Source organism: Castor canadensis, chromosome 7, assembly GCF_047511655.1.
Source record: "Castor canadensis chromosome 7, mCasCan1.hap1v2, whole genome shotgun sequence".
NCBI lineage: Eukaryota > Metazoa > Chordata > Mammalia > Rodentia > Castoridae > Castor > Castor canadensis.
The window spans coordinates 58848207-59136564 of record NC_133392.1 but is presented as its reverse complement, the minus strand read 5'-3'; the positions used below and the strand labels follow the sequence as shown (position 1 = coordinate 59136564).

General features: G+C 38.4%; 3 protein-coding genes, 1 long non-coding RNA gene, 1 other non-coding gene and 1 pseudogene across 19 annotated transcripts in view; 2 read left to right on the top strand and 4 right to left on the bottom strand.

Annotated features, from left to right (window-relative positions):
* Nucleotides 1-80224, bottom strand: part of Mypn (myopalladin) — an 84423-nt gene extending 4199 nt beyond the window's left edge. The window contains exons 1-20 of one of the 4 annotated variants that reach the window (XM_074078994.1): nucleotides 80043-80224; nucleotides 76511-76799; nucleotides 64919-65788; nucleotides 47586-47761; nucleotides 45686-45737; nucleotides 42275-42389; nucleotides 41215-41286; nucleotides 32232-32373; nucleotides 28865-28888; nucleotides 26777-26893; nucleotides 25531-25903; nucleotides 20279-20869; nucleotides 19603-19741; nucleotides 12172-12393; nucleotides 10226-10375; nucleotides 9111-9193; nucleotides 7920-8046; nucleotides 6476-6683; nucleotides 4475-4640; nucleotides 1275-1408 (exon numbers count right to left, since the gene is read on the bottom strand). In XM_074078994.1, the coding sequence (XP_073935095.1) occupies nucleotides 1275-1408; nucleotides 4475-4640; nucleotides 6476-6683; nucleotides 7920-8046; nucleotides 9111-9193; nucleotides 10226-10375; nucleotides 12172-12393; nucleotides 19603-19741; nucleotides 20279-20869; nucleotides 25531-25903; nucleotides 26777-26893; nucleotides 28865-28888; nucleotides 32232-32373; nucleotides 41215-41286; nucleotides 42275-42389; nucleotides 45686-45737; nucleotides 47586-47761; nucleotides 64919-65787 (3760 nt within the window). In that variant the 5' untranslated portion in view covers nucleotide 65788; nucleotides 76511-76799; nucleotides 80043-80224. Of the gene's footprint in view, nucleotides 1-1274; nucleotides 1409-4474; nucleotides 4641-6475; nucleotides 6684-7919; nucleotides 8047-9110; nucleotides 9194-10225; nucleotides 10376-12171; nucleotides 12394-19602; nucleotides 19742-20278; nucleotides 20870-25530; nucleotides 25904-26776; nucleotides 26894-28864; nucleotides 28889-32231; nucleotides 32374-41214; nucleotides 41287-42274; nucleotides 42390-45685; nucleotides 45738-47585; nucleotides 47762-54184; nucleotides 54315-64918; nucleotides 65789-76510; nucleotides 76800-80042 lie in introns of those variants that run through there. The other 3 variants (XM_074078995.1, XM_074078997.1, XM_074078996.1) reach the window with 3 other exon arrangements.
* Nucleotides 9034-12532, top strand: LOC141424806 (uncharacterized). The gene is made up of 2 exons (XR_012449728.1): nucleotides 9034-9131; nucleotides 12024-12532. It is a non-coding gene; the product is annotated as an uncharacterized lncRNA (long non-coding RNA).
* On the bottom strand, nucleotides 62668-62868 carry LOC141425119 (small nucleolar RNA U3; annotated as a pseudogene).
* A 27824-nt stretch (nucleotides 80225-108048) lies between the features above and the next one.
* On the top strand, nucleotides 108049-231518 carry Herc4 (HECT and RLD domain containing E3 ubiquitin protein ligase 4). Of its 9 annotated transcripts, XR_012449726.1 has the most exons (27): nucleotides 108051-108222; nucleotides 109588-109618; nucleotides 110085-110388; nucleotides 137585-137744; nucleotides 161207-161283; nucleotides 163635-163856; nucleotides 165093-165184; nucleotides 169877-170007; nucleotides 171462-171622; nucleotides 173495-173571; nucleotides 174083-174207; nucleotides 176106-176165; nucleotides 176315-176426; nucleotides 177180-177369; nucleotides 178698-178870; nucleotides 190499-190618; nucleotides 201662-201685; nucleotides 204018-204116; nucleotides 205786-205953; nucleotides 206302-206445; nucleotides 209214-209380; nucleotides 210224-210290; nucleotides 213283-213365; nucleotides 217853-218036; nucleotides 219631-219733; nucleotides 221196-227239; nucleotides 231139-231518. XR_012449726.1 is itself a non-coding variant. In XM_074078983.1 (26 exons), exons 3-26 carry the CDS (start codon nucleotides 110163-110165, stop codon nucleotides 221402-221404), a joined length of 3174 nt encoding a protein of 1057 aa, XP_073935084.1. In that variant the 5' UTR covers nucleotides 108051-108222; nucleotides 109588-109618; nucleotides 110085-110162; the 3' UTR covers nucleotides 221405-231518. The 9 variants fall into 9 exon arrangements, 7 of the variants coding, with proteins under 7 accessions (XP_073935089.1, XP_073935090.1, XP_073935084.1 ...); XM_074078983.1 differs by having other exon boundaries at nucleotides 221196-231518; XM_074078984.1 differs by lacking the exon at nucleotides 108051-108222 and adding an exon at nucleotides 108232-108404 and having other exon boundaries at nucleotides 221196-231518.
* On the bottom strand, nucleotides 131586-131663 carry Trnaa-agc (transfer RNA alanine (anticodon AGC)). The gene has a single exon. It is a non-coding gene; the product is annotated as a tRNA-Ala (tRNA).
* Nucleotides 225209-250172, bottom strand: Sirt1 (sirtuin 1). 4 transcript variants are annotated; one of them, XM_074078990.1, is made up of 9 exons: nucleotides 249662-250172; nucleotides 247375-247491; nucleotides 245785-246026; nucleotides 242931-243083; nucleotides 234027-234174; nucleotides 232822-232901; nucleotides 231326-231515; nucleotides 228836-229390; nucleotides 225209-225537 (listed from the first exon to the last, which is right to left on the bottom strand). In XM_074078990.1, the coding sequence occupies exons 1-9, from the start codon at nucleotides 250098-250100 to the stop codon at nucleotides 225209-225211; spliced, it is 2253 nt and encodes a 750-aa protein (XP_073935091.1). In that variant the 5' UTR covers nucleotides 250101-250172. The 4 variants fall into 4 exon arrangements, with proteins under 4 accessions (XP_073935091.1, XP_073935092.1, XP_073935093.1 ...); XM_074078991.1 differs by having other exon boundaries at nucleotides 231326-231512; XM_074078992.1 differs by having other exon boundaries at nucleotides 249704-250172.
* Between the last annotated feature and the right edge of the window lie 38186 nt (nucleotides 250173-288358).

Genomic DNA, 288358 nt, shown 5'->3' with positions numbered 1-288358 from the left:
CTGTTCATTATTCTAATTGATCATTTTAGGTCAGTTATGAGCACATAACATACTGACCTAACTGATTATTTGAAAAAAAGGAGACAAAAAAATGGAACATTCTTTTAGGGTAAGCATCATGTCTCAAAAACAACACCAAAAAACAAAATTAAAACAATAAAAAACCCAAACCAGTTAATGTCAAAAAGTATAATGGAGAGGACTGCAATACACAAATACATTAATAAAGATTAATTTTTGTTCTTTTGGTGGTATTGGGAATTGAACTGAGGCCTTAAACTTGCTAGGCAGGCACTCCACCACTTGAGCCACTCCACCAGCCCAATAAAGATTTTTAAAATTAATCTTTTTGAAAATCAGAAACATGGCTCCAAGGAATGCTTTGAAGACCTGGATTTGCTTCCTACCTGTATCATGGATGTGTCTGAGTCTTGGTTCCTCCAGTGTTTAAATGAGGAAGACAATAATTACAATAACCTCAGGGGCCTGGAGAATCCAAGGTACCACCTTATTAATCATGTCACTTTAAATGTCACTTATTACAGCTCTATTAATAGGGAAGTCTGACTGGGGGATTGGAGCAATACGCATTAACTGAATTAATAAATGAATAAATGGGGTCTGGAAAATTCTGCTTGGACGTCACAGCAGTGGTGAGTTCTGGTGGGTGACCCACTGCAGCAGGAGGCAGGAGGAAGGTACCGGATGGTGAGGGGTACAAGTACATGAAAGCTGAGGACCAGCGACGGCCTCCTAAAGAGGGTGTTAGAGGCCCTCTTTTAGAAGAAGGTTAAGCTCAACAGAACATAAAAGTGTACAAAAGCCCTGAAGAAACTAGAAGAGAGATGACATCAAAATCCATCTTTTAAGCACTAAATTATAATGTAATCTAACCACTTCATTTATGAAAAGGTACTACACTGATCCTTTAAAAAATGATTCTTAAAACTTCCTGTACCAGACATGGTGGCTCAAGACTGTAATCCTAGCTATTTGGGAGGCTGAGAGGCTGGGTGTGGTGGTGCACACTTGTCACCCCAGCTATGCAGGGAAGCAAAAATAGGAGGATCATGGTCCAGGCTGGTCTAGGCATAAAGTGGGACCCTATCTCAAAAATAACCAACACGAACAGGATTGTGGGTATGGCTCAAGTGGTAGAGCACCTGCCTAGCAAGTGCAAGGCTCTGAGTTCAAACCTCAGTACCGCAAAAAAAAAAAAAAAAAAAAAAGCTACCCATCACACACAGACATTGAACTAGTGACGTAATAGTTACCATATATATCCAACCTCGCTGTGCACGACACGATGCCAGCTTCATTCTTGGCTGACAACGTGTACCATCCAGCGTCTGATTTCTTGGCTGGCTGAATGAGGAGGCAGACATACCCTGTTGCATCCTGGTGCATACTGGAGAAAAGAAAGAATACACCCATTTTTATCTAGGAGCAGAAGAAAGTCTGTCAACTGCAGGGCTGAGGGAAACTCTTAGATCTTTTCCTTCCTAAAGGGAAGAAAGGAGAACTCAAGTGAAGACAAACATAAGGCAAATTTGAAGATAAAAAGTCACAAGGGCTAGAGATGTAGCTCAGAGGCAGAGCACTTGTATAGCATGTGCCAGGCCCTGTGTTGGACCTCAGGGCCTTTAAAGAAAGAAAGAAAAGAAAAGATGGAGAAGAAAAAAAAAACAAAAAACCCAGGCATGGTGGTGCATGCCTGTAATCCTAGCATTGAGGAGGCAGAGGTAGGAGGATTGTGAGTTTGAGGTTACCCTGGGCTCCATAGTGAGACCCTGTCTCAAAAGCCTCCCTCCAAATATTAAGAGTAAGAAAATAAGTAAGTAAAAGGTAGAGGTTGGGGATGAAGCTGCTCCAGGTGGTAGAAGAGCCTATGCAAAGGCATGTGGACCCAGTGTGACATGGTCACTATGGCGGGGGCACAGTGCATATGGGAAGGTGATGGCGGGGGGCTATAAAGAAAGCAGGAGGCAGGTCCACATGAACATAGTACTCTCCTTTCAGGTGATGGGAAACCTCTGAAAGATATTTTTAAGCAGGAAGTGATATGAAGAGTTTGCGTTCATAAAAGATCACTGTGACAGTGGCGAGGAGGACTGACTAGGAGCCGGGGTCAGAGAGAGAGACACATTGAAATGCTACCATCAGTGTAGTTCAGGGAGGAGAGGAGCTCACAGAGGAAATTCCTGCATTTCTCCTGTATGGAGTGCTAGTCAGGGAAAGGCCTGGTGCTGGGTGCTGGGAGGAGGCAGGACATATAAAGACAAAGAAGACAAGGTCCCTGCCCTCACGATGCTCAAGTCCAGTTAGGACAGGATGAGAGCAGCAACACTAACAGTGGCAGCATGCAACAGCATGCCAGCAGAACACCATCTCAGTCCTGGACCAGGAGGGGAGGAAGCAGGGGCGCTGCTGCTCTTTGCAGAGATGATTTTGAACTGAGCCTGGAGGGATCACAGATGTTAGGGAAGAGAACTGGGTGCAGGGCAGGTGGAGGAGGCATAAGGAAGAGAGTTGTCAAAGAAGGAATGCCATGAGCAAAGACATCCAGGTGAGAAGGCAGGGACATGTAAACCATAATTATAGCACAGTGATTGATATCTATCTATCTATCAATCATCTATCTGTCTGTCTATCCACTTATCTGTCTATGTTTGGGGCCATTCTGATGATCCCAGGTGTGTGGCTTTCCAGAAACAAATGACTACAGCTTTAAAGTTTCAGAATGTCTTATTCTCACAGATACCAGCAGTCTTTTTTTTTTTTACCAAAGGTGAGAAAACTGTGTGAATGGACAGTGGTCTCTGAGTCTTAGGCTGCCATCCCCCTGGGCAGCAGTGACTAATCCAAGATAGTTCCCAGAGTCCAGAGGCTGAGCAGCCACCAGCCTCCACAGGCAACCTTGACTGGGGATGTGCTTTCCACGTGTTGATTTTTTTTTGCCCAATAAAACCATACTTAAAATTTTAGACTCTCCATTTAAGAGGGACACAGGGAGGTTTACCTAGCATAATACGTTTTTTTTTTTTCTAGTTTAACATGTTACTTTAATTTGAACTAAAGTGTTAACGCAAAAATATTCTCTGTTCTGGCTTACATTTTTCCAGAGAAAAATGCTGACATGCTGCTATATACTGCACACATTATATATCTTAGATGCCAACGTTCTGTAAAACCGAACTATCATGTCCTCTGAGACAAATTGAGTTCACTGTGGAGAAAGTTTTCAGAGGAAAGACTTTGTTTAGAGCTATCTCTCCCTCTTGTGGCATAACACCAAAATGGCAAAGAAATAAGGTTGGTTAGGGAAAACAGAGCAAGGCATCCTGCTTGGGTTCTTCACAGCCTCCACAACCACTTGAGGAAGGATGGAAAGGAGTACAAATTCCTTGCTGTTTTATTGCATTTTAGCTTTTGTTATAGTTTGGACCTTAAGTGTCCCTTGAAGGTCCATGTATTAAAGGTGTGGTCCCCAGAGGATGCTATTGGGAGGCTGTGGAACCTTTAAGAGGTGGAGCCAAGTGGAAGGTCGGCAGGTTGTTGAGAGTGGGCCTTCACTGGGGATGGTGTGACCCTAGTTCCTTCCTCTTCCTCTCGGCTTCCTGGGGATGAGGGAAGCAGTTTGGCTCCACCAGGTGCTTCCACCATTGCCATGGCACTTCCACCAGAGGCCTAGAAACAATGGGTCCCTGATCCCAACTAGAACCTCTGAAACTGTGAGCTTTTCTCTTTATAAATTGTCTCAGCAATTTGTTATAGTGGCAGAAAGATGACTAACATTGTTTTTTACTTTAAAGAGCTTTTCTGGGCACTAGTTTGACTGCAAGATCTTTATAAAATTCTACTGTGCAGTTAAACTTAAAAATTAAAGCTGGGTGCTGGTGGCTCACACCTGTCATCCTAGCTACTCAGAGGCAGAGATCAGGAGGGTTGTGGTTTGAAAGCAGTCTGGGCAAATAGTTCATGAGACCCTCTCTTGAAAAAGCCCATCACAAAAAAGGGCTGGTGGAGTGGCTCAAGGTGTAGGCCCTGAGTTCCAACCCCAGTATTGTTAAAAATTTAACGATATAAATATAATGAACTCAGCAACAAAAAGGAACAAATTCTTTTTTTTTTTTTGAGACAGGGTCTCACTATGTAGCCCATGCTGGTCTTCAACTTTAAATCCTCCTGCCTCTGCATCAGGCTGGGACTACAGGCATGCCCCAATATGCCCAATTTAGGAATGAATTCTTATTTTTCTTTTGAACTCAGGGCATTGAACTTATTAGGCAGGTGCTCTACCACTTGAGCCACACTTCCAAGTGGAATAAATTCTTGATATGTACAATAAACATGGGTGAAACTCAAGAGCAGTATGCTAAGTGAAAGAAGCCAGAATCAAAAGGCTACAGACTTATTTGGGCAGCCCAAAAAACTCTACGGAGTGTGGTGGTCTCTGGAGCTGGCGCTGCTGTACCTGATCCTCTCTCTGGTAAAGGGGATGGTCTCGTTGTCTTTCTTCCAGTAGAACACGGGCGGTGGCATGCCTATCACACGGCACTCCAGCCTCACTGGGTGGCCCTCAGGAACACCACTGTTCTGCAGTTTCTCCAGGATCACAGGCGCTTTCTTCACTTCTTTGGCTGAACAAGAGAAGCAACTTTTTTTTTTGTTTGTTTGAAAGCAAGCATCTTGAGGTTCACACCTCAACTCACTCTACTCCGGAATCTAGCAAAGTAGGCACACCCACCTCGCCTCTTAGTGAGGATTACTGCGTTGGTAAAGCTCCATGAATGGTTAAGAAAGAAATGGGGGTACTCATCTCTACATAGGCCATTTGAGACAATACCCAAGGCCCCAGGCCACAGCAGGGGATGCAAATACTAGGAACGATGGGATTAAAGGAGTTTCTTCTATTACTCAGCAGTGACTTTTGAGAAACAATATGCTTTGTATAATAGAAGTGATTCTTTTCTTCTTTTTTGGAGTTTATTTCATAGAGGATACATTAATTTCTCCACATTTTTTTTGGCAGTACTGGGGTTTGAACTCAGGGCCTCATGCTTGCTAGGCAGGTGCTCTACCATTTGAGCCAGTCTGTCAGACCTCCCACAGATTTTTATTTTGAAAAAAACTAAACACCTACAGAGCTATTATATTTACACACACACACATTCTTCAGCCAGAATCTCGTATGTCAGGGCTGCAAAGTCAATATTTTGGCAACATTGACTAGAAAAAAGGTCAAATCCTGCAATCAAGCATCCTTGCAAAATGTGTCTTTCCTGTTCGGTTGGCAAGAAGAAATTAAGAGTGAGAAAGGCGGCCAGGCAACTGGTAGCTACTTAGAATGCAGCGATCAGGAGGCAGAGATCAGGAGGATCGTGGTTCAAAGCCAGCCTGGGCAAAAAGTTCGAGAGATCCTAACTCAAAAAACCCTTCACAAAAATAGGGCTGGTGGAGTGGTTCAAGGCGAAGACCCTGAGTTTAAGCTCCAGTACCACAAAAAAAAAAAAAAAAAAAAAGAAAGAAAAAAAAAGAAGGAGAAAGGCAAAGGATACATGGGGTAGGGGAGGACATGAAGCACTGGGACAGCTACTTGCCTAAAGAGAGGAATGGCTAAAGCCACCCTGATTTTCTTGAGAAGCCACCCAGATAGCAGATGCGAGCCTAACCCTAGAATTCCTATATTGTGCATTTAATCTGGCTGGCCCACTGCCCTGCTAGGTTGGGTAATGACAGCTCGCTGCCCTTTTTGTAGACATTGGGTTTGGTTCCTATCATCTCGTAAGACTAGAGGTCATTTATTTAGTTATCAGTTCAGCATTAGCTGAGCACCTTCCATGTTCCAGGCAGCATGGCTGACATGGGAGTTAGACACTCCAAGCCAGGTCTCTGGCTTCAGAAGCTCAGAGTTCTGAAGGGAGGCAAACAAGTGAGCAATTGCACAGCAGGCCACGAGTGCCCAGTAAGTCCCTCTTGTCCTAAGTGTTAAGGAAACATAGGAGGGAGAGAGGAGTACCTGGTGGGTTCAGTGGTCCTGGGTGTAGATACTTGAATTAGGCTTTAAGAATGAGTAGGAGGTGACTGAGTGAAGAAGGGCATTCTGGGTAGAGGGACCATTGATGCAAAGGCATGCAACTTAGGGGGATGCAAGAGCCAGGTATGTCCCAGGAATCATTGTAGGGCAAGTGGAATGGAATTTAGCAATAGTCAATTAATTAATTAATTGCTTGCTTAATGAACTAGTACAATGGCTCCCATCTATTGCATGTGTAATATGTGCAAGGTACCACATTACATTTTCATATTACCACATAACTTTGAAAGCAATGTTGAAAACATGGTCCTTCCTAAGTGAAAGAGAAGCTGGGATTGGGGGCAAAAGACTAAGGAATTTGTCAGAGGTCCTTCATATTCACACAATTACTTTGGAGGGAGTTATGCCTGGGGGGGGGGTCCCAGCAAAAAACCTTACCTACTACAGTGAGCTCCAGACTAAAGGAATTCTGCCCGGTTTTGTTGGTAGCCACGCACGTATAGGTCCCTGCATCGCGTTGGGTGAGCGGGTCAATGAGTAGAGAGTGGACTCCTGTCTCCCTGACCAGCATCTTATGGGAGGCGTCTGGTAGCACAGGTTGGCCATTGAGTAGCCATGTCAGTTCTGGGGGTGGTAAGCCACTCACCTAATAAACAACAGGACAGCTGAAGGAAATGACAGATTGATGACAGGCAGATTTATTTGGTGGTTGAATTCTTTATCCCTGCTTGGCACCAGATATGTAGTGAAAGAAAACAGTGGACTGGTGAGAACCTCTCTGCCATGTCATTGGGACTACAATGTCAAAGGGATCTGAGTGAACAGTTGCTTGAATTTAAACTGTTTGGTGCGTTTGAGGTCATAATTAATCCATGTGATCTTATTCTAGATTCGAATAAATAAGAATTAAACTAAATAGATGAACTAGGCCTGCAGCAGCAAAATCAGAAATGGTAAATGGCTTCCATACCTAAGAAGTAAGAATTAGATCAGAAAAAGATCAGATATTGAGTGTTCTCAAATTTTACTTCATATTATACCCACATGGAGAATGTTAAAAAAAAGTCCCGATGCCCACTTACAGTGTGAAATCAGACTCTCTGGGGATGGGACTCTGGTGCTGATATGTTTTAGAGTGGGAGGAGTAACAGGCAAGCTGAAAATTTAGGCAGCCAATAGGAGAGCAAGAGCTATCTATAGAACTTTTTTTTTGGTGGGATTGGGGTTCAAACTCTGGGGTTTGAGCTTGCAAAGTAGGCGCTCTACTGCTTGAGCCACACCTCGAGGCCAAGAGGCATCTATTGAAGTGGACTCTTTATTAATGCTTAACCTCAAGCCTCTGATAATTTGCATGTAATTTTCTGTACCATTCTGCATCTTTGAGGTGGAAGAGTTGATCTCTGTCCTGCTTGAGAGAGCTGAAAAATTACAATGAAGAACTGCTAAAGCTGAAGCCATTTTCTGCTCACATAAATTGCATTGGAGCCATCTTTTCAAGCCTTAAGCTTTTTTAAAGGCTACATCTCATGATAGTCACTCGAAGGATGCAAAAATCACAATTTTGGCTTCAGAGTAATAAAGGCTTTCCAGGAACCATATGGCAAATGTCCAAATTAAATTACTTCTTTGTTTGTCTCCTAAAAATGCAGAGTTAACTTGATACAACACCAATGACATTTTATTAAGATACAATGATTTTAAGATTTCATGAAAGAATTTTGTCTAGTATTAAATGCTCCAAAAGAACCTATTGGAAAAAAAGAAGATTTCTCTCCCTTCCCTAGAGGGGGAAAAAAAACAAAAGAAACAAGTACAAACAAAAATAAGTGCAAATAAACGATCAAATACAAAATCTGAACAGATGTGGAGTGCTGGGTGTTACCTTACAGTCCAGCCGACAGAGGCGCCCCTCGTGAGCCACCATATCCCCAGGAGCCTGCAGGAAATGTGGTCGGAAAAAGCGTTCCTGTAGGGGCTCCTTGTCTCTTTCTTGCACTCGGGACCTTCCCCTGTGACAAGCATGTTCAGGCATCAAACACGGAAACCAATTACCAAATTCAACAATAGGTATTTAGGCATGGCTATAGGATCATAGGGAGAACAGATTTTTTTTTTTTTGAGGGCGAAAGAAATGCATAGTAATGAATAATAATTACTGGTATGGACCTGATGTAAAAAAGTGGCAAGTGTCTCCTACACTGCAGGATTATCTTGTGAAATCTGTAATCAAATAGACAGGCCTTAGCGTCTGTCTCTCTGAAGTCATCTGGGTTAGGTGGCTCAGCTTCCTTTGAACAGTTGTTCAAAAGTCATCAAAATAAACAAATAAGTCTTCAATCAGAACTTCAAATGACAGCCAAAAGAGAAGAACTGTTTATTATCCAGAACAAAGCAGCTGCAATTTCTGTGTCTTTAAAGTAATAAAATTTAACCTGACTATAAATTATGACAGACCATTAAAGATGACCACGAGCTTAAACCAACAGGAACAGCTGTTCTTGAAAAAGAAGAAGGTATAATTGCAACAGTAGTGAAATACTGTATCTGAAACATGGGTCACTATTTTTGTTCCTTTGCTAAGTCACATTTAATTCTTCCGTGTCAGCAACTATGGAATGCTTGCTAAGACTATGTGGCACCATCTGACTCACGGGGAAAGCCAGGCTTTTTCTTTTCCGTGGTTAGTGAAATCAGAGAGGAAGAAAACCAGTTGTTGTAGTGGAGATAGCAACAGAAATATTACATCTACATCTCATTAAAAGTTTATGACCTATAGAAAAGATGGCAATTTCATTCAGTCTGATTTATATATTATGTGCACAGGTATCTACTGATGGTTTCAATTTTGAGCTATTAAAATTGTGACGAAGACCAATACTTCTGAAACTTTAATGTGTCTGTGACTCATCTGGGGACTTCATAAATAGGCAGAATCTGATTGAGTAGATCTGGGGTGGGGCTTGGGAGTCTGCATTTCCCAAAAGTTCCCAGTTGCTGCTGGTGCTGCAGCTGGAGGCAAAGTGACAAGTTGTAGACGAGGTGGGGCCCAGAGAAAGGATTTGCACTTCTGTACCTGTGAGACTGACCGGCAGGGGTAAGTCGGCTGCGAATGGGCAAACTCTGTACCATCAAATGGCCAGAACAGCTGATTCTTCCCTGAGAAACAGAAAACCAACAAGATTAAAATAAGAAGAAATCCACATTTTTTAATTTGTGTAATTTTTTTGCACCAGAACATTATAAAACTTTTTTTGCTACTATAAAATTTTCATTGGGAGAGAGGAATGAAGATAATCTGATAAACTTCTTAAATCACTATCAGTATTCCAGCAAGAGAGATATTTAAGAGTATTGTAGTGATTTTCATTTTTAACCCAAGAAACAAACAGAGCATGAATGTGAAAATAATTTTGTTTGAATTCTCACGGACTAAACATTATTTGCAGCCACAAGGCAGAGAATGTGGCCAGGTATTTTTATGCTTTCCTCAACAGAAATTCATCAAGACTGACATTTTAATAGGAAGAGTGGATGAAAGTAGAAATTATAGTTCTATACTTCTTTTCTGTTTTTTTTTTTTTTTTTTTTTTGAGATAGGGTTTCACTGTATAGCCCAGGTTCCTGCCTCGGCCTTCAGATGCTGGGATTACAAATATGAATCACCATGCTCAACTAGTTCTATATTTTCTAGTCCAATAGTAGTTGAAAATATTTATTCTGCTGTATCTTTTAGGGAAACTTAAATTATTGGCTTTATTCGGCATAGGAATATATGAAAAAAACAGAAAAAGGTCAATGAAAAAAGGATATTATGAATTTGAGGGGCATTTAAAGCCTTTTGAAGTAATTTATCTAATCTTGAAAGGATAAATCATTCTTTGGTAATTTTCTCTCTTCAAGAGAGTCAATGAGTTGATAAACACAAGATCTGGTTTATCACACAGGTCTGGTTGGTCCACACAGTGAAGAGAGAGTACCAATGTCCTTTGGCAGAAGCTGAAGGGCTGAGTGACCCATCAGCTTAACTGGTCTTTTAAGCTATGACACTGTGCTCTAGTTACACACAATCACGATGCTTCTTATTCATTTCCTCAGCAATGCTTAGTAACTTGCACTCCTCAAGGCCTCATTCACAATGACACCAAGGCTCTCTCCTGAGTGCAACCCAGCTCGGAACCCCGTCTCCACCTGGGGGTTGGCTGCCATGATGGTGTAGTTGCCATCGTCATCACTGGTGGTGGATTCAAGGTGCAGAGAGCATGTCCCATCGCCTTCTCGTCTCATTCTGCAGTGCTCATTTCTCTTAGAAATCTGCTTCCCATCTTTGAACCAGTAAACCTGAAGCGAAAGATAATCAAGGTGCTGTTGATAAAGATGTACTGTGTGCTAAAGAAGTAGGGAACAGGGTGAGACCAGGGCCAGTCACCATCTCTACCAGTCACTCAGCCTTTTGCAAGAACTTGGAAAAAAGTTATAAAATATTCAAGGGCTAGGAGCGTGGTTCAAGTGGTAGAGCACCTGCCTAGCAAGTGCAAGACCCTGAGTTCAAACCCAAGTACTACCAAAAAAAAAAAAAGAAAAAAACCCCAAGCTAAAACATATTCAAAATGGTGGTACAATATGATATGCCCCTCCACCAATACCTATACAACATGTAAGTCAAAAATTCAGTATGGTTTAGGGTTACGATAAAGCTTTTGACTATAGTATTTTTATTGTACCTTATGATTAGGTTAAAAGATACCCTAAGGACCTGAAGTGTCTTCAGAAATGAAATAATGAAAACCAGGAGCCTGGATCCTTCCCTATTACCCTACTTATAAGCTCAAGTGTTCTGTAGTCACAGATCTCAGCACCTGGAATAGCTCATCTTGCTTGAAATGATACCAAATAGAATAAAGCTAGGAATAGTTGGCTAAATTTATCTATTATCTAGCCAAAGTTTAAATACATACATTTTCAGAAGTGTCTCTTGTCTCTGTCTCTGTCTCTCTCTCTCTTTCTCTTTTGGTGTGACTGGGGTTTGAACTCAGGGCTTCATGTGAGCTTGCAAAGCAGGCTCTCTACTGCTTGAGTCACACCTCCAGTCCATTTTGCTCTGGTTATTTTGGAAATGGGGTCTCATGAACTGTTTGTCTGGGTTGGCCTGCCAAGTAGTTAGGATTACAGGCGTGAAGCACTGACGCCTAACTCAAGGAGATCTCTTAAAGATGGAGATGGCAGGGAGGGGGATGGATAAAGTGCTGGCTGCAGCTGCCCACTTTCCTGGCTACATAACCATACATGATATCACCATGCCAATGTTTGTGAAAGGAGAGCAGAGATTCCCCCCCCACTACCATGCCAGGTGCAAATCCTTCTCTCAGCTAACTGCCAAACGATCTGGTGACTCATAAGATTTTTCAGCAGCCAGTGATAATAATATGACATTTTTGGCATTTACCAACCTAAGAGTAACGCTGCAAATATAGCTTACTTTGTACAGCAACAGGATATCTTTGTGGATATCCAGGAGATTTTAAATAGAATGAAAAGTATCATTTTGATGAATTTGATGGCTAAGAGAATCAATAGCCCAAAATAAAGTATCATGACTAAGAAATTTATTTTAAACTTTTGTTAAAATTCTAATTAAGGGCTGGGAGTGGTAGAGTATCTACCTAGTATGCACAAGGCTCTAGGTTCAATCCCCAGCATCTGATTAAGTCTGATTTCTTTTTGGTCTGACTATTTAATGATCCTATGATCCTAGTCCTTTTGTTTTTTTTCTTTTGTGGTGCTGGGGATCGAACTCAGGTCCTGATCGAACTCAGGACCTGGCAAGCACACTACCACTGAGCTACATTCCCCAGCCCTAATGAGCCTATTCTTGATATGTTTTTAGTCCAAAATATCTGGATTTTGCTAATTTTCTGATATTGGTTTTCATACTGTCTATGGATACTTCACTAGAGTATGAGACATTTTTTTTTCTCCTTTTTTACAGTGCTGGGGATTGAACCCAGGGCCTTGCTGTATGCAAGGTAAGCACTTCTACCCTGAGCTACATCCCTGGCCCAGGTGAGACTTTCTTAAAAGCACTGTCTATAGTTGCTTGCTGTTGACTGGTCAACTGGCTGGTCATCTTTCCCTACCTTTGGAACAGGTATCCCAACAATTTTGCAGGTGAAGGTGACTGGAGACCCTTCTGTAACCCGGAAGTGCTTGAGTCTTTTGTCAAAGATGGGAGCAATACACTTGCCCGTGGGGATCTCGTCATGTTGGATTTCATCATCTGATTCATCAACGGGTGTGCGTTCCAGGCGAAACTCTATTTCATTCATCAGCCTCTGTTCAAAGCTTGAAATTTTGTATTCCTGGCAAAATGACACATGTTTCAATTTCTATTTCTACAGTGAGGAAGAACCTGTCTATCAGTATAATTGAGGATGCAACTTTTAAAGATTCAGATGTTAGATTTATGTTATGAAATCTCAATAAACCAGGCATATTCTATTTCTCCTTCATTTTCATGGAGTACTAAAAGAAATTTCAGTGTTTCTACCGTCATCCCAAACTGCCTTAGCGAAGCAGGCTTGATTCCTTACCTTGAACATGGAGCCCCAGGAGAAGTGTGTGTGGGACGGAATAAAGGTGGAATATAATTTTCATCACAACTGCCTACAGAGTTATTTGGCAAAGCTGTTCTGCACTGCATTCTGAGGCAGGCCTCCATCACCAACTTCCTCTCTTTATGAGACATTCTGATATATATACTTGAGGAAGATTGGTCTTGAATGAAATCTCTCTCAACCCCACATCTGCCTTCACTGCCTCTCTCTGTTCCCATCACAGCAAAACTGTTTGAAATAACTCTGTACTTAGAGGATGATTGCTTGGCACCTCTTCTCTTGCTAGCCCACTCTAATTAGACTGCATTTGCACTGCTCTGAAATTGCTACTGCCAGTCTCCAAGTTTGCATCATTGCTTGTCTGTTCTTGCTTGACTCTCAGCATTAGTCAGAGATGACTACTTTTCCTTTTTGAAACATTTTCTTCTGCTGGTGTCCATGACTCACTGTACCAGTTTTCCTTCTCTTTCTTGAGTGACATCTTGCCAGTGTCCTCTGCTGGCTTCTGCTCCCCTCCTTTTGGGTCTCTCATCCAAACTCACAGCTTCAGACACCTTCCCTATGTCAGAGCCATCACTCTAAGCCTGCCTGTCTCCAGAGCCAGATCACATGCCCAAGGACGGACTCTATATTATGGTACTCCATGGACACCTCAAACTTAGTGGGACCCAAATAATGCCCACTTGATTTCTGTCCCCTGGACGTACTCCTAGCCTGTTCTTCCTCATCTCAGGAAATAGTACCACTTAAGGGGTATTCACTTAAGGGGTTAAACCAGTGTTTCTTACACTGTCTATGGGGAAAACCAAGTTTTAAATGTTTTCTTTTTCCTTTTCTTTCTTTTTTAATTTTTTTTGTGGTACTAGGGTTTGAACTCAGGGCTTTGTGGTTGCAAAGCAGGCACTCTACTACTTGAGCCACACCTCCAGTCCATTTTACTCTAGGTAGTTTGGAGATGAGATCTCAAGAACTATTTGCCTGGCCTGGCCTCAAACTGTGATCCTTCCGATCTCAACCTCCCAAGTAGCTAAGGTTATAGGCATGAGTCACCAGCACCTGGCCAACTCTGTACTTTTATAAAATAAAATACAAATGAACTACCAGCAAAATGAAATTTAAAAGGAGTACAAAATTATTATATTCATAAATATATTTCCTTGTCGAACTGCTATAAAAATTCCTTAGTGGTTACTGTCCATTTCTATACTTATCTCAAGGTGACAGCTTGCAGTCTGGCACAGGCCTTGGGGCACACTGTGAGTACACTAAGTTAAACCCTAAATCCAGGATTATCCCAGATTCCTTTCACTCCCTCTGCCTGCCATATCCTATCTGTCAAGCTTCAATGTCACCTCCGCAGGCCACATCTAAAGTAACTAACTCTCCCCAGCACTGGTTGCTCTCTAGTATTTTTCTTATTTGTTTATTGACTGAATGGCTGACTCTCTAGGGTCAGAATGTTAGTTCCACAAGAGCCGGGGTCTTCACTGTCTTGCTTGCCACTCTGTCAACTGCACCGACAAGCACCCACGGCAGGTGCTCAGTGGACACTGAAGAATGTGTGAGCACATGAGTGACACAGGGGCCATCATTGTTCCAACATCAATCCATCTTTGAGAACTCTGGAACAATGAGCTTGGGATGTGGGTGAGACCTGTGCTTAAACTCGTGACCCTAGTTAGTTTATAAAATTTAAGTGGGCATAAATAGAGAGAGTCTGTGAATGCTCCGGAAATGGAATTTTGAAGGACATGGCTGGTATGTGCCTGCCTTTATCATTAGCGGATAATTGAATTAGGACTCATGTTCTCAATCACATTACATGGCCGGGTGTGATAGCTCACATCTATAATCCTAGCTACTTGGGAAGTGGAGACTCGGAGGATTGCGGTTCAAGGCCAGCCAGGGCAAAAGGTTCGCATGACCCCATCTTGACTAATAAAGAAGCTGGGTGTGGTGGTGTATATCTGTCACCCCAGCTATGAGGGAGGCATAAAAAGGAGGATCACACTCCAGGCTGGCCCAAGCATAAATGTGAGATTCTATTTAAAAAATAACTAAAAGCAAAAAGGGCTGAGGGCATGGTTGAAGTGGCACAGCACCACCTGATCACTGCAAGGCCCTGAGTTCACATTCCAGTACTTCCAAAAACAAAACAAAAAACGTTACTCATGTCTTACACGTAGAATCATCTGAATTTGGGTAAAATCAGAATTTAGGAAAGTTTGTCTTGAAACCAGGATAAGCTTTGTTACCATAGCCAATGACAGATTTTTTTATTGAGATGCAATAAATCCAAACTTTTCAGTTAAATGTTTTATTATTGTACCTGAAACTAATGTAAATACCATAGATGTGATATTAATGTAACTAAGCAAACACTCACTAAGCACAGATTCTATGTCAGACAAAACAGACACCCTGAACCCCAGCCCTCAACTGCAGCGCTCAGGGAGTTCATGACAAGTGCGTCCTGGTGGGCCATGGCAGAGGACACAGGGACACTTAGCTTTTTTTTTTTTTGCAGTACTGGGGGTTGGACTCAGGGCCTACACTTTGAGCCACTCCACCAGCCCTTTTTGTGTTAGGTATTTTCAAGATAGGGCCCGCGGACTATTTGCCTGGGCTGGCTTCAAACTGCAATCCTCCTAATCTCTGTCTTCTGAGTAGTTAGGATTACAAGCGTGAGCCCCAGTGCCCAGCACAGGGACACTGCACTATCCCAGCATCCAGCATTCTACAATGCCAATGGCCTTACCATGTGTTACCGAAGGCCAATGTGTAAATCTTACTAGAAAAGGGATTGGATGCCATGGTTATCAGCTCGCAAAAGAGGGCTGCCATAAAGAACTCATGGTTAGAGGTGAAGGAGTAAGACTGAGACGAAGACGGAGAAGAAATGACCAGGCAGCTCAGACAGGAACAAGGCAGAGCAGGAGTCAGGTGCTTACTCCTCCTCTCTGTCACAAAGGGCAGTTAGCTGGGAACCACAGACAATTTTTAACAAGCATTAACAAAAAAAACCAAAACAAAACAGGGTGGTGAGAGCAGAATAAGGAGGCGACATGGTTCCTAGGGAAATGAGGTCAAGGAGGAAAATTGGGATATGATGTGAAATGGAGAGGGAGGGTGTGAAGATTTAGAAATTCCCAGTCAACATGCAGTCAACAAACACTTAGTGAGGGCAGAGTATCAGGCTCAGTCATGAGTGCATTGGTCATAGAGGCTCCGTGATATTTTGTGATTCTTCGTTTCTTTGACCTCTTAGATTCACCACATTAATCTAAACCATTTGGATTTTATTGGCATCCAATCAAGAACCATTGGTGTGAATGGCCACCCAAAATGAGAAATGACACAGCCTAAAATCTAGAAATCAGGGTACCTTACTCTTTTTTCATTCCTAACCTAAAGATACTTCATTGTCTTTTGTTTAGAAAGCAAAAAAATTTTGTAAAATTTTTGTAAAATGTTTGTAAACATCTGAAGGATGACACTTTTGTATTTCACAAAGTTCTAAGAACCAACAGCAAATGTAATGGCTAGTGGAAGTATTAGATAAAATGAGTGAGAGAGCAAATCCTGGCCTATTACAACAGAGAAATAAAAGTGGTGGATATATCAAAGAAGACCCACTTTTCTAAAATATAATTTATACATTTGAATTCTGGGGAAGAAATAACAGATTATTTTGATTCCAGTGTTCCCAAATTGCGGGTATAAACAACTACCACATACAAGTTTTCTTTAGGATTGTTCTCCAACTGTCCATTCTTATACTTTTCTAAGCTTACTTCTTTAACCTCACCAACAGGCCATACTACATTTTAGACAGTTTTTCATGACATTTTTGTTATCATTTCTCAAGGTAACAATGAACAAAACAATATCATAATTTGCTTATCGTTTCATTTCGTGATACATTTTTTTTTGGAAGTGCTAAGATTTGAACCCAGGACCTAAGCAGGTGCTCTACCACTTGAGCTAGTTCACCACCATTTTTTTCTTTAGTTATTTTTCAGGTAGGGTCTCGAGCTTATGCCTGGGTTTGGCATCTTATTTATGCTTCCCATGTAGCTGGGATGACAGGTAAGTGCCACCAAGCTCAACTTACTGATTGAGATGGTGTCTTGCTAATTTTTGCCTGACTGACCTCAAACCATGATCCTCTGGATCTCCTTTTCCCAACTAGCTCATTTCATTTCTTAAAACTTCCTATTAACATGTGCCATGTAATGTAAGCATTCTATCTCAGGTAGCTCCTTAGTTTTCTAAATTGCATTTATGCAGCTTGGCTTTTATCATGCATGGCATGGCATGAAGTCTAAGACCAGTTCTATAGTCTGAACCGTAATAATTCTCCAAAGACTGATGCCCATCATAGCCAATCAGATACAGAGGGCTGAGATGCTTTCGGAGACTACACCAGTTCCTCAGAGTGGCCCCAAAGTTAACTCATGATGGAGGCTTGTGGATTTTTTTTTTTGGTGGTACTGGAATTTGAACTCAGGACCTCATACTTGCCAGCCCTCATGATGGAGGTTTGAGAGAGAGAGTTCTGGGTTTACAGAATTCAACTCACAGAAATTCGTGTTCGTATGTACTTACATCTCAGGTAATGAAGAGAAAAGTCCAACTTTCCTATGAGTTTGGGCAATGGAGTAGTCTGAATTTACTTACAGAAAAACTGTAAAAGTGAAATCAAACAGCTTCTGTGCAAAGCTGGTATCATTTTACAGGGATCTAATTGTCCCTCTCTGTGTTATTAACAACCAAGGCTGAATAAGGCTCTTATTTCAATGACACTTAGAAGGATTAACAACCATAAATCTGATGACAGTATCATAGGAAAACAAATCTGTGGTTGACAGAGTAACATTTATGGAGCTTGAATGAAACTGTTGTCATAAAACTGAAAAAGGCTATAGAGTTTCCAAAAAAAATGCACAAGTATCCTGGAGATCAGAGATCTGGGCCTACTTCTACCACTAACTGACCACTGTGCCTCTGTTTCTTATTTAGGAGACAGAAGGGAAAGACAGTTGCCCTGGCATTTCCCTCCCAAAGATACATGTAATTTGGGGATATAATATATGAGAAGTGTACTCAGATATACTGAGAACTGAGAAGTTTATATATTCTGCTTCGATCTAATAATTTGAAAGCAAATTTTAAAAGACTAGCATATTTTCAAAAGAGTATACTCAGTAAAGTTACCAATGTATAACAAACAGAGTAAAATATTGTACATCTATGGCTCCATTGAAAGTAAGAGAAACACTAAGAAAACAACATGTGGTCAGGGAAATCTGGAGTTTTTTTTTTTAGGGTCCTTTATGGAAGAAATTCTGCAATATTTTGCATATTGCTTTGACTGAATTTTTGTTATATTTCAAACTAGATTTTATTAATTCCCATCTTGGGAAATAAACTAAGAATTAGATTATTAAAATGTAAATCTGCACTAAAAATAACTACTTGTTTATCAAAAGTGCAAATAAATGGCTCAAATAAGCAAACAGTGTGTCTTTCTTTTGTTTCTGTGATCCCACATGAGGTTTTCTTCCCTAGGAAGCAAGTAGCTGTACCGGTGGAGCATAGGATGTTGTCTGATGGTCATTTCACATGGTTCAACCTAATATAAAGACCTGAGAGGAGCCAGGTGTGGTGGTACATGCACAGGCACTTGGGAAGAGGAGGTAGGAGGATCACGAGCCCAGATCTGGGCAAATAGCAAGATCCTGTCTCACAAAAAGAAGGATGAGGAGGAGGAGGGGGAACTGGTAGTCAGACTTCCAGGTATCTGAAGTTGAAGAATGACTTAGAACCCCAGAGTTCCTTAAAGTCTCGATTATCAAAAGGCTTAGATATTGAAATCTCTCAAAGATCTAACAGTGTTTGCCTAAACTGACTTGAGGACTGTTGAAATGGAGAGCAGATTCATCTCTCTAATCCATAATTTTGCTCTCCCAGTTTCAGTTACCTGAAGTCAACTGGGATCCAAAAATATTAAACAGAAAATTTTAGAAATAAAGTTTCAGTATATTGTTATAACAATTTTATTATTAGTTATTTCTGTAATCTCTTACTGTACCTACTTTTAAAATTAAACTTTTTTAGCTGGGTACTGGTGGCTCACACCTGTGATCCTAGCTGCTCAGGAGGCAGAGATCAGAGGGATCAAGGTTCAAAGCCAGCCCTGACAAATAGATTTTGACACCCTAACTCAAAAATACTCAACACAAAAAAGTGCTTTGGAATGCCTCAAGTGGTAGAGTGCCTGCCTAGCTAGTGTGAGGGCCTGAGTTTAAAACCACTGTACCACCAAAAAAGAAAATTAAACTTTTTTTTTTTGAAACAGGATCTCACTATATAGCCCAGGCTGGCCTTGAACTCAAGCTCCTCCTGCCTCAGCCTCCTAAGTGCTGGCATTGTAGATATGAACCACCACACCTGACACCTGACTTTTTTTCTTTTCTTTTTTTTTTTTTTTTTTGGTGGTACTGGGCTTTGAACTCAGGGCCTTATGCTTGCTAGGCAGGCACTCTTACCACTTGAGCCACTCCACCAGCCCCACACCTGACTCTTAAAATTAAACTTTATCATAGGTATGTATGTATAGAAAAAACATACTATCTATAGAGTTGAGTATTATCTGTGGTTTCAAGCCTACAGTGGGAGTCTTAGAATACTCCCTGCAGACAAGGGGAGACTGCTGCACATTCTATTCCAGGTAAACACATATAAACACATCCACTGAGCTAACTGCTGGGGTGACTGACAACTATAGATAGATCCTCGTGGACGAGTTTCCTGCATGGGCCTTGGCCTCTGCCCTGCCATCTATGTGTCATGAGGTCAGATGACTGACCTCAGCATCCAAGGACTGAATGAAACAAAATTCTATGCCTTACAATCAAGCTTCATCAAACCATCTGAGTCCAGCAATCTTACCTGCTGGTTTGATCTGACATCGCTGAAACTCATTTTCTTCCCCAAGTCTAGAATCACTGCATTCTTAGTTTCACGAATATAATCATCACTCACTGGTTGAGGAGACTTTGTGTTTTTCTTCATTAGTCCTTGGGATGGTCTGTAAAATAAATTCACCCAACAGATCCATGTAAAGCACTAGTTAGACAGAGTGGCTGAAGTGACAACCAGACAACAGCAGTCAGTAGGCACTTATGGAATTAAGCACTGTGTTGGTAGAGGTCTTTTTTATATTTTGTTATTAAAAATTATTGGGCTGGGCACAGGTGGCTCACACCTGGAATCCTAGTTACCCAAGAGGCAGAGATCAGGAGGATTGCAATTTAAGGCCAGCCCAGGTAAATAGTTCGAGAGACCCTATCTTGAAAATACCCAACACAGAAAGGGCTGTGACTCAAGTGGTAGAGCACCTGCCTAGTGAGCATGATCCCTGAGTTAAAACCCCGGTACCATCAAAGAAAATATTCAAAGCAATCGTGCCCTTTGTTCTGAGGTGTTCTATAACCATTTTGGTTCTAAGAGATAGGATTATCTAAGAATCCATTGCACAGGAGTCCTCTCCCAGACTAAGCTGTTCTCTGCATATGTCCCCTCTTAACTGGCATCTCTTCCATCAAGACACCTCAGTGACACTTACACAGATGGTGCACTCTTGGGCAGTCCCATGGCATTGGTTGGTGGGACGACAGGGAGAGAAGGCAGGACGGAACTGAGGAAAGCCACTGGGTTCTGAATCCGGCTGGTGGGAGAGACAGGAGTCGGGGATACACAGTGGGGCTGAAACTGGTTTGCGCTGGGGATGGAAAACGAGAGTGGTGGCGGTGCTGGCTCTGCCAGGCCTGGAGGGAGTGTCTCATTTTGAATGGAAACCCCACCTGGAGATTTGGTTTGCACAGGGGGGTGGGAAAGTAAGAGGCTTTCTTTGCTCACTGTCCTCTGAATTGTCTGAGGAGTGCTGCTCAAGGTGAACACAGGAGAGCCGGATGGGGACACGGTGGCCATGGTGGCACTGGTGGAGGGGAAGAACTGCTTCGGTCGGGCCAGGCTGAGCGTCTGTGATGCAGGGCCCTTCACCTGCTTGCTGGAGACGGTCACAGCCGGGCTGGCTGGGGAGTTCAGAACACTCACGGTGAAGGGAAGCTCCTTAGGTGACAAAGGGGACAGGTTCTGCAGCTGCTGCTGTTCCAGCAACACTTGGTTGTGAAGCTGCTGTAACTGGGAAGAGTCACTGCAATGACAGAAAATGCACAGATCATGTCTGGTGATGCTGGCTAACCTGTATAAAAGCGGCTTTTGCTGAGGACACTGACTCCTTACTTGGGCCCTGAATTAACTAAAGGCAGGAAGCAGTTAGATGATTGTGACCCCTCTTTTCCATAAGAATGGAAGGAATAAACTGACAGTGGAGAAAATGGGACGGGGACTCCAGAAGGGAGTGTGGCCAGCTTGATTATTAAACTGACATTTTTCCCTCTTTCTCTCTACATGCTGGAGAGCTCAAGATTAACTCCCTTTACTCTTCAATTAAATCAGGCAATTTTCTCCCTTTTTATCTCTCTCTGACCAGTGAGGAATAAAACTGTCAACCAAGACATACAGCTACAGAAATGTAGCACCAGTAAAGTAGGAGAACCAAGGCCAGCACCAGTTGTGGGACATGAGTTTTTGCCACATACTCAAAGTCCCTGAACTCCCCTTTAAAAAGCAGACCCCTTCTCCTAGAAGGGGGACAAGAGAGTTTTGAGTGGTTGATTCCCCATCCTCCTCTTCATCTGACAAATAATAAACCTTATCTTCTTTCCCCAAACCCTGCTCTCCTTATTCGTGAATTGGCACTGAGACCAGGGGAGCAGCTTTCCTGAAACAATTACAGACAGACAACCAGAGCAGCGAGCAGTCAGCCAGCCAATTGCTGCGAGTTGTTTATCTTTGCTTCTTCCTATGGCATCAAGCACATTGTATTCTCTGTGCTGTGACCCTGGACTTGTGCAACACAGAATGCTTTTAAGTTAGAAAAAAGAGCCAGAGACAAGGTCCCTCCTGTGGGCAGTGCCTGAAGTTCTGATGACCAGGACACGGTACCCCAGCTTGAGAACAGAAGGTACTGAGCCGCACAAAGATGCGAGTTACTGCAAGGGCCGAATTCTCTAAGAGAAAGCACTGTATTAATTCCTGTGCTAACATCAGCATCACCACCAGCACCCCTGGAATAATTCATGTGAGAATGTCTTTTTGTTTGAACAGTTTGTTTTCCCCCATTAAAAAAATCTTATTTTGTTTCAGAAGGGATTTAAAAGAGCTGTTTGGAGTAGCTTTTTGGTTATATCAGGGCAAGGTGTTGATTCCATTACTCGGTGGACTTTTTAAAAAATTGAATCTTCTGTGTATATACTTTTCTAGATTGTATGCATCATTAAAGGCTAAAATCTAATGGGACACATATAAAATGCTAATATATACTAGCCAGTGGTTATTTACGAACAGCATATAGACCCAGTTACCATTTCCTAATGAAGGTACCAAGTGCAATGAAAGAAGGGAGAGCTAAGTACAAAGCATACCAATTCTAAAAGCTTGAGTAATCCCTATCATTCAAAGTTAACAGCCTGAGACAAGCAGGGTGGCTCACTCCTGCAATCCCAGCACTCAGGAGGCTGTGCCAGGAGTATCAAAAATTTGAGGTCAGACTGGGGTATATAGAGTTTCAGGTCAGCCTGGCCTATATAGCAAGGCCCTGACTCCCTCTGTCACCACCACTAAAAAACAAAAACAAAAAAACTAACAGCTTGTCATGAATTGCTTATAAACTCACTTGCTCACTTCTTGTTGCTGTGAGGATTACTGAAATCAGGTTTGTATTCAGGTTTTCTTGCCATACATTTATCAACTCTCTACTCTTACCTTAAAATATTTTCCCTTTTGTTACATCTTAGTTTAAGCACAAGGACTCTGCAGAGAGACAGACTTATGGCCTAATCCTGGCTCAGTCACTCTTGATCTGCTGTGTGGCCTTGGGTGATTTTGACACTTTTCCCCTTGTAAGTTTTGACCCTGATTCCCTCATAAGTAAAAAGGTAATAATGTCTCTTAGTGTTGTGAGAACTGAAAGGCCACCTGAAATCTAAGAGATTAAAAATGGTGGCTATTACATTTTTTAGTTTCTGAACTACAAAAGTCCAATTTCAAGATCTGTAAGAATGAATATCAGACAGAGGTTCAGAATGACAAGGACAACAAAGGAATTAATGAGAGATTTTGAGTTTTTGAGATAAAACATCAGACAGTCAAAACACAACAACCTTGGGTATCCAGTACTTCTGAAAGCAATTTTGACAACCATTTTGGGCAGTGTGTGCTTGGAAGGACAACTTGTGCACAACTGCTTTCTCTGAGAATTGCAGCCACCTTCTCTTCATTGCCTGAGTGAGATCTGCCATGGTGGGAAGAACTCAGCATATGCTACAAGATAGGGTTCTCTTGACCTTGTCAGTTGTGAAACTACTACCCAGCAAATCACTGACTGGGATGATGAACTGGGATAGCTGTGCAGTGGTTTTAGTGGTGCTCACTGTGCCGGTTTCACATTCCTGTCACCTGGAAACTGTAAAACAGGCAGACCTCCCTGGTTTAGGCGCCACTGCCCAGAGAGCTAATTGGCCTGGAAAGGGATCTAGGCATAGTTATGGTTATCCTTTTAAACGTAGGTCAGTTGCTCATAAACTTCAGCAAGCCTCAGGATTTTCTATAGTGCTGGCTAAACCACAGACTTCTGGGCCACCCCAGAAGCTTCTGATTCAGGGGGTCTGGGCAGGGCCTGAGAGTGACCAGGTGGGCCCTAGGTGACTTTTCCATGCATCCAGGACATAGAAACAATGCTCTGAAGATCACTTGTCCCCAAAGCATAGGCTTTCCCAGTCTATTCTGAATGTTTGTCTGATATTTTACTCAATGTAAAAGGTTAATTGTTGTCATTTCTTGGGTGTGCGTGTGTGTGTGTGTGTAGGGGGTGGGGGCTGTGGAAAGGTGGGGATTGTGGAGGGGTGGCAATTCAGTTATTTCTCTATTCCAGACCAGTAGTTTCCAAACTGGCTGCATGTTAACATAATCTGTGTAGAGATTCTGACTCAATTGAGAAGGAGGGCATTAATATTTTTTTAAGCTGCAGCTTTTCTTCTAGAGTGTGACCAGGATGAAGAATCGCTGTTTTAGACAGTTTGATATTCAAGCTGAAAATTCCGAAGTCAGTATTATCTGGGCTTTGATGATACAGTATTTAAAAATGACAGCCTCCCCTTCTGTAGCAATTTTGGACTTCTGTTATCTCTATTTTCCATATGAATGGCAAATCCAAGGAATGAGCAAAAGACTGTGTGCTAGGGAAGATGGAATCTGTATTTTAATGCAAACCCTGTGAGGTTAAAACCAATGACATTAAAACTAATAAGTGGAGTCCTAACACAAAGAAATGCTCAATTGTGGAGATGATGAATATGCTAGTTATCCTGATCTAATCATTATATATCGTATATATGCATTGAAATGTCACACCATACTCCATAAATATGTACAATTATTATGTGTCAATTTAAAATGAGTAAGAAAAGTTGTAAACATGTGAATTTACAAAGGGTGTATGTGCAAACACATGTATATTCATATCTATATGAATATAAACCTATGTACATACAATTAAGAGAAGACTTAAAGGCAAATGGACTAAAGAAAAATAAAGTGATAAGGATTGGATTTGTAGAAGATATCACTACACAGCATAACTAATTTTAACTGGAAGTCTCATATGGCAGACATTGCTGGCCACTTAATTCTGCTTTTTGTGTTTATTCATCATGATGTCAATATGTGCAACTAAAGATTGTATTTCCCAGTTTCCTTTGCAATTAGTATTCCATGTAGTTAAATTCTGGCCAATGAGATGTAAGCAGGAGATTTTGGGAGACACCTCTAAGAAGGTTCCTTTTAGGGCTTCTGACATCAAAAAAAATGAGTGTGACTTCTGCACATTTGTCCTTCCTGTTGCTTGAAATGCAGATGTGATGACTAGACCACCATCAGCTATCTTGGACCATGTGGGGGTCCCAAAGAAGAAGGCAGAGTTGGGGATGGCAGAGCAGAAAGACAGAAGTTGCCTGGGTTCTCAATCACTATAGACCAGAACAGCCTTAGATGCTCTGTGTATGTTCTTTAAGTATTTTTTCTTTTTTCTGGGTGGTAATTGAATTTCAACTCCGGGCCTCACGCTTGCTAGGAGTCACTCTACCACTTGAACTACTCCATTAGTCCTCTGTCTAATTTCTTTATGTGAAAGAATAAACTCTCATGTGTCTAACCCCTGTTACTTTAGTTTTTTGTAATGTGAAGCTCAACTTAATCGTACTAAACAACAGAGCGATATTGAGGGGTTGACTCAGAAAACCATGAGTACTTTCTTACACGTATATAAAACCTACTAGGTCATTACAGCTTATCCAGCAATAGCAAAGAACTATCTAAAAAATATTAAATAGCTTTACATAATAACTACAAAAGCTTATGTAGAAGCAGAAAAGGAAAATACAAGGATAAAATTACAGACAATAAAGATTAAACACAAGAACGGGTGTGATAAGCAGACCATAGGAATGATTCTCTAACACTTGGCCATTGTCTGTCTGAATTAGTTTAGGTGCCGCACTGCTTAGAGGCAGAATATTAATAATCACTATGATAGTGAGAGTCCACTCACAGTGGAATAAGGATGTACTTCCTGCATCGCATTTAATGTGTATTTTCTCATTTGGTAATTCCCTTTTCCAACTCCTTCATAGTTAAGGTCAGACTCAAGAGTGACTCACAGCCACGATGGGTTATTCATTCTAACTTTTTACTTACAGTTTGGGTTTGGCCAGAACTGGAGGGGGCTCTTTGATGGGTGAGGAAGGCTCCAGAATTTTGGATCCCTGTCCATTGAGCCTCTCAGGGAAAGAATTGGGCCTGGCCTGGTTGGCAGTTGCCCTTCCACCTTCAGAGGAGGCTTTGCTTTCTTTGTCATCTTCAGGCAGGTTGAAGTGCACACGGAGCCCAATCCTGGAGCTGGACCGGGGCTCATTATGGTTCACCAGTACCCCTTCAAGTTTGGGTTTGGGGGTTTGTTCCATAGAAGGAGGCTCTGGGTTGGGGGGGGACGGCTGTCGTTCAGTTGCAGCCAGGTTGGTGGTAGAGCTGGCCGAGTGAAGAGCCCTGTTATTGCTGAGGTCTTCATTTCCTGAAAGGACAGTCATGGGACCCAAGCTGTTAGCCTTATCCAACAAGACTGACGTGAGCTCGTAAGTTCAAGTTGCGACATGTATTCAATGGCAACATACACCAGGCGAGTGCACAGATGGGGAAATGCGTGTCAAAACCTCCCCTGGGGCATTGAACAATGTGGTGATGCAGAAAATACTAAATTAAACATCTAAGTCTTGAGCTGTGGATATATTTTAACAGTACAGCACATGTTTAGTGTGCTGGAGGCCCTAAGTGGGATTCCAGCACTCTCTCACTCGCTCTCTCTCTCTCTCTCTCTCTCTCACACACACACACACACACACACACACACACACACACACATACACACACACACACACATATCTAAGCTGTTTTCTGGAAAGAATTTTAGAAGATTAGGCCAGGAACCTGGGTGTGGCAGTGCACAACCAGGAATCCCAGCTACACGGGAGGCAGAGGTAGGAGAATCAGGTTCCAAGGTCAGTCCTGGCAAAAGTGCAAGACCCTATCTGAAAAATAACTAAAACAAAAGGGTTGGGCATATGGCTCAAGGGGTCGATGCTTGCCTAGCAAGCATAAGGCCTTGAGTTCAAGCCCCAGTATCTCCAGGAGGTGTTTTTGTAGGAATTATAAAGACAGCAGGATAACTAAGGTGGTGCTGGTGGCTTTAAGTGAAATAAGGAATCAAAAATTGGACGTTGTAGCAGCATGCTCTGTATTTGCATGGTATCCTAATAGCATATGTCTTAATAATAAAAAACTTTTTTTTATTCAGATGTGAAATAGTAGGGAAGGGTAACATAAACTCTGCATGCTTACAACTAGAATTCAAACCGTGTAAACCTTGAGGTGTGGAAGGCGTCCTTACCTCTCACGTCCAGCTGCGCGATGCTCGACACCGTGCCGTATTTGTTGCTGGCAGTGCACGTGAAGCACCCAGAATCTTCCGCAAATACCTCCGCGATGACCAAGGTGCAGATCTCCTCTACAGGCCAGCAGAACACAGGGTTACTGACTTAGTCGCGCAGTCAGTGATGTACTGTACTGCTGTCTGCGCAAGTCCGTACGAGAAGCTGACTTTTATTAATTCCTTGGGCAGTTAGCAGGCTAACAGACTCAAAGGATGTAGAACCAATGTCGCCTTCAGAGTGAGGGACAGGGGGATTTTATAATCATATGTTATGTGCATGGATATTCAGATTGTCTTCTGCTTTTATTCATCAATCCAAATGGCAAAAGTGGAACTTACAATAAAAATTTAAAAATCACAAAACAAATGAGAGGTCAAGGGAAAAGGAAGTATGTGTGAAATAAAGACTACTTAAACATTTTCTTTTCCTTTTTTTTGGTGGAACTGGGGTTTGGACTCAGGGCTTTGTGTTTACAAAGCAGGCACTTGCAAAGCAGGCATTTGAGCCACACCTCCAGTCCATTTTGCTCTGTTCTCACCAACTATTTGCATGGGCTGGCCTTGAACCTCCATCCTTCTGATCTCAGCTTCTCAAGTAACTAAGATTACAGGAGTGAACCACCTGCGGCTGGCTAAGGCCACAATTTAAAATCAGACAAATATCAATCGGCAATAAATGTTTTGCTTAAGTAATAGTAATTAGCTGATACAATAAATCAAAATTCTGGGTGAAAGAGTAAAATGAATTTCTACTTTTGTAATACTGTGGTGATTCTTATGGATTACTGTGATCTACAATATAAAACCTCTGTGAATAACTACAGAGGTGATTTCCAGATAGAACAATGTGATATATCCTAAAATTATTTCATTGAGAATTCCTTGACAACTAATGAAGAGGAGGTATAAGACTGTAGCATAAACCTCCAGTTATCACCCAGTATCCCTGATATTAAAAACAAAATTATTGAAACAGAGTTCTGGCTAGGCATCAGTGCCTCACACCTATAACCCTAACTACTTAGGAGGCAGAAATCAGGAGGGTCATGGTTCAAAGCTATCCTGAACAAATGAGCAAATTGTGAGATCCTATCTCAAAAAAACCCAACACAAAAATGGGTTGGTGGAGTGACTCAAGTGGTAAGAGAGCCTGCCTAGCAAGCATGAGGCCCTGAGTTCAAACCCCAGTACCAAAAATTTGATATATCAGCGCTTCATGATAACTGAGTTTAACTAACTAGACCGCCTGTAGAAAAACTGTACAGGAATAAGACCACTTTTTTTTTTTATGGTACTGGGGTTTGAACTTAGGACCTTGTGCTAAGAATAAGACCACTTCTATCTTTGCTGTTTCCCCAAGGGTCTAGTGTAGGGCTATGCAACATGAATGCTCAATGTCTACTTCTGGAATGCCTTTCCACTTGGTTATCAGAAGACAGAGTTATAACAATGAAATTCTAAACCGTCTTTCTCACCAGGGTTACAAATACAATCTGATTTTCAGAGTGGTTACAGAGAGGGCATTCTGATGTTCATACGATATTTTTGAGTGACTTGTATTTTCTAGTGGTAAGAGTTTCACCTGCTCTCACTTGTATCTCTCTCAGAATTCTCAAAACAACAAATCTAATAATAAATGTAGTAACAATACAGACATTTTATTAAATCTCTGCGAATTTCAAAATCTGATGCATAAAATTTGAGACACATATGGTGTGGAATTAGAATTGATCTGGCATCGTAGAAATAGCCCTCGCTGCCCAGTTTGGGGAAGGCATGAGCGGGAGGCCATGGACAGAGGCCTCCCCATGAGACACACCTCAGTAATCAAGAACTAACTGCATTTATATCAGGTATTGAATATGTATGTCAAATTTGCAGATGCTCCTGTCTTTCCCTTCAATAATAACTGGACTTCATTTGAGTCTTGTTTTTCTAAAGTTTTCTTTTCACTTTTTCTTGACACCATTGTAATTTCAACATGTTTTCTTAGATATATGGAATCACCTATCACATATTAATAATTAAAGTTGAGATGATCTTTACCTGGTTCTGCCATGGATCGAGGTTCTAAAAGAAAAAAAAAGATTCTGAGTATTTACTGAGGTTACATTTTTGCTGAAGCTTCCTACAGAATTTCAGTCTTTTTCATAGATAATTTGCATACTCAGGAGTGATGTGAGAAGGTTAATCTGTCATGGTTAAATAAAATGACCTAAACACCAATGACCTCAATAGGGACACAATAGGGCAGAAAAAGAGCAATTAAATGATGCTTCTGCATCTTGGGGCACACCTGGGACCCCTTAGGTACATAAACTTAGGCAAGGAAAAGTTCCTGAGATAGCTGGACTCAGAAATGACTTGCTTTTATTGGTACCCATCAGCCTTACCTGAAAGAAAGCTCGTGAAGACTGAGGAGTATTTCTTGGTGGCACTGGAGTTTGAACTCAGGGCCTTGCACTTTTGGAGAGGCGCTCTACCACTTGAGCCACTCCCCAGCCCCTTTTGCCTTAGCTATTTTTCAGGTAGGGTATTGTGCTTTTGCCCAGCCAGCCTGAACTGTGATCCTCCTACCTATGCTTTCCACGTGCCTGAGATCACAGGTGCATTCTACCATGTCTGGGTCGTTTGTTGAGATTGGGTCTTGCTAACTTTTTGCTTGGGTTAGCCTTGAACTGTGATCCTCCCAATCTCTGCCTCCCATAGAATAGATTCTTTGAGAACAGATTCCTTATCTTAAAGTTCTTTGGCATTCCTCAAAGTGCTCACATTACTGAATTCACTTGTTCAATGAATGTTTATTAAATTGCAGACCACTTAGGAAGTAATCTACACAGATAGCATGATTAAGGGCTTTTTTCTCCCTCTCAGTTTAAATGGTATTGAGAATATATTATTGTTGCTGCTACTGCTTCTACAGCCTGGCTGTAGTTCTGAATCATGTATCTCACTAGTCCAGGTATTGCTATGTTGTGACAGGAAGAAACAAATGAACAAGAAAGCAAATAACTGCAGGACACTGATAGCTCACCCCTGCAATCCTAGCTACTAAGGAAGCAGAGATCAGGAGGATTGTGGTTCAAAGCCAGACTGGGCAAATAGTTCACAAGACCCTATCTTGAAAAAGCCCAATATAAAAAAGGGCTAGTGGAGTGGCTCAAGGTGTAGGCCTTGAGCTCAAACCCAAAGCAAATAACTCACCAGAAAAAGTGACAAATCTGCAATATAATGCATATGTTAATTAGCTCAATTTAGCCATCCACAATGTATGCATATTTTAAAACATCATGTTGTACATGATAAATTATAAAATTTTTATTAGCCAAAAAAGACAAGAATTTTCCTACTCTTGAGGCACGTATTGAATTTTGTGTTCTTTTCTCTGTAAAAAAATAAATAAAATAAAAAGAAATAATAAAGGAAGTAATTAAAAGTAATTAATACATGTTCATTATAGAAAAACTGAAAAGTGTAAGAGACAAAAACAATTGACCTTAGACTTGGGGCCAACATTTTAGCCAATTTCCTCCCCAAGTTTTTAGAACAATAATAGATTATTCTACCTGGTTAATAAAAACATAGGTTAACTCTTGGGGATATACCCAAAAGACTGTTACTCCAGAGGCACCTGCACATCCATGTTTATTGCGGCACTATTCACAATAGCCAAGTTATGGAAACAGCCAAGATGCCCCAGCACTGACAAATGGATTAAGAAAATGTGGTATCTATACACAATGGAATTTTATGCAGCCATGAAGAAGAACGAAATGTTATCATTCGCTGGTAAATGGATGGAATTGGAGAACATCATTCTGAGTGAGGTTAGCCTGGCTCAAAAAACCAAAAATCGTATGTTCTCCCTCATATGTGGACATTAGATCAAGGGCAAACACAACAAGGGGATTGGACTATGAGCAGATGATAAAAGTGAGAGCACACAAGGGAGGGGTGAGGATAGGTAAGACACCTAAAAAACTAGCTAGCATTTGTTGCCCTTAACGCAGAGAAACTAAAGCAGATACCTTAAAGCAACTGAGGCCAATAGGAAAAGGGGAACAGGTACTAGAGAAAAGGTTAGATCAAAAAGAATTAACCTAGAAGGTAACACCCACGCACAGGAAATCAATGTGAGTCAATGCCCTGTATAGCTATCCTTATCTCAACCAGCAAAACCCCTTGTTCCTTCCTATTATTGCTTATACTCTCTCTACAACAAAATTAGAAATAAGGGCAAAATAGTTTCTGCTGGGTATTGAGGGGGAGGAAAGGGAGGGGGCAGAGTGGGTGGTAAGGGAGGGGGTGGGGGCAGGGGGGAGAAATGAACCAAGCCTTGTATGCACATATGAATAATAAAAGAAAAATGGAAAAAAAAAAAAAAGAATGATGTTCTCCAAAAAATAAATAAATAAAAAAAAAAATAAAAACATAGGTTAAATGAAGCAAATAAGTTGTAACTTATTTTATGACTGAAATGGGTCAAGGAGAAAGCACTGTTTAACTGTGGTGTGTGATAAGAAGAATTAATCACTTTAATATATAAATCACTGTTATAATAAAAAAGAATGAAAACCCAAGATGAAATAAAGAAATATAAAAAAGTGCCATCCCATATTTAATTAATGAAGTATGGATTAAAATAACTGTACCCATTTTTGGCCTATAAAATTCGTGAAGATTTAAAAAACTGGCTAATACCCACTGTTGACAAAGGTGTGAGAGGGAAGGTATTTGGCATGTGTCTCAGTGTGGTCATCCTAAGTGTAGCTCAGTCTTCTGAGATGACATTTTGGCAACATGTATTGAAAGCCTAAAAATGCGGATTAATAGAAGAAACAGCACTAGAAACTTATTTTAAGGTGATAACTGGATAGTCACAAAATTTGCTGTTGACCCATATTGAAACATACTTTATAAGAGCAAAAATCAGGGAACAATTTAAATGTTCCAAAGTAGGAGGCTAAATAAACATGAAATTGATACTACTTTTTTTTTTTTTTTTTAAATAGAGCCCAGGTTGGTCTGGAACTTGTCATCCTCCTGCCTCCAGCCTCCAAAGTACTGGGATTATAGGGGTAAGCTACCATTCCTGGTTTATAGATCTATTTTTAAAAGTGAGAAAACTTTATATTAACATGGAAAATGCTCCTGAAATTTTGAGTAAAAAAATCAATTACAAAAAAAGAATATGATTTATTTTTAAAAACAAAAATATGCATGGAAAAATTCTTGGAGACTATACACCAAAATATTAACAGAGTTAGTTTGGGGGATATGATTACCAGTGATTTTTATTTTAGTTTTGATATACTTTTAATGAGTTGCTAAAATTTTATTTAAAAAGAGACATATATAATCTATTTATAAAATTAAACGATCAGGAAAAAAACATTTTAAAGCATTGACTTACTCTTCTGTAAAATCCTAAAATCAGGAGAATCTTCTATCAGGGTCCCTTCCCTGTACCACTCCACTTTAGGGGACGGAGCTCCTTTGACTCTGCACTCAAAGACAACCAGCTGGCCCTCGGAGGCCGACAAGTTCTGCAGCATCTAGAACGAGAAGAACATTCAGAGAATCAAAGAGCATGCATTTTTGGAATGGAGTCCCTGTGCCTGAGTTTTAGAAAAAGACACCATCTCCTCCATATCTGGTTTTTCTTCAAATCCTCTACATCCCTAGCAGCTTTGAGTCTATGGATGTACATGGAGTCTATTTTTGAAGACAGACTCAACCTGACCCTTCTAAAGCTCTTTTCCTTATCATTTTCTTCCCTTACCTCAATTGCAGAGCTAAACAAATCTATTAAATGTTAGGCAAAACATTTTGAGTGAAGTAGTTAATTATTAGTAAAGTATTTCTATTCGTGTATTTACTTATTTTTGGTGGTACTGGGGCTTGAACTCAGGGCCTTGCCCTTCAAGGCAAGAACTCTGCCACTTACACCAGGCCCCCAGCCCTCTTTAGTTGCTTTTCTGATAGGGTCTCACATTTTTGCCTGAGCTGGCCTCTGGACCTCGAGCCTCCTGATCTCTGCCTCCTGAGTAACTGGGATTGCAGGTATGAGCCACCATGCATGCATGGCTAAGTATTTCTGTTTTTAAATGCCCAGTGGAGTTTGGTTTCCAGGAATAATTACAATTAAAAAAATCTGCAGTTATTATGTACTAGGTGATTCAAGAAAGGAGTGATATATTACTTTGATTCTGTCTGTCCTGGCTCTGCCTCATTTATATTCTGTCATCCTGGAAACTGATTTTTGCTTTATTTCTTTGTTTTCCTTATGTGGTCCTTTTTGGTGGTACTGGGGATCAAACCCAGGGCCTCGAACGTGTTGAGTATACACTCTACCACCAAACTACATCCTTGGTGCTCCTTATGTGGCTTTTACAGTGAAGCCTCATTGATTTGTTGAGGGACAGGACATAAGCAATGACAGTCTCTTTTTTTTGTAGGACTGGGGTTTGAACTCAGGACTTTGTGTTCGAGCCATACCTCCAGTCCATTAGCAATGACAATCTTTATAAAATCACAGTCACATGTGGACTCTTGATGTCATTGTAATTTTGAGAAGGAATCCTTAAATGCTCTTCCATACTTCCATGAAAAAAGGCTTCCCCAAATCACTTTGAGTTGTAAACAATCAGTGTAATCTGTACTAGACTCTTGGCAGACCTGAAGGCACATTTTCTTTCACTAGTACTTTCTCATTCTCTCATTCATTATGATTTGTGAGGTTAAAATTGCACATTCTTGGGTGTTTGGTTCTTTATTTGATGATGAAATGCTCCTTTGGCCTGTATTTGAGCATATTTTTTATTTTTCATTTTGGCCAAAGACTGTAATCATGGAAAGGTTATTATTAAACTTGCTCTACAAACTCTGAAGTACAAATGATGCAATGATTTCTATTATCACAATTCTTGGACATGCATTTAGGAATACTGGCTCCTGCTTCAGAGAAGGGGAGAGCCAGTAATTCTTTATTTTGGTGGTACTGGGGTTTGAACTCAAGGTCTTGAGCTTGCTAGGCAGACGCTCTACCACGTGAGCCACTCCACCAGCCCAAAAGCCAGTTTTGTTGTGCTTTTGTCAACCACTCTTACAAATAATTTGTGATTTTTTTTTAACATTTCTTTTCCAAACAGCTTATGATATTTCGTGCATGGCCCCATTGCATTTATAGCATTTGTCTAAGGAACACAGGGGCTGGGATTACCAGAAGGCATTAGTAGCAAGACTTTTAATTCAGAGTCATATATAAATTGAATGGTGACAGCCAGAGGGCATTGGAGTTCAATGTCAGTGTGGGTTCTTTTTGCAGTTCCAAATTTGTTCGCTGAAGTACTTCCGGATCGGAATAGCACAGAGTGGTTTCCCAATTAAGAAAGAGCAAAAATCCAGGTATTCCTCATCTTTCCAAAACAACACCTGGTACAAGAATGGAAAACCGAGGTATCCATGAGTCTTTGCTTCTCTTTGCCAACTGGTAGAAATGTCCTCTTCTCTGACCTCTGAGCAAATTCTGTGCTGAAAGGTCAGATTTGGGGCCTACTGAAAAGCTTAATGGCGGGTAGACATTTCCCTGGAATTCATATATAATGGAGTTTTTTGTTTTCTTGGTTATACTGAGGATGCTCGCTAGGCAAGTATTCTTGAGATATACCTCCAGTTTTATTGCTTTTAGTTTGCTTTTCAGAGTCTTGCATCAGACTTCGATTATAGTTCACACTATAAACCCATAATGGAGTTTTATTCCTTCTTAGGGCAAACAAATTAGAAAATCAAACCATCCCCAATAAAAGGTGGGAAGTGCAGAAGGGACTGAATAAATAAAATATGGCACACTTGCTAATTCTCAGTCTGCAGAGGACACACTAAAGCCCTGCTTGCAAAAGGATCTCCTTGAGCACTTCTGTTGCCACCACCAGTTGGTTGTTGTCCATTAGACAATGAAAGCCAAGACCTTTGTTCTTTTTGAGAGGCTAGCCAAGACACACACGACCTGCACAGGCCTACCTAGTATCTAGGAAAGGGAGTGGAAGTTCATTCCAGTGTGAATTGACACGTGGTAGAGGAGATGCCAAGGGTCATCCTATGAGCCACAAAGAAAAAGTTGCTGAAAGTCACACTTACAGGGATGATGACAGGTGTTAGTGCTTCTCAACAAAGTCTCAGAAGGAATCTTTGCTAGACATCAGGCTCCAGATCAGTCACATGATCAGTGCACAGCAGAGATGACGCTATGTTTATTGTATAGTTTTAGGCTGTTCCAAATGGCGGGATGCTATGGTCTGGATATGATTAAAGTGTGTTCCCCTGAAGGATTACATGTTGGAGGCTTGTTTCCCAGCAGGATGATGTTAAGAGGTGGTGGGACCTTTAAATGGTGGGGCCTAGTGGGAGGTCATTAAGGAGGCACAGTGCGGGGTAGCCCTTCCCTCACTCTGACTTCCTGCCTTGCCCTGTGAGCTCTCTCTTTGTCCTCTTTCTCAGACACTCCCACCATTTTGTTGCTATCCTCCATGAGGTCCTCACCAAAGCTATGGTGATGCCAGGGCCATCCCTTGAACCTCCAGAACTGTACACTAAATAGACCTCCTTCCCTTAAAAAGTACCCACTTTCAGGTATTTTGTTACAATAACAGAAAATAGACAAATACACATGAGGTGTATAGACTTAATCATATTCACTTCATCTTTATTTTTAATAAGACAAATGAAACAGTCCCCAACTAACAAAGATTAAGTTAATCTTTACTAGAAATTATGGATCTGGACTACAGTCACTACAGCCAAATGTCCACAACCTCCTGAGGTAAGCAGTATCCAAAGTACAAATCTATTTTATGTGTCATCATTCTGATCATCTGGGAGGACATTATAGGATGACTTGACAAAACAGAACCTTCAGAAGCATGTCTTAAGGGGAAGGAGGATAAAGGAGAATGGTGGAGGGGGTGAATTCAACTATGATATATTTGATATGTTGTAAGAACTTTTGTAAATGTCATAATGTACCCCCGGCACAACAATAATGAAAAAAAATTATAATATTAAACAGAAGCATGTCTTTGCTCACACCTTTAATCCTAGGTACTTGGGAGGCTGAGATCAGGAGGATTGTGGTTTGAGGCCAGTACTTGAAAAATAGTTCATGAGATCCACATCTCCAAAATAACCACAGCAAAAAAGACTGGAGGCATGGCTTAAGTGGTAGAGTGCCTGCTTTGCAAGTGGGAAGCTCTGAGTTCAAACCCCAGTCCCACCCGAAAAAAAAAGAAAAGAGAGAGAGAGAAAGAAGGAGCGAAGAAACATGTTTTCCACGACTACTTGACACTGGATTTATTTCCTCTATTCTTCCTAAAGACACTCTGAACGCATGAAGAATTCTTTCTTTGCTGAAATGGAAACATTTACCACGAAACGAAATCACTCTGTGCCGTTTATGCCAAGCACTGCGTTGGGTGCTGTAAGTAGGAGTCTTAAGGATACAGTTCCTGCCTAGGGGATGTTGGCCCAAGGTAATAATGCAGGGACATTCTTGAGAAGAAACGCTGGCCCTTTTGGTTAGAAGATGTCAGCTACAAGGTTCATTCTGCCGTTTCACTTTTTTTAAGTTCAGTTGCTCTTTCGTACTTGTGATACAATGCAAGTGAAGGTGTACTGTGCTTAGGCTGGAATTGGGTCAGGTGACTTTTACTGGTGAAGAAGTGGCTTAAGGGCCTTTCTATTTGATTGCCACTCAGCCCATGAATGGCTGAGTCAGACAAGTCTCTGGAATTGAGGGGTTGGGGACAGAGGCTCACGAAATCTTTAGAAATTTGGATCCGGCCACTGGGCCAGTTATTTCAGGGTTTCCTGCCTCTGCTATTATATAATGAAGTACTCTTCAAATGCTCTTCCCCTGCCCCCTTGCACTCTTCAAATTACTGCTGAAGCAGCTGGAGCCACAGCAGCTGCTGTTGAGTGGGAGCAGTGATCCTAATTTGATCCCTCACTCCCTCCACACTCAAGAAGTGTGAGCACTGTCCCCCATAAGCACAGCGAAAGTCATTTTGATACTGTAGAAGAGGGAGGGTAGTCTATCTCCATCTAAAGTGTGTTGAAAAACACAGGAGGCTGACTGGGGGTGGTTCTCAAGTGGCAGAGTGCCTGCTTTGCAAGTGCAATGCTCTGAGTTCAAACCCCAGTACTGCCAATAAATAAATAATAAATAATAAAAACAAGGCAGGAAGCTGGGTGCAATGGCTTACGCCCAGCTGCTCGGTAGGTGGAGATCAAGAGGATCATGGCCTAAAGCTGGCCTGGCAGAAAGCATAAGACCCCATCTGAAAAATAACTAAAGCTAAAAGGGCTGGGATATGGCTTAAGTGGAAGAGTGCCTGCCAACTAAGTTCTAAGTTCAACCCCAATATTGCTCACAAAACACAGCAAAGAAAAAAACACAGGTGGACAGTAGCTTAGGGGTAGAGCACTTGCCTAGCATGTACCAGCCTGGGTTCTATCCCCAGCACAACAAATAAACAAAGGAATGCAGGCAGGCATCACCTGTGAGTAGGTGAGGGATCTAGCATATGGAATACCCTGTAGTTTTCTCTTAAACTCTATCACTGTTTTGCTGGGCAACTCTCCTGTTCATCTTAACCTTCTTTAAAAAGGTTACTTCTCTATCACCAAAGGAGGAAAAGGGAGTTAAATAAAACTCTGCTCTCTAATCGTTGCTTAAAAATAAAATGGCTTCTTGCCATAATTGGCAAACAAATGCTGGGAAGTAAAGAAAGTGAGCCACAGGAGCTGGAATGCCAGGCGTCCCCAAAGGGGTAAACAAACACACACACCAATGATCTGTTATTGCTCATAGCCACGTAATCCCACCATTAGAGCTGTGACTCAGAATTTGCTAATGACACTGGCAGTGACGATGACCTCAATCTTGCCCTCACTGACGGAAACTAATGCAAGCTCGCAGTTGCTGATAAGTCTCTCTGGAATTTGATCCACAGCCTATCCTAGTGTTCTATCTCTGAACTACCCTGAGCCCATTTATGGACTCGAAAGCACAGGACCAGAGGTCAAAGACAGGTTTCTCAGAGTTTGGGTCTGTGACCTAAGGAACCCCCCCCCCCACCCCTCACCTTCAGGGAACTGCTTTTAGAGACTGACCACTTTAATTTCCCAAAGGCAAATGCATTGCCAATCCCAGCATGCAATCAGAAGGAGGTATTTAGAGTCACCACCCAAAGCAGCTAAACCTGATGATCTCATTAACCAGCAAAGGTTAAGTGTGAAGAATAAATGTTATCTAACTAATGTACAATGTAAGGCTATTTGGAATTGTCTCAATGAATCCCCACTGTCCAATGAATATATCCTAATAAAAATGGGGAAAAAAATGCTGCTTCCATGAAAAAAATTGCTAAGTGGCACAAAAGATGTGCTTGAGTTGATGGAAATACTCTATATTTTGATTAAGATGGTGGTTTTACAGATAGAGAGATATATTTGTTAAAACGTCAAAGAATGATATGCTCATTTTGTATAAATCATACTTCCATATAGCTAATTTGTAAGTTAAAAATTTGACATATATTGGCTAAATACAGTGTGCACTAGAAGAGTTGTAGCTATTTCAGTTTTGTTGCAAATCTACAGCACCTGTAAACAGAAATTGAATAAATGCATTTTGTTTTGTCATATCATGACTATCACGATCAAGTGCACTTGACAAAATAGTTACAAAACATTCCTAAGCAATGAAACATGTTCAAACTCGCATGGAAACAGGGATGAATTTCAAGTGTGAAACATGGTGACTGTTTGCATCTGTGTTTTCATTGTCATCCAGTGTCATACCTTGATATTATTGATATTTTTTATTAAAAATGTTCATTTTCTTCTTGTGCATTATGCAGATGAAAATTTCCACAGTTGCATTTGACTTAGTTTATTTTATACAGTCAAAAACCAATAAAGTTTTACTAAAAACACAAAAAACAAAAGAATAAATGTTAAGGGTTCCTATCAGACTTTTGTTTTTCTTTCTTATTTGCAATGCTGGGGATTAGACCCAGGGCCCGGTGCTTGCTAGGCAAGTGTTTTACCACTGAATTCCAGACTTCTTAAAATAATAAAAACAACTTTGGATCTATTATTACCTTTAAGAACTTCTATCTTCTTATTACTGATAGCTTTCAAGGTGATTGGGAAAGAGAAAAGTAAACAGCTTTATCTGTGATAAATACACAAGCCATATCCTCTGGGTGATATGAATGGCTAGAGCACAGAGCACCTAAGATTTGAAATTGAGTAGTGATAAGTGTCTCTATCTGACTGGGCAGGACAAGAGAGAGGAGAATTTACTGGGACTGGTTATCAACCATTGTCTTCGAAGAGTCAGCACTGTCTCCAAGGTGTGACAAATGGTTGTGACAAGCTAAATTAAGTGTACTGATTTATCTGGCACTTATACTGTTTTGAGGCTAGAGGACAATAAGAGTGACAATAAGAGACGATAAGAAATAGCTGTTAGCTATGATGTTACACACACACACACACACACACACGCACGGCCACCCATAATTCCCTCTCAAAGACTTGTATCTATCAAGGAACAACATGTTGCTTTCCTATTTAAAGTCTTTAAAAACATTGAGGCTGAAACCTCAAATGCAGGTACAGGAAATGAACCTAAAAAATCAAGAGGTATCTTTCACCTATATAAATATGGCTCATTCTGGACCCTTTGATGAATCCTGGAGAACCACTGTGGCCGAGCTGATCTGACATGGCAGAATGTCCAGAAAGAGATGCTTCTGTGACAGTTGTGGATTTGGCTCTTTCAAGCATTAATATTACTGGAAGACTGTTTTTGCCTTTTTGCTTGAAAGTAGGGTTTCTGTGCTTCAGCAGTATTGATATTTTAGGCCTCATTGATGTTTTGTTGCAGGGTATGTAGTAGCCCATTTGGGTGCCATGAACACAACTCTCCCATGTGGCAACCAAAACTGTGTCTAGATATTACTAATGAATCTCAGAGAACAAGATTAACCACAATTGATAACCACTGCTCTAAACCAAAACATATTTCTTAGAGGATAACATCTCTTTTTGGTGTTCACACAAACAATGAACTATAAATCCAGGCTTAGATTCTACCCATATAGGCTTCATAATACTAAAAAACTCCAATGTGACTCCAGTTTTTCATCTTTGAAGTTAGTGTCTTAGACAACAAGCACACATAGTCTGTATTATCTAAAGGAAAGAATCATAGATGAGGAGCGGGAGGGCTTGTTTCTAGCCCTAATTCTACCCCTAACCAGTTCTATGACATGCTAAATTGTTGAATCTCTCTGGCCGCTGTTGCTTTTTGCATTTGCAAATGAAAGTGCCTGACTGAATTTTCCAGTTTTAAATAGACTATGTGACTCGGAATTTGGTGGCACCTTAATAGCTGATACTATTGAGTAGAAAGAAAGCTCTTTGTCTTTGAGTGAGGCTTTTTGTTAAACCTAAGAACATTTAACTCCACCTCCTTGAACACAAAAGACAAGTCCTTGCAACCAGAATATCTTTTGGAAAGGTCAGAGAAATCTGTGTAGTAACTGCTAGAATCTTAGTACTGACCTGTAGGTGTGGCTTTTTAACAGCCCTAGAAATCAGTGCGGTGAATGGGGAAGACATTTTTTTCATTATTAAAATCTATTATTAGGAATGGAATCATGGCTCAAGCGGTAGAGCACAGTCTAGTAAGTGCAAGGCCCTGACTTCAAACACCAGTACTGCAAAATAACTGCCCCCCAATTCAAATTATTAGAAATCTGGGACTTGAGCTGGGCTGGGTGACACATACCTGTAATCTCAACACTAGGGAGACTGAGGCAGGAGGGTTATGAGTTCAAGGCCTACCTGGGCTACATACTGAGGCCTTGTCAAAAGAAAAGAAAGGAAGGAAGGGAGGGAGGGAGGGAAAAGAAAAGAAAAGAAACCTGGGACTTGAAGTGACAGTGTAACAACTACCAAAAACAAAACCCTTAAGCCTTATGTTGTACTTATAAGATACTCATATCCTAGTTTAAAAAAATCACAAAATTTGGACCCTATAACTTTATGTGGGTGCTCGGTGCTATGGTGTCTTAAAATTTTTTGATTTAGCATAAATTAATTGTATAGAGTAGTTTCATTGTGCTATTTATGTACATGTATATAATGTATATAAATCAAATTCACCCCATTCTTTGTTACTCTTTCTTAACCTCCCTCCTTTTGAAAAGCTTTTAGTGGGTTTCCTTATACTACTTTCATACATGTATAGTGTACTCGTATCAAGTCCACCCCCATGTCTGTGGTGTCTTTGAAGCCTTGACAGAAAGAATTCGTGTATGGATTACCTTCGTGAACACCGGAGCTGCGATGATAGGTTTTCCATCCAATCCTTGCAAGTAGTTGGTGGGGCTCTGACACTGTTAGAAGGGAACCACAAAATAAATTCATGGTCACTAAAATTATGACATAGGGTGGGGGTCAGGTATAATATATCTATAGAACTCCATGTATAAAATGGATCCCAAATCCAAAGACTGGTGTTTTCTAAGCCAATGAATCACAAATTTTAGATTCCAGACAGAATGGATGGCATTTTTTTCTAGGTCATGGTGGCTGTGAAATACGTGCTATCCACCACTCCTCCTTAACATATGGATCTGAATGATTAGCCCTAACCTCCTGAGAGGTTCCAGAAAACCTTGGGGCTACACAGATCGCAGTTGGAAAAACCAGTGGATTAGAACTGCAACTTGACCTCTTTGCATAACGAGATGGGTTAGATAAGTAATTATTAATTCTTAAAAAATGTTTGTAGATCAGTATACTTAAATATACTTATCATGAACAAACAATAATATTTAATAACAGATTAATAACATTTTACAAATATATTTAGATAGTATGATTTTATGTTTTAAAGTCTATGCAGACATAAATATCCTTACATATGCATGGAAAATGTGTGGAATTATATGCTACAAACTATTAATAAGAGGTATTTTTGAGGAGAAATCACAAACTTAGAAGATGAAAGACTTTACTGTTTTCTAAAAAGTAACGTCTTGCTTGCTCTTAGAAAGCAGAGTTCTTTGCAGCTGCCTGCAACTGAGCTTTGAGGGGTGGAGCGCTAGTCCTGGGCCAGTTTGAGAGCTGTGGTTCACCACATGTGCTAGCAACACCCTTTATAAAGCTGGCATGTCAGAGACTAACTTGTAAAGACCTTCTTTTCTTACAATATCTGCCCGTGAGGCTGACGAGTAAGTTCCCAACGCAATAGAAGCCACTCATCTCATACATTGGAAGTGCAAAATGATGGAATTACAACAGAGGACAGCAGGATCATGCCGTACAAGACTGTCACCATCACGGTGCGTGTCCACCCTAGCCCACAACACTTAGTAGTACCTGCTGGATGGTCGATACTCTGGGTTGGGCCACCAGTGGCTGGGCTTGGGGCACTGATGGAGGAATGCTTGCAGAGGTAGTGGGAGGTAACGACACCTCATTTGTCTTCTGGATTCTGAGAAATTATTAAAATACAGATTATAAAACAGAACTATAACTGTTTGTGCAAAGTTTTCCAGCAAAACTAGTATTGCCACCACTGCTTACGGTTGAATGTAATAAAAACCTTCATTTGATATACTCTACATTTACCAAGAGCTTCATTGATATATACTTTTTTAGACACTGCAGACATGAAGGTGTTTTAGACACTATTCCTGTCCGTCTGTTACTCATTTGCAGTCTAGCCAGGGAGCCAGACATAATAACAACTACCTGGAATCCAAGAAAGAGTATGTACAGGAGATAACTTTTTAGATTTGCTTTGTTGTTGTTCTCTTATGTTTCTCTTCCTCTTTTTATTTCAAGAAAGAGGCCAGGCTTTATAAATCTTTACCTCTGGCATTTTGGCATGGCAGAAAGCAGAAACAGCCTGAAGTCACAAGCTCTTCAAATCTATATACATTGAATGAAAGAGATTATTTGAAGGGCAAGAAAACCAGGAAGTATTCTCAAGAAGGCTGCACAAGGGGAGATTATTTAGTTTGGTGGAGAAGAGAGAGGAGAAAGAGAAGAAGGTGAGGTGGGGAGGAAGAGGGAGAGGAGAAGGGAAGAAGAAGGAGGAGGGGGAGGAGAAGGAGGAGGAGGAAGAAGAAGAACAAGGAGGAGGAGGAGGGGGAGGAGAGGAAGGAGGAGGAGGAGGAGGATTTGTAGGTGGATCTGGCCAGACAACCTGACAAGAGACAAAATCGAAGGGGATGCCAACCCCTCTGGATAGAGGGCTCCAGTCTTTCAAAAACCTTCAGTGCCGAAGTAGTCCAGGAAGTACAGGCACTGGATTTAAAGAACCCAAGATTTGGCCCATGGACCTCTCACTTACAACCCATGGGAAAGATAACCCTACGACAGAGCCCTTCTCTCTCTTTGGTCTGGATGCTACCTTTAGTTGCCTCTGCTTCCTCCTTTCTAAAATGAGGAAGTAAGAATTCTTATTCTGTATGGTTTTGTGAGAATTAAATGAGATAATTTGTGTCAGATGCATAGAATGGTGCTTGCTCCCACACTGCTTGATATATACCCTGGGGATCTTTGTACAACTGTGGAGAGGGGAAAAGGACACTAAATAATGACAGGCTGACTTTTTCCCAAGGTAGGCAGGATGGGGTCTCAGAAGCAGAATTACATGGTGGTTTCAGATCATCTGTTTTCTACTACAATAATAGAATCCTTGATTTCTTTACTAGGTTACTCAAGATTGAGACTACAATATACTTCACTGAAGCGAGGGTGGCCACATGGCGACTTTCTGGACATAGGATAAGCTGAATGGTTTGCAATTTAAGAGAGATGATCTAAAAGGGGGACAAGCATGCCCCTTATGTCTTCCTCTTACACTACGAACATGAAAGCCACACCTTAGCATGAGATGAAGTAGAAAGCTGGAAGCAGACTGGAACCTGGTGCAAGAGAAGCACTTTCAACATCCAAATCCTGATTTTTATGGAAGTGAGAAGTAAATATCTGTCTCATTTAAGTCACAGTTATTTTGAGATATACAAATGAATTTAAATCCTAATTCTGGATTTAAAGCAAATAAATAAATAGGATATCTCTTGCTTATATAAGTTTGTATCTCAGAATTCATACCCATAGCAGGTTATGGGATCCTTGAGCAAGAAGTGATGAGTGTGTGATAGATGAGGAGTTTATTACAGAACCCAAAGAAGGAGAACATTTAGATTGGGTTGTGGAAGATAAATAGGAGATTGCCAGAGAGAGAGAGAGCATTCCTAGCAAAGTGAAGGAAAAGGTGAAAGTGGACCGTACATTGTCTGAGTGAGATGTCACAGTGTGGAGAGGATGAGGCGGAGGAGGGCCTGGTGGATACGCTACTGAATAAGGCTTTGTATGGAAGCCAGTTTTAAGATTGTACATTTTTTATTTGTTTCACGTTTGGGTTCTGTTTTCCTGCAGATAATAACCTTATTTAAGTCAGGAAAATGACAGGATCAGAATTAGAGTGATTTTTAAAAGAGAATAGTTGGTAGTACCTTGGAGACTGTAAAAAAAGAAAAAGGCTGGACAGATAGGAAGATGTCTGAGGAGGAGACTGGCATAAAGCAGGAAAGGAGGAGGAAGTGAATGTAGGCCATGAGAATGAGAAAGGGGCTCAGGAGGAGTCCTCTGCTCTGCGCAAGTGCGAAACGCAAATCACTGCAAGGTTGACACACGAAGGACCCTGAAGAGTAAAACATGATGTCTACCCTTATGGAGTAGACCCTCTGCAGTAGAGGGTCAGAATACACAAGCATAGTTTTCCAAATACTGCTGTTTACTTCAGAAAAATCTCAAAGAAAGAAAGAAAAAAAAAAGATAATCTCAAAGAACAGGCGCTGTGTTTCTAGTTCCCATGACTCCTGCCTGGACTGCCCCCGCTTGTTTTGGGAGGTATCCTCCTACTGTTCTTTCAACACTCATCTTAGGGTTACCAACTCTGCAAAGCCTTTTGTGATCTCTCTCTCCCTCCTAAACCAATAGTCTTTTGTGCCAAATCCTGTATAGCCTGTGCATGGCCATCGCAGTCTATCAGACTTTATTACTCTTGCTACTATGCTCTTCACTCATTTCTTCTCATACCACCATACGTTCTGCATATTTCCCTCTACTAGACTGTGAACCTCTTGAAGGCAGGAAGCATGTGATTTTTCTTATTGTCCATTGAATCTGGTACAGTGCCTGGGGTAGAGTCGGTGCTCACTCAAGGTTGTGGAAGGTGATGAATGGATGGATGCAGCTTTGTTCACTATTCACTATTACTGTTTAGCAAAAAGGTTATGACCTGCCCAGATCATTATATGTGTGTAAATATACGTATATATGGCAATTTAAATTATTCTAAACTATATATCACATATAATTTAGGAATATATACATATAATTTAGGATCACCAGATTTTGTGTTCTTGGGAGTACCACTTAAATGTGATTTTTTAAAAAAGCATTGGGTTATTTGTTTTTTATATTTGTAGATATAAGTATTTGGTTTTATATCTGTAGATATAACTATGATGATATTTCCTAGGCAACACTTCATTGTTTAAATATTAGGAATACTCAAATTAATCAGTTAGGCAAGGCTTAATTAAGCAAAAGAAGTAGAATCTTCTCCAAATCTACATTTATGATGTATGTATTTGTTTATTTATATTTAGGTCATACCCTGGAGCTACCCCCTTGAAGTTCTAGTCAGTAATTAGGAGTTTTCTTGGCATCTGAGGATACTAAGTCTGTAAAATAGAAAATTAGAATTACCTATGCATTTCTTCCTTGTTAGGGTCCCCTTCTGAATCAGAAGAAGAAACTCCTGAAGAAATAAAATCAAGACATGAGATTTTTAAGATGATAATTTGTTAAACTAGTTTCTAGGCATTTGAAGACCTTAAAAAGAATTTAGACTTCGAAATGAATTCAGTGATTCCCTGCACCAATACACAATTTGACAAATGAGGAAATAGACCCTAAACAGTTGGAGGAGTCACTCAAGGTCACATGGGTAGTTAGTGATAGAGTTCAAATCAACTGGGCCAATTTCAAGGGTTCCAGTATGTAAAAACGCTTGCTGATGTCCTTGAACTAACAGAACAATCTTTGCAGGAATTCTCTGGTGTTCATAAATTCTCATGCTCTGGGCTACACAGATTGAATAAAAGAAAGGATCACACTGGATTCCAAACATCGCAGGTGTGGGTGGGTGCTCTTCCATCCTGTTCTAATATTAACAAGTCATACTTCATCTTGGAAGTGGGAGTGTTTGAGGTCCTGTTGCCATAAAGAAAAAAAAAAATCCAGCAATCCAATCTCAGCACTGTTAGCTGAGCCTTGATCCTGGATTGAGTTCTTAATATAGTGAATTCCAGAGCTAAATCTGGAGGTATTTATTGTACTTTGAAAAGTCAAGGCTAAAAACATACAACACATTCCTAGTCATGTACTTATTCAATAGATGTTTATCAAAATAGCTTTCAAAATGTTTATCAAAAATATTTACTATGTATTTGGTACTATGTAAATTATTGGAGATAAGAATAAAGAAGAATGAGACCAACTTACTATTAAAACCTAGTCAATAAATGGACGTTTATTTCATAATACTGTAATATGTAAGTGCTAAAGACAAGGTATACATAAGATATTATGTATAGTTGAAAAAATGCTAAAGAATGGTCACCAGAAAAAACTTAGAGGATGAAGTGAAGTCGGAACAAAACTTTAGGCAGAAATGTGAGGAACAGAAATTGATTGCTTCCTTAAAGTTAAACTAAGGTAAATGCCATTCCAGTGCTCTCAACTGGTCACCATACTTCTACCTTTAACCCCCTCAGTGTATTCTCAAGCAGCCAGAGGTACTGCTAAGAAGTAAGTCTTATCAAGCCATTTCTGCTCAGAATCCTCCAGAATTTCCCATCTCCCTCAGAGCAAGAATGAAAGTCTCTGCAATGACTTACAAGGACTTACACAATCAGCTCACCCCCCTCCCTCCATCTCATCCCCACTTTGGCCTTTATCTCCTTTGACTTTTTTCCTAGCTTGTTCGACCCTGGCCACACTAGCTCATCTCTGCCTTAAGGCTAGCACACTCACTGGGTGTTGTGGTATCCATCTGTAGTCTCAGCACTCAGGAGGCTGAGGCAGTAGGATTGTGGGTTTGAGGCCAGTCTGGGCTACATAGTGAGATCCTGCTCCTGTCTCTCCACAAAACTAGCACACTCTCATCTCTGGGCCGCTGTAATTGCTAATTTCTCTCCCTTGAATATCCTTGTGGTCACTCCCTCACTTCCTCCAGGTCTTCCCTCAAATGTCACTTGGTTAGTGAGGTTTTCACTGGCCTCCCTATCTACAATTACAGCCAACACATGCACACATGCTTGGACACACTCACATATGCACGTATATATCCATTTTTCTCGCTATTTCTTCCATAGTGTTACATATACCTATCATAGTATATGTTTTTATTTATTTATCTCATTTGTTTTCTGTCTCTCCAATTGTAATGTAAACTCATCAGTATGGGTCTATAGATGTTTGTTTACTTAGCTCATTGCTGCATCCCCCCTGCTTGGAAGAGTGTGTGGTAGAGTAGATCCTCAATAAATGTTTATTATAAATATGTTTTCCTAGTATGTGTCATGCTCCAGAGTATTTTGCTTACCTTCTATGTAAATCTCAGCAGAAGTTGAATCTGTTCCATAGATGTTAGAAGCAAAGCAGGAATAGCGTCCCGTGTCCTCTTCGAAGGCTTCAGCAATGGTCAGCGAGTGCAGGTTTCCTGCCTGTATGATGTGAATGTCTGGGGAATTTTCAAGTTCCTTGCCTTCACAGTACCACCTGCAAGACAGGGAACATGGTGGTTAGACACAACTAAAACATGACACTCAGTAACATAGATGGCTCCAGATAATTCCTGAGCAGGAGACTGTAATAAACTTAATTTAGAGTCAGAACATTAAGCAATCCATTGCCATGGTATTATTCCATTGTAACAACGAGATGGGTTGGTATTCAAACCACATTGACCCTTGACTCAGGAATTAGGAAGTAACTCCTATTAAGAAAGACCATGAGAAAGCAAGTACTGCCAACCCTGAGGCAGGGTTTTTGATATGGAACTTGGTTTCTCCTAAAATGACTGTCAGCTTTCTGGTATATGCACTAAATAAGCACTACCTTAGCTATTTAGAGAGCATCAAAGTGATAAGAAATGTGAAGTGGGGCAGGCTCATTCCCTGCTAGAAAACTGCATCTGACATAACTGAGAATTCATTTGTTCTATTACTTAGGTCATCAGAGTAAGGAGGATGGGTCATATTCTCCCAGGAGTGGCCCAACTCTGGCAAGTAACCTAAGCTAAGTGGTTTTTTTTTTTTATAGGTTATTGTCTTTTATTTTAATTCTATATACTCAAAATTAGAATTTTTTTATAGCATAGATTTGTTTTAGCCAAAAATGTATACAAAATAATACTTAAAATGTGGTGGTACATGATAAGAAAAATGAGCATTAATTAATGGTATTTCTAGCATTTGTCACACAAGGGTTTGGCAAAAACTAAAAGTTTGATCACTCTCATACATTGTTAGTGGGTATGTAAAAATCTCATCATGCTATGAAGGGAACCTTGCAACACTGCCAAAGTCATGGATGCATTTATTCTTGCAACAGAACACTTGTTGGAATCTTGCATACCTACAAAATGATAAGTGTACAGGCTACTCAATGAAACAGTGAGATTGGAAATGAGCCTACTATTCACAAAGAACTGATGCTGTGACACAGCTTCACAATGGAACATTCTGCAGCTCTAAAAAGAGAATGAAGAAAGATCACTTAAGTACTTATGTGGAAAGAACTCCAAGATATTAGTTAAATTTAATAGTAAGTTACAAAATAGTACATATAGGGAGATAGCGCTGTAAGAAATTGGGAGTTATGGGTTGAGTTATGGCTCTCCCCAAAAGATAGGTTGAAGTCCTTACCCTCAATACTTGAGAATGTGACCTTATGTGGAGATAGTCTTTGCAGATGGAATCAAGTTAAGGTGAGGTCATCAGGGTGGCCCTAATCCAATGTGACTGGGGTCATTATAAGAAGGGCATGGATCAAGTGGTGGAGAGCCAAGCCCCGAGTTCAAGTCTCAGTACTGAAAGAAAGAAAGGAAGGAGGAAGGAGGGAGGAAAGAAGGGAAGAAGGAAGGCAGGCAGGAAGGAAAAGGAAGGAAAGAAAGAACAAACACGATTTGATGACGGGGGAAGAGACTGGAGTGATGCAGCTGAGCTGTCAGCCAAGGAATACTCAGAACTGACAGCACCCACCAGAAGCTAGGAAGAGATGGGAAAGGATTCTACCCAGAGGCTCAGATGGCATAAACACAACTGGAAAGATAAAATGCAAATCAAAAGTGGCTACCTGTTAGGGGTGAAGGGAAATGGATGATGACAGATAGGAATAAGTTGTCTCACTCTACCCTTTTATATTGTTTCCAATGAGAGACCAGGTCTCTCAATGTAGACCACACTGGCCTAGAACCTGAGATCCTCCTGCCTCTACCTCCCAAGTACTGGGATTATAAGCATGTGTCACCTTGCATAGCTCCATTTTTGAAATAACATTTATTAATCAACATAACAAAAAGTAATTAAGTGGATAGATTTTGATTCTGTTCCATGTAAAAAAATTAAGGCACCCTGGTAGTCACTAACCTTTCCTACCATCAGTGCTTTAACTTTTCCTCCCACCCTTTAGAAATCAACATTGTAAAGCCCATTAAAGTAAACCCACCTATTCAACTACTTCCCAACGGTCAGGCTGTTCTTTCCTGTCCTAGAAACAAGTCCTGGTCACCTCCATATTCAAGTCTGCTCACGTTTTGCTATCTGAGATTTTCTTCCTTTGTTTTTCAGTAATTTCAAATATAACTCATCCATCAAAATTTGACTTAGATATCACCTCCTACACAAAGCTACATTTTACCAACTCTCAGTGGTTATTTTTCTAATTTCACCTTTAAAAAAGCTGTACTATGTCATATGAAACTTGATTATATATTGTCTTCTATTAGCCTCTGTTTTGAAAACTTGTCTTGTTTGACCAATTTCACTAGATGGTAAATTCTGGAGATACTGGGGTTTGAACTCAGGACCTCGCACTTGCTGGACAGGCACTCTACCACTTGAGTCAGGCTCCCAGCCCTAGGTTATACATTTTTTGAAGGTAGGGACAGTGCTTTATCTGCTCTTGCAGCATCCACAGTGCCTAGCACAATTCTCTTTCTCTTCTTTCTCTCCTTTTGCCATCTCATCTCATCCAGCAGTTTCAATTAAAACTTTACTTGGGATAACATCCAAATCTGCCTTTTCAGCCCTGACATCTGAACCCACCTCCCTCTTCTTTTCCTTATGTTCTAGACATATTGGTCTTTTTTGTATTCTGTGAGCACATTTAGCTATTCCTCACAGTGGATTTTTTTTTTTTTTAAAAACAACAACAAAAACCCAGGATTTCATGACATAGCCCAGGTTGGCCTGGAACTCACAATCCTCTTGCTTCCTGAGTGCTAGGATTACAGGTGTGCATCACCACGTCCAATTCTGCCATGGAATTTTTGTACTTTTCCCAGATCTTCGTAAGGAGAGATCCTCTTATTAACAGGGCCAAAGCTGAAATGTTACCTCCTCGGAATGTTCTTCCTCAGACCCTTCTCCAATGGGCCACCTTATCTTCACTCTATCACATCATCCTCTTTTGCTGTCTTATTAGACATCACCTGATATATACTTGGTCATTGTTTGCTCCCCTCACTAGACTGTAAAGTACATGGGATTATTTTTACTACTATAATCCCAGCAACTACACCAGTGCCCTGTCACATGGTAGGTACTTAGAAAATAAGTGTTTGGTAGATTTGTCAAAAGAGAAAACGGAAAACCAGTACACAGTGAGTGCAGCTTTTGAGATGGGGTCACCAATCTCTCAGTGCACACATCTTACCAGGACTCCCAGGAGCCTGTAGGAACTGATCCTCAGAGCATGTGTGGCTCCAAATACAAATCCTGGGCTTCCAATTAAACACAATGTGTCGAACCCATTGTTCATCCTTATTCCTCTCCTGAAATGCTCCTACCATGAGATAAAAAAATTCTTAAAGGTAGAAAACTATGAAGACCAAAAGAATGAGAGGGAAGACCAAGTAGACCTGAGACCTCAGAAGCTTTTGGAAGATGGAGAACACATTGAGGAGCCAAGAGAGTTGAGAATTCTGAACACCAAGTGCCCACATGGGATGTTAGAGAAATAAGTCAATTCATGCAGCAGAATCCCAAAGCATTTGGGGATTTGGAGGCACAAGATTGCTAACGAGAGGGGAGGAGACATAGAGCTTAAAATAGGGAAATTGCTTTTAGATGCCCCATCAGATGGCCCATGCTCTGAGGGGCTGGGAAGTATCTGAGCAAGAAGGCTGAGTGAGGACCTGCTTCATATTGGAGCAGGAGAAAGAGGAGTGCCAGAAGGGATTTCTCTAGAGAAAAACAAATGGGCCTGAAGGAGTGCCCGAGGCTTACCTGCATGGAACAGAAAATATTTACAAGTTTCACAAGCTGATTGGAGAATTAAGGCAAATTTGGGATAGGGCCACAGAACTGAGCACATAAAAACAAATAACAAGAATAAGAATCTACTGTAGGTCAAAATACAAAGTAGTACATTTGTCCCTCCCTATCTGTAGGTTCCAGATTTTCAGATTCAACCAATCGTGGGTCAAAAATATTTAGAAAAATATCTTGTACTGAATGTGTATAGGCTTTTTTTGGTCATTATTCCCACAAACAGTATAGTATAATGTATATTAACATAGCACTTACATTCTAGTATACTGTGTTAGGTATTAAAAGTAATCTAGAGTGATTTAAAGTGTGTGGGAAGATCTGGGGATGTAGCTCAGTGGCAGAACATTGCCTAGTAGGCATGAGGCCGTGGGTTTGATTTCCTAGCACCAAGAAAAATATAAGATATATGAAAGATATGCACTGGTTATATGCAAATAAAAGAGTTTTAGAAAAGGGACTTGATCACCTGCAGGTTTTGGTATCCACAGGGGAGTCCTGGAACCAATCCCGCAAGGACACCCTAGAGAAAGAAGCTGATTTGTGTAGCAGAATCCCAGAGCGTCTGCTAACACTGGGGAATGAGACATGGAATGGAAAATAGGGAAATTGCTTAAGTTTGGAAAATGACTGTGTAAGCAAGGAAATACTCACTTTCCCCTACCAGGCTTAGTAGTGAAGAATACTCACACGATTACAAGAAAATAAACATTAAGTGCTTTTTAAAGCAACACTGTGATATGATTACATTGAGGTGATAAAGAAAGGGAAAATGGGGGGCTGCTTTAATACAGAGATGCTAAGCCACCATCTGACAGAACAGGAAGTCAACAGAAAAGGGCTTATGTTAGCACACTGAGCAAGAGCAGTATAAGCCTATTACAGTGACTCTCCCCGGACTACACTACGGTGTAATGTACTTTTCGTGAAAACAAAAGTGAGATTATTGACCCTTTCGTGTGGCAAAAGCCAGTGGGAAAAGCTGTTGGTGCTTTAGTAATACAAAGTAAAGCACTGTGACAAAACCGACTGTGGTTATGGGGCCCACCACTACACCCACAGTCAAAGAGAAAAAAAAATACAGTTTCAAGGAAAAATGTCCTCCATCAAGTCTCAACCTTGAGTCCATGTTTCTTAAGTTTCTGGATGGTGAAGCGGGAAGGGGGGCAAAACATTTGTTCTGCCCATGAAGAGCCTTTGTGTGACGCTGGGCTGAGGGTGGAACTTGCTGCTTAATGCATGAAATGATGTTTTAACTTGAAAGAATGACTGACAGACAAATTATGGTTATTCAAACATGAGTAGTCCAAAGGTATTTTCTCAAAAAGAAAGGAAACAAGCCTGTCATTTAAAGTAAAAAGAACTGATAGCATTTGTTGCCAATAAAACAATTTGAGCTTTCCAAGAAAAAAATTAGAAAATGTGTACCCCCCATAGTGAGTTTAGGGTTTCCTAATACTTAAAGACATGAATGAAATCAGTAATGATATTAACACATGTGGTTTTCTGATACACACAATAAAATATGTTACCCTTTGGAAGGTCTGCATTACTCATTTTCCAAATGACGAGTGTGTGGTGGTATCCATTCCAAGTTCAAGTCAGACCAATGGGTGTTAGTGTAGCAGAGGACAAAGTTCATTGGTCTGGGTTCAGACTTCCCATTGCAACTAACCTTTAACAAACCACTGCTAGTTAAATTTTGGTGTAGTATTAAATAATTCGAGCCACAATGATCTGGAAATGTCATTAAAACACTATTGGCATCCATTCATCTTACTGACTGCAACCCAAGAAACATATTAGAAAAAAAATGAATGCAGAAGCAGGTATGAGAATTCAGCTGTCTTCTATTGAGCTAGACACTAAAGAGATTTGCAAAAAATGTAAAACAGTGCTACTCTTCTTACTGACCTTTTTGCTTTGGAAAATAGTAATTCCTTATAAAACTATTTATACCCATATGTTTATCATTCTCATTTAAAAATGAATAAATAAGTATTTAAAACATTTCTTGGTTTTAATTCATAATATGACCCATAATTATAACTCATAGAAACAAAATTTCTTTGGGGACTCAATGAATTTGAAGATTGTTGAGGGTGATCCGAGAGCTGATGGAGAGGCTCAAGTGGTAGAGTGCCTGTTTAGCTCAAGGCCCTAAATTTAATCCTCAGTACTGTCAAAAAAATTGTATTTTTGAGAACCATTGGCATATTATTCAGAAATCTAGAGGGAAATAAACAGGAAATTGCAAAGAGAGTTGAAATGATTTGTTCTTTAATAATATTTGACTTTTTAAGCAATTTAGTTCTAATTATTTAATAAAACATATAAAAATAGCTATTTCAAAACAAAGAAATACCTTCGCTCATGTAAACATTATAGGATTATCTCAATTCTTTCCATAAGAGTTCTCATCCTTACCAAAATGAGAGCGGAATCATCTGTGGATAATTGGATAGCCAGGAGGAGATAAATGGGATGATTGAAATGCCTGAACTCTCTGTCAGAAGCGTTTTTTATCCATGCTCAAATGGACAGGCAGGCCCAAAGAACAATCCGTAACCGTGCCTCCGATTTTAACACCATGACCCACTCAGAAATCACATGCTGGTCAGGCTGCCCCCTGAAAAGGTATAAACTTTACCCGGCCATGCTGAAGACGTGAGGGCAGGAGGAAACGCTCCTCGCAGTCTGTCCATGTTAGGGCACGCTTTCGCTGAAATGCCCTCACTAGCTGCATGGTTTCAGCATGCCAAATCCTCATGGCACTTACAGAATGGCTCAGCAGAAATGAGTCATTGGGCTGGGGAAATAGGCACGTCCAAATGACAAAGAAGAAACCACCTTTGGTGCCCAGGATAGCTTGCCAGATCTGCTCACTGGCTAGCTACCATGCCAGGGAAGGGGGGCACTGAAGAGAGACATTTTTGAGATTTCACTGGGCTTTTTTTTTTTTTTAAAAGCTTTTGGCTGTACATCACTATTCGGCTGTTAGGTTACTATTACATTGAACACATGGCTTGGGTAAATATTATGACTCATTGTTTTAGCACATTAACAACTTCTAAGTGCAGTTTGAATGTGTTATCCCAACTCACCACTAATAATGCTGGTTAAAAGAATGATTATTCCGTCCTCCTTCAACTTTCCAAAGTCCCTGTCTTGCCATCTACAATCTCTCTCCTTTCTTTGGTTTGCTATGTTAAATCTTTCAGAATAAATTCTTCTATTTGCTCAATTGGGAGCCTTTCCTAGTGTTGATTTTCCTCAGATGTTTGAAAACCTTGCTTGCTCAGGGCTGTTGGCTCTGATTACAGGGGTTGTTTCTGGTGATTGTTGGAGAGAGGCAGACCATGGTTTCAGGTAAGTGTACACTGTGTTCTAGTGGCTCCTCAGTCCTCCTGGCTATTGTTAGCTATCTGGGACGCTGCCCTGCCTCTCCAGAGCACAGTTGCTGCTCTGGCTTCTGTGTAAAGGCTGGATTTGTTCCTCTGCCCGAGAAAGGGAAGCAGGAGGCCCTGGAGGACACAGCTGCCCTGAATGCAGTTCCCAGATTAATCCCCACCGGCTGCTTGGGGTCTTCTCCTGCCTAAGGTGTCCTTTGCCTCTGAGTCTGAAGCACGCCCAGAAGAGTTCCTAGCTCTTCAGCCATCTATTTTGGATCTGATTTGGATTTTGAATTTCATTGTCAATCAGCTTTCTTCTGCCTCAGGGTGGATTAATCAGGAAACCAATGAAGCTTAGGTTTGCATGGCTCCCTTCAAAGCCCTATGCTTAATTGTGTGTTCACAATTTTGCATTATTTATTTTAAAGAAAACCTCCCAAATTGTGTAAACATCAAAGCCCACAAAACTTAGATCTGTCCCTTCCATATGGAATTTCTACCCTTGAAGAATTTCTAACATTTTCAGATTATAGATCGCATTCTATAGTGTTTTTCAGTTAGGTTTTGGAGTGTTGGAAGGGAAGACAGGTCCATGTGTGCAGTCTACCATTTTGAGATGATCCCTCCCCTGCTTTTTTGGGGTAGTATTGGGGGTTGTACTCTGGGCCTCATGCTTGCCAGGCAGGTGTTCTACCACTTGGTCCACACACTCCCACCATCTAGATAGGAGTAATGCTCATAAAAATTAACAGCTGATTCAGAATGGATGCCCCAACCAATCAGAAAGATGCAAACTGTAAACAGCATACGATGCAAATTGCACAGATTAAATACCTGGGGCTTTGGGCAATTCTTTTCTGATAAAAATATGCGAAGAACAATTGAGGCTGATTTCATACTCAAACAAAAATGCCAATGTTCTAAACAAAAATTAGCAAACCAAATCCAGAAATATATAAAAAGATGATAGATTATAACAAAGGTGTTTTTATCCCAAGAATTTAAGTTTTGTTTTAATATTAAAAGCTAATATTCTTTACCATATTAACAGAGTAAAGGAAAAAAGAAAAAAAGTTTGATAAAATTCAATAACCATTCATGAATTTAAAACATCTTGCAAAGCATGGTGGCTGACTCCTGTAACCTTAGCTATTTGGGAGGCTGAGATTGGGAGGATCATGGTTCTATGCCAGCTTGGGCAAATAGTTCATGAGAATCCATCTCCAAAATAACCAGAGCAAAATGGACCGAAGGTGCAGCTCAAGTAGTAGAGCGCCTGCTTTGCAAGCAAGAAGAAGTGAGTTCAAACCCCATGCCAACCCCCCAAATAAAATAAAATATTAAAAATTAACTTAAAAATCTTAAATCTTCCTTGCTAAAAGTACTTATGAAAATGCTAGATAATGTTAAAAAATGGAAAGCATTCCAGCTAAGATCAGAAATAAAACATCCAGTATCATCACTTCTCTTCAACATTGTGCTCAAGGATTTAGTCAGCTCAAAAACAAAACAAAACAAAACAAAAAACAAAAAAAAAACAAAAAACAACAACAAAAAAAAAAACCAGACAGAGCTGGAAGAATATCTCAAGAGTAAAGAACCTGCCTAACAACTGTGATACCCTGAGTTCAAACCCCAGTACCACAAAAAGAAGAAAAAGAAAGAAAGGAAAGAAGGAAGGAAGAAAGAAGGAGGAGGAGGGTTGGAAGGAAGAACTCTAAAAAAAACTCTACAGGTAAATTTTCATGTATTTAGCAGCTGTTGAATGAGGAAAGATTTCCCAAAGGAGAATTGTTTCATGAATTTAGCAAGGTTAGAAAAGTCAATTGCATTTCTATACATGGCAAACATAGAATGTAACTGTTAAAGAAGGTACCATTTAGTCAGGCCTGGTGGCCTTGGGGAGGCTAAGGCAGAAAGATGAGGAGTTTGAGCCAGTGTGGGCTACATAGTGAGGCCCTGTCTCAACAAACAAACAAACAAACAGAGAGCCATTTACAATATCCCTAAAGATAAAGCTAAGCAAAGATTTGCAACACAGAGAGAAATAGTTATAATAATTTTACATTGGGGATGTAGCTCTAGCATGGGTGAGGCTTTGGGTTTGATCCCCAATGCCACAAAGAAAAAAATTACAAATTTTTATTGAAATCATCAAAGAACACTAAAGAAATGAAAAAACACTCCTGACTACTTAAGCTTAGTATTTTGAAGATGCCAAATCCCCCTAAACTAATCAACAAATTCAGTGCTCCAAAAATCTTAAATGATTTTTAAATTTTTTGTGGAATTTGATATGATTCTAAAATTTATTTCATAGAGGAAAAGACCAAGAAGAGAAAAATTCTTTAAATGAAAAAATAAGAAATTCAGGACTGTTAAAAATCTATTGTAATAAAAGAAAGAAAGAAAGGACAAAAATAGAAAGCCCAGCACTAGATACACATGTTCATGGAATTTCAATGTGTGATGGAGCTGGCACTGGAGATCTGGGGGAAAAAGATGTACTTTTCCATACACTGGTATGGGAACAATTGGTTAGTCAATCTTAAAAAAAAGAAAAGAAAAAGGAATGGATTCCCTGGTTTATACAACACATGGAAGTCAATTTTAAGTGGATTTAGAACTTAAATATGGAAAGTAAATTATAAAACTTTTGGAGGAGAATACAGAAGAATTTTTTTTTTTTTTACTTTAGGGTTAGGAAGAATTTTTTTGGTTGGATTGTAATTTGAACTCAGGGCTTCACACTTGCAAAGTAGGTACTCTACAACTTGAGCCATGCCTCCAGTCCATTTTGCTCTGGTTATTTTGGCGAGCGAGTCTCTTGAACTATTTTCCCAGACTGGCTTTGGACATCGATCCTCCTGATTTCAGCCTCCCAAGTGGCTAGGATTACTGGTATGAGTCACTGGCACCTGGTTTAGGAAGAAATTCTTAAACTAGTCACAAACTACCAAAAACAAAAACCATAAAAGAAAAATTAAATTGATGCCAAAGTTAAGAACATCTAATTATCAAAAGACACCATAGGAAAAAACCAAAAAGACAAATCAAACCAGGAGAGTATATTTTGATAACATATGTCACATGGTTAGGATCCAGGATGTTTAAAAAGTCTTACGAGTCAATAAGAAAGAACAACCTAATAGAAAACTGAGTGAAAGATGTTAACGGCCCTATAGAAGAATGAAACCTACATGGTCAATAAAAGGAAAGAATTCACAACCGAACTAGTAACTATGGAAATGAACATCAAAACCTTACAAGATAACAATTCATAGCTATTAGATTGGCAAAACTTGAAAAGTCTGATGGTACATAATCCAAAAACAAACAAACAAACAAAAAACACTCTGGGGTTATCAATACCAGCAGTGACATAAAACAACCAAAACTCTTACACAATGTTGTGGGAATATAAACTAAAACCATTTCTCTGGAAAATAATTTAGTACTATTATGAAGTTGAAGATGTGTAAACTCTGCCAGCAATTCTATGCCTAGACACACTCATGCACCACCAGGAAAAACTCATAAACCAGGGGACGGTATTAGAAATACATGTCATTCTTCAGGGGAGGAAAAACCCTGGAAGCAACTGAAACGTATGGCAGTAATACGATCATCTGGCCATGTAGTAAAATGCCATATGGTCACGAAAAAGAGTGAATTAGAGTTACAGATACTTTTTAGGGAAGAAAAAGTCAAGTAGTAGAAAAATGTAGATATTCTGATTCTACTTATATAAAACTTAATTACATGAGCTTACTACTATTTATTAAAAAATTGTATTATGGAAACTTACAAACATACACAAAGCAGAGAGACACACATGGCTTAGCTTCAACAATTATCAACAGTTTGTCAAAACAGGTGACTGGCCTTTCTGCTAGAGATGCTGATTCAGGAGGTCCCAGGTCCGACCTGTGAACTTGCCTACCTGTTAAGGTGCTGATGCTGCTGGTCCAGGGACCCACCTGTCCAGGGACTGTCCTGGAGGCTGGCCTCTCCTCAGAATCTGACCTCTCCTCCCTCTCTGGACTTACCTCAAACCACTTCCTCCTCACTGTTGGTGAGGAGGAAAACTCAACAATTGCCTTGCTTCCCAAGAGCTTCAAGGTTCCCTCAGCCTCCATGCTTCTTGCACACTTGACTCTGCCGAGAGCTAACTCCTAATCTTCCTTGAGGCTTTGGCTTTCTTCAGTGCCACTTTTTAGGAAAACCTCCAACCTATTCACAAGGTTTGTTCTCCTCCTTTATGAAGCTTATTACAATTACAATTATATAATCATTTGTGGAATTTTGGTTTATTATCCATGTCCCTTTATAGACTCTAAGCTCCCTGAAGGTAGGAATTTCTCTGTCTTGTTTGTTGCTTTCACTTTAGTGCCTACCACGGCACATGAATAGCTACTGAGTCTTTGTTGGATGGATGAATAATCTGGATTGTCCCAAGAGGTAGAAGAAAAAACCCTAAGTAATTTAAGATGAAATTCTCCTCTATCATTTAAGATATTCTTTTTCTTTATAACTGTTTTGTTTCCTTATTATTTCTTGGGCACACGGCTTATAGGCAAATGTCCAGAAGTAGTAATAAACAAAACTTAACAGCAATGGTGGGAGTTGATGTCTATAAAAAGGTAAATTTGTGCTGCCTCAGAAGGTTGTGTACCAGCAAACACAGAGTGAGCCAGCTGTCCATTCCTGGGAAAAGAATTTGGAGTCAGGATACAAAAGAGGATCATGGCCATTTGTTGTGAATTCCTGCAGACTCTTTCATCTGTGGGTAATGCATCAGTGCATTTCGTTTTCTAGGACAACCAATCAAAAGCTACTGTCAAGCTTAACAAGCTTTCAGCAACACTAGCTTCAGTCACATAGAATCCCACTTACAAAATAACTTAGACACAATTAAATCATTAATATAAGCAAAAATGGTTTTCCAACTTACTGATCCAAGGTTATAAGAACATGGGTAAAATACTGACGATGCGTAGGAGCACATGGGTTGTTGCTCAGTATGCTTATTATGTTTTCTTGTTAAAATAGTCAGAAACTTAACTCTCTTATTGACTGTGGTGTTCCTGTTTAGCAAACTGAAATGACTTATTATTTTACTATTTTAATGTGTGTATTTAAAGAATCCTCTGGATCAGTATCTGTGTTCCTGGGTGCTATGGATGCACCTGAAGATTCTCAGGGGTGAGCAAGCAGGTAGGGAGGGTTCCAGGATTCTCTAGCTACCCCCTTCAATCCAATAGCACTGGTTTTATCTTTAAATTTTGTGTGTGTGTGTGTGTGTGTGTGTGTGAGAGAGAGAGAGAGAGAGAGAGAGATTTCCATTCTAACACTGAGCTGAACAACAGCTAGGAGATGGCTGTACGTGTTACCTATACATGCAATCCCTTTGTAAATATCGGGCAGCCCTTTGGCTGTGTCAAGAATATGGGTGAAAATGAATGACCTGGGCCAGGTCAATGCAGGATCTTTGCATAAGGGCACAGGTATACTGAGTCAGACTTTCCCCAGTATCCAGATTGCTCCTTGAAGTGCTCTAGCTCCTTCTGCACTGCATTTCTGACTGCTTATTGGATGTGCTCCTTACCTGCCTCCAATCCCCTCAAATATCCATCAATCGTCTTCACAAATCTACACCTCTTCCATTATTTGAGTCCTAGCCAATGACCCCCATCTTTCTTTCAGGTACCCAACTTCAAACTTGTGGAGTAGGTTTTTTTTTATTTTGTTTTGTTTTAAACTCATCCTTTCCATCTAGTTGGTCACCAAGTTCAGTCTGATTTCTTTTCTTCTAAGTATTGGTCACTTTTTTTTTTCTTTTCTTTATCACTGCACCCATCTCTATCCCACCAGAGTGTCCCATGCCTGGCCAAGTAGTCTCAGAGCACCACCCTTTTCTGATCTACTCCATCCTTCCAGAACCATTTGCCTTAAATCCTTTCATTTTGCTCCTTCCTTACACAACCTTAGATAGGTTCATTTGTTTTGAAACCAAGTCTGACCTCTTCTGCCTTGCCTTTAAGACTCTTCAAAATCTTCTGGCTCTACTTTCCTTTCCAGTTAGGTCAGTCTCCTTCCTGTCGCTTAAAAAATATTTTTGCCATGCCAGCGTCTGTACCCGAATACAAACATGTTGAGTTGATTCGTCCTGAGAGGGCTCCTCCCTTCCAGACACCTCTTGAATTGTAGCTCTAATCTTTACTTGTTCAGGTTATTGATCAAGTATTTGTGATTCCCTAAAAACACTTGCTTCAGGGCCTTTGACTTGCTTTCCCCTTCTATACGTGGCCTTGTCCAACTCCTGTGTTAGTGCTTTCTTTATCTTGCACTCCAGGCAAAGTAACTCACATCTTCTTTGAGTCACTATTGCATCTTATACATACTACTGTCATAGCCCCTACTGCACAATCTTGTAGTGTTTTGATTATATGTCTCTGATTTCCATACTAGATTATGAGCTAACCTCTCAGAATGGTTTAGACTTGGTTTCAAAACAAGGTTACTGACCTCCAGTAACTCACAATTGTTTTGTGGTCTTGATGAATAACATTAGTAGCTAGTAGGTATTTGTTGAATGGATAAATGAATCAATTTCCAGCAAAATTCTTTTTAGTCTTCGAAGATCAACTAAAAACTGTGTATCCTTGAAGCCTTCTTTCACCTTTCTAATCCTCCTGGCCTATAGGACTAATTCTTTTAATTGGATTGCAAGCCCTTTGAAGGTGGGGAAATATTTATATTGTCTATGTCATTGCATTGGCAACAATGCTGAGCTCAAATTAAAAGTTAAACAAATATTTGTTTTCTGATTAGAGCTTTATAAATTCTGTGCTCAGTAAAATAACAATAGCTAATAACCTACCTGGGAAATTATAAATTTTTAAAAATAATTTTAGTTGTGAAATTATATACAAATTCATTCAGAAATGAATTTCCTTAATTCCTATTAATAATTTCAGGCATCAAATCAATGGTTGAGACAAGTCATAAATTCTGTCAGTAAAGAAATTATTCCTAAACCAGATGTGGTGGCACCTTCCTGTAATCCCAGCTCTTGGGAGGCAGAGGCAGGGGGATCTCGAGTTTGAGGCAAGCCTGGTTTACCATAATGTGAGACCCTGTCTCAAAAAAAATTTTCCAGGAAAAATTAGTATTGCTATGTGGAAGCTGTATGTATTTCTTTTACTTTTAAATGGATAGAGTTATAAATTTTCACTTGGCTGACAAGGAGTTTTTGAGTGGCTATCAGATTACATTTTTTGGGGGGAGGGAGAGGAATACTTTATATTTCCTAGTTGATTTTCTTCAGTGGTACACTGAGTTCACTCTTCTATCTGAGATTGTAATGGCTGAGAAATGGGAAGGTAAGTCTTTGAATGATCTGGTCTATTAAAAAAAAAAATCTATTTCCAGAAACTAGTGAGTTAGACAGGCAAACCTAAGTTGCATGGACATTATAACTTGAGCAGCCATCACCAGACTTAGACTGCCCAGGTACCAGAATGTGGTCCTATCAGGCTGTGGGAATAACATCTCACTAGCGTTACTGACCAGAGTCCCAGCAAGAGTCATCAGTCATGTTTAAAGCAGAAGAGTCGGTGCTGCCCTGTGCTCTTCAGTTCCAGCCCTCTCCCACATCTTAGACCAACAATCTCATTCCTGATTTAAATCTAAGTTGAGTTTCTCCCCCTCCTCTTCCTTCTCCCTCTCCCCCTCCTCTTCCACTCAGAAGTGTTCTTCCCTCTTTCTCTCCCAAAAGAGAACAACCATTGGTGGCAAATGGCAGGTGCAGTGAAGCAACACGAAGAGCCAGTTGCACATTCAGGACACCAGAGGTTCTTCTTGTGGTTTCTGGTACTCTACATGTCAGAAAAAATTCTCTAGTGCTGAACAGTAGAGCTATACCTGCAAGTACGGTCCCTCCCCCCGTTTCTTTATTCATTAGTTTACTCAACATACCTGAATGTCTAGTATGGGCCAGAAGCTATGCTTGGCGCTCAAGATTCAAAGATAAAAACCAACAGCATTCTGCCTTCAAGCAGGTCAGTTGTATAACCTGACGGTAAAATGTCTATATCATTGTACACATAATATTTGATATGCTTTATGTTGCCTTTGAAAGCTGAATTCAATATATGAACACATTTTTGAGCCAGAATCCTTTGAATTAACATGCATATGTAAGTAAAATACCATTAGTATTAACATCATTATTGTCCTATAATAGGAAGTTATACACTAGTAACAATTAAGTGGTTAAGGAAGCCCAGTCTCTCTTACAGGACTCTAAACACCAGCAATTCTCTACAATGATAATACATTTTAGCCACACTATTCATATATTATGACATCATACTCTTAGAGGCAGAAAATGTCACCCTGGGGGCTAAGGCTGGTTCCAGGGACCATAAATGCGGAAGAGATCCTTTAAAACACAATATAAAATTAGAACACAAAATTAGGTATAACCTTTACAAGTCAGGAGCCCTGAGCTTTTGCCTCACAGAAAAGCTGACTATGGTAGGCAAATAAAAGAGGAATGTCCCCTCTACTCATCAGTGACCTTACAGAAAGACTTGGGAATTAGGGAGAAGAGTGTTCACAAAGCAAACAATGAAAAAGTTATGATAATTTAATACATGTAAAACAAGTGCTTAAAAACCAACCTTATTCTCTTAATTCTGTCAGCCTTTATCCTACTACTTGGCTTTTTTGTTTTGTTTTGGTGGTGGTACTAGGGTTTGAACTCAGGATTTGTACTTGCTGGGCTCTACTGTTTGAGCTATGCCTCCAGCCCCTTCTTGGGCTTTCTTAAAGATTCTAAATAAATAAATAAATAAATAAATAAATAAATTGTGGGTATTCATTGAGTAGAGATCTTAAAAGCAGACTAAGTTTTTCCTAGGAAAATTTAGCATCCAAACTGAGATGTGCTGTAAGTGAAGTGTACAATTCACACTGGATTTTGGATCCCTGGTATGACAAATAGAATGTAAACATCTGATTAATAATTCTTATATTGATTGCATGTTGAAATAAAAATTTTAATATATTGACTAAATAAGGCATATTACTAACCTTAGTTTTATTTTGTTCTTTTTGCTTTTTAAAAATGTGGCTTCTACAAAGTTTATTTATGAAGTTGGTATAATGATATGCACTGAAAGCTGATGAATAATTGGGGAGGAGGACCATAACGAGTAAATATAGAGGGGTTCATCTGATTACAGCACAATATACATGTGTGAAATCCCACAGTGAAACCCCGTGAACAGTCAATATACACTGAAAAAAATGAATGACAGGCAGGTAAAACAGGTTCTTCTGGGCGTGGGTACCAGTGGGAGGGGGGAGGGTAAACAAGAGGGTGAAGGAGGACGAAAATGGTAGCTGTAGTGTGCATATGTGTAGGAAAACACAATGAAACCTGCTGCAATTGTTCTAAGAAGTAGGGAGGGGCATGAGGGAGCAATGTAACGATGAATCCTCCCGTAGGGCTATTGTAGGCTAATAAAAATGTTTAAAAATGTTTCCAGAAAATACATGTATGTGTGTATGCATGTGGGCCTGTGTGTGTATGTGTGTGCATGTGCGTGTGTGCGCGTGCATGTGAGCATGCATGTGTACGTGTGTACGCATACATGCGTGTGTATGTGTATGCATGCGTGTACATGTGTGCATGTGTGTACGTGTGTATGCATGTGTGTATGTGTGCAGGTGTGTACATATGTATGTGTGTACTGCAGTGCTTAGCGCCTCACACATGCCTGGCAAGGGCTCTACCCGCGAGCTACATCCTCAGCCCTGGAAAATGTTAAATTCCCTTCGTATCTAGTATTACATTTCTATTGAGCAGAGCTGCTTTAGACACGGCTGTTTTTCTCAAGGCACACACTAAGGGCAATGCTTCGGAGAGCCACGGTCGGTCGATGAAAAACGGTCGCCAAACATTACTAAGGGGACATTTTTACCTTATTTGTGGTGGCGGAATTCCTACCACTATGCAGTCCAACTGTACCCGGGTTCCTTCGGGCACTTCCCTGCTCCGTAACTTTTGGGTGAAGCGGGGGGGCTGCCCGAGAGGCTCCTCAAAGTATAGAGATGAAGGGGAGGACCCCGGAGTGGTGTCCCCCGCAGCCGCCTCCTGCTCAGCTGCGCGCCTCTGCGCTTCCTGCTGTTCCAAGGCGTGGTTGACCTCGTTGTCCCTCGTGTCCGCAGGGATGGGGATGGGAACAGACGCTCTCTCTCTGGGGCTGCTTTCCTGAGCCACTTTGTGCTGAGAGTCCAGCTTACTCTTGTGGTTCTTGCAGGCACGGGGTCGAATCCTTTTGGAGCTATGGGCCTTGAACAGGGAGGACAGCTCCTCTATGAAATCAGCAGCCTTATTGAGGAACACTTTTTTGGACTGGCTTTCAGAACTATACTGGGGCCGTTTTGTCTCCTGAGAGCTCTCTTTAGAACTGGAAGGACTTGGAGAGTTATCTTGGCAGAAGTTAGGCTCAAAACTTGACTTAGGTGACAGTTTCAACTGATCAGAAGACAGACGTTTTCTAGCTTGAGCATCCTCTGCCTTCTCCAAAGGGTCGTGGTTAATGGCCAGCCTTGCCAGGTTGACGCTTTCATCTAATTCTTCTTGGCTCAGAAAGGCTGAAAGATCTGGAAGGTCATCTTGGCCTCCTCCTCCTTCCGCAGCCCCAGAAGGACTGCCAAAATGGAAAGGGTTAGAGGAAGGCTCTGCTCTACTCCTCTCATTGTTGCCTCTGTGTCTGGTTTCTGCTAAATAGCTTTCTCTTAGAAGTTGAGATATGGACGTAGAAGCTTCTATGCTGTCGTCTTGCATGCTGTAACAAAATAATAGTTTGGATCATTTCTAGGGAATAGCAAATCTATCTTTATTATAGCACAATGGATTCTTAAGATATTGGAGCTCAAAATTAAAAAGTGGCCAAGTTTGATACTTTGATAAAATTTTCTTTAGAGACTTAAAGATGATTCTTTAAAGTAGTAATAAAATAAATAGGAACTGAAGGAAGTTTCCCTGAAATTGAAAATAAAAGCTTGAGCAAGAGTTGGGTGTGATGGTACATGCCTGTAATCCTAGTGCTCAGAAGGCTGAGTTTGAGGCCAGCCTGGACTACATACATGTAAAGACCCTACCTCAAAAAATGACAAAATGGTGATGGGTTACTATTTTATTAAATTCTATAAATGAAAGCTCAACTGTGAAACCTACTATATAACCATAGTGATGTTAAATACAGTGCTGTGACTGGGGGTGCAGGTCAGTGGTAGAGGGCCTAGCATGTGTGAAGCCCTGGTTTGCTCCTCAACACAGGGGGAGACTAAACCTAATTTTGATAACATATGTAATGGTCTTTTGGTTATGACCTGCTTTCATATGCAAAACACTATCCACTCTCTCCTCTTGATCCAGAGTATAATAGAATTATAGGAAATTAAAAGATATTCACATACAATCTCATCTAGTTATTGATGTAGCTCATGAAAAATAAATAAAGCCTTTTTTTAAATACTAGAGACAAGCTATTTAAATTCAGTATTATAATGGGACTCAATTTGTTCTTGGAAGCCATGATAATTTGGCCTCTTGATGTAGATAGAAGTTAGAGCACAGATTTTAAAAAATGTCTTAAATTAACATAGCTAAGAGGGAAAAAGATAAGACAGAAAAATTTGATTCCTGGCAGGGGACTTTTCACTGATCTGAATGCCCTCCCTAACTTTTGAGTTTTAAATGCATGAATCTATTACCTCTGCAAGAGTAAATATTTTTAAAGTCTTAAGAAAATAATGTAATATGAAAAGTGGTTTTATACTATTAATATCATTAACATTTGAATTTATTCATTCAAGTATTTACTAGAGGGATGGCAATCTTGTAACTCATAGCTGTTAATTCTTTCATCCTGATTACAGTATTCTTCCCGTTGACCTTGACTTGCTAACACTCTGCTTCCTCTGCCATGATCAGTCAGAGATGGGAATGGAATAGAGGCTATTTCCCACTCTTTTCTACTATGCATTGGGCTTTGTGCTGGGAAGATGGAGAAGAAAGTCATTACCTAAATCTCTCCTGGCTTTTAAGATTCTGTGACCTGTGGAAATATCACAGAGAAACTGCTTTGTACAATTAATACATGCTAATAAAAAGATTCTATGACAAAACCTACTTTAGCCCATTCGTCTCTTTTCCCTGATACGAAAGACTGCCTTATATCACATTTCAGGCTTCCTAGGGGCTGTCCCAATTCCCAAACTTCTACAGTGCTATCCCTAACTAACCTCTCAATTGGCAAAGTAGGCAGTCACCTTGAGAGGGCAACTAGAGCTGGCTACAAGGATCACTTACAGCAAAATATTTTTTCCACACACTTGCCAGAGTCTGAGATTGTCCCTAATGGAGCCAACTACTTGGATGAAGTCTATTGTATCTTTAAAAAAGATTAATTAAGGAACTGGACAAGATGGCTCAGTCCTGTAATCCCAGCCACTCAGGAGGTGGAGATGGGGAGGATTAAAGTTCAAGACCAGCCCCAGTGAAAAGTTAGCAAGACCCCATCTCAACAAAGAAATTGGGCGTGGTGGTATGAAACTGTAATCCCACCTATGTGGGAGTCCTAAGTAGGAGGACTGAGGTCTTAGGCGGTCCTGGGCAAAAACTTGAGACCCTTTATTAAAAAAACAAAACAAAACAAAACAAAAAAAACTAAAGCAAAAAAAGAACTTGGGGGTGTGGCTCAAATGGTAGAGTTCCTGTCTAGTAAACTTAACGCCCTCAGTTCAAATTCCAGTACCACCCTACCATGAAAAAATAGGATTTCTTTAGTGTTTAATTGTTTTATAACCTAACACATTATTAGATTTAATTGGTTTAAATCCTAGTTTTGTCACTTCCTACCTGTACAAACTTGAGCAAGTCTAAACTCTGTAACCCTCAGCTTCCTCATCCACACAGTAGGAATAATAGCAGCTGCCATCTCATAGGTTGCAATGATGATTAAAGGTGCGTGCACTTAGTAAACCCTCAATAAATGGTCGTCACTATGACTTGTACCATTCAACAACTGTGGCCTCATGTGATCTCCATTCTATAGTCAAGAATTAGAACTAGTGAAATGACTGGCTCTAGGAGGAACTCAGAAGAGAAACTGAGCTCTAGACTTGTGTTAATTCAGCATATCTAGATTCTGTCGAAATATAAGCCCGTGAGTGGACTTTGGACCTCTGCACGTGTTCTGTTTGCTTTGGCTGCGCCATGTCCCTTTACTCTTTTGCTGGCCCAAACCCTACATTACTCAGTTCCTAGCTGAGACATCACTGCCCTGGGCTGGGCACCTGTGCAATGTGCTCCCAAAGCTAACTGTCCTTAGTCCCAAACATAGCACTTAACCCAATGTACTGAATTTGTCTGTTTACTTTTTTGGTGTGTCTTACTTTGCTTTGTACACTGCTATCTCTCTATACATATAACACACAGAAGGTAGTCAAGTGTCAAGTCATCTAAGAGTTCTTGTGTTCATGAGAACTTCCTGCTAACTCTGGTGCTTTTTCTTTTCTTTTTTCAGGATAAAGTAGGACAGATAAAGTAGGACAAAGGAAACTTATAGACAAAAAACCCCTATAACCTGGGAAAGGCAGTCATGACTTTAAGGTGACTGTCAAGCAAATATTTATTTATGCTAGAAAACATAACTGGAATTATGCTTTGTTTTCATACCAGAAGTATCAAAGAACATGTGATTAAAATCAGAAAACCTGGATTTGAATCCCAGCTCCAACTCTTAAGTAAGCTGTCTTGAGACTGTCCCTTAGGGCATCTGAATCTCTATCATCTTCATTTATCAAATAGGGTAATAATTCTAAGTTAAGAATGTTCTCAGGTGAAAATGCATCCATAAATTGTTAAGCAGATAAATATTAACCAAAATAGGAAATAATGTGTATGAATTGCAAGCATTAATTTAAAACACTTTCTCATTTAAGCACTAATTTAAAAACTACTTATTGTAAAATTTATACTTTAAACAGCCCAAGTGCTATTATTAATAACCTAAATTTCATTTATATATCCCCAAATTTTATCCAGTGCTGGGGATCAAACCCATGGCCTTATACATGCTAGGCAAATGCTCAACCACTGAGCCACACCCTCAGTCCTCATTCTATAAATACTTATTAAACATCTACTATGTGCCAGGCACCTTCAAGGTTCTTTGGATTCAGTTATGAACAAAAGATAAAGTCTCTGTTCTCATGGAGCTCAGAGTCTAGTGGGGGAAGGTATTAATGTTAAGAAGAAAGATGAGCTGGGTGCTGGTGGCTCCCGCCTGTAATCCTAGCTACTCAGGAAACAGAAATCAGGAGGATCACGGTTCAAAGCCAGCCTGGGTAAATAGTTTGAGACACTCTTTTTCAAAAACATCCAATATAAAACAGGGCTGGAGGAGTGGTTCAAATGGTATAGTGTCTGTACCACTAACAAGTGTGAGGCCCTGAGTTCAAATCCCAGTACTTCCAAAAAAAATAAATGAAGTACAGTGAGGAAATAATGAATGATGGGGAGGAAGGAAGGTTTGCTATTTTGCTAGGAAAGTGAAGCAAGGCTTCTGATATGGAGAAGTGATCCGTATGACCAACTTGAGGGGGAGGGAGGGAATGTCCCTGATAAAGAAGAAATGTCAAGGCATGAAAAGATGGGTTTTGGAGTCAAATCCTTTGTGCCAAGAGAGTGAAACAGAAAGTGGAAAGAAATGTGTCAGAAATATAGAAGACCAGATTATATCAGCCTTGCTTACCATTGAAAGGACTTTAGATTGTATCAAACTTGTAAATGGGAAACCATTTTAAGGCTTTGAGAAATAGATGATATGTATTGGTTCGTTTGTTTTAGAGGATGCTTTGAGAAAAGAAAGAAGCTTTTATTAGCAGTGACACTATGCCCCTGGAGTGTTCTGAGCGGCAGGCAGCTCGGGAGAGAAAGACAGATGGCTTCACCAGTCACAGTTCGAGGTGAGGCGGGTAGACCGGGTAAGGACCAATGGCCAGATGACATGATTCTGAAAACGTTCAATCACAGCTGCTCTGCGAAGAATCAAATTGCAAAGGGCAAGTATGGAGTGGGCAGATCAGTGAGGAGCAAGTGCAATAGGCCATGCAGTGGTAGTGTTCGCCACGGGGAGGTGGTGAACAACAGTCAGACTTGAGATAGCTTTTGAAAGCAGAGACAAAGGATTTGCTGAGAGAGGTTGAAAGTGGGCTATGACAGAAAGAGCAGAGCCAAGGGTGACTCCAGTACTTATGACCTAAGCAACTGGGTGGCAACTGGTAGAATCATTACTAGAACCAGGCAGCAGTGAGTTTCAGGAAAGGATACCATGGTTCTCTTAGAGTGATGTTTGACCTTGCTCCCTCATTTCTGTTCCTTACAAAACTGAAATGCAGATGTTATGCCACTTTCAAAGTAAAAATGAAGAAAGATCACAGTATTGGTGAAGTGGTACCAAGTTGGAAATGAAATGTCATCAGTCATTAGGACAGGCTTGGCTCCACAGTCATACAGGCACTTCAGTCACACAGTGACTTACTCACTTTGCTGAATCTATTTTTTTCCTAGGACTTTTCCTGAAGAGAAGATTTGCCCTAAAACCTTGTTTTGTTTCATAAAAACAAAACTTGGCTCGTGTTAACTCAACATTGATCTTCACAGGCTCTAAGAGGACCCTGTTGCTGGAAATATTACCCAGTATAAATTCATCTTCCAGTTATGACTATTGAAACTAGGGCATTGGGATGACCTCAGTGGTACAGCACTTGCCTTGCATGAACCAGGCCCTGGGTGTGCTCCCCAGAACGGCAAAATACTACTAATGACAAAAATACTAGTAATTAAAAACTGGGGTATTGCCCAGAGATTTGATAAAGCCCAATATAAAGAAACTTGAATTCAGATACAATGCTGGAATTTTGCAGCTGAGAAGCATCATTAAGTATTTATTATTTTATTTTTTGTCTTTTGGTACTAGGAATTGAACCCCAGACCTGGAGCACACTAAGCATGTGACATGTCTTTAGATATTTAAATGAGAATACGAACCTGGGGGCTGGAGGTAAAGAGATGGTGGTCAAAGGACACAAAACGCAATTAGAAGGAATCAGTTCTGGAGGCCTACCATACAGACAAAACAATGTATACTAGAAAAGTGCTACAAGAGTAGATCTTAACATGTGAACCTCAACTGGATCCTGACATGTAATGAAAAGGTATTTTGAGAACATTGGGGAAAAGTTAAATATGTTCTGGGTATTAGATGATGATTTATTAGGAGAATTATTAATTTACTACCTAGATATAACAATATAAGAATATTATGACTATATAGGTCCATTTTTAAAAAAAGGATTCATATTTAATATTTTAGTGGTAACATACACACAAAAAAGAGTAGATCATAAATGTTCTCATTGCAAAAAATATATGAGCTGATGGATATGTTAATTAGTGTGATTTGATCATTATACAATGTATATATATATATATATATATATATATCTTCTATTTTATACCACAAATACACACAATACTTATTTGTCAGTTAAACCTTGATAAAGTTGCAAAAAATAAATGTCTTTTATATATGTCTTTAAACATTGCTATATTGCTTTTGAAAATTATTGTTAAAAACTTTTAAAAACCCACATTGCTGTACATGCATTAATTACAGGGTGCAGAACACATCCATTAGAAACGCAAAAACAGGGTACTGGCGGCTCACACCTGTAATCCTAGCTACTTGGGAGGCTAAGATCAGGAGGATCTAGGTTCAAGGTCAGCCTGGGCAAAATAGTTCACAAGACCCCATCTCCAAAATAACCAGAGCAAAATGGACTAGAGATGTGGCTCAAGCAGTAGAGTGCCTCCTTTGCAAGAGTGAAGTCCTGAGTTCAAATACCAGTCTGACAAAAATAAACAAAACAAAACAAGCAACCCCCCCTTCCTGACAAAAGGAGCCCAATATGCAATAAGCACTTGTGAAGAAATCTGGAATAGGAAAAGATCAGCATGTTTAAGTAGCTCGCCTTAAACTGGGGGTGAGTAAAACTACCCTTGCTTACTGCCTATGTTCGTTTGTGAAAGTATTTTTAAAATGGAGAACATGATACAGATTTAAGATAATCCTTTTCTGCTGATGTGTAATTACTGGCTTTGAACCTTCTTTTTGGGAAACAATAATTTTTTAGAAAAATAGTAGGCTTTCTCTCTGCCTCTCTCTCTCTCTCTCTCTCTCTCTCTTTCTCTATTTGTTGTTTTTTGTTTTGATTCTTTTGTGGGGTTTTTTGTTTTGTTTTGTTTTGTTTTTTGAGGCAGAATCTCACTATGTAGCCCAGACTAGTCTTGAACTCTCAAGCTTCCTGCCTTGGCCTCCGGCATGCTGGGATTACAGGTGTGCACATTACCACACCCAGCCTAAGTCAGTTCTTTTACAGAAACTCTTGCTGGGCCAAGAACCAAATCTCAGTACATGGGAACCAGTTCTGGAGAAATGTTACTGATCACCTTTTAGAAATCTGGCTCAAGTGGTAGAGCATTTGCCTAGCAAGCACAAGGCCTTGAATTCAAATCTCAGTACTACCAAAAATTTGGCTAACGTGGGATGCACTTTGTACACTATCACACTGTCCATCCTTCACTATGTGACCATCTCCATTTTAGTTCTATTTCTAGTCTGTTTTTATAATTTAACAAGTTAGTATATACTGCATTATCAGTCAGAGCTTGAGGTATGTAGACATGCCAATAGTAATACAGAAATAATATAAAACCCACTCTCTTAAAGGTCTTTCAGCTTGAAGGAGGAAAAACAGTAGACAAAACAGATGTAGATAAATGCATTCATTAGAAGGGTATTAGCAGGCTGGGTGTGGTTGGGCATGCCTGAAATTCTGCACACTTAGGAGGCTGAGACAGGAGATCAAGAATTCAAGACTAGCTTGGGCTATAGTGAGACCCTCTCTCAAAACACACAAACAAACAAAATGAAACCAAACTAAACAAAAAAGAGTAAAGAAAAGTATTTTGACATATAGCAAAGCTGAGATGACACAGAGGAGAACTAGTCCCCACTAGTTAACTAGTGTCTGTTAACTAGACACCTTCCCAAAAGGACAGAGGCTAAAGAATGAAAAGAGTTTTAGAAAATAGGCCAAAGGTGAATGAACAAGTGTTTCATTATTTTAATCAAACTGGTAACGCAAGAAGGTAAGAAAGATTTCATTCAAGTGGGAGAAAAGATCAGCTGCTATGAAACTTGTTTTTGTATTCAGAAAAGAATAAAAATGTAGGAAAGAACAGTGTAAAGAATACTGAAGGGGTTAAGATGTAGCTCACTGGTAGCATGCTTGCCTAGCATGCGTGAGGCCCTGGGTTCGATCCCAGCATCAAAAAAGAAAAGACAAAAAAAAAAGACCCCCCCAAAAATGTGTAATATACAAGCCATTTAAAATACGTGAAATATATAAAACATATTTTTTTAAAAAATGAATACTGAAGCCAGAGTCCAAAGTTACCATGGAATCTAAAAAGCAACAACAACAACAAAGTATAGAAGTAAACCCTAAGGCCCAAAGAAAGGCTAACGGAAGAAATCTAGGATCAAAAAGGGATTGGGAGCTAGGGGTGGAGTTCAGTGGTTTAGCACTTGTCTAGCATGAATAGGTCTTAGGTTTGATCCCAGCACTGAAAAAAAAAAAAGGAGGGAAGATTTGGTGATAGTCCCAAAAGTGATAGGGATGGGAGGTTTTGTATCTCTTTCAAGATTGCTCCATTCATGAAGAACTGAGCTATTATATGGAAAATTCCAAATTAGAAACCTTGGCCAATCCTCATTAACTCAGATTTCTTATTTTTTAAATAAGAAAAATAACAGTTTTATTCTTTAGCTTCTATTTATATCCATTTTTTAACCTGGGTAGTTAAAGATTTGAAAAAAAAGGTAACTTCTCTAATTAAATTGACATAATACATTTGTTACAATGAGAGAGGAGTAGGTGCCCCAAATAAGCTTGGAATCTTAAGACCTAGTTCTAGTTCAAGTGCTTGGTCTGAAAGCTCTGCTGGGCCCCTCCCTGAGTGAGAAGTGCTTTGTAACTCCAATGGGAGGTCTGCGTGCCAGGCAGCCTGTACAGAACTTGTCAAGGTGACTCTGGTTATCCATGAGCTCTGGGACTCTCTAGTGACTGCAGGTAAATAGTCACACAAACTTTTGTTTTCACCAAAAATACATCTATCTGCTGAAAATGTTAAATTTCTTTCTTTTTCTTTCTTTCCCTCCCTCCCTTCCTCCCTCTTCCTCCCTTCCTCCCCCTCCCTCCCTCCCTCCCTCCCTTCCTTCCTTCCTTCCTTCCTTCTTTCCTTCCTTCCTTCCTTCCTTCCTTCCTTCCTTCCTTCCTTCCTTCCTTCCTCCCTCCCTCCTTCCCTTCCTTCCTTCCTTCTTTCCTTTCTCTCCCTCTCTCTTTCTTTCTTTCAGTACTGGAGATTGAACTCAGAGCTTTGTGTTCCTAAAATTTTAAACAGACTATTCTGTCTGTATTTGGGTTAATCCCTTTAAATAAATGTGTAATGTGTAGTTTTAGTTTTTAATTCTTTTGGTGGGCCTGGGATTTAAACTCAGGGCCTCATACATGCAAGGCAGGTTCTCTACCACTTGAGCTATACTTTCATTCTGCTTTTGTAGTTTTGTTGACTATGAAACACCACAGAAGTTTATGAAAATATCCCTGTGTTTCATTATTTTCCCTCCTAGGAAAGGGAAAAGGCTGCTAAGAAAACCCTTTCATTTTTCTATCTTGTTATGCACTATAAGATTAGCAAAGTGTTAAATCTCAATGTGAATGAAGGCGATTAGTTATCCTGAAGTTAACAGTACCATTTTCTTATACTTTCAGGTTAGTGAGCTGAGTACATGATGCCTGTTACATGTAGAAATTCTGAGTTGTCACCTGTTCACATACTAACAGTTCAGTAAAACCTTTCCAAAATAAAACCTGATTTACCTGCTGTCCCATTCTTCAAAATTTAATTTGCAAAAATTACTTCTGTGAATTCCAAAACCAGCTTTTATAAAAACTCAAGTTTCTTTTGTCCATAAATTGCAGTTCTGTGTTTGTCCCACTGAATAGTGATTTTGTTAGTTCATTGTAATACAGATATGTGTAGAGTCTATATTACAAATTCTAGATATATGGAAAACTAAGGTTCACACAATTATGAGTTCCAATAGCATTAGCCATATACTATAATTGGGAATAGGGACAACTTTCCAGAATTTGGATAGTGTCCAGCTGTTTGTTCCATAGTTCATTATTACAAGATCCTGTAATGTCCATAATTTGGTCTCTCACCATTTCTGTAAGTTTAATATCCTTATATTTTAGATTTCCTGTAGTGGCCCTGCTTTTAAATTTTTTTGCTTATTATCAAACACTGTGACAGGTGGTTTTATCTTAATTTTGTTTTAAAAATATAAATAGGTACAAAAACACACATTGTTAATTTCCCAGAAAAGGACTATGGATTTTATGTGAACGTAAATGTTATTATTAAGAAGAGAGTCTAAAGTTATAACATTTTAATTTAAACTCAGAATTCATTTCAGTATTACTAAAGCGAAAGTAATTGCTTCATGATAATGTTTGAGAAAGAGAACTATTTTATTTCTTTCAAATCAAATGATGCTAGTATCTTTAATGAATATATAAAAATCTGTTGATAAGGTGATAAAATTTCTTAACATCATTATTGTAATGTTCACTTTTTTGTGATTGGAAATACAAAGTGATTCATCTTTTTTTCTTTCTTTACTTATACAGTTTAAAAAATGTTATTCAAGATGTGCATCTAATTACTGCTAATAGTGCACTATACCAAGCCAAACATTTGCCACTGACTGTCAGATGTCTGTGATGCTGCTGAAGAGAGAGAGAGAGAGAGAGAGAGCGAGAGAGAGAGAGAGAAAGGAGAAAGAAAGAGCAATGTCCCTTGAGCAAGACTTTCTGCAGCTGTTGTGCACATTAATCCAGGGAGCAGATCTCCCAACACTAAATATAGCAAGCATATCCTTTTACATGATAAAAAAATTTAAATGAAAATCTTTAACTATGGAGTCACATTATTTTAGAATTGATTTCCTTTAAAAAGGAAATAAGTATTGCACACATATTCTCCACACAAAAAGCCCATTATTTTAATAAATGAAGGTGTGGAAAATGCCAGTGATGTTCACAACATGCCATAATTCCCTCTGTGGAAGCATTTTTCTTTAAAACTCAAATAGGCTATGATCTTTGTGGGTTTCATTGATTCCCCCCGCAACCGTTTTACATGCAGAAAGCTTTATTTTTCACTTAATTGTGTATCCCATTATACATAATTGAGAAGGTATCATGGCTTTCACGCTAAGTAACAATAATTAGCTCTCCTAAATATCCCTTTCCCATTGTCAGTGCCTGTTATCAAATCACACTTATGAACTTAAATTTGATATTACCTTTCTTTTTTTAGTTGACCCAGATGAGGATGTCCAACCCAGGCACTCCACTGCAATGGTAATTATCCAAGGAGAACTTTTAGATGAAGGCACAGAAGAAAAGGAAAATTCTTCACGCCCTTGGAGGTAGAGAGCAGCCGTCCATAGAGTGAGGAGTTAACCTTAGTTTCAGTGAAGATGGCTGTAAGAAGCTGGGCAACCTGTCACCACTGGAGCCAGAGCATTTGTCAGCTCACAGGTCCCAAGTTATTTTGAGCTGTGTAAACCATGTGCCTGTGAAACATTCCACCTGATTGGACAGGAGAAAACTGAGCGAAGGGATTCCACAGCAGGGCAGCACCTATGGGGGTGGGGGTCAATTGGTTTTTCTACCTACAGAATCTCACTTATAGCTGGAGGCCTAAGGTGTTTATTGATTGATGTGGGAATTAACACAAAATGCATTATGTCATATTTCACCTATCAAATAAAATGACATGATTTTTTAAGTGTATCAAATTTCCTAATTTCTAAGATCCTTAATTTTAGTCAGTGGGACATTGACTTTAGTTTAATCACCAATCTAGCTGAGGAAATTTGGCAGAGAGTGCATAGGAAGCCGAGTTCTAACATTTTAAAGCTCAGAATTTTCTTGAGTTTTTCCAAAGGCTAAGTAAAACAAAGATAGTCAATGTTAAAAGTAGCTAATTGCAAATTATAGAGAAAAAGTAAAGAAACATCAACCTGAGAATAAATTTAGGAACAAATTAATCTGAACAAACTTCTTTAGAAAAAAATAACTTGGATACTGCTTAAAAGTCAAAATAACTATATAACACAGTATACTACAATTCTTAGTTCATGTATCAGTACCTGGGGATAATTTTTGGATATTATTTTGAGAAAGTTAGTACTAGACATCTTTTTTCACAGGCACTACCAATCAGTAAGAAAAAAAAAATCTATACCAACATCTGCTCAAATACTTATTTTGTAATGTATAGGTTCTGGGGTTGGGACGGTAGCTTTGTGGTACAGTGCTTGCCTAGCATGCACAAGGTCCTGAGGTCAATCCTCAACACCACAAGAAAAAACAGATAAAGGCATAGTCCTTTGATATCAGTTTCATACATTTTTGGAATATGAACTTGAAAAAAGTTAGTCCCATTGACTAGTACAGATTAAGTGATGGTACAACACTATCAATCTTGGGTTTTGAAAATTCAGACTTAAATGTGAATGATTATTTTTTAAAAGGATCATTCTAATAGTATGAAATACATTGGTTTAAATCTAGGTTTATAATTAAATCACACAATTTTTATAAGGTTTCTTCTCATTCATTCACTTATTCATTCATTCAAGAAATATTTACATAAAACCAACTATGTACCAGGTATTAGATATCAAACAGTGCACAAAATACACACATTTTCCTGACCTCATGGAATTTACTAAGATATCTTTATCCTTTTCAGTCATCTTGAGACTATCTATAGTACATTGAATGGAAATAAAAGTTCTTTGTTTATTGTGATCACATCAGAGGTTTCAGTATACCTTTTGTTATAGGGTTTTATACTTACACAGGCAAAAGAGAGAGAGAGAGAGAGAGAGAATGAAAATTGAGGAAAACTTTAAAATAATTCAGGTAAAAAGAACTGTTATTGAGGAAGAAAAAAGGCACATGAGGAGCAGAATTTTCTGAATAGCTTATTCTCTTTACCTAAGTAATTCATACTGGTTCATTGTTTTCTTACCTCATCCTGTGCTGTTACCAATATCAACACTAACGTTGCATGCCTGTAATCCCAGCACTTTGGAGGCCAAGGCAGGAAGATTGTGAGTTCAAGGTCAGCTGGACTGTATAGAGAGACCCCACCTCACAATAAAATGCCAAAAGCAAAACCAAAAAAACAGTAAAATTTGCTTCTGTATTTTCTATTTATGTGGATGCTCCAACAATTTCTTCTTATTTAAAAAGAGGATTGGGCTGGGGTATAGCTCAGTAGTAGAGCACTTGCCCAGCAAGTCTTGTGTTCAATCCCTAGCATCACAAACAACCAAACAAAAACATGTGTAAGTAAATAAAGTAAAAAGAGGATCTTCCTCCATTGTCCCACTCAAGTCTTAAGCCATAATATCAGTGCTGTTAAGTCTTGCATGCAGACATGGAAAAGTAGAATCTTTATTGCAAGGAGCTAACAAGTGTGTTACAAATTGATCTTTCAAAGGGGACTGCTCACACACACTGTAAGTGAACATATTTTTGACTTCCCTGCAAATTGCCATGATAAGTCTGGTATCTTACCTTTTTTCAGGTGTAAAATACTGAGGTTGGAGAGACACATAGTAAAAGAATAGAGTTGGCTGGGCAGTGAAATTAGGAATTCACAGCAAGTATCAAAATAGGTTGAAAATGTAAAAGAAGAGTTACAGAAGAAAGAAGCCAAGGAAATTCTGGCTTCCTTCATTTTTATCATAACATTTTCAAGCACAGATAGTATAAAATTTTTGAGCTCTTAAAAAAGGTAGACACAAATATTTAAGTATTAGTCAGATATCGTGGATGCCTTGCTTATAATATATTAAATTCATATTCTAGATTTTAGTTTACAAAATTAGTTTCTGCTCTCATATAACCCAGTTTTTACCTTGCTTATCATTAGTAACAATTACATAAACATTATACCACAAATCTTCTAGTTCAGGTTTTTACAGGAGCTTATTGGTACAAAGAATAATATTTAAAACTTTCTAACATTTAACATAGTTAAAAACAAACTTGTTGGTGATGAGCAGATACAAAGTTACATGTCTTAAATCTTCTCCATAAGCTAAGTGGCCCATCCAGCACGTGTTTATTGTGATTTGAACATGACCTTGCACTTGCATTCAGCTGTTTTCTTATTCAGTCACTCAGCTACAGAGACAATTTACTCACATTGGGATGACCCACCGGAATGCCAAGTAATCTGGAAAATCTATGACAAAGGAAGTCTTCACTAGGAGGATAAGCGTGAGAGAATTTCTGTGCTAGTTGATTCATTCTTGCATTTGCTATTTTCCCATATTGTTATAAGAAGCTTTAATTCTCTAAAAGAAATTGCTCACATATATTAAGGTTTCAGCAAGTGTGCTTAAATTTCAGAGGTTTATATTGAGGTCTTCTCCTCTAGCATCAGAAGAAAAAAAATAAAACCAAATTTCTGTTATTTTTGAGGACCAAAGACATGTATACATATTCTAAACTTTTATAAACGAGAAAAAATTTTCACACCAGAGACAAGTTCTTGAGCATCCAAAACAAAAGGTAAGTGGTGGATTACACAGGGTCTTATACAAGCCCCACAATATAATTGAGAACACAGTTAAGATCCTTAGGAATTTTCTTTTATATCTAAACAGTTTTTAAAATGATCGCCTGGGAAAGTGAAATACTTTTAAAAATTCTGAGTTCAAAATCCATTTGATTTTACAAATCAAACATTTTAAAAAACTAAACAGAACACCTGTTCAAACACATGGTCCTGAAAAGTAAATTCACAGTTACCTGTCTCAGGAGAGGCGCCATCCCTATATCAATCAACCAGGATCATCTAAAGTCCAAATCTCACTGCCTAACTTGTGTCAGCCGCAGAAGAAGCTTGAAGGAAATGTGATACTGCCCCGACAGAGTAATGAAGGGTATTTACAGGGTTCCCTTGCAGATCCAGGGAGTCATTTAGAACAGATTGCTCTTTCAGATCAACTTTAATAACTCAGTCTGTGTGACGTCCTTAGCCTGTGGGGGTGGTAGGGGTGGAAAATAACTAAGATGACTAAGGAAAGAGGCTTTCTCCATCTCTTAGACTCCATGAAAATGACAGAATGAAGTGTAAGGAATGTGTGAGCTATCCATACATAGGATGTGGAAGTGCCTCTAGTTGGTACAAAACTGAGACTATGGTTAACGTAGTCAGTGAAATAAGAGTGTTGAAAACAATCAATTGTTACAATCTGTCTTGCTTGCTCCACCAATTTTAGAGTAATTAAAGCATTACTGTTAAAGCAGTCCATTAAAACACAAGAAACCTGCCTTTATTAGAGCTTTTGGTATGTAGTACATAACAAAGATTATGCTATTTAAAAAGTATTCTTCCCAAGAAGAAAAGCTGTTTGCAGAACTTTAGAAAATATCATGCTGGAGTTGGGGATGTAGCTCAGTGGTAGACTGACAACTTAGCATGCACGAGACTGTGAGTTCAACCTCAAGCACACACAAAAAAGGTGACTAAATAAAAGATTAAGGGGCATCCGGTGACTATCACTAAGATACTAAAGAAATTCATAGCAAAGCCAGGCACTGGGGGCTCATGCCTGTAATCTTAGGTACATGGGAGGCTGAGATTAGGAGGGTCTTGGCTCAAGATCAGCCCAGGAAAATAGTTTGCAAGACCCTAGCTCCAAAATAACCACAGCAAAATGGACTGGAGGGGGTGTGGCTCAAGTAGTAGGGCGCCTGCTTTGTCAGCCCCTAATTTGCAAGTGTGAAGCCTTGAGTTCAAACCTCAGGCCCACCAAACAAAGCAATTAGTATCATGTAAATAGTCTTGAAGATATACAGTTGATTCACCACATTAATATAATGATTTTATTAATATGTCATCTTGGTAGAAATAAGTTAACATTCCTTAGTTATGTGCTATTCTAAACTCATTATGTAAATTGTATCATTTAATTACTTTATTTAATATATTCAACAATCTACACAGTAAGGCAAAAGAAAAAATACAACACTCTATGAAGTAGCTACTATTATAATCCTCATTCTACATATGAAGACTTTGGGCATCAAAAGAAGTTAAAAACCTGCCCAAGGTTGCACAACTGGTATGAGCCAAAACTGAACCTAAGGCCAAATCTGTACTCATAACAATTGAAAATATTTAAATGTTCACATTTCCAACTTATTTGTGAAAAATTGAAGAGTAAATGAATAGAAACATGTTTTCTCTCTTAGTAAAACTATGTAGTATTTGATGTTTTTAAATTTTTCTGATGAAAACTAAAGCTGAAATTCTTTGGGATGACTAAACAAACAAACCAAAAAAGACAGAAAAAAAGCAAATGCTTTCAAGTGTATCTGTAGTATTTTAGGTGGGAACATGAATTATGCAGACAAGCAATAGGCGTTAACACTCAAAGGCAGGGCACGAAAGGCATTCAGAATGCTTTCACAGACTTTTTTTGGTGTCTGTATTTCTGAGCACCTCAACATGAGTCAATACATTCTTGCAAGTGAGGGTTAGGAAAATGGGTTTGCATTCTCCCTGCATAACATTAGCATAAAATATGCTAATATACCAGGCTGTAGGTGATTCCACTCAGATTCTATTTTTGGGCTGCAAGGACATCTCAGAAAGCTGAACAAAGTTCAGTGCTTGTCCTCATGACCCAAGTAATCATACTAACACTAATGATGGCGGGGGAAGGAAATGGGAACTTAGTTCTTGCATATGTGCTCTGGTGAGCAACCTCAGTTACTCTAGGTTTTTCTCTTTTTTTTTTGGTCGGTATTGGGGTTTGAACTCAGGGCCTCACACTTGCTAGGCAGGCAGGTGCTCTACCACTCGAGCCACTCTGCCAGCCCAAAAGTTTTAATTCCCAGTAACCCCAAGACATACTGTTGTCTGCGTGATACTGGGAGGAAATTAAGTTTGAAGAAGTGTATCTTTCCTAAAGTTATCCAACCAGCAGGCTGTACAACTGGGTGGGTTCAAACTTAGGTTTTCAGTTTAGAAGTTACTCTCTTTTTATTGGCCTGCTCATGAAGAGTAATTGTTCAGGTTAATGCCAAAAATAAGAAATAATCCAAAGGAGGCAATTTATCTTGACTTTAATATGTGTTGATGGGCAAGGAAGTTGTGAAAGCTATTTCACTTTATGGATTTGGCATTATTTGACAAACAAGAAAAGAACAGAAAAATAGCACATTATCAAGTCTAGGAGAGATCAAATGTCTAGTTTCATGTGAAAGATTCAATAAAATTGGTTAACTAAAAAAGCAAGGGATAATACACATTTCTGAGAAGTTATCCTATTGCATATAATTTATCATGGAATTAGTAAATGCCGAACAGAATAAATTTGTTGCCAAAGAGCTCAGTGCACAGAGTAAGAGCGTAGGGAATACAAACCATATCCCTGTTCAAGTTCATACTTTTATTGGCATATGAATCTACTCATTTGGTGTTTTCTTGATTTCACAAACTTCTTGTCAAATGAAGGCAGAATACCTTCATGTGGGAAGATCTGAGAAATCTTTTTGTTTGTCGTTTTAATCCATTCTCTTCATCCTTCATTCCAAATTGAGAAAGGGTTATTTAAAGTGTAGTCTAAACAAAGTCTCCTGGTCCAAGGTAATTATTATGTGTGTTAATGTCTTAAGCTCCTTTCCTTTCATCTTCTAGCCTAGGTATTCGGGTTTAATTCAAAATGTGGGTGATAGTCTCTCACTGAAAGGGATAAGTAAGCAGACAATGTTGCAGAGAATTTAAACCAAAAATTTGTCATGGTGTACAGCACAAATATGTACAATTGTTACATATCAATTAAATTTTAAAAATTAAGGAAATAAGCCTCGGTACAATAAAAAATGTGATTATCCTGATCTTCTGACATATAAACAACTTTCTGGTCTCATCAAAATCACTCTTCTACACAAATCCTTGTCTCCAACTGAAAAGTTCCACCAGTATTTCTGTCTCTCCTTTACCTATGCCTGTGTTCACTGTTTCTTTTACTTACTGTAGAATTAAACAACTAGTGGCTGCCTTATTTCTTATATTGCTGAACTAAACTGACTTTTCATTTATGCATTTATGTTTTCTCTACCCAACTAGATAAACTCCTTAAGAATCAGAGCCATAATGGGACTTCATAAAACTAAAAAGCTTCTGTTCAACAAAAGAAATGGTCTCTAAACTGAAGAGAACACCCACAGAATGGAAGAAAATATTTGCCAGCTACACATCAGACAAAGGACTGATAACCAGAATATATAGGGAGCTTAAAAAACTAAATTCTCCCAAAACTAATGAACCAATAAAGAAATGGGCAAGTGAACTAAACAGAACTTTCTCAAAAGAAGAAATTCAAATGGTCAAAAAACACATGAAAAAATGCTCACCATCTCTAGCAATAAAGGAAATGCAAATTAAAACCACACTAAGATTCCACCTCACCCCTGTTAGAGTAGCCTTCATTAGCAACACCACCAACAACAGGTGTTGGCGAGGATGTGGGGAAAAAGGAACCCTCTTACACTACTGGTGGGAATGTAAACTAGTACAACCACTCTGGAAAAAAATTTGGAGGCTACTTAAAAAGCTAAACATTGATCTACCATATGATCCAGCAATACCACTCTTGGGGATATACCCAAAAGGCTGAGACACAGGTTACTCCAGAGGCACCTGCACACCCATGTTTATTGCAGCACTATTCACAATAGCCAAGTTATGGAAACAGCCAAGATGCCCCACTACTGACGAATGGATTAAGAAAATGTGGTATTTATACACAATGGAATTTTATGCAGCCATGAAGAAGAATGAAATGTTATCATTCGCTGGTAAATGGATGGAATTGGAGAACATCATTCTGAGTGAGGTTAGCCTGGCCCAAAAGACCAAAAATCATATGTTCTCCCTCATATGTGGACATTAGATCAAGGGCAAACACAACAATGGGATTGGACTTTGAGCACATGATAAAAGCAAGAGCACACAAGGGAGGGGTGAGGATAGGTAAGACACCTCAAAAACTAGATAGCATTTGTTGCCCTCAACGCAGAGAAGCTAAAGCAGATACTTTAAAGCAACTGAGGCCAATAGGAGAAGGGGACCAGGAACTAGAGAAAAGGTTAGTTCAAGAAGAATTAACCTAAAAGGTAACACACATGCGCAGGAAATCAATGCTAGTCAACTCCCTGTATAGCTATCCTTATCTCAACTAGCAAAAACCCTTGGTCCTCCTTCCTGTTATTGTTTATACTCTCTCTTCAACAAAATTAGAGATAAGGGCAAAACAGTTTCTGCCAGGTATCGAGGGGGTAGGGGGCAGAGGGAGGGGACGGGGTGGGGGGGACGGGTAAGGGAGGGGGTGGAGTAAGGGGGGAGAAATGACCCAACCATTGTATGCACATATGAATAAAAAAAAAAAGAATCAGAGCCATAAAAAAAAATTTAGCCACACAATTCTAATCTCGAGGCATATCACAAAAGAGCCTGGTAATAAGTGTTTGTCTGTGGCATGCCATAAAAATGATGCATAAGTTATTGAGCTGTCCTAAATTATTCTCTCAATTCAACATATATTTACTTAATAGCTATTCTGTGCCAGAAGAGATCAAATGACCTAAAATTTTATTAGCATTAACTAATAAACTGAAATGAATTGTGATGATATTTTTAATACAAAGGATTATTAAGAATTAAGTTAACTGAGCCTGTAAACCCATCACTAGGGAGGCTGAGGTAGAAGTATAGTGATTTTAAGGCAAGCCTGAGCTAAAGTAAGTTTGAGGTCAGCTTGAGCTATATAGAGACCCTGCTTAAAAAAGAAGAAGAAGAAAAGAAGGAAGGAGGGAGAGAAAAAGGAAGGAAAGCAAGCAAGCAAGTAAGAAAGAGAGAGAAGGGAGCTGAAATGTTTGGATAGTCACTGTGTACTAGTCACAAAGTAAAGAACTCTGTGTACCTTTGGCTCAATTCCTTAGATAATTCCTTAGATAATTAGGAGGAGAGAACCCTAGCTTTTGGGAAAGGCTTGCTGCTATTTACAATGCCCATTTTGCTCAAAGGTTCATACACAGGTACCCAATAAAAGGTACTTCCATACTTTTGCATCCTTCTTAACTGACTTTCCACTTTTTGCTGGCCATGTTTCCACCTTCCACCATCTTTGTTATTATCAGGTCCTGGCCTTCTGTCCACCTGTGAGGATCAGACTCTGCTTCCACATGCTTCTCTTGAGCTTCGTACTTCATGACCCTAGTGCCCATGGCTGAGGGGCAGCTGTGAACATTCTCATAGCCTGGTTTGAGGAAGCTCAGCTCAAGCCCCCAAGCTTTCTGTTTGCCCAGAAGTAAAGAGTACACTCAAAATACACATATTTACTGACTCAATCTAGATTTCAACCATGTTGACTGACTCCAACTATTTTTGACTTCTAGGACTCACTTCCTAGAAAGCACAGTAACAGAATGAATTACTTAGCTCTGTGAATGACACTAGCTGACCCCAGCACAGAATCCACCTAAACCAAACTTGTTGTTCCTGTTTAATACATAATTTAGCTTACTACAACAAGCCAGGAAGTACCAGTCATTAGTCCCATTTTGTGGAGGATGAAATTGTATGCTACTGTGGTTTTTACAAATTCAAGGATCTGAAAACGTCTCAGGAAGTCCATCTTGAGATTGTTCAAGGCACACTATATCATTATCTTCTTTTTATAGAGGAGGAATGAAGATCAGAGAAAAAATTTACACAATGCGACTCAGAGCTGTGATTCACAGCCAAGGTCTGCAGGACGCGAAGCCCAAGCTAATCTCAAGGACACCACGCCACCTTTCAGAGGCATCCACGCTTGTTAGTAATGCATTTAGGAATCAATTTGGAAAAACCCTTGGAAGAGGTAGAGTAATACTAAGGAGACATCTGGTGATATTGGGATTACACTGATAAAGTGACTTCCTCCAAAATCCTTCCAAGTCCTTGGGAATCTGGATGATTCACTGTCTCCAATTGGTCAAAGAAACAACTTAAAGGAGCTGAAGTAACATAAATAAATAATAAGTGATTTTATGTGTATCTCTTCCAGCAGATTATTAGATTTAGTAAACTTGGGCAAGAAAGTTAACTATTATTTAAGTAGACATCTTCTTAGCATTTCATCTTTTTGAGCTATTTACAATCACACACCTGGTCCTTCCACTCCTACAAAAACAACAAACCAGGGTCAGTGGTATGCACTTATAATCCCAGCTACTTGGGAGGCTGAGGCAGGAGGATTGCTTAAGTCCAGCCTGGGTAGTATGGTGAGATTTGGTCTCAAAATAAATAGATAAAAATAAAAAATAAAATGACAACAAAACAACACTGCCGCCCTTAAGCTTGGTTTTATGATTAATTTGTACATAGGACAGTTAAGAACTAGAAGAGCAACAATGCTGAATGTCAAAATAAATCAGCAGTAAAACCCAGATTTCCAAGTTTATACTATTAACTTAGTTCAATGAAAGCTGTTTTGGGGAATACCTCAAATTTTATCTGTTAGCAAAATGGAATGATAAATATGGGCCAAGTGAGACTTAACATAACTTTGAAAAACTGGGTATAAAAGGCAACTAAAAGAAACATTAAAGGATGGTTAAAGATGATTTTATGTCTTTAGCCAGTAATTGCTACAAATATTTTACTTAGAGTTAAGAAAACGGTGAGAATCAGCTGGGTGTGATAGTTCATAACTGTAATTCCATCTACTTAGAAGGTGGAGCTAGAGAGAATTGAAGTTCCAGGATAGCAGGGCAAAAAGTTAGCAAGACCTCCATCTCAATCAATAAGCTGAGCTTGAGAATGCATACTTGTGATCCCATTTACTTGGGAGGTCGTACAGAGGAGGATTGTGGGATACTGGTCTAGGCTGGCGTGGGCCTACTCAAAAAAATAACTAAAGCAAAAAAGGGCTGGGGGAATGGGCTTGTCTATTAAACTAAGTTCAAAATCCCAGAACTAAAAAAAAAAAAAAAAAGAAAGAAAAAGAAAAGTAAAAGAAATTATGAGAATCAGATTTATTTATTTTATTCATTGAAACAGATCTAATTGCTGCATGAACTTTATTTTAAAGGTCACTTATCTCATTAAAACTTCTTCCCTAGTTACAGAAAGAAATCTCATCTCATAAGACAGAGAAACAGATTTTCAAAAAATTTCTTATCTGCTTTCTAATTTTTTTGTGAGTACTAGGTAAAGATCAGACAGGGTGATACACACCTGTAATCCTTGCACTCCGAAGGCAGAAGCAGGGAGGATCTCAAGTTCAAGTCTAGCTTGAGTTACATATTGAGTTTGAGCTGGTGGAGTGGCCTACGTGGTAGAGTGCCTGCCTAGCAAGCATGAGGCCCTGAGTTCAAATCTCATACTATCAAAAAAAAAAAAAAGACAGTTATAGTGAGTTCAAGGCCAGTCTGGGTTATATATCGAGACCCTGTTACAAACAAACAATAAACCCCCAAACCCCTCCCCCAAACCAAATAGTAGGTGGAAAGAATCCATTTACTAAGATAAAAAAAGAGGTAGCCGAACTTCTATTTGCTGTTTGTTCACTGTGTTTGTAGTGGAATGAAGTCATTGGAAAGACTTTATTTTAATCTTTTTTGCCATTAATTTAAAAAGTAAAGAGCAGAGACTGTTTCTAAGCTCTGATAATGTTTAACTTAAAACAATCACAAAAAGATGAGCTAAAAGCCATAGCAATATCAAGATCTTGAATAAATTTAAGGGCTGGGGGTGTGGCTCAAGTGGTAGAGCACCTGCTTAGCAAGTGCTCAGCTCTGAGTTCAGACTCCAGTGTCCCTCTAAATGAAACTAGTACAGGAGGGCGGGGACGAGGGGTAGAGGGGAGCAATGACCCAAACAATGTATGCACGTGTGAATAAACAAATATAAAAAAAAAATAAAATAAAACTAGTATGGGAAAATGAATCATTTGAACATTGATATCACGTGCTCGATGTGGTTCGGAAACAGCATTTTCAAAAGTGTAAGTACTATAATTAGGGAGCAACTGTATTTAGAGTTGGATTCCAACTCTACCACTTATTATCTGTGAAACTTTAGGCAAGTTACTAAATCTCTTTGTGCCTCAGTTAGCTCCTCTCTAAAAAAGGGAGCCAGGTGCCATGGTGTGTACCTGGAGTCCCAGCACTTGGAAGGGTGAGGCGGGAGGATTGTATGAGTCCAGGAGGTCAAGACCCTGCATAAATAAATAAATAAACAAAAATAAATTCAAAAGGGAGAAGTACTAGTAATTACCTCATAGGAATGCTACGACCATTGAGTGAATACTCCTAGAAAACAGTGCCTGGCTCCTAGTGAGTGATCAATAAACTTTAACCACTTGCTCTTAAAATTTATGATCATAAAAATGTATTTTAAGTGAACATCATCTAGCCTGCTTTGTGAAGACACAGAGATTAAAGTTCATGCAGCTGCACTGAGCTGTAAACTCAAGGAAAGGCCAAAGGCTGAATGGGCCATCTAGACTGATGACTCAGACCCGGCTGCAGGTCAAGTTTCCAGACTGATTCAGTCCTTGGCATCTCTCCCGAGGCTGCCAACAAGAATGCCAATTAGTGCCAGGGGTGATGAGTTTTTGTAAAATCGGTGCTGTCCATTAGAAATGCAGATGAGGCCACTTACATCTTGGATAGAACACGGATAGTGATCAACCAAGCTCAGATTCAAACCAATGATCCACGGGTAAAATGCTTCCTGTGCAGTTAGCATACTTCTGAATTCTAAATTCTCAACTCATCCACTGCCAAGGGGCTAAACATAGCTAAAGGATTTAAATTATAATTTGATCTGACAACCCGGGTATCAAACAAGACTTCTTCAGCCAAATAAGTAAGGTGGTGACAAATATCAGAGCCGTACATCCACTCTATGGTATGCACTTCATGACAAGGAAATAATAATTGAGGGAATTGACAAATATCTTATTTCTCACTTATCTAAAAAAGGATGTCAGCATAAGTGTAGTATTCTACATAGATTAACAAAACTATTGTTAAGGGTAAGTGATTTGGAGGGGAGAAATCAAGGAAAGGTGATGTCTTAGTCTTTCCATGGTCCTCAATTGTCTAATTCTCTAATATTGAAATCAGATTTAGATCTACTAAATAAATGTTTCTAAAGATGATGATGATGAGCTGGCGCAGATGTCAACTGCAAAGAACAGTGACATTTTGAGATCTATTATTTAGTTTATTTTCCTTTTTATTTACTTATTCTTTTTGTGTTACTGGGCTTGAACTCAGGGCTTGCTAGGCAAGTGCTCTACTGCTTGGGCCACGCCTCTAGCCCCAGATTTATTATTTAAATGTTGAAGTTTAATACTGTATTTGGCAAATGTCATATTGGTTTTTATTAGCTATTTCTCATCAGGGTCCTGTCAACAGGTCTGTTTTTATTTTATTTATTTGTTATGAATTAATTACTTACTTATGGTTTTTAGAGACAGGGTCTTGGTGTGTAGTGCCTGGAACTCACTATGTAGCCCAGGCTGGTTTCAAATTCACTATCATTCTGCTTCTGCCTCCTGAGTGCTGGGATTACAGGTGTGTACCACTACACCTGGCAGCAGATCTGCTCATGTTTTACATATGAAGAAACTGATAAAAAGGAAAGAACAATTAACTTAGAGTTACACAGAAACTCGATTCTAGAAAAAATACCTAAATATCAGAAGTTATTATTTGTGTAGAACACTGTTGATCTTCAAGTTTTGGTGAACTGTACCCACATATATAGGATGATATGATTCAGGAGTTATTAGGAGTATCAGTTGATTTGTATACATTATCAATTTACCTATCTCTGAACCAAATTCATACCAAATAGTAAAATGTATTAGCATAATTCTGTTCTATTTCAATTTTGAGAGTCAAAGTACTAATCAAAAATCTTATTTTAAGTCTGATTATTTGGTAGCCTTTTTTTTTTTTTTTTTAATTTTGGATTGTGGTAAGAAATATATCACATAAATTTTACCATTTTAACCATTTTAAGTTTATAGTTCTGTGGCATTAAGTACATTCCCATTTTCTTCACCACCATTCATCTCCAGAACTTTCTTTATCTTGCAAAACTGATAGCTTCCCACACCTCTCTCTCGACTCCTGACAGCCATCGTTCTACTCTTTGTCCCAATGAATTTGACCACTCTTAGTTCCACATAAGCTATTCTGCTGAACATCTGAAATGTTTTCTTTTCTTTCTTTCTTTCTTTTTCTTTTCTTCCCTTCCTTTGCCTTCCCTCCTTCCTTTCTTCCTTCCTTTCTAGTTGGTGGAACTGGTGTTTGAACTCAGGGCTTCGCACTTGCAAAGCAGGTGTTCTACTGTTTGAGCCACAACTCTGGCTCTCCCACCTTGCACTGCTGGGACACATGGTGAACTATGGTGAGAAAATTATTCCCATGCACTGCTTTTCATGCCTTAAATCTTTCAAGTTACAAGTATCTTGTTTTTGTTTTCTTTTAATGTTCTAAAGTATAAGACCCAGTAATATTATGTCAGAGAAGCACAATTTACATATCAGGAGGGAAAATTTATGTGTAACAAAATACTGCTAGCTAGGGGCTAGATCCACTGCTCAGTGATGAAGCAAGTGCTTATCATGTGCTAGGCTTTTGGTTTAATCCTCAGCAACAAAAACAAAAACAAACAAACAGCTATCACTAACTACATTTTAGAGCATGGTTTTGTCAAGAGTTGTAAGTCATTGCGTAATACTTATGGACAAATACAGTGAACCTCATCAAGTTCAAAAGCACTGCTTCTTACAAGCCTGAAGGTTCATCTTTCCAAAGTGAAAAAATGTGGAAGTGGGTGCTGGTGGCTCACGCCTGTGGTGCTGGTGGCTCACGCCTGTAATCCTGGGTACGCAGGAAGCAGAGATCAGCCAGCCCTGGGCAAATAGTTCATGAGCGCGTATCTTGAAAAAAAACTACGGTAAAAAAGGACTGGCAAACTGGCTCAAGCAATGAGCGTGCCTGCCTAGAAAGCATGAGGCCCTGAATTCAAACATCAGTGCTGCTAAGAAAAAAAATTGTGGATATCCCAAGTGATTGTAATTTTTAATCTGCCAATTTAGAAAATACATGATGACAAAAAGAAATCATGAACTTAATGCTTATTTCCAACAAATTCTTCTTCTATTGACTGTAACGTCTGTCTAATTATGCACTGTTTGTTGTGTTTCTGGGTACTCCTTGACTCACACGTGGACTTTTAGACCCATTACCATTGCTGCCTGGCTTTCACAAGTCAGGAATCCTTGATCTAAGGCACAGAGCAGGTAGTGGTCCCTGCTTTGTCTCTCCCTGCTGTGCGACCTTGGGCACATCATTCTACATGCTTCAGCTCCTCAGCTTTTCAGGGACTGTCAAGTTAGTGGGATCTTTGCTTACCTCAGCAGATTGCAATGAGTGTAAAAATGAGATATTGTTCAAAATTCAATGTGATATATAAAATAAAATGAGATATACAGTTATGGAAGAGTTTGATATTGTAGGAAACACATGGGAGCATCACAGAACCCTTCAAAGTCAGGCATGCCGGCGTACATTTATAATCCCAGCACTCAGGAGACTGGAGTATTGAGAGTTCCAGACCAGCCTGGGTTACACAGTGAGACTTTGCCTCACCTCCTCTTCCCCCAAAGAGCAAGTATTATTTCAATGTATTTATAAGGATGTTCATAAACCCTGGGTGTGGTGGCTTGTGTCTGTAATCCTAGCTACTTGGGAGGCAGAGACTGGGAGGATCATGGTTTGAGGCCAGTCCAGGGAAAAAGTTAGTGAGACCCCCCCATTTCAACCAATTAGCTGGGTATGGTGGCACACACCTATCATCTCAGGTATGCAGGAGGTGTAAATAGAATTATGGTCCAGGCAGCCATGGCAAAAACTCAAGATCCTATCCAAAAATAACTAAATCAAAAAGCACTGAGGGCATGGCTCAAGTCTAGCATGTCTGCCTAGCAAGTGTGAGGCCCTGAGTTCAAATCCCAGTACTACCCCAACAAAACAAAAACTGTCTGTAAAGCAAAAACTCGGAAATAATATACATTCTTAATGTGGAAAGATAATTATGATATATAAAATTAAAAATAATAGTTTCAAAACAGAATTTAAATGTAAACTTGTTTTATGTTTTTAAATTCTGGTATAATATTCTAAAATGTTAGTTATATCTAGGTAGCAGAATTATGGGAGATTTTTCTCTCATGCTTTTCTTAGCTGTACTTTCTTTTTTAGTTCTCCTTTTTATGAGTGTATATTATGTTAGTGGACAAAGGGGTTTCATTGTGATATTTCCATCCATGCATATTATGTACCTTGATCAAATCCATCCCATTCTCTTTCTTATCCCTCCCCTTTTCTTAGGCATACTAGGGTTTGAACTCAGGGTCTTGTGCTTGCTATGCACATGCTCTATCACCTGAACCATGCTCCCAGCCATGTTTGCTTTAGGCATTTTTCATATAGGGTCTTACATTTATGCCTGGACCTCAATTTTCATTTATGCTTCCTGTGTAGCTGGGATGACCCGCACGCACAGCTTTTACTGGTTGAAATGGAGTCTCCCTAACTTTCTGCCTGGGATGGCTTCAAACCTCAATCCTCCCAATCTCTACCTCCCAAATAGCTAGGATTATGGGTTTGAGCCACCATGCCTTTCATGCCTTCTCTGTCCTTTTAAAATAATTTTTAGTGGGTTTCATTTAAAATGTTTCATGTATGAAAAATGCATGCATATAAAGTACTTTAGTCACATTCATCCCTATGTCTCCTTCACCCTCTTTTCTCACCCTCCTTTCTGCCCCCCCTGTTGTTCCCACCCTGTTTTACACTCAGGTCATTCGTACTATTATTATTTTTTTTTGGTGGGAGTAGAGTTTGAATTCAGGCCTTCATACTTACAAAGCAGTCAGTCTATCACTTGAGCCACACCTCCAGTTCATTTTGCTTTCGTTATTTTTTGGACATGGGATCTCACAAACTATTTGCCCAGGCTGGCCTCAAATCTCAATCCTTCCAATCTCAGCCTCCCAAGTAGCTAGGATTACTGGATTGAACCACTTGTGCCTGGCTTTTCTTTTTCTTTAGGTTTAGATTCTGCATTTGATACAGAACATGTGATACTTGCCTTTCTCAGTCTGACTTATTTCACTTAACATGATTTCCAGTTTCATCCATTTTCCTGCAAATGATGTAACTTTATTCTTTATGGCTGACTAGTACTGCATGGTGTGTATGTACCACATTTTTTTTTTTTATCCATTCTTCAGTTGATGGGCACTTGGGCTCATTCCATATTTTGGTTATTGTGACTAGTGCTGCTATAAACATGGGTGTGCAGGTGTCTCTATTGTATGTTGACTTACAGTCCTTTAGATATATGCCCAGGAATGGGATTGCTGGATTATATGGCAGTTCTATTTGTAGTTTTTTTAGGAAACGCCATACTAATTTTCATAGTGGCTGCACTACTTTACATTCCCTCCAACAGTGTATAGGCTTCCTTTTCCCACCAATATTTGTTCTTAACTTTTTTCTTGATGATTGCTCTTCTGACTGGGGTGAGATGGACTCTCAGGATTGTTTTGATTTGTATTAGGTATACTTTTAAAAATCTTTTCAAGTCAGGCATGGTGGCATACATCTGTAATCCTGGCATTAGGAGGCCAACGCAGAAGGATCATGAGTTCAAGGCTAGCCTGGGTTACATAGTGAGACTCTTTCCAATGAAAATGAAAAAAAAATTAAAAATTTATAATAAATGTGTATTAGACTTTATGTATATTTTTCCTTTTGGTTTGTTGAGACAAGAACAACAGAAGTGGGGAGAAGAGCAAAATTTGGCTGTAAGTTAATTGATGATATATATATGTATGCATATATTGTTTATATTTAATAAATGTATATATCTATATCTCTATATGTCTGATCTTAGGAGATAATAAAAATGACAGGTAGAAAAGGGAAATCAGAGAAAGAATCAGCACTGTTTACTCAAGAGAGCTCTATCTGCTCTTGATTGTGGAGTTGCCAGATGCTATGATTGCTAACTTGCCTTTTTCCAGTCTATGTCCACCCACAGCATCCTGACTTCCAATTTAGTTTTTTAAAAAATAGGTTTCCTTATAAAGAAAAAATAAGTTGACAAGATAACATTTAGTCTGCTTTAAAGCCATTTTTTCTCATTATAAATTAAATCGGAATTCTCTTGGGAGTTCTGCTAATGTAAGTATTTTTCTAAAGAACTAGATCACTTTGAGAATTTTTGGAAAATAAACTAAGTTTCTGAGCTTTAGCTTGGAAGATTGATGACCACACAGTGGAACCGGGTGATATCATCAAGGTAATTATAACCTGCAAGGTCTACGACAGCCTACCACCTGGGCTTCCCTAAGAAGCTGTACTGTATGTAATTCAATGTGTCACATTTAGCATGAAATAAACACAAGGCAGGTACGTCTTGGAGACCTTACCATAAATATTTCCATGGTATAAACATTGCATATAGCATTTTATCTATGATCCAGTGTTATTACTTCTAGGCCAGCATTCTACCACTGAGCTACACCTTGAGCCTTTGTGTTGTTATTTTTAATCTGGAGATGTAGATAAATTGAGGACAAAAGAAAGTAAGTCAGTTATCCAAGACTGTAGTTGATATGAGTTCAAATTTGAGATTGTAATTGGTGCCTCCTGTTCTACTATGTGAAATTATTCCCACATTTTATGAAATAAAGTCACAGCTATAGAAAGTGCATATTCACCTTTATATCTTCCTTTCCTGTTTTAATAATAAGCATTTACTTGTGGAGTAGTATGTTCAAAGCACTTTGCTCAGTTAAGATTTGGTTCAAATCTGCTCAGTAGGTTTTATAATGTGAATAAATGTCTAATATTGATTATAGGAAGGAGAGAAATAGGCCATTTACTAAGAATCTAATACATGCCAGGCAGGCACTGTCTAGGTGCACTACATCTTACTTTATTATTTACTAAAGCCTTAGGATGTATGCCATGTAAGTTCTATAATGACATCTTAAATGGATGTATGTCATTCCATCAGGTCATACCCAAGATTATCATTAAATAAAAATCATCATGACTACAAAGCATTAATCAGAAATAACACTGAAGTGCTGCTATGACTGAATGATCTTAGAGTAAAGGTTCTAAATATTCATTGAAAATGGAGGCACAACAGTTCCCCTTCGAATGAATCAACAGAAGAGGTTCTTCTTTTTTTCTTGCTACACACTTAGGTATTATCTATCCTCCCTGCCAACTACCACTTTTTTTGTTTTCTTGAGATGGGGTCTCGCCCTTAATCCAGTCAGGGCAGAAACTCCCAATGATCCTCCTGCCTTGGCCTCCACTACCATGTTGACTCACCCTTAGGTATTATCTTAAAAAGAAGAAAATACATAGTGAGTTCCAGGCCAGCCTGAGCACAGGGTGAGATTCTTTCTCAAAAAGAGAAGCAGAAGCAGAAGAAGAAGAGGAGGAAGAGGAAGAGGAAGCAGCAGCAGCAGCAGCAGCAGCAGCCAGGTGCCAGTGGTTCACATATGTAATCCTAGTTACTCAGGAGATAGAGATCAGGAAGATCACAATTTGAAGCCAGCCTGGGCAAACTGAGAGATGCTCTTTTGAAAATACCCAACAAAACAGGTGGAGTGGCTCAAGTGGTAGAGTGCTTACCTAGCAAATGTGAGGCCCTAAATTCAAAAACCAGTCCCTCAAAAAAAAAAAAAAAAAAAAGGAAAAAGCAAGAATACACATTGTATGATTCCATTTAAATGAAATGGCTGGAATAGGCAAATCTACTGAAGCCCAACATAAATCAGAGGTTGCTTAGGGCTATGGCTGAGAGGATGTTGGAGCAAAAACTATTGGGTATGGACTTCTTGGGAGGGTGATGAAAATGTTCTGAAATTGATGTGGCAATGGTTGTACAACTCTGTAAATATTCTAAAATCCACTTAAGAGTACAAGCTAAATAGTGAATTGTATATGAGTTACATCTCAATAAGGCTATTTTTTTTTAAATTTCTGAATTTCTGTCACCCAATTGCACAATCCCTTCAGACAACCCCATCAGAAACCCTTTTATCACTAGAAGGTTTTAACATTAATGAGGTGTAATTTCAAAAAGCAATAGGTAATATAAAAATGGGCTTCAGTATAGGAGACAGAAACAATGGAGAGGGACTGGGGGTTTTGCCTAACAAACAAACAAACAAAGGCAATGGAAGCTGGGCATGGTGGCTCACACCTATGATCCCAGCACTTGGGAGGCTGAGGCAGGAGGATCACAAGTTCGAGGCCAGCCTGGGCTACATAGGGAGACCTTGTCTCAAAACAAACAAACGAACAAACAAACGAACAGAAGGTGATAGGTCCGTACCCTGACTGGGAATGACTCATGTGCACTGTAAAATCATCACTATCTAATTCTTTATGAAACAATAACACAGAAAATGCTAGACTTTTCCAGGATTCTGTTGTCTGTCCTCAATAATTCAGCAGCTCTGAACCTCATCCATGAAAAAGCCCACTGTTGCCCACTGAATCCCATTTGTATTATTGCTAATCTTTCTTTTGTTACATCATTTGGTGGTCCTTTGTTATTCTTTTACAGATTTTCTCAGACACCCTGCCCCCTTGACTCTAACACTTGAAGAACGCAGCACCTGCACACCCTAGAGATCCCCAATTCCATAAGGTGAGAGGGGTGGTTTAGATGAATACCTTGAGTAAGGATGGATATAAGAAGTCTTTTATCATGAGATTTCTGGGGGCATCTCTTCACTGAGCAATATTAATTCTTTCAGTTCTCTGGACATTCCCTTAAGAAAATTCTTACTTTAATTTCCATAATGAGATCTGATGGAGGGCCTTACCTGGCACAAACAGCAAAGGAATTCCAAAGATTAAGGAATGTTCTCCCAGGAACTCCCAGCCCCTCACCTCACTTGCTGAGGGCAGGGAAGGCTGCCTGGCTTTCCCTTCCTGGGCTTGCCCATGCTGCTAATTTTAGGCTGCTTCCTCATGGGCTGCATGGGCCAGAGCATGTGGCTCCCCTCAGAGGAGCTATTTTCTCCTATGAATCTCACTTCTCCTCCTCCTCCCCACCTCTGTGGGAGTGAGCTGTTTTGTAGTAAAAAAAACAAATATTTTTTAGTGGGTGTGGCTCAGTGGCAGAGCTCTTGCTTGGCATGTGTATGGGCCTGGGTTCAATCCCCAGCGCCAAAAAAGTAAGATAAAATAAAAAGTCTTTCAGAATTATGCTAACTCTGATCTGAATTTATTCCTTAATCCAAGAGACCACATAAGATTTTAGCTGTACCTGCCTGTAGCTAGTTTTCTAAATCATGTTTATATAACAAATATTTACTAGATTCCCAGAACAGATAAAATGTTGCCCTAGATCACAGGAATACAATGATGAACAAAGCAGACATGTATTTCACTGATAAAACCTTTATTTATTTTGATGGTACTGGGTGTTGAACCCAGGGTCTGGTGCTTGCTAGGTAGGCATTTTACCACTTGAGCAACACCTCCAGCCAGTTTTGATTTAGTTATTTTTCAGATAAGGTCTCACTTTTTTGCACAGGGCCATCTTAGGCCATGCTCCTCCTTACCTCTGTCTCCCACATAGCTGGGATTACAGATGTACCCCACTATACCCAGCACTCGATGAAATCTTAATAATGGATTTATCAAACTTCCACTTAGGTTCTGTGCCCTCTATTAAAATCTTGGACTGTATAAATCAGTAAGTAAAGTCCCTTTCTTCAGAGCTCACAGATATTTCAATACAGAAACACATTCCAGGACGCAGGTCTCATCAACTCCTGTTGAGATTTAGTTTTGAGATATCAAATGGATTCACTTATTCATTCCATCTATAAAAATGGATTGAAGTCATTCTTTGAACATAGTATTCTGCTAGGCACTGGAGATAATAAATAAAAGTACATATACCACAGGTCCCTCCCTTAGGAAGATTACAGTATAAACAAGGAGAAATTGCTCAGCTGACAAACAATGGATATATATGTGTTCACAGACTTTCTTGAGGCCTTCAGTCTTTGCTGAAGTTTTAGTTTGAACTCAGGGTCTCACACTTGCTAGGCAGGTGCTCTACCACTTGAGACACACCTCCCAGCCTTCTTAATTATATTTTTCCCTAGAAATATTGTTTTGGAAAAAATATATATACATAATAAAATTTTCTAACTATTCATGTCTTGTATTTTATTAATCAAAGAAAAATTTTGCCAACTGAAGTTTCTGACTAACATGAAACAATTTGTATTCATTCATTCTTGGAGAAACATGGGAAAAGATCCAAGTTCACGTGGTGGCACACATCTGTAATCCCAGCCCTTGGGAGGAGGCAGGAGGATAGCAGGTTTGAGGCCATTCTGGACTATAGAACAAGACTATGACTTTTTTTTGGAAGAGGGGCTGGAGGAGTAGGGTTTGAACGCAGGGATTCGAGGTTGCAAAGCAAGTGCTCTGTCAGTTGAGCCACACCTCCAGTCCATTTTGCTTTGCTTATTTTGGAGATGGGGTCTCATGAATTTATTTGTTCAGACTGGCCTTGAAACAATGTCCTCTGGATCCCAGGCTCCCAAGTAGTTAGGATTATGGGTGTGAGCCACTGGTGCCTAGCAACCAGACTTTTAAAAAAAAGAAAAAAGAAGAAAGTCCAAGTTTCTGACCTTCAGCTAGTAGTCTAATGGGAAAGAAGACAGGCAATTGATTATGCTGTAATGTGGTAAGCAGAGGATGGCATGTGAGAGGAGGGTCTCCTTGGTGACACAGGGCAAGTCTTTAAAAACAAATTACTGCCTAAGCTGAGTGCTGTAAACTGAGGATCTTATTAAGTTGAAGGAGCAACATGAAGATGTGGAAATGAGAGAGCATATTTCCTGCATCATGAAACAAAGGTAAGGTATGATTTGGGGGACGTGGCAGGGATGCGGCTGCAGAGGCACATGAAGGCTTGCTTAGAATTGGGGCTCTGAATGCCTAGATAATAAAGATTTCCAGAAGATATGATCAAATCTGCATTTGAAAAAGATCACCCCAGTGGCTGTGTGGATACACTCAAGGACAAAGGATATAAGTGGTCCATCCACACGTTGCAGCAGAAGATCTGACTCAGATTGATGAAGCCTGAACTGAGGTTATGGTGGGAGGAATGAAGATTGAAATAATTAAAAACAAAAAACAAAGATATGATGTCTTCACACGTCATTGGCACAAAGAAACAAGTTGCTTACTAACTTTAAAAGTCTAAGTATGCAAGTGCAATAGACACAATGGAAACATCTCAAAATGATTTTCCTTTAGATCTGAGCATTTTGTGTAATGGAGTCAGAGGAGTAAAAGCCTGGAGAATCCTTTCTAGGTGTTCAGAACACAGGTGATGACTTATCAACATAACAAGACGCATCTGGACACATTCTGCTTAGCAAGATTTTTGTTCATCTTGTAATGTGTAAGACTGAACATATTCATTACTTACTCATATCCGCGGACCAGTCCCTCTGTAGGTTCATGGTCTGGGCATGTCTTTCTTTCATATGACTATAATTAAGTTCCTTAGTATATGGAAAGAAATCGTGAGTGAAAATAGGTTATAAAATTCCAAGGTCCATTGAGTAAAATTACGTTGATCTCCAGTGTGTACATATTCTTTGGAGTACGGAAAAAATGTCAGAATGATGCTCAATATACTATCAGCAGTATGTATCTCTTTGGGTGATATTTTTATAATTTTCTTTTTATACTTCACTGAATTGTTATTGACAATAAACATTAATATTTTGAAATAAGGACAATTTTAAATTTAAAAATCAGGGTTCCCCACACTAAGCAAATTTAAATTTAAAACAGAAGAGTTTTACACCAAATAAGAAAAACCATCTGATCTAGTCTCTCTTTTGGTAACTGAGGTGAAGAGGATGAGATGTTTCACCCTTACCATGGATTAACTGAGTATGTAATTAAATTCTCTGACTATAAAATCCTTTAAAAAAAAAAAGTTAAAACACTGACAGCAATTCTAACATTGACCATTTCACAGGATTTTAATTTTATTGTCAACACTATCAGAGTTTGTAAATGAGACAATTTGAAAGCAGCTCTTTGGAATTTAGCTTGCTGGGAATGCTTCCTTTTACAGATTGAACAGATGAAGTTATGTGTTGTTTGTGGAAAGAGAACAGAACACAACACTTAGTTTACTTCTTAAGGTTCCATGCTTACAAAGAGTAATTTTTCTTATATGTATCAAACTGCACAGTATTTTTCTTAGACAAATATTTCATCACTTTAATATGGTTAAACTGTATTTAGGCAATGTGGAGGGGGCAACTATAATTTATCTTCTAGAAACACACTGTTCTTCTAGTCACTACTGCTCAACTGTCCTGTCAGACTATTAGATACTGTAGAGATTATAAGAACACAGTTTTCAAACTCTAATAAAAATCTGTCCATAAAAATGCCAGTGCTTTATTTCTGGATGACAGCTACTAGGGACAATCTTTTTCATTTTTCCAAAGGAAGCATGAATAGCAGTAGATAGTTTTAACAACTTTGCAATCAATGTTCATAAAAATTATCTGGCAGCCAATAATTGTTTTACAAACACAAGGTGTACAATAAACATAGAAATTCTGGGGAGCAGGGTTTAAAAGACTTTTTTCCCCTCCTTACTTTTATGATCCTCTATACAGCTTTCATAAAAATTTTAATGCGTAATTAAGAAGTTGAAATGAGTTGTTAGTTCTACTTACAAAAAGTGATCATCAAATAACTCTTAGCAAGGCTATTTCCTTTACAACATTACTTTGAAAGTTATTAACAAAGGATTCAAAAGATGAAGATATTCATGCCCTGGCTAATTTCTAGTCAAACAGGCAATGTTGCTAATTTTACAGAGACCTGTAGTTACCATTACTTTCATTCCTGATCCTATTTGAGGGTGGTAAGGCATGCCATGTAAAAATTATACATTAGCCAGGGGCCAGTGGCTCCTGCCTGTAATCCTAGCTACTTAGAAGGCTGAGATTGGGAAGATAATGGTTTGAGGCCAGCTTGGGCAAGTATTTCCTGAGATCCCATCTCCAAAATGGACTGGAGGTGTGGCTCAAACGGTAGAGTGCCTGCTTTACAAATGAATGAAGTCCTGAGTTCAACTCCAGTTCCACCAAAAAATAATAAAAGTAAGGGGCTGGAGATATAACTCAGTGGTAAGCACTTGCCTAACGTGTGAGGCCTTAGGTTTAATACTAAGCACAACCAAAACAGAGAAATAAAAAAAGAAAAAATATAAATATTCTTCCCAATTTCATCAAGTTTCTAGAATTTTCCAACCTCAAATACTTTTTTTTTTTTTTTTGGTGTCAGGAATTGAATGCAGGTCCTTCCACTACAACTGAGCTCAAATCTTTATCAGTAGATAGTTTTAATAACTTTGCGATCAATGTTCAGTCTCAAATCTTTATCAGACCCTTCAACGTCGGTAGCAATAAAATAGGTTTTTTTGTTACCAAAAAGTGTGACTGATTAGCTCTAAAATTTAATGTTCCTTTTTGCTATTGCTATCTTAACTTTTATTTTTCTTGAAGAAAAACACATAGATGTAAAAAATTCATGTAAGTACAGATTCCATACTTCATACTGTATTATTTTGGTGATGTTCATTATTAATTAGAACTCAGAATCCTTGTCTTATGATTGCTGAGGGATGAAGTTAATTTTAAAAGCATAGTTTATCATACAGTTAAGTCTTTGTTTCTAAACACAAGTTTTATTCTTTATTGTCATAAAAAAATCAGGGCAATTTGAGAACTTTCTCTGATCAAAATAGAAACAACTGGAGTAATCACAGTATAATTTCAAATGCATGAACACATCCCCACATACTGGTCAAGGGCCACATTACATGTAAATTTTCAGGTTTATGACTGTATGTATGCCAACTGAATTTCTGTAATTAGAGAAAGGAAGCAAACACAAAGAATCGCAGAGTTATAAAAAAGGAGATAATTTAACATTATTTCTGGTATTTATGATATAAGATCGATATCGTTTCACACTGGGATATTGAGAAGGAAATTGAAGGCAGAAAGCAAATTTGGAGTGACAAAGGACATGGGGATAATTGTGAGAGTGAAAGTCTAAGATTCCTATGATACTCAGAATCATTACTCTTTATGTTGAAGTTAAGTAGCATATTTCATGTATATAGTATTATCAATAAAATTGTTTTGCTTGAATATATTGAAAAGAAGGGCCACATTTTCCTTTCTGCTTTATCATTTATGTGACAGGAGAGTTATTTTTCTCATCTTACTTCTGGGACAGGCCCTTACCCATGCAGGATAACAACAAAAGGACTTTTTACAATGCAATTCAGAAGAAAGAAACTACTATGGGCTGAATTATCTTCTCCCCTCCTCCCACACCTGCAGAGTTCATATGCTGAAGACCTATACCCCAGTACTTCAGAAAGTGACCGTTGTTGGAGATAGGACCTTTGAAGAGGTAATTAAGCCAGGAATGATGGTGCATGTGTATAATCCCAACGCTTGGGAGGCTGAGGCAGGAGGACCATACGTTCAAGGCCAACCTCCTGGGCTGTGTAGAAAGACCCTATCCCAAAAAAAGAAAAGTCTCTCTAAAGAGGTAATTAGGTAAAATGAGGTCATAAGGGTAGGCTGTAATCCATTGTGATGTGTGTCTTTATAAGAACTAACACAGGACTAGGACACACAGAACATACAGACCAAGGGAGGACAATCTGAACATAGTGAGGAAGGAACCATTTACAAATCTAGGAAGGAGGCCTTAGGAAAAAAACCTGCTAACATTTTTATCTTGATCTTGGACTTCCAGCCTCCAGAACTGTGAGAAAATAAGTTATATAAATTATTAATAAGTTAAATAAGTCATTTAAAAAATTCTGTTATTTGTTACCCAGTTTGTGGTGTTTTATTAATGGCAGCCCTAGAAAATTAATTCAGAAACACACTTTTGATTTTTCAAACTTACGGTCAAACCAGAACATTTGATTTTCCTGGTCAAAACCTGTCTTTCCTCTATTTCCCTCAATAGCCATCTTTGTAATTGTCACTAGTATTCACTCAATTGCTCAAGTCAAAAACCTACCAGGGGCTCTAATTCCCTAAAAATCACCTATCACAACCTTGATAATCCTATCCCCAAAGAATGTTTTTAATCTCCATTCTTTACTTCATCGTTATTACTACTTACCACTTCAGTTCTCACCACTAGTGTCTCCCATTTGGATTATTGCAAAAGCCTCCTAAATAATTTAACTTCCTCCATTTTCACTCTAATTCAGCAATCCTGCCCTGTTCAGCAATAAAAGTTAGCTTTTTTCTTAGCACATATGGCCATTACCCTCCTTCTCTCCTTGGCTTGAAACTTGTGCATGCCTTACTTGATCTAGCCTCTGCTGCCTGATCCACGCATGGATTTTCAACCATATCTGGTGTTTTCTTTGCTGGATTGCTACTGATTTTCTTTACAGTTCCTGGAAAATGTCAAGTTCTTTCCTGCCTCAAGATCTTCATTTTGTTCCTTCCATTAGAATGTTTTCACATTTCTTCATAGGACTTGATCCTTCTCTTTCTTTATGTTCATTTTATTTCATTATTGATATTATTTTATGACAGGGTCTTGCTATATAGCCCAGGCTGGTCTGGAACTTGCAATGTAGCCCAAGATCCTCCTGCCTGAGCCTCCCAGATGCTGGGATTACAGACAAATGCTACACAACCAGTTTTTTTCAGTTTTCATGGCAACTCCTCCATTGAGGCTTTCACTGCCCATTCTATTTCAAGGATTCACTCGATTATTCTCCATTTCTACCCTTCACTTGTATTTATTACAATTTACATTATACTTTTATCTGCCTACTGCTTGTTTTTGCCTATTTCTCTAGCAGAATTGGAAGGTGCTCAATAAGACTGAATCAATTTTCTAAAAGACTTGACTGCCTTATGTGTGTTTTAGACTGAAGCCATAATTCTAGGTCAAAAGTCAAAGAGAAGAGAAGACCAGGGAGTCCTTACAATAGGGGATGAAAAGAAGGGAACTCCAGATTGGAGGGACTCATTGAGGGACCAAAAAGTGTGGCTGTGCAACTTGACTGAATGAAGGCCCTAACCCTGAAACCAAGAGTGAGTAAAAACGACTAGAGAAGGCTTTTCTAGTTGTTGCTCAAGATGGGATCTATGATTTGGTGACAATTGGTGGCAAATTACCAGTCTTTTCTTTCAAAGTGAACAACAAAAAGATTATACTTGCCACACTTTATTTATTTATTTTTAGGTGGGACTGAGGTTTGAACCAAACCCAAGAAGGTACTCTATTGCTTGAACCAGACCTCCAGTCCATTTTTCTGTGGTTATTTCGGAGAGGGGGGGTCTCAAGAATTATTTGCCTGGGCTGACCTTTAACTGCAATCCTCCTAATCTCAGCCTTCCAGGTAGTTAGGATTATAGGAGTGAGCCACTGGCATCCGGCCACACAATTTTATTAGAACTTGCTTCACTACATTCTACTTGTTATTTTTTGTGTCTTACTAACTAGAGAGTTCCTCGAAGTCAAGATATTATTTTTATTTACTTTTATATTTCTCAGAACCTAAAAGAGTTACTGGTGCCATGTAAGTGCTCCACAAGTGTTTGGTGAATCAAGTTGTTCTGTCTAAAATCCTTAAAGCAGAAGTTTATTTGGGCTTTGTCCATAGTGTCTAAGAAGAAAACAAGAGCCAGGAGTGGTGGCATACGCTTATAATCCCAGCATTTGGGAGGCTGAGGCAGCCTGACCTACATAGCGAGACCTGTCTCAAAAAACAAAAGAAGTAGAAGAAGGATGAGGAGGAGAAGGAGGAGAGAGGAGAAAGCAAGAAAGAAGTACAAGATGTGGAGGGATAGTGAAAAGGTAAATGGCAAAATGGACTTCATGGTGAGGACAACTGTGGAGCCCATGAGAAGAAAATGAAGTTGGGAGAACTACCTGTACTTCACAGATGTTCAAAGTTTCAGATTAAAGAGATTATCCATAGGCAGAAGTTACATAGATTATATGTTGGTCTTTCACTCTCAAAAAATTTCAAACTATATGTAACCCCATTATAACAGGTAAAAAATACTTTTGTTCTAAATTTTCTCTAGTGATATGGAATGCTTTCCCAAGTATTCTCTTATTACTTATATTTGGGAGAGATAATGTTAGTAATTGTAAAAGCTAGAAGTTACAAAACTCTTGCTTGTATTATATTATCTTGTATTTGTATTATCTTATTAAATCCTTAAAACCACCTAATGAGAGATCTGTTAAAATAATTATAGGAATTTCTATTATTAGCAATTTCTATTATTTGGCAGCACTGGGGCTTGAATTCAGGACTTTGCACTTGCTAGGCAGGTGCTCTACCACCTGAGCCACACCCCCAGCCCTTTTTTGCTTTATTTTTTGTACAGAGTCTTGCTTTTGCCCCATGCAGGCCTCAGTATCTCAGTCCTCCAACTTATGCATAGCTAGGATTACAGGTGCACACCACAGCACTTGGCTTATTTGTTGAGACGACTGGGTCTCGATAACTTTTTGCTGTGGCTAGTCTGAAACCACTATTCTCCTGATCTCTGCATCCTGAAGTTGGGATCCTGTAGTCCCAGCTTCTTGGGAGGTGGAGGCAGGAAAATCTTTAGTTTAAGGCCAGCTTGACCAACATAGGCAACATAGCAAGACCGTATCTCAAAGATATTTAAAAAAAAAAAAAAAACACAAGCAAAAATTCCACATGAACAACGAAGCAGTTAAAAATAAGAATAAATTGTTTTGAGTACTCTCGATACTCCTAATGTTCACATTATGCTTTCTTTGCATAAGTACACTGTCATTTTATACTTATTTCTGTAACATACTAGTGTGGGTTGAGTTTGGTCCCCCCAAAAGATGTAAAAGTCCTAACCTCAGGACCTTATGACCTTATTGGGAAATAAGGTCTTTGTAGATGCAATCAAGTTATAATGAGTTCATAATGGAGTAGAGTGGGCCCTAATCCAATCCTGGTGTCCTTATAGAAAAAGGGAAATTTGGACATAGACACACAGAGAAAACACCAAGCGAAGATGGGGGCAGAGATTAGAGTGATGTTTCCACACGGATTGCTAGGGATTATTGTCAACTACCAGAAGCTAGAGAGAGGCAATGAAAAAATTCTCCCCTGATACCAGAAGGAATTAATCTGTTGCCAGCTTCCAAACTTCTGACTTCCAAAAAACGTGAGACTATATATAAAGTTCTGTTGTTTTAAAATACATGTCCTGTTGTTATAGCAACCCAGGAAACTAATACATACATTCAAATGTACACTAGCACACACTTTATAATCTGAAATATATTTTTCGGTAAAAGATAAAAGAAACACGGCTTACTTTGGGATTCCTTCTAGAGTCTCAACATTCATCTTTTTTTTTTGTTTGTCTTGTTTGTTTTTGTATTGTGATACTGGGGTTTGAATCAGGACCTTGTGCAAGTAAGTGCTTTACTACTTAAGCCGTATGTCCAGTCCTTACCATTCACCTTTAAGTCACAAGTTCTAATGAAGCCTAAGCTAAAAAAAACCAAAAAGCGTCACATGGTAGGACTACAAAGTAACACCTGTCGCAAAACACAAAAAGTTAACACACAATTTCAAAAGTGCCTTGTTTTAAAGAGACTGTAGTTGCGCGTGTAGTTAACCTTTGCTGGAAAGGGCCTGTGCATCCTTCACCTAAACTTGCAGCATACTTGATTTGCCAGAGACTTCCATCCCTGGTGCCTCTCCTCCCTCTTCAAGCCAGGTGTCCTTTGGCTACTAGGCCTCCTCAATCATTCCTTCCTAAAAAGGAGCACGAAAACTGTGTTAAGACCATCATTCTTCTTGGTCTTGCTGGCTTACCAAATAAATATTTCTTTCCCAACAATTTGCCCTCTATTCATTGGGTCCTTTTTGAGAGAAGACTAAACACTAGGTCGGTAGCAAGATATTGAAACTGATTCCGAGATCCAGACTTGGGTTTTATGAAGCAGGGACTCTAGCCTTAGCCTTATTTTTGTCTGATTAAAAGAGGACTGGCCATTTACGTTTATCGTTCAGGGAGTTGGCAGAAAATGTTGTGAGCCCACGCTGTTACCAAGAATGTTGACATTTAATGCGAGTAGCTTCGCCTATTGCTAGCAACATATCTGGCATCTTCAGATTAACTCCAGTTGAATTTGAAGGATTAAAAATAAGTCACCTGCCTTTATATTCATATTTCTGATTGTTTCAACTGCTTCTTCAAATTCTCCTTGAGAAAGGCAGAATAATGAGTAGAACCTATGCGCAGAAAGGCAAAGCAAAAAACCGCAGGTATTTTCTTCATTCAACCGCCCTTGAGAGCGCCGAAGCATAGTTAAAAACACCTCCACATCTGCTAGCTCGTCTTCGCAAACTCTAACGTGCTCAGTTGGCTAGCAGCGCTCTTCAAAGTAGCGCAAAGCTGCACATGCGCAGGCATCCCCGGGCGCGGCACCCGGGAAGTTTCCTGCGCAGGCGCAGGAGGACCGGGAAGTGGGCGGGCTCGTGCGCGTGCTCTGCGGCTCACTTCCGGCCGGGCCCTCCCCCTCACCTCCTCGCGAAGCCACCTCCCCCTCTCCCTTCTTTCCTGCCTTTTCCTCAACTCTCTCCACCCCTTGCGTTCTCCGCCCTGCTCGCCTCCAGTCCTCCCCTCCCGCTCCATCCGGGTCGCTGACGGCTGTCTCTGGACTGGAGAGTGGTGGCGGCTGCTTTTCTTGGAGGAACCTGGTAAAGTTTCACAGGGGCCGGGGAGAGGAGCAGTGGCCCGGACGGAACCTTGGTGGTCGCCGCCACTGGCTGAGAGAGGACGGTCCCAGGAGCTGGAGACCTGCCTGAGCGGCCGCGGTGCCTCGCTCTTTGGGGAGGGGCCGCTGTCGGTCGCTTTGGGTTTCCCTTCCCGGAGGGACCGGGTGTGTGTGTCGTTGCCCCGGTGGATACCACCCCCAGTCCCCCAGGTTCGGGGGTTCGTGAGACAGCGACAGGCCAGGCAGGAAGGGTTCAGGCCGGGCTGGCGAGGGGCGGGGGCCGAGGGCAGGGTAGGGTCGCGGCGCTGGAGTGTCGCACGTCCCCGGGGTCGTGGTCGTGGTCGTGGGGGGCTGGACTCGGTGTGCGCTGCGAGCGGCAGCTGCTGCTCGTCGGCCCGCGGGGCTGGGCAGTGCGAACCATTCCTGCCCCCGGCCCGCGTGTGCGGGGACGGTGGACGCGGCTGCTGCTCGCTTTTCTACCTGTTGCTGGCGATACCCCAAGACTGAGATCGGAGATAGTTCCCTGTCCTCTCCTTCTTCAAAATAATAGTAATAGTAATAATAATAATAATAAGAAGAAGACAATGCGGAACTGTCCGCAACTTTTGAGTTTGGACACCTCAAAAGAATGAAAATCAAACGCGTGTTAAAGGACGGGTTGTGGAATGGGACACCGGCGAGCCGTAGTGAAGGAAAATTGGATTTTGAAACTTTCTAGGTTCGGGTGACTTCCCATATAACAGTGTTGTATAGTAACGCAGTGTGTTTTAAAATCTCTGGAGGTCTAGATAAAAAAGACTCTTTGGTTGTTGTTTATGTCTTATACAAGCAGTATTCATTCAATGTACTGGAAAGTTCTACAGATTTCGCCACCAAACTATCAGTGTCCCAGCTCTCCCCCCCACAATTCCTGTTCATGAAAAATCAGCAGTCCTGGGGTTACTTGCAATATTTGTTCCATCTTCGAATGATTGTGTCAGAGGTATAGATAAATAAAAATTGCCAAGAGGAAAATCTTGCTCTTTAAACTGTATTTTTTTTCTGTGTTGTAATCACATGAAAAAAGTAAATTAGTAGAGAGGTTGGGGTGTTAGTATTTTGACTTGTAATATACAATCTTTGGAGGCGATTGTTTTAAGATTATGACTTGATAAAGAGAAGTCTTAGGGGATGAATATGATGAAAATACATTATATACATGTATGAAAATGTCATAGTGAAACATTAAAATGTGCAAAAAAGAAATCCTAACTTTCTATACAGCCTATTAATATTATTAATTAGGAGAGTCGTTTAAATTGGGGGGAATTTAAAATTTTTTCCATTATTGGTTTTATTTCTGTTACAGATAAGAACTTCAGTTTTCTGTTGATGTGGAGGTAGGTATTAGATTATGCAGAGTTGAGAGAGATTTTGAAGTTGTGTTTATGCAGTTGGCTATGTACTTGATTTTTTGGGCATTAGAAAGATACTTTATTTCCTGATCCCACTAAAATGAAAGCAAGCAAACAAAAACTCTGTGGTTAATTCCTTCAAGGTACTTGTTATTTCCATTAGTTCTTCTCATTTCCATTAGTTTTAGTCTTATCACAAGATAAAAAGTAAAAACTACTTAATATATTTTAAATTTTGCAGTCATAGAAAGTGATTTAGTTCTCTTAAACATTTGTATATGATACATGTAAAAAATGTAACTGATTTTTGAAACTGAATGATACTTATGTGGCATATTATAAAATGTAATGTTTGCTATATAGTGATCATTGTATCCTAGTACTAAATGAAAGAACATTATGAGTCATGTTTTCTTTGAAGTCATATTCACATTTTTTTCTGTCTCCTCAGTCATACAGTACCTTCAGCTTTCCAGTGTTTCAGAAGGGAATTTTGTGTTGAAACTGGAAGACCAAAATAATTACAAGCATGTTGTGCTGGGGAAATGCATCCTTTGGACAACTAGGTTTGGGTGGAATTGATGAAGAAATTGTACTAGAGCCCAGAAAAAGTGACTTTTTTATGAATAAAAAGGTCCGAGATGTAGGATGTGGACTCAGGCATACCGTATTTGTTCTGGATGATGGAACTGTGTACACGTGCGGATGTAATGATCTAGGACAGCTAGGTCATGAAAAATCCAGGAAGAGACCCGGTAAGTTAAAAAAAATTGCTATTTCTTATAGTTATATCATTTTAAGTTTGAAATGTCATACAATTTCTGTTGTCATAGACCTATATTCTTTATCAAACTTTAAAAACAAAGCAGCAGTTAAATACATCATGACATTTGCATGCTTACTACTTTATTTTGTTTGTGTGTGTGTGTGTGTGTGTGGTTTTTTAGTTGTTTTTTTGTGGAACTGTTTTTTTTTTGTTTTTTACTACTGTTACAAAATATATCTAAATTTTTACTTGCCTGGTATCATATTTTAGATACACCACTTTATTTGATTTAGTTGGAAATATCTTTTGTTCCCCTAATTTTCTACTTTTGATCATCATCACTGGCTATTAAAAGTTTTGTGAACATGTGGTGTTCTGATTTTGTAGTAGCTATCAGGTAATGAGAGCTTGGAGGTATTTGGTCACATTTCATATTTTGTTTTCCTGGAAGTTACATTTTTAAATTAAATAAAATTAAATACTACTACATTAATATTATTGTTAAAGGTTTTGCTTTCAAGTATAATTAATAGTGACAAGGAGGTAAAATCAGGTGAGATTGCAGCTGTACTGAACTTCTTCTTTTAACTGAAACAAAAATGGTGCTTAAGTCCTTAGCAATTATTTTTCTTTATCAGTTTATAATAGAGTGTTTTCTATTATTAGTCTACTATGGAAAGATTAATGTAAACATAAAGTATATATGCATTAAATTAATTTCACTTTTCGTACCATCTCATTACCATGCCATACATCACTTTTCTAATTTGCAAGTATTGTAGAGTTTATATCCTTTCTTTGTAGTTAAGGTCTTAATCTCTTCTGTTTTTATAACTTAGTTTTATTGGATGAATGATAGTGATATACAGTAGGTTTAGAACTCAAAGGTAAATGGCAGCTTCTATACTTCACTAAGAATATTTTATGGAATCTTAACGAGATTTTTATAATCTCAGGCATTGAGATGGTCATGATGATAATTTGCTAATAATGTGTTTGATTGTTATCTCTGCATTAGAGGCAAATGGGTCCTTCACCTTTTTTTGCTTAGCTTTGGAATTCTGCCTCAAGTTGAGATTTTCATGGTATTGAGGCTTCTGCTGTTCTTTGTACTTAACATATCCCATAGAAATAACTGAACATCTGTGTATTACTTTAATAATTTTTGAAGGGAGGGAGGGCAAGTAAAAAATAAAAAGCAAGCACATAGAAATTGCCAGTATACTCACTGTAATTTACTAAGGTTTAGAAATTTTAGATTTTACTAAACACTGTTTTGTGTCAAGGACAAGGGTAGACACTGCACTAATGGTGTGATGATTATAGTGCTTTCAATAGCTTCTAACTCTATAAATGAGATTCTAAAAAACTTGTGATCTTGTTGACATTGTGGTAATTGCATTGTGGCATCTGTATCATACTGTTGATTCATTCTGGAGGCATTATTTAGTAATATAAAGTCGGGAGGGTGGGTTTCCTCTTTAGAATACCTCCTTAGGACTGACTCATTTTGTTCAGTGTATACCACAGGGAATAGGAATGAGCTTTGTCCTTCAGAAATTTAGGGCTTGGGTTGGGAATTAGACATGCGTAGATGAAACAACTGTAGAGAAGTGAAATTTGACATGATGTACTTTGTACTCTGAGCCTAAGGAATTTAAATGATGGAAATGTCAGTGTGGGATCAGATTAAAGTAAGATTTCTGGAAGAAAATAAAAGCTTAAGTTAAATTTTAAGAAAAATTCTGTCAATATTCAATTAAATAGCCATAAAATAAGCCTGGAGTTGGAATTGCTTACTATATAAAAAGGGGGGAGGGTAGGGAGTCCTCATGCCAAGGAAAACCTTTTATTATTAGAAGGTTTGGTACAATGATAAATTGAAGTGTAACTAGAAATAGAAAAAAGTAGGTCAAGGAGGGGTGATTACTATGATCGCTTTTAACCTCAGTTTTCATTTAAAGTGCTTGGATGATAAATTTTAATGTTTTAAAATAAACATTGGAATATTCGTTAATTTTTAAAATGTGCTCCTTCCATACCCTTTTTTATAAATTGTGAGTTGAGGAATGGATTAGAAGTTAAGGAGTTGTTTGCTTTTATTCAGTTGGTTTTAAAGTGTTCTGATAATTGAGGGGTCTGGTCTGTATTTCTGTGTAATAAACATAGTTCCTTTCATTGGAGCTTTAAACTTGTGTCACAAAGAAACTAGACAGAAGGGAACTGAATTATTTCTTTGCATAGACTGGCTTTATAAAGAGCACATATTCTGCAACTAATGAGTGGAAGAGAGTTAGCCTCATTAAGTTATTCTTGAGTCATGATAATTTACTGAAGACCTTGGCCTTGCAGTATAGTAAGTAGATTTTGCAGTATAGTAAGTAGATGGCCTACTGGGAGAGTGTTTCTTTCTGGACATGTTTGGAACCATTTTGAAAGATTTAACTGATACCTTTTATTATACCAAGGGTATAGGTTCATCTTTGTTCTCATTATAGGTATGCCCCTTGTTATCACTACTAGGTCTTCCTGAATTATTTCCAAAGTGAATACTTTCACTTTTGTGTATTTTCCTACATAAGAACCTGTTAAGTACTTTTTAAAGCTAGTGACTCAGTTTCTTAGTTCATAGTCAATAAGTAAATATATTTAATCTTCATTATACTATACTGATCCATTTAAGTGAATTGCTAGGTTTTTTTTTTTTTATAATTCCAGATTTACTTCTAAATATTTTAAGATCCACCTATAAGGGAAGTGTACTATACTGAACAAGTTTCTTTATGCACTATTATATCTGGTCATATGTATAACATGTGACCATAGTCTAAATATTTTGCATATTATTTCATTTGTTTTATGTCAGAGAAAGTACTAAAGTATTTTATGACCATAATTTCTGGTATCAATCTGTTCAAAAGGAGTGTTTCAATAGGTTTTTGTGGTTTACAAAGTTCTTTCAAATAGAGCATCTCATTTAATCCTCACAACAGTTTTGTATGGTAATTAGGGCAGGTAGTATAGTCCCCATTTTACAGATGAGGAAACTGAATTTAAACAGTACTTAACAGGGCCAGGTGTAATGGTGCATGCCTCTAATCCCTGCTATGTGGGAGGTGTAGAGGGGAGCATAACAGTTCAGGACCAGCACTGGCCTAAAAAGTATTGAAAACTCATCTCAAAAAACAAGCCAGACAGTCATGGTGATTCATTACTGTAATCCCAGCTACATGAGAGGCAGAGGTAGGAGGATCAAGATACTGAGGCCCTGGGCAAAAAGCATAAGAACCTATCCGAAAATTAACTAAAGCAAAAAGGGATGGGAGTATGGCTCAAGTGGTGGATGCCACTGTATTGAGTTCATACCCCAATACTGCAGAAACAAAACAAACTAAAAAAACCCCCAACACCACCACCAATAAAAAATAGGGTTCCAAGGCTAGCAGACATTTACTTTCATTTCTTAATGTTTCTCCTATCATTCTGAGAAGATAGAATAATATTTATTTGCCTAGGACAAAACTGGTTTTACCAGTATTTTAATGTAATTTGAAGGGTTTAAAGAAAATCTTAAAAAAATTACCATTTTATAGCTAAGATTATATAATTAAGATGCATGTTTTATTGTCCCCTCTGCCTCATACATCGACTCAAAAAAAAGTTATTTTAAGAATCATGTATGATTGAGAGTTCTATTTTTAAGATGCAGTATTGTACCAAAACAAACTAAAAAATCAGACATATGTAATTTTTTTTTGAAGAATAATTTGAAGCAAAGCCAGCAGTAGGTAAAGTTTTGAATAATATAAAATTTATTGTAGTTTATATTAGCTCTTTCATAGAAGATAGAAAGGTGATGACCATTGATTTGATATTTCCTATATCCCAAAATGGTAATTTCTACTATTAGTCATTCCCAATAAATTTTGGTAACATAGCAGTAATTACTTGCTTGTCTTTGTTGCTTCTTCATTTTCTTATCTGTTATCTCTGTTCATAAAACATAAATCTATAAGTGAACTAACTACTCCTTTAAATATAGTTGAGATTTTAAAAAGTAGTATAGGAAAATAAATATAAATATGGGAAATAAAATTATTCATTGAAGAGCAGAAAATAATATTATCTTACATACTTTATATCCAAAACATAAGGCCAAAGAAGCTCATTATGTTTTATAACTTACAATTTTCATAATACCTTCTAAGAATGAGAAAGATGTGGATGATTTGATGACTTGAAAAAAGTAATTTCTTGGGTCAGGACTGCAGGCTTGCTTTGGACACTACTTTGAGAAAGGTCAGTGCCCAAGAATCAGTGTCAAATGTAGGAAAAAAAATCATTATGCAAACAGATGATACTGTTAGAGAGATGTATAATAATACTTTACTTTGTGTAGGACCCTACATCTGAGGAATTTCAAGAGCATTACACAATAACTCATGGTTCCTTTCAAAATGCTTGTGACACAGTTTGCAAGAATTATCCTCATCTTAGGGGATAAATTTTCGGAGAAATGGCAGCACAAGTTGGTAAGTAACTTGTCAAAACAGCAGGTGACTGGCAAACAGCTATAAGTTGAATCTGAAAATTTAAGCATACCAGTCTCCTACCTTATTCAGTAAATTGTGCTTATGTTTAGTATTATTTACAGTAATATATATTTGAGGCAGATCAAATACTAATTCACAGATTGTGATGTTGCCATTGTATTTGGTGGCTTATTGTAATAAATCAGTATTTTAGTAAGATGATTACATTGCTATACCACTTTGTTATTTCCTTATAACCCTGGGTGGTATGAAAAATACTCATTTTAAAATTTGATTTAATTTTTTTTTATTTTTTTGTGGTTCTGGGGACCAAATCCATGGCCTCATGCGTGCTAAGCAGGGACTCTTGACACTGAGCTACAACCCCAGCCCAAGAAAGTTAGACAAATAAGTAAAACTTACTATGGTAATACCTAGTCTTCTCTCATTTCTTGGTTACACGTTCTATATCTCTCTGTTGTCTTAACTGCTATTCTGTGCTACTGTCAAAAGTCTACAGTAATTGCTATGCAGGGTTGATTTGGTGGCTAACATTAGAACTTGTATTAGTTATTAGTGTATCTACATGATACACTATAACTGTCATGTAGATACTTTAATCTGTCCTTGGGATGCATAGACTTGAAGATGTTTTATAAAACTCTTAACCCACACAGAAAACATAAGAGAAGTAGATGCTTAATCTGAGCAGGCTTAACAAATAATGACTTCTTTAAAGAATTTTCTCTTTCTGTTCAGTAGTGTTTGTACAAGATTGGAATTGAGCTACATACTTATATTTGGTTAAAAATGATAATGAGCCAGACATGGTGACACATGCCTGTTATCCCAACATTGGGAGGCTGAAGCAAAAAGATTGTGAGTTTGAGGCCAGCCTGGGCTACATTTCAAGACCCTGTCTCAAAACACAAAACAAACAACAAAAACCAGGAGTATGGTGGATTTCAATTTTATAGTTTGGGCAGTTACCAAAGATTCTTGTTGCAGATGGCAGTGTAGGTGGTCCAGTTTGCATCATCTTCTTAGGAGAGATTCCTAAAGATTTTTAGGGTTCTGTGTTCCCAATATGTTATGAAGGTAGAATGGTTGTTAGGACTCATTCTCACAAACTCCATGTATTTTAAAAACTGATTTGAGGCTATAGAAGTCACTTTTTTTCTAAACTAAAAAGCATACTGAGTACTTGGGATACATTTAGAAACAACTTGATAGAGGTGATATACTCAGACATTGTTGCAAGAATTTATTTGGACTAGAATTGAATTCATAGAAAAATGGGTAGTATTTATGAAGAAACTATTAACAAGCCCATGGTTTATTTTCTTTCTGCTTCTCTGTTTTTCCATGCTGATGAAATTAAAAAGGTAGTAATTATTTTTAAATCTTAATGAATGGTGATACTTTATGTGCAAGAAAAGCTTGTGCTATATGTAATCAGTATACAGAAATTTATTTGAGTTATTTGCAGTTTGAACTCGGCTTCTGCACTTGCTAGGCAGGTGCTCTACTGATTGAGCCACCTCCAGCCACTTCTTTATTTTTATTAAAAAAATTTTTTTTTCTTTGTGGGGCTGAGGATAGAACCCAGGACATTGTGCATTTTAGGAAAGCACTCTGTTACTGAGCTACATCTCCAGTCCTTTTTTATTTAATTACATTTATTTATTATTAATCTGTTTTGTGGTACTAGAGGTTGAACCCAGGGCCTTGCAGTGCTAGATAAGTACTCCATCAGTGGAGTACTTGCCTCTACTTCTTTATTAATGGCCAAGTTTAGCCTCAGTTTTTCCATTGTTAGGTGTGATACTATTCTGAAATACATATTTTTAGTTTTTCATAATTTTTTCTAGATACAAAGGCATTACATGGTTTTAGAAACTATAGGAGAGCAAAAATCAAGTGATTATGTGTAAATACTTTGATCATTTGGGACCTTTTTTGTACTCATGTTCCTAACTAAAGACTGGGAGTACATTCTTGTATCTCAACTTTTTTTCAAAATAATTAAATAATTAGTATTCTCCATGTTTTAAAATATTGTTTAGGGATGTTAGAATGATAATTTAATGTTTCCTCATTTATGTATGTCATGATTTAAGAGTTCCTTTTTTATAATTTGTGTCCAGATTTTTGTTACAAATAACACTGCCATGAATGTATATATACTTTAGTCTTTATTTGCATCTTTTTTTTTTTGGAAAAAAAAATCTTTAATTTTAATCATATTTACAAGGAACAATAACTGAATTTTATGTATTTTTTAAAATGTTAAGCATAGCTGTAGCTCAATCTATAAAGTTGATAAGCTCATAAGAAGATATTCTGTAAATGAAAAGTTCTAAAGATGTACACATTTGACAAGCTTTTGAGTACAATGTGATGACTATCATTTAGAGATCTAGTAGGGAACATAAAACAACTGCAAAAATTATAGAAATGCACATAAAATGTGCTAAATGTTAAGGGATGCATAAAGTAGAGTGTTACATAAAGATGGATAAGTATGACCATTTGGAAAGTAGTGGTTTATAGGCAAGTTTCTATAGGACAGAGAGAGTACATGAACTGGAAAAATACATAGTATTCTTAAAAGGAAAGAATGAAAAGTGCTTCATAGTTAAAGGAGCTCAAATGGCACTAGGCAAGTTTGAAACCTGTGAAGGGGACTAAGTAATCCAGTTAACTGAAATGTATGAGAATAGTAAACTGAAAAGTTAGGTAAAATTTAAGTCAGATTATAGAATTAATTAAGGAATTTAAATTTTATTTGGTTGATTTCCACTAACAGTTTGTACTGGGAATTACCATGGATTTTGTAAAGGAAGGATTGGTGAGAAGTGAATTTGAAGGTAAAGAAATTAATTAGGCTGGATTATAGTCCTTTAAAACAAGAAAGGAGCAGGTAGATCAAGGAGAGATTAGGCAGGCAGAAAGAATGGACAGGTTTACTGGGTGTGGTGGTGCATGTCCATAATCCCAGTTTCTGACAGGCTGAGGCTGAAGGATCAGGATCGTGAATTCACGGTCAGCTGGGCTACATAGCAAGACTCTGTCCCTAAAAACTAAACCAAACCAAATCAAAACAGGCTTTGTTAACTAGATGGAAGTGAATTTTAACTGTAAAGGAAAGAGCCAGTTATGAATGGTCATATTGAAATCATTAATTAATAGAAATAGGGAATTCAGGAAGATAAGGAATGTTAACTGTTTTTGGAAAGAAAAGATTTTGGTGAGTAAATTTTGTTTAGAATGTGATAGCAATATTCAGAGGGTAGTAAGGAATTTAGTACTGTAAGTGGGGAGAAAATTGGGGTGAAATACATAAAATGATTTATTTCCAATTTTGCTTTATCTTCAGTTTAGAGTAGGCTAACATTCTAGCTGTAAATTTCTCCCTGGTTCCAGTCTATCAAGTAACAAATAACCCATTAGCTATTTAATTTTGTGCTTTTGAGAAACTTCAAAGTACCTGGTAATATGATGCCTTTATAAATTTAAGGTAACCTGGAAGGTTGCCTATTGTACTTCATCTGTTTTATAAAGTTAAATTTCTACAAAGCAATAAAATGAAAATGTCTTTGCCAGGTACCATCTGATAGTCTGGTCATTTGAATTTTATTAATAGTTTTATTCTTATTTAACTGACACAACCCTGTTAGTTAATCACTATGTTTTACTTCATGACTTCCTTCCAGGTCTTACTGGAAACAAATCTTTTGAAGTTACAGATACAATGTCATACATGCAAGTTGCTTTTGATTCACTAGTAGCTGAAGTAATTGTAATTATAAATTGATATGTGCTGATAGTTTAGGTAAGAGCTCCTGGGAAATGTGCCCTCTGAGGTAATGCTATTGGCTTTTATGACAGGGAAATAGAAGGAGGAAAGAAATAGAGTAAAGCTAAAAGATGCTGTAAGGAGCAGAATTTAACAGGATCTGAAAATAACGAGGAAAGTTTAGCTGCTTAGCCTATTATCAGATGTTTGTGAATTTTTTTAGGATGGCATGATTTGAGTAAAAAAGAACTCAGGAAAAAAACAACTCAGATTGCTGCTTACAATTGATTGCAAGTATTTACCAATTAGCACATACATACTTTCTGATCCAAGAATTACTGAGCTATAGATTTCATAACTAGACTGCCTAATAGTAATGAGCCTTATAGTTCTACCTTCTGAAGAGTAATTAGCTGAGAGGTTTACTGTTTAGTGTTATCTCTGCCTGAACATAGATTTACATATATACTCAGTTGGGGAGTTTGAGTAAGTTTGTAACTGGGAATAAGGAGGAAAACATTCATTTAGAAGTTGGTATGGCAGTTTACAGGGAGGAAAAAAATATAAACACGTATTATGGGAGAGAAATTTAATGAACTGTATATTCAGAAATAAAATCATAACCACCATTATTTGCCAGGCATTGTGCTAAATCCTTTTTATACATTATCCAACAGTATGTATTTGCTCAGTTCTATAGGTGAGGAAATAAGACTTCAGGAGGGTAGATAACTTGGCCAAAGTCAAAATGAACATAGTGGAAAAAAGAGCCAGTTGGGACAGTGAAAGGAATGATACCATTTATAATAGCAAGAAAGATAAAATAACTTAGGATAAATTAATAAGAAATGTGCATGATCTATATGAAGAAGCAAAAATACTAGTGAGGTACACAAACGCTTTGAGCAAATGAAAACCACGTATGTAGATAGGGACATACAACCATGTCAATGTGTCACTTTTCTCTTAAGTTAATTTGTAAATTTAAATTGAAATTGGAGCACCCTGGCTTGTGACTCTGGGGGCTCTATTCTCCTGCTTTGCACTTAAAGAAAAAATTAAGCGATCTTAATAAAGATGCCAAATGTTTTTTGGGCGGGAAACTAAACAAAGGGATTTTCAAGTTTATATGGGGAAAAAAAAGTAGTTGGGGAAATTTACAAATTGGGCAACAGTAATATATTAAATGTGATGAGAGCATTTTAACTTAAAAACCTTAATAGCTAATCCCACAGAAATAGACATTAAACCATAAAACAATGTTAAAACCAAGACATACATATATATAATTTTAAATAATAGTGAAAAGATTTTGGCATAGACTTCAATAAATGGTCTTGGAATAAGCGGAGTGTTATTTAGAGAATAAAAATGTTGGGCTAATTCCTTACTCCATGTATATGTTTGCATAAATTCCCATTTAAATGTAAATACTAATAAAAGTACTAAGAAAAAACATGGGTTTTTAAAAAAAAAACTATTTTGGAGTTAAGAAAGCCTTTCTGACAAAAACATGACAGGCATAGAAGAAAAGGTAAACTATAAAGGTAAAAAAAGTAAAAGTAATTATGCTAGGCATAAATCACTGTAAACAAAGTTGAAAAGACAAATGGGAAGGCATTTATGACTCATTACAGAGTACTAATCTCTCTGATATAAAAGACTCCTGGAAATTGCTGAGATAAAGAGAATTCATTAGCAAAATAGCATAATATATGAAGCATATAGTTTGCAGAAAAGGAAAAACAAATAGTTCTTAAATGAATACTGCTCAAAATTTTTAGTAAACACGTATTCATGTTTGTATTAATGTAAATTGAGAAATTCCTAAGGAATAATTTTCTACCATATGTCATAATTACAAATATATATACCTTTTGTATCTCAGAAGTCTCATTTCCAGGAAATTACCTAATAACTATATTTGTATTTGTACAAAATGACATGTATTGCAACATTATGAATAATGGTAAGACATTAGAAACAGCATTAATGTCTCTTTTGGGACTGGCAAAATACGATATATCCAACCAATATAATGTAATATATGTAGTTGATGAGGGGTTCTTTATGCACCTGATACTGGAAGATCAGTAAAGAGAACAAGGTATGAAGTACTACATAGAAACTTTGTAAATCAAAAGGAAAAATAAACATTTGTGTTTGCCTGTAGGTACATTAAAAAACCCTGGAAGGATAGCATTGGTTACTTTTGGGGCAGAGGTAGAGAGAGAAGGGTTGACAAATAGGTTGGAGTGTGTGAATGTTAGAAAGACTTCATTGCTTTTTTTTTGAACAATGTAAAATTTATCACCTCTCCAAAAAAATATTTAAAAAAATAGGTCCTGGAATTTCAGAACTTAGATACAAATCCTCCTCTTTTGCTTGTTAGGTATATTATTTTGGGTATATTGCTTATCCTCTGTATGCCTAAGTGTTCTCATCTATAAAACTAGAATAATCATGCTAATTTGTAGGATGGTTATAAGGGTTAAGTGAGATAACACATGTAGTGCTAAGGACAACCTGAGATGATGTGAGTATTCAGTAGATGTTTGCTTAAAAGGAAAACAAGCTGTTAATGTTAGAGTGGGAATTTAAATTTAGCTCTTGGGCTGGTGGAGTGGCTCAAGTGGTAGAGTGCATGTCTAGCAAGTGTGAGGCCCTGAGTTCAGACCCCAGTACTGCAAAAAATAAATAAGTAAATTTAGGTCTGCCTTATATTACTGTGGGTGTTACGCCATTTCCATATTTGCCTAATGCCTGTTAGACTGAAGTTATTTACATACTTGCCTCCAGATAGACTATCTTCGTTATAGTTGAAGTTCAACAAACGAGTGGCTTCTTACTCTGTCTTTGACATGAAAGTGCTTCCTTGATTTTAAACTTTAGAGAGCTTGTTGGAGGTCTTATTCAAAGACTACACCAAAAAGATTAAAAAAAATTTTTTTGTGATGCTTAGAGGTAATGCTAAATTGGAGCAAGACATAAAATGGACAGAATTCCTTTACCTTCAGACTTAAAAGACAAGAAAACAGAGATGCCTTTTTTCTTGTGAGAAGCATATAAATGATGGGTATTAGATTGGCCATTGCTTTAAAAAAATTATTTAATGAATAAGGTATAGCTTGTGTACTGATATTTTGAGGAACATAGATATTTGAATAAATACTATCATTCCTACTGTTAAACCTAGCCTAACGCAAAATGACTAAAATTTTAAAATAAATTCATTTGATTATGCTTCCTTTTTCTCTTTCTTTTGTGATACATGAAATTGAACCCAGAACTTCTCACTTGCTAGGCAAGTGCTCTATCACTTGTGCTATGACCTCAGCCTTTCCTTTCTCTTACTTTGCATTTGTAGTTTTCATACCAATCTGAGTAAAACTTTTGCTTAGTATCACCACTGTTTATATGGCACTTGACCAGGGGAGAAATTTATACAACAAGAAAATCAAAAGGGATACATATGTCTGAAATAGTAAAAAAGTTTATACGTTGTAGACAAGAAAAAAGGAACATTTAAAATGGAAAGCATTGTGTCATCTGTTATCTGATCTCCATTCTTCCAAAACAAACTGCAAAAACAACTTCTCATCCTTGTCTGTTATGCTTATTAAACAGCCTTGGTTCAGACTTTATGTTCACTTTAGGGTCTACTTCCTTGCCTGTAGCACCAACATTGACTCAGTTGCCAAATTTTAGTATTTTTCTTAGTAGCTTCTTTTTATTTCCTTTGCTAATGACTATGATCTTGAACTAAATTACTCTGAACTCTTAGGCCAGTAGTTTCCTCTTGTCTCCACTAAATTTTTTTGTTTTTATTCTAGTTAAACATTTCTGGTCAATGCAAGAACTGTGCAAAGTGTTCTACTGATTTCTCATCTCCAGTCTATCCTTATTAATTCCAGGTTATGTTTCTCAGGTATATTCCATCTCTTGAAATTTTCCAACTAAGATATCTCCTTCATTAATCCGTGGTCATTCCCATAAGAACTCAAAAGAAAAAACATTGAAAGCCCAAGTATTTATAAAATTATAAATAGATTCTGAAAATAAATGATTTAAAAACACCTTGTTATAGTTGATATTAGCAAAAGGACTGAAGTTGCATAAATAGAGAAATGTTTATAACTTAGTGCCTTTATCTGTGAAGTAGGGATTATGGTACACCTGTCTAATGGTGTTATGAGGATTAAATGAGATTAATTAATCCTTAGCACAGTGCTAGACACACAATAAGCTCGATATGTGTTAACTCTATGCCATGTGTAAATAGAATGCAGTAAAAGGATATAAAAATAAATTTCATAATCTAGTTAGTTGTATCTCAAACATTTCATTATTTGCTGTCAACTAAGATAGGTAAGTTACTTTCTATTCTTTTTTTTTTTACATGGCTCTGGAGCTTGAACTTAGGGCCTTATGTATGCTAGGAAAGTACTCTACCACTTGAGCTATACTCCTAGCCTCAGACTTTAAGTTTTATCAGGGAACCCATAAAAATATTTCTTGTATGTGGGTTGTACAATTCCAAATTCCCACTGGTAATTATTGGTAATAATTTTAGAGAAGAAATTTTCATTTAATCTTTGGATGTTTTAGTTTTTTTGGTGAGACAGAGTCTCCTTCTGTAGCCCATGCTGGCCTCTTAAACTTGACATCCTTCTGGCTTGGTCTCCAGAGTTCTGGGATTATAGGTGTACTCCAAAGTATATCAGTGCTCAGCTTGGTGTTTTAGTTTTGTTTGTTTCTTTAATTATGAATTTTTTTGTAGTATAGTTTATGATTACTATATATATAATACTAGAGATGCTTACTTTATTTTTAATTTTCAATTTTTAATTTTTTTTTGGGCTATGGATCAAGCCAAAGGCCTTGTGCTTGTCAGGCAAGTGCTCTATACTGAGCTATTTCCCCAGCCAATCACTTTGTTTTATTTAAGCAAAAATTTCACTCTTATTTTTCAGTAATAGGGAAATTTATACCTCATAACATAACCCTTTATTATTTGTTTTCTTTGTATAAAATTAGCAATTTTTCTGGTGGTGCTGGGCTTTGAACTCAGAACATTGGACTTGCCAAGTAAGTGCTCTACTGCTTGAGCCATACCTCCAGATTTTTCATTTTTTTTTTGTTTTGTTTTTTGGTGGTACTGGGGTTTGAACTCAGGGCCTTGTGTTTGCTAGCTAAGTGCTCTACCATTTGAGGCACATCTCCAGCCCAAGATTTTTAATTTTTTTATTAGCATACATTAATAGTACAACAATATGGTTATTTTTTTAAAAAATCAAATATTCATTGCTGCGATTCACTAATTCTAAGTGATTAATGTCCTTAGCTCTAAAAAGTTGGAATCATAAAATGTCCCAGTTATACATTCAGTTTTTCAATAATTAAAAGAACACAACAAAAAAAACCCCGGCGTTAACTAGTATTGGCAATTTAGTATTCATTTTACTATCTTTTTTCTCTGTGTAAAAATTTGGGCTGTGTGTGACATAGTTTTAAATAAGAATGGGATTGTACAACTTAATTTCATCATATGTTATCTTGTGAACTTCAAATGTTTAAATGTGAATTTTAAGTGCACTTTACATATTCTAGTGATAGTTTTGAGTTTCTCATAGAGAAGAGGAAATCTGTATTTTTAGCAGCTAGTGAGGCATGGTTGGACAGGAGTTTGAATTAAGTTGGCAGAATTAAACAGACTAAAGACTTGAAAATGCCTTTTGTAAATAGGTATTTGTGGGTGGAGATGTAGCTTAGTAGTAGAGCATATGCCTTGCATGTATGAAGCCTGTGGATTCCATCTCCAGCAATGCTACATAAAATGTATTTAACAATTTATATTCTACTGACCCCAGTATTGTAATTGTTATCATGGCTATGTTTATTACTATTCACAGCAGTAATGTCTTCTAGCTCCTCATAAATTGAACTTTATATCAACAAAGTCTTTGTGAATTGTTCAAACTTTGTTGGAGTTCAGTTTTTTGGTTTTTTTTTTTGCAGTGCTGGACATTGATCCCACAGGTTTCCACATGCTAGGCAGGTGCTCTACCATTGAGCTATTGCCCCAGCCCCAGAGATTTCTTTTTTTTTTTAATTAAAAATAGAGGACTAAGCCAGATGCTGGTGGCTCATGCCAGGCAAATAGTTCCTGAGATGAGACCCCATCACCAAAATAACTAGATCAAAAAATGTACTTGAGGTATATATTTCAAGTGTTAGAGTGCCTGCTTTGCAAGCATGAAGTCCTGAGTTCAAACTCCAGTCCTACCTAAAACAAAACAAAAATGGAGGACTTCATTAAATTCATTGACTAAGAGTTAAGATTGGGAGGGTGGGGGGGGGGTGGAAAGTGGCCCAAACAATGCATACTCATGTGAGTAAATGTAAAAACAATAAAATTTTTAAAATAAAAATAAATGCCATTATATCTTAAAAAAAAAAGTTAAAATTAACTATGGACTTGGATCAGGCCTCATAATTGTACTTTTCTACCATATAGTTGCTGTTTTATGAATAGGTTGTAGTTTTGTTTTTTTTAAACTTTTTTACCCCTCAGTTTTCTCATCTTTGTTTTTTTCAAATAAAACTATTATGCCTCTGATGTTATAGTATGCATATAGGTGTTTACAATAGTGAATTAGATTAACATATCTGTAATCTAATACTTTATTGTGTATGACAAGCAGCTAAAATGTATGTAACAAAAATTCGTAATACAAAAGAATTATGTTGACTTTAGGCCTCATTTTGTTTATTTGATTTCTAGATCCTATGTATCTGTTATTGTAATCTTTGACCTGCATTTCCTCATCCTCCCTACCCACAGTAATCGTTTCATTTTCTATCTTGTGTATTTGAGCTCTTTAAAAGAAAATTATTACAATTATAAGTGAGATAATACAGTATTTTTCTTTCTGTGTCTGGCTTATTTCATTAAGCACAGCATCCTCCAGATTTATCCCTGTTCAGGCAAATGGCAAGCTCTCCTTTTTTGCTTGGTGACACTTAGGATTGAATTTAGGGTCTCATGCTTGTGCCCTACCACTTGAACCATTCTGCCCCCTTTTCTTTCTTGATTATTTTTTGAGATAGGATTTTAATTTTTTTATGCCTAGACCAGTCTGGACTGTGATCTTTATATTTTGTGCTTCCTCTCATAGCTGGGATGAAAAGCATGTGTCCAGCCATTGGCTGAGATGCATTCTTTTTGCCTGTGCTGGCCTCTAACTGTAGTCTTCCTGATCTTCGCCTCTCTAGGAGCTAAGATTAGAAACTTGAGCCACAGCTCTCAGCTGCAAGATCTCTTAAGGCTGTATACAGTTAGCCTGCCTTATTTTCTAATTTATTATATATGGTTTTGATCAAGCATGGCCAAAAATGATAGTAAACAAAAAGAACTTTCAAAAACAAAAATTTAAATTCCTGTGTGCTCATTACGTGATTCAGTTGCTGTGAAGTTCTCTGTTGGCAATAATGGCCGATAGGTTTCAGTTCTTACTGCACCCTTAAGCTTCTGTTTTCCAGGGTCACGGTCCTGCCTCAAGTCTAGCTTGAATCCTCCTTCTGCCCCAACCTCCAATTGGCATGAACCATAAGATCCTAACCAATCAGATCGTGCTGAGTCTCACTGAGGGGTATTTAAGCCCCTGCCCTTCCTGCTTCTCTTGCTCTTGGCTCTCTCCCTCTCCCACCTGGCAATAAAGAATCTCTTGGCCAGATCACTCCTCTCCATGTGGTCACTTTTGGGGCCTACATTTCCAACATTCTCAGTCTTGCATTTTCATCAGTTGTGTTTAAACTGCTTTTTCTGTGCTCTTAATTTTGTGAAGATCTGTCTCCCCAAAAGCACATAGTTCCAAAAAAGCAAGGTAAAAGTGAATGTGATTAATTTAAGTGGTAAAAGTGAAAATTCTAGGTTTGTCGAAAGGCAGCATGTGTTTAGCGGAAGTTTGGTAGTCAAGTATCTGCAGTATAGCCCTGAGCTCTCTGCATCCTCAGCATTCGCAGTTTTTCCTTGGAAGCATAACCCTATATACCAAAGGTATGCTGTGAACATATGCCACATATTCTTTATTCATTTGTAGATGATCATTTAGGTTGTTCCCATATTATGACCATTGTGAATAATGCTGCAGTGAACATGGCAGTGTAGGTGATCTTTGCTTGGTGATTTCATCTCCTTTGGATATTTACTCAGAAAAGGGATTTCTGGTCATAAGGTAGTTACATTTTTTAAGGAACTTCCATACTTTTTCCTGAAGTGCCTATACTCTGTGCATGCCCATCAGCAATGTATAGGATTCCCTTTTCTCCACAACTTCATATCTTGTCTTTTTGATGACATTCATCCTTATGGATATGAGGTATATAATAAATCATAGTGGCTTTAATTTTCATTTCCCTTATGATTAGCTGTGTTAAGCACATTTTCTTACATTTTTTAGTTTCATTTGGTCTTTGGAGAAATATCTCTTCAAGTACTTTGCCCACCATTTTTGGGTTTGAACTCAGGGCCTCGTGCTTGCTGTAGCACTTGAACCTCCCCCCTCCCCCCCCCATGAGTATTTTCGAGATAGGGTCTTATAAACTATCCCGGGCTGGCTTCAAACCGGGAACCTCCTGATCTCTGTTTCCTGAGTCAATAGGATTACTACTGGCTCCTGGCACTTTGCTTTCTGCTGTTGAGTTGTAAGGGTTCTGTATATTTTTGGATGTGTTTTATTTTGTTTACTTATTTGATTGCTTTTTCTAGTACTTGTAGTTCCATATTAAATAGAAGTGGTGAAAGTGGGTCTCCCTGCCTTGTGCCAGATTTTAGTAGAAAAGCTCCCAATTTCTGTTAAGAGATTATAGTGTTAGTTGTGGATTTTTTATAAATGACCTTTATTTGTTCAGGAATTTTCCTTTTGTACCTAAACTCTTAAAAGACTTTTTCCATCAAGAAATGAGGCCAAACTTTGTCAAATACTTTTCCTGTGTCAACTGAGACGATAATGTTTTTATCTTTCATTCTGTTATTGTGATACATCCATCATATTACTTGATTTGTATGTGTTGCAGCCACCCCCACCCCCCCTTTTGGTGCTGGGGATCTAATCCAGGGCTTCCTGCGTGCTAGGAAGGATCTGAATTCCCAGCCTTGATTTGCATATGTTAAACTGTCTTCCTAAATCCTGTCTGGTCATGCTGTGTAATCTTTTGAAGTGGTGTTGAATATGCTAATACTGTATTGAGGATTTTTGTATTGATGTTCATCAGAGAAATTGCCCTGCAGTTTTCTTTTTTCTTGCAGTGTGTTTGACTTATATCAAGGTGATGCTGGTCTTATAAAATGTGTTAGTATTACCTCTAGCTCTGCTTTCTGTGAGAGTTTAAAAAATATTGGTAATAATTCTTTGAATATGCAGTTGAGCTCAGCTGTGTAACCATATGATCTTGGACTTTGCTTTGTTGGAAGGTTTTTAATTATGTTTTCAATCTCATATTTGTTATTGCAGTTCAAATTGTCTATAGATACTTCTTGACTACGAGGTGGTTATATACTAATATGGTTAAATTTTTGTAAGTTGAAAATGTGTTTAATGTACATAACCTACTGGGTATCATAGTTTAACAAGGCAGCACACTGTAGAATATTGTTTTACTTTAGTGATTGTGTGGCTAATGGGAGTTACAGCTTGCTGCCACTGCTCAGCTTCACAAGAGAACATCATACCACATATCATTAGCTCTAGAAAAGATGAAAATTCAGAGTACGATTTCTACAGAATGCACAGCAGTTTTGCACCGTCATGAGACTGAAAAATTGTGACTTGAATTCTTCTGAGTTAGAGACTGTATTTCTTTCTGATAGATTTTTTTAAAAATTTGTTCTTGATAGATTATATTTTTCTAGGAATTGATCCATTTTCAGTTTGTTCACATGTAATTTTTCTTATTAGTCCTTACGATATTTTTTACTTTTGAGCCATTTGTTATAGTGTGTCCGCTGTTGTGTCTTTTTTCTTAGTTAATCCAGCTGTCGATTTCGTTCAGTTTTTCAAAAAATCAACTTTGTTTAATTGATTTGTCTGTGTTTTTTGTGCTATTTCTGTTCTGGTCTTTATTATTTCCTTCCTTCTGCTAATTTATTTATTTATTTTGGTGGTACTGGAGTTTGAACTCAGGACCTCATGCTTGTTAGGCAGGTACTCTACCACTTAAGCCATGCCTCCAGCCATTTTTTTGCTTTTAGTTATTTTTCAGATAGGGTCTCAAGTTTTTGCTCTCGCTGGCCTTGAACTGCAATCCTTCTGATCTTTGCCTCCTGAATCTCTGGGATTACAGGCATGCACCACCATACACTGACTAGTTACTTTTTTTGTACCTCCTTGAAACATGTTGGGATATTTATTTGGTATTTATTTTTTATTTTTACAGTACTGGAGCTTGAACTGAGGGCCTGTGCTTGCTTGACAGATGCTCTGCCTCTTGAGTTCCTCCCTCAGTCCCTTTGCTTTTTTGGGGGGTGTGTGTGTGTTTCAGATGAGGTCTCTTGCTTTTGCCCAGGGCCAGCTTCTTTCAGTCCTCCTACCTTTTGTATCCTGGATTGAATTTCCCTTAGAACTGTTTTTGCTGTATTCCCTGGGCTTTGTTTTGAGAGGGGAGGGATTTGACACCTGTCTTGCTGTGTAACCCAGGCTAAATGTCAAACTCAGACCTCCTGCCTCAGCCTCCAGAGTGCTGGGATTATAACAGGTGTGAACTACCCCTGGCACTTCCTATAGGTTTTAATATGTTGTTTCTATTGTTTGTCTCAGAATGCTTTTTTAGCTTTTCCTATTGACTTCTGTGAGTCTTTGGTTGTTCGGGAGCATGTCTAATATGTCACATACTTATGACTTTCCCAAGATTCCTTCTGTTACTGATACCCACCTTCATACTGTTTTGGCTAAAAAAAAAACTAGATGTGAGATTAGTTTCACATTATGACTTGTTTTGTGATCTAACATATTAAAATGTTCCATGTGAACTTGATATTAGATTTACTTGGTCTAAACATCAGTTCAAGTCTAGTTTTCCTTGTGAGTTGTTCTATTGTTGTTGATAGAGAGGATTGAAGCCCGCTACTATATTAATACCTGTTTCTTCCTTCGTATTCATGGATACTTGCATTATATTTACATGCTTTGATGTTAGGTAAATAAATACTTATACTAGTTATGTCCTCTTGGCAAATTAATCCTTTTACTATTAAATAATGACCATCTTTGTCTCTTGTAACAGTTTTTGACTTGGAATCCATTTACTTAAGTAGCTACATGTGCTCCTTTTGTTAGTTTACTGGCAATCTTTTGTTATTCCTTGATTTATGGGTGCATTACCTCATCTCTGCCTTTGTTTGTATGAAATTCTGCCTCTGCCTCTGTCTGTGAACAGATTCCTCCTTTTTGTAAGGACACCAGTCAGTCTAGCTATGTAGGCCACACTGGCCTTGAACTTGGCTTCCTCCTTCCTTAGCTTTCCAAGTACTGGGATTGCAGGCATGTACCCCCATTTCCAGCAAATCAATAATTTTGCTTGTCAAGTTTTTCCATTGTTTTTTGTCCTCTTCTTTATATTCCCATACCCATCCTAAATGGCATTGAATATAGTCTCCTCTTTCACCACCTTTTTGTACTGATGTGGATTGAACCCAGGGTCTTTTGAACACTAGGCAAGCACTCTACCACTAAGCTACATCCCTAGTGTAACCCTAAGTGTGTAATTGGCCTTGAAAAGTAAATGCAGTTTAGTGATTGGAAGTTCATAGAGTTAGTACAGAACCTAGAACATATTTTTTGGCAAAAATACTGGCTTGCTTCTTTTTTACAGGGCATTACTAGGCCAGGCCTTCTAAGTGAATTTTATTCTTGTTTGTCATTGACTCTCTTTTCAGGCCATCTTGATTAGTCAATTAGTCAGAGTTTGAGCTAAATGTGAAATGTCTTAATATAGCATTAATCTGATTTTTCTAGCATATTGGGCAAAAATAGCCAGACCATTCTTTTTTGCTTATTTATTATTGAGGTGCTGTGGATTGAACCTAAGGCCTTGTTCATATTAGGTAGGCTCTGTACCTCTGAGCTTTATTCCCAGACCTGAGACTGACTGTTCATTTTGATGAGCCATTTGATTAAAGAAAAGTTGTTTTGAAAGATTACATAGAGAAGTTACCAGTTTTGTGTGTTTATTGTCTGAAAAATTTTTTTGGTCTGAGTATTTTTTTTGTCTGGACCATTAGTTATTAAATAGTATTCTCAAATCATGAAACTTACATTTCTTGAATAATTGTTTCTGAAACCGTTATCCTTTTTCAAAATAAGTACTTTGATAATTTAAGAGGCTCAAAATTCCAAAAGAATCTAATTATTTATCTTTTTTAGTATATAAAAATGTCAAAGAGCTCAGATCAGTTTTAAAATGAAAACATTATTTTTTAAATGCACTACTTTAACTTTTTTCTCTAAGGTTCTTTTTTTTTTTTTTTAAAGAATGTTTAAAATTTTAATAATTTTCTGGGTCTGAGGGATCAAATCCAGGGTTTCATTCATGGTAGATGTGCTCACCACTAAGCTACATTCCAACCTCATAAAATATTTTTTTTTAAATTAAGTTGAATTTTTTATTTTTATTTTTTTTGCTTTGAACAGGCAATAGATTCACATGGTTCAAAACTCAAGGCAGTATACATATATATTGAGAAGGTATGCTCTTATATTTGACCACTCTATTTCCTCTTCTACCTGTGTCTGCTATAGTTAATTATATTACTGTTTTTTTTGTATATCTTTCCACAGTTTTTTTTTTTTTTTTTTTTGGCTGGTACTGGGGTTTGAACCCAGGGCCTCATGCTTGCTAGGCAGGTGCTGTACCACTTGAGCCACTCCACCAGCCCTCCACAGTTTTTTTAATGTAGTTTCAAGCAAGTATGAATATGTAATCTTTCTTCCTCTTTTTACATACATACAGCAAATGATGTGCATTGTTTCACATCTTCAATTTTTTTTTTTGTCCCTCTTGATAACATACTCTGGAGATCTTTCCATCTCAGAAAGAAAAGGAGAGTTTCTTCTGTATTTTTCCCCTGAGTATAGTATTCCAATGTGTAGAAAGAATCCTTTTATGATTACTTTGAAAATTTCTAGTCTTTTGCTATCATATATAGTGCTGCAGGTATATACACACATTCTTAGGTGTATCTGTAGATAATACATTCCTGGAAATGGAATTGCTACTTACAAAGGTTAAATGCATATGGATTTTGTTAAATAACCATTTTCTCCATAAAAGTGATTCTATTTTGTACTCTCACAAAAACAGTATTCAGGAGTGCCTTTGCCTCACTAACAGATTGTTACCAAACTTTTAAAAATTTATTTATTTTTTTGCAGTACTGAAGTTTGAACTCAGGGCTTCATGCTTCCTACGTAGACATACTAGCACTTGAGCCATACTTCCAGCCCCTGGATTTTTTTTTTTTTTAATGGTACTAGAGTTTTGAACTCAGAGTCTCATACTTGCTAGGCATGCCTTTAGCCCTTTGTACTTTAGTTGTTTTTCATATAGGGTCTTGTGCTTTTTGCTCAGGCCAGCCTTGGACCACAATCCTCCTACCTATGCCTCAAATTATAGTTGGGATTACAGATGTGCATCACCATGCCTGGCTTGTTTGTTGAGATGAGGTTTTGCTAACTTTTTCGCCCATAGTGGCCAAAAACTTCTGTTCTCCTGCCTCTTGAGGAGCAGGAATTACAGGTGTGAGCTTCTGCGCCTCGTTGAACCTTTGGATTTTATTCAGGTGAGAAATGGTATAAATTTTTTGCCAGGTATGGTGGTGTGTACCTGTGATCCCAGCTAGGTAGGAGGATTGTGGTTATAGCCAGCCTCAGGCAAAAATGTGAGACCTTGCAGGGCATTGGTGGCTCACGCCTGTAACTGTAGCTACTCAGGAAGCAGAGATCAGGAGGATCACAGTTTGAAGCCAGCGCAGGCAAATAGTTTGTGAAACCCTATCTTGAAAAAATCCTTCACAAAAAAGGGCTGGTGGAGTGGCTCAAGGTGAAGGCCCTGAGTTTAAGCCCCAGTATTGCCAAAAAAAAAAAAGTGATTCCTGAAAAATAACTAAAAGCAAAAAAGAGCTGTTAGTTCAAGTGGTATAGAGTGCCTGCCTAGTGAGCATTAGGCCCTGAGTTCAAACTGCAGTTACACCAAAAAAAAAAATTTTTAAATAAGCTTTATTTTAGAACTGTTTAAGGTTCACAGCAGCATAGAGAAGTACAAAATTCCCCTGTCCTCCCTGTCCCCACATATGCATATGTTGACATCCTGCAATACAGTTTGCATTTGTTATAATCAGTGAGCCTGTATTGACACATAAGTAAAGCTGAACTGCCATAGTTTATGTGAGGATTCATTCTTGGTGTTACATATTTTAACAAATGTACCATGACACATAGCCGTGATAATAATTATCATGTGGAACAGTTCTACTGCCCTAAAATTCTTCTGTGCTCTGCCTAGTCATCCCTCCCTCTCCCCAACCCCTAGCAATCACTAATACTTTTACTGTCTCCAGATTTTTTGCCTTTTCCAGAATGTCATAAATTTGGAATCATAGTATGTTTGCTTTCCACATTGGCTTCTTTCACTTAGCAATCTGTATTTTAAGTTATGTCTTTTTGTGTGTTTGAAGAATAGTCTTTGTCTGGATGTAATGGTGTTTATCCTTCACCTGCTGAAGGTGTGTGCTGCTTTGTTCTGGCAATTTTTTTTTTTTCCATTTTTCTTTTATTATTCATATGTGCATACAAGGCTTGGTTCATTTCTCCCCCCTGCCCCCACCCCCTCCCTTACCACCCACTCCGCCCCCTCCCTATCCCCCCCCTCAATACCCAGCAGAAACTATTTTGCCCTTATTTCTAATTTTGTTGTAGAGAGAGTATAAGCAATAATAGGAAGGAACAAGGGTTTTTGCTGGTTGAGATAAGGATAGCTATACAGGGCATTGACTCACATTGATTTCCTGTGCGTGGGTGTTACCTTCTAGGTTAATTCTTTTTGATCTAACCTTTTCTCTAGTACCTGTTCCCCTTTTCCTATTGGCCTCAGTTGCTTTAAGGTATCTGCTTTAGTTTCTCTGCATTAAGGGCAACAAATGCTAGCTAGTTTTTTAGGTGTCTTACCTATCCTCATCCCTCCCTTGTGTGCTCTTGCTTTTATCATGTGCTCATAGTCCAATCCCCTTGTTGTGTTTGCCCTTGATCTAATGTCCACATATGAGGGAGAACATACGATTTTTGGTTTTTTGAGCCAGGCTAACCTCACTCAGAATGATGTCCTCCAATTCCATCCATTTACCAGCGAATGATAACATTTTGTTCTTCTTCATGGCTGCATAAAATTCCATTGTGTATAGATACCACATTTTCTTAATCCATTCGTCAGTGGTGGGACATCTTGGCTGTTTCCATAACTTGGCTATTGTGAATAGTGTGTTCTGGCAATTTTGAATGAAGCTGCTACAAACATCCTTGTGTGGATTTTTGGGTGGAAATAAGTTTTCAGGGGTTTTGAGTAAATACAAGGGATGCAATTGCTGGATTTTTGGACCATGTGTTTAGTTTTGTGAGATATTGCCAAACTGTTCCAAAGTTGCCGTACCATTTTGTCTTCCCATCACCAAAGAAGGAAAGCTCATTTTGCTTCACATCCTTTCCTGCATTTGGTATTGTCAGTGTTACAGATTTTGACCATTCTGTTAGGTATGTAGTGGAATCTCATTGTTTTAATTTGTGGTTCCCAGATGGCATATGATGTTGAACGTCCATTTGTATCCCAATTGCCTTCTGTCCTTCTTCCTTGGTACAGTATGTGTTCAGGGCGTTTGCTGTTTTGTAATTGGATTGTATTGTACTCTTACTGCTGAGTTCAAGAGGTCTTTGTATATTTTGTGTAGTAGTCCTTTATCAGCTGTGTCTGTTGTGTGTGTGTGTGTGTGTAGTTCTGGGGATCAAACCCAGGGCCCTGTGCATGCTAGGCAATCACTTTACCACTGAGCTACATTCTGAACCCAATAAACAAATTTTTTATTCTCAATGTAGTTTGGATTTGAATTTCTTTCATTAATAAACTTGAGCACCTTTGCTACTGTTTCTTTTTTTCTATATGGTTCATATCTTTTACCCATTTTTCATCTGAATTGTTGATAATTTTTCCCTGTGAAGTCCTTTGAGATATGTTATGTTTATCCCATTTTTCTCATCTGTCTTTTGACTTTGTTTTAGTTTGCTTTGCTATAACCATTGGATTTTCTTCAATGGGCACATGGAGTCTCTTCTTCATTCCTGAGCTGATGATTAGCTTAAGTATCACTATCTTCCAGAATTTTTCCTAACTGTCTTTCAAGACTTAAGTAATTATTTCATTTTCATGATGTCTTTTATATATCTTTACCTTTGTGTTAATCACAATTTTTACCTCACCTGTCTTTCCACAAAAACTAAAGTCCTTGAGGACTAGAGTGCTGTCTTATTTATTTTTGTATGTCTAGTGCCTGGAGCACAAGAACTATATAGTAGTATTAGTGTTTGATATAAATGATTGTTTCTTGATTTTGATCCTTTGATTTCATAGCTATTGCTTTCTAATTTAAGTATTCTTAATTTGTTATTGGTTAACCAGCTAGTCTTAATCACTTCTTTCTTTGTCCTGTCCTCTTTTGATACTTCCTTTGAAGATTGTTCTGGAAAGTCATTGGCTTATTTTGGGGGCACTGTGAACGATAACAGATCTTTTATGTTTTAGTTATGTTCTTGATAGTTAAGATTTATAAGACCGTTTTGTGTAAGAAATGATTCTTCTCAGTTCTTTTTCTTTGTTGTGGGAGACCTTTTTTGGTACAAGGGGTTGAACTCAGGGTCTTGTGCCACATCTCCAGCCCTTTTTGTGTTGGTTGTCTTTAAGATAGGGTTTCTTTATGTCCTGGCCGACCTGGACTGTTCCCTTGTAGCTTCTCCTGTATAGCTGGAATGACAGGTGCCCATGCCTAGCCATTGTTTGAGTTGGAGTCTTGTAAACTTTTTACCCCAGCTGGCCTGGAACCCATGATCCAACTGATCTCCACCTCTTGAGTAGCTAGGATTACAGGTTTGAGCCACTGTTGTCAGCCTTTTTTTCTTTCTTTTCTTTTTTACAATGTACGTTTTATAAAAACACATACAAAATATACACAAATGAAAGAGTAGTGTAATGAACTTCAGTATACTATTGAGCTTTTAAGAGTTATCAACTTGTGGTAATTACTTAATACATCATTGGAGTTGTACAAATTCCTAGAGGTTACCTAGGGCTATCTTCTCACTCCAAAAATGCAAGATAGTAATCCAGACAAAGTTTGAATTGCTGTATATGTAGGAATGTCAACCTTTTTGATGTCTGTTTCATTATTGAATAGCTGCCTTTGCAAATTAAGCTCAGATGTACCAACAAACTCTGATCCAATTTTAATCATTTTCAATATGAGGTGTAGTTTATTGAAGATTGTGATTGTAGCATTCTTTTGCAGACCAGGCGCTGTACCACTTGAGCCACACCTCTAGTTCATTTTGCTGTGATTAATTTGGAGATGGAGTCTCTCAAACTATTTGCCTGGGCTGGCCTCAAACAATGATCCTCTGATTTTAGCCTCCCAAGTAGCTAGGATTATAGGCGTGAGCCACCAGTGTCCAGCAATTGTGGTATTCCTACTAAACAACAACAACAAAAAAAGTTATTTCAGATTAATTAATTTTTAGTGGGACTGGGGTTGAACTCAGAGCTTAGCCTTTTCAAAGCAGGCACTCTACTACTTGAGCTACATCTCTGGTCCATTTTGCTCAGGTCATTTTAGAGATGGAGTCTCTCAAACTATTTGCCTGGCCTTGAACCATGATCCTCCCAATCTCAGCCTCCCAAGTAGCTAGGATTACAGGTGCTTCTGGCACCATCTTAAAAAAAGTTTAATTTTAAATGACATCTTTTCAAAAATTGTACTAGTGAAGCACTGACAAGCATTGTCCATCTTAAGGAAACTATGGAGACTAAAGAAACACCTTCAGTTTCCTTACTGGTTTATCAATGGCTGAAGTCTTGAAGATTCAATGTTGTAAAATTAGTTTTTGACTTAAAACTTTTGAGCATATTTTAACTATATATGGAGATTTTATAACTGTTGGTTATTACAATTGGAGCTCATAAACTGGAATCCAACAGTTATGGTGGTTGTATTGCCTTTCAGTTCTCTATTAAGTACATCCAATAGGTGCTATATTTTTTTAAATCTGTGCCAGACCTGTAATCCCAGAATGTGGAATTTGGATGTAGGAGGATTGCAAGGTTGAGGCCAGTCTGGGCTACTTTGTGAAACCCTGTCTCAAACAAACATAAAGGGGAAAAAAAAGAAGTCTTGTAGAGATTTATTTCACTAAGAATTTTACTGTTAAAAATCAAACAGCCTAGGTTATTTAAGTGATTCTTTTTTAACCTGGACATTTCTTTTATTGGTAATGGTTTTGAATAGAATACATCTTTTGAAATAATCTTTATGAATCCTTATCTTCTTCCCAAGATGTTCAGTTATGCCCTATAATATTATCTGTATTTTACCACAATGAAAATTATGTATGGAGCATATTTGTTAGCTTAAAAAAAACTGGTTGTATTTAGTGTATGTTTAAGCATTTCTTTAATATTTTTATACAAAATGAAGTTTGAATATATTTTAATTGGATGTTCAAAACTAAACTGTAATGTTTCTCTTCTTGACTTCTGTTCTGTAGAGCAGGTTGTTGCCCTGGATGCCCAAAATATCGTAGCTGTATCATGTGGAGACGCTCATACATTAGCACTTAATGACAAAGGCCAGGTGTATGCTTGGGGTCTCGATTCTGATGGACAACTTGGCCTACTAGGATCAGAGGAATGTATCAGAGTACCCAGGTAACAAAGGTGACCACAAACAGGTCCTTCATCTTTTATAATCAGTTTGTTTATCTAAATCGTTTTGCTTGCTATGAGCATGTGAGCGTTGACACCTAAGTATTTCTCCCCTTTGAATCCTTTACATAGGTTCTTGATTTTAATTTGAATTGAGCTGTTTGACTGGTTGGCTATTTTTTGTATACTCTATTTTCTTCATAATCAATAGAGTATGTTTGTAAAGAAAACAGAATGTCTACTTTATTATAAATTTCCTCTCAGAGAGATAGACTGATTCTTCTGCTACTGTCTTAAATACCTCAGCTATTGAAATATTTATTAAGTATTACATGTTTTTCTCTAACTTTTTTTGAAGGGTTTCTTTTATTGAATATGGAAGTCTAAACATGCTTATTGTAAAAAGAATGTAGACACTTTCACTTTTTTCACATAGCAGTGACCACAATTGCATAGAATTACAGAATTATTTCAGAATTTAAGTGTATTACCTCATCATAGGGCTGGAATGTGCCCAAGCTATAGAGCACCTGCCTAGCAAGGGTGAAGGGGAGGCCCTGAGTTCAAACCCCAGTACCACCTCCCCCCCAAAAAAGGCTAACCAATGTAGTCTTATAGATTTATGTAGGATATAGTTAGTGTTTTAAGATTAAAAACTCTGCAAGCATAAACAAATCTAGGTAAAAATAAGATTTAAATGAAACACTGTGTAAGATGGTTTGTACCTATAATCCTAGTTTTTTTGGAAGTGGATACAGGAAGATCCCAAGTTCAAGGCCAGCCTGGCAAAATTAGCACAACCCTATCTCAAAAGCAAAATGAAAAACAAACAAAAAGTGATAGAATGGTAGAATGCTTGCCTAGCAGGTGCAAGTCCCTAGATTCAGTCCCTAGTACTGAAAAAAAAGAAAAATACTTATTCCTTTAGATATATAAATAATACCATAACTCATACTTTGTTTTTAAAGAGTATACAATTTCTGGCCTCTTTAGACTTTTGTTCTTTCTTAATAATAGTTGTAGGGATAAAAAACTCAAGGGAACCAGCTAATTTTAGATTTATTTCACGTACCACTTAGTTTACTTGTATTTATGTATTTTGTTTTTGACATGGATATTTTTGGTGATTGTTTTAAGAAATTGAATGATACTATTAGGAAAAAAATGAAGTATAGGAACTGATATATTTCAGAATAGCTACTTCTGAATTGAGCTCCCTGCTGAAACTTATGTACAGCACATTCACATATTGAGCGTATTTTAACCAAATTCCACACAGCTTCCAAACAAATTGCTTCTCCCATTATTATATATATATTTTTTTGTTTTGGCAGCACTGGGGTTTGAACTCAGAGTCTTAAGCTTGCTAGGCAGGCGGTCTACCATTTGAGTCACTCCACCAGTCCTTCCCATTATTTTTATTGCAATAAAAATTACATGAAAAAACAATTTCCAGTATGCTTAAAATGTCTGTTAATGATGATGTTGTTTTGGGAGAAAAAATTCTTTTCTTTAAACTTAAGTAAGTTGAATTAAAAAAATCATTTCAGTTTTGATTTCTTTCAGAAAATGGTAATTTGCAAAGTGATGACTTATAGACTAGATTATATAAAACATCCTTAGAAATACAGTGACCTCACATTTGTCCTATTTTTTTATTTTTATTTTTTCATGGAATGGGTTTGAATTCAGGGCTTTGCGCTCACAAAGTAGGTGCTCTACTGTTGAGCCACATCTCCAGTCCATTTTGCTCTGGTTATTTTGGAAATGGAGGTCTATCAGACTATTTGCCTGAGCTGGTCTTAGACTGCTGGCATTCTTTTAACACTTGAGCCACTCCTCCAGCCTAAGAGAATTTTTATATGAAAATTTTATTTGAAGGTTGCACAATAGTAAGTGATGGTTTTTTCTTTGTTTTGTGCTGAAAATAAGTCCTAGGGCCTTGTGTTTGCTGGGCAAGCACTTTACCACTAAACTACAACTCCAGCATGAGTCCTTTGATTTAAGTGTCTTTTTCTGCATACTAAACTTCTATATTAACTCTAAACAGTGTATTGAAGTTTTTCTGCTGTTAAAGCTGTCGCAATTTATCAAAATCTGTTGGATCTGATTTGTTATGACACACATGATAACTGTTCAGTGATAATATCATGTTTTATAAAGGGTTAACAGTGATTTTTTAAAAATTTCACTACCAAATCATATTTGTAATGCAGGGGCTTTTCTAGGTTGTTTAGACATAAAAGCTAGCTTTGTAAATTTCACATACATTATCTATAAGCAGATTTTAAAAAATTAATGTTTATAGATTTCATTAGAATAATCAGAAAAGTGTAGATTCACATTAAGCTTTTACTTTCTTGAGAACAAAGTCCATTTTTTGCTAGGTGCATTGGCTCGTACCTGCAATTCCAGGTACTTGGGAAGTAAAATAGAAAAGATCAATGCTTTAGGCCAGGTCTTGCAAAAAGTTTGTAAGATGCCCTTCTCAACAAATAACCTGGATGTGGTGATGCACTGCTGTAATCCTAGCTATGCAGGAGGTGTAGGTAGGAGGATTGTGGTCAGAGGCTGGCTCTGGGTAAAATGTGAGACCCTATCTGAAAAATAAATAAAGCAAAAAAGAGCTGAGTATGTGGCTCAAGTGGTAGAGTGCCTGCCTAGCAAGCTTGAGGCCCTGAGTTCAAACTTGATTACCACCAAAAGAAAACAGTGTGCAAGTTAAACAACCATTTAGAATTAAAGAATGTGAAATTAATAATAAGTAAGTTAGGTTTTAATCTCATACTAGTTTGCTAGTTGATTTTTTTCCTACTTACTCTTTTGTTTTGAATGCACTGCTTCTTGGGGGAAAAGACTGAAATTATTCAGTAGCAGTGATCTCTTAGATTTGCATTTCTGGCTAGATGTGTTATAAATGTAAAATATTATTTGTATACATAAACATTAAGTTTAATTTTGCTGTCTTTTAACATAAGGGAAATAAATAATTTTCCGTACAAACTTTAGAAAAACAATTGTTGGCAATAAAATTATAGCTTTTTAAAGTTCTTCTCAGGCATGAAGTAAAAATTACAATATGATGGTACACAGTGATAGTTCTCATGAGTGTATACATATTTCTGGGGAGTAATCTCCCTCCTATCCTAGTTATTTATGTAATTTTTTTGCAGTACTGGGATTTGAACTTAGGTCCTCACACTTGCTAGGCAAGCACCCTAGCACTGGAGCCACTCTGCCAACCCTGTGTATTTCCTAATAGTAAGACAAGATCACTTATCAGTCTAAATTTTTTAAAAGTTGCTATTAAAGTTTTTTTTTGTTTTGTTTGGTTTTTTTATTCATATGTGCATATAATGTTTGGGTTATTTCTTCCCCCTTATCCCCTCCCCGCCCCCTCCCTCTTCCCCCAACCCCCTCGCTACCCAGCAGAAACTATTTTGCCCTTATCTCTAATTTTGCTGAAGAGAAAGTATAAGCAATAATAGGAAGGACCAAGGGTTTTTTCTAGTTGAGATAAGGATAGCTATACAGGGAGTTGACTGGCATTGATTTTCTGTGCATGTGTATTACCTTCTAGGTTAATTCTTCTTGATCTAACCTTTTCTCTAGCTCCTGGTCCCCTTTTCCTGTTGGCCTCAGTTGCTTTAAAGTATCTGCTTTAGTTTTTCTGCATTGAGGGCAACAAATGCTAGCTAGTTTTTTAGGTGTCTTACCTATCCTCACCCCTCCCTTGTGTGCTCTCGCTTTTATCATGTGATCAAAGTCCAATCCCATTGTTGTGTTTGCCCTTGATCTAATGTCTACATATGAGGGAGAACATACGATTTTTGGTCTTTTGGGCCAGGCTAACCTCACTCAGAATGATGTTCTCCAATTCCATACATTTACCAGCAAATGATAACATTTTGTTGTTCTTCATGGCTGTATAAAATTCCATTGTGTATAAATACCACATTTTCTTAATCCATTCGTCAGGGGTGGGGCATCTTGGCTGTTTCCATAACTTGGCTATTGTGAATAGTGCTGCAATAAACAGGGGTGTGCAGGTGCCTCTGGAGTAACCTGTGTCACAGTCTTTTGGGTATATCCCCAAGAGTGGTATTGCTGGATCAAATGATAGATCAATGTCTAGCTTTTTAATTAGCCTCCAAATTTTTTTCCAGAGTGGTTGTACTAGTTTACTTTCCCACCAACAGTGTAAGAGGGTTCCTTTTTCCCCCGAATCCTCGCCAACACCTGTCATTGGTGGTGTTGCTGATGATGGCTATTCTAACAGGGGTGAGGTGGAATCTTAGCGTGGTTTTAATTTGCATTTCCTTTATTGCTAGAGATGGTGAGCATTTTTTCATGTGTTTTTTGGCCATTTGAATTTCTTCTTTTGAGAAAGTTCTGTTTAGTTCACTTGCCCATTTCTTTATTGGTTCATTAGTTTTGGGAGAATTTAGTTTTTTAAGTTCCCTATGTATTCTGGTTATCAGTCCTTTGTCTGATGTGTAGCTGGCAAATATTTTCTCCCACTCTGTGGGTGTTCTCTTCAGTTTAGAGACCATTTCTTTTGATGAACAGAAGCTTTTTAGTTTTATGAGGTCCCATTTATCTATGCTATCTCTTAGTTGCTGTGCTGCTGGGGTTTCGTTGAGAAAGTTCTTACCTATACCTACTAATTCCAGAGTATTTCCTACTCTTTCCTGTATCAACTTTAGAGTTTGTGGTCTGATATTAAGATCCGTGATCCATTTTGAGTTAATCTTGGTATAGGGTGATATACATGGATCTAGTTTCAGTTTTTTGCAGACTGCTAACCAGTTTTCCCAGCAGTTTTTGTTGAAGAGGCTGCTATTTCTCCATTGTGTATTTTTAGCTCCTTTGTCAAAGACAAGTTGGTTATAGTTTAGTGGCTTCATATCTGGGTCCTCTATTCTGTTCCACTGGTCTTCATGTCTGTTTCTGTGCCAGTACCATGCTGTTTTTATTGCTACTGCTTTGTAATATAGTTTGAAGTCAGGTATCATGATACCTCCTGCATTGTTCTTTTGACTGAGTATTGCCTTGGCTATTCGTGGCTTCCTGTGTTTCCATATAAATTTAACGGTAGATTTTTCAATCTCTTTAATGAATGTCATTGGAATTTTGATGGGAATTGCATTAAACATGTAGATTACTTTTGGGAGTATAGACATTTTTACTATGTTGATTCTACCAATACATGAGCATGGGAGATATCTCTACTTTCTATAGTCTTCCTCAGTCTCTTTCTTCAGAAGTTTATAGTTTTCCTTGTAGAGGTCGTTCACATCCTTTGTTAGGTTTACACCTAGGTATTTGATTTTTTTGAGGCTATTGTAAATGGAATTGTTTTTCATATATTCTTTCTCAGTTTGTTCATTATTAGTGTATAGAAATGCTAATGATTTTTTTATGTTGATTTTATATCCTGCTACCTTGCTATAGTTATTGATGGTGTCTAGGAGCTTTTGAGTAGAGTTTTTTGGGTCTTTAAGGTATAGGATCATGTCATTTGCAAATAGGGATATTTTGACAATTTCTTTACTTATTTGTATTCCTTTTATTCCTTCTTCTTGCCTAATTGCTCTGGCTAGGAATTCCAGTACTGTGTTGAATAGGAGTGGAGATAGTGGGCATCCTTGTCTGGTTCCTGAATTTAGAGGGAATGGTTTCAGTTTTTCTCCGTTAAGTATAATGCTGGCTGTAGGTTTGTCATATATAGCTTTTATAATGTTGAGGTACTTTCCTTCTAATCCTAGTTTTCTTAGACCTTTTATCAAGAAATGGTGTTGGATCTTATCACAGGCTTTTTCTGCATCTATTGAGATGATCAAGTGGTTTTTGCCTTTGCTTCTGTTAATGTGGTTTATTACATTTATTGATTTTCGTATGTTGAACTACCCCTGCATTCCTGGGATGAAACCTACTTGGTCGTGGTGAATGATCTTTTTGATGTGCTGTTGAATTCGGTTTGCCATTATTTTGTTGAGGATTTTTCATCAATGTTCATTAAGGAGATTGGCCTATAGTTTCCATTTTGGAGGTGTCTTTGCCTGGTTTTGGGATAAGTGTAATACTGGCTTCATAAAATGTGTTAGGCAGTTTTTCTTCTCTTTCTATTTTGTGGAACAGTTTAAGGAGGGTTGGTATCAGTTCTTCTTTAAAGAGAATCCATCAGGTCCTGGACTTTTCTTTTTGGGGAGACTCTTGATTGCTGCTTCAATTTCATTTTGTGTTACAGATCTACTCAGGTGATTAATATCCTCTTGGTTCAGTTTTGGATGATCATATGTATCTAGAAATCTGTCCATTTCTTTAAGATTTTCAAATTTATTTGATATAGGTTCTCAAAGTAGTCTCTGTTGATTTCCTGGACATCCATGGTGTTTGTTGTGATCTCCCCTTTTGCATTCCTGATTCTACTAATTTGGGTTTTTTCTCTCTTAATTTTAGTCAGGTTTGCCAGGGGTCTGTCGATCTTGTTTATTTTTTCAAAGAACCAACTTTTTGTTTCATTAATTCTTTGTATGGTGTTTTTGGTCTCTATTTCATTGATTTCAGCTCTTATTTTTATTTCTCTCTTTTATTTATTTTTATTTTTCTCTTATATTTCTCTCTTTCTGTTTGTTTTGGGATTTGCTTGCTCTTGTTTTTCTAGGAGTTTGAGATGTATCATTAGGTCATTGATTTGGGATCTTTCAGTCTTTTTAATATATGCACTCATGGCTATAAACTTTCCTCTCAGAAGTGCCTTTGCTGTGTCCCATAGGTTCCTGTAGGTTGTGTTTTCATTTTCATTGACTTCCAAGAACTTTTTAAGTTCCTCTTTTATTTCATCAATGACCCATTGTTCATTAAGCAATGAGTTATTCAGTTTCCAGATGTTTGCATGTTTTCTGTCTTTACTTTTGTTGTTGAGTTCTTGTTTTATTGCATTGTGATCAGATAGAATGGATGGTATAATTCCTATTTTCTTATATATGCTGAGGCTTGCTTTGTGCCCTAGGATATGATCTATTTTGGGGAAGGATCCGTGGGTTGCTGAGAAGAATGTATATTGTGTAGAAGTTGGATGAAATGTTCTGTAGACATATCAAGTAGGTCCATTTGATCTATTGTATATTTTAGATCTAGGATTTCTTCATTGATTTTTTGTTTGGATGACCTATCTATTGATGATAATGTGGTTTTAAAGTCTCCCACAATCACTGTGTTGGAGTTAATACATGCTTTTAGGTTCTTCGGGATATGTTTGATGAAATTGGGTGCATTGACATTGGGTGCATATAGGTTGATAATTGTTATTTCCTTTTGGTCTGTTTCCCCTTTTATTAGTATGGAATGTCCTTCTTTATCTCATTTGATCAATGTAGGTTTGAAGTCTACTTTGTCAGAGATAAGTATTGCTACTCCTGCCTGTTTTCGGGGGCCATTGGCTTGGTAAATCTTCTAGCCTTTCATCCTAAGCCTATGCTTATTTCTGTCAGTGAGATGGGTCTCCTGTAAGCAACAAATTGTTGGATCTTCCTTTTTAATCCATTTTGTCAAACGGTGTCTTTTGATGAGGGAATTAAGTCCATTAACATTCAGTGTTAGTACTGATAGGTATGTATGTGGTGATTCCTGTCATTTAGTTGTCTTAGTTGTTTGAAGGTTTGATTGTGTGTACCTAAGTTAAGGTTACTCTCTACTTTCTTGCTTTTTCTTTTCCTGTAGTTTGGTGCTGCCTGCCCTTTCATGGTTATGTTGGGTTTCACTTTCTGTGTGCAGAATCCCTTGAAGAATCTTTTGTAGTGGTGGCTTTGTGGTCACATATTGTTTTAGTTTCTGCTTATCATGGAAGACTTTTATTGCTCCATCTATTTTGAATGATAGTTTTGCTGGGTAGAGTATCCTGGGTTGAAGTTATTTTCATTCAGTGCCCGGAAGATCTCACCCCAAGCTCTTCCTGCTTTTAATGTTTCTGTTGAGAAGTCTGCTGTGATTTTGATGGGTTTACCTTTGTTTGTTATTTGTTTATTCTCTCTTACAGCCTTCAATATTCTTTCTCTAGTTTCTGTACTTGTTTTAATGATGATATGCTGTGGGGTAGTTCTATTTTAATCTGGTCTGTTTGGTGTTCTGGAGGCCTCTTGTATCTGTATGGGAATAGTTTTCTCTAGATTTGCGGAATTTTCTGTTACTATTTTGTTGAATATATTACGCATTCCCTTTGCTTGCACCTCTTCTCCTTCTTCGATGCCCATGATTCTCAGGTTTGGTCTTTTGATGGCGTAGGTGAGTTCTTGCATTTTCTTTTCACAGGTCTTGAGTTGTTTAACTAATAGTTCTTCAGTTTTTCCTTTAATTACCATTTCATCTTCAAGTTCTGGGATTCTGTCTTCTGTTTGTTCTATTCTGCTGGATTGGCCTTCTGCTTTGTTTTGCAGTTCTGTTTCATTCTTTTTTCTGAGGTTTTCCATATCCTGGCTGGTTTCCTCTTTAATGTTGTCTGTTTTTGACCTGAATTCATTTATCTCTTTATTAATCGTGTTCTTTGTTTCACTTTGGTGTTTATACAGTGCTTCTATGGTTTCTTTTATTTCTTCTTGTGCGTTTTCAAATTCTCTGTTTTTGTTGTCTTGGAATTTCTTGTGTGTCCTGTACATTTTGGTTGACCATATCCAGTATCATCTCTATAAAATTCTCATTTATTACCTGTAGTATTTCTTCTTTTAGATTGTTCTTGTGGGCTTCATTGTGTTCTTTGGCATAGTTTATCTTCATTTTTTTGGAGTCTGGATCTGAGTATCTGTTTTCTTCATTTCCCTCTGGTTCCTGTACTAATTTTTTTCTGTGGAGAAACTGGTTTCCCGTTTTTTCTGTCTTCCCGTCATTGCCCTTCATGTTATTGTCCCTGTACTGTGTGCAATTAAGTATTTTCTAGCTTGTAATAATAACAATGGTGTTATTTAGAATGGAAGCGTGAGAGGAGATGGAAAGCAAAGAAGTTAAAGAAAAAGGGAAAACAAACAAGTAGAAAAAAGCAAAACAAACAACAAAAAAAAGTTTCAAAGACATAAACCCGAAGAGATAGTGTACTAATCAACAGTAAGCTGAACAGGCGTTAGAGAGACAGAGAGGATTGAAAATAAAAAATAAAAATAAAAAATAAATAAATGAAAAAGATAAAATAAAAATATACAAAATAAAAAAAAATCTCCAAGTTCAAATGCAATAAAGTTTCAGTCTTAATAATTTTGGTGCTCGTTCTTTAGCCTCCAATTCTGGAGATGGTGTCTCAGAAGTAATTCTGTCATTGTCTCATTAAAGGGGAAAAAAACTTGTGGTGTGTGTCTTCCTAAGCCGTCTGGGTGCTGACATCTGGCAGCGGCGTGGGAGCCCTCCTGGTTTCTCCATTTAACGTGAAGTGGAGATGCTATGCGCAGGCTGGAGGTGTGGAGGAATAAAAGTTTTGCCTCTTCTCCGTGGTTTTTCCTGTAAGGTGTATCTCCAGCGTCTCTCCAAGATTTTACTTTAGGAGGCTCACTTTCTGCTTCCTCCCTCTAGCCGCCATCTTGGAATCTCTCTAAAGTTTTTTTTTTTTTTTCTTTTCTTGTTGGTGGTGGGGATTGTACTTTTGTTTCACACACCTTGGGCAAGTTGTTCTTTTCCCGGCGCTGATGTCAAGATTTTCTGAAATTATTTAGGAAACTTTTAGCTTAACTGGGAAATAGAAAATTACTGTGTTTTATTGGTACAATAACTTAGGCTTTCATCACTCAAAACTTTAATTAGCTTTTTGGTACTCTTTATTTTAGTTGTTCGAATTTTGTCTTTTAAAACACAAGTTACATTGCCACCTTTCAGCCTGTATTGCCATTTTACATGAAGTTGAAAAAAAAAATGAATTCAACACTACTGTGCAGTATAGACAATTAATAGGCTGTAACATAATTCCAACGGAGGATTGGATAAATCTTATTTCCAAGTTTGTTCCAAATTTCAAGCCACTTTCAAAATTCATTCAAGAAATGATTCAGGGCTAGGGATGTAGCTCAACGTTTAGAATTGATTGCTTTGAGGCCCTGGATTTGATCTCCATGGTGGGGGAGAGAGTCAGTTTATTACAGTGAATCATTTTAGTGATGTCATAGTCACTTTAAATGTTTGACATGGTCTTTATTTTAGAGCGTTATTTTAAATTTAAAAGTAATATCCAGTGTTTGCTCTAGAGGTCTGAGTTCAGATTTACTTTTCGGAGATCTGAGTATTTGAGAATTCATGGATTGCATATTTGTACATGTATAAATATTCGTATTTTTACAATATTTATTTACTATTTTGTTAAGTGCATTTAACTCCTTTTAAAAATTAGAAGTAGTTAAGCATGCACATTATCTTTTCACTTGAGATGGTAAATTTTTTTTTTTTTTTTTTTTTCATTTTTCTTTTATTAGTCATATGTGCATACAAGGCTTGGTTCATTTCTCCCCCCTGCCCCCACCCCCTCCCTTACCACCCACTCCACCCCCTCCCGCTCCCCCCCTCAATACCCAGCAGAAACTATTTTGCCCTTATCTCTAATTTTGTTGTAGAGAGAGTATAAGCCATAATAGGAAGGAACAAGGGGTTTTGCTGGTTGAGATAAGGATAGCTATACAGGGCATTGACTCACATTGATTTCCTGTGCGTGGGTGTTACCTTCTAGGTTAATTCTTTTTGATCTAACCTTTTCTCTAGTTCCTGGTCCCCTTCTCCTATTGTAGTACTGGGGCTTGAACTCAGGGCCTTGTTCTAGCTACTTGGTAGTGCCCTACCACTTGAGCATGCACGCCTGTCCCCCCAGTTTGTTTTAGTTATTTTTTAGATAGGGTCTCAAATCTGCTGCCCAGAATCAGTTTGGACTGTGAAGCTTCCTACTTACATTTCCCTTATAGCTAGGATTACAGTTGTGTCCACCATACCTGCTTATTGGTGGAGATGGGGGTCCCACTGACTTTTTGCTTTGGCTGACTTAGAACTGCAGTCCTCCCACTCTCTATCTCCTAAGTAGCTGGGATTATAGGCATGAGCTTCCATGCTCAGCTCAAAGTGAAATTTTAAAAATTAAGTGTGTTTATTAATTTGCAATAGTGGGGATTAATCCCAGGGCCTTATGCTAGGCAAGGGCTATACCACTGAGCTACAAATTTTATTTTTTAAACTGATTAATAAGAATACAAAAAAGTTACATATTAGTGTACCGTGTGAAATTCTGCATACATTGTGTAATCAGGATAAACATACCTACTCAAACATTTATCATTTTATGGTGAAACATTCAAAATCCTTTTTTCTAGCTTTGCAAGATACTCCATACACACTTGCTGTCTATAGTCACTGTACTGTGCAGCAGTACACTAGACCTTCTTAATCCTATCTAGTTGCAACTTAGCACCCATGGATCAGCTTTTCCCTATCTTTCCTTCTGTCTCCAGTTCTGGTAACCACCATTCTCAGTGTCTATGAGATCAGTTTTTTTTATATTCCACATGAGTGAGGTCATTTAGTACTTGTCTTTCTGTGCTTCTCTTATTTCACTTAACATTATGATCTCTAGTTCCGTCCATATTGCCACAAATGACAGGACTTCATTCTTTTTGTACAGATGAATACTATTCCCTTGTGTTTATGCACCACATTTTCTTTATCCATTCATCAGCAGTTGGACAGTTAGGTTGTTTGTATTTCTTGGCCATTGTGAATAGTGCTGTAATTAATTTGGGAGTGCAGATGTCTCTTTGACATACTGATTTCATTTCCTTTGATTTATGCCCAGGAGTTAGATGGCTGGATCACGTGGTAGTTTTAAAAAGTATTTTGAGAGTTGAGCACTGGTGACTCATGCCTGCAATACTGTCTACTTGGCAAGCTAAGATTGGAAGGATTTTTGGTTCAGAGCTAGCCCAGAAAAATAATTTTCAAGACCCCATCTCAGAAATAACCAGAACAGGAGATGTGGCTCAAGTGGTAGAGTACCTGCTTTACAAGCAAGAAGCTCTTGAGTTGAAACCCCCAGTCCTAGCAAAAAAAAAAAAAAAAAAACTACAAAATAGCCAGTTCCTTCCCCCCAAATTTTTTTTTGGGGAAACCTCCATATTGTTTTCATAATGGCCATATTAACCTGCATTCCCACCAGCAGTGTGGAACAGTTCCCTTTTCACCACATCCTTGCTGGCACCTATTGAATCAACAAACCATTATTCCTGGAGTTAAAGGTGATACCGCCTTGTGGATTTTGGTTTTTGTTTTGTAGACAGTGTCTTGCTATGTAGCCCAGACTGGTCTTGAAGTCATGATCTTTCTGCCTTAGCCCTCCTAGTGCTGCAGTCATAGGTGTGTGCCACTGTGATTGACTCTCATTGTGGTTTTGGTTTGCATTTTCCTGATTATTAATGACACTGAACATTTTTCATATGCCTGTTAGTGTCATCTTTTGAAAAATGTCTTTAGATATATTGCCCATTTTAAGAATTAAGTTATTTCTTTGCTGTTGAGTTTTAGGAGTTCCTTATATTCTGGATATTAACTACTTGTCAGATACATAGCTTGCAATATTTCCTCCCATTTTATAGGTAGTTTCTCATTTTGACTATTGTTTTCTGTACTGTGAAGAAGCTGTTTAGTTTGTACACTCTCAGTTTTTGTGCTTGTTTTATTTCCTGTGTTTTTTGGTGTTGTCCAAATAAATCTCTGTCCTGAAATGTTTTTGTAAGGTACTGCTGAATTAAGACCACGCCACGTGTGGAAAGGAGAGATTTATTGGTTCAGACCGCAGGGCCATCACTCTTGGGTTCAGAGTGAGGTGGCTTGGCTGAATTGGGTAGTGGGCTTTATAGGAGGGGCCAAGCCAAGGGCGAGGGAGAGAGTCTCTGGTCTCTCATTATCTGCAATCACCAGATGGAACAGGTTGACATGCCTGGCTAGTTGAGTAACTGGAAGTTCCTGAGTTGTTCTGCAAGCCAAGAAACAATCAGGCAGGGAGAAACAAGCAGTCATAATCAGGGGGTCTGGTTTTAAGGTGTAGCCTCGGGTCCTTCTGCCTGCCCCAAGAATGCCAGGGACCTAACATTCCAGCCTTTTGTTGGTATTATGGGCACCGATTGATCTAGCTGCTTCGTGCTGAGTGGAGGCATTGTTAAAGGGGGTTTGGCTGGAATTTGGAAATTTGTGAGGTCCCCAGGAGCGGAGGCTGATGGTTTGTCCAAGGCTTCATTTGCAGACAAGGCCAGTTGTTGGGTGAAGGTTGTAGTAGCATCTGGTGGGAAGTCTGTCTGCTGAGTTCCCTGAATGATCCTGGAGGCATCTAAGGTAAAGAGCATTTGTCCTGGTTTAAGGGTTTGTATTTCCATAGCATCATTACATGTGCAGCAGTTTTTCTTTCTATAATAGCCTCTATAATGAACCTAATAGATGTATAACCAAGGGAAGGAAGCAGGGAAGTAGTATGCATGCTCCCAGAATTAGGCCCACTGCCCCCACCAGTGTTTTAAATCCACCTATGGCAGAAAACCATCCTCCAAACAAGTTGTTAGGATCCCAGCTTTTCCAATTCTGGATGGGGACATGGGCAGCTTTGTCATTCCATCAGTGATCTCCTCTATGGCTTTTCCTTAATCCTCAATCTGCAGGCAGCAGTTGCTCAGGTTAAATTTTCCACAAACTCCTTCCTCAGAGGCTAGCAAATAGACCAAAGCCAAGCGGTTTTGGTAGATTGCATTGTGCATCTTAGTGCCTTGTTTTGTCAGCAAATTGAGGGCTCTTGCAGTCTCATTAGTAATAATTTCAACAACAGCCTGCAGCCTGATGATGTGGTTGAGCATATATATAGGGGTGCGGTAACCCCAAGACCCGTCCTCTGCCCAAGTGGCAGGACCATAGTTGTACTGGATGATTCACTCAGGGGACCATTCATCATCTTTCCAAGTGCCTATTTGTAAGGTTCCCTGTTTTTTTCTATTTAATCTTTGTTCATATATGGGGACTCCCAAGTTTTCAACTTGTTTGAGGGGGAACAAGAAGAAAGATAGTTCTGATGGAGCCCAGCACACAAGACCCAAACCAGTTTCTAGGCAACACTGTATAGGCTTGCCTTCCACAGATCCAATACAGCCCCCTGGGAGCCTGCCAGTTTATATCTGTAGTAAGATCATCCCATGCTGTTTTGAGATTAGAAGAGTTGGCCAGTGGGTGAGGCTCGGGTTCCGTATGGTTTGGAGTACTCCACCACTGAGTCTCTTGGGCTGTGTCATTGTAAAACTTCTGTCCTAGACAAGTTAGGTCTCCCACTAGGGTGGAGAATTGTTTTCCAAGGCAGGAGATACAGTAATTCCCAATAATGGACATTTTAAGGAGCCAGACGCCTGTCCTGTGTCGTGGGAAGGCACTTTCATTGAAAGGCACTCGCTGGTCTAACTCCCTTGCTTCCCACGGCCAGTGGTCTCCCATGTTGGCTCCCCCGCTCACATAGCACAAAGTGACATTTAATGTCTGGGCTATAGATTCGGCCAGTGTGAGGAACAAGTTTTTAGTTGTAACAAAAATGGGGAATTTATTTGGCATTTTCTCATAAAAGGAATGGAAGACCTGGTATAGGGAACTCTCATGGGTAACAGTTGCTAACTTAAGGTGTAACAGAGTCCTGGGGTCAAAGCCTTGGCCATCTATCCTTATGCTAGTTATTTGTCCCTGTGTCCAATCAGATGGCTTAAGTACAGTGACATTTACAGGGTTACAGGTGCCTTGACTGCAGTTAGGGGTAGCAGTGCCCTGTTGAAGGAGGGCTAAGTGTGTAGCCCCATGCCATGTGGCCCATGAAACACAGCTCCAATAAGGGCAAAAATGATAACCCTCATTATTACATGGCCAGGAGTTGTCTCCCCGGCACATATATTTTTCATTTGATGTATAGGTGCTTTCCCAACCCAGGCCTCCACAACCACAGCCTGTACCTCCACATAGTTTGTCTATGGCTGCACAAGCATCAAACAATAATGACAGTGGCTTTTCAGGATCGAACACCTGGGTTCGAGTAACAATGTTCCCAGCGAGGTGGCCACTCCTGAGTTCTAACCACTGCTCCACAGGGTGATAAGTGGGGTTGAAGCAGGTAAATTGATTATCATGGGAGCACACCTGATAAGATGGTGTGATTGTGAGTGCATGACCCAGTAACAGAGCCTGCACAGGAATAGTAAGTGTGGAAGAGTAAAGTCTTAGTAACAACTCTTCCTGCCCATGCAATGCGCATGCATGGGTCACAGGAGGAGGATTTCTGGGCTGCTAAGGGAAAGCAGATCAAGAGCCAGATGAGGAATAAGAGCTTATGCAGGAGTGGAAGAGGAAGAGAGTTTTCAGGAGAGGTGTAGCCACGTGGGGCCCAGTGGTATGCAAGAGTACTCATCCTTTCTTGTAGTGGAAGAGTCTGAAGTTGGTGGGCAATGATTTATCCTTGAGAGGTGCTGTCACTGGGGGATCCCATTGAGCTTGACAGTGGTGGGCACTGTGAGGATGACCAGATGAGGACCGGTCCACTGAGGTCCCAACGGAGATGGTCGAAGATCCTTGAAAACAAGATCCCCTGGTTTAATTGAAATTGTTATAGGGCCCTCTGAGGGGTGGAGCAGGATCTGGTCTGCCTGCTGTCTAAGAAGTTCCCAGAGGAGGTTAAGATAGTCAACCAGAGGAGCAGAGTCTGTTGGAGCACGTTTTTTTAAGAGAAATTGGTGGCCATACATTATTTAAAAGGGGCTCAAGAAGGAAGGGCTTTAGGGAGCCTGTCCCTTTAAGACCACACCTAGGGAGGTGACCTGTGGGAGACATAATTGAACCTTCTCTTTAGAATCTTTGTATCCCCGGAGGCCAGAAAGTATTAAAAAGGACTCAGTTGCCCTGCAGATGAGGAGCACTGTGGCTCTGCATTGAAGAAGGGTGGCCTGTGGGTAATGCCAATCCAGTAAGTCTCTGGTTAGGGTTTATCCACAAAGATGAGGGCTGTCTTTAAATTCTTATGGCAAAACTGACCAGGTTAGTGTTTGTGGGACCTTTAATGGCAAATAGAGGCTGACTGTCAGAATGGAGGTTAAATATAGCACTTTTGGATAAAAGAGAGCTTTAGCTCATTTTTTTATAAACTGACACTTTTAACTCTGTAAATGTTTGTATCATATTTAGATAAAGTATAGACACAGAACACAGTTACAAGGTGGTCATTTAAGAGACCTTTGCATGAGCAAATATGTAAATGAACTCTGATTTAGCAGTACTGAAAGCTTGACAAGATCAGCAGAAAACACAAGTCCTGTAACAGTTTTTTTGTAGATGTTATTCAGAGCAGAGTAGTATTAAGAAAACTTCGTTATTTTATAGATATAGAGGATTTGATTTTAGTTTGACATGACCTTAAAAATCTTTTTAGGCAGCTCTTAGATTATAGTTAACTGTAACTTTATCACACAGTGAAGTTTATCTATCTATATCCTTTTCAGTAGTTTACTTTGCAACTTGCACTTCAAAATTAACTTCCACAAGAACTTTAATTTTAAATAAAACTTTCTTTCCTTTTTGGCTGGTGGATGAGACCGTCCACCCCCACCATGGAGATCTGTGAAGGATAAAGCTTACCTGAGAAGTCAGGTAGCACCAAGTAGGTGATTGAGGCCTACCTGCTACTTGGACGGTTACCCTGGCCTCTTCTGAGGTGATCTGGAAGGGGGCCAAGGTCCCAGGGCCATGTCAGTCTTCTGCCGCCAGGCCCAAGAGGTCTGTGAGGCCTTCACTCTGTTGAGAGTGGGAATGGGAGACTGACCTACCTTGCAGAGACAAAGAGGGCCAGTCGTCCTTCCCGTGCCCGTTCTGGCCACATTGTGGACAGGGTCCTGGTGGTGGGAGAAGTGAAGGGCAGTGTTTTGCCCAGTGTCCCGTCTGGTTGCACTTGAAGCAGGCCCTGGAGGTGTGCATTGTTGTTTGGCCCTCCTCAAAGTTGGAGGAGGTAGCCTCAGGGAGAGAGATCAGTAGTGGAAAAAGGCACATGAACTCTGATAGTGTTGTCAGCTCCTGTCACCTCCCGGAGTTAAGATAAATGAGAGTTAAGATAAAGTATAGCGGGTTAGGGTTTTAGCAGGGGCTGAGGGCAAGGCTGGCGTTGTTGGTTCTTGAGGATCCTATGGCTCAGGGTCAATAGTGACTACTGTAAGAGGAGAATAGGGTGGCGGGTTCCCAAGGGCAGGCATCCCCAGCCTGGGTTGCCATCCATAGAGAATGCCCAACCAGTTAGACAGGCGTCCCCATGCTAAGCAGAGGGGCACCCTAGTAGGTGTAGGAGGTGTGCCTGGTGCAGCACCACAACTACCAGACCAGACATAGTAGGCAGCCCCAAAGGGGGTGACACTTACCGAGCCTGAAGAGAGGAGTAGGTCAGGTGGAGAGCAGTGGAAGAGAGGCTAATGATGGATGGGAGAGCCAGCAAGGCAATAAGGTCCAAAATCCACAGTCCGTAGACATCTGGGGTCAGTTCAGCAGTCTGGGTTCGGGAGAGGGCAGAACACAAAAGCCAAGGGAGCAGCCCCAGGCCGGAGCGTCCTTTTAACCTCTCCCAGGTTTCGGCACCAGATGTAAGGTAGTGCCAAATAAAGACCACTCCACGTGTGGAAAGGAGAGATTTATTGGTCCAGACTGCAGGGCCATCACTCTTGGGTTCAGAGTGAGGCGGCTTGGCTGAATTGGGTAGTGGGCTTTATAGGAGGGACCAAGCCATGGGGGAGGGAGAGAGTCTCTGGTCTCTGATTATCTGCGATCACCAGATGGAACAGGTCAACATGCCTGGCTAGTTGAATAACTGGAAGTTCCTAAGTTGTTCTGCAAGCCGAGAAACAATCAGGCAGGGAGAAACAAGCAGTCATAATCAGGGGGTCTGGTTTTAAGGTGTAGCCTCGGGTCCTTCTGCCCGCCCCAAGAATGCCAGGGACCTAACAGTCTTCCGTATGTTTTCTTCTAGTGGTTCATTGTTTCAGTTCTTACAATTAAGTATTTAATTAATTTTGAGTTAGTTTTTGTAACTGGTGAGAGATTGAGGTCTGGTCAAATCATTCTGCGTGTGGAAAGCCAATTTTTCTAGTCCCATTTATTGAAAAGACTTTTTTTTTTTTTTACAATGTGTTCATAGAACCTTTGCTGGATTATCGTTTGGCTGTAGATGTGTGGGTTTACTTCTAGGTTCTCTGTTTTGTTCTTTTGGTTCTTTGTGTCTGTTTTTATGCCTGAAACATGCTCTTTTGATTGCTGTAGCTTTGTATTATAGTTTGATTCAGGTAGTATAATGCCTCCTGCTTTTGTTCATTTTGTTCTCCATTGCTTTGTCTGTATAGGATCTTTTGTGATTCTGTATAAATTTTATGATTATTTTTTCTTTTTCCCTCCCTCTCTTCCTTCTCTTCCCTCCCTCCGTTTCTTTCTTTTGTGGTACTTGGATTTGAACTCTTCCTCCTGATTGCTTAGGTCAGCCCTCTACCACTTCAGTCATGCTGCCAGCCCTGTGATTGTTTTTTCTAATTGAGTGAAGAATGTCATCAGTATTTTGATAGGAATTGCATTGAATCTGTAGATTGCTCAGGATAGTATGGAGATTTTAGCAATATTGATTCTTCTAATCCAGAAAAATGGAAAAAGGTGGTTTACCTTTCTTTTCGTGTGTGTGTGTGTGTGTGTGTGTGTGTGTGTGTGTGTGTGTCCTTGTCTGGTTTTGGTGTCAGAATAATCATGTTGGTCTCATAGAATATATTTAAGTGAATTCTTTCCTTTTCAGTTTTTTGGAATAATTTTAAGAAGAATTGGCACCAAGTCTTTAAATTTTTGGTAGAGCTCAGCAGTAAAACTGTCTGGTTCTGTGTTTTTCTTGGGAGACTGCATTACTGATTCAGGGTACTTAAATCTAGGTTTGTTGGGTTTCTTCATGTTTCTCTTTTGGTTAGCTGTATATGCCCGAATTTTGTCCATTTTTTCTAGGTTATGAAATTTGTTGGTTTAGATTTAGTCATCATAATATCTAATGAACTTTTGTATTTCTGTGGTGTTAATTATAGTGTCTCCATTTTCATCTCTGATTTTGTGATTGCTCTTTTAGTCTGAATAAGGGCTTGTCAGTTTTGTTTATCTTTGCAGAGAACCAGCTCTTCATTTTGTTGATCTACTGTATGTATTTTTCTTCTCTATTTCACTTATTTCTGCTTTGATCTTTATTATTTCTTTCCATCTGTTAATTTTGTATTTGATTTGTCTTTGTTTTTCTTGTTCTTTGAGATACTGAAGTAGGTTGTTTGAGATCTGCCTGTTTTTTAATGTAGGTATTGATTGATTTTCCTGCTTTTGCTGTATCCCATGGGTTTTGGTATGTTGCGTTTCCTTTTTTTTTTTGCATCCAAAGAATGTGTATATATATATATTTTTAATTTATTTTATCATTTTTACATTTACTTACATGTATAAAGTAAGAGTGGCCACCCCCCATCCTTTAAATTTTGGGGTTTTTTTTTGTTTTTGGCAGAACTGGAGTTTGAATTCAGTGTCTCACACTTGCTAGACAAGTACTCTACCACTTGAGCTACTCCACCAGCCCCTTTGTCTCTATTTTTGTTTCAAGAAATTTTGAAATTTCTTTTTTGATTTCTTCCTTGATCCATTGGTTGTTTGAAGAATAAACTCTTTACTTTACATGTATTTATATCATTCCCAAAGTTATTTTGTTACTGAATTCTAAAAAATACCTGATACTATTTCAGCCTCTTGTTTTACTACTGTTTTTTAATAAAGAAAAGAGGTTTATTTAACTTGCAGTTTGAAAGGCTCTGGTAGTGAAAGCTCCCTGGTGGATGCCAGGGAATAGGGAGGCAGCAAGCAGAAAGCAAGATTTTAGGTGTTTTTTCAATACTGGGACTTAAACTCAGGGCCTACACCTTGGGCCACTCCACCAGCCCTTTTTTTTTGTGATGGGTTTTTTTCCAAGATAGGGTCTTACAGACTATTTGCCTGCTCTGGCATCTCACTGTGATCCTCCTGATGTATGCCTCCTAAGTAGTTAGGATTACAGGCATGAACCACTGATGTAAGGTTTCACTTTTTAAAAAATTTATTGGTACTTGTCTTGTGGCCTATCACATGATCTGGCCTGGATGAATAGTCTATGTGCTGGTGAGAAGAATGTGTATTCTGTAGTTTGACTGGATTGTTTGTAGATGTCTGTTAGGTCCATTTGGGCTAGGGTACCCTTTAAACTCTGATGATTCTTTGTTTACTTTCTGTCTGGATGTTCTGTCCATTGCCGAAATTGATTTGGTAATGTCCTCTACTATTACTCTGTTGGACACACTCTCTCCCTTTAGATCTATAAATGTTGTTGTAAATGTTTGGGCTATCCAATATCATATGCCATATATATTTAGAATTGTTATTTCTTCTTGCTGAATCACCCTTGCCTTTTTGTTAAAGATTGCTTTTGATTAAAGTCTATTTTATCGAATGTAAGTATGGCTACTGTCTTATTTTGTATTCCACTTGCGTGGTCTGTTTCATCTTCACTTTCAGTTTATGTTGTGTCCTTTGAGGTGAAGTGAATTTCCTATAAGCCATCTATAGTTGGGTCTTATTTTTTTATTCTTTCAGTCACTCTTTTTCTGTTAATTAGAGAATTTATATGCCATTATTATTTAAAGTAATTATCAATAGCTAAGGTCTTTCTATAGTCATTTTGTAATTTGTTTTCTACTGTTTTCTATTTTCCTTTTAAATCTTCAGGGTAAATGATTTACTCTGTTAGTGTGTTTTGAGAGCGTGTTTGGAGGAGCAGGGAAGCACAGTTGCTCACATACCCTTGACCGAAGAAGAATGGTAGTACTCTATAGGGGATGGTCCTCCTCGTCCACCCTTTGGGAAGGATGCGCATGGAGTGGTGAGGGAGGAAGGGGACACCCGGGTAGCCAGCCAGATCAGCTGAATCAACCTGGTGATTAGTGGGGGGACAGATGTTGCAGCCAGATAGCCCTCACGTCCTGTTAGTGTGTTTTGATTTCTTATTTAATTTTTGGCTTACCTATTATAGAGTTTTAATTTGTTGCTACCATGAAGTAAAAAAAAAAAAAGTCTTTGGTTATTGCAAGCTATTCTGAAATGATAGAGTTTCTGGAAATGATGGTGACTTAACATGATCATAAATATAAGAAAAAGAAACAGACATTTTAAAAACTACACTTGAACTCCATTTGTCCTCACATTTTGGATTTTTAATGTTCCATATTGAATCTTAATATATTGCCCATCTTAACATATTGTATTATTATTAATCATTATTATTTTAATTGCTTTGAGTTTTAGTCTTCACACTAAAAATATAAATGGTATACTTTTGATGCAACCTATAACATTCTATTTTAACTAATATTTTCTAGTTTATCTCTAGTGAAAAATGAAACATGGGAAACTAATTTGATAAATTTAAGTTTTATTAAGAAAAGAAGCCTCCCTCCCCCATGATTCATGAATTAAAATAAGTCTACTTGAACATGAGAGGAGCTAATTTTTCTTTAATGCAGTAATGTCACAAAAGAATATATTTCCTTGTCTGTATAGTAGATATGACTAAAGAAATTAGCATTGGGGTTTTATTCCAAGCCTTACAATAGTATTTTGGAAAGGAGAGTCACTGAGTTTAAATTGTTATTCAAACTTAGAAGTTTATTTTGGCAAGCTTTATGACTAATTTAATACTAAGGCCTCTAAAAGTACAAATTCATTTATCCTTTAACATTGCATTCTTTGCAAAGTGTTTGCTGAGCAGTGTGGTAAGCTCTAGGATTATAATGGATATGACACATAGTTGGCCTTTATAGAGCTTATTGTTTAACAGAGGAGACAAACAAGTACATGTATACACTAGTAATTAGTAGTTACACATGCTGTGAAGGAGAAAAACAGGGTTCTATGAGAATATAGTATTTTGAAATGTTACTTGGTCTTGCAGTTTGGAGTTAATAACTGTAATGTTTTTTTTTCCCCTCAGAATATTTAACATAGTGAGAAGATTAGTGTGTGATGCCTAGTATACATAAGGGAGTAACAGTAAATTTTTATTGACATGTACATGTCCATGTATTTTTTATTCCAAACTCTTTGTGCACAGCCAATGTTTGAATTTGCTATTGCAGAAAAATGGCATTCTATTATGTTTGAAAAATAGAAGGTGCATTGATTGGATTCTGCTAATTTGTAGCAGTATAATTCTCATTATCTATAGTTAACATAAATGAACATAAATCCACTAAATAAAAATATTTTTTAAACAACAATATGGAATTAGAGTAACTCTCCTTTTTCCTGCTCACAATTTGATTTGCTGAAGCTGCCTCCCGAAAATCATGGGTATCGACACTCTGTTCAGAACTTGCTCCGGACTCTCATTTGGCAGAATCAGGTCAGGTGGCAGTATCAGGTAAAGGGAAATAAGAAACATGCTCCCCTCGCCCCACCCACCCCCTTTTTTTTTTCTTGAAAAAAACTCAGTACAGTCAAGGTTGACAAAGTGAGGGGAAAGTACACAAAAAGATGCTGGGATGATTGATGCACAAGTTAATATATTTTTATAGTGTTTCAGTTAGCCTTTAGAATTGCATTGCATTTAGAAAAGGGGGGATTGTAAAGGTATAAGGCCAAAACACAGGATGGCAGAAAATAAGACTTAACATATATCATTATTGTAAATTTGAGTTGATTAAATTTCCTTGGTAAGAAAATGAATGCCACTGATTTAGATACAAACATAATGGTAGCCTAAAAGGAATAGATTTCATAATTTGTGAAATTGAATAATAGGATAGGAAGGGTGATGGTTCTTAAGGAACCTGATAGAAGAGAACTAGGCAATATATTAAACTAGGCAATACACCAATTTTAGGAAAATTAGATGATATACATTTGTTTTACAAAATACATCGCCAAGTTTCACAATCTATAAAGATTTTTATTTATTTATTTATTTTTTTTTTTTCATTTTTCTTTTATTATTCATATGTGCATACAAGGCTTGGTTCATTTCTCCCCCTGCCCCCACCCCCTCCCTTACCACCCGCTCCGCCCCCTCCCTCTCCCCCCCATAAAGGTTTTTAAAAAGATAATAAAACATTTGAGTTATAACAATACTGAGGAGTATTTGACATGTAAGCATAGTTCACTTTGCTTAAATACTGTCATTCAAGGTGTTTTCTCATACACCTTTCTATTTTTTTTATGTATTGATTACTGGTTTTAACATAGACTTTTGGTAATTTGGCCTTGCTTAGGTCAATAAACAACTTTTCACACAGTAGGTGTCTAATAGCATGTATAAGTAGCAATAAGATCCATTTGTTAAATGAAATGAACTGATCCTGTTCTTTCTTCTTGTTTTCTAGAAATATTAAGAGTTTGTCAGATATCCAGATAGTACAGGTTGCTTGTGGTTACTATCACTCACTTGCACTTTCTAAAGGTAAGCATTGGGTTCCTTTCCTTTCCTCTCTTCTCCTGGTTTAACTTATTCATATGCCAGCTGAGGGTTGGAACGTGAGTTAGTAAAGAACCTGCCATGTGTTTTGTTGTAGTTATTTCCATTAAAAAAGTAAGTTCCAGTGGCTCTGTCATTATCATCATTTAATTTGGTAAGTGTTTAGCGAGATCTGTAAATAAAACACTAGCCTGGAACTTAATAATGTTGAGAAGTGACTAGGGACATTGAGTAGTTAAAGAGCTAATTCTAGTTAGTAAAGGTATAGGGTCAAGAAAGTGGTTTATGTGAGTATTGGCATGTAAGTTTTATGCGGGTATTGTGAGGCCATGGAAAACATACTCATACTTCAATTGACTGAGGTTGAAAATAGAACTTGTTACAAAAGGCCTTAAATGTCATATTAAGGAATTTGGATTTATGTAGGTAGTGGGGAACATGAATCTCTGTGTAGTCTTTCTTTTTTGTTTTTGTTTTCTGAGACAAAGTCTTACTATGTATCCCAGTCTGCCCTTGAATTTGCTGTATCTCAAACTCATGATCCTCCTGCCTCAATCTCTCCAGTGCTGGGATTGCAAGCATGCACCACCATGGCCCAAATGTGTATTCTTTCTTGTTGCTTTCCCAGCTTCTCTTCTATTAATTTGGTAGTTTAGACTTAGCATAAATTTTGACCTTAAGAGTTCACTAATGAGGACAGTTTTTCCATCCTGACCTTTTTTCCCTATTTTTCTTTTTTAACTTACACAGCTTAATGCTTTAGGCAGTATCTTACTCATTTAATAAACTTCTTTGAGCGTGCAGTGTTAAGTAGACACGCTGCATTGCACAGCAAGGAGCAATATACTATTATAGGCCCTCATGATGCAGTCATACAAATAATGGTATATACTATGATAAGAGCACTAAAGAAAAGGTGTAAGGTATTTACCACATTTAGCAGGGAAATGTTAATCTGGGATAACAGGGAGTAAAGATTTCTGCTGGAAGAGAGTAGATGTGAACTAGACAGAAGGTTGGGGGAAGATGTAGGTAGAGGGAACAAACACAAAGTGTGTCACAAGCAGGCATTAAATAATCTAAAGGAAACCTAATATGGCTAAAGTGTAGTGGGTGAAGAATAGACAGGCATGGAATGCGATTGGAAATACAGGTTGACCATACAGAGCCTTACAGGCCTTCTTAAAAATGATTATCCCAAGAGCAGTAGAAACCACTGAAGTGTATTGCATTAAAGCTGCTTTTTTATAATATTTCTATACACACACACACATTTATATCTACTTATGTGCATGGGACATTTCTGAAAGGACTTTACCAATAATTGGTAAGAGCAGTTGTTGCGTGGAAGAAGAGTCAAGGATCTAATATTTTGGAGGGAAGCTTGCTTTTTAACTGTGTACTTTTTTGTAGTATGAATTTTTTTTAAATCAGTTACTTAGTGTAGTACTTACTAGTTTATTCCCAGTTGTTGGTAATAAAAATAAATAAATAAATAAAATAATGTCCTAAGTTGCGAAATGGGCTGGCAGTGGGGGAGATCATGTGACAATTAGAGGAAACCAGGTAAGGTGGTGACTAATAGATCTATTGTTGTATTTTCCTTTTGAAAGAAAACTATATATAACTTAGTGATGGGAGATACTAGCATATGAGAGGGGAGGGTATATTAAGCAGGTGTGACTCCCTAGGTTTATGACTTGTGAATCAGTTATATCATTTATCAAAATGGGTGACACTGGAAAGAGAAGAAGTATAGGCATTAGAGGTAGGGTGGAGGTCAAATTCAGTTTGAGGCATGTTGACTTAGAAGTGCCTTTGAAATATCCAAGTATAGATGTCAGATAAACTCTGGGTTGCATGGGTTTATTATTGCTGAGGAGAGATCTGGGCTTATGATAAATTTTGAATGTGATTATTGTTACAGTTGATAATTGAAGCCTTAAGCTTAGAGGAGTGCCTCTCAGTAGGAATTATAGAATAAAAGTGAAACCTGAGGAACAGTAAACAATCCTTTGTTTGTTTGAGGAGCATAAGGAAATGAGATTACCTCTAGTTATGTAATTCACCATTTATCAGTGTAATTATTCAAACTGAAAGTGTACTTATACAGAATGTTCTTCTTGGTCATAGTCTGTTTCCATATGAGGAAATAAATTTAATTCCTAAAAAGAGGAATATGTAATTCCATCTAACGAGAGGGAAATGTCCCAACGTAGCATATGATCTTCCATCTAACGAGAGGGAAATGTCCCAACGTAGCATATGATCTTCAAATTTTCAAATGAAATTTTTTTGTGTGTGAGAAAAATAATTTTGTGATTTTTGTCTTACAGCAAGTGAAGTTTTCTGTTGGGGACAGAATAAATACGGCCAGTTGGGTTTAGGCATTGACTGTAAAAAGCAAACTTCACCACAGCTGATTAAGTCTTTGCTTGGAATCCCATTCATGCAAGTTGCAGCAGGGGGAGCCCATAGTTTTGTACTCACTCTTTCTGGAGCCATCTTTGGATGGGGACGCAACAAATTTGGTCAGCTAGGTCTTAATGATGAAAATGGTAGGTTCTCATTATTGTTCAAATGTGCTTGTTAACAAGAGATGGTCTTTTGAGATGAATGAGTGATTGTTAGTGTGTCAGAGACAAATGTACCCAAATATGCCCAGGTACAGAGGTGGACTAAGGTTGATTTTAAAATTTGATTTGCTATATTTGGAGGGTGATGGGAAGGCAAAAAAGAAAAACCATTTCTTTTACCATAAAACTATAGAAAGTTTATCTGGACAAAATCCTTATTATTGGATATTAAAAGACAATGAAAAATATTACTTCAAATTGGTAAATAGGATTATGATCACCATCAGTGGAAGGAAACTGTAAAATTACTCTGGGAAGGAGATAGGAATGTAGCTCCATAATAGAGTGCTTGCTTAGCATATTTGAGGCCCTGGTTTTGAGTCCTAACACTGTACCCCTCCTACCCCCAAAAAAATTACTCTGGGAAAAAATATGAACTATTCAATCTGTTTGAATGCTTTAAGGAAATATTTATTTGATCTTGGGGGCCATTAATTGAGTTTTTTTTGAATTTCTCTTTTGGCACTGATGCTAGAATCTTGAAAGCAAACATTTTGAATTTTAAGAAATTATAGCTATTTGAAACTAGTTGGGATCTTGGATCTGACTTTTTTTTTCTACCAATATTTTGAATGCTATTATTTGACATACAGAAACTGAAAGGGTCAGCGTGAGTTGTTGATCTAGTAACAACTGGTAATGATAAGGAAATAATACCCTCATATAGAAAAATATGTAAGACAATGTAAGAAAATATGTCATGATATATATCTTTTCTCCTACAAAATAGCAGGAGGTAGGATTTTCAGGCTATTGAATAGTATCCTGTGAACATAATTATCTCAGGGTAAATGTAACTTCAAACATATCTATATTTGTCTATCTATCTATATATCCATCTATCCATCCATCCATCAATCCATCACATCCATCACATCAGATGTGTCTATCTATCTGAGAGAGAGAGAATTAGAGGAGTTAAATAGATTTGAAATTCCTTGACTGCTGAGCCCTGTGCAGATTAACACATTTAACACTTAACATTTTAAATCCCTACTTTATCACAAGTTACAGGCTTATACTACAAAAATCATTCATTGACTGTAGTTAAAGATATTTAGCATTACTGTCTACTAAGTTTGGGAAGCTATACAGGAAACATTTTAGAAAAGTTTCAATTTAAAAAATATTGTTAACATCTCTTATTGGAATTTTCAGATAGGTATGTTCCTAATTTACTAAAGTCACTAAGATCTCAGAAAATAGTTTATATTTGTTGTGGAGAAGATCATACTGCTGCATTAACCAAGGTATTGTACTTCTAAAACTTTGTCTTTAATACCCATAATAGTTTTTTCATAATTAGTGAATGTTTTCATGATATTTATATTAAAACTTGAGAATAATGGTGATGTTTCAAAACAATTCATTCTGAAAAAGTAAATATTCTTGAAAATAACTTGCCTTATTTTCAATTTTGTTTCAGATTATGAAATGTGAATTATGATATAGTAGTACATCTGATGATAATGTTGAATTTCTCATCTTCCTATCAAATGTTTCTTATAATATTTTAAATAAAATTATTCAGTTTTAGTTCATCATATTTGCCATGCTATGTGTAACCCATTTATATGTGTAGCTGTACCTAATTGAAATTTAGCATGTATTTGGCTTATATGTATTTTATATCAAGTAATAGAAGAGACTGAATTTCTGTTATTCATCTCTCATGCCTCACTTTCTTGGGTATATGCCAGTTCAGTATGTAGCTTAGTTCTGTTGTGACTAGAAGTTACTGAAAATGAAAACACTTGGACTGCGAGTGCACATCAGTGGTGGAGTGCTTACCTAGCATGCATGAATTCCTGGGTTTGATCCCCAGCACCTGGAAAACAAAACAAAACAAAGAATATTCAACTAATCTTTATTGAAGAATTATTTATTATAATAAATAATTATTCATTCATGTCAACATAAATGATCTGGCAAATCTCTCATTGACCAAATTTGAAATTAATGTTTCTGCTTCTGTATCTTTCTTTGTGTTGCATAGTAGATAAAAATTGGTAAGAAATTAACTTCTGGCTGGGCATGATGGTACACACCTGTCATCTAAGCTAAGCAGAAAACACAGGAGGATTGTGGTCCAGGTTGGCCAGGTCCAAACAGGAGGCCCTATTCAAAAAATAATTAAAGTAAAAAGGACTGGGGGTGTGGCTGAAGTTGTAGTGCTCCTGCCTAACAAATTCAAGGCCCTGATTTCAAACATAATACTGTCCCTAGCCTCCTGAAAAAGAAAGAAAAAAAATTAACTTCTAATCAGGCTTTAAAAATTGTGTACTTTTTCCTTCACTTTTTAAATTTTATTTGATTTGTTATGTGTTTTTTGTTGCTTTTTTTGAGAAGGATTTCACTATGTAGCTAATTAGGCTGACCTCAAACTCAAGATCTTCTTGCCTCAGCTTCTCTAGGGAAGATGTGTACCACTACATCCAGCTTAAAATTCTGCGTTCCTATTCCCACTTTAAGAATTTGAGTTTAAGAATTATTCTTAGTCATTGTCAAATTTAGTGAACTCAAGGTACTTAAAAATCTAATGACCAATTACAAAAGTTAATTTTTAAATGTTTTATCCAACTTGCCTTTTTAGTAAGAAAGTTTTACTATTCTTTTATATTTCATTTATTTTTAGCATGGAGATTACAAATGCAATCACTGAAGACTTATTCACTTTGCCAAGTTTTATCAATTTTAGTCATTAAGTCATCAGTATTTGGAAGAAATTAGGGTGTGTAGAGACAGTAAAATACTTTGTGTTGATATATAAAAATACTTTGGATGGTGTCTAATTTTGTATAGTAAACTAATTTTATATTAGAAAGACTAGCAATGTTAATGCTTTTCAAATTGAACCTTTCGAGTAATCACTCATCTTTAATGTTAGGATAAGTATCTATATCAAGTTTTTAAAAAATGCTGGTTCTTATTAATCTTCTGTATTTTCTCAGAAGAGTTGGTAACATTTGTTCACTGGATTTTTTTTTTTTTTTGATGGTACTGGGATTTTGAACTCAAGGCCTCACACTTGCTAGGCAGGCCCTATACTTCTTGAGCAAATCTCAGCCCTTTTTTTGTGTTGGATATTTTTGAGATAGGGTCTTGGGAACTATTTGTCTGGGATCGCTTCAAACTGCGATCCTCTTTATCTCTATCTCCAGAATAGTTAGGATTATAGGCATGGGTCACTGTGCCCAGCTCTGGCTATTTGTATTTTTGTAAATAGAAGAATAAATTTAAAATTTTATAGCTAAAACTAATGTACCTTGCCTTGAAATTTGGTCTTTGGAATCTAGAAACTACTACTTATAATTTAGAAAGCAAAATTATATACATATATACACATTAAACTGCAAATAAGTTAGTGGCATAACTGTGTGAAGAATTATTTTAGGCATTTTAAAATATAGTATTTCACTATACATTATTCTAAGGATAAACCAAATCCACAATGAAATTTTTTTTTATTTGATGTGCTAGGGAGCAAACCCAGAGCCTTGTATGTGCTAGGTGAGCACTCAGCCACTGAACTATCCCTAGCTCCACAATGAAATCTTTAAACTGTTCTTTAGTCTTAATATTAATAGCAAAATTTGTATTACTATTATTTTTTGTATATTACATATATAATACATTAAATCAAATAAATGTTTTACTATCATTAGAAATTGGTTTTCAGCTAAAGGGAAAGATAGATATAAAACTGTAGGAATTAAGTTTAAACCCAGTGTTCTTTACTTTGAGTCACAGTATTAGTATGAACTTGATTTATTTTTCTGTTTTTAAACATACATTGGATCTTTGCTTTTTGCTGTGGCCACTGAAAGGCCCTCGAGGTAATAACCATGTACAATGTAGGAAACAGTCAGCATCCCTTGATTGTTGTATATTTTCCATTAAAGAATGAGAGTTTCTTAGAGAGGAGTCAGATACTATGTCATGTACATGTTCTTGTACAAATGGTGTAGAAGAACATGGGCAAGGTCTGATAGAGTGCCTCAAGTGGTAGAGCACCTGTCTAGGAAGCATGAGGCCAGGAGTTCAAACCCCACTACTGCCAAAAAATTGAACATGAGCAAAATGCCTTGTGCCTGTAGTCTCAGCTACTTGTGGGGGAGACTGAGGGTGGGAGAATTTTTTGAGCCCAGGAGTTGGTGGCCAGCTTGGGGAATATAAGAATACCCAATCTTAAGAAAATGTATAGGAATATCCTTGGGCATTTCATGATACAAAATAGTGAAGACTACCTGAAATAGCTTTTACTAGGTATCAAAAAAAATAATTACTGCAAAAATGGAAATACATCAAGTGTGTAAAAATACATATGATTTTGCTTCCAAATAAGTACATTATTTAGAATTCATTATTTATCTTTGGGAGTTGCTAGAATGATAACTCATTTTTCAAAAAACTGGTAAATAATGAGAAAGAGTCACCGTTTACCCTGCCTTTTATTTGAAAATTGTATTTCAGGATTATTTAATAGTTCTTTGTAGAATTCCAACTAATTTAGAAGAAATAATAAAATGAGCAAATCACCATTTTGCATTCTGAAATGATGAATCTAAGCAGAGTTTATTAAGCTTAATGGGGATGGATTAGGCTGACATAATTTGACAAACCTCTCCCCTGTTTTGAGACAGTTTTGCTATGTAGCCCCGACTGGTCTCAAACTCTTGATCCTCCTGCCTTAGCCTCCCAAATGCTGGCATTATGACTGGCTAACTTATTTTTAATAACTAGTCATGTTTTGTGACACAATACAATAAAAAAATCCGGAAGATTTAAATATGGCCTTTCGGTTTTAAATTATGTTAAATTATTATTTTTGTGAATGTGATAATATCATGTTTATATTTTTTTATCTGGTAGAGAGATAAACCATTGAAGATATACATTTTTTTGAGGTGGGGGATGCTTTGATGACCATAATTTACTTTAAAGTACTTCAGTGCTTTTTTTTTTCCCCCCTTAAAAGTACCCACTGCCAAAAAAGTGGGGGAGGGTGGCTGTAATGAAACAGTATCCAACCTTTTTGCAAGTTATTGAAAAGGAGTCATGGTTGTATCCTAGTTTATTACACTGTCTTTTTACTTCTGTATATCTGTTTAAAATGTTCAATGGTAAAATTTAAAAAGAAAAAAATAAGTTCTCATACATTAATTACTTATGTCATTAGAAGATTAAAGCAGGATATAAAATTACATACATAGCTACAACTATGAAGAAAAGCAGTTGAGCTGAAGAATACTATTTGTGGTTGTGTTGTCCTTATGGATTTTTGTTTTTTAAATATATAATCTCTAATCCAGCCATGTGTTTTTATAAAAAATTTTTTCCACCATCTCTGTATTGGTAGCTGTATGCTCAAAATCACTATATTTGTGCACTGTGGTCACATGTCTTTGTATAAAGAGCTTTTATTCTGGTGGGGGTTATTTGGTTGTGTTTTGTTTTTGGAGACAAGGTCTCTCCATGTAGCTTGGGCTGGCCTTGAACTCATGGTTTCTTGCCTTAGTCTCCTGCATGCTAATATGCAGACTGTATCACCACATCTGACTTAATACACAGCTTTTATGTTCAAAGCATAATTAGCTTACAAAGTGAAAATTGTATCACTTTTTTCGTTTTTGGTGAAATTTTGCAAATGTATACTGTGAATTGAACAAGAGAGTATAATGATAAAAGGCAATGTAAATAATTGTTTAATGAGGACTTCAGCTAAATATTTTATAACAGTGAAAACATTAAGTGCTTTAAAAATACGTGTAGCTATTCGCCTTCCACCTGGAATTCTCTTAGTTTTAAGATATTTTGCCTTCTTTAAAAAGCCAAGTATCTTAAATTTCAAAGATAGTAGAAGAGAAAAAAAAATGAGTGCATATTAAAGGTCTACTTACTTGTTTTTTCAGGCTTTCTAATAGTGTTTTTGTCTTTTTTAGGAAGGTGGAGTGTTTACCTTTGGAGCTGGAGGGTATGGCCAGTTGGGTCATAATTCTACCAGTCATGAAATAAACCCAAGGAAAGTTTTTGAACTTATGGGAAGCATTGTTACTCAAATTGCTTGTGGAAGGTAAGCTATGATTGAAAGAATTATTTTGGGGCTGGAGGCGTGTGGCTCAAGTGGTAGAGTGCCTGCTTTGTGAGCACAAAGCCCTGAGTTCAAACCCCAGTCCCACCAAAAACAAAAGAAAAAAGAAACTTGATAAGAAAAAAGTTTTTTGGTTGCTATACCACAATTACTGAGCTGGGTGTGGTGGTACACGCCTATAATCCCAGTATTGAGGAAGCTGAGGTAGGAGTATCTCAGGTTCAAGGCCAGCCTGGGCTATAAAAAATCAAAACCATACCAACAGAGAAAAATCCATGATTATTAAGGATTGTTTATTAAATTGTTTTAGGGATCTAGTAATCTGAGGTGAAACATTGTAATGGGAGAAATATCTTTCATGTGGTTATTGTATTTTCATTTTTTGGGAACAGCTTTTATAGTTACTGCACCATTTCATATTTTTACTAAGAGTGCACAGCTGTTGCAGTTTCTCTACCTCTTTGCCGAGACTTGTTATTTTTCTTTTTTTTGTAAAGTGGTACCTCATGATGGCTTTGATTTATTTATTTCCCTAATGTTTAGTGATATTCAGCATTTTTCACATGCTTATTGACCATTTGTACATCATCTTTGGGGAGATGTCTGTTCAAATCCTTTTCTCATATTTGAATGTCTTTGTGTGTGTGTGTGGCTGTTTAATAAAAAGTTCTATATATATTCCAGATACTAATCCTTTATCATGTACATGATTTGCAGATATTTTCTTCTATTTTATGGTTTTCCCTGTTTGATACTGTCATCTTTTATGCTAAATTGTATCTTTATTGGTTTTTAAATATTCACCTAAGAGACGTGATCTTTCTGTGTTCTTCAGGTTGGCTCCAAGCTCCTAGGCTCAAATGGTCCCTTGGCCCCTCAGCCTCTTGTGTAGTTGGAACTATTGACCTGCACCTTTGTATCTGGTTGATAGTGCCTTTTTTTGAGACAGGGTCTCAAACTTGCAAGCCTTTTGCCTCAGCCTCTTGAGTGTTTAGATTGCTCCACGTCCAGTTTGATAGTTTGCTTTGAGCTTGGGATTTCAGGGGGTTGTTTTTTTTCTTTTTTTAATTTTTTTTTCTTTTTGGTTGTACTAGGATTTGAAGTCAGGGTTTTGTGCTTGCTAGGCAGGTGCTTGAGCCATTCCACCAGCCCTTAAACTACTTTTTTTTGGAGGCACTGGGGTTTGAACTCAGGGTAGGTGCTCTTACCACTTGAGTCACAACGTTAACCCTTTCTGTGTGCGTGTGTATGATGGATTTTTTGAGGTAGGATCTTGAGAACTATTTGCCCAGGGAGTAGCTAGGATCATAGGTGTGAGCCACCAGCTTAAACTTTTAAAGAGAAAATTATGGCAGTAAATATGTGCTATATTTTTCTCATAGTAAATCGTTGGGAAGGGAACATTAAGTCTGAGGTTTTCTATCATTTTCTTTTAGGCAGCATACTTCTGCATTTGTTCCTTCATCCGGACGAATTTACTCTTTTGGGCTTGGTGGTAATGGGCAATTGGGAACTGGTTCAACAAGCAACAGGAAGAGCCCTTTCACTGTGAAAGGAAATTGGTTTCCTTATAGTGGGCATTGTTCACCAGATATTGGTAAGTTCTTACTAAAATGTTTCTGTGTTTGCAAGAATTGTAAAATACATTGTTAAATTAAAATAGCAAGTTACAGGTTTTGTGATGTATCCCTCTAATCCCAACATTGGGGAGGCAGACATAGGATTGAATTTTAGGTCCAACCTGGGCTACATAGCAAGACTCTGTCTCAAAATAAAAAGTGGGGGTGGTAGGGGACAATTTACAGAACAATGCATGCATGAAGTTGCTTATTTTGTTTATGTTTACTTGTATATGCATAGGGAAATTCTGTATAAAGTAATAAAAATAGTTCCACAGGGTAGGTCATATGGGAGCTAGAGGGTGGCTATATAGGGAGGTTTTTACTTGTTTCGAATTGGGATAAAATACACAGTAAATTTACATTGTTGTATAACCATTCTCCAGAACTCTTTTCATCTTGGCCAAACTAAAACTCTATAAACAACTCTCCATTACCTTGTGTGTTCCCCTGATCCCAGTCCCTGGCTACAATTCTATTTTCTGTCTCTGAATTTGAGTTGACTGTAGACACCACAGTGATACAGTGTTTTTCTTTTTATGACTGGCTTACTTCATTTGGCACAATATCCTCAGGGTTCATCCATTTACTTTTACTTACATTTTACATTTTCTTTACCATCCTAAACTATTCTTCAGAACTGTCTTGTTTATCTATTAGTCAACATTAGAATCCTGAGTGTTATAAAATGATGTGAAACTTGATGTGTGTTAGATTTATCTATTCATATTGATGAGCATGAGCATACCATGATTATTGACTTTTTTTTTTTTTTTTTTTAATTATTTTGGCAGTACTGGGGTTTGAACTCGAGGCCTCATACTTGCTAGGCAGTCACTCTATCTATCACTTGAGCCACTCCACTAACCCTGATTGTTGACATTTGAAAAGGTCCATAACTTTTTTTGGTGGTATTTGGGTTGGAACGCAAGACCTCATGCATGCATTCATAATTTGTTCTTTTTCCCCTTAAATAATAAATAACAGTAAAGACAACATAAAGCATAGAAAGGTACTCTTTTAAGACAGATAAGGGATGAGGATGGGGAATAAGATAACAGAGATGCCTTATATTTGAAAATAACTAGCTTTAAGTCATAATACAGAGCTTTGTGTTTTGGTGTATGATACCTCTGAATACTAACCAGCATTATCTCTAATTATGTATACTCTTTCTATTTGGGGGGAGCAGAGAGAAGAAAAAGGAGGAGGCCTTGAGCATCTTTCTCAAAAGAAACTCTTTTGCCATTTCTTTGTCCCTACTAAATTTTTTATTAATTTGTACATTGTTGGGCTTGATTTAATTTCAACAATAAAAATATTGTTGAAGACTGTGTATCATCTGTTTTGTACAGATACATTGAAAGGGAAAATAATTTTGCCTTATGAAGTTTTTACTCAAGTTTTAATTTTTACTATATTTTTCTTTTTAATAATTTAATTTTTGTGTTCCTCTAAGCTGCCTTCCTTTTTATATTAAGTTTAAATGAAAATTTACTGAGATAAAGATTAGAAAACACTTATTTGTATGCAGGCCAGAAGAAAGCCTACATACAAATTTAAGTTTGAAAGTTTATATAAATAAACTTACCAAATGCTTCTTATGCTTAAGGAACCACTTAATATTCAGTCTCATCCCCAGAGTATTTCATGTTAGGAAGTCCACTGAGGCAATATCTGATTAAATTAGATGAACAAGGCAAATGCAGTAGCAGATTTGGTACTTTGAAAAATGTGCTATCAATCTTGGATTCTAATTTTCAAAAAGTTTAATTTAATTTTGATTCGTCATACATTAATAATGGGAGGTTTTGTCGTTTCTAACTTTTTGCATTTCATTTTTACTACAGATGCTGAGGACTATTTCTGTGTAAAAAGAATTTTCTCAGGAGGAGATCAGAGTTTTTCACATTACTGTAGTCCACAGGTAATAATACAAACATGTAAATTATTACTTAATTCAAAATTTTTTTGAGGAATTTACCCCATGCTGATGATTCATGCCTGTAATCCTAGCTACTTGGAAGGCAGAGATCAGGATTGGAACTTGAAGCCAGCCTAGGCAAGTAGTTTGCAAGGTCCTATCTTGAAAATAACCAATACAAAAAAGGACTGGTGGAGTGGCTCAAGTGGTAGAGTGCCTGTACCACATACACACACACACACACACACACACGCACACACACACACAGGAATTTAAAAAATTCATTAATGTTCTTTATACATTATAAAATAATTGTCTTATGTGTTTTTCCTGAAGTCTATAAAATAAAATTTGTTTAATCTATTAAGTTTTTGTTTTAGGTGAAATTGACTTATGTTTTAAAAAATAGTAATAAATAAGCCAGAATTGAAAATGTAATACTGGGAGATTCTTGATCTTGTGTTATAGCTTCTATCTCTTCTCTCTGATTAATCTACTTATTTTTAAAATTTAGAACTGTGGGCCACCAGATGATTTTAGATGTCCTGATCCTTCAAGGCAGATCTGGACATTGAATGAAGCTCTGATTCAAAAATGGCTAAGCTACCCCTCTGGAAGGTTTCCTGTGGAGATAGCCAAGTAAGAAAAACATATACAAAGACATAACACAACCGCTAAACCTTATGTGTTACAGCTTCCTTTTCAGGATGGGGAGGAGGTCATTTGAATATTTATTTCATTGAATGTCACTCATTGCATTGTTTACAGACAAAAATATAAATGTCTATAGCTCTTATAATAATGGATATTTTCAAAGATCTTATTTAAATATGTATAGTTGTAGTTCTTTCATACATATAAAATGTTAAATGATAAAATATAAAATGTAACCATTTTAGAATTCCATTTGAAATACGTTCCTCTGACATAATGATTACTCTCGCATCTTTTATACTTCTTGGAAGACTTGGATATTCTTTCTTGACTATTACATTTATAAATTAATTTGTACTTAGGGCTTTGCTTGTTGGTTTGTTTTTTGTTGGTATTTGAGATGAAGAGTTACACAGGTATGTGCTTCATAATGACATTTTACTCAACAGCAGACCTCATGTACTCTGGTGGTCTTGTGAGATAATAATGTACCTGAAAAATTCCTATTGCCTAGTGAAATCACAGCTATCATAAGGCAATGCATTATGTGTGTTTTGGTGGTGATGCTGATAGAAATCAATTTAATTCACTTCCAGTAATATGAAAGTATAACACACACAATAAGGTACCATCGATAACTAGTATACAAGCATACAGTAAGTATACTTGATCATAAATGACTGTTACTAGTGTCTGTATTTACTACTCTCTACCTTTCATAATAATTTTAGAGTATACTCCTATTCACAAAAATGTTTGCAGTACACAGTATACAGTGTTAACTGGCAGCAGCTTCATACACTTCATGCTTACTGAGTCTCTTGAGTGAATCATTTTCTCTAGTGCTTGATTTAATCTTGTGTTGTTTTGTGTATATGACATAAACTATGCCATTTGTACTATAGTCTAGCCATGTAGTAGGCTATACCATCTAGGTTTTTTTATTATTATTGTTATTTTTGTTTTTTCATTTTTTTTTCCCTCCATCTAGGTTTCTAAGCATACTTTGTGACGTTCTCACAACAATAGATTGCCTAAATGACTCATTTATCAACCTACCCTGTTGTTAAATGATGTGTGACTGTATTTAAACTGTTTTGTGATGTTTAAATTGTTTTCTCAAACTAAAATTTTATAAAATCCCAAAAGAGAGAGCCTTAAGAACCCAGCTGAGTGTAGTGGCTCATGCCTGTATTCCTAGCTACTTGGGAGCTGGAGATAGAGAAGATTGTAGTTTGAAGTCAGTCCAGGACAAATAGTGAGACCCCATCACAAGAAAAAACAGAAACAAAAAACTAGATGTGGTGATGTGCACCGCTCATCCCAGGCGCATGGGGAAACATAAATAGGAGGCTAATGCCAGGCTGTCCTTGACCTAAAAGTGAGACCTTGTTCAGAAAAACAAAAAAGAATAGCATCCAAGATTGTCACTACCAAGTGGAATTTTAAAAGTTAAATGTTCAATCTTATGTAAGAAAATTTAAGAAAGTTAATTAGTTTGATGAATCAGAAAATGAAAGTATTTGAGAAATCCTAGGACATCATAATATCTTTATCATATTAATAAGCAGTCTTCATTAATTTGCATAATTCTGATTCATTTTAATTGAGTGTTGGTTACAGAAGTATTCTGTAACATTAAATATTTCATTGAATTTTTTTTTTAATGTTTTTCTCTTTTTAATGAGACAGGTTCTTAGTATGTAGCCCAGGCTGGTTTCTAGCTTCAGATCTTCCTGCCTCAGTGTCCTAATCTCAACTGAGATTATAGCAGGACCCACCATATCTAGCTCTAAATATTTATTTAAATTTTTATTTAAAATAAACACAAGCAATTAAATTTCTCATTTTGTTATTTTTTAAATTCTTTAATTTCTTTTTAGTGAGATAGATGGAACATTTTCTTCGTCTGGTTGCCTAAATGGAAGTTTTTTAGCTGTTAGGTAAGTGGTAACTCTTCTCTTTGCTGAAACTTTCAAAAGTATTAAATTAAGCAATAAAGAAATAAGTTAATTAATGTATGCTGATAAAAGAGTATATATATAATTTGTGAGCTGTTGAGGTTTTTATTGGTGTTTTTTTTTTTTTCTAGCAATGATGATCACTATAGAACAGGCACCAAATTTTCAGGGGTTGATATGAATGCTGCTAGGCTTTTATTCCACAAGCTTATACAACCTGATCACCCTCAGATATCTCAGCAGGTTTGTTTTTAAATGACTTTTGATTTGCATTACTTAGCTGATGAGTTTTTACATGTTATCTTATGTTTATGAGCTAATTGACTTTGCAGTTTCATAGACTCATGGTGTATTTTGTATAATTTCATTAAACATAGTAACGTAAGAATTAAAATAAGGAGACATGGAGTATGGTGGTTCACGCCTGTAAATCCTGTCTACTTGGTAGGCATAGGTAGGAGATCATGGTCCAAGGGCAGCCCCAAGCAAAAAGCATGAGATCCTGTCTGAAAAGTAACTAAAGCAAAAAAGGACTGAGATGTGGCTCAAGTGGTAGAGTGCTTGCCTAGCAAGTCCAAGGCCCTGAATTCAAAACCCAGTACCACAAAAAAAAAAAATGGTTTTTAAAGTAAGGTTTTATTTTTAAAGCATTTGTAATTAACTGTAAAAGAATAGTAAATATTCCCAGATGCTTACTGAGACTGAATTACTTAATATTACTGTGCTGGTTAAATCTATTCATAACTATAGTGATAGTTTAAATTGAGACTTGCATATAAGATTTTTAAAATTTTTTGCTCTAAGCAATGCTTAAGTATTAATTTTCATTGTGCTCTGAAGTACATTCATTGTAAGACATTATCTTTATTTTTGTTTTTGTCTCCATTTCGTGTTTGCTGTAGTACCAGAGGTTGTTTTTTTTTCTTTTTCTTTTTTCCTTTTTTTTAAGTGCGTTCATTTTAAATGAAGTAGGTTTTGCTTTTTGTCAAAATATAGGTTGCAGCTAGTTTGGAAAAGAACCTTATACCTAAACTGACTAGCTCCTTACCTGATGTTGAAGCATTGAGGTTTTATCTTACTCTACCAGAGTGTCCCCTGATGAGTGATTCCAACAATTTCACAACAATAGCAATTCCCTTTGGTACAGCTCTTGTGAACCTAGAAAAGGCACCACTAAAAGTACTTGGTAAGAATTTTAATATGTTCCTTTTGAAACCTTTTCTCTTTAAAATGAAAATGTTTGAAAGTTTCTTTTTGCTGTTTGAAATTTTTCTGCCTTGCTTGCTAATTGACATTGTTCTAGGGGGAGAAACTTTTTGTGGCTTTGCTCTAGTCATTTGATTTTAATTGTTGGAGTTTCTGTAGGCAAAACATGTTAGATACAGAATTTTAACGAAATGTAATAGTAGAGACAGTATCAAGAGAGGTAGGAACTTACCTGTATTTCTCTTCTTCATTGCCTTCATAGTGATCTTGCTGTTAAAGAATTAAAGGAGAACAATAATTAAAATTGAATGCATACAGGTTTTAAATTGTCTCTGGGTGCTGCTGTCAACTCTTTTCATGTTTCCTTCACTTACTAATTTCCTCATTTTATTTTATTTCTCTTTAATAGACAGAATTTTATTCCTCATCTGATCTTACAGTTCTGTCTCTGTTGCTCTGATTTCTGGCCTAAACTTTTCTCACTTTAATCTTTTTAATTGTGTAGATTCGTGTCTAACTCCTGGCCTTTATAGTTGACTTGCTACATTTAATCCAGTGCTTTACTTTCTAATAGTATTTGTTAGATATGTGGAACTAAAATAGATTTAAGTAATAAAAACAGTACAAGAATTGTAAGGCTAAGGGTGAGTGGAGGAAGCAACAAGCAAAGGGCAGAAAAACAGTGAAACACAAACTCACGGGAGTATTACTTTCCTGTTTCAGAGATTATTTTGTATTCTTAGATTTTTGTATTTCTTGTAGTAGCTACAAATAATAAATGTGGTGAATGAGAAACATGTTACAACTTTACATTATTCAGTTTCTGTATTTGATTTTCAGAAAGTTCCTTGCATTTTAAAGGTGGTACTTCTTGATGTTTCAGCTTTAAATTAAATTGAAAGATAAAACTTACAAAGATCTTTAAATATTTGAACAATATAGTTTTAAAGTATGTTTGCTTTAAAAATTAAAATTCTGATTTCTAAAACACTTTTTTAACAATTGGTTGTAATATTAGATATAGTGGTGAGTTTTAAATACCATTTAGGTAACCAAGAATAAATTCAGTAAGCCATTCATACTGTATTTTTGATTTTGAGAGCCTTTAGGACAGTATACTTTAACTTGGTGGTGGTGGGAAGGGTTGGCTATAAACCTAGAAATGTTATATAAAATATTGCTATGTTCATCTTCCTGGGACTTTCAAAGGGTTAAGAACCACTGCTCTAGAAGAAAAGTCAGTATACTTTTGAAAATTGTGATTTTTTTTTTATTCATTTTATTTGCATGTTCATTCTTTAATAACAGAAAACTGGTGGTCAGTACTTGAACCTCCACTATTCCTCAAGATAGTAGAACTTTTTAAGGAAGTTGTGGTACATCTTTTGAAACTCTACAAGATCGGCATTCCCCCTTCTGAAAGAAGAATTTTCAACAGTTTTCTTCATACTGCATTAAAGGTTTTAGAAATATTACATAGGGTATGTCCAATAGTTCCTTTATTTTCCTTTTTCCCTATTCCTGTTAAAAGATTGATAATGTTCATTTTAAGATTAATATACTACAGATTTAGATTGGCATAAAAGATACAGTATTGAAATTTGGAAAAATTATTTATAGTTTCCTTTAAGAGAGGTAATATATTTATACTTTGGAGCTTTGGTCTTACTTGACCTTGTTAGGCATTTATAGGTAACTTGTCTATAGTTGGGCAGAATAATAGCATATTAATGAATTTGAATTCTCCCTATATTGTCATGTGAAGAATCTGCTATGTTGATTTAGTAATACATTGTTGCTAGTTATGAGTCGTTATCATATGAAAGTGACTGGGCCCTCATTGTTACATTGAACATTTAAACTTATGTTACTTGGTATCCTGTATAATGGCCTCTATCAAAGTAGAATGTTTCGTTTGAAACAAATGACTGATTTGAAATCGAAACTATATATAATTCATTAATTTGCTTATTGTTCTTTCCTGCCCCCAGTGTAAGAAATAGTACCCTTTACACTTGTAGGAGTGCAGAGTTATATGAAGAAGTAGAGTCTCAGCTGTTTCATTAGAGATGGATTTGAGTCATCCCTGACAGTTGGTAGGTATATCTCTGTTATGCCATTTGGTATTCTTGAGTGCTATTTAGATGAGACATGACCTAGGGGAGAAGCATATGTTTATCTAGCTTATAGAGTGACTAAAAACCTCAGATGAACCTGTAATCTTTAGTTTCTTTTCCATAACGTCGTTGTACTTTTAGGCCTTTGTTGCTTAATACTTAAAGTTAATAATAAGTGGATAAAGGAGATAGTATATCTGTTCTCTGTATGAAAGAACCCTTTTATTTTTTAGTGAAGCTCCTGGGTTTTTTTTCTGAACCTCTTAACTTCCTGAACTTTTTTCCTTTTGTATTAGTATGTACAAAATTGCTAGCCAAACAACTATTTTCTCTCCTCATTATAATTAAGAGTGATAGCATTTTCTTTCTTAGGAAAACAAGTTATTCCCCAGAATAACCTATGAGGGTCTGGGGCTGCAGCACACTGCTGTTATGAAGATCTTCTAACTTTGTGGGATGGCTCTGCATATCTTTTGCCTAGAATTAATTTTTTTTTTTTTTTGTTCTGGACTTCTACTTTGGTGAACAATCTGTTTTCAGCTGGATCCTATTCCTGAGTAATTACTGTCTTTGCCTTCATTATCTGCTTATTTTTATTCCTCCTTTAAAGGATACTGTTTTTTTCCTTAGCTATGTCTTTTATCTCAAGAAAAAGGGAGGAGAGGGGAGAAAAATGAACATTTTGTCTTTCATAATCACAGACAGGACTTGAGTAAGTAACTTACCTACCTAGCTCAGAAACCTCAATCTCTGTAGTTGGGGAGAGGGGTACAACATAAGATTTTTTTCTCCAGAGATTTTTTTTTTTCTTTCTCCTCCCCCCCCCTCCCCCCCGCCACTCCCTCCCCGGTACTGGGGCTTGAACTCAGGGCCTACACCTTGAGCCACTCCACCAGCCTTTTTTTGTGAAGGTTTTTTTCGAGATAGGGTCTCTGGAACTATTTGCTTGGGCTGGCTTTAAACCATGATCCTACTGATCTCTGTCTCTTGAGTAGCTAGGATTACAGGCGTGAGCCACTGGTGCCTGGCTAGAAACCCTTTAAAATATTTTTTTTCTGTTTCAAAGATTAAAATTTTAGAATCCAGCAACACTGGATTCCATGAAATAGAATATGTGTTCCCCAGAGGCCTTTTTGCTAGAGCTATGCTAGGTACTGGAATCTAGCTGCTTTTTTGGTGGGAAGGAGGGAAATGTGGTGAGGAAGGCATAATGGAGTTTGAACTTAGGGCCCTGTGCAAGCTCTCTAGCACTTGAGCCAACCAGCCCTTATAGGTTTAGATTATTTTTCAAATAGAGTATTGTTTTTTGTACTGGATGGTTGTGAACTATGATCCTTGAATTATGCCCAAGTAGCTGGGATTGCAGGTATGAGCCCCCATATCGAGCCCCACCAACTTCTTACTAGTTGAAGATAAAGGGGGAAAAAAACCTAACATTTATTGCTTACTAGCAATATCCAGGATTAAAACCCACTTTTTGCTGGCACCAGTGTCTCAGTGCTGTAATCATAGCTACTTGAGAGGCTGAGATGGGGAGGATCTCAGTTCAATGCCAACCCAAGCAAATAGTTCATGAGACCCTATCTCAGAAATAAACCAGAGCAAAATGGACTGGAGGCATGGTCAAGCAGTAGAGCACCTGCTTTGTAGGTGTAGAACCCTGAGTTCAAACCCCAGTCCCACCAAAAAAGCCTTTGTATATAATAGGTGTGAGCACTTTTGTATATATTACTCACTTTAACTTTTTTCACTTTGTATAGTTAGTATTTTGCCCTTTTTATAGACTGAAAAAATTAGTTTCAATGCTAAATGTCATAACTATGTAGCAGAGTTGAACTGCAAATCCAATTTGGCTTCTAAAGTCTTCTATATTAGTGAATACAGTAACATAATATGTTTAAAGGGGGTTTGCTTTTATTATGTCCCTAGAGCTAGAGGTTCATACTCTAGATCACATATAGTATTATGTTATGTACTCTGAATAAGGAATCAAAAGATCACATGTGAGTAAATGTAAAAATGATAAAATAAAAAAAATTTTTTAAAGACCATGTTGTAATCCTTTGTGCTGTTCCCTACCCTACCAGGATGATTTTTAACGTCTGTTTGTCACAAATGCAAGTGAATGATTAGCTATAAAATAATTAAAATATCACCTCTAATAGTTTCCCAGGATTGACGTGTTGTTTAAATTATACAACTTTTACAAGTTTTTGGACATGTAAATGGCAGTGGTTTCATTATCACACCACCACTATTTGGATGGCAAATCACTACTTTTAACTTGATTTACTGGGTTATGAGGAAACTGGGTTCTTGTTTGAAGTTATTACATATTTAAAAGCAGAAGGATTCTGGCATGATCTTCCTTCTTTTTTTTTTTTGGGGGGTCCATTTTGTTGTGTTGGGGATCAAACCCAGGGCCTCTTGCATGCTAGGTAAATGTTCTACCACCAATCTATATTCCATCCCTGGGTCTGAATTACTTAAACCTTTTCTTCTGGATGTCCTTATGGCAGTCATTTATCTTTCTTCTATCCCTGTGTTGCCTCATTCTATTCTGTGATGCATAAATAACCTGTGAATATTAACTATTAGGAATGATTAACTTTCATCTTACAAAAGAAACCCAGGTACTTTCAGAAACTTGTTTTTTTCAAGCACACCTTATGTGTGACAACTGTAAATATTTCTTTTTTCTACTCAGTGGTTTAGAATTAGGAGTTTCCTCAAATAATTTGTCTTGATCTAATCCTGTAGCATGATTAGAATCTTAAAAAAACCTGGATTTTGTGTTTCCTGTTCATTTCAGGATGTATGAGTGTGCTTGTTCCTCCCATATGTCATGTCCTTTGGAAAGCTTTTTGAACTAAAAATCATTTCTAGTGCTCCAAATGGCATCATACGAAAAATACCTTTGATACCTGCTGTCAGGAATGTATATATTATCAGATAAATGAGTTTATTGTCAAGAAATGGAGTTATTGCTGAGATTTGAGTCTTTGAACAGTATATTGTAGTGGTACTAGTATGCCAAAAGAGGAGGCTTACTTGATCTGTCCATCATAGTTGCTTTATATTGTGCTGGTTTCCAAATTGGTGATTTTCCTTTTTTTTTTCTTTTGGCAAGGAACTTAAATAAAACAAATGGATAAGACATTCATTTATTCACCATAACCACCCTTGAGCTAAGGATTATAAACTAAAATGTTAAATCATAATTAAAATTTGAAAATAAAAAGTTTTTTGATAAGAGTTTATAGATTTTATTTTGAACATTTTAAATAATCTAAACATATAGGTAGTTTTCAACTTCTACCATATAATTTCCCCCATTTTTATTCATTTTGCAAGTATTTGAATGCCTACTGTATGCATGTCATTAGACATTAGGATTGCAAAAGTAAGGAAAAGCTGATTCTACCCTTCTTCAGCTTATAATCTAGAATTGTATATATACTAGTAATTACACATTTATGGTAAGTACTCAATAAGAAAAAAATACAGGATACTTAACCTGAAGGATTAAGGAAGGCTTCCTGGAGAAAGAATGTCTTGTTAAATTTTATCTCCCATGCAGGTATTTGTATATGTATTTTTTTAACTCTTGATTTTGCTTGTAAGTTTTTATGCAGGTCTTCTGGATCAGTCTTTTCAATGTCTCATTTCTCTATTTTAAAAAAACTGTTGCCAGATTTTCTCTTTAATTATCAAATCATTGTGTCTGAATTAACTATTACCCATCATTTTCCTCCATGTCAAAGTGTGACTGGAATTTGTTCCTGAACCAAACTTGATTTCTGAATTGTTAATTTTTATTGTAGCATGTTAACATTTCTTTTCAAAAACTTATATATCCCACATCTGTAAGTTGTACAGAGTACAAAAAAAAAAAAAAAACCGGGCATAGTGGTATCGGTCTGTAATCCCAGCATTTGAGAGGTTGAAGCAGGAGGATCGTAAGTTTGAACCCAGCCTGGACTACAGTGATTCCCTGTCTCAAGAAAAAAGTTGCTATTTATAAATACAAATACTGGTGGGGGAAAAGCTGTCCTGAATTTTGTATAATTATCATGTATATTTTATTTTTAGTAAGAACAAGCTTGGCTAATGATTTTAGTTGTTAAAGCACAATACTAAGGATTCTACAGCAAGGGATCCACAATCGTTAACTGTAAAGGGCCAAAGAGTAAATAAATGCTTTATGCTGTTGAACTATTCGGCTCTCAGCTCTGCTGTGGACAGCTTATGAATGGAGGAGCATGGCTGCTTTCCTGTAAAACTTTACTTATAAAAACAGTGGTAATATTTGGTCCGTACGTGGTTGTTTGCTGACCTCTTGCTTTAAGATGATTTTGATCTTCATATAAAATGTAGGTGTCTTTGTTATGTTTGAAAGCCAGTTAACGGCAGCTTCACTGATCTGTTTCTTCCAAATTAGCACCCTAGTTGCAGATATAAATCAAGACAGTGGAAAAAAGTAGAGCTCAAAGTGCTTTTGTCAGTAAATGAAAGGATTTACAAACATCAGCTTTGAAGATAAAAGCAGTACTATTAAGTGTGGCTTCTTAAATTGGGTTATTTGTACCCATAAGAGTAAGGCAGCCACAGAGTCAAGCATTTCAAGCATTCATTAAAAGGAAAAAAAACCACTTACCTTCTAAATACATAAATACTCTCTATATTATATACATTCATATATACAAATAAACCTGTGTATATGAACATATTTTAGGAGTAAAATTAGAGAGTGTCAGTTAAGAATGCTTGGTGTAGGGGCTATGTGGAGAATAGACTTATTATGTGTGAGGGTCTGGATTCAATCCCCAGCAACACCATGCTGTGAAAAAAAGAAAAAAAGAATTCATGATATATTAAAGGGACCTAGATTAGGTTTCTGACTGTTATCTATGTGATGGTTAAGTTTCTTAAATTCAGTACTCATCTGTATGATGCTAAATCTATTTCATGGCTTAGGGACATAGCTCAAGTGGTAGAGTGCTGGCCTAGCATGTGCTAGCCCTGGTTCAATCCTCAGTACCTCTATTATTTTTTTAAAGGATTGTTTAAATGAGATAATATAGATAAAGTCTAGTTTGATGTTCCATAATAATAACTATTATTAATATATGTAAACTTTGAATGAATTTAAGATAAAAATCTACAAGGTAGTCAGAATTTTAGCTTACAGTGTTGATATGCATGCTAATGACTGGACATTACCCCACCACCACCTGCATTTCCCTCCCAGTAAGGAAAAAGGTAGTGCTATTGAATATGTGTTCTCATTTTTTAGTAGAGGTACTTGAGAGCAAAAGTTTGAAAAACATGAAAATTATAAAATCTACTTTTTACTAAGAACTAACAACAGGTAAATGTAATACAGCTCACTGAAAAGAGAACAGATACAGACCAGTCATTTTAAAGTGCCATTAGAAGCTTGAACTATGTGCACATCTCATCCCTTTTATTTATCCATCTGCTCATTTCATATTGAGCACCTGTTTGGACACCAGCATTGTCCAGTTAGATTAATACTTCTACTTGATGATTTCTTTGGTTCCCTTTCAGATATTGCTTAGTTGGTTTAGTATTTCTGTGAATTCTTAAAAATTACAAAGTTACTTTTGTTATTATCTATGGGAACTCTATTACTTTTATCTTGAATATATGTTAGATCAACTTTATTTCTTTTGATGGTTTCTTCTCATTTAAGTGCAGCATCTCTCATCTGTATTAGAGTATTTTTGTTTTACTCTTTTCTTCTCCCTAATCTGCTGCCACAGCTTTAGCTTTCTCCTCTAAATAAAATAGTCCTCAATTATGTCTTTGAAGTAAACCTTTCTCTTGAACTACTTGACAATACTCCATTACTTTAAAATAAAAATTTATCACCAAATTGGTCATCTTTCCCACCTCTTACTCTTGTCCCAACAAGATTGTCATCTTTTTCTGACTTACGTAGTTGGGTATACCAGCTTTTTAAAATAGTTTAAATGCCTGTCTCTACCTGTTTAGCTCTTATGACCCCCACATTCTTTCTTATTATCTGAAATCTTGAATCTTTTAATAATCACCTAATTCATTTTCCTACCACTAGCCTCATTCTTAATTGTGCCTCACTCAGCCAGTAGAATAATTGTTATTGTTTCTAACACTTGTTGGTTCCAAAACGTTTATTTTCCCATCAGCTCTTAACCATACCATGCTCTGCAACAAAACACGCCACAATTTTTACCGTCATACAGTAGTAAGCATTTAATCTTGCTGGAATGGGCTGTTTTCACCTGAGACTGAATTGAGGTTGGCTAACCTAGACAGAGACTTACTCTAAGCTGCATCTTTGGTTCAGTTTTGCTCCATGTGCCTCCCATTCTCCTTGGACCAGTGGTTTAGCTGGGTCAAGGATATACAAAATTTTGTCTCTTTTAGCTCATGCTATTATCCTGACCTACAAATGGCCTCCTTCAGACGGTATTTTTTCTTTAATTATTTTTACATTTTTATTGGTATGTATTAGTTGTACAAAGGGGTTTCGTTGTGATATTTCTATATCACGATGAAATACAATGTGCTTTGATCAAATTCAGCCCCTCTATTATTATTCCTCTTCTCTCCCCACTTTAAAAATTTAAAAATTAAGTACTTTGACCATATTCACCCTCCTTTTCACCTTCTCCTTTTGCCCTCTCCTCCCTCCAACTGGTACCCACCCCCAAAAGACCCTGTTTTACAAAAAATTCCTGTCATTTAGTTTTGTTTAGCAGGGGCTTCTTTTTTTAATTCTTTTTTTATTATTCATATGTGCATACAATGCTTGGGTCATTTCTCCCCCCTGCCTCCACCCCCTCCCTTACCACCCACTCCGCCCCCTCCCTCCCCCCCAGCAGGAAGGGCTTCTTTTTAAAAATTTTTTGGCAGTTCTAGGGTTTGAACTCAGGACCGCATGCTTTCTAGGCAGGTGCTCTACTGTTTGAGCCACTCCAGCAGTCCCCTGTCATTCACTTTTAAGGATTAGATTCCACATAAGAGAAAGAAGGTTTCTGTCAGTTTGTCTTATTTCACTTAACATGATTTGCTCTAATTTCATCCATTTTCCTGCAAACAGTGTAATTTCATTCTTGATATGACTGAATAATACTTCATTATCTATATATACCATGTTTTCTTTATCCATTGATCAGTTGGTGAGCACCTAGGCTGATTCCATATTTTGACTGTTGTGAATAGTGCTGCTATAAAAATGGATGTGTAGGTATCTCCTTCAGATATATGCCTAGGAGTGGATAGCAGGATCATATGGTGTTCTATCCTTAGTTCTTTGATTCCTGTAGTGGCTGCACTGATTCACATTCCCACTAACAGTGTTCCTTTTCCCCACATCCTTACCAGCATTTGTTGTTTTTTGTTTTCTTTTTATTTTTTAATTCACATATATTGATACGATAATACAAGAGGACTTCATTGAGATAATTCCAGACAAGCATATAGTGTACTTTGAACAAGTTCACCCCCTCATTATATTTCCATTTTCATCTTATCTCCCCTTGTTTGTTTTCTTGATGGGCATTCTGACTGGGGTGAAGTGGAATTTCAGTGTTGTTTTTGCCTTTCCTTTATGTCTAAGGATGTTGAAAATTTCTTCATCAGCCATTTGTGCTTCCTGAGAAAAGTGTCTGTTCAGTTCACTTGCCCATTTATTAATTGGATTCTTGGTACTTTTAATGTTTAATTTTTTGAGCTCTTTATATATTCTGGATACTGATCCTTTATCTGATGAATAACTGGCATTTTTCTCCCATTCTGTAGGCTTTTTTCCCTCCCCTCCCCTTCTCTCCCCTGTGACCTTGATAAATTACTAGTTCTAATATTTCCCTGTAGTCATTTGAATTTTTATCTACACAGTCATTCTTTTCTTGACACATGCACACACATACATAGTGTTGGGTACTGTGCTGGGGATCAAATCCAGATCTTTGCACATGCTAAGCACACATTCTACCACTGATCTACACCCCAGCCCTTGCCATGTCTTATTAATTAAGGCTATATAAATGGTCATCCTGTCCTACTTCCTGATCTTATCAAGAAAGCATTCGATATTTTACCAGTAAATTTGGTGTTTTAACTGGTGTTTTTGGGTAGGGTTTCTTTTTCATTATGTTTTTTGGTAGATGGCTTTTATCTGATTTAAGAAGTTCCCGACTTCTCCTGTTTGCTGATTGTTTTATTTCGAGTAAGCGCATTTCATCAGGGGCCTTTTCTGTATCAAGATGAACCAATGATTCTTTTCAGCTTTTTTTCCCAAAATTTTGTAAAATTATTGATTTGTGAATGTTTAACCAACTGTGTACACTTAGGATGAATTCCTTTATATATATTGTTGGACTTAATTTGTTATTTTGTGGAGGATTTTATGTCTGTTTAATGAGGAATATATTGATATGTAATTTTCATTTCTCAAGGTTATTTTAGTATCAAGGTTTTTTCTGGCTTCATAAAATGAATTAAGGAATGATCCCTCTTTATTTTCTAGAAGATCCTTAATACCAGTATTATTTCTTTTTTAAATATTTGACAGAATTCATCAGTGAGACCATCTTAGCCCTAGAGTTTTCTTTCAAGAAAAAATTTAAAATAAGTTTAAGGCATTTAATGTTTTCTTATTGAGTCACTGTTTTGATCAGATACTTCTATGATAATGTCTTCTCTTTCATTCCTGATAATCATACTTTTTTTTTTCCTTTCTTGGTTAGAGCTTATCAGGGCTTCCCCCCTCCCCCCCACCCCCCTCAAAAAAATATTTGCTTTCGGTTTTTTCCTTTTAGTGTTTTTCAGTTTTCTCTTTCATGTGTTTATGCTTTTTTCTGTTTTTCTTTCCACTTAACTTGATCTTCTTTCTGGTTATTTTGATATTTTATTTATTTATTTTGGTAATACTGGGTTTTGGGTTTGCATTTGCAGGGGCTGGTACTGGAGCATGAACTCAGGGTCTTGGGTTTGCTGGACAGGCATTCTAACACTTGAGTGGTGCTTCTAGCCCTTTATGCTTTGGTAGGGTCTTGTGTTTGTGCCTGGGCTGGCATGGACTGGGATCCTTCTATTTGTGCTTCTATAGCTAAGATGACAGGCCTGGCACACACCAACAAGTGCAACTTTATTATTATTTTTTTGGTTGAGATGCAGTCTCAAACTTCTTGCCCAGGCTGGCCTCTAACTGATCACCCAGTGTCTGCCTCCAGAGTAGCTAGGATTACAAGTGTGGAGCCACCATACCTGACTTGCTTTTTAGGTTTTTAAAAGCAGAGGCTTAGATCATTGACTTTTAGATATTTATTGTTATTATGATATAGTATTTTCATATATTTCCCTAAATCCTGTCTTCTAGCTCCAACATCTAGGTCATCCCTGAATTTGACTCTGTAGATTGTTCTATCTCTAGACACTTTTTTGTTTTATTTTTTTGTTTATTTGTTATTTTTGGTATGTTCCATAATTTTTGGTTGTAAGATAGTAGAAGCTGAAGGATATGATTTTAAAGTGTGTAAATAGGTACATCTCTTCAGTCTAGCTGTGAGTGTGGGGATTTAAGTCAGTCTAGTTAAGCATTAAGGTGGGATTGAAGTTTTAATTTGCTCTAGTTAACTTTCATTGCACCACAGGCCTCAAATCCCCAAATGTTGCCTTGGGTTTAGGGCAAAAGTAGAGTGTCACAGGAGTTTTTCTGAATGTTCGTGCCCTTTTGTCACTTTGCCCCCTTTTCACTAGTAAACTGGTGTTGCTTTCTGGCGCTTGCAAAAATGGAGGGAGTGGAAAGGTTCTTTGTAGTGACGTAGCTTTGGTCTCGGGTTGAATATGTGTGCCTGAATCTTAGGATGGGACTTCCCTATGGCAGCCATACTTTGCTTTGGATTTTTTGTGTATCTTGTGTTGAAGTAGTTTTGGGTCATTCTAGATATTTCCAGATATCTTTCTGTTAGTGACTTTTACTTTAATTCTATTGTGGACAGAGAATGTATTTTGTAGACTTTAGATTGCTTTCTGTGGGTTCATTTCTCTTCCCTGTCTCACTATGTGTACTCGAACACTGATCTGGGGGCTTAACTTCCTTGGTTCCTTTCTCGCTTTTTTTTTTTTTTTTCCCCTCATTCTGTGGCCATCCTGGCTTCCCTAACCTTTGACCTATGATTCCTGTCTAGTAAGACTGCTGCTTTCTTCTTGAGCTCATTCCCCACTACTGATTTGGGAGTGAAAAGTGTTTTCTTTATTTTAAAATTATGTCCATGCCTGTTTTTTTGCCAACTTTGGGTTGATCTGTAGTGTTTAGTTGCTTTATTGTAGATGGTATCATCACTTTCTCTAGTCTCTTTTAATTTAGAGATTCATTCCTTTTTGCCCCAATTACCTTCTGTTTTTGAGGCGTCCTAACTAGTGTTATAGAAGTCTCATAATCAGTATTTCTCTGGTTGTTTCCTCATCATGGTGTTTAACTTGTTTGTCTCCCCCTTCTATTTCCTGCAAACTGGAATTTAGATCACGTCTTGATTAAGCACAGGTTAAATCTTTTTTGCTTCATAAATCATGTATTTCACTAATCCAGTAGGGGTGATTATTAGTATGATCACTTGGTTAAGATGGTGCTACCACTATAAAGTATTAGTTATTATTATTGTTTCTTAGGTCCCATTCCCCAATCTGAAGTCGGCATAGTTTTTACTTAATGGTACATATTTCTTACTGGTTGTGGTTACATAAAGAGCTTATAGATTTTAAGGTACTGAATGCAGATACCACACCTCACAAAATCTTTGTGTCTCCCATAGCACTTCACTAGTATTTTGCATATAGTAGGCACTCAGTGATTAGATTTTATATGAAGAGAACAATTAGCTAAGAAATCTCTAAAACCCTTTTCTATTTAAACATTTTTTTACTCTCTTAAATACTGGTTAAATTTAATGTTAATTATATTGCCTTTTTTTTTTTTTTTAGGTAAATGAGAAAACGGGACAGATTATACAGTATGATAAATTTTATATCCATGAAGTACAAGAATTGATAGACATAAGGAATGATTATATCAACTGGGTCCAACAGCAGGCCTATGGAATGGTATGTTTCCTGTATATTTTGTGATTTCATTATAATTGTCATTTGTTTTAATACAGAACTTCAAGAGTTTTTGAAATATGGAAGTTTTTCATAGCTTTTATTCAGAGTTTATTTTTTAAGTAAAAGTACATTACATAAATAGCTATATTTATAAGTAGATATTCCCTCTTCTACCAAAGCTAGATTAAAAAAAAAAAACATTACATTTTCTAAAGAAAAATGGAAATGTAGTATGGATTTTCAACTGTCTTTTATTTTCTATGAGGTTGGTTGCCTCTTTTCTCTCATGTTCAGAATACTGGAGTCCATGATATTAGAACTCTTAGGTTATTGTTATGGGATCAGTGCTTCAGAACTCGAAGAGGACCCTAGGACCACTAATTCTGTTTTTTCACTTTTCCCTTTTATGCATTTAATTTTATTTCAGATTGCTATCTCCACATGTGTATATACTTCTTGACATGTGGCTAAGTCTCTAGTAACTAAATACTTAATATCCCATTAAAGTAGTAGCCTAGTCTTACAAATCTGAATTAGGCACATAAAAATTTTAATGCAGAAGCAGGGTGAGGTAGTCCACTCCTGTAATCCCAGCACTTGGGAGACTGAGGCAGGAGTACCATGCCAGCCTAGGCTATGTAGTGAATTCCAGGCCACCCTATGCTACATAGTGAAACCTTACCTCAAAGAAAAAAAAAAAAAGGAAATTGACAAGCAGCAAGATAGAAAGTAGGCTTAATCCTCCTAGTTGTTAGTTATTTTTTTGTAAACTAGAGGTCAACTTTTCTATCCCTAATGTGGATAATTTAATATGTGCCCAGTGGTTACAGAAGACTGTAACTTTTCATTGCTTGGAAGTTGCCTCTGTGTCAGATGCTCTTACCTCCAGGAATTAGGTCTCTTTTAGAACATCACTTTCTTCCCTACCGACTTGGATCTGAACTAGGAGAGACTCATTTTTCTAAAATCACTGAGAGGCCAATCAGTTTTATTGCCATTGCAAATTAAGATCTATTCATTTGCTCATTTTACTCATTCAGCAAATACTTCTGGAGGCCTGTAATCCCAGCATTCAGTGAAACTGAGGCAGAGGGGGACCATGAGTTTGAAACAAGCCTGGGATACATAGAACCTGTCTCCAAAAGAAAAGAATAAATAAACAAGCAAACAGTAACAAAAAGCCTGCCCCAACAAATACAGAGACTCTGCTATATAAGGCACTGATTTAGGTATTGGAAGTACAGTGGCAGACCAGACTTGGAAGGGCCCAGTTACATGCAGGACTTACAGTCTACTGGGCAAAATTGTCACTATTCAAAGCAAAAAATGCCAGCTGATAATATGTAATATATAGGTAATTAAAATAAAAGTGGGGTTTTTTTTTGTGAGTGAGTAATCAGAAAATACTTGTTTGATGAAGTATGAGCAGCAGCCCTGAAAGATCACATCAGGGAGAATTTCTAGAAAAATGAGCATCTAGCAAATCAGACAAACAAAAAAAAGCTTAGCTGCAAACAACCTCCGCATGTTTGAAGGTTATAAAAAGACCATATAAGGCTAAAGTATGGGAATGGGGAGGGATCATAGAATGGGCAGAGACCAGATCACAGAGAGTTTAGTAAATTGGGATTAGGAATCTGAATTTTATCTGAAATATTATGATATACTATTGGTGGGTGGTAATCAGTGGAAAGAACTGAATAATCTCTTTGTTGGCTGTGAAAACAGGATGGAGGAAATGGGACAAAAACGAAAGAGGGAAACCAGTGAGAAGGCTATGTTAGTAGATTATGGAGGAAAAATGGATGAGTTTGACTAAAATAGCAATTGTGTAGATGGATGAAGGAATAGATTTGGAATAGTTGGGGATTAAAAGAAGGATAAAATCACTGGTGGGCTGGATATGAGGAGAGGAAAGGAGAGAGATCCACAAAGGGGTAGCAGGTAAGATCGGAAGAAAACTATGAGAGTGTGGTAGAAAACAAAATTAAAAAGTGAAGGAAAGGGCTGGAGACTTGGTTCAAGTGGTAGAGTTCACCTAGCAAATGTGAAGCCCTGAGTTCAAACTTGAGTCACACACACAAAAACAAAAAGTGAATGAGAGCAGGTATCTTAATACATACCTGTAATCCCAGCTACTTAGCAGGTGGAGGCAGAAGGTCTCAAATTTGAGGCCAGCCTGGGCTTGAAACTTGCGTACTCAAAAAGAATAAGTACACAGAGTGGCTCAAGTGGTAGAGCACCAGCCTAGCAACCCCCAATAAAGCAATAGATGGATACATAGATGGGTGGGTGGGTAGGCAGGCAGGCAGGTAGGTAGACAGACAGATAGATAGGCGGGCAGATACATAGGCAGGCAGGATAGGAGGGGAGCATTTGTGACGTGATAGAGTACATCTGAAACAGAAGGATCTCAAGTTTAAGGCCAGCCTAAACTACATTAGAATAAGAGGTGAGTCTGGGCTACATACAGCTATCCTGTCTTTTTTTTTTTTTTTTCTTGGTTTCTGCATTGATTTTTAATCTTTTTGGAACTTTATTTTTTTTTTTCATTTTTCTTTTATTATTCATATGTGCATACAAGGATTGGTTAATTTCTCCCCACTGCCCCCACCCCCTCCCTTACCACCCACTCCACCCCCTCCCTCTCCCCCCCCCAATACCCAGCAGAAACTATTTTGCCCTTATTTCTAATTTTGTTGTAGAGAGAGTATAAGCAATAATAGGAAGGAACAAGGGGTTTTGCTGGTTGAGATAAGGATAGCTATACAGGGCATTGACTCACATTGATTTCCTGTGCGTGGGTGTTACCTTCTAGATTAATTCTTTTTGATCTAACCTTTTCTCTAGTACCTGTTCCCCTTTTCCTATTGGCCTCAGTTGCTTTAAGGTATCTGCTTTAGTTTCTCTGCATTAAGGGCAACAAATGCTAGCTAGTTTTTTAGTCGTCTTACCTATCCTCACCCCTCCCTTGTGTGCTCTCGCTTTTATCATGTGCTCATAGTCCAATCCCCTTGTTGTGTTTGCCCTTGATCTAATGTCCACATATGAGGGAGAACATACGATTTTTGGTTTTTTGAGCCAGGCTAACCTCACTCAGAATGATGTTCTCCAATTCCATCCATTTACCAGCGAATGATAACATTTCGTTCTTCCTTCTTCATGGCTGCATAAAATTCCATTGTGTATAGATACCACATTTTCTTAATCCATTCGTCAGTGGTGGGACATCTTGGCTGTTTCCATAACTTGGCTATTGTGAATAGTGCCGCAATAAACATGGATGTGCAGGTGCCTCTGGAGTAACAGTCTTTTGGGTATATCCCCAACAGCTATCCTGTCTTAAACAAACAAAATGACTAGAGATATAGTTCAGTTGTAGAGCACTTTTTTTTTTTTTTTGAATGGTGCTGGGGATCAAATCCATGGCCTTGCACATGCTAGTCAATGCTCTACCACTAAGCTACATCCCAAGCCTAGGGGTATTTTTTTAAGCAAGAAAGTAATTGACTTCAGGAAGATTTTTAATAAATACTCCTTTTTTCTTCTCTGTTTGAACCAAATCTCTGAGTTAGTAAAAACTTCTCAAATTCTTTCTCCAGGGTACTTCTAAGAGGAGGAAAAATAACCTATTTCTTGAGTTTTTTAACCTTCCCTCAGCAAAATTTGGGGCCAATGTGTAGGAGTGGTAGTACTTATACTCTATTTTGAATATGTGTAAATTTGCATTCTACTGGACACAATTGCAGTGTAAAACAAACTTAATTTATTTACCATTAAGGAAAATTTATGAAACTAATGCACCATCTAGGGTGTTTAGTCTTTTGAACAGTGTTTTTGAAACTAGTGTGATAGAACTGTTTTTATTTTTTATTTTATTTTATTTTAATTCATATGTGCATACAATGTTTGGGTCATTTTTCCCCCTTTCCCCCACCCCCTCCCAGAATTCCTTCCCCAAGTTTATAGTTATAAATAACACCATAAATTTAAGAATCAAGATAATATTGATATGGAGGATGATTTATATTCTGACCACTAGGAATCCCACTAGGAATGTGGTAAGGAAGCATAAAAGCGTGCCTCGGCTGAGGCCAGGCTTGGTGGTAACAGGCCTGTAATTCTAGTACTGTCAAGGCAGAGGCAGGAGGATATATGTTCATGCCAACTTTGCTATATTGTGAAACCTTATCTTAGAAAACAAAAAACAACAACAAAAAAGCTAAGCATTTATTCAACTCTGTGTCCTTGGGAAGATAATATCTCTGATAATTCATTTTATTTTTTATAAAGTAGGGTAATAGTAGTACTTATTCCTACCTTACACAAGTTATTGAGCTTAATTGATACTGTCCATGTGAAGTACAGAGTACTTCTGGTCCATAGTGGCAGTCTTGACACAGGATCTAAGTTTGGCAGTAGCTTTTTTTTTTGAGTGGGGGTTGGCTGGGGTTTGAACTCAGGGCTTTGCACTTGCAAAGCAGGCACTCTACCACTTGAACCATATCACCAGTTCCATTTTGCTCTGGTTATTTTGGAGATGGAGTTTCTCAAAGTATTTGACTAGGCTGGCTGGCCTTGAACTGAGATACTCCCAATCTCAGCCTTCCAAGTAGCTAAGATTATAGGCGTGAGCTACTGGTGCCTGGTAGCAATAGCCTTTTTTGAGGTGTCTTATAACTATTCTGCTGCCTTTATCTGCACTATAATGAAACAATTGCTTTTTGAAGGAGATGTGATACTCATTCAGCCTCCACTCATTGAACACATCGTTTTAAATATGAATTTACAGAGATCCTGATTGGTGTCAGTTTGGCTTTAATCAGAACCATTGTAGACTTTGGGAGTTTCATGGCAATACTGGAATTACAAATGAATTATCCTAATTTTAGGTTTTATTAAAATTAGTCTTTGTTATCATTCATACAAAAACAATAAACTTAAAATTCTCCCAGGGTACCCATAGATCGCTTAAGACTATATCCCCTGGGGATCTGCAAACCCACTTTAAGAATCACTCTTAGAAATAGCTGTCTGGATCATTTTATATCAGTTGTCCTTGCACCTGGAATTTTTTTATCTGTTACTTACGTCATAGGCCACATGTATTCTGACCAAGTTAAGACAGATGCTGTCTAATAAGATTTTTTTTAGTTAGCAATAATCATGTGTGGAACAGCTACAGTTTGTCCTCCCCAACACAAAACAGGGCTGGCAGAGTGGCTCAAGTGGTACAGTGCCTGCCTAGCAAGCATGAAGCCCTGAGTTCAAATCCCAGTATTGGCAACAAAGAATAAAATTTTTTTTATATGCAGGTAGTTCTGTATAGTATATAGCCATGGTAATATTAAATTGAATTTCATTTGGGAGCTATTTAAGTGCAGCTGTTTTCTGAGATGAAGAAGGCAATGGAAGATTAGCTTTCTATTTCTGGGTTTTCTTCTTTGCCTTGAGTTCTCTCAAATCTATTATATAATATCCTTATTCTGTTTGAGAATTGCCTCCTTTTACTCTGCTTATTCAACCACATGCTTTCCTTTCTCTATTTGTAGACAGACATGATATTAAATAGGTTGTGGCAGTGAAAGCTTGTTCTTTGTTTAATTTGCAAAGTAAGTTTAATATCACTCCTTCGAAATTAGAGTCCAGAACCTATGATTGGGTTGTTCTTATCTGTGTACCTCTGGAAATAGAGGGCTGGTAACCTAATGTAAAGGTTTTTGTGCAGCTCTTAAATAGATCATTTGTATTATGACATTTGATCTTATAGAGCTGCTTCTTCACTTTTTTTTTTCAGGGTGGAGTGGTTCTGGGGTTTGAACTCAGGGCCCCATACTTGTTCAGCAGGTGCCGTACCACTTGATCCATGCCCCAGTCCACATTTTCACATTTATCAAGTCTTCTTTTCCTCTTAGGCTTTTAAAAATAAGATTCATCCTGCATTATTCATCTTAACATTGGATTGAATATCATGTTTACCCCATAGCTAAAGTTTTAGAGAATCTGTCTTAAGGATACTTAATGCTGTTTTGTGATGATGTAGATATGTGTACATGTATTTGTATATAAGTACAAATGTGTATACATATATATATACATATACATGTATTTTTTTACTTTTTATTTAATTTTATTAGCCTATAATGGTTGTAGAGGGGGATACATTGTGATATTTACATGTGTGTTTAAGATATATCTTAGTTGAATTTATCCCCCCCACCATCGTTCTCCCTCTTTCCCCCTTCCTCCCTCCCTTTTTTTTTTTTTTTTGTGGTACTGGGGCTTGAACTCAGGGTTTTTTGTGGTGGGCTTGATCCACATCACCAGCTCTTTTTTTGTGTGTGTTAGGTATTTTTAAGATAGGGTCTCACGAACTATTTGCTCAGACTGGCTTAAAACCAAGATCCTCCTGATCTCTGCCTCCTGAGTAGCTAGAATTACAGGCATGAGCTGCTGGCACGCCCAGTGGTTTCCCTTTTTAGAACAATTTCAACAGGTTTCATTCTTCTATTTTCATATGTGGTTACAAAACACATCCACCGTATATACCCTCATTCCCCCTTTCCTTGTGTCCACCCCTCTCCCATTGGTATCCACCCTCAGAAAAGATTTATTTTTCCCTCCTGCCTTTCTTTTTTTTTTAATTAAGTGTATATTGATAGTCCAAGGGTGGGGGTCACCTTGGTACTTCAGGTCTGTATCTATCATACTTTTATCAAATTAATACCCTCCATTCCGCTACTTACTCATTCTCTATCACCATGCTCCCCTAATATTCAGTAACTAACTGTACAGTACATTATATTATATTCATATATAGATAGGTTTCAGTATTTTTCATTCTTTTAACATTTTCTCTCCTACCTTCCATAGCCCCATCAGACAGACTCACTAATAGAATTTTGTTCTCTGTGTCACTATATGTACATGTATATACATTTTTATTTATCTATACAGATACATAGATACATACACACACATACACACACACACACACACACATATTTAACTTAGAAAACATGTGACCTTTGATTTTTTTGAACTTGGCTTACTTCGCTTAACATGAAGTTCTTCAGTTCCATCCATTTACCTGTAAACAACATAATTTCATTCTTCTTTATGACTGAATAAAACTCCATTGTATATGTATGTGCGTGTGTATATATATATACACACACTACACACTACATTTTCTCCATCAGTTGTGGGGGATTTGAGCTGCTTCCAAAGTTTGACTATTGTAAATAGTGCTGAATAAATATGGGTGTGCAAGTGGCTCTGTCATATCCTGGAGTACATTCTTTTGTATATATGCCTAGGAGTGGTATCACTGTATTGTATGTAGTTCTATCTTTAGTTTTTTGATGGACCTCCGTATTGCTTTCCATAGTGGTTGCACTAGTTTACATTCCCACCAACAGTATAGAAGTGTTCCTTTTCCCCCACATCCTCGACATCATTTGTTGTTTGTGTTATTGATGATGGCTATTCTGACTGGGGTGAGGTGACATATACATGTATTTATAAGTATGCACACACACACAAGCATGTATACTGTTTTGATATTTTTTTCTTTTACGACAATGTCTCACTGTCTATCAGTCTGGCCTCCAACTTACAATCCTCCTGCCTCAGATCCACAAGTGCTGAGGCAGAAGGATTCATGAGTTCAAAGACCAGGGGTACATAATAATACCCTGTCTTAAAGAAACAACAAAACAACAATAGTTATGATGAAATGGTTTCATTGTTTCAGTGTGAAAGTTTAAAAAACTCTTTGATAGAGCAAAATTACTATGAATTAGAAGAAATATGTCTCATGTAATAACTATCTTACCATTGTGTATCCTTTGTATATCTTAAACATAAAATTTATTTTAAAGTTTCATAAAGTTTACACACATACGTAAACACAGAGCTTTACTTTGTGCTAACCATCGCAAAAACAATGATTTTGTCATTCATTCATTCATTTTGTAGGACTGGGGTTTGAACTCAGGGCTTCATGCTTGCCAAGCAGGTACTTTTGAGCCACACCTCTAGTCCATTTTGCTCTTGTTGGGGCCGGGGAATCTCTCAAACTATTTGCCTGGGCTGGCCTCGAACTAGGATCTTTCTGGTCTCAGCCTCCCAAGTAGCTAGGATTACAGGCATGAGCCATCAAGTTATTTTTCTCTCTATGCCATAATCTGTTTGAGGTGGAGGCGTGGGTAGTTTTTCTATAACTGTTCTTTCTGAGTCAAGAATTTTAATAATCCATTAATGTACTTCTCTGATTCCCTAAACCTCAATAACTTAATTCCACAAAATTTTTGGCTTTACATACACAGGTTGAACATACCAAAATTGAAATTCCTAGTGCTCCAAAATTTGAAACTATTTGAGCACCCACATGATACTCAAAACGTTTTGAGAGGCTGGTGGAGTGGCTTAAGTGGTAGAGTGCCTGCCTAGCAAGCTTGAGGCCCTGAGTTCAAACCCTAGTATCACCAAAATAAATAAATAAATAAATAAATAAATAAATTGTTTAAAACACTTTGAACTTAGAATCATTTAGAATTTTCAAATTAGGGATGTTCAGTTGGTAAGTATGTGCAAATATTCCAAAACTTGTAAAACTGTAAAATCTGAAACATTTCTGGTCCCATCCTTTTAGATAAGGGATATTTGACTCCTTTTGTTGTCCATTTTTCTTATGTAGTCTTTGCTTGATTCTCCTACACTTCCTTGTGACTGTATGTAATCTTTTGTTTTTTTCCCCCCAAGACTGATGGTAATTGTGAATATTTTTTCATTTAGATTCCTTGTTTTTTATTTCTTTTTCTGCTTCTGCTGTGACCTCTTGGCAGAATAAAAGAATGTATATGTTCTATCTCTTCTGTTCTCTTTCTTCTTTTATCTTCCACAATTTTTTTTTCATGGTACTAGGGTTTGAACTCAGGACCTTTCATTTGCTAGGCAATCACTCTTCTATTTGATGATTTTTCTCTACTTCATTGGTATTATTCTTAGTTGTGCATTTCCTTGCCTTCCTTTAACTTTGCTCTTGTTTATAGAAATACTTTAGTTGCTACCAAATTCTTATTTGCTTTCAAAAATAAATATCAGTACAGAAATAGAAAATAGAAAAAATGCAATAGAATGTTAGAATTGATAAAATTACAATAGAACGGGTAATACTATCTTTCATCCCTTTTTATATAAATTTTCAGTTACCTATGCATGTCATTCTTGTACAGCTAGTAAAAATTGACTAATTCATTAAAAGACGTAGAAATGTCTATTCTGGGTTTGTGATGTTTGAATTATAATGATGCATATGCTTTTTTTCAATAATTATATATCCTGGTGAGATGTGTATCAGATACAAATGAGTACTACTAAAAATACTGTGGTAGATTGGTGAGAATTTTAGTTTCTGATACTACACTCTGTATTTATAAATCATAAATCTTACTTATTCACTATATTGCTATGTATTTAACTTAGTTTATCCTGTGGAATTAAGTTTCATATGTTACTTGTGGACAGTTACTGAGATATGCATATAACATGTTTACCAGTGAAATAGAAGATTGGGCTGGATAGACCAGCTTTGGGAAGATACAGCAGTATTTAATTTTCCTGGGTTGAGTTTCTTCCTAAGTTATGAGAATTCAGCCAATTACAGAATTAAAAACTACCAGACTGTCCTCACTTTTTATACCAATTGCAGATTTAGAGGGGCAGCTCCCCACTATCTGGTTTGATAATTTGCTTCTAGGCCTTACAGATCTCGCAGAAAAATTACAGATAATTGCAGCTTGCTACAGGGAAAGAAGGCAGGTTAAAATCACCCAGGTCAAGAAGCACATAGAGATAAGTAAAGGTGAGATGCCAAAAACAGAGCATCAACATGTTGTTCTTCCTTCTAAGTCTGAGTTGCCCAGCGTCAATGTGTGACAATACTTATAGAGCTTGCTGACCTTGAGGCTCACCTGCACCTTTAGTGCCCAAAGTTTTTATTGGGTCTCAGTCAAGTCCTGCTCGTGTGGCTGACCATTTGTAGAAGCAAAACTGATATCACATGGCCCAAGTGCCCATCATAAATCCCATTGTTTCATTGTGAGCAACTAAAGGCCTCAGGCAATAAGAATACTGTTGTCAGGCATGACATTCCATAGGCCTGTAGATCATGTCCAAATAGCCCAGGGCAGCAGCCTCTCTTTGGATAAGATTAATTCTTCACTACAGTAGGCACCATTTACAGATGTACTAACATACTTCTGAAGATTCTAGTCCTTTAAATGAGCATATGTGAAGTGCTGGGCTTTTATCACAATTTTCATCATCATGTCCTTCATAAATCTTTCTCTTTTGACTCCTTACCAACCCCTGTGCCCTGTTCTGTGGTTTTTTGGTTTGTTTGGGGGGCGTGTGTGTGTGTGTGTGTCTGGAGTCTTGAGAACTATTTGCTTGGGCTGACCTGGAGTATAATCTTCCAGATCTCAGTCTCCCAAGTATCTGGGGTTACATGTGTGAGCCACCGGCCAACTGGCTGTACTTTAGATTTTAAGTTAATTTGTTTTTTTAAAATAATATTTAAGATACTTTATGTTTTATTGGGTTATTTATGGCTTATTTTCACTAATTTTGTTTCCATATAATACTTTAATATTAACATTTTCACTTTATCAAGATTAACCAATTAAAGTCCGAGAAAGATTTCCTCCATTTTTTCAGGTAAAGAACCTAAGCCATAAAATTATTTAAGGCCATGTCAGATTTAGGACTAATTTCCCTAGTCTGCCTAAATTCTGCAAATAGGAATACTTAGTTGCTGAAACCAAATTTCATTATGTTAAAGTACCTAAAACAGCCCTACATTAGTAAAATAAAGTAGATATATAAGCTGCATGTGGGAAAGGTAACTTGTAGATGTATTTTCTGCCTTGTAAATATTCAGCTGTAGCAAATACATGAAATACTACTTTGAATAGAAAGTTAAATTTGAACACTAACATTGCTCTTTCCTCATTGTTGCATTCTGCACTGCTGTCTTAGGATGTCAGCCATGGATTAACTGAGGTAAGTTTGGTGTAGTAAAGTCTCATGTTCAGAGTAAGATACACTTTTTTTTTCCCTATATGAAGAACCAGAGATTCCTTTTTTGTATGTTTTTTTTTAAATGTATATATGTGCATATCATTTGATTTTAAAAGTTGACTCCACAGAAGTTACCCTGTATAACATTTCAGAAGGATTTTGTGAAGAAAATCGAAACTTGTTTTAGTTAACATTACATCTATATGGTGCTTTTCAGCAAAATTTGCTTTAAAGTAGTTTCTGTTCTCCTTAAGTCTTCCAATATAAAATGTAATGTGTCTTCAGAATATAAAAAAGCATTTTTTAATTCTTATTTTAAAATTTGGCAAATGTCTCCCCAGTAAGCAAAAAAAATAGTTTACATTAGAGAAGTAAAATGATCTTCATCTTTTAAACTAATAATTGGTATTTAAAATCATCACAAAAGTAAACTTTAAATATGATCCTTTTTCTTTCTTTGTCGCCTGTACTATCTTAATGTACAAAGTTCTACCACCATGGCTTAAGTAGTCAGGAGCCCTCAACCACTCTTTAAATGTTTGGGAATGTCATATTGTTTGTTTACCTGTTGCACATATGAGCCTTTGTTTTGTTTTACCTTGTTTTTTTGTTTGGTGTGCTTTTTCTAATACATGAACTAATAAAGCATTTAAGCTTTGAATAATAGGTGTAATACTGTTTGCTTGTTAATTCTCAAATACAAGTAGCACATAATTTTATGTATATAAAATTACATAAACATGGGACTGAGATGTAGCTCAGTGCTTGCTTAGCATGCACTTCCCAGCACCAGAAGAAAAAAGAATTTAAAAACATTTATGAAAGCATAGTTTTGAACTGAAAAGGGACTTTAGAAATGCCTAAATCTTTTTGAAGTTTAAAGATGTAAAATGACTTTCTATGATCGGGAACTCTAGGTAGTGGGCTGGTGTGGAGGTGCATGCCTATAATCCCATCTACTCTAGTGGCAGAAATAAGAGGAGTACTGTTTAAGGCCAGCTGGGGGGCAAAAGTTAGTGAAACCCTTTCTCAAAAATAAGTCTGATGTGGTGGTGCATGCTTATCCTCACAGCTTTTCTGGAGGCAATCTTGGCAAAGTTAGTGACCTTATCTGAAAAACAATCTAAAAGCAAAAGGTAGAGTGGGAGACCCTCAGTGGTAGAACACTCCGAGGACTGCAAAAAGAAGAAGAGGAAGAGGAACCAGATGCCAGTGACTCTCACCTCTAACCCTAGCTACTTGGGGGCTGAGATCAGGACAATCAAGGTTCAAGGCCAGCATGGCAGATAGTTCAAGGGACCCCTCCCCATCTCCAAAATAACCACAGCAAAATGGACTGGAGGGGTTTCTTAAGTTGTAGAGTTCCTGCTTTGCAAGTTTGAAACTCTTGAGTTCAAATTCTGGTCCCACCAAAATAAATTATTAAATAAAAAAGTTGTTGAATAAAACAAAAACTCAGGTTCAGATTTTATGACTGCAAAAATGTGTAATTGGCGATTCATAATTCTTTGTATTTACAAATGTAGATCACTGTATTAGGGTAAATATCTTGAAGGTGTCTAATGTCTTATGGTAATGTGAGATTAATTCTCACAATCTTTAATTGTGAGAATAATACTAATGTTGCTTATTTTAATGTTGAATGAACAGGTTGTCATGCTCATAATTTTGGCGCCCTAATGGCACTCAGTAGTATCTGTTAAATAAAGGAACCGATGGGTTACTTGTTAATGGCCTCAGTTGCTAGAGTAGCCCTAATATGTAAGAACTGGGTATTGTATTTAACACAGGAGCCACCAATTGAAACTTGGACTTAATGTATGCTAAGCAAAAAAGTACTGGGTGAGGTGGTACATGCCTGTAATCCCAGTGTTCAGTGTGTGGAGGCAGGAACATCATGAGGTTACCTAGTGAGTCCAAGGCCAGCCTGAGCTACATAGCAAAATCCTGTCTCAAAAAACTAAGGGCTGGGGATGTAGTTCAGTGGTAGAGCACTGCTTGCCTGTGTGCACAAGACCATGGGTTTGATCCTAGTACTGCAAGAGAGAGAAGCTAAGATTTGTTATTTATTACTTTATGTACTTTAAAACATATAGTTCCCTCCTGAAATTGGGAATTGGGTTTATTCCAGTGCCTCAACTAATCATCAATAAAAATTCTATATTCAGAAATAAGCAACAGGTTTTATTTATAATTCCTGAGCCACACATTAGTGAATAAACCAAGAATGTGACCATCTTCACAAGAAATGACAGCAGCCACAGTAAGCACACTGTATGCCTCTCTCTACTAATAAGTTCACTTCTATTTCCAGCTGCCAGACATCCCCGTTACAATCTGTACATATCCATTTGTGTTTGATGCCCAAGCAAAAACTACTCTGTTACAAACAGATGCAGTCTTACAGATGCAGGTAAAATATTATCTCATACTAATTTGATTGGAGAGTATTGTTTGAATTACTTCTGTGATTATTTTTTTAAAGTAAGTACTTGAAATTTGCCTATAATCAATAATCTTTTCGGACACCATTGTGGCTTGTCGTTTACAAAGTGCTTTGAGTAGCTACAAAGAAAACTACTGCCACTGGAGGTGTGGCTCAAGGCGTAGAGTGCCTGGTTGGCAGTCACAAGGCCCTGAGTTCAAACCCCAGTACCGCAAAAGAAAAAAAAAATGACTGCTGCATGGGACTTGTATACTTACAAGGGATGCTTGCGAATAGCCTTTGTCCATCGTGTATCTTTAGAAATGATATGAGCCTCTTTCATTACATAAATATGCAGTCTTTATAAACAGTTTTACTAGTTTACGTGGTAACATGCTAGGTTGTTTCAGAACCTTGCTTTAATATGTTTTCTATTTATGTATTTGGTAAAAGATGGACGTGACTACAGGTGAAATAAAGTAGGAAACATTTAGTCATTTATTAAGAGTATGAAATTGCCTCAAAAAAAAAATTCTAGTAATAAGATGAGGTTCATCAGTCACCATCTTTCATTCTCTCGTCTCCCTTTCCTTTGTCCCTGCTGTCCTCTGTTTTGTGTTGAGTATTCATTCACAATGAAATTTTTAAACTTAGATCAGATTTGAAGGGTTATAATATGTTTGCTTTATTAATTTGAACCTATAGACAAAAACTATTTTAAGCTTGCTCTCCAGGAATAGAATATTTGGCTGAGGACTTAGGAAAGGATAAAATGAGACATTGAGCATTTTATATTCTAAAAATACTTTTAAAATTAAAAAAAAGCAAATTTTGATAGCTTATTTTATTTTGTTCAGATAAGTGCATTAGGTGTTTTAAATGTTCAGAAAGGGAGAATTTTAGAGATGCACTTAGAGCTGGTGGGGTGGCTCAAGCGGTAGAGCGCCTGTGTAGCAAGCCTGAGGTCCTGAATTTAAACACCAGTGCCACCAAAAAAACCAAAAGCCAAAGATGTGCGTATTTTGATTTTTATCACCAGAAGAAATAAATTTTTGTAGGCTAGAAAAAGCAGGGTTTTTTGTTGTTGTTGTTGTTGTTTTTTTGGGGGGGAAGTCTTTACTAAAATGATAAGTTACTAACTTGAGCTTTTAATATGGTATACTCTGTTTAGAGCAAGAACACAAGGAAAGCCATAGACAAAGAACCAAGGTTTTAAATGGTAAAAACCTATTTATAAGCAATATGGTGATCCCTCTAACTAGATGAATTTCTATAATACACTTGCTAACTAGATTGTTGCTTTTCTTTAATTTATGAGCTTATATTATGTTTATGTTATGCTGCTTTGTTTTTCTCCTCATGCACCATCCCTAGCCCCTAATTACTGTTATTTTTTTAGAGGGGGGAAAAGCTCAGATTTAACATTATTGTTAGTTACATATTTGCCTTAATGTTATGAGTTGTACATTAATATAAAATTCAATAGGATACTCTTTATGCTCAGTTTACTTTGAAGTTTTTACGCAGAACTAGATGCTGTGTTAGATGCTGTTTGAACTTAGAAGCACTGGAATTATTCCTGCCATACCTCTGATAAGGTAGATAGTAGCTTATCCAATCATCGCTATTGTTACTGTTTTTATCTTTTGTCTTCTAGATGGCTATTGACCAGGCCCACAGACAGAACGTTTCCTCTCTTTTTCTCCCAGTGATTGAATCTGTAAATCCTTGCTTAATTCTAGTGGTGCGTAGAGAAAATATTGTAGGTGATGCAATGGAAGTTCTTAGGAAAACAAAGAACATAGATTACAAAAAGCCACTCAAGGTAATTTAACATTTTCTTCTATATAATTGGGATTTTCCTTTAGAAAGTTTTCTTTGTGTGTCTTGAGAACCTGGTAAAATTTAAGATTTAATTTTTGAAACTAAAACTATGGAGCCTCCAAAATGTACTTTTAATTTCTTTCTCTTTTTTTTTTTTCTTTTTTGGTGGGTTTGGGGTTTGAACTCAGGGCTTTGTGCTTACAGAGCAGGTGCTCAACCATTGAGCCACACCTCCAGTCCATTTTGCCCCAGTTATTTTTTGGAAATTAATTCTCTCGAACTGTTACAGGCTTGAGCCACCAGCACTGTCATTTCTTTAGTCTGTTCAGTGTTTACATTGTTATTTTAGGTAATATTTGTTGGAGAAGATGCTGTTGATGCAGGAGGGGTCCGCAAAGAGTTTTTCTTGCTCATCATGAGGGAATTATTGGATCCTAAATATGGCATGTTTAGGTATTATGAAGATTCCAGACTCATTTGGTTTTCAGATAAGGTAAAACATCCATCCATGTAAATTACTTCCTTGTATATATACCTGTGCGTATCAAATTAACTCAGAGTATTACTGGATTCCTGATATCTTGTTCAAAGATCTGTTTTACTATCTTTTGAAAAATTGTAAACGTGGAGTTGTCAAAAGCACATTAATATGTAGGAAGCTACACATGTTTTGAGGGACAGTCAGCCTGAAAATATGTTAACTTTTCTTTCTGCTTATCTCGGCTTGCAAGCTGAATAACAATCACTAGATTAACTAGTGAGAAGAATTAATTTAGCATTAGAGATCATTGCTATCCCTTATCAGGTAAGGGTTTCACAGACTATATTCCATAAGCCAAATTCTTCCCACCATATTTTTTCTTTTGGCAGTATGGGATTTGAACTCAGGACTTTGAGCTTGCTAGGCAGGCACTGTACCACTTGAGCTACTCTGCCAGCCCCCACCACATATTTTTGTGTATAAAGTCACACTCACTCATTTACCTATTGTCTGTGGTTGCTTTTGAACTATATCAAAGCAGAGTTAAATAATTAGAACAGAGACCCCATATCCAACAAAGTCTAAAATATTTACCACCTGGCCCTCTATAGAAAAAGTTTGTTGAACCATATTTAGTAAAAACGGATGGTTCCGTTTTTGGATACTTGATTTAAAAAAAAATTGTATCGAGTATCTACATTGTTTATAAAAATTTTTATGTATTAGTCTGTCTTCCAGGAAACTGTCAGCCTGTGATGACAGCACTCATCAATATTCAGCGCCTAGCCTCATTAATTCATGGGAGGTTGCAAAATAATAGTGCTGTAATTCTAGTATTCCTTTTTTGCTTACTAGCTTGCATACTTCTCTATAAAGAAATTTCCCCACATTTTTTGATTTCTTAGTAGTATAGTTTATATGGGAAAGGATTCTATCTAGTTACCTCTATCCCTTCATTAACCTCCTCCTCTGGTAGCAGTTTGTTTTGGTTTTTTATCATTTTGTTTTCATGGATTTAAACATATTTTCTGTTTTTAATTCATTGCAGTAATCATCTTTTTTTCTTTTGGTGGTACTAGAGTTTGAACTCAGAGCCTTGTGTTTGCTAGGCAGGCATTCTACCTTGAGCCATGCCACAGCCCTTTAATAGGTCTCACGTTTATGCCCAGGCCAGTTGTGATGATAGGCAAGCCCCACCATGCCCAGCTATTGGTTGAGATGGGGTCTTCAGAACTTTTTACCCAGACTAGCCTTGAACTGCAATCCTCCTGATCTCTACCTCCATAGCTGCAAGGATTACAGGCATGAGCCACCATGCCCAGCTGCAGTTATTTTATTAATGCTTGTGCTGTCCTGTCTATGTCCAGGCAGAACTCTAGGTTGCTGCCCATGTCTTTTTGAAACAATCTTAGCACTCTTTGTTATGACACAGTGTTCCAGACTTACACATTCACTGCATAACTACCAGCAGTATTACGATTACTGAAAGCATTTTAAACATTGTTCTGCAGTTCATTTCATTCTTAGGGTATACACATATACTCAAATAATAGTGTTTTTCTTTTGTTTGCCAAACACTATTCCATCAAACGAATACATGTTGGGGAGATTGATTGTTTAAATGTAATTTAGTTTTATAAGAATATAAAATATTTACATAGTTCCAAAATCAAAAAGACAAACTGAAGCTGGGCACCAGTGGCTCATGCCTAGAATCATAACTATTCAGGAGGCAGAAATCAGGAGGATCGCAGTTTGCAGTCAGCCCAGACAAATAGCTCAAGAGACTCTATCTCAAAATGTCCAACACAAAAAGGCTGGCAGAGTTGTTCAAAAGTGGTGGAGCACCTGCCTAGCAAGCATAAAGCCTTGAATTCAAACCCACAAAAAAGAAGCCATACCTCATTTTCCCCCTCCTCCTATATGTGGCTTCTTTAAAATCAATTTATGGCTTATCCATTTTTGTCTTTTTTTGAGACAGGGTCTTGTTATGTAGCTCAGGCTGGCCTTGAATTCTATAATCCTTCTGTCTTAGCCTCCACCTGGGTATTAGGATTATAGGTGCACAATCACGGCTGGCTTGAATATATATTAAATGTTTTTTATTTTTGTTCAGTTTTCAGTACTAGGGTTTGAACTGAGGGCTTCAAGCTTGGTAGACAGACATTCTACCACTTGAGCCATACCTCCACCTGTATATTGGTTTTAAATCTGAAAAAAAAAAATAGTATAGTCATTGTTTTACCTTTATTTAATTTATTTTTTTGTGCCACTCTAGGGATCAAGCCCAAGGCCTTGCCCATGCAAGGCAAGCGTGCTAACCACTGGGTTACATCCCCAGCCCAAATTTAATGTTTAATGGAATGGAAATACTTAAATAGTAGTCCCAGAAAATGCCAGTTGTAAAGTCATGTGTGTATGTAGCTGTTATGATCTCACCTAGATACTAGTTTTTTAGTTCTTAGAAAATACGTTGAATGGAAATGTACAAAAATATTAACAGTGATGTTATGCCAGGGAGATAATAATGAGGATGAACTTTTTCTTGTTCATTACTTTTTTTCTGTATCTTAAAATTTTTCTAATACAAGGCTATGCATTTTGTTTTGGGGGGTTTTGGTGGTTCTGGGATTTGAACTTAGGGTCTCATGCTTCCTAAGCAAACATTCTACCAGTTGAGCCATGTCCTCAACCCAAGGATATGTTTTTGTAATCAAAAGAAAAAATTATGTTTTGACTCAGAAGACAAATCTTTAATTTTTTCTTCCTTGCATTTTTAGACATTTGAAGACAGTGATTTGTTCCATTTGATTGGTGTTATTTGTGGATTAGCAATTTATAATTTTACTATTGTGGACCTCCATTTTCCTTTGGCTTTATATAAGAAACTACTGAAAAAGAAGCCATCCCTTGATGATTTGAAAGAACTAATGCCTGATGTTGGGAGGTTAGTTGTAAAAAGTGCCACGGGTTGGGTTAGGGAGGTGAGAAATAGAGAATGTACACAAAACTTTCTTTCTAGGAATAGTTTTGTTTTGTTGCTTCTGTCCAGTTTCTGAATAAACAAACAAAAGCCATTTTAATAAAGGAAACTGTATTATGTTACTAAGAACAAAATTTTCTACTTTCATCTTGAAAGCTCAATTTTGAGTGGTTTATTGATAAATACTTTACAAATACTAGGAAATAAATTTTAGGAAAGTAATGTTTTCTGAGAGTGATTAAATAATTTATTTGGGCTTTGCTTTCATTTCTACTTTGAAGCTAAAAATTTATTCCATAAAATGGAATGAAAATTCCATATAAATAAAAACATGATATATTTTTATTTATGTATAAATAAATACATGATATATTTTTATTTATGTATAAATAAATATTTTTAAATTTATTTATAAATAAAACCAGTATATTGATACATGGCTTTTTTATTCAGAGGAAGAGAGAAAAAACCTTATACTGGTTCTTTTTTTTTTTTTTTTTCCTTCGCTTGTAATAGTTGTATGGGGGGTATATTGTGACATTTACATATTTGCTTACGTATATGAATTAGATTCACCTCTTCCATTGTTCTCCCTAGTCCCCGCTCACCCCCTAGACTGGTAATTTTTCTTCAGAGTTGTTTATAAGTTTGCCATTGTACATCCACTATTCTGAAACAAATATAAATACACAAATTAGTGGAAGAATGTTAGCAAGAGGGAATGAGAAATATGTATTTATTCATAAACAAAAATAGTTAAAATACCAGTAATGTTTTACCTTAAAGAAACTTATATATGTTTTACAGAAGCATGCAGCAATTACTAGATTATCCAGAAGATGATATAGAAGAAACATTTTGTCTAAATTTTACGGTAAGGTGAACAGAGCCTGACTATCATCCCTTTTATGTGATATGTGCCTTTTGGTTTTTCTTTACTTTGATAGGTGGAATTGTTAACACTTCAACAATTAATGTTTAACAGTTTAAATTAATTTTTAATAGTTTAAATGTTAAAGCTAACATTTATTGAGCATTTACTGTATGCTGGCTACAGTACATTCATTATTTCATTTTATTCTCAGCAATCCCATAAGGTTGATATTATCCCTGTTTTACAGATAGGAAAACTGTAAACAACAATTACATATCAGAATCTGTATTCACACTCAGCTCTGTGACTTCAGTGCTTATGTACTTTAATATTATGCTAAGGATACTTACAAATGCAAGAGATCTTTATCCAGGTCTTCATTTTCAAGCCTTAATTACAGAAATGCTTAGAGAAGCAAAGATTACTGTTACATGAGAACATTAGTAATGAGCTTACCACTGAAAGAGTATAGCTCTTTGCTTCTCACTAATGTCCATCCTGTTCATCCTTGCCTATCTTGTCTTACTCACTATTGAATGAATTAGAATAATATAAATGCAAGTACACTGCAGTATTATTGAAAGTGAAATTTCAAATCTGTAAAGAATGCAGAATTGTATTAAATCAGTGAAAGGGATGTTGAGTAGTTAAAACAACTCATTATAAAATAATGCTATAATCTGGGGCACCGCTGTCTCACGCCTGCAATCCTGGCTGCCAGAGGGGCAGAGATTGGGAGGATGGAGGTTCAAGGCCAGCCAAGTAGATAGTTCTCAAGGCCCCATCCCCAAGATAACCAGAGCAAATGGACCAGAAGGGTGGCTCGAGCAGTAAAGCACCTGCTTTGCAAGTGTAAGGCCTTAAGTGCAAATCCCAGTCTACAAAAAAAAAAAAATTAAAATAATAAAATAATTCTGTAATAATGACAGTAACAAATTTTTACCAGACTAACTGATCTCTTCATACGCAAAGCTATTGACACATAAGAATCTGGCAGAAATAGAGTGATTGGCAATTAAAGAGAATATCAACAAGGATGATATTAAGACATGAATGAAGGGAGCATTTGAATAGTAGAAATCAGACTCTTGGGAAAATGGAAGGTCTTCAGTCTTCTTTCTCTTTAAAAATTTTTTTATTTGTATATTTTCCCCCCTAACCCATCTGCTTAATGGTTTTGTTGTCAAAGCTAACAGACAATATGATTTCCTGCTGTTAACACAGTTTGCTGACAAAAAGGTTTATCAATTCTTTGGCCATTTTAAGATTTGGCATGTTGTGCATTTATAAGAAAATTTGATATATGTATGAGCTGAAGTAAACAAATTTATTTTCATAATTTTCTTTCAAAAAAAAATCTTCCTTGTAATTTTTCCCTTCCTACTTTCAGAGAAATACTGGTGGATTCACTTATATCCATTAAGTTTCTTCGAATCTTTATTGATTATCTCAGTTGACTAAAATATTATGTTCCAATCAGTTTGAACTATTAATTTGTTGCCAGGCGCTAGTGGCTGACACCTATAATCCTAGTTACATGAGCAACTGAGAGTGGGAAGATTGAGGTTCGAGGCCAGCCTGGGTCAGATAGTTCTCGAGACCCCATCTCCAAAATAACCAGAACAAAATGTACTGGAGGTGTGGCTCAAGTGGTAGAGCACCTGCTTTGCAAGTGCAAAACTGAGGTCAAACCCTGTCCCACCAAAAAAAAAATTCTAATTTATTAATTACCAAGTTTATGAACTCCCTCAAATAGGCGTTTTCTTCAAGAACAGTGGTAATTTAAACATTTCTTCCTGCTGTCATTTGTTTCTCAGTATATTCCACGGCTTTTATTGCTTGCAGAATAACAACTTGAGGTAGGACAGCAGAGGCATTTATAATTTGGCTTTCTTTCAAGTTTCATTGTATCCCTCCATTTATACCAAATTATATTGTGCCACACAGTATTCTTTCATAAACTTTACCTGCCTCTTTTTTTAAAGGCATTTGCCATACATTTTCAGAGCTTGATATATTTACTCAGTTGGTCTGAAGTCCAGCTCCCCTCCCAGTCTTTTAGAATCCTTCCAATCCTAGGTACTTTACAAATGGGATTTCTTTCTCAAGGTCTTTCATATTTTCTCTAGTTAGAATTACGTCTTCTTTCCTGTGTTGTCTGGTGAAATTTTGTTAGTGTCACTATTTTAGCATTGTTTTATTATAATGAGTTGTTTCACTATCCATATTTCCCTCTACAAGATAGTAAACTGAAGAGCAGGGATGTCTTGCTCCCATCCTAGTAATTTATAGATACCAGACTTTCATAAAAGAGGATAATATTCCAAAAACAAGGAATAAAGAAAGGAAAAAAATGTAGAGTTGGGAATGGGGGCTTTTGTTTGTTTGATTTTAGGTTTTTTGAGACAAGATCTCACTGTGTAGTCCAGGGTGGCTTCAAACTTGCAATCCTCCTTGCCTCTTCCTCCCAAGTGCTGGGATTATAGGTATGCACCACCATCCCTGACTCTAGGGAAGGATATTAATGTGTAACCCAAAAAAAAAAAAAAAAAACCAACTCACTAGTAACTGAGCTTACTGGCAGATTAGAGGAATACCAACCAGAAAGTAGTGATTGTCATGTGGGAGAAATGCACTGCTGTTCTAAGCTAAATGCATTGTGATAACTAGAGTCATTCACTTACCTAAGAAAAACATCCTTTCTAATATTTAACTCTATTCTAACGTTCTTGTACAAGAAAATCTGTTTCCTGTGCTTAGCTAAGTAAACACTTGGTAATTTATACTTAGTTATGGTAGGATATCAAACTACTAGAGAGGGCAAAAATTCCTAGTTGTGGCTTTAAGCAGAATTGATAAATAAGCTTTTGGTAGCAGAATTTTGTCTCAAATTTATTAGCTTTTATATTTAACAAGGGAAAGGAAGAGTAGTAGATTGTCAAAATAAGTTTTGAGTCTGACATTGACTTCTTTTAAAAATTTAAATTAATAGATCACAGTTGAAAACTTTGGTGCAACTGAAGTGAAAGAACTGGTTCTAAATGGTGCAGAAACAGCTGTTAACAAACAAAATAGGTAAGTGAATAATAGCAGCATTAATGGGACTGATAAGATTTAGCAGATTTCTTCTGTATTTTGTTGGAAACATGTCACAACTATAAGTTTTAACTCCTATAAAAATTAGTCTTTGAATGTATAGTAAGGAGAAGTAATCTGCCTTTGTTCCTAAAACCCTTTTAAGACATCAGTAAAGGAGTGGAAATATCATAAACAAAAGAACAAAGAGAGGTGAAGAGAGGTGAGAGGAGACAATAGCAAACACGGTTTTGGAAGCAAGAAAATGCAAGTAACTAGCAAATCAGAGAAGACTGAAGCATGAAATGGACTGGACTGGAGGTTCATATTGCAGAACAAAGGTATAGGCATTGGGCTGGAGGCATGACTCAAGTAATAGAGCACCTGCTTATCGAGTGCATAGTCCTGAGTTCAAACCCTACTAATCTCCCTCCACCCCAACCCCACCCCCAGAAGAAAAGGCTCAGGCATTGAGGCTAAAATATACCTTTAAAAGGATTTGAAGAAATGGCTGGAAACAGAAAGGTTGGCTTTTGTAAGAAGCAAATAGAAGCCTTTTCCTTGCACATCTAGTAACCTGGCAATAGCCCCTCTCCAACGTGGGCAGGAAATTGGAAGTGTCCCTTCTGGAGAGATTCAACTAAAGGGACTGTGGATTTGAGAGGCTAGGCACAGCCATGGGCAAGGAGCTGAACTAAAATCAAAAAGATAAGCCTAGAGCTGCTTCTCCCTTAATACTGTATTTTGGAGGATCCTTTTCTGGGCAAACTGCCTACCCTAAATATGAGTGAGTAGTCACAGATTAGTAGACATTTAAAGAAGATCAAATAGTTTTTTAAAGACTAGCAAGGACATGGGAACACTACAGAACAAAGAATAAAATGTCAAAAGAAAATGAAATCTGTATACTCAGAAGTGCTGAGTAGCATCTAACCTAAGAATTGGGGAAAAAATTCATTGAAAGAAGTGGAATGAAATTTGTCAAAGAAAATAGTACAAAAAACTTCTCAGAACTTGGGCTGGCAGAGTGGCTTACGTGTTAGAGTGCTTGCTTTGCAAGCATGAAGTCCTGAGTTCAAACTCCAGTCCTACCAAAAAAATGAAACAGCTTAAACAGAAGTGAACAACATGCCTTTTAAAGATGAGCATGGAAAGTTAAAAAAAAAAGACACATACCAAGGCCACATAGAAAATCCCCAAAGACACGGGACTCTACGATCTGTCACTGGAGGCCAACACGCAAAGAACTTAGAATCATCACCTCTCAGCTTTTCAGCTAAAATCAAGTGCAGAACTAGGAATCAGAACATCAGACTTGTAAGGAATGACACTGGAAGCTAGATGATCAAAATTCTGGGAAAAAAATTAAGACTTCTATAAACTGTCAAGTATATAGTTAGACATTTTCATACACAATCTCAGAATTTACTTCCTGTGCCTCTTTCTCAGCAAGTTATTAGGGAATGTGTTATACTAACACAAGGGTTGCTTATAAGAGCAAGAGAACTCCTGAAGGAGCAGTAGCTGTATAGAAAGATTGAGAAAAGCTAACAATCTGAGTTAGACCAAGAGGATAGAGGACTTGAGAAGAAAGATGCAGCTAATGCTTTCTAACATATTTCAGTTAATATATAAGAAATTGACATTTCTGTTGGAGAAGTTAGGAATGAAGTAGCAGAGAATACTTTGCAACTTAATTGTTAGTATTTATAATCATAAAAATACAGTGAACATTGGGTCAGAAATTCTTATATGAGGGTATGGGGAGGAGGGAAAGTGAGAGTGGAACAGTCAAAAGATAAATTCTCCCTTTCCCAGCAAGTATAAAGTTCGTTAGATAATATTTAAAATTGAAAATAAAGGGTTAACAATAGAAATGTATTGTTAGATGCTTGAGGGTAAATATCAGGAGAAGTAAGAAAAAGTTAACAAGTCACTGGCTTCAAGGAGCAGGAATTTGTGGTCAAGAAGCACAGGACAGAGCTGCTTCCTTCCCTTCTATTTGGTTATAATTCTTTGCACAAAACTAGGTCAGTGGCTGCTGTCTAGGATAGGATGTCATCCAAACAATTGTAATCCTGATTCTGATATTTGGAGGCTGTGTGACTTTAATTAGTTGATGTCTCCATACTTTTTAGTCTTCTTTTCTGTAAAATGAATGAGAAATTATACCTGCTTCATGGGGTTATTTTGAGGATGAGGTGAAGAAATAAATAATTTTAAGATACTTGGAATAGGACCTAGCACATGTACGTGCTCAGTAAATGTTGGCTATTAGGATTATTACTGTTGAACTATGAATATATCTTTGGTCAAAATAAAGCTGTTGTTAAAATGGTGTGAAAGAATTTTAGGTCCTTCTAGCTGGTTTTTTTTGCGGGGAGGGAACTCTGGGGGGTTTGAACTCAGGGACTCGTGCTTACCAGACAGGTGCTCTACTGTTTGAATCACTCTGTCAGCACTTTTTTTTTTTTTTTTTTTTTTTTTTTTTTTTTTTTTGGATGAGTTTTTTTGAGATAGGGTCTAACTATTTGTCCAGGCTGGCTTCAAACCATGATCCTCCTGATCTTTGCCTCCCAAGTAGCTAGGATTACAAGCATGAGATACTGGTGCCTGGCCTAGCTGTTGTTTTAAAAACAAAACAAAACAAAAAAAACAACTTGTTTTTTGACTATGGTAGATTTTTTTCTTTTTTTTTTGGCAGTACTCAGATTTGAGGCCCTATGCTTGCTAGGCAGGCACTCTACCCCTTGATGTTTTTCTGCTTTTAAAGGTTCTATAGTTGCACTGATTCTTAGTTCCTAAAAATATTTCACATGGGCTGTATGCATAGCTCAAGTGGTAGAACACCTGCCTAGCAAGCATAGGCCCTGAGTTCAAACTCTAGTACCTTGGATAAAAAAACCAAAGTTCATATAGATTATTTAGCTGAAAATAAAGAATTTTGACAAAAATATGTGGGCATGTAAAATGATCTAGAATTTTGTACTTAAGGGATTTAACTACTATAGATGAATTTAACTTTCTAATTGAATGAATTATAAATTTATACATGACATAATTCACCATTTCCTCATCTGAACCTAATAGCATATACCATTGGTTTTTTTCCTTAGGCCTACCAATTTTGTATTTTACAGTGGCCTCCTTTAAACATTTTTCTCTTCCTAATAAATTCAATTCGGAATTTCTTGATAACTTGCTAAGAATATTGTCTGAAGATGATTGAACTTATAGAATTATCCTTTTTTATTTGGAAGACAAAGATATAAAATATTAATCCTTGCATATCTATTCTTACTATTTGTTTAACTGGATTGTTTCATAAAAATGCTTGTAGCCGGGCACCGCTGAAATTGGGAAGATCACACTTTGAGGCCAGCCCAGGCAAACAAATTATGAGACTTCATCTCCAAAAGAACCAATACAAAATGAACTGGAGGTGTAGCTCAAGCAGTAGAGTGCTTGTTTTACAAGCATGAATCCCTGAGTTTAAACTTCAGTTCCTTTATTGTATAAAGGAGTTTCCTGTTTTCTTTATCCTTTCCTTTTGTATCTGAAGAATGTATACTGCACATACATATAAAAAGAAACATACTTGTAATCTTTAGTGATTAGCCTAAAAGAATGCTTACTAACCATTTGTTGGCTTTGTTTTGTTTTTGGTGGGACTGGGATTTGAACTCAGGGCCTCATGCTTACAAAGCAGGTGCTCTTCTACAAGCCACACCTCCAGTCCATTTTGCTCTGGTTATTTTGGAGGTGGGTCTCACTGTTTCCCTGGACTGACCTCCAACTGTGATCCTCCCAGTCTCAGCCTCCGAAGTAGCTAGGATTATAGGCATGAGCTACTGGTGCCCAGCTTGTTTGTAGTATTGGAGTTTGAACTCAGGGACTCATGCTTGCTAGGCACTCTCTACCACTTGAGTCACTCCACCAGCCCTTTTTAAAATAAATTTTGTTCAGCTTCCTTGGAACCCACAAGTCTGAATCCCAGTGCTCTCATTTTTTCAGCACCCAGTGTTTATAGCAGATCACTCTTTAGTGATGCATCTGAGGTAATACATCAATTTTCAGTGGTTAGTATTTTAAGAGTATTTTGGTAGATAGCCAAAATCTGTTATAATTTATAAGCAGCTTATTTTTAAGTTTATAAATTATAATTTATAAATTTATAAACTGCTTATAATTTATAAGTTTATAAATGTAAACTTTTGCCCATAGAAGTTTACATTTTTTTTTCCATTAGGAGTGGCTTAAGAGTAATTGTGAATACCTCATGGATATAGCTGATTTGTGAGGGTGCTGGGGGTTGAACCTATGGTCTGATAATGACTTTGTCCCCTTTGAGCCCTACTCATATTTTTCTGAGTCTGGTAGAAAAGTAGCAGAAACTACAGGAGCCACTCAGAAGTTTAATTATACTATGTTATGTATTCTCTGTAATTGATTTTTGTAATCTGTGCATGTGTCCTTTTTATTTCTAGGCAGGAATTTGTTGATGCTTATGTGGATTACATATTCAATAAATCAGTGGCTTCCTTATTTGATGCTTTCCATGCGGGCTTTCATAAGGTCTGTGGAGGAAAAGTCCTTCTGCTCTTCCAGCCTAATGAACTACAAGCAATGGTTATTGGAAATACAAATTACGACTGGAAAGAACTGGAAAAGGTAGGCTAAAACAAACCTTTGACATTGTTTAAGTGGAAAGACAAAAGAACATGACATTGATAGAAATCTCTTTTTAGTGGTGCTTTCCTTTTTTTTATTTTTTAACTTACCACAATACTAATGAGTTTTCCATTTTTATACAATTTATTACTGCCTTTTTATAGGAAAACTTTTTACTTCACAATGAATGGACTTGAACTGTATATGCATTAAGGATAGCATTTTTGTATTCGGTTGCATTGATGGTATGGTTGATAGAGGAGAATGTCATCTGTGGTGCAGGCTGAATAGAAACCCCAGCCAAAACTGAATGTGTTTTCTTCGTTCTCTGAATTAACCCTCATTAATCAGAGCTTGTTCAATCTAAAAAAGCCTTTTGGTAGATGGTAAATTCCACAGGGTAAGTAAGGATTTTGTTCACTGCAGTTTCCCCAGGCCCAAAACATTGACTAAAACTCACTGTATGTTTGTTGAAGAAATCAGTGAATGAACTAGGTGACATTGGATCTGAGTCTTAAGGGGTAAGTAGAAATTAGCCTGATGAATAAAGAGAGAATGATGTGTCTGTAAATGATAGCTGTTAAGTGGTGCAGTATGTGCAAAGATCCTAGTGCTAGAAGGATCTTTGGATTCTGAGAACTGAAAGTTAAAGCCAATCATGGTTGGGTCTGAAAGAACCTGTCAAAATACAAATTATTCACTTCTTCTTATCTCCTCTCTTAAATTTTATTTTTACTAGTATTTTTTTGAACAGAATTGTAAGTTCTGTTGCTGCAGATTATCCTAACCTTACTGGCTTAAAGGTAACATTATCTCACACAATTTCTATGGGTCAGAAATTCAGGAGTGGCTTAGCTGTGTACTCTTGGCTCAGGAGTCTCTGAGAATGTTACAGGCAAGATGTTGGTTACTGATGTAGTCATCCTAAAGACTTGATGGAGGAGGAGATTTGCTTCACACCCAGGGCATTTGCCACCATAAGGATCTCTCTCCATAGGCTATTTGAGTGTCCTCATGAAATAGCACTGCACTCCCTGAGTGAATGAGGTACTGAAGCCAAGAGGTGTTTTGTTTTTATGACCCACCCCAGAAGTCATATATTGCTCATATCCACAATATTCTGATGATTGGTTGGGCCCATTCATTTTGGAAGGTGACTGACTGCACAGGACTTGAATACCAGGAGGGTCTTCAGGGGTTATCTCAGAAACTACCACAGGACATTCTTCATGTTGCTCTTAGTAGCATTTTTGTAAAGGAGAGGTAGAATGTAAAAATAATTCAACTTCTGTTCATGATGTTGAACTTTTAATAATTCTTTAGCATTATTTTAGCAATTTATCTTTATTCATATATCTACTTATGAAGATAGTACTGTCCCTTTCATGTTTTTGAAGTGATGAGGAGATATTTCTGGTGACTCATACAATCTCTTCTTCCCTTTCTCCTGGAGCTTACAGCTTCAGATTGCACTATGCCCAGGAGATAGTGGATAAAATCATCCGCAGTGTCCAGGTTTCAGACTCGGACCATGGAAGCTTACAGATAAAGACTAATGCCTGTTAAGATTAATACAAGGTTATTTTGTTTTTAGAATACAGAATACAAAGGGGAATATTGGGCAGACCATCCTACAATAAAAATTTTTTGGGAAGTATTTCATGAATTACCACTGGAAAAGAAAAAACAATTTCTCTGTAAGTATTTTTAACTAGTTCCATATTTTATCATAGCACTCTAATTAAGCTTATAGAATATTGATTGGTTCACTTTAGTAAACAGGGTTGTTTTTACAGTATACCAAGGTCCTGATTTTTTTTTTTGGTAGGACTGGGGTTTGATCTCAGGGCTTTGCACTTGCAAAACAGGCGCTCAACCACTTGAGCCACACCTCCAGTACCTTTTGCTCTGTTTTTTTTTTTGGAGATGGGGGTCTCCAGAACTATTTGCCCAGGTTGGCCTTGAACCACAATCCTCCTGATGTCAGCCTCCCAAGTAGCTAGGATTACAGGTGTGAGCCACCAGCACCTGCTTTAAAGTTGCCTTAAATTTTCAACTAAATTTTTCAGTGCTAATCTGTGTTCTTAATTGCCTCCAAAATAGCATTTGTTCATAGAAAAGAAACATTTTAAAAACTAAGCTAGGATTGTAGAATGCCTTTTAGAAATTCTAAAAAGATTTTTGGAGTATAGCTCTTTTCTGTGGCCTTTTTTTTTTTTTTTTTTTAACTCTGTTTCAGCACCAAAACTTTGGGAATTTCTGCAGAAAACACAACTTTTCTTTTCCAGGCCTTAATGCCCTCATTTACAACCTTAATTCTACCCTGGACATGGTGATGCACACCTGCAATCCCAACACCAGGGATGTTGAGGCAAAGAAGATCACAAATTTGATCAGAAGTTTGAGGCCAGCCTGGACTATGTAGTGAAACCCCATCTCAAAAAAAAAAAGAAAAGAAAAGAAAAATCTGAATTCTGATTGAAACCTGATTTACTTAAAAAAGTGGTCACATATTCCTTTTGATATTCAATATTTTTGGCAATCTTTTGAGAATCTTAGTTAAATCCTCTATTATAAAGATGACATTTTACTCTGTGAACATTATTAAAGTTGTAGCTGCCCATCATAAATTTTTGATCAAATAGAAAAAGGAATCAATAAAAAAACAACAAAAATCTGGCTGGCAGAGTGGCTCAATTAGTAGAGTGCCTGCCTACAAAGTATGAGGCCCTGAGTTCAAACCCCAGTACTGCCAAAAAAAAAAACCCCAAAACTGCATTTTGTATTTGGCTGATCAACCAGTTCTCTAAATGGCTCTTTGCAAAAGAGCTTGCACAATGTTTTTGTCAGTGCCAACAGTCACTGATCAAACATTGAGCCCCACCTGTACGGTAATATTGAGATCACTCTTTCTTTTGGTGCAATGTGGGTTTGAACTTGGCCTCGAATTTGCTAGGCAGGTGCTCTACCACTTGAGCCACTCTGCCAGCCCATAGAAATCACACTTTTAAAGAAAATGTAGTGTGTAGGTGGGTAATTGGTATGTCTTACGAATCTTGTTTTCCATTCCCACCATAGAGCAGCTGTTCATGTACAGCCTCCTGTAGTGGCTACTGAGTATTAGCTGCTGTTTCATCTAAATGAATCTTCTCTTGGCAGTGTTTTTGACAGGTAGTGATCGCATTCCTATTCTTGGCATGAAGAGTCTGAAATTAGTCATCCAGTCAACAGGAGGTGGTGAGGAGTATCTTCCAGTTTCCCATACCTGTTTTAATCTTCTAGATCTTCCAAAATATACAGAAAAAGAAACTCTGCGCTCTAAACTGATCCAAGCTATTGACCACAATGAAGGCTTCAGTCTAATATAACTTTGGAGATGTAACTTCAGTTTAGTGCAAAAGCATTAAACTACTGTGTTTTTCTTGTGGTGATGAATTTAGCAAAGTGACAGACATACTATTATTACAGTTAACTTGCAAAATGTTTGATGCTATGAAAGTCAAAAATACTAAAGGAATATGAACAAATTGTTAATGCTAAACTTACTGTACAGAACCATGGATTTCCTCCCCATCTTCCTCATAAGCATACAAGTATTGTGAATACATTAAAGTTTTACTAACATGAATTTTAAGAGTTTGCATATTTCAGAAATGATCTACGTGAGTGCATGGAAGTGTGGCTTAACTTTTCTTCAATCACTGGGTGAAAAACCTTTAGCTTTGGCCTGCAACATTCACTTGATTATTTTTCCATTTTGTAAATAATGTTAAGTTTTATAATAAAATAGCTATGTTCAGATAACAGTACAGTTTCTATGGTTGTAATTGAACTAAGATAAACATTAAGTTAATTATGATTTAAATCTTAAGTCTGAGATTCTATGAAAAGGGAGGAAGCAGCATGGTGGAAACAATCCTTTTGTTAGAATAAATGTCTGTGCAAACCTAAATTACAGATAAGAATTATACTAAATAACTTGTAGTTCTTTCGTTCGTGAATCCTGAGATGCTGACAGAAAGGGATCAGGAAGCTATTGATACTTAGTAATGGAAGAACTTTGTCTCTACATGTGCCAGAAATAGAAACATTGGCTCCTATGAGAAGTGATCACTGACTTACAGCTTTCCAAACTATTGATGCTGCAGGTTAGTACATAGCTGGGATCTTCAGTGCTTACGAACTACTTCCTTGAATTTTAAGAAACAGATCTTGCCAGTTTTATGGTGCTGATGCTTAGTTATCTCATGTTATATTGTGAAAGTGAGTTGATGCAATCCGTGTGACTTTGCTAAAATGCAAATATTTATTTTTTAAATTTATAAAAATGGCCGTGAAAACTGTTTAAATAATAAAGATTTATTGGTTTAATATTTAAATTTTCAGTGGTTCTCATATAAGATTCAAGAACTTCAAAAAATGGCTGCATTCAGGGCAAGTTTCTCTTTGGATTGTATATATACCTATTCCCTATCACTTTTTTTTTTTTGAGAGGTAACCCAGGCTGGCCTACAACTTAACACACTCTTGCCTCCATTGTCCGAAGTGGGGGGGAAAAAAAAGCCTACCTCATTTTGCAGCAAAACCTGATCTGAATTGCTGAGGCTATGATTTCACTAAACGGGACTATGGCCTCTCTGGGCTATTACATATATGCTAATTCTCTAAAACTCCGAATTCCAAAATGCCAAGTAAGCCCAAGGGCTTGGATAAAGGATTATGGACCTGTACTTTTCAGTGATTTAGCTTTAAAAAGCACTGGTAAGCAATGGGTATCCTTTACAGATAAGGCCACTAAAACAGTATTTTCATTGAAGCATTTCTGTGATTTTTTGGGGGGGGGTGGGGGTTGGTGCTGGGGTTTGAACTTAGTACTTGCTTTGGTTGGTACTCTTACCACATAAGCCAAGCTTCTCGTCCTTTTTACTCTGGTTATTTTGAACACAGGATCTCAATTTTTGCCCAGGCTGACCTGAACTGTGATCCATCACACTTCTCATAGTAGCTGGATACGCACTACCACACCCAGCTATTGGGGTCTCTCAAATTCCCAGGATCTCAATTTTTGCCCAGGCTGACCTGACCACACCCAGCTATTGGGGTCTCTCAAATTCCTAGGCTGGCCTGGCCTGGAACCATGATCCTCCCAATCTCAGCCTCCCAAGTAGCTAAGACTACATGCTTCAGCCACTGCCACCTTAGCTTAACCTGATGTTTTATAGTTCTTATTCCATGCCCTGCCCTTCCCCCCTCCATTTACCTGCTAAGGCCCCAGGCATTTAGTATACCTGAAATACTAATTCTGAGACATTAATTTTCATGGTGCATCATTTTACAACCAGTATTTTTAAGTACTGGGCCGTTTAAGCCAGTGTTCTAAACTGAAGAAATGTAGACTATGAAGAAGGCATCTCAGCCTAAAAGTTAACGGGAAAAAAAGTCAAATGACAATTTTAATAGACTTTAAAACCGTGTACAAGTATAAAACACTGGTTTTGTATTTCAAAAGTTGGAGGAAGATATCCAGTCATTAAACAGTCTACAAAACATATGCCAGTAGATTACATAAAAGACTATGTACAATATAAAAAGAGCTGAAAACAGTCTTCACTGTAAAAATAATTTAAAACAAATTTTTCAATTTAAAATATCATCTATAGCACAAACACATCATGCAAATGGAAAACTAAATACTGCATTCTTTAGTGTAGCCAAATTCAGATTGATAAGACATCTCTTAGGTAGGGAAATGGCCATTCAATACAGTTTTCTTCTGGCAGTAATGGTCCTTGCTGGGAATTTCATACATAAAGAACAGCTGTATTTCAAACCCTTTTGATTGTAATAAATACTAAACCAACAAAAGAATACTTCATCATTTGGGAGTAATGTTCAGAAAAGGTTTGTAAAATAAATGCTTACTGTGCAGTTGTATGAAGTATGGACTTTTTTTGAAAGGCTAGAAGCTTCTGCAGTTGAGAAAATTGATCTCATTTTAAGGCAGACTAAGCTTTTAAATAAAGATCAATTATAAGAAACTAGTTCCATTAACTATTCTATTACAAGTTACATCAATATTCATCTCCATAATACTAGGCTAGCAGTTTGGTATTTATTACACCAAATCCTCCCAACAGGAGACATGTACTTTCTGGCTGAGTTACAATTAAAATCTTATTACTTTGGAACTGTAATCAAGGGCCTGTTGCTCTCCTCATTAATGGAAAAACAGCAGTCCAAAATATTACACTCTCCCCAGTAGAAGTACCATTATTACAGATTCAGAAAGGCTTTGCATATTCACATCTTGGCAGTTTAATACTTCAGGAAAAGGATCAATGCAAGCTCTACCACAGTGATAGGTATTTAAACAACAATGGCAAATATTCAAAACTAAGGGGATGCAGGCAGGCACTATAATTTCTAAAGCAGCCGAAACATTGCCAAAGTATTTATTTATCAGGTTAGTTTTATAAGCCAATACAGAACACATGTCCGTCGGAAGTACAAAAGCCATCTTCATTTGAAATACAATACTCCTGAAAACTCTTAGCACCAAGTCTTACTTTTAAAAAGTAAAGACAACTGAGTGCTCTTCCTTATTGTTGATATCCTTCTCACATTGCATGTCATTTGTAATTTTTAAAAAGTTAGCTGCCATAAATTTTGGAAAATGCCAGTGTTTAAAAATAGGTAATTGTGCTAAATGATCAAAAGTTCAGCAGAACTGATTTTGAGGACTTCAAACCATTCAATGTTACAAAGAAAATTGTGAAAATACCATTCTTTGGTCTAGATAAGCTGTTCCCTTTAATCTAACATTCCAATGGCTTTTTGAAAACTTTGAAATGTTGAAACTCATTAGACAAAAACAAAAAATATGTACATACGAATGTATCATACAAATGAACCTTTAAAAGAAAGTGAAGTTTGAACCAACAGCTGATTAAAGATACTTAGTACCTTCCAAAAAAAAGTTAGTGTTGAGTGTACAAGTACAGAAATAATGGAAGTTAAAAAATCACCATGGAAAAACAATCTATTTTACCCAGTCTATAAATATTACACCTTTGTTTTCCTTGCTCTGTTGAGTTCACAAGTAAACATTCATTCTGACATGCTAAAGTTCCTAATGCTGGTGGGACAGTTCTTGTACCTGGACAATCATTACATTATGACTTGTCTGATGGATAGTTCATGTCTGTTGCTTCCTGTTTCCTGGGTATAGCTTCATTAACTGGCTCTTGATCACCTCCTTCAGCCCCAAATCCAGCTTCTCCAGCTCTGTCTGGGACATCAGCATCATCTTCTAGGCCATTGTAGAATTCTTCAATCTCACTTTCATCTTCCAAGGGCTCCTCAAAACTTGGACTCTGGCATGTGCCACTATCACTGTTACTGCCACATGAACTAGAAGATATGATGTCATCTTCAGAGTCTGAATATACCTCAGCGCCATGGAAAATGTAACGATTTGGTGGTAAAAATAGAAACTGATTACCTGAAATATACCAATGAAAGAATAGTTACTTTCAGGTTTCTGAGACTTAACAAGTATCATTACTGGGGCTGGAGGAGTGGCTCAATCAATAGAGTACCTGCTTAGGAAGCATGAGATCCTGAGTTCAATTCCAGTACTGCCAAAATATGTATCTCATCGGAGGCTATTACTATTAGTGGTTTTTTTTTTTAAACAACAAAACTGTTTTAGTGTCCTGAGTTCAAATCATAGCTATACCACTTACTAGGTTTTTGTACATAAAGTTATCTCTATCTCAGTTCCCCCATCTATAAAATGAAGCAATTTTACCAACTTTTATGAATTAAGTGTGAGGGGGGGAAGTATAGAATCATTATTCAATAGTTATTTAACAATTCCTTTTTAGAGCACTGATGAAGTATTGGCCCAGCCTACATTAGACACCCAATTCATAATGAGTTAAATACCACTTTTAGGGTACCCACTGCTTTTTTTCTTTTGAAACAAGGTCTGGCTCTGCAGCCCAGGTGGTCTTGAACTGGAGATCTTACTGTTCAGCATGCTGAGTGCTAAAATTACAGACACATGCTAGTATACTCATTTAAGTACTTTCATTTAACTTGTTTTGTCCATGTCTCCAACCTATTCAAAATGCAGTCTGTGGATACTAATGGCATCAGATCAGAGAGCTTAGTTCTACCACTGAGCTATACCTCAGCCCCACAATCTGCATTTTTGAAAAAGTCCTACACACATTAGTTAAGAGAAGCACTAGCCTAGCACTGGTCTTTAACCTCAAGTCCTCCCAAATTCATACTCGGTGATGATAAGGAGAATCTCCTGATTTCCTCCCCTGGTGCCATGGAACAAGCCCAGGTCAGGAATGACAACTCTTCTAAGATGATCAAGCATATCACTTCAAACCACAAATACATTTGTCAAATTTGTTGGTTTTTTTCCATCAAAGGGTAGGATCTATGAAAGTGTAAAATTAGTGAAGTTTTCTACCCTTGAATTCACAAGAACAAGCAGCTACTAAGTCTGTTTTCTCACCTAATTAATGTATTTGTTGCACTAGACTCAATCATAAAAACCTCGTCGCTACATCAGCACACAGCACTGAGACGCTTACTAGCATATCTAAGTTCTCTTTGAAGTGGCTCTCAAGTTTTTTAAGATAGAGTTTTTCATAATACAGTTCTCACAGTGAAACCTATTTGAATTGTGTGACAATTTTGACCTGAATCCACAAAATTGATTTCACAATTACTACAAATTACTCTGAAAGCCACTGTTTCCCTGTTAAAAGAAAATGTATTCAGCTTTCTAAGGTATCAGTACTAATTTGCACAGTTGCGGCAAGCAGTTAAGTATTACAGTGCTAAAAGAAAACCCCACCTGGTACACAAAACTGGGCAATTTCCTTCCATTCATACCCAGTCTTTCAAGGGCCTCAGCACATGGTTGCACTTTTAGTTGTATTCTGCTCCGTCTCCCCAACCCTCCACCAACACACACATACCAAGAATTGAACAGTCCATTACCTTTCTATGTTTTTGCCCTCTATCAAGACATTCAATATTTACTTACTGTATTAACCATTTCTTCCTTTTTACCGTTGAACTCAGAGAATGAGAACTAGGTGATTAACTGGATAACTAAAATGTGAGTGAAGTCTACTGGTCATCACATACCTAATTCCAAAGCCTGTATGTACCTAAAGGTAAAAATCTCTACGCTTAGTAAAATCAATTCTAATATAAACAGACTGCTCCAGATTTACTCTTTGTTTCCGGGGACAGAGTTGTATACATGACGAATCTGTCAGACATTCAAGGAAAATTCCCAGTGCAGAAGTCATCTAGTGTATATGTAGACTGTATGGTAGAGGCTTAGGCTTCAGTTACCTAAGTCAGTAGCAATTTCACTTCTGTCTTTGCCACACTGCAAACATAAGAAAACTTTTTTGTCCCCTGAAAGTCTTCTATAACCTAATCTCTAAGTAGAACCTAAACTTTTCAGTGTTTTATTCAAACCAAAGTACTTTGTTCTGCTTCAACATCTGTACTAAAATGTTAATGAAACATTTATCGCCCACTTTTGTAACTGTAGACAAACATGAGTAGATCCAGAACTTAATATAGTGCCTTGTAGGACAAAGGCCCAAAGATTTATTCAGCTGAACTTACTTTACAGCAAATGAATGCAACACTTACACACATTTATTTAAGATTTGTCAGTTTCCACCAAGTATGGTAAATAGTATGAGACAATGTTCTAAGCTGTGCAAAACTGTTAAACCTAAGTTAAAGAGAGATTTTTTTACACTGATTAGGATTTTACCCATATATACTACTTTGACTTAAACACCACTTTCCAAACTGCAGGTGAAACTTAGGCTATTTCACCTAAGTTAATTAATACTAATTGACACTTTGCATGTGTTGAAGCAGGGAAGCAGGGCAGGTGGTATTCCTGATACTCAAGAGAAGAATCAGAGATGTTTTCAAGACTTGGAACAACACAGCATAGTTAAGAGGACTAAGGATAGACCTGGAAATTAGTTTGGCTCTTCCACTGCCTAGCTGTTACCTTGCATAGGGTACTTAATCTATCTGGGCCTTAGTTTTCCCAACTGGGAGCAGAGAAATGACAGTTTCTATGAGAGATAGCTCAAAGCAGCTGACAGTATGCACCCAAAATCTCAGTCATCATTCCTACCAGCTTATAACTCCTCAGACAACAGCAGAACACAATACAATACCCATTCTCAACTCAGTGTTCACCTTCCCGTCCCCTAGAGAAAGGCAACATACACAGCACTGTTAAAACACGTGGGCTTGTGGAGTGGCTCAAGTGGTAAAGCACCTGCCTGGCAAGGCTTGAGGCTCTCAGTTCAAATCCCAGTACTGTAAAATAAGTAAGTATGGATTTCATTGAACTACATAAAACCTACACTATCAGGACTGAAAGTACAGATCAGTGGTGACAGTGCCTGTGTAGTATGCATGAGGGCCTGGGTTTGACTAATTTCTTGCAAATCTTTTGTTACAATAATTCTTTCAAAAGGTTCAACAGCATTTTTTTTTTTTTTCAGTACTGGGCATTTGAACTCAAGGCCTCACACTTGCTAGGCAGGTGTCCTTACCACTTAAGCCACTCCACCAGCCCTTTTCTGTGATAGGTATATTTTGAGATAGGCTCTCATGAACTACTGGCCCGGATAACTTCAAACCGTGATCCTCCTGATCTCTGCCTCCTGCGTAGCTAGGATTACAGGCATACATCACTGGCACCCAGCTTCAACAGCATCTCTTACCATCAAGCCGCTTACTAATCTGCTCCTTTGGAAGTCTATTGGGCCAGCATTTTTTCACTGTTTCAGTAACTGAAATTCTTTCATTTTTCACTCCAGTACTGGAACCAACATCCTTCAAATCTGGGTTTTCCATGGCAATTCTCTCGTTTTTAGGAGAAGTCTGTACTTCCTGTGCTTTTCCTTCCATACAACCTTTTGAATCAGACACATCTAAATCATCAACATTACTCTCAGTTGCTTGGTCTAAAAGTGCGAGAGTCACTGAAGAATCTGGTGGTGAAGTTCTTTCTGGTGAACTTGAATCTTCCGAAATATGAAGAGGTGTTGGTGGCAACTCTGATAAATGAATCAAGTCTTTTTGTGTTCGTGGAGGTTTCTCAGTAATTTCTGAAAGCTTTACAGGGTTACAACAAAGTTTGGCATATTCACCACCTAACCTATGACACAATTCATTAATTATGACGTCACAGTCTCCAAGGAGCTCTACATCAAAATGCAGATGAGGCAGTGGTTCCCTGTTAATTAATATCTGAGGCACTTCATGGGGTATGGAACCTAAAAAGAGGGTAAAAAGAGGAGAGTTAGAAAAAGGGAGAGGAGGTTAAAGCCTCCACTTACACTCAACCGAGTCTTTATACGTCACAGCTATCTAGTAAGCAGGTGTGCAGTTACGCAGCTCAGGTTCTGTTCCTGTCACCTGCAGAGAATGGGGATAGTGACATGTTCCCACAAGGTTGAGATGAGGACTAAATGAGTTAGTTAGTATGTCAGATGCACAGAAGAGTCCTTGGCACATAGTGTTTAGTTCCTATTGCACTGCATAGCTCCTAATGTAAAGAGGCACACAGGGACTCTGGTAGAGTGCTCACCTAGCAAGTGGAAGTAAGGCCCTAGGTTCGATTCCTGGCACTCCCTGCCCCTCCTCCCAAAAAGAAGTCACACAAGTCTCTGATATTATAAACTGGTTTTACATTCTCAAAAACTTATGTTTGCCTATCACACACTATTATACTACCTAACAGAAAGCTTTTAAAAGAAAAGCTAAGCCAGAGAAAACATTTGCTTTAAAAAAAAAAAAAAAAAAAAAAGCCAGGTATGGTGTTACAGGTTTCTAGTCACAACTCTTTGGGAGACTTGGGTAGGACTATCACTTGAGCCCATGAGTTTAATACCAGCCTGGGCAAAATACCAAGACCCTCATGTTTAAAAAAAAAAAAAAAAAAAAAAAAGAGAGAGAGAGAAAGAAATGGGCTGTAGCTCAGTGGTGACAGTGGTGAGTACTTGCTTAGCATGCATAATCCCCACACACCACAAGAAAGAAGCAAGCTCAAAAATAAAGGGGTTTGTACCCTGTAGTGCACACCTATAATCCCAGCCACTCTAGAGGCAGACACAGGAGGACTGGAGCTGAGGTCACCCTGGGCGAAATTAGTTAGACCCTATTTCAAAGTGGCTCAAGTGGTAGTACACTTGCCCAGAATGCATGAGATCCTGAAATCAATTCCCCACCACAATAATAAGTAATAATTAATTAAATAAACAAAACAGGCTTGGATACTAAAACATTTTTCACTTAATTACAAATTATCCTCTAAACTAACAGGATTCCACAGCTATTTAGGGAAGACTGAATTCTAAAAGATGCACAGTTATAGAGCGTGCCTGTTCTTCCAGCTATTTGCTCTAGGTGCCTGTTTGATGATGCAAGGGTGTGATACTACTGTCTCCTCCAGCCCTTCTCTCACTTTAATTTATGAAAGGATAAACCTGATGCAGCTGAAACCTCCCTCCCATTTTCTCATCGGTGGCTTCCAATATAGTTAGGGAAGCTACATTCATATAGCAGGGTTATAACCCAGAATACTGAGTTTTACAAGAAGGTACTCGTCATTTTGAGCTTCCACAATCTACCTTACACAAGTACATTTCACTTCTAATAGGCTATACATTTAATCTTACTAGATCTTAAATCAAGTATGAAAAATCACTACAGTATTAAGATTAAAAACACATGGAATAAGGCGTTCCATAAGTTTATGTAAATTAACTGAAGCTAACCTCTGCCACATACAAAATGCATTCCACTATTTTAATATTAGTAGGACTGGGGGCGTGGTTCAAGCGGTAGAACGTCTGCCTAGCAAGAACAAAGTCTTGAGTTCAAACTCCAGTATCACCAAAAAAAAAAAAAAAGTTAAAACGTGTTTGATTTCAAACCCAGTACCGATAATAAAATTTTTTTTCAGAAATATTAACTTGAACACTTCATATAAATTAAAATTTTAACATTTCTGTCCTGACAGACCTCATCTCATCCCTACCAAAATGTCATTTTCACCAGACTTCATGAACAAGAATACCACCTAAAACATAAAGCTAGCTCTTCACTACTCTTTAAACAGAAACAGTAAGATCACTAGGATCTGTTCCACAGTTCCACAACCCATGGCCCGATGTCTGAGATGATCCCCCAAAACCACGCCAACTTACTTGGAATCAGTGCTACTGGTCTCACTTTCAGGGAAGACCCGATAACAATGAGGAGATCAACTTCATCTTTGTCATACTTCATGGCTCTATGAAACTGTTCCGGTAAATTTTCACCAAAAAAGACAATCTCTGGTTTCATGATAGCAAGTGGTTCATCAACTGGACACCTAGGACATCGAGGAACTACCTGCTTGTTTCAGATTTTCATTGAGACGGGGATGTAAAGGGAAGGCCCAAGTTAGAAGTAGTCAACATTTCCACACTGCCTAAGAATACATTTCAGAATTACCACAGGAAACAGAAAAGTTGTGGGTAAACAGCACACAACCTAAATGTCAATGGCATGCAAGTTTTTAAACATTAAAGGAAACATAAAATTGGATACACCAACAAAGTATCTGTGTAGAAGTGCATCTGATGAATTCAAGAGTCTCTCAAGCCAAGCCCCATGCCAGTGACTTACACCTGCAATCTCAGCTGCTTCGGAAACTGAGATTGGGAGGATCATGACTCAAGGCTAGCCCAGGACAAAAAAGTTCACAAGAACTCATCTCAACCAACAGCAGGGTGCAGTGGTGTGCAGCTATCATCCCAGTGGAAGGCTGAGATCAGAAGGATCATGATCTAGTCTAGCCTGGGTAAAAATAAGCCCAGGTAAATAGTTCATGAGAAATATACCAGAGCAAAAAGGGCTGGAGGAGTGGCTCAAGTGGTAGAGTCTGGCAAGAGCAAGCCCTGAGCTCCAACCCAGTATTGCCAAAATAATGAGGGAAGAGGGTGAAGGAAGGAAAGATAAAAACAAAACTAGCAAAATCTCACTTGGGTCTGGCTTTTTCTTTTAGGCTAAGACACTAAGAAGCTCATTTCACAAGAGGCATTATGGGGAAAGGCTGTTTTGTTTTCCTGAGACAGAGTCCCCCTGTGTAGCAGAGGCTGTCTCCAACTTCTGGGAGGGATGGGGGAACGGTTGTTTAAACGCAGGGCCTCTACTATGTGGCCAGGCACTCTACCACATAGGCCATGCCCCTCGCTCTTTCTGCTTTTTTTTTTTTTTAATATAGTCTTGTGTTTTTGCCTAGTGATGACCTTGAGAAGGCAATCATCCTACCTATGCCTCACTTGTAGCTGGAATCCTAAGCGTACACCACTTGGCTTGTTTGCTGAGATGGGGTCTTGCAAGGCCCCTAATCTTACCTAATGACAGCTGGGATTACAAGCAAGCATCACTGTGCTCAGTCTGGCCTCTTGATCCTTCTGCCTCAATCTCCTGAGTGCTGGGATTACAAGCATGTCCTACCAAGCTGGGCTTGAAGAAATATTTTCTACTTAAGTTATCAAAGGTTCTACTTCACAGGAATTCCCAATAATAATACTTTCTTCTTGGATCTTTCTGTATCAGATAAATACTTTTGGGGAGAGAGAAAACAGATTTGGAGGCAAAAAGAAGAAACAGATCAGAGATGTAGAGAATTCCTAAAATATGTGAGATAAATTACCTGATTAAAAATATCTCCTCGTACAGCTTCACAGTCAACTTTGTATTTACAAATCAGGCAAGATGCTGCTGCAAACGAACCTAAAAACAACCAAAACATATATACTTTACTAAGGAATATTTGTTTTTTTGAACCTCAAAGGTTATAGCTTGACACCAGAAAAGGAGAATTGATAAATTTCTATAAATGTATCCTTCATCCTCTAAAGCCACTCTTCTCAATAAAATAATTCTGCAAGGGCTAAAAATCTGCAGGGTTGGAAAGTTCCAATTGTATTATCTTAGCTCAACCATTGCCTTATACTTTATAACATAAGAAAATGGGCAGTTATTACTTACTGTTTTAGAATGAAAATGTCATTTTCTGAATCTTATATCTGAACTACCTAATTCCTTTGGTTTCACAAACTAATGATGTCATTTCTTCATCCACAGCCAGTGTTACTTTTATAATTAGAAAAGATTAAAATAATTGAATGGCATGCAACTGCAGCATCTTGAAATCAAAAGTTCACTAACATTTGATGTTTTGTACAATTAAGCAGTAAGGCCAATACTTCTGGTTTCTTTTTTTTTTTCTAGTAGTATCAAGGTTTGAGCTCAGAGCCTAGCAAGTGCTCTACCACTTCAGTAAAGCTCGCAGCCCTTTTTTTGCTTCACTGTTTGGCTATATTGGTCTGGACCAATCCTCCTACCTATGCCTCCCTTGTAGCTGGGATGATACGTGCATGCCCATCACACCTGGTTTACTGTTTAAGATAGGGGTCTCACTTTTTGCCCAGACTGGCCTTGAACAGCAATCCTCCCAATCTCTGCCCTCCACAGCTGGGATTACATGCATGAACTGTACTGGGCTTCATTATTTTGCACTCTGTTAGGCTATTTACAATTATTAAGATAAACATTATTGCCAGGTGCTGGTGGCTCACATCTATAAATCCTAGCTACTCAGGAGGTAGAGATCAGGAGGATTGCAGTTTGAAGCCAGACCAGGCACAGTCCCATCACCAAAAAAAAAAAAAAAAAGCTGGTGGAGTGGCTCAAGGTGTAGATCCTGAATTCAAGCCCAAGTACTGCCAAAAAAAAGATAAACATTAAATAACACTGATGCTTGATCTCATTACTAGATGGCAGTAATGCTTTCTAATACTGATTTTTCCTATTTAACTAGACAAATTATAGAAAGTCATTTTGCAGTTTACTAACCATGACACTGAATTATCCTTTGGATTCCTGCGACCTGTTCCAAGGTGTCTATATTCTGAGTATAGTTGCGAAGCAGTTTTCCTTCCTTATCTGACAAGGCTATGAATTTATGACACAGAGATGGTTGGAACTGTCCAGGATATATTTCCTACATGGTGCAAAAGGTAGAAAACATTTACATTAATGAAATAAGTATAACAGATATCCTGCTTAGGTTTAACAAAAAGCTACCAAAGATAACCCCCAAGTATACTTTAAAAAACAAAATAAATGAGCATTTTAAAGCGTCTAAGTGGATGCAACACACACCTAGAAAAAGGACTGTTGCTATATGTACAAAACTCAGCAATTGAACTTGGCCCCTTCAAGAAAAGGATAAAGGTAACCCATAAATGTCTAATAAATGTTAACAGATATTTTAACATACGTCAGAAGTAATACACACCTTAAGATATCTAACTTTTTGTTGGCTGCAAATTCAGATTTTTCTTTAAGGGAAAGGGAAAACTTTACACTGAAATTACAGGTATCAAAGGTACGGTGACTTTTATTTAAAAAAAAACCTGAAAAAAAGCTGTCAACATAAGATTTAAAAACTTTTTTTTGATTCATCATTCATCATAAATATCAACCTGTTGGAAGTTTAAAGCTAAAGTTTTAATTCCTTACCAAAATTGTTTTCCTTCCACTGCACAGGCACATACTGGTATAGTATAGAGTTGCTCATGAATGTTGAGTTGCTGGATTTTGTGTGTGTGTTTTTCCCCCCAAATAATGCTTCAATGCTGTTTCTTCTTTAAAAACAAAGAATTCAGATATACACATGGCAAAAAGATCAGAGAGAAAGTATCAATTTTGGTCCTCCCAACTTTTGACAGTGTTTTCATTCAATTTCATTTAGTAAGTGACTATGGCAAAGGAAGTTTCTTCTCTACTTCTTTCTTTAAAGTAGTAGTGCTATCATCTACTTACTTCCTTACCATTCATTACAGGCTCTAACCCATCATAATGCTAGCAAAAAACTAGACACAACCGTATGTCCCTCAGCAGGGAACCGGTTGTATAAATATGCTACCTCCTTAACAGTGGAATTATGCAGCCATTAAAAGATTGAGGGAGCTCTAGATGCACTGACCTGGGAAAATGGTCCATGATATACATGAAAAAAGGCAACTTAGTCACCAGTGTGTACAGTTTGCTTTGGTTTGGTATTGGTATTAAGGAAAAATGGAAATTACATGCACGTACATAAAGATGTCTCCATATAAACAAATCAGGAAGAATACAAGTGAGCTATAAAGTTGGGGGAAACTTCACTTCTGACATTATATAAAAGAGTTAAATACTGAGATTAGAGATGACTTTACTTTTTAATACCTCAAATTTTAAAAATACTTCTGCCACAGATGGATAAGCTAATCTCATAACAACTATCACGTACATGTCTGTACACTGGTAAAGTATGTCCCTACATTCTAATGTTTATTAAAAACAAACTCATGGGCTGGGGGCTTGGCTCAAGTAATAGATTATATGCCTAGTAAGCAAGAAGGCCTGAGTTCAAACACTAGTACCACCAAAAGAACTCACAATTCTTTGTAATTTAAGAAACAAGACAATGCACACAGCAAGTAGCAAGTGAGGAGGAGCTTATTTTTTGAAGTCAATTTTAGTTTTATAGAAAACTAAAAGGAACATTATGTTTTGGGTTGCTATTGAGTTGTGCTAAACCAACCAATGTCTCCTATCCAGGATGCTTTGTTCTAATATATTTACATTCAGGAAATTATAAACATCACAGTATCTTTATTAAAGTTTCTTCTGGAAATAGCTTTTAGAATATTTTGCCCACTAAAAGAAGCTAGGCAAGAGATAAAATAGGATTTCTAAATTAGTGGCAAAGTGGTAAGAGCATACCTAACAAAGGAATGACTAACTCCAGGGCATGGTTAGGAAGCAACTGAGTACCAAAGACTATTCTATTCCCTCCTTGAGTTTAATTATATGTCTTACCCACCCTCTTTTAAAGGAAAGAATAAGAAATACAGATATGTGCAACACTAGATTTATACCTCTACACTCCAATTTCCCAGTACTTCCACCTGTAATAGTTCAAGGTAGTTTAGCCCTTATGAATCAATTCCTGTTTTGAGAATAATTCATAAAGAACTTTTGTCTTACAGGTCTTCATTTTACAAGTAAGAACTTAAATGATGAGTCTTGACACTGTGCTTTCTTTCAGATGAAGTGGGCTGTATTTAAATTATTAAAATTAAATGTGGTATTTGAACTAAGGAATATAATCAGAACTTATTATTCTGAAAGGACAATTTTAATAGAAAATACTTCTAAGAAAGACTCTTACTCTGAGAAGTTTGCTGAAAACCAAATTGATTGGGATACAACTCACAGACAAAATATGGATTAATTCTCCCAAGTAGAACTGTGATATGTTAGCCCTCTCAAATCTGAACCCCTTCAAGTCCTTTAAGAAACCAATCATTAGTGTTAGGCCATTCTTCTGAGAACACAGGTTTAAAACCTATCAAACAGCCCTGCTTCCCACACAGCTGTCTAAAAACATGAATAATTCAGTAATTTGCAACCAATATGGTCAAAGCTCAGAATTACCCAATATAGTTGAGTTTTCATGCAAAAACAATAGTGCTACCTATTTTTTTCCTTTCTCAATTTTCTAGCACCATGAATAGAAGACCTAAAGGCAGGGGTATAACTGCATCCCCTAAGGATTAAAAGGATTCAAAGTTTGAGTTTACAGAGCAGAGGAGGTAGTAATTGGTTTTAAAAAACTAGAACCTAAATTCTCCACACTATAAAGAGAAGTGAGGGCTGGTGATGTAGCTCAGTGGTAGAGCACTTGCCTAACATTTGGGAGGCCTTGGATTGGATCCCCAGCACTGCCTAAACATACAAAAAAAAAAAAAAAAAAAAGTGAAACATAAATCCATTACACAAAAACACACCGGAATTGAATACTCAAATACCCTGACTCATCAATACTTACTACTAAAGTTAGCTGCCTTGACAAATTAAACTTCATTTAAGTTTAATCTAGTTCCCTCAGGAACCTATACAGCAGCATGCTTTTTCCATACAGGGCCACCAAATACAAGTATTTTAGGCATTACAGGCTATACAGTTTCTGTCCATATGGTCTCTGTCACAACCTGTCGGCTCTGGCATTGGAAAAACACAGCCATATACAACATGAGACTGGCTGTGCTCCAAAAAAAACCCTTTATGGTCAAGAATTTCACATAACGTTCATGTAGTATGAAATATTATTCTTTTGACAATTTCCCCCATCCATTTAAAAATTCTAGCTTGGGAGGTGGGGGTAGGTTGTAAAGATATTGGTTAAAGAATACAAAGCCTACATTTGAAAATTGCAAATGGAAAAATGAGACCTGTTGAAACTATTCCAGGAATAGGGGGAGGAGGGAAAAGAATGGTGGAGGGGGTGAATTCAAGTATTATAAATTGTAAGAACTTTCATAAATGTCACAAAGTACCCCCAGTATAGCAATAATTTTTAAAAATTTTTTAATAAATGGTAAAAATTTTATTTATTTATTTTTTTGGGGGGTGGCACTGGGGTTTGAACTTAGGGCCTCATAGTTGCTAGACAGGCACTCTACCACTTGAGCCACTCCACCAGACCAAGACAGATTTTAAATCTTCTGTTCATAAAAAAAAAAAAAAAAAAAAAAAATTAAAGCAATGGACATTTAGCTTGATATAGCCATTCCATAGAGTACATATATCAAAACACAATAGGCCGGGTGCAGTGGCTCACTTCTGTCATCCCAACTACTTGGAGAGGAAGATAGGAGGAACATGGTTTGAAGCCAGCCCCAGCAAAAGTTAGTAAGCCCCTATCGAAGAACAAGCCAGGCATGGTGGTACATGTCTGTAATCCCAGCTATACAGCAGGAAGAGGCAGGAGGATAGCAGTCTGGGGCCAGTCTGGGCAAAAGCTCAAGACCTTATCTGAAAAATAACTAAAGCAAAAACAGCCGCAGGCATGGCTCAAGTGGTAGAACTCTTCTATCAAGTGCAAGACCCTAAGTTCAAAAAACCAGTACCACCAAAAATAATGCTGCACACCACAAAAATTTACAATTTTTTTCTATCTAAATAAATAGATTTGTAGCTCACAGGCTGTACCAAAACAGGTAGTGGGTCAATTTGGATTGGTTCCACATGATTTTAAAACATAAACAGCCTTCTTTTTTAAGAGTATGCTAATCCCTACATTAACCTAACAGAATTTTGATTAGTAAAGCTCTCAGTTACTACTTAATGAACTTTTAGCATGTACTTGGCATAACATAAGCACTTATACTTCACATTTATTATAATACCACAGAGAAGACTGAAGGCTAGGTCTTTACATTTTTAAAGGGCTGTAAAGAAAAACAAAGAACATCTGGCAGAGACCCTATGGAGTCCAAGAAACCTGGCTACTCACAGAAAGTTGGCTGACCCTGCCTGCTCTAGATTTGCATCACCTCCATTTTGCAAATGAAAAATCCGATGCACAGAAATAATTTGCCATTTGGGTTACAAGAGCCAGTAACTAGCAGCATTATCATCCAAACCTAGTTGTGACATGAAATCTTACTGTCTTTTCAACATTTGATCCCTCAACCTCAAATTTTCTATTTCTCTTTTGATACAAGAAACATTTCTCTTAAGTATTACAAAGAAGGATAACTCATCAAGACTACAGACTAATTTAAAGTTCACCTTATTTTGTTCATTTTCCTAAAATTACTGGTGCCTAGACTTCCAGTAAGTCAGCATAAAAACACTCTTCATAACATAAAAAAATTCCTAAAAATCAGTATGAAAAAAAGCACTGAAGTAGCAAATGGCTAACAGCAAAAAAATCAATTCAAAGATACACAGACAGTAGTAAAAAGCAGTCCTGTTGGGCTGGTGGAGTGGGTCAAGTGGTAGAACGGCTGCCTATCAAGTGTGAGGCCCTGAGTTCAAACCCTACTACTAGCATTAAAAAAAAAAAAAAAAGGTCCTCTATGCTAATTCAAACAGAACACTAGGGGCTGGAGGAAGTATAGCTCAGTGACGAGCATGTATTTAGCATGCACAAAGCCCTCAGCAAAATTCCCAGCACAACACACACCACACACACACAAAGCCAGAAGACTAATACAAGATTGCTAATTTTATACCTATTTTACTGATAGTGTCAAAATTACCCAACAACCCTAGATATTACAAAAAAAAAAATCTAATAGCCACTAATAGGAGACTGATTTAATATATGTGGTACCACTATAAAATAGACAAGTATACAGTGCAGCCATTTTTTTATTTTTGCAGTACAGGGATTTTGAACTCGTGTCCTCACACTTGCTAGGTAGGCACTCTTACCACTTGAGCCAAGCCCCCAGCCCCTTTTGGTTTGGTTTTGAGAGAGGGTCTTGCTTTATACCAGGCTGGCCTGTACCACAATCCTATTTATGCTTCCCCATACAGCTGGAATGACAGGCACATGCCAACAGGCACACACCAACATGTCCAGCCACACACTGAGATGGGGATTTTATGAAATATTTGCTGATCTGGCTTAAATTGCAATCCTTCTAAATCTCTGCTTCCCAAGTAGCTAGGATTACAGGTTTGAGCCACCAAGCCAAATCTTCCTTTTATTTATTTATTTATATTATTATTTATTTTTCCTTTTAATTTTTGGTGGGAAAGGAGCTTGAACTCAGGGCTTTGCACCTGCAAAGTAGTTGCTCTACTGCTTGAGACACACCTCCAGCCCATTTTGCTCTAGCTTTTTTCAAGATGGAGTCTTGCCAACTATTTTATTTGCCTAGGCTGGTCTTGAATGGTGATACTCCCAATCTCAGTCTCCCAATTAGTCAGGACTACAGGCATGAGCCACTGGTGCCTGGCTTTTTTTTTTTTTTTAAATATAAGTATATTGTTAACTAGTAGTATGAAAGTATTTCCAAGAACATTTAAGGGAAAAGGGAAGCAAGGTAGGGAATACTTTATCTGTTGGTAATCATTTTTAAAATATTTATTTTAAATGTAAATTGGGCATAGTGGTACAAGCCTGTAATCTGGTCTGCCCAAGAGGCTAAGATAAGAGGAACATGGTTCAAGGCTAGTAAGAAACTCTATCCCAAACAGTAACTGGGCATGGTGGCACATGCCTGTCATCCCAGCTATCAGGAGACCAAGATTAGGAGAATCAAGGTTCCAGGTCAGGCCAGGCAAAAAAAAAAAGTTGGCAAAACCTCATCTCAATGGTGGCACATGCCTGTCATCCCAGCTACAAGTGTAAAATGGGAGAATTGTGGTCCAGGCAATCTAGGCAAAAAATAAGACCCTATCTCCAAAATAACCTGAGTAAAAAGGGCTGGAAGCAGAGTGCCTGCCTAGCAGGCACAAAGCTCTGAGTTCAAACCCCTGTATTGCCAAAGGGGAAAAAAAAACTTAAGCTGACTTGGACTGGGCATGGTGGTACAGACCTTGTGACCCCAGCTACTCAGGAGGTGAAGAGCAGAAGGATCATGGTTCAAGACCAGCCCAGGCAAAGTAGGCAAGACCCTCATCTCAAGCTAAGGATGGTCATGCATGCCTATAATCCCAGCTAGGAGGCATAGGTAAGAGGACCACAATCCAAGGCCAGTCTTGGGAAAGAAAAAAAAAAATACAAGACCCTATCTGAAAAATAACTGTAAGCAAAAAAATGGCTGGGAACTGACTCAAGTAAGGCACCTTATTCAAACTCTAGCACCACTCAAAAACAGAAAAACATGAAAATGTATTGTGGAATTTTTGTATTTGAGGATAGGAGGGGGATAAAAAAAAATCAGCCTTCTCATATACTTCTGATGGGAGTTATATTTCATTTCAACTTTTTCTAGTACCAAGAAAGCAAAATATGTCAAGAACTTTTAAGAAAAAGTGAACTAAGGTCTTGCTATGTTACCCAGGCTTGGCCTGAAAGTCCTGGACTCAAGTGACCTCCTGGCCTAAGCCTCCAGAGTAGAGGCCTGCACCACTGCATCCTGTTTCCAAGTTATACCCAGGTGCCAGTGGCTCACACTGTAATACTAACTACTCAAGATGCTGAGATCAGCAGGATCATAGTTCAAAGCCAGCCCCAAGCAAATAGTTCAAGAGACCCTATCTCGAAAAACCCAACACAAAAACATGGCTGGTGGAGTAACTCAAGATGAAGGCCCTGAGTTCAAACCACAGTACCGCAAAAAAAAAAAAAAAAAAAATTCAAATTATTTGGAAAACTCATCTTGATTGTATAATTTTCAAATTTAGTTTTCATTTCACTAATTATATTCAGTAATTGTAAGTTTTCCTTTTTATTTGAACACATTTGGTATACAACTTGGATGAAACTTTACAATCTTCACAAAGCTTCTCCTACAGTTATGTAACTATATCACATGATATGAAAGAAGATGAAGACAGATTTTAAAATTCAGATTCATACCAGGCACCAGTGGCTCATGCCTGTAATCCTAGCTACTTGGGGATGGCTGAGATCAGATTGCAGTTTGAGGCCAGCCCAAGCAAATAGTTTGTGAAACCCCATTTCCAAAACAGCCACAGTAAAATGTGGCTCAAGTGGAAGAACACCTGCTTTCCAAGTGTGAAGCCCTGAGTTCAAATCCCAGTTCCACCAATAAAATAAACAAGTAAAATTCAGACTCATTAACTTTATTTCTAGTTTCATTAAAGAAGTCTCTAGTACAAAGGAGTCTTTCAAATAAATTTCCAAGTTTAATCTTTCTGTAAGAGTAAACTACAGGAAAAAAAACCCGAAGATTTGTAATGACTAAAATCTCTTCAGCAAAGTATAATGGTCATTCAACTTTACACTCTACGGGAGAGCTATACAATAGATATTTATAAGCCATGCATGTACATTTTCAATTTTCTAGCAATCATACCAAAAAAGTGAACATTTCAAATATATTTTACTTGATACAAAAATCAAAGGTTTTTTTTTTTTTTGTTTTTTTGAGGCAGGGTCTCACTTTGTAGTCCAGGCTGGTCTCGTATTTATGACTCTCCTGTCTCTGCCCCGCAAGTTCTGAGATCACAGGTATGTGCAACTACACCTGACTCTTGAAGATTTTATTTCCACATATATAATCGATATTTGTTAGTAAATGAAATATTTTATAGTTTTTCTCTAGAATGGTTCCAAAAATCCTGTATGTCTTCTGTACTTATGTCAACACATTTCAAGCACTCGAAGGCCACATGATAGTGAATCGGATGCTAACTCTAGAGACTGTGGGATAGAATAAGGTTCCTCTGCAGTCTGTTGACAAAAATGCAACCAGAATCTTCTTTACCCCTAATTACAAATGACTTTTCAGTCATATGCTTGTGTATCAAAACCTGGCTACTACAAAACATACCAGAGTAGGTGTTACAACCTTAATGACTTAAAAACATTAAGAGTCAAAATAGTTGCATCAATTTTACATGGTCTATGAAATCTCCAGAAAAAAAGGCAAAAATAAAGAACATGAATGAAGTACATCATTTAAAAAAATGACACTGTTCCATTTATAAAAATAAAATCAATCCTACAATGAATATAAATTACGACTCTAGTGAGTGATCTCACAACATGTAGTACTAATATCCAATTTACTAGACAATAAATGATGAGCTTAAGAAGCCTGCACATGAGGGCTGGGGATGTAGCTCAGTTGGTAGAACACTCACCCAGCATGCATGAACCCCTGGGTTCTATCCCCAGCACCACCACAAAAAAAAAAAAGAAAAAAAAAAAATAGCCTATACATGAGCAAAGTACTTTTTCATGAGAGGAAGCCACATGAGCAATTATAAAGTTAGTAGTACCTTTGCAAACTTGAAGAATGGTCTTGGATCTTTCCTGAAATATTCAATATCAAACATTGCTTGAGGATCTGGAAGATCTGGGAAGTCTACTGCAAGGCGAGCATAAATACCATCTCTTGACCTGAAGTCAGGTATTCCACATGAGACAGATACCTGAAATATACATGGCACAAAATTTGTACAGTTAAATCTACATTCATCATTAGTGGTTCTCTTACTATACAATTTTAGAGAAGAGCTAAAAAAAAAAAGTTTTAGTTTAAAACTTCTTTTGAGGAACACAGATACTGCCCCACTCTCATTTTAAACAGAAGTAAAATACCCAAATAAATGAGTATAATTAAATCCACCACATATTCTGTTTTTAGTGTAGCTAAGGAATTTTTAAGTTGGGCTAATTTTAAACCTCTTAACATTTAATTGACAAATTAAAGCAATTGCAATTTGATTGAAAAGGGAGTAAATAAATTTAAACAAATATTTAAATTAGAAAACAGGCAAGAATTTCTATTACAGATAATTATTTCCAAAGAAATCATTTTTATATGGTCACCATTCTACTATCTCAAGAATACTAAATTTCAGTCAGGCACTGGTGTTCATGCCTATTATCCTAGCTACTTGGGAGGCTGAGATCGGAAGACCTCAGTTTGAGGCCAGCCCAGGCAAAGAGTTCATGAGACCCTATCTCCAAACTAACCTCAGCAAAATAGAGTAGAGGTGTGGCTCAAGCAGTAGAGCACCTGCTCTGCAATGGCAAAGCTGAGTTCAAACCCCAGTCCCACAAAAAAAAAAAAAAAGCCTAATTTTCTGTAGGTCATGCACAGGTGGCTCATGCCTATAATCCCAGCTACTTAGGAAGCAGAGATCAGGAGGATCACAGTTTGAAGCCAGCCCAGGCAAATCTTGAAAATACCCAACATAAAACAGGGCTGGTGGAGAGATTTAAGCGGTAGAGCGCCTGCCTAGGCAAGTGGGAGTCCCTGAGTTCAAATCCCAGTACCATCAAATTAAAAAACAAAAAAAAAACCCATTATGTTGTAAGCAGCATGGTAGCACACACCTGTAACCTGAGCATTGAGGATCCAAGGTGAGGCCCAAGGATCGCAGTTTGAGGCCAGTCTGGACTATACAGTGAGTCTGAGGACTACATGGTAAGGCTGTCTCAAAAAAAAAAAAAAAAAAAAAAAAAAAAAAACAAGAAAAACCAGCCGGGCACTTAACTTGGTGGTTCACAATCGCAGAAGGCTGAGAGGTAAGGAGGATCATGATTTCAGACCATCTTGAGCAAACACATTTGTTATACCCCATCTCCATAGAAAAAGCTAGGTGCAGTGGTGTCCATCTGTCATCCCAGCTACTAGAAAGCATAAAACAGGAGGACGAGCAGGGCACCAGTGGCTCATGCCTATAATCCTAGCTACTCAGGAGGCAGAGATTAGGAGGACTACGGTTCAAAGCCAGCCTGGGCAAATAGTTGGAGAACCTAGTTTAAAACAAAACAATGGGCTGATGGAGTGGCTCAAGGTATAGGCCCTGAGTTCAAACTCCAGCACCCCGCCCCCAAAAACACCAGGAGGATGGCAGTCCAAGTTGGCCTGGGTAAAAAGTTCTCCAAAATAACTAGAGCACAAAGGACTGGAAGTGTGGCTCAAATAGTAGAATGTCTGTCTGGCAAGCATGAAACCGTAAGTTCAAACCCCAGTACCACCAAATTAATAATCAAAAAAAAAAAAAAAAAAAAACCCAAAATAAAATACTACACTGCAAGATGAGCACACTGGTATATGCCTATAGTCACAGTTACTCAGGCACAAGCAGGAAGACCACTTAAGACCAGTTCCACCACCAATCTGGACAGTATGGAGAGATTCTGTCTCAAAAACAAACAAAACGACAAATAGCCCTATCTCAAAAAAAGGAAAGGGATGCACAGGGTTAGGTATGTAAGCTCAGCCAGTGTCACCAAAAAAATAAGATTAAAAAAAAAAGATTTACAGACTATACTTTTTCTACAAATCCTGACATTTCAGAAGGGGAATTTAGAAGTTATATTTTATTTCACAAATTTTGTTGGAGTTGAGACCACCTTGACCTCAAAGTAAAATGTACTTATCTAAATCATATTTGTGAACAAAATCTACTCTGAGGCGGGGGGGGGGGGGGGCGTATAACACACACCCAGAACAGGCTTAGCAATTCCAGGCCCTGGGTTTGATCCCCAGGACCAAAAATAATACTAAACTATTCCTGATGATCATTTAAGCAATAACCTTTCACAACTCAAAATGGCAGAAAACAGGACTGAATTTTACTCCAGCAATTGCTCTGGCTGCTAACATGTATTATATTTTGTACTCAACACATACTGCAACAGCCTTAGGTGAGACAGGTAAAAAATGTCAAGTCAGTAATCCTCTCATCTCAGTTTTAAACAGAGGAAAGGCAGGAAGGAATGTGTCACCTTCCTAACACTAAACTCTTCATTTGTGACTATCAGTTCATGGTTTCTCCATGAGAACTGACAAAATATCCAGTATCTCCACCAGCCTTTTACATAACTTAACACAAGTTATAATCTCTGCACCTCCTTTAATGTAGATATCTATAATGTACGTAAAAATCTTGCCTAACTACACTTACCTATCATACTATAAATAGACAAAAACAAGTAGAGTGTTTTTGTAAAAACTGAACCAATTTAGCAACTACTGCTGTCCTCAGTTTTTGGCAATCTCATCCATTATCACTGAGAATTCACTTTTCTAAACCAGAAAAATGTTCTGTAATTGGGAGTATGAAAATACATACATTACCTCTCCCTTTTACTAAGTGTTTTATACATCTTACATACCCCAGCTCCAGTCAGAACTATTATTTTTTTGCACTCTTGAAGTAGTTTCACAGCATCTTCAATTGTATTAATGTCTTTCCTTTTTTTCCTTTTTGGTGGTTCTGAAAGAATATTAATAACAATCTGCCATAGTGTCATATCATCCAATTCAGGTGGAGGAAGTGTTTCTGGCAGTAAATCTTTAAGAATCGTTCGAGGGTCTGTGCCAATCATGAGATGTTGCTGAACAAAAGTATATGGGCCTACATTAAGGAGAAAAAAGAATTAGATCAAGTTCAAGTAACTAAAAAAAAGAAAAAAAACTCACCTCATTTATTTTCTGAGATAATGAGATTGCAATCCATAAGGTTTTACACAAAGTAAGAAAATGCAATTTAAAGATATTTTGTCCTTAATATACTCTCACAGTTAATACCCCTCAAGGAGATTGGGGAGATCTAATGAAGAGGGCTCCCTTAAAGCTGTAAGCATACATGTATTTTTAAGAGTCAAAATAGCCAGATCCAAGGGCTCACACCTGTAATCCTAGCAACTCAGGAGAAAGAGGTCAGGAGTATTACGGTTTAAGGCCAGTCCCAGGCAAACAGTTCAATTCTACAGACCCTATTTCAAAAATACCCAACACAAAAAAAGGGCAGGAGGAATGGCTCAAGCATATTGAGCACCTGCCCACCAAGCATGGGGCCCTGAGTTCAAACCCCAGGACCACAAAAAAAATAAAGTCAAAATAAAGAGGTGGAGGGGTGACTGAGTGGTAGAACTTCATGTGCTTAGCATTCATAAGGTCCTCAGTTTAATCCCCAGCACTTAGAAAAAAAAAGGGGGGGGGGGACTAACTACCAGAATTAAGTTTTTATGGTTAAGAATCTAGAAATATATACCATAGTTTGTAACAGAGGTACTTATTTTCAGCACTAATAATTCTTTCACTCTTAAGTTTCTCAGATTAGTGTTGTCTAGCTTGAGAAAATCAGAAGTATTATGATATTAAGGAGGAATCAATTATGTTTAATCAATCCATTTGACAAAAAGTGAGAACACAAGAAAAAGATCCCCTTCAGCACAGTTGTATTACAGGGCTGAGGATGCAGCTCAACAGTAGCACTTGCCTACCTAGCACATGCAAGCCCTCAGTTCCAGCTCTAGCACCACGAAAGACAGTTATGATATGCCTTTGCTGTAAAAATCTGATAATGTAGAACTGGGAGTGTAGTTCAGAGGTTAGCGTTGCCTAGCATGTGCAAGGCTCAAGTTTGATCTCCAGCACTGAAAAAAACCATCTTACCACATACCTGAAAACATAAATCCTGATTAAAGGGTTTCAAAATTGGTATAAAAGAAAAAGGCATGCTGGGTGCTGGTGGCTCATCCCTATAATCCTAGCTACTCAGGAGGCAGAGATCAGAAGGTTTGAGGTTCAAGGTAGCCCAGGCAGCAAAAACCTTATCACAAAAATACCAACACAAAAAAGGGCTACTTGATGATTCAAATGGTAGAGCATCTACCTAGCAAGTGGAGGCCCTGAGTTCAAATCCTAGTACCAAAAAAAAAAAAAGGCATTTATTCCAAAGCTGCACAACTCAACCATACCTATCCGTGGCCTTGGAGTCCAGTCACTAGAGCTTGCATGAGAAGCTCTGTCATCCTCATCACTTTCACAGGAATGAAAGCCATTAGTAATAATTTCGTTGCTGAACAGAAGGTTATCTGCAAAAGAAACAAAAGTAACTCAAGACTGTTAAAACAATCTGCATCTAAAATGAATAAAGACCTACAGTAGTTATGATGTAATCATTTTCAGAGACTAAAGCACTGAACGTTCATACTGCATATATATACACGTAATGCCTATTGTGGGGGGGTCAGAGAGTACCATTCACCAGAGTAGTTTCATTATCTTTAGGGATTCTACTAAGAATCTAAGTTTCAGTCCATCAAAATCTACAAATAGGCTGGGATGTGGTTCAAGTAGCAGAGCCATAGGCCCAATGGCCAGAATCTAAAAGCTCCAATACCACAAAACAACAAAAAAAAAATCTACAAACAAAAGTGTCTTTTTTTTTTTTTTTCTTTTTTGGTGAGACCAGGGTTTGAACTCAAGTCAAGGCTTCACACTTGCAAAGCAGACTACCTCTTGAGCCACATCCAGTCCATTTTGCTTTAGCTATTTTGGAGATGTCTTGAACTATTTACCCAGACTGGCCTCAAACCTCAATCCTTCCTATGTCAGCCTCCCAAGTTCCTAGGATTACAGGTGTGGGACACCGGTGCCCAACCTGCTTCTGCACCAGTGGCTCACACTTGTAATTCTAGCTACTCAGGAGGCAGAGATCAAGAGGATCACAGTGTGAAGACAGCTGGTCAAACAGTTTGAGAGACCTATCTGGAAAAAACCTTCACCAAAAAAAAGGGGAGCTGATGGAGTGCCTCATGGTGAAGTTCAAACCCCAGTACTGCCAAAAAAAAAAGCTATGCCAGTACTCAGAATTGGGGACAGGAAAATCAAGAGCTCAAAGGCTTCATAGTGAGTTCCAGGCCAGCATGGACTATAAAAACCTGTCTCAAAAGATTTAAAAATTTTAATTGAAACAGAAGAGGTGGGCCTGGGATGATCAATGGTCAAGCACTTTTGAAGCTCTGGGTTTGATCCCCAGCATCTTAAAAAAATTTTTTTAAAGTAGCAATTTAGTTAAACTGAATTCATCAATCACAAGTAAAGGAGTTTGTGAAAACTGTCTAACAGAAACATAGCCACAGATGTTCATCATAAAATCCCTAGCAGTTTGCACACTTTTTTTTAAATCCAGACAGGGTCTCCCTACGTAGCCCAGGCTGGTTTCGAACTCGAGGTCCTTATGCCTTGACCTCCAGACTGCTGTGAAGTTTTCACTTTTATCTAATGCTAAACATACTAAGGTATCTTTGCGTTACTCATTTCCCCTACTAAGTTGTGTGGTTCGAATTCCTCAGGCACACGTTATCCTTTACACACCTGGCCAAATGGCCCACGAAATGGATCTGACACAAACACTGAAGACTCACGCCTATTCAGGACAAAAACTGGTCTGATCAAAATAAGACACTGACAACTAACTAATAAGGATGTTTAAAAAAGAAAAGAAAAGAAACCCTAAAAGATGACAGAACACATTCAACAACTTTGGCTTCCGTATGCTAAAAGTATGTCGATTTATCTTTCAGAAACACACATATACAAAATAGATGTATTTAACCTAAAACCTTCCCAAGAACATGATCAGAAGAAAACCAACATTCATAAAGTATCTCCAAAAGCACTACAGCACATTAACTCTCGGGCTCCCAACGTCAACTGCATCACAGCGAAGTAAATTTCTTTGAAAACAGCCACGTTCTTTCCATTTTGAAAGCTCTACCTTTGCGAACACCTTTGCTCTGTTCACAATGCTAACTCCAAGTCTTAAGAAAAACTACAGACCCCCTCCGAAATAAATAACTGCACAGGTGTCGGTCTGCAAATGCAACTGCATAAGGTCGACCAACGGGAGGGGCAAAATGCCGCAGACTTAAAGTGCGCTGGAAGGAAAAAAGAAGAGTCTTTAACAAAAGCACAAGGCTACAAGAGGAGGGGGAGAGAACTTGTTTCAAACACCACTGCGCGCACCTCGGAGGCAGCCTGCCGGCGGCGGCGCACACACAGGGCGGCACGGCGGGCTGGAGGCGGCCCCGCAGCTCCAGGGAGCCGTTCAGCCGAGGCCAGGGCGGCGGGGGCGAGGGGACGCCGCCCAGCCCGCACGGAGCCCCCGGCCCGCCCCAGAGCCCCCCACCCCGCGCCACGAGGGCCCCGGGAGGGGAGCGGGGATGCGCAGTCCCGGCCGCCAGCCCGCGCCCTGCGCACCTCGGTACCCAATCGCCGCCGCCGCCTCTTCCTCGTCCTCACCCTCCTCCTCCTCGTCGTCGTCGTCGTCGTCGTCGTCGTCGTCGTCGAAGTCGTCGGCCGGTGGCGGCTCCCGGGCTAGGCCCTGCAGGCCCGGCCCATTGTCTCCGTCTCCGGCCGCGGCCGTCGCCGGGGCCTCCAGCTCCCCGCCCGCCGCCGCCGCCGCCGCCGCCTCCGCTGCCTCCCGCCACAGCGCCGCCGCGGCCGCCGCCGGCACCTCCCGCTCCGGGGCCGCCCCACTGGACTCGCCCGGGCTCCGCCCGAGCCCCGGACCGTCTCTCCGCGGTCTCTTGCGGAGCGGCTCCCCGGCGGGCGGCGACGCGGTCTCCCTCTCGGCCGCCGCCGCCGCCGCGGAGGGGGAACCGCCGGGCTGAAGGGCGAGCGCCGCCTCGTCCGCCATCTTCCAACTGCCTCTCTGGCCCTCCTCCCTCGCCTCCTCTGCTCCCGCTCGACGCGCGGCTCTGGCGCCCCCGAGGCTCCGGCTGCGGGAGATTTAAACCCCGTCACGTGACCCGCCCCCGCGCCGCCCCCGCGCTCCCGCCGCTGCAGCCACCCACGCGGGCCGGACCACAACACGGCGGGTCACGTGGCGGGAGGAGGCCGGGAGGCTCCCGCGCCACTGCGGCCGCTCCACCGCCGTGGCGAGTGTGGGTTCCAGCCCCGCTCCCCTGCGGCCGCTTCCAACTTCTCCCCGCCGTCCTCCGGTCTCCACCGCCCGGGGCCTCAAGTTTTGGTGCTCGCTGCGAGTTTCCACTTGGGCCCCTAGTGCGCGCCTGGCCCGCCTTTGCCTTGTTGGATTTAGCCCAGGGGTAAAACTTAGCTCCTGACAGGCGACAAGGAATGAAGGTGGCCAAGGCTCTTGCTGGAGAGTCGGTTGGTTTTCTTTAAAGGGTACATTACGGCTCCGCCATCCTCCCCGCCATTGTGACAGCTCCGCTTTATCCCCTTTTTCTCCCTGATTCCCCCCTTAGTCCAGCGCTCCTTTCCCCTCCTCCCTTCACTTGCCAGTCGGTGTAGACTGTCCAGTACTTAAAGGCGTGTGTCCCCCGGAAAGACCTGTGGCCTAAGGATTGGGGATTCCAGAGCTGCCTTCTGGCCACAGATGTGTGTCTTCCCACCTCTCACATACAGAACTGGTGTTTAGGCCAAGTGGGGCCTAAACAATTGAACCCAGTTTTTCTCATCATTAGAATGATAGTACTGCCAGGTGCAGCTAGCTCAAGCCTGTAAATTCTAGCTATTCAGAAGGCAGAGATGAGGAGGTTCTCAGAGGCCACCTTGGGCAAAATAGTTCTTGAGACCCTATCGTGAAAATATCCAGCCCAAAAAAGGGCTGGGGGAGTGGTTCAAGTGGTAGCGTGCCTGCCCAGTAAGCATGAGGCCCTGAGTTCTAAACCCCAGTACTGCCTTCCCCTCAAAATAATAAAATGATAGCACTTTTTTTTTTTTTTTTTTTGGCTATGTTATGGTGAGGAGTAAATGAGCTAACCGGATGAAAAGTGAGGGATACACAGCTCAAAAACCTAGTTCCTTCCCTCCTTGAACCACCTTTACGTTCCCTGAAATTGTGGGCCTCTGGCATCCCACATGTAGTTATGGATCCCTCCCCCTCCCACAGTGCTGGTGTTAGAACTCAGACCCTTGTACTTGCTAGGCAGACACTCTACTACTTGAGTCGTGTCCCCAGCCTTCTCACACGTGTAGTCTTAACTAAGCACCCATATTGTAGGTGGTATGATAGAGCTGCCTGGAGTGTAGCGTTTCTGCCCACTTACAAAATCCAGGTGGTTTTTTTTTTTTTTCTTTATTTTTTTTTTATTAGGATATATTCATTTTATGGGGGGACTCATTGTGATAATTCCCACTAGGCTTATATTGGTTAGATCACCACCCCCCCACCCACACCATTTGTCCCCCTGGAACTCCTCCTGGCCCCACTTAAAGCAATTGTAAGAGGTTTCTGTATTCTATTCATAGAAGTATATGAAGTCCATCCACCATATACCCTTGCCTTAATGCCTTAATCTCCTTCATCCACCCTCCCCCCTTTCACAAGTATCCCCCCACACACTGTACCTATTTTACAGTCATGTCTTTCATTATTAATATTTAAGTTGATATTCTAAGGGGTTTCTCAAGGTGTCCCCACTGTGAGACTACTTTACTCTCCTCTGTTCAACCCCTTCCATTGCTCTCCCTTACCCTTTTATCTCCCCCATTTTTCAATAGATTTCAATACACATCCTTATATCCTGTACTTTCACAGATGTTATGTTTTATGGTATTGTTGATACTCTATCATTCTCTTCTCCTTTCCCTCCTGCCCCAGCACTCCAAGTTTATTGTGCACCGAACCTTAACTTAAAAGGGGTCTTTGTTACACCACCATCTTTACCTGTGTCACTTTAAGCAATCAACTTAAGCTCTGTTTCTTCATCCTTTAAAAAAAAATTAAGAGAAAAGAATGTTGGAAATTATCTCTAAGGTCTCAACTACATCCAAAAGTTACTGTATCTAAAACTCTACCCTTCCCTCTGAACACTTCATTTCTAAAAAGTGACCGTCTCTCATCCTAGAAGCCTTGAAACCATCTGTGATGTTTTCCTTCAGATTGGTCCCCTTTAACCAATCAACCAGGTCCTGGTGTCCTTCTCTTTCTCTTACACTCTTTCTGGTTCCTCACTATATAGGGATCTTGCTTTTGTCTATTTCATAAACATTCTCAAGCACCTCAGTGGAATGTAACATATGAAATGTTGAGAATCTGTGTTCCGTTGAAATAGAAACGAGATTTCTAATTTTCTTCAGAAAAAGATGTTTGTAAGCTTATGGACATCCTCTTTCTTATTCTTTTATATGTACTATACATCAGCCACACTCGTGCTGATGCAATAAAAGAAACGCTATGCCATCAATATGATAGTGTGCTACAAGGTCAAAGATGTAGCATGCATGCAAACAAGATAAATGAGAGACAAACTGTATTAAAAACAACAAACTCCTAAGATTCAGGTCTGCCAGTGCTTGAGAACGATTTACCTGAATCTCATCTCTTTTGGTGGCCCTAAGGTTTGAATACCAGCCTGTTTTGTGCTGGTTACTTTAGAGATGGGCCTCAAGAACTATTTCTGAGAACTATTTCCACTCCCTCTGCCCTGGAACTTTGATCCTCCTGATCTCAGCCTCCCAAGTTGCTAGAAATACAGAGCCCCTGGTCTCATTACTGTCTGGTCCTTTTAGCTTGCAAGTTCACTTTTTCTTTTACAGCTCCCCCTTAAAACCAGCCTTGACCTTTATATATAGATAGATCTATCTATCTATCTATCTATCTATCTATCTATCTATCTATCTATCTATTCTGCACTTTTAGCCTTGCAGCACCAGTCTCATACAGAAGGGTCTGCAAGCTGCACAATGCAGGATATAGGACAACATGTATAGTGGTGTGCTATTTGTCAAAAAGTAAAAGGAGGGTGTGCAAAAGGGAATATATGTACTTATTTGCTTATATAGGAACAAAATATCTCCAGAGCACTTGACTATCCTTTTGTCTGTCTCTCTGTCCCTAGAATGAGTGCTATACTCCTAGTCAATCATTATAAAATACATTAACCCTATTTCATTAATCTCTCTCTCTGTCTCTTGCTCTTGCATTCTCTTGCCGTATGTGTGTATGCGTGTGTGTGTGTGTTTGGGGCCTTGGCCTCCCGCATGCTGGGCAAGTGCTCTACCCCTGAGCTACATGCAGCCCCATAATTGTTGAAACTGTAAGCTGAGTAATAGGTCCTGAGTTCTGGTGACTGTGTCAAGCCCCCACACCCCAAAAAGCCTGTCTTACATCTCTCTTTTAAAATTCCTAGGTTGGGACCTGAAACCTTGCAGGTCCCAATCTTGCAGGGAATACCCTAGAAACAATACGTATAGGCAAGGACTTCCTGAGTAGAACTCCATCAGCCCAGCAACTAAGAGAAAGGATGGACAAATGGGAATACATGAAATTAAAAAGCTTCTGCACAACAAAAAGAATAGTTTCTAAACTGAAGAGACTACCCACAGAGTGGGAGAAAATATTTGCTGGCTATACATCAGACAAAAGACTGATAACCAGAATATACAGGGAACTTAAAAAACTAAAGTCTCCCAAAATCAATGAACAAATAAAGAAGTGGGCAACTGAACTAAGCAGAACTTTTGCAAAGGAAGAAGTCCAAATAACCAAAAAACACATGAAAAAATGCTCAACATCTTTGGCCATAAAGGAAATGCAAATTAAAACCACACTAAGATCTGACCTCACCCCTGTTAATCAAGAACACCAACAACAAATGCTGGCGAGGATACAGGAGAGAAGGAACCCTCATACACTGCTGGTGGGAATGTGAGCTAGTACAACCACTCTGGAAAACAATATGGAGGCTTCTTAAAAAACTAAACATAGATCTGCCATCTGATCCAGCAATCCCACTCCTAGGGATATACCCAAAGAAATGCAACTCAAGTTATTACAAAGGCACCTGCACACCCATGTTTATTGTAGCACTATTTACAATAGCCAAGCTGTGGAAACAGCCAAGGTGTCCCACAACTAATGAATGGATCAAGAAAATGTGGTATTTATACACAATGGAATTTTACTAGGCCACAAAGAAGAATGAAATTTTGTCATTCTCAAATAAATGGATGGAACCAGAGAATATCATCTTAGGCAAAGTTAGTCAGGCTAGGAGGCCAAATATCGTATGTTCTCCCTCATATGTGGATTACAGACCCCAAACAAATGCAGTAATATTATTGACATGGGTCACACACTAAGGGGAGAACACGCACGGGAGAAATAGGGAAAGGAAAGGAAACCTAAAACTTGAATGTGGTTGATGTGCTCACTGTTGAAGAGCAAATAATCTAAAATTGGCAGAGACTGCTATGGGAAGGGGACCAGGAAGTAGTGAAGAGGTCTGGGGGTTGCAATACACATGTGCATGGAAACAATGCTAGGAATCTCTCTGTATAGCCATCTTTATCTCAAACTAGCAAAAACATTATGTCTTTCTTATTATCTCTCATGTTTTCTTTTTAACAAAATTGGAGAAGAAGAAAATGGAACAGGTTCTGCCTGGAAGTGGGGGAGGGTGGGGGGGGAGGTGGCACAAACAATATATACACATGTAAGTAAATATAAAAATGATAAAAGGAGAGCAAAATAAATGAATAAATAGTGCTAAAATGTAAATAAGTAAAATTCCTAGGTTGGGAATGGGGTGAGGTTAGCTCAGGGGCACTTTCCAGCATGTGTGATCTCCAACGATACCTTAAATACATACATACATCACACACACATACATACATAAATATGCTTAGGTTGGGCTGAGGTTGTAGCTCAGTGGTAGAGCACTTGCCTAGCATGTGGGAAACCTTGTGTTTGATCCCTAGCACCACACAAACAAAAATTTTTAATTAAAATTTCTTAGCTATACCCACAAATTTATCAGATGCTATTTATCCATGGTTGAAGGTATGTTATTTCATCTTTCTGACGAGGGTAAGACAAGTGTGCCCCCCCACAGACCTTCATCTTCTCTACCTTCATCCACATCATTCAAGTAGTTGGGTGGACTTCCAGACTATAGCAAATAAACTGGTAACGCAGCTTGCCCTCCACCACAGTTACACAGATCTAGACCAGTGGTTCCCAGCTGGGGCAATTTTTGTTCCCCTATGCCCTGGGGATATTTTTGATCCTTAGAGTTGGAGGAAGGATATACTGTTGGCATCAAGCACACACAGGGAAGCTGCTACACATTCTATAGTGCAGAGGACAGCCTTCCACAGGAAAGAATTATTCAGCCAAAGTGTCAACAGTGTGAAAGTTAAGAAACTCTGGCCTGGAGTTCCAACCACACAGGGCAAGAGCTCTTTATTAATGGAGCTCTAAGTGACAGGGTCTCAAGAGAAAGAGGGATCAGGCTTTTATCAGAAAGGCTAGGCTGCAAAGTATATAGGCAATGATTGTCAAACTTTGGTTTGTAGCAACAGATTCATCTGTTGAACAATATTGTTTATTGTATAATATAGATACATTTCCTTGTGCTTAAAAAACTCCTGCCAATCAATAAGAAAAAGAGTGAGAGTTCAAGTTGAAAATGAAGAGCTCTGGGCTTGGGGTATAGCTCAGTGATAAAGCACTTGCCTAGTGCTGGGTTCAACTGCACCACAAAAAAAGAAGAAAAAGTCAATTCATAGAAGAGAAAATGCAAGTGGTGGCTTTTTTTTCCCCCCAGTACTTTGGTTTGAACTCAGGGCCTCAAACTTGCTAGGCTGGAAATATGAAAATAATAATGGAAATATGCATTAATCTATAATAAATATTATTTTTCACATATCAAAGTGCTAAGAAACAAAACTTTTGATCAGGTTGCATGCCAAGCATTTGAAGGTCTGTGCCTTCCTGCACAGTGAGGGAAGTGTCGGTTGGTACAGCTCCATGGAAGGCAGTTCTACATTTGCACAGACCTTTTAATTTGACAATTTGAATTCTAGACATCCATTTTACAGAGCATTTGCATAGGTGTGAAATAACATAGTTTATATTAGGAAAAGATTGAAAATACACTAATTGTCCATTAATGCAGAATTAATCAAACATATTACCAGTACATTTGCTTATATACACATAAATTGTCTCTCTAATTCATAAAGTAGGGCCAGTACCAGGGCTCACACCTGTAATCCTAGATATTCATGAGTATAAGGAGGATTGAGGTTTGAAGCCAGCACAGTCAAATATTTCAAGAGACTCTATCTTGAAAATACCCAACACAGGGCTGGTGAAGTGGTTCATATGGTAGAGTGCCTGCCTAACAAGCATGAAGCTCTGAGTTCAAGTACCAGTTCAATGAGAGAGAGAGAGAGAGAGAGAGAGAAGGAAGGGAGGAAGGGAAAAGAAAAGAACATATATGTGCCGGGCTGTTGTGATTGAAGCAGTCTCCCCTCCTCTCCATCACAGCATCCCCCCAGAAATTATTGAGGAGTCTAGAGTCTCAAAGGAACACAATAAAAATAATTGTTATGGTTGTGTTAAGGTAACCAACTGCTACAATAAATAATCTGAAATTTTCAGTGGCTAAATACAACAAAAATTTATTCATCACTCACACATCGTCTAATGTTGTCCCTAGTCAGAGGGCTGTTTGAGGCAGCTTTCCTCTAAAAAGTAACCAAGAGCCCCTTGTTCTTTCTTTGTTGTAGCTCTGCCATTGGTCAAAGGGAATTCAGTAATAACTGTGTGAAAGGTTTTATGAGCCAGCCCTGGAAGTGGCACTTACTACTCCTTGTCTTCCATTTGCCTTTCTAGAAATCAGTTGTGTGTCTATACACAGGAAGTCTGGAAAACTGTATAGTCAAAGTGGAAGAATAGACTAGTGGGTAAATAAAGCACAATGATGGGGAGAGAAGGTGTAGCTTAGTGGGAGAGCACCTGCCTAGCATGCCCTGGGTTTGAGAGCATAGCTGGAAAAAAAAAAACAAAAGAATCACGCAGTAAAAATATACTCTAATTGTGTGTCCAGGTTGCCAGCTGGATCTACCCACTATAATTTTTTTCTTTGGGAGGTACTGGGGTTTGAACTCAGGCCTTCACACTTGCTAGACAGGCACTCTACCACTTGGAGCATGCCACAAGTCCCCACTATAACTTTATAAACAGTTTCCTATTAGCCTTTCACCTAATGATCTATTCCTTAAAGATGCTATTACTCCCATCAATCACACTTCAGAATGTTCCAACAAAGCCAGTACTCTCCATCTATAAATTAGTGATTCACCTTAAACATAATTATGTCTGGGAAAGGCAGAAAGCTCGAAGGAAGACTATGACATCTGAATTAACACTAAAGGGACTGTTTTAAATTGTCTACTGGTGTGACATATTAGAAGTTGTTAACCTGAGACATTGTCACACTGAAGTCATGTTCAGAATGGATGTGGGTGGTGACTTTTCCTTGCACAGTGGACAAGTTCTGTTGTGAAGGGGAGATGGGAAAGGATAGCCTGAGTTGCACTATGAGAGGGCAATACCCAAGTATGGAACATTCTATTTTAATAAAGGAGAGGGCAAAAAAAAAAAAAAAAAAAAAAAAAAAAAAAAAGAGAGGGCAATATTGATGGTATGAAAATGCTTCTGGAAAGTCTACACACCTACACATCCCCTGGAAAGCCTTCTATTCTCTGGGTTGAAGACCTTGGCCCTAGAGTATGCATTCCTTCAGGTCAATGACTATATCTTATTATTTTCATTCCCTTCCTTTGCCATCATCAATGGCAGATAATGCACACTTAGTAGACATTGGCCTTGCAATTGGCACAGGGAAACTTCCAGAAATAGGGTCCCTCTGCCTGAGTGGGGCAGGATAACTGCAATCAAATTATTGACTTCCTAATTCTCCATTATATTATTTCCTGTAGGCTATCTTTTACCACTTCATTTACTTCAGAAAGGCAGATTGCCATTTGATATGAACTGCTCTGATTTGTGAGGGTGGCTCAAGTGGCAGGGTATCTGCTTAGCAAGTCTGAGGCCCTGAGCTCAAACTCCAGTATTGCTAAAAGAAATGAACTGCTCCCCTCTAAGAAACCTCTCACAGAGGTTTGTGCAAAAGCTCTGTTTCTTTGGGGTATGTATGCAGGGAGAAAGGCCTTTCAGAGGTAAGAAGCAGGTTCCGGAGGTTCAGGAACTCAGTCCGGATGGAGAAACAGTTTCAGGTATAGGAATGCCTGACACAGTACTATTCACTTTAAGTGAGGGTCCCTAAAACGTCGCAATGCAAACTTCATGTTTTTCAAGATTAATTTGATTTTTTGGGGGGGGGGTAGTACAGAGGTTTGAACTCATGGGGTTTTGAGCCATGACTCCAGGCCTTAAGGTTAGTTTAGACAAAGGGCCTTGGCAAAGTGATTTCTGTTTAGCAGCAAAAGTGGCAACAATATTTGTAACAATCTCAGTTTCCAGCTTTGAAATCTTGGAATTTTTGATGACTTTTTTTTTTTTTTTTTTTTTTGGTGGCACTGAGGTTTGAACTCAAGGCCTCTTGCTTGCTAGAAGAGCACTCTACCACTTGAGCCCCATTGATGAATTTTTTAATCTGGGAAATTTGCATTATTTCAAAATTACACATTGAATGAACATGTATTAATAGTTTTTGTTTTTTTTGCAGTACTGGAATTTGAACTCAGGGCTTCATGCTTTCTAAGCAGGTGCTCTTACTACTTGAGCCACTTTGCTAGCCTGCTTTTCTGCTTGATGGGTTTTTTCAAGATAGGGTCTGGAGAATTATTTGCTTAGGGCTGGCTTCAAACTGCTATCCTCCTGTTTTTGGCCTCCTGAGTAGCTAGGATTACAGGTCTGAGGCATCAGCTTTTTTTTTTTTTTTTTTGGTGGGACAAGTGTTTTCGTGCTTGTAAAGCAGATGCTCTATTGCTTGAAGCACAGTTACAGTCCATTCTGCTCTGGCTGATTTTGGAGATAGGGGGTCTCTCATACTATTTGCCTGGATTGGCCTTGAACCAAGAACCTCCAGATCTCAGCCTCTCAAGTATCAAGAGTTACAGAAGAGAGCCACCAGCGCCTGGCTTTATTAATAGTCTTTTAGCACAAGATTTCACCATCGTTTAATTCACATTCTCAGTGTACTGCATCGTCCAAGGAAGAAGAGTAGTGTGATTGACAACATTTTGAGGAACGGCCCTTACTTTGTAAATTAAGTGTTTGGAGGCCAAGGTTGGTGTTACATATACTTGGAAGGCAGAGGCAAGAGGACCTCAAGTTCGAGGCCAGCCTGGGTTACATAAATGAGGTCCTGGACTGGTGCAGTGGCCTCAGGTGGTAGAATGCCTGCCTAGCAAGCCTGAGGCCCTGAGTTCAAATCCCCGTACCATAAATAAATAAATAAATAATAAGTGAAGCTCTGTCTCAGAAAACCAAAATAAAACAAACAAATAAATATCTGGGCTTCAAATTCTCTGGTGTCACTCTGTTCTCTGGTGGAGCACTGAGCCTGGCACTCGATAGGTGGTCAACAAATGAGTATTGCAGTAAACTAACTCTCAGGGTGCACCATGAACTTGATGGAAATCAGCCAGTTCCAGAAAAATCCTTAACAAACCAAGGGAGACTTTGAGGGGAAGTAGGTGCGTGTCAAAGCACGATATACTTTTTTTGGTACTGGGGCTTGAACTCAGTGCCTACACCTTCAGCAACTCCACCAGCTCTTTTTTGTGATGGGTTTTTTTTCGAGATAGGCTGGCTTCGAACCTCGATCCTCCTAATCTTGACCTCACGAGCAGCTACGACTACAGGCCCAAACACCTGCTCCCAGCAGCAATATACTTTAAAATGAAGGAATCAAGGTTAGACAAAGGCAGTTTTGCCTTGCCCTGGGCTAGAATGTACTTATGGAGTTGGGATTTTCACCTCCCCACTCCAGTTTAGCCTTCAGGGCAACGAGAGGAAAGGGATCTGTGCTTCCCTCACTCATTCTCTTCCTCTCAGACCAAAGGGTGTGGGGCCAGGAAGACACAAAATCTTAACTGACCTGGAAGAGGTCTAACTTGAAAACACCACCCAGGGTGCTGCTAGGGGAATGGGGTACTGGGTGGAACGGGGTGTGTGGTAGGGGGCTGGTCCCACTTTCTGCCTAGTTCCCTCAAACCTGGGAGAGGGTAGAGGGGGGACCAAGGGTTGATTCCAGATCAGAGTTCAGTGCTTTGGGGATTGAGAAGGTACCAAAATTTAAATCTAAATGCGGGATCTTAAAGTTTATTTTAAATAATGCAAAAGAAGTTTCTAGGATCTTTATTATGCAAAAATGGTTAAAAATGGGGGAGGTGACATTGTGAAAACAAATGAATGGGATCTCAGCAGGCAGTGATTCTTACCTGGCCTTATCAATAAAATCTGGGAAACTTGTTTTTTGTTGTTGTGTTTTGTTTGTTCCTTGGTTTTAGACACAGGGTCACCTGTTACCCTAGCCCAGCTGGCCTCCAACTCCTGATCCTCCAGCCTCCATCTCATGAGTAGCAGGTATTCCAGGCATGCCCCACACCTGCTTTTTCTGGTTAAAAATCCAAATGCTGAGGCCATGCCTTGGACTACTGCATGGGGAGTCTCTCCGGGTGGGACAGTATCTTTAAGTGGCTCAGCTCATTCCAGCTTTCAGGAAGTGCTTTCAGAGGGGTGGGACGCCCACCCACCTCTGATTTTGCAGGCACATTACATTCAAATTACCATCTGCTATTTATAAGTCAAAACGTTTGATTCAGTCTTCCATAAATTCTCAAGGGTGAGCAGGACATGAGGTCAGAATCCATACTTTGAGTCTATATTCCACAGGAACTATCAAAATGTCATATTTCTTTGTTGGTTGGCTTCTTCCCCTTTTTTTTTTTCTTACAGAGCACAGTGGTTTTAGAGGACTGAGGCACTAGTCAGGCCTCAGAGGTTGAATTGAATTCCTCTGTGTCTCCAGTTACCCCCAAAAGGAACAGGTTTTGATGCTGGGGATGGAACCCTGGGCTCTCCCATGCTAAGAATGTGACCTACCATTGAGCTACCCTCCCAGCCCCTGGGGAAAAATTTAACCTCACTATTGTGTAGTTTCAACCCCGAAACTGCTCCACTCTAGTAAGAGTGATCGTTACTTTTTAATTGAAGTAAAAGTTACCATGAAATGCTCAAACATTAACTGACACTTTGATGAAATTCATTTTGGTTTTGTTTGATTTTTTTGGGGGGGTGGGGGGACAGGGCTTGTAAAGCAGGCACTCAACCACTTGAGCCATACCTCCAGTCCATTTTGCTCTGGTTATTTTTGGAGATGGGGGGGTCTCATGAGCTATTGGCCTGAACTGGCCTTGAACCTTGATCTCTGCCTCCCAAGTGGCTAGGATCACCGGTTTGTTCTGTTTTTGAAACAGTCTCCCTGTGTAGACCAGGCTTGCCTTGTAGTCCTGATCCCCTTTCCTCAGCCTCTTGAATGCTGAAATTACTGATGTAAGCCACCATGCTTGGCCAAAACTAGAGTTTTAACCAATGTTAAGTACGTTCACAAAGTTGTGCAACCATTACCTACTCTCCATTCCCAGAACTTTTCATCATTCCAGAATGAAATAGTACACTGTTTAAGCAGTAACTCTGTATTCTTCTTTCCCCACAATCCCTGGTAATCTGTGTTCTTTCTGTCTTTATGAATTTTCAGATTCCAGCTAGCTCAGTGAAGTATGATCATCGAATATTTATCCATTTGGGTCTGGTTTATGTCTAACATAATGCTTCAAGGTTCAGCCATATTGTAATATGTATCAGAATCTTATTCCTTTTTAAGGTTGAGTGATATTCCATTGTATGTTTCTTCCGTATTTTGTCCAGTCCACCCGTTTATCTATTAAAGGGTGTTTGGATTGTTTTCTCATCTTGGCTTTTGAAAATAATGCTAATTCAACATTGTGCAAGCATCATAGAGTACTCACACAGACCTAGATGGCGTAGGTCACTCAGAGCATGTGGCCCCTTAATGCAATCAGGAGCCATTATAAAGGTGAGCTGTATGAAGCTGCTGCCAGGGCAACAGGGAATACTGTTCCTTTTGGGTGGGGAGTTGATTGTTTGTTTTGCAGTACTAGAGTTTGAACTCAGGGCCTCACTCTTGCTAGGCAGGTGCTCTACCACTTGAGTCACTTCACCAATCCTTTTTCATGTTGGGTATTTTTGAAATAGTTTCTCTCAAACTACTTATCCAAGCTGTCTTTGAACCATGATCCTCCTGACCTCTGCCTCCTGAGTAGCCAGAATGACAGGCATGAGCTACTAGGGCCTGACCTGTTTGTTTTTTGAGACAGGTATTGCTTTGTAGCCCAGGCTGGCCTCAAACTTGAGATCCTCCTGCCTCAGCCTGCTAAGTGCTGGGATTATAGACATGCATCAACACACCTGGTTGCATACTGTTCTATAGTAAATTTTTATTATTTATTTACTTATGGTACTGGGGTTTGAACTCAGGGCCTATACTTTGAGCCACTCCACCAGTCCTATTTTTGTGATGAGATTTTTTGAGATAGGGTCTCACAAAGTATTTGCTGGGGCAGGCTTCGAACAGCGATCCTCCAGATCTCTGCCTTCTGAGTAGCTAGGGTCACAGGCTACTGGTGAGCCACAGGCACCCGGCTCCTGGATGAAATGCTTTAACTGTTGAACATATTGTTTCAAAAAACACAAAGAAAAAGGAAAAAGAGGAAAAAGGCAAAAAAGATGTGTGTGGGGGGGCTGGCAGAGTTGTTCAAGTGGTAAAGTCCTGTTTCACAAGTGTAAGGCCCTAAATTTGAACTCCAGCACCAAAAAAAAAAAAGATGTGGGCAGATAGGGGTAAGATTCCAATGAATAACTGCTCTGACTTTAAGTAGTGAAAATAAAGAATAAATGTTACACTCAGCATTAGAAACAACACTTGCAAAGGGTGAGGATGGCTGGCTTAGTGGCTTTTCTGGAGTCCAGTTCCCTCATCTATAAAATGCAAGAGTTGGCTGACTACTGGTGGCACCTGTAATCCTAGCTGATCAAAGTCTGAGGCCAGCTCAGGCAAATAGTTTGAGAGACCTCCATCTTCATAAAATAACCACAGCACAATGTACTGCAGGTGTGGCTCAAGCGGTAGAGTGCCTGCTTTGCAACCACAAAACCCTTAGTTCAAAACCCCAGTCGACCAAAAAAAGCTGGAGTTTATTTCCTTCTTCCTTAGTACATATGTAGGTAGGAGTCATTTATCATTTGAGAAACAAGGCTCAAAGCAGGAAAAGGAGCAAGATTACACAGAAAACCCTCATGTGGCAAGGTCAATATCTACCTATCATCTATCTATCTATCTACCTATCTATCTATCTATTATTGTGCAGTACTGAAGAGCCAACCCAGGGCCTTTTGCATGTTAGGCTAGCATGCTACCGTTGAGCTGCACCCCACCCCAAGGTTGATATTGTTAGCGTGTGCTCTTCTATTTACCCACCAGATCTGAATGCTGTTTCAGTAAATAAGGAGACTGTTCGCTCACTGCTTATCTTCACAACTCTAAGGTCCTGTCCTAAAATTCTCTGTCATTTCAAAAAAAAATATGATGGGAACAACACAAATGTCCATCCACTGATACACAGATGAACAAACAAAGCATGTCTCTAAAGATGACAAATAAATGGCCAAAAAGTACCTAAAAATTTGTTGAACATCACTAATCACCAGGAATATGCAAATCAAAACCACCATGAGGTATATCACCCAAGTAACAATGGCTCTTACCAATAAGACAAAAAATAACCAGTGCTAGTGAGGATATGGAGAAAGTGAACCCTGCTGTTGGGTGTGTTAGTTAGCTTTTCCCTTGCTGTGACCAAATACTTGAGACAATTTAAGGAAGGAAGGATTTATTTTTGGCTTACAATTTCAGAGATTTCTGTTCATCACTGAGGGGAGGGGAGAGGAGCTAATGTTTGAGCTTCCATTTATTACATCTGGGCCCTATGGGATGGTGCTGCCCACATTCAAGTCAGGTCTTCCCTCTTTGTTAACCCTCTCTGGAAATGCCCCCAGACACATCCAGAGGTGTGTTTTACTAATTTTTTAGGTGCTTCTCAGTGCAATCGAGTTGACATTCAAGATTAACCATGACAATGGGAATGTAATTAGTACAGCCAGTATGAAAAACAATATGGAGGTTTCTTTAAAAATACTAACAAGAGAAGGCTAGAGGTGTGGCTCAAGGTCCTGAGTTCAAATCCCAGTACCTCAAAAAATTATCAATGATATCAATGATCTAGCAATTTCAGTATTCGGTAAACATCAAAAGAAAATGACTAGCAAACATGAGGCTCTGAGTTCAAACCCCAGTGCTGCCAAAAAAAAAAAAAAATAGCAAAAGAAAATGAAATCATTATGTCAAAGAGATATCTGTACTCCCATGTTTATTATAGCACTATTCACAATAGCTAAAACTTACAATCAACCAAGATGTCCATTCATAGACAAATGGAGACAATGTGATATGTTTATATAATGGGATAATATTCCGCCATAAATAAGAACCTACCATCATCTTTACATCTAGTACTTGTTGAAAAAAAAAAAGTACTATTTTGAAAATTGCCTTCAGTGTGTGTCCCAGTCAAAATTGAATAACTTTGTTTTGTTGTTTGGTTGGGTTTTTTTTTGTTGTGCTGAGGGTGTAACCCAGGGCCTCAACATACTAAGGAAATGTTCTACCACTGAACTACATCTCCAGCCTTCTAGTGATTCTCTTCAATAATAATACTAATACAAAAAAAAAAAAAAGAAAGGAGAGACAAATTTTCATTTACCTTCTGAGCTACCAGGAAAAGGAAATATTTTATTGTATAGGATTATATCTGCAGTTCTTGCTATAATCCCATGAATCAAAAATAATAGGCTTCCAGGTTAAGAATAGGAGATACAATGGAATGTTTTCTGGATAGAAGAATTCTGAAGTATCCTTTGCGCTACTCTGTGAGTGAGGAGTCAGGGAAACAAAGGAGAAACTGTTCTGATAAGAGAAAGAGAGGAAGAGCTCTGGGAACTAAGAAAGAGGTGACATGAAAACTTAACAATATGGAGAAGTGGAAAGGCAATCAAAGAAGGATACAAAACGATCTGCAACCCCAGCCTCAGCTGTCCATGGCAGAGGTGGGGGAGTGGGGGGGCTCGGCCTCCATGCCACAATCACAAAGTGAGCCAGATGATACAGGCAACCCCAATAATAACCACAGACAGGCAGTGCTAGCACAGGATAAACCCACTTCTTAAGAGTTTTAACCTATCATGGTGACTCCTCCTGCATAACAGGCTAGCTGTAGAGAAGAATGCCACCATTCTCAGAGTGCTATTGTTGATGGTGCTGGTGCAGTCTGTGATCAGAAGATCCTGGTTTTTGTGCTCCAAATGGGAAGATCTAAGCAGAGCACGTGGATGGGGTGAGGTAGGATAGCTTTATTGAGGCGAGGGGAGTCATCTGTTCTGCCAGGTGAGGGAAGAGAAGAAGCATCAGAGGACACGGTGGGTGCAGGTGGAGTCTGCCAACAGAGAGAGAGAGAGAGAGAGAGAGAGAGAGAGTGCTTTTCTTTTTCAGGTGCCTTTAAAACCTACACTACACCACATGAGGGCAGGCCTGGAGATTCCCACCCAATAATGAACGAGTGGGGAGGGGAATGGACAGGTGAGGGTGGTCTGGTCCATCCCCAGGCAACCTATATGAACCCCAACCTTTTCCTACTGCCTCACTGTAACCACAAGCCTAGTATTAGGGACTAACTACTCTGGGGACCTGAAAACATGGAACAATCATATTTCAGGGGCCCTGGGGACACCTGTCGCAGCCATTTTGTGTGTGTGTGTGGAAATAGACTTGAGAGACAGTTGCAGAGAGACGGAGGGTCTTTCATAAAGCACGGGAGACTCAGGTTGTGGAGGCCACAGTGGTCAATGGCTCCATCCTTTGTGGTAAGAAGAGAGACTGCTCATGTGCGGCTTAGTGCAGGGTGAGCCTGAGAGCACTGAGACCAGCAGGTTACTTGGTTCCCATGGTCCACACCTGCAGTACAAAACTCAGTGGTCTGTTTGCTCTCCCAAGGATTTGGGGATTGCTACAGTTTGAATGTTTGTGGCACCTCTGGGCACACAGACCAAGGGGTTCTGGAGTGAGCGAGTCCTACCCCGCACATTCTGAAAAGGTTGCCTGCGCTAGCAGCAGCTCGAGTGCGAATATAACAAAGCCTCCGGAGTGAATATATGCTTGCCTTACACAACATGCCCTAACCTGCCTGGGAAACCTGACACTGTTCATCCTACATGCAATTACCAACCTGTTGGGTGAGAGTTGAGAGGAATTACAAGCCTCAGCTGTGGCCCACTACCCAGTGGATTTTAATGTTAGAGGATCTGGAAAGAAGCTTCTGACATTCAAGTAACCTACACAAGGAGGATTTTTTTTTTCCTTTTTTTGAGACAGGATCTCTCTGTATAGCCCAGGTTGGCCTCAGATTCATGATCCTCATGTCTTAGCCTCCTGGGTGCTCAGATTACAGGTGTGTACCACTCTGCCTGGCTTTTTCTGCTCCTTTTAAATAATAATTATTATTATTATTTTACTTTCAGTAATTTTTTGTTTTCTTGCCACACTGGGGATAGAACCAAGGGCCTTGCACATGCTAAGCAAGTGCTCTACTGCTGAGCTACGCCCCAACCCACCTTCATTAATTTTTGTTCTTATTCTATGTTGTTTTTAGGCAGGTGCTCTATGAATTGAGCCACACCCCAAGCTCTATATTATTCTTTTTATTTGTTTGTTTGTTTTTACATTTACTTACATGTGAATACATTGTTTGGGCCACCTCTCTCCTCCTCTATATTATTCTTGACCCTTTCTTTTCTAGTGTTATTGATGGTGCAGTTGTTCTTAATTGATTTTCACTGTACTTGTATGTAATACATGCTTTGCTTTTGTGTTATTGTTACTGTGGTTTGCTTTCTCCTTTCTGAGTGATACTGGGGAAGGAGCCCTCAGGAGAAACAAGTTTCTATGTTGAGCACAAGTCTCAACATAGAAATACAAGAAATATGAAAAAAACAGACAACATGACTCCTCCAAGAGTTCATAACCTTCTAGGAATTGAATCTAAAGACATCATAGTGGATGAAATGCTAGATAAACAATTCAACAGATTGTTTTTTAAAAATAATCAATGAATTGGGGTTGTGGAGTGTCTCACATGGTAGAGTATCTGCCTAGAAAGTATGAAGCCTTGTGTTCTAAATCCAGTACTACCAAAAAAAAAAGTCAGTGAATTCAAAAAGGATACATGTAAACAGCCAAACAAATTAAGGAAGACAACATGGGATATGAGAGTCATTCTATAAAGAGATGGGGATTATAAAAAAGAAATAAATCTTGGAAATTAAAAGTTCAATAAGTTAAAAAAAAATCAATTGAAAGCCTCACCAATAGAGTAGATCAAGACTATCAGGATTTGAAGACAAGGTTGATGAATTATCACATTCTGATAATAATAATAAAGAAAAAATAAATTATGAACAGAATATACAAGACCTATGGGCATAATCTAAAGGCCAAATGTATGAATAATTGGTATAGATGAAGGAACAGAGCTATAAGCTAAAGACATAAAAAACCTATTCAGTGAAATAATAGATTTGGGGCAAGATATAGACTTCCAGGAACAGAAGACATGTAGAACCCCAAACAGAAAAGATCAGAAAAGAGCCTCTCCATGTTATAGTATAGTTAAACTGCCAAAAGTATAGGACAAAGAAAGAATATTGAAAGCTGCAAGAGAGAAGAGCTAAGTCATTTATAAAGGCAAATCCAGAGGGCTGGCAGAGTGGCTCAAGTGGTACAACACTTGTCTAGCAGACATGAGTCCCTGAGTTCAAACCCTAGTAGTACCAGAAAAAGGCCTGAGCTGGTCTCAAACTGAAATCCTCCTATCTCTGGGATTGTAGACACCTGTAATCCTAGCTCTCTGGAGGCAGAGATCAGGAGGATCGTGGTTCAAAGCCAGCCTGGGCAAATAGTTCCCCGAGACCCTATCTTGAAAAAATCCTTCACAAAAAAAGGGCTAGTGGAGTGGCTCAAGGCAAGTTCTTTTGTCTTTACTATGTCTAAGGTCTTGTGATATGTTTCTGGGTGAATTATTTCAAATATTTAGACTTTATAAAATATTTAGGGTTGGTGGAGTGGTTGAGCACTTGCCTAGTAAGCATGAGGCCCTGAGTTTAATCCCCAGTACCACACAATAAATAAATAAATAAAATATTTAAATGTGTTCAGGTTGTGGGTTACACCTGTAATTCTAGCTACTCAGGAGGCAGAGAAAAGGAGGATCATGGTTCGAAGCCAGCCTGGGCAAAAAGCTTACCAGACCTCAGCTGGTTGTCCGCACCTGTCAACCCAGTTACTTGGGAAGCATACATTGGAGGATTGAGATCCAGGTTGGCCCAGCAAAAAGCAAGACCCTGTTCAAAAATAACTAAAGCAAAAAGGGCCAGGGGCATGATTAAGTGATAGAGCACCTGCCTAGCAAGAGCAAGCCCCTGAGTTCAAACCCCAGTACCACAAAAAAAAAAAAAAAAAGTTCAAAGAGTTAAATGTTTCAGTGTCTTTTACATAGTGTTTTCTCACTGTTAAAATCTGGCCAAAGATGCTTCTCTTCTGCCTTAAGTTGTCTCAGAGGCTTAAAGAAGTTTCTCTTAGCTGGCTGCTGGTGGCTCATGCCTATAATCCTAGCTCCCTACTCAGGAGGCAGAGATCAGGAGAATGGAGGTTTGAAGCCAGACTGGGCAAATAGTTCAAGAGACCCTATCTCAAAAAAACCCATCACAAAAAAGGGCTGGTGGAATGACTCAAGGTATAGGCCCTGAGTTCAAACACCAGTACCTCAAAAAAAAAAAAAAAAAAAAAAAAGAATTTGCTCTTTGTTGAGCACTAGTGGCTCACACCTTAATGCTAGCTACTTGGGATGCAGAGATCAGGGGGTCCTAGTTTGAGGACAGCCCAGGCAACAAAAGTTTTCACACATCAGGTTGGCAATATTTGACGTCTAATACTACCCTGGAGAAGTGGATGCTTTTTTACACTATCGGAATGAGCATAAATCCAAGCAACATTTTTGGAAGGAAGGTGGTGAGATCTTTCATGATTCAATATACGTGTGCCTTTCAAATGTTTACTCATTTCTTTTTATTTTTGAGACAAGTAGCCATGAATTCATAATCCCTTTGCCTCAGCTTCCTAAGTGTTGGGGTTACAGGTGTATACCACCACCATGCCTGGCTACATATCCCTTGTGATTTTGGCATTCTACTTCTACAAATTTACTCTACTGTACATTTGTTAAGCATCAAAAAATCATTGTAACATTGTTTACAATCAGAAAAACTGAAGACTGAGGGTGAGGCTAATGGTAGAGCACTTGTCTTAAAAATACCAGGCCTTGAGTTCAATTCCCAGTACCACTGAAAACCCAACCCAACCAAACCAAAACAATAACAAACTGAAAACAATCAAAAGCCTATCAATTGAGTACAGACTGAAATAAATTATTAATCTATGCAAATGATGAAGACCATGTCTATTTGTCGCAAGCAAATTGAGCTGGTTATTACTATTCCTCATAGTGAAAGTAGTATAAATGGGCATATCATGTGATTTGTGATGGGTGATAAGAGGATGGTGATTCGTATTATGCCATATCCTCCTAGTTTTAGTAGAACTGCTGCAGAAGCTGTTAGAAGGATGAACGTGAACCAGGCACTGGTGGCTCACACCTGTAATCCTAGCTACTCAGGAGGCAGAGATCAGGAGGATCGAGGTTGGAAGCTAGCCTGGGGTAACAGTTCTGGAGACTCTCAAAAATACCCAACACAAAAAAGGGCTGGTGGAGTGGTGTAAGTAGTAGAGTACCTGCTTAGTAAGAGTGAGGCTCTAAGTTCAAAACCTAGTACTGCCAAAAAAAAAGGATGAACGTACAGAAGTGTACAATACCATGTTGCTGACAGAATAAGAATATATGTATTTGTGTAAAGACTATATCATAAAGTAATATAAATGGTTACTTGGTTGAGTGGGAGCTAGATAGATGGGAGATAGAAGTTCGTATGAGATTTTACTGAATATCTATTACATTGATTTATTTTTGAATGTATAAACTAAAGAAAATTAAATTTTAAAAACTTAGAACTTGACTAAAATAGCTGGACACCGGTGACTCTGTCTGTAATCCTAGCTATTCAGGAGACAGAGATCAGGAGGATTGTGGTTCAAAGCCAGAGTGGGCAAATAGTTTGCAAGACCCTATCTCAAAAATACCCACCACAAAAAGGGCTGGTGGAGTGGTTCAAGGTGATGGCCTGAGTTCAAGCTCTAGTACTGAAAAAAAAAAAAAAAAAAAAAAAAGAAGCTTATCCACACAAATACAATTCTTTGGTGGGGGATGGGACTAGGGTTTGAACTCAAGGTGTCACATTTGCAAAGCAGACACTCTACCACTTGAGCCACACATTCAGCAATTGTGTTCTGGTTATTCTGGAGATGGGGGTCTCATGAACTATTTGCCTGGGCTGGCCTGCAACTGCAATCTTCCTGATCTCAGCTTCCCAAGCAGGATTTACAGGTGTGAGCCACTATATCCACCAGCACATTTTTTATAAGAATTTTTATAGGATTAAGTGAAAAAACTCACAGAATATGGTATACCGCGTTTTTTCATTCACTTTTTCAATTGCTAAATACTTCTGAATTCCTGATGTATTTGTGAACTAAACATTGGGATATGGAAGTAAACAAGACAGCCATGGCTACTGTTCTCATGGAGGTTACATTTTAGTGGTAAATAAATCCACAAGAACATAAAGGACCCAGGTGCTGGTGGGTCATGCCTGCAATCCTTGCTGCTCAGGAGGATCACGATTTGAGGCCAGCATGGGCGAAAAGTGAGACCCTATCTCAAAAAAACCTAATAGACACACACACACACACACACACACAAAGGCTGGTAGAATGGCTCAGGTGGTAGAGTGCTTACCTAGCAAGTGTGAGGTCCTGAGTTCAAACCTCAGTACTGTAAAAATAAATAAGTTAATAAATAAACAAGATACTCTCAAACATAATGATAGTGAGGGACTTAGATTGGGGAAGAGTTACTTGGAGGATGTCACAAAAGGCCTCTCTGAGCTTACACCTAAGTAAGGAAGACCTGGGAGAAGCAAGTGGTCCAGGAAGACAATGTAGCAAGTGCAAAGGTCCTGAGGCTGGAACAAGCTTGGCAAGTTTGAAGATCTGGGATGTGGTCTCCACAGGAGACTAAGAGTGGAAGAAGATGAAGTTGGAGTGGCAGTTGGAGACAAACTATGAGTCTAAGTAAAAGAGTAAACATGTTTGGGTATAAATTAAAATTATCTGGAAGGATAATTTTGTGCTTTTGTGCAGGTAGGCATTAAAAATGGTCAGTTGGACTCTTTCATCTCCTGTGAGTAGGATTTGAACTTTCTTTTTGGTGAGGGGGTGGTACTAGGGTCTGAACTGAGGGCCTCACACACTTGCTGTGGAGGCGCTCTACCACTTGAGTCACTCTGCCAGCCCCTTTTTCCATGTGTTGGGTATTTTTGAGATAGGGTCTCACAGACTATTTGCCAGGGTTAGCCTCCAACCACTGTTCTTCTGATCCTTGCCTCTCAAGTAACTGGGATTACAGATGTGAGTCACCAGTGCTTGGCAAGTGTTTGAACTGTTAAAAAGCTTTTAAAAATGCATAAATTAGGGGCTGAAGGTGTGGCTCAAGTGTTAGGGTGCAAGCACAAATAAATGAGTTCTAACCCCAGTCCCACCCAAAAAAATGCATAAAATAAATATGCTTCAAAGAAAAATATTTTTAATACAAAATGTTGAGCAGGATGGAGGAAAGTAAATGCAGTACTGTACCTAGAAACTTGAGGATTTCTTTGGCTCTAGTCCCTCTAGTGGTGAGCCTGAGGTAGTGCTGGTTACTGTATCCAAGCACAGGCATCCTGTAATGAGAGCTAAAATAATCTTTCATGGGGCTGGGTGTGTAGCTCAATGGTACAAAGGCATGTGTAACACGTGAGAGGTCCTGGGTTCAATCCCAGTTCCAAAACAAACAAAACCCAAAAGCTTCAATAGAGCTGAAATACTCAGCAGAAGCTTGAATTCTTGAAATCATGTGATTCTTGCTAAATGATGGAAAGAAACTTGGAAAATTGCTACAGTGATCAACTACAGACTCTTATTATGTATCAGGAAGCAGGTACTAGCAAAGTGTTTCAATTTAAAATTCACACTCCCCAGATTGGAGGTGTGGCTCAAGTGGTAGGTGCCTGCTTTCCAATATAAGCATGAGGCAAGAAGGAAAACTCCCCAGTGTGGTTGTTTTGAAACCACATTCCCTGGACTGGTGGTGTGGCTTAAGTAGTAGAGCTCCTGCCTAGCAAGTGTGAGGCCCTGAGTTCAAACCCCAGTACCACCAAAAACAAACAACAAAAAACCCCACATATATGAGGATAGGTAAGACACCTAAAAAACTAGATAGCATAAAAACAAAACAAAACAAAAAAACCCACATAGCTTAAACAGCAGGCCCTGGTCACCATGTCTCCTGAGCCTTGGCTGTCTTCTCTCCAATTGGACAAACCTACCTTCTTCCTCCCTTCTGTGTCAGCTCATCCCTCTACATAGCTTCCCTAGCAGATCAATTGTCCCTCCCCGCCATCCCTCAGCACCTCCTGACCAGACAAAATAGCTGACATTTATGGAGCTGTTGTTGATTGCCAGATGCCACATTAATTCATGTTACCTTGTTCAGTCCTCAACTCACCCTTAAAGTAGGTGCTACTGTCTCTCCCACCCCACCCGCAACCTTGTGCAGATGAGGGAGGGCAATCTGAGGCACCGTGCCATTAAGCTGGATCCCACAGCTGGTAAGTGGTAGCTGGGATTTGAATCTTCTTCTGACTGTAGACCACATACACCCCCCCGCCCCTCACCCATTTTTTTTTGTGGTACTGGGATTGAGCAAAGTGCACTGAGCATGCTATGTAGTCTACCACTGAGCTCTTCCTCAATCCGAGGAGCCTGGAATTTTATGTGAAGTCTCCCACATAAAATGTTGGCATGTTTTAGGAACAGGGTTTGGGATGCCTGATTTGACCTGTGGGTCACAAGATCAGCCTTGCCTCTTCCATTGCAATGCAAGTTCCTTATGGGAGGGGTCACTAAATTAGGTTCTTTTTATACTTTACACAGAACATACCATGTTCTCAAGCAACTGTCATTGAGCCATTGATGAATATTGTTCTGTATTTCACTTCCTTTTGCCAGACATTTATTTGCAAAGGTTGAATTTGCATGCAATCATATAGTATCTGTGAGTTTATCACTGAATCAAATGAATTCTCTGAACGTATCACACAAGATTAGGTTTAGGAATAAATACTAGAGATTATTCATTAAAAGTTCTCATTTTATGCCAATAATGGTTTCTATCAGATTAACATCCTAGGTCTAGGTGACCCCTTGTACATTAGAATCACTGAGGGGAACTTTATTTATACATTTATTTTTCATTTAGAAGGTATTTATTCACAGAAAGAAATCCTAGTTTTCATTTCTAGTGGAGAACTCAGATGGTGTTTTTCTAGAAAAAGTCATATTTTATTATGTTACACATGTATTATAATGATTTTGTCACAGGATGACTTTGGTATTCAACAATTATGATGCTTTTCCTCACCTTATAAATTTATTTTCTGTACTGTTTGGGACCTCATTTTGTTATTTTTTTTAGGTTAGTCTGCTGCCGGTCAGACTTTATTATTATTATTTATTATTATTATTTATTTATTATTATTATTATTGTTGTACTATGGATACTTTGTGACATTTACAGAAGTTCTTACAATGTATCTTAGTTAAATTCACCCCTCCATAACTCTCCTTTATCCCCGCTGCCCCCATTCCAGGGATAGTTTTAACAGGTCTCATTTTTCCATTTACATACATGAGTACAGAATAGTTCCATTACATTCAGCCTCCTTCACCCTTTCCTTACATCCTTCCCCTCCCACTGGCACCAACCCCAGACAGGACAAGTTTTACTTTCCTGTTCTCCGTTTTTGAAAAAAAGACATTTTTGTTTGTTTAAGGTAGCTACACAGGGAATTTCCTTTTGACATTTCCATGTGTGTATGTATCGTAACCTGAATTATTTCATCCCCTCTATTTTTCTCCTTTCTACCTTACTTAGTTCTCTTCTTACGGTAATTTCAACAGGTTTAATAATTTTGTATTAATTCTTGTATAGAAAGTACATTAACCATGTTCACCTTCTCAACTTCCTTCACTGAGGGGAACTTTAAAAAATACCCATGCCCATGTTCTACCAACACTTCTTTTTAACTAGTCTGCAGGAGGGTCCAGACTATATATATATATATATATATATATATATATATATATATATACATTTGAGTTTGCCAAGTGTTACATAGCTTTGGAATAATTCCAAATACACACATTGGGCTGGGGATGTAGGTTAGTGGTAAAGTCTTGCATAGTATGCCCAAGGATCTGGGTTTGATCTCCAGCACTGCAATAAGAGAGAGAGAGAGAGAGAGAGAGAGAGAGAGAGAGAGAGAGAGAGAGAGAGAGAGAAAAGAAACCAACAAATACTTACATTGGTGACATGTTTTAATTGGAACCTATTTTTTTTTCCAGTATTGGGGCTTGAACCCAGGGTCTCATGCTTGCTAGGCAGGCACTCTACCACTTGAGCCACTCCACCAACTTGAGTGACATGTTTTGGTGTAACAAGGACAACATGGAGTATGCTCTCCTTCCCTGTGGGAGTGTGGCATCATCACACTTCATCAGAGCACATATGTTAGTTTTTGGCCTCAAGTACTTAAAAACACATAAACCTAAGATTTTATTTTCTCCTTCTTCAAGCATTATGAAAAAAAAATCACTTTGTATGGCAATACACTGTGTGATTTTGAAATCGTACTATGATTGTGTCCTTATTTTTTATTTTTTTGCAGTACTGGGGCTTGAATTCAGGGCCTTCACCTTGAGCGCTTCACCAGCCCGATTTTTGTGAAGAGTTTTTTTGAGATAGGGTCTTGAGAACTATTTGCCCAGGCAGGCTTCGAACTGAGATCCTTCTGATCTCTGCCTCCTGAATAGCTAGGATTACAGGTGGGAGCCACTGGTGCCTGGCAACATGTCCTTATTTTAACAATACTAAACCTAAGGGATTGTAAATGTGGCCAGACTGCAGGACTATTGGTCTAGGTCCTGGAATCAGGACTCACAGGTCTTAGTGTTCCATCATGAATGAGCTGTCCAGTTTCATGCCCTTAAGTAACTGCCTTTAACTACAATCATTATCTGGTTACTACCAGATTACTTCAGCACTCCACTGCAACTCTACCTGAGAGAAAAAAGCTGAGATGTCAGAGACATATTAAGTGCTCGTTTCCTAGACATCCTTGAGTAAATGTGAAGGAGTTTCGTTCTCTTTCAAATAAATCTGTTATAGTAGTAAAAGACCCAAGGTAATCATTTTGTGAATTCTTCCTTTACTAACAAATGATATATCACTTTTCTATAATCATTAACAAAATTAAGGAGTAGAGTGCATGCTTAGTATGCAGGAGGCCCTAGGCTCAATCCCCAGAACCACACATACACACCAAAAATAACCCTCCCAAGAATGCGGTAAAGCTGGGCACCAGTGGTTCACACCTGTAATCCTAGCTATTCAGGAGGCAGAGATCAGGAAGATCTCGGTTTGAAGCCAGCCTGGATAGATAGTTCCTCGAGACCCTGTCTTGTAGTCTTTCACAAAAAAAGGGCTGGTGGAGTGGCTCAAGGTGAAGGCCCTGAGTTCAAACCCCAGTACCGCAAAAAAAAAAAAAAAAGACTAAAAAAGGAGTAAGTGTCCAGGTGGAGCAGTGGCTCAAATGGTAGAGCGCCTGCCTAGCAAGTGTGAGGCCTGGAGTTTATTTACCCAGTACCAAAAAAAAAAAAAAAATAAAATAAAATAAAAGTGTCTGTAAAGTTTCCTTCTCATTCCAGTACCAGAGTCATCTCGTTTGCCTCCACGAAGGCAACTACTCTACTGTTACAGGTTTCTTGTGTGCTCTTCCAGAGATATTATTATCATAAAGGTATTTTGGCTTCGGATAGGAATCTTTACTCATTCCCCTTTTTGTCAGATCTTTTAACATTTTAGAGTGAAGGCACTTGGAGGGAAAGAATTCCCTCCAAGGACTGTTAATGTTAAAAGTGTGAGAGGATTTTTTTTTACCCTCTGGTTAACTGGGGTTTGAACTCAGGGCCTCATTCTTGCTAGGCAGGTGCTCTATCACTTGAGCCACTCTGCCAGACCTTTTTTGCGTTGGATTTTGATGTACGGATGACACACGCAGGAATTTCAGATGCTCAGGGTTCTTGAGCCTGCTCTGAGAATGAAAGCACAGACAGACTCCAACAACAGAGGTCGGAAAGATTTTATTTGCAGAGAATTTAGTTGGAGAAAAGAGAAGAGAAAGACTGCATATTGGAGAATGCAGGGGGACCCGGAAAGGGGTGATCCCGTGGGTCAGGGTGGGGAGTGGGTTTTATAGCCTAACTGCTGTTAGGGATAGGGACGACGACGACGAAGTCTGTTCAGTAACTGCTTCCCGCTGACGGGGGAGGGGGGGGCGATGAAGGGGCCCGAAGCGTCAGGGCTGACCACGAGAGGGGTTGTCAAGGGGACCGCGGTAGTTGGTTGTTTTCATCTCCACCAGAGGCATTTGTAGTTTGATGGATTCTAGGCGAGAAGAAACAAACTTGACAAGTAAGTTTAAAATGCAAGGCCCAAACACAAGCAAGAGGACAAGGGCAACTATAGGCCCCAGAAAGGGTAGGAACCAAGTCCTGGAGAGGAGCCAGGATTTTATTTGGTCCCATACCTGAGTAGAAACCTGAGTTTCAAGAGATTGCTCCCGGAGCAATTTAGCCTGTTGGAGAATGTAATCTGCACATTCCTGTACAATGCCTGAAGTGTTTATGTATGTGCAACAAGGAGGTATTGGTGATGGCATATACCCCCCCTTGCTTGGCCAAAAGAAAATCTAGGGCCAGGCGTTGGTCCATACAGGCAAGAGACGACAAAGACCTTTGCATGTCCTTAATGGCAAGGCCTACCTGGTCTGAGGTGTCCTCTACCACTTTGGTTAGGTTTTTTTGCAGTTATATGATTGGCAATCACCCCATAGCTGATTCCAGAAAGGGCTGCAACTAATGCTGTTATCCCTAAAACTATTAAAGTAACCTCCCTTTTATCCCTATGGGAAGCTGTTCCTGTTGTAGTTAGCATTTCTCTTTTCTTCCAGATGGCTGCATGAGCATGCAGGATCAGGAGGGCATACTTAGAATCTGTATAGATGTTGACTCTCTGTTCTTTTGACAGTCTTATGGCTTCTGTTAGGGCCACTAATTCTGCCAATTGAGCACTTGTATTAGAAGGAAGAGGACCTGATTTGAGGGTGCCAAATTCTGTCACAACTGTAAACTCTGTATGTCTGATACCATTCTTGACAAAGGAACTGTCATCAGTGTATAATTCTAGATCTGGGTTTTTTAAGGGCTGATCAGTTAAGTCAGGTCAGGCAGCATAATTTTCCATAAGTACCTCCTCAGTGCTCAGGATTTCCCTCTGCCTCTGGTAAAAGGGATGTAGGATTTAGGCTCTGACAGGTCCTTAAAGTTATTTCTGTTCCTCCCAGAAGCTGGACCTGATATTTAAGTAGACGGCTGTCAGATAGCCAAAGTTCTCCTTTTGAGTTTAAAATTCCCCCTAGGTCATGTGGGGTATAAACCATTAGGGGGTAGTTTAGGATAAGTTTCTGAGCTTCAAGCACTAGAAGGCTTACTGTAGCATTGCTCTGAGGCATCCTGGCCATCCCTTGGCTACCTGATCTAACTCTTTTTTAAGTAACCTACTGGCTGGGGAGTGATGCCCCAGAGCTGAGTCACCACGCCCAAGGCCAGTCCTCCCTTTTCATAGACATATAATTGAAACTTGTCTTGTATTGGGAGACCCAGGGCAGGAGTTGTCATAAGAGCCTTTTTTAACCTGTGGAATGGATTTTCTGACTTTGTCATCACACTCAATAAAGGACTAGGTAGTATAAAGACCTGGCTAGGTCTGCATATCCCAGGATCCAAATTCAACAGTATCCTGTGGCCCCCAAAAAGGCCCTCAATTGTTTTAGAGTTTTAGGTAGAGGAAACATCAGGATTGGACAGATTCTGTCTTCTCCTAGAGATCTCATTTCTTTCTCCAGGACAAGACCTAAATATGTAACCCTAGACTGACACAATTGGGCTTTTTCTTTAGAGATCTTATAACCTCTATCTGCTAAGAAGTTTAGTAAGGACTCAGTGGCTCATGAAATGACAGCTCATTTGGTCCACAGAGCAGGAGGTCATCTACATATTGTAGCAGAGTAGCTTGTGGGTATTGCCATTCTGCCAAGTCTTGGGTTAGAGCTAACCCAAAGAGGTGGGGGCTGTCTCTGAATCCCTGGGGAAGGACAGTCCCCAAGTGACCTGCCCAGACTTTCTTGTGGGGTCCTCAAAGGCAAAGATAGGTTGACTTTTAGGGTGTAAGGGAATGCAAAAGAAGGCATCTTTTAAATCCAGGACAGAGTAGTAAGTACTACCCTGAGGTATTTGGGCTAAAGCATATAGGGATTTGGAACTACAGGAGAGGCACTACTGCTTTGTTGATCAGGCAGAGATCCTGGACTAGCTTCCATTTGTTAGGTCCCTTCCTGACATCACGAATAGGAGTATTATATGGGCTGGAGCATTCTATTAGCAGTCCCTCTCTCTTTAAGTCTTTGATTATGGGAATTAGCCCCTCCTTAGCTTCTGGCTTTAAAGGATATTGTTTTTGATGGGGAAACCAGGAGGGGTCCTCGAGATGAATTAGGACTGGGGCAGCTGTTTGTGCCCATCCCACAGTGTGTCCATCCGTCCACACCGTGGGGTCTATTTGTTCCTCTATTAGGGGCGAACAAAAGTACTCTCCTGGGGGTAAAAGAAGCTGTACCCCCAATTTGGATAGAAGGTTTTGCCCTAGCAGAGGAGTAGGGGTTTCTGGGACAATTAAAAAGGAGTGACAGAAATGGAAATCTCCCCAGGAGCAGGCTAAAGGCTGAGTGAAATAATGTTCTAGAGGCTGGCCTGATATGCCTTGAACAGTAATTTTCTTGGAGGACCTGGGTCCAGGAGAGAAAGGAATAGCTGAGATGCTGGCTCCAGTATCGATAAGGAGGCTGACCTTGTGTTTAATTTGGGGCTCTTCTGCTTTTACAGTGGTTACAGAAGCCTGTATGGGAGGCCCCGGGACCCGTCATTGGGTGGGAAGCTCTGACCTCGGTTCCCCTGGGAACCGGGGACAGTGTGCCTTCCAATGTTTTCCCCGACAAATGGGGCAGGGTCCCGGAGGTAGCTTTCTCCGGGGGCACTCCCTCCTAAAATGTCCAGCCTGTCCACATTGAAAGCATGTCCTTGGGTTTGGACTTTGTCCAGGAGGAGCCTCTGAGCACTGTGATCAGAGCCTCCTGCCACTTATCCTTTCTCTTTTCCCTTTCCAGGTCCTTCCTTTCTTTTTCTAAGTCCCTGTTATAGTATACAGATGTGGCTACATGGACAAATTGGTCCAGATCTCTGCTCCCTTCAGCCACCAATTTCTGAAGCTTTTTACAGATATCTGGTGCTGACTGTGTTAGAAATTTATCTTTTAGGACGATTTCCTCTTTCTGTGACTCTGGTATAATATTGGTATGCTTTTGTAAAGCATCCTTAAGTCTCTGTAGGAAAGCTACTGGAGTTTCTAAGGGTCCTTGCTGTACAACTGTGACTTGGGAGTAATTAAGAGGTTTTACCTTGGCTCTTCTTAGTCCTTTAAGAATGCAGTGGATGAAATGGTTACGGCTCCGTTCATCCTTGTCATTTTCAGGGTCCCACTTAGGGTCATACCTAGGCACTGCCTGATCTCCTGTTGGAATTGGCAATCGAGGCTCTCTTCCAGGTATCCAATGTCTTTTTCTTCTCCCTTCCCCTCCTCCTCCTGTGAGGGCCCAGTAGGAGACAGGCTTATAGAGTGATAATTGTCTCCAGCTGTGACTGCCTGATCTAGAACCCGCTGTTTCTCCAGAGAAGTGAGGGTCTGAGATAGCAATAGCATTATAGCTTTCCAGCTCAGTTCAAAGTTTTAGCTGACTTCTCTAAATGCCTGAATGTACTGATCTGGATTTTCTGTGTAATTTCCTAAATCCTTTTTTATTTCTTTAAGTTCACTCACTCTACAAGGAACATGAGCTCTGTCCCCTCCAGCAATTAACTGGAGCCGGTAGAGTCCTGTGGGATAGCATCTAGTGTGTGAGGTAGCTGGGTAAGGGAGAAGAGGGGATGCTGATGGAGCATTAGATGGGTTTTTTTTTTTTTGCTCAAGGGAGTTTGGGGGCTTTTTGCAAAGGGTTGCCATGGTCTGGGTATCTAGCCTGCATTTGTTTAGCCATTCTGAGTGGTCTCTTAGGAAAAAAAACAATTGAACGTATGGAACTTCGGTCCACTTTCCCTCCTTTTTACAGAACATATCTAATTGAAGAATGGTATTATAATCAATGCTCCCTCCTTCTGGCCATCTTTCCTCATCTCCCAGAGGATACTGTGGCCAAGCCTGGGTACAGTAAAACTTGAATTAATAAGTAGGCAAGGGGGATCCTTCCTGGATCCTTGAGGCTTGATTTCCCACCTAAAAAGGGAAACAAGGGAAAATTGGTCACCTTAACAGAGGTTTCTCCTTTTATCTAAGCGTCCCCAGATGAGGAGAAACTGTAGTGGGAGAGGGCGTCCCGCTCTCCCTTGCTCCTTCCACTGCCACTCGTGGGGAGAGTTGTGGAGGATTTACAGATAGCTGTCTCAGTTGCACCCACCCCCCTGAGATGATCTTTGACAATCTCTCATCTATTTGACTCGCCTGTTTGCCCTGCAACCCAGGTAGGCCCAGTTCTCCTCTACCAGCTGAACGCTTGTAATTAAAAAGTAACTCTATCAAAGTAACCAAGAGGGCTGCATGGCCAGAAGGAGGACCCATTTAGAGGCATGGATGGGGACTCTTGATGAAGTAGACTTTTGTTCCCCTATATATCCTGTGAGGCATATATGCTTTCTATGAAAGGAGAGAGAGCATCTGGAGGCTTTTGCTCTGATACGGGGCAAAAAACGAAGATCTGAGGTTTTTTGCCTTTTAACTTTTTTTTTTTTCCTTTCCCTGAGGGCAGGCTGCGGAACCTGTTTAACCAGTTAATCTGATGCTTGACAAAGACAGTTAAGCCTAAATTGAAGACTAGCACTTTCTGATGCCTGTAGGGATTTTCCCCAAACTCCCTGAAGAAAGAAGCTCACTGCTATTTACAGCAAAGGCGGGGAGGGGGACACTCATCCTGAACTGCCTGGGAAAGGGGAAGGAGAGGCTGAGGGTTGAGGAAAAAGAGAGTTTCCAGGCTCAACGCATGAGGGATTATTGATCATCCCTGCTGTCCAGGTCGATCCTGCCCAAAGGCAGTACTGGAGCACTGGAAGCAAGAGGTGACCTCCACTCTCGGGCCACGGAAACCATGAAGAAAGCATGAGAGATCTGATTGTCCGTTTGCCGCGGACATAGCTGGAGAGGTCCAAGACTTAACCACCTTTGGGGCCTCAGGACAGATCAGGAAGTTGCATCTCCAGCCTTTGGGTGACACCGGGGAGTACCCCGGCCAGAACACCTTTTGTGGCTTGAAGACAAACTTTCCTTTCCACCGGCTGTTTTCGGACCTCCCCTTAAGCTGGTCAAATCTTGAAACAGAGTGTTAGCGTTTAAGGAGAGGAAAAAAGAAAAAGCCTTGGTGCACTGAAGTCGAGCTCCGGCCACGTAGCATTGGCAGTGCAGTACAAACCCCTGCCCGGCCTCTGAGTTTCCTCAGATTGCTTGCTTACAGCTTACAGATTACAGCTGTAGTGGGCTCGGACCTTTCCTCAGTTTCCCAAGGAAGAAACCCTCCTTAACAAGACAGAGAGTGAGAAGGTCGACCTGAGAGTTCCACCGTAGCTAGGCTGTGCTGGGGGGTCTCTCCTGGAAAACAGACTTCACCGGAGTGCCGGACGCTCACGGTCACATTCCTAGGCAGGCTTTCCCAGTTTGGCACAACCTATACCGACCTCAGGTGAAGGCTGGTCTCTTCGTGTGTCTCCAAATATGATGTACGGGTGACACGCACAGGAATTTCAGATGCTCAGGGTTCTTGAGCCTGCTCTGAGAATGAAAGCACAGACAGACTCCAACAACAGAGGTCGGAAAGATTTTACTTGCAGAGAATTTAGTTGGAGAAAAGAGAAGAGAAAGACTGTATATTGGAGAATGCAGGGGGACCCGGAAAGGGGTGATCCCATGGGTCAGGGTAGGGAGTGGGTTTTATAGCCTAGTTTGCATTGCCTGAGGGTGGAGATGCCTTTCAGAGGCAAACAGGCATTTCCTAGGGAGGAGAAGTGTCTCCTTGACCATTTATCGCCTTTTGGGACCTCCCACAGTCTGTCCTTCAGTCCTTCAATATTTTCGAGATAGGGTTTCCCTGTACAATTTGCTCGGGCTGGCTTCCAACTAAGATCCTCCTGATCTCTGCTTCTTGAGTTGTTAGGATTACAGATGTGAGTCTTCGGCGCCTGCCTGTGTGAAAAGATCTTGGAGGCCGTCCTTTCCTTTCCTATTCCAAGTGTGGTCCCTACATCAGCATGACCTCATTTAGATGCTTGTTAGCAATGCAGACTCTCAGACCTCACCCAGACATCTTGAAGTAAGTCACGTCTTTCCTTTTAATTTTTAGACGCTGGGGATCAAACCCAGGGCCTTGCACGTGCTAGGCAAACACTCTACCATGCGTCCTCCCAGTTGCATCTTCACCAGATCTCTAGGTGATTCATGCTCATATAGCACAGCCGCGTGGGAAGTGCGGAGTGCCACGAAACCTCTCCCCCAACCCACAACCCTCATTATCATCTTGCACACTAGTGTTCTTAACAATGGGATTAATAGCATGTGTCATCACGCCTGCTACTGACGTCAACATATTTCAACAGCCTTTGGAAAGCTACTCCTATCTCATGTTTGAGACCTTGGGTCAGGAGGGCAGCCAGGGAAGGACAGAACCAGGGCGGCTGAGGCCGTGGCGAGCTGTCGTCTTTCCACGGATGTTTAGCTGGAAGGATGAGAGCTGGGAGCGAGGTCGTAAGCATGCACGAGAGCATGGCGTTTAGGATGAGCGACCCGGGGCCCGGGCGGTGGGAATTAGGACCAATGGCTGCAAGGCGCAGTTTCTGGAACTCGGAGTTTGTGCTTTGGAAGCTCAGATTTCAGAGAGCAAGATTTCATTTTGCACAGTGGTACTCCGGCGCAGAGCTCCTGCGGGGCAGGTCACTCTCTCGCCTCCCGGCTCTGCTCTTTTTCCCTGTGAGCTGTGTTACTGGTTTCCCTCTCCCACTTCCGGACTAAGAATTGATCATAGGATCCGCTCTTCCAGGGGTCGGTTCCCCAGGGACCGGAAATAACGGTGCGTCCCTCGCCCCGTTCCCGCTTGGCCTAGTGGGAGTTGTAGGCCCCTGGCGGCCTGGGGAACTGGGTTTTCTGACTGCCCCAGACCTGAGCTCGGTCATTCAAAGAGCTGTGAAGTCTGTTGAAAAGTTCTACGTGATTTTTACGGTATACTTTCTATCCATGCATGTATAGAAAGCAAATATCTTTGCTTCGTAAAAATAAAACAGCATAAAGAAGAAGAAAAAACCCGGCAAGATGACTACACTGACTTCATAAAAAACAAACAAAAAACAATTAAGAAAGGTGTAAACTGAAATGAAAGACTTCTTTCTGCATCCAGTTCGTCCCCTAAAATGAAAACACTGTTATCTGGTTTTAAAAGCCGTATGCCTCCAGAAAAAATTGTAAGTGCAAATGTTCATTGCATGTAATTTTAAACCATACAAAAAGAGATAATGCTATAGAATACCGTTTTCAAACTTCTTTTTTATTTTTATTTTTTGCTTGTTTTTTTTTTTTGCGGTTTGAACTCAGGGCTTTGTGCTTGCAGGTGCTTTACTACTGAACCACGCCTTTAGCCCTCAAATTTATTGGAAAATCCATTGTAGAGTTCTTTCCACAGTAGCATGTAAAGAGCTATCTTAATCCCTTTTTAATGGCTGTATTGTAGTTCATCCTACCAGTGACAAAATTTACCCACTGTCCTCCTTTCTATTGACAGGCATTTTAGTTGTTTCCTTTTTTTTTTTTTTTTCCTGTTGGGAACAATGTTTTATTGTCTCCAACACGCCCTGCCAAAAGGTTGTTTCCTCATCTTTACCTGAACACACAAAGGACATTTCCATCTCTGTATGACAGCTTATGCGTTTTGCCCCTCCATCCATTTTTTCCATCTATTTTGTGAATGCTATGAATTCCTATTAATTTTTTCTCAAAACCACAAAATTTGATATATTGCTATGTGATGTGCTGAAGTTTCATATGAATTAATCTTATGTTCTCAATTAATGTGATTAAGACAAAGTCCTATCGATGGAACACTGAGCTGAATTCAACATAGTTTCATTGCACTATGATTCCAGTAAGCAACAGGAGGAGTCAGAGTTTTCCTAGTCTTTCAGGGACTTAGCTTTTTTTTTTTTTTAAATAGTGCTGGGGACTGAACCCAGGGCCTCATACATGCTAGGCAAGTGCTCTATCACTGCTGCACCCCCAACCCATTTTTTTATTGTGGTTATAGATATGTATATATATTATGAAACTTACCATTTTAACCGTTTAAGTGTATCGAATTCATTCAACTGTTGTGCAACCACCATCACTATTTATCTCCAGAGCTTCATTTTCCCATTCTGATACTTTGTGCTATACATTGTTTGGGTCATTTCTCCCTCTGGCCTTCCTCCCCACCCTTTCCTCCCCTCCCCGCTTCCTTCCAGGCAGAACCTGTTCTGTGCTTTTCTCCAGTTCTGTTGAAGAGTAGAAATAAGCAATAATAAGAAAGACCAAGCATTTTTGCTAGTTGAGATAAGGACGGCTATACAGAGAAATTCCTAGCATTGCTTTCATGTACAAATGTTTCACAACCCAGGTTGATTCATCTCTAACTGATCTTTACACTGGTTCCTGATCCCCTTTCTCGAGTTGACCTTTGTCGCTTTAAGGTTTCTGTATTAGTTCCTCTGGAGTGGGAACATCAAATGCTCTCATGTTTTGGGTTTTCCATCTAACCCCATACCACCTGTATATGTTCTCTCCTTGTCGTGTAACCCAAGGCCTACAACATTGCTGTATTTGCCCTAGATCTAAAGACTGAATATGAGGGAGAACATACAATTTTTGGTCTTCTGACCTTGCTCAGAATGATGTTCTTCAGTTCCATCCATTTACTTGCAAATGATAAGATTTAATTTTTCTTCATGGCTGAGTAAAATTCCATTGTGTATAAATACCACATTTTCTTGATCCATTCATCAGAAGTGGGACATCTTGGCTGTTTCCATAACTTGGCTATTGTGAATAGTGCTGCAATAAACATGGGTGTGCAGGTGTCTCTGGAGTAACCTGAGTCACATTCCTTTGGGTATATCCCTAGGAGTTGGATTGCTGGATCATATGGCAGATCTGTGTTTAGATTTTTAAGAAGTCTCCAAATTTTTTTCCAGAGTGGTTGTACCAGCTTGCATTCCCACCAGAAGTGTACTAGGTTTCCTTTTTCCCCACATCCTCACCAACACCTATTGTTGGTGGTGTTTTTGATGATGGCTGTTCTAACAAGGGTGAGGTGGAATCTTAGTGTGGTTTTGATTTGCATTTCCTTTATGGCTAGAGATGGTGAGCATTTTTTCATGTGTGTTTTGGACATTTGAATTTCTTCTTTTGAGAAAGTTCTATTTAGTTGAGTTACCCATTTCTTAATTGGTTCATTGATTTTGGGAGAGTTTAGTTTCTTAAGTTCCCTCTATATTCTGATTATCAGTCCTTTGTCTGACATATAGGTAGCAAATATTTTCTCCCACTCTGTGGGTGGTCTCTTTAGTTTAGAGACCATTTTTTTTGTAGCTTTTTTAATTTTATGAAGTCCCATTTGTCCATCCTTTCTCTTAGTTGCTGGGCTGCTGGGGTTCTATTGAGGAAATCCTTGCCTATACCTATTACTTCCAGAGTGTTTCCTGCTCCTTCCTGTACTAACTTCAGTGTTTTGGGTATGATATTAAGGTCCTTGATCCATTTCGAGTTGATACTGGTACAGGGTGATAGACATGGATCTAGTTTTAGTTTCTTGCAGATGGATAACCACTTTTCCCTGCAGCATTTGTTGAAGACGCTGTCTTTTTTCCATCTCATATTTTTGGCCCCTTTGTCAAATATAAGGTGGGTATAGTTGTGTGGATTCATATCTGGGTCCTCTATTCTGTTCCACTGGTCTTCATGTGAAGCATGTGATATTCGTCTTTGTGACTGGCTTATTTCACTTAACATAATGTCTTCGGCATTCATCCATGCAGGACCATGTGTCAGAATTTCTTTCCTTTTTAAGTTGAGTAAGGGCTGGGTGCATAGCTCAAGTGGTAGAGCACCTGCCTAGCAAGTGTGAGGCCCTGAGTTCAAACCCCAGTGCCAGAAAGAAAGAAAGAGAGAGGGAGTGGGGGAGGGAGGTAGGAAAAAAGTAAGAAAACCTTTAAGATTGAATAGTATTTCATTGTGTGTATTACACATATTGGTGCTGGGCATTTAACCCAGGGTCTTGTACATGCTAAATAAGCACCCACCACTGAGCTATACCTCAAGCCCCTCTATATTCTGTTTATTCATCCATTGGTTGACATTTAGATTGCCTCCATCTTTTGTCTATTGTGACTACTGCTGAGATGAACTTAAGTTATATAAATGTGTTTTTGAGTTCCTGTTTTCAATTCTTTTGTACATATATCCAGAAATGGCTAGAGCCACCAGGCATCGTGGCTATAATCCTAACAACTTTTGAGGCTGAGATCAGGAGGATCATGGTTTGAGGCCAGCTGGGGCAAATAGTTTGAGACCTCATCTCCAAAATAACCAGAACAAAACAGACTGAAGATGTGGCTCAAGCAGTAGAGCATCTGCTTTACAAGCACAAAGCCTGGAGTTCAAACCCCAGTCCCACCAAAAATAAATAAATAAATGAATGAATAAATCAATAAATAATGAATGGTTGAATCACATAGTAGCTCTATGTTATTCTGGGAACCACTATACTATTTTCCAAAGTGGCAATGTCACATCATTTAAAGGATCCTCATTGGTGATTCTGATCAAGATTTTATAATACTCAAGCAGACCTCCAAACCCCTCAAAGGGGTGGTAAAATTTCTAAAACATAAGCCAGCATGGCGGGTCATACCTTTGATACCAGCACTTGGGAGGCTGAGGCAGGAGGATGGTATGGTAGTTCAAGTCCAGCCAGGGCTAAATAGTGAGACTTTGTCTCAAAAAAAACAAAATAACAACACACAAAAATTTTTCCAAAACAAAATTAATTGTCCGTGATCTTAAAAATTCCATTCAGAACTTTTATCAAGAAAAAGTGATAGTGAAGGGTTAGTATCAATGATGCTTCAGTGCTTTCTCTTGCTTCTCTGTAAAAATAAGTCTTTCAAAAGATTTGTACACGTGGGCTAGAGGAAAACATATTTTTTGTCCTAAGGTTATAATTTACCAGGATGTTTAAATTACCAAGGCAGTTAAAGTGCTGTATGTGTGACCACTCACCTCTACAGTACAGATCTGAGCTGCATTTCCTGGGGGCAAAATGAACTGGAAGAGATTCTCTAGACACACCCTAGGCCAGGCACGTGAGTCTGAAATGGCACAGCAAGCTGACCTGGGTTAGCATACTGTTTCCTTTCACGG

Coding starts and splice junctions, on each gene's coding strand:
- Sirt1 (XM_074078990.1), bottom strand. CDS start 250,100: ATGGCGGACGAGGCGGCGCTCGCCCTTCAGCCCGGCGGTTCCCCCTCC. Junction 246,027..247,374: donor GACTCCAAGGCCACGGATAG/GTATGGTTGAGT, acceptor TCCTTAATGTAG/GCCCATATACTTTTGTTCAG. Junction 232,902..234,026: donor AAGGATAATTCAGTGTCATG/GTTAGTAAACTG, acceptor GGTTGTTTTTAG/GTTCGTTTGCAGCAGCATCT.
- Herc4 (XM_074078985.1), top strand. CDS start 110,163: ATGTTGTGCTGGGGAAATGCATCCTTTGGACAACTAGGTTTGGGTGGA. Junction 165,185..169,876: donor ATACTGCTGCATTAACCAAG/GTATTGTACTTC, acceptor TGTCTTTTTTAG/GAAGGTGGAGTGTTTACCTT. Junction 178,871..190,498: donor TTTTAGAAATATTACATAGG/GTATGTCCAATA, acceptor TTTTTTTTTTAG/GTAAATGAGAAAACGGGACA.